The sequence below is a fragment of the Neovison vison genome, chromosome 1 (genome assembly GCF_020171115.1).
Source record: "Neovison vison isolate M4711 chromosome 1, ASM_NN_V1, whole genome shotgun sequence".
Lineage (NCBI taxonomy): Eukaryota > Metazoa > Chordata > Mammalia > Carnivora > Mustelidae > Neogale > Neogale vison.
In genome coordinates, this window is record NC_058091.1 from 81,352,116 (window position 1) to 81,608,525 (window position 256,410).

Below are 256,410 nucleotides of genomic sequence, written 5' to 3' on the forward strand. Positions count from 1 at the left end.
ACGAATTGCCTCATTTTCCTCTCTTAACATCTTAGGATGAATATTAAATCCATTTCAGAGATATTTAAACTGAGTCTTGGAGAAGCTAAGTAGCCTGTTGGTCCTACATTAGGATTGACCCAGGTCTGTTGATTTTAAAGCCCATGCTTTTATGTACCATTAAAGCATGGGTTTTAATATGTGGCTAATGTTTTCAAGAGCACATCAGACCACATATAATGTTGGCTCTTGTATACAATCTCATTGGGAAGCTATGCTTTTCTCTTAGTTCTCGAAAGATGCTGGGCTTTCTTTTGGACTGATATTCAGAAGTTCACAAAAAAATGACATATTTTCCATCAATCCCTGAAACTTTAGGAGAAGATAGTTCTTCATGACTGTTGACTATTTAACATTTAAGGGATCTCACAGGAAAATAAAAGTCCTGTTTAAAATGTTTGAAAATGTATTAGATTCTTTTGAAAATTCTCAAAATTCTTTGAAAATCCATTGAGGACTTATCCTAAGTGGGGGTAAGAAACCACTTGAGGATTATTCAGAACCAAACTTGGCAAGTTGGGGGAATAATCAATCTAGTTATTAAACAAAAACAAAAAAAGCAAGGCCTGAATGATAAAATAATGATGTCAAGTTTTTTATGGGATTTTGTGACAAGTACAAGTGTGTACACCTTGTATTTCCAGCACAACCAACTGTATTTTTCCACACTGATATTCAACACGGAGTCTACACAGTGACCTAGAAACATCTCACCCAGGGGTACCGGGTGGCTCAATCGGTTGAGTGTTTGACTCTTGGTTTCAGTTCAGGTTGTGATGTCCTGGTTCGTGGGATTGAGTCCCAAGTGAGTCCCTGTGTGGGACTCTGGGTTCAGTGAGGCTCTGCTTGAAAGATTCTCTTCCTCTGTTTCTCCCCCCACTTTCATGCATTCTCTCTCAAATAAATAAATAAATCTTTAAAAAAAGAGAACTATCTCACCTATTCGATGACTCATGTCCAAGAAAGGGCCAAAATGATGACCTACAGGAAATGCATAAATTTAGCAGCTGGTGAACTTTAGAGCAAGACAGATGGTGGAGGTGATGATATTGCATGAAATGTTTCCTCCCTCAGCAAGATTGTAAAAAATGTGCTCCTCTGCTATTTCTCTATCAAAGAGGGGGTGGGAGGAAGGATTCTTTTACTGGTGTCTATAACAGATATATTTTCCTTAAAAAAGATATAGGTCAGTGACAAACATGAAATTCATATATATTTTTTGTGTATATTATAAATGGGAATAAATTTAGGCTCATGATAAAAAATAATATTCTTTTGATAAGAATTTTGAATTTATTATATTTACAGTTGTTATTTTGTTTCTAATAGACTTTGGGTCATATGTTGGCTCCAGCTAAGTGTAGACAAAAATCAGGCTTATTTTCTGTCCCTGTTCTCCTTATAAGCCTTCATCACAAGTTCCCTGTTACTGTGAATGGCTCCATTCTCCTGCCAGCCTCCTATGTTCCCAATCTTGTTGAACCTTTCCTTTCTATCATGTTGTCCAGAAAATCACCAACTTCCTGATTCCTGTTCTGCAGGCCTTCTCAAAGCCATAAGCCATATACTCTCTCCATTCCCCAGGTACAAGCCAGACTGAATCCAAACTTCATATCTAGACAATGGGAAGAACTTTTTCTTCCCTACCATTAGTCCCATCTTTATGCAAACCACCTTTCCCAGCAGCAAGCTAACTTCTGATCACTTGCCTGACAAAATTAAGTCAGGGTTATTCAGTAAGCATTCTATCAATTTTTACTCACCTCACAGTTTTGCATGCCTTTCCTGTGACCAGCATACTGTGGGACAGTATGCCCATTACTGTCCCGTCTCTCAAAGTCCCTCCACATCTAAGGTAACTGCAAAGTGCCGTTGGCCTGGCACGTTCTACCAACTGTTGCCGCTTGCGTTCCAACACTCTTCAACATTGTCCTTTGTCATGTTTTTCCAGAGTGCATGTGGCTTCCATATTTTCATTCCCACAAATCTCTTTAACATCCTTTTAGCCCTTAGGCACTGAATTGTACAATACCTCTAAAGGTAAAAATTAAAAATTTACATGCAATTGTGTTTGTATTTCTACCCTTTCCACAATTGCTCAAATTTCTGTTGTACAAGAGTCAATTTCTATTTTTGATGCCTGGGGCAGTACCTATCTCCCAACAAGACAAGTTCCCATCAGTCACATCTCAGTCCAAGATCTTCTTTAAAAAATTCCACATTCTCCTTAAAAATGTTGAAATTGAAAAGTCCTTCCCTAAAAAACAAACAAACAAACAAAAAAAAACCAAAAATCCCAAAAAGTCCTTCCCTGAGCTATGTAACTAAACTTATCTTGCTGAATTTGATGAGTACATTGAATATATTGATCTCCTTTTAAAGAGTTTTTGCTATAAAGAAACCATTGATTCTTAAAACTGAGCTTTAAAATAATTCTTTTTTCCTTAAATGTTGGATGACAACGGAGCATTTGAGATTTTTATTTCTATTTATTTATTTATTTTTTAAATTTGAAATTTTTAAACAGCATTTCTCTCTGCACAAGTTGTTGAACAATCATCCTGGTGTTAAAATGTCTGTTAAGCTACTGGGCTAGGATATGTTTCTTTTTTAGTACCAAATTTGCTAAGTTTGTTCATATATATCAGCTTATTTTGTCCTCACAATAATTCTTTGAGATATATTTTATTATCCTCATGCATTGGACAATAAACCCAAAGCTCAGCACAGTTGAGCTCTAGGTTCCAGGTTACCCAAAGCTACAAGTACATAGGATTGATGCTTTGGTTTCTTGCCTTCTAAACCTGACACCCTTTCCTATTTCCTAGCTGTACTGTGTCCTGGGCCTCTGGTTAGCACGGAGCCTCTTGATGAAAAAGACAGAGAGGACCAGGTAGGTAGCATGGCTGACAACCGTGGTGAGGCAAGCCAGCCCCTGGGGAATGTGTCATGTGGATCAGATATTACTTTGGAACTATATCTGGGCATTAATTCAGTTCCGTTGTTTTTCTGTGTATTTGCAGTTAGTACTATACTCTTCGTTATTGAAGCTCTTTATTTCAGTATCCAACAGCGCTAGTCCCTCCCTCATTCCATTCCACTTCCAGCCCCAGATTTTCTTCTTGCTTTAGAACTAGCTTATCTAGGGGCTCCTGGGTGGCTCAGTGTGTTAAAGCCTCTGCCTTCGGCTCACTCACGTCATGATCCCAGAGTCCTGGGATCCAGCCCCTGCATTGAGCCCCACCCGCATCGAGCACTCCCCCCCCCCCCCCCCCCCCCCCCCCCGCATTGAGCCCCCGCATTGGGCTCTCTGCTCAGCAGGGGGCCTGCTTCCTCCTCTGCCTCTCTGCCTACTTGTGATCTCTGTCTGTCAAATAAATAAATAAAATCTTTAAGAAAAAAAAAAAAAGAACTAGCTTATCTAGTTATCTAATTTATCTAGTTCAAAACATCATTCTGAAGCTTTTGGGTCTTCTGTCAAAATTATAGATTAGATCAGAGAGTGTTGACATCTTGATAATATTCTTTTCTCCCTAATGTGGAACACAGTAGGTTTTTGTTTTTTTTTCCCCATTTGTGCTAATGTTCTTTTGTGTCTGTTTTGTGTTTTTCAGCACTGGTATCTTTTTATGTTTTTTACTAGACCATAAAGGCAAATCTTTTTTTAACCACTTTTAAAATAATCTCCCTCTCAGGTCATTCTCTGTATTTGAATGCTGCTGTCTTTTCCTCCCTCCCTCCTTTCTTCTATTTCTCCCTCTTTCTCTCTCTCCCTCTCTCTCTTTCATACAGCTCACTTGGGAACACATAACTTCTTCATTCGGAGTCATCCCGGGCACTTAAAGGAAATTGAACAAAAAGGTCCAGGACCTTCTGTGATGCACTAACGTATTCTTTCTCCCTAGAAGAACATGACAATAAGCTTCATGGAGGAAATTTTATCTGTTATCATTGCTGTTTTCCAAGTGCTAGAACAGTACTCGAGATATATAGTAACATTAAGTAATTACTTGTTGAGTGAATGAATGGAAAACTCCATTCAGGTCTCCCTAAATCCCTTTGAAACAACAAGGTCCTTGGTTTATATTTGCCAGCAGGTCAAACTAACTCTGGGTAGTTTGCTGTAGAAAGTCTGTTAGAAGAGAAGCACAGTGTAGACTATAATTGTCTTCCTATGTGTGTTACACTGACCTATTTCTCCATTAAAGTATTAATAATAAATGCCCAAGGCTCCAAGCCATATTCCTTTTGCTTCTTATTAGCCTTGAAATTCACACTTGCACAATGATGGCTCTAAAATGCATTCTAACAGATGGGTACTTCTTGAGCTGTCATAAGGCTGATGGAGAAAATCCAATGTGCGGGTTAAGTCTGCAAAGAACAATTATCATTCTTATGAACCGTGGTATAAAGCGAGGCACCAGGCACTTCATCATTCTAGGGTTTCCTGGCAGTGTGGGAGGCAAAGTGTGTGCAGGAAACAGGGTCACACTGTGGTTTTAAAGGGGAGTTCAGGTTGCCTTTTATGAATATGCATGAGGGGCTGGCTCTTGAGTTTTCTTGAGTTCAGCTTAACCCTCACAAACCCATTTCCTGCCCGTCATTTATCTGAAGACGGTCCCTAAGGAGATGTGAAAAAGTGAGTCCTTTCTCCACTTGTGGAGCCTTTTGCTTTCTTTCCTCTTAAAGATGACAAGCTGCACCCTGATTTATTTTTATTCCCTGTGAGTCACTTACTAGTCTTATTTTATAAATAATATTTTATACATCTTACTCAGAAGCAGATGGGAAAGTTCAAGGAAACACCCTCTGGAAAGAGGAAAAGTCCTTCAGTCTGGATCTGTATGCTGGTGCCATTGCTAGAGGCCCCTGTAAACAGCACTGCCGTGAGGAAATAAACAGATGGCAAGGAGTCCTTGCAAAGCAGCATTTAGGGGGGGTTCTTTGTTTTAGGAGCGACTGTTATTCTCTTAGTGTGAACTCTATGTACTCTCGAGAAATGCAAAAAACAAGTTGGAACCGCTTGTCAGATATTCATAAAACAGGTCACTGGGTCTAAAGGGTCGTTGGCCAGTTGGGAGCTCCTGAGCACACACTTGACAATTGCTGTTGCCTGTTGTCTTTGTGAGAGGAAGTGGGGGAGGGGAGAGAAGCTCTAGTTCTTTCTAGCCAAGAGGCAGCTCCAGGAACCCACGTGGTGAACAGCATGTGCTGGGAAATGCCAGCATGTGTCGCTCCTCAACTTGGCATATAGACTTGACTCCTGTGGGACAGAATTCCCAAAGCAGACAGGGAGTAGTAGGGCTGTTTTCGCTGGACAAACAGCAGTGGGTGAGGAAATGGGCAAATGTAGGTTGCTAAGCAGTTGTTTTGCTGTTGATATGGGAGCAAAGCCAGGCAGCACTTAGATACTGGGAACATTTTCATTATTCCGTGGAGTCCCAGCCTTTCCATGAGAGAACCCCTGCTAATGACTTTTCCTTTAACGACAATAGTTGGGGAGAGAATGTACCTTGTTCCTAGTGGGCTGCTTTGTTTCTCCAGAGGCTAGGAGCCCCTTCCTGAAATCCACTATCAACGCAATCTCCATTGTCACAGATTACCAGTCTCTAATGAACTGTCTGTTTTGTTTGTTTGTTTTTAATGTTAAACATTCTTTTTTCTTCTATATCAACATTTATGCCTTTAAAATCGTTCGGCACTCTTTTGGCATTTAAAGTTCATGATGTAAGAGCTGATGATTTTGCCTCATGGTTATGTGGTGAAATAACGGGGTCAAAGTGAGGTTCACAGGATTAGAAGCCCTCTTGGACTAGAGCCTTTCCTTTTTTTGGAAAACGGTCAGGGAAAAGAATGGAAGAATGGAAGGATGGAAGGAAGGAAGGAAGGGAGGGAGGAAAAGCCTATTCAAGAGAAAGTCTTATCTGATCTAAACCTTTTTAACGTGCTTTCCCACAAATACCTTTCAGGAGTGTGTACTTTGTACCCGGCATTTGAAGAAAACAGCAATCTTGGCTACCACTTAATAATAGACTGTGGATTCTCTTCCCAAAAACCAAATTCTTTTTTCAATATGTACCTCATGTTTTGTCTCTACTGCCGTTGAAAAAATAGATTACCTGACTTTTATTAACACAGTCTTGTTTTATGGCAAGTTTATGGGTAGTGTTTTCCCACTGTCCCCTTATCTCTCCTTGATTCAGTGGTCCTGGAACACACAGGGTCTCAGAACCATGCTGTATTGTAAAAAGTCATGCAAAGTTGACTTCAACGAATTTTTTGCAGCCCTCCATCCTAGGTCTGGACTGATTTCCTAGCACCTCTTCCAAGAATTCCAATTGCTTGTACACTTATCTGTCTCCCTACCTCCAACCCCCTACTTCCCCCCACTCCTCCGCCAGAGTCTGTGAGTACCTTCAGGGAAGGGCCCATGTATTGTAGAAAGAAATGGATGTAGTCCCAAACACCTTTGTTTATATATTCTGACCTGTTTGACTTTGATTTTTATGGCATTGGATTCCAAAAGTGAGTTTTTTGGTTGAAGTCCCGATATAGTTTTACTTTTAATAGATGTTGCTAGATTATTTTCCAAAAGAAGCTGAAGCAGCTTTCTCCCATATTTTCACCAGTAATAGGTTTTATTGGTCTTTTAAATGTTTGCCACTTGAATAGTAAAATTTTTATTTTCCTGGCTATTAATCAGTTTGAGTATCTTTATATGTGTTTGTTGGTAATTTAGATTTGCTGCTCTGTGAGTGAACTTTTTATGTACTTTGCCCATTTGGCTGCATAGAAGTTTGTTTTTATATCAATATATATAAAAATAAGTATAAAGTTCTTTTTACCTAAAAATTCCAAGTGTGAGTATGTATCATACAGAAATATTCAGATATATAAGCAAAAATACATGCATAAGCATCCCATTACATCCCATCTACAGGATAAATGCATGAGCATCACATCTACAAACATTAGAACATTGTTTGTAGCTACAAAATCTAAAGTTTAATAAAAAGAAAGTAGCTTGATGAATTATGGTATTTTCTTATAATGGAAGAGGATGAAGAGTTAAAAAGAATGAGGTCAATCTACATGTACTACATAAATGATTTCAGCAGAGTGTTAAATGAAAAAAAAGCAAGTTGTAGAAGAGGAATTGCATAGTACTATCCTAAATTATATAATTATAAATGCATGTTGTGGCAGAAACTGTTTGTCCTTAATCTTAGAAATGATGAGAAGTTGTTATTTGAACACACTGCAACAAGCAGACAGCAATTGTAAAAGCTGGGTCACATTCCAAAAGATACGCTGACTTTTTATAATGTGGGAGATATATGACTAGTTCAAGGTGGCAAAGAAAGAAAAAAAAGAACTAAAACTCACTGAATCCATTCCCTGAGGGTTCAGTTAGTTCTGAAGTGACTAACAAGAGATATAATTAATTATCAATCCTATATTGCTGTATATTGGGTCTTTCTATATTATTTAAAAACTGTTTCACAAACTCTGATACTGATAGCTAAAGATAGCTTACACTTCAGATGGGCAAATTCTGGGTTTGCAGTGAAAACATTTAATAGAGTCCTTATCTGTCTTTACAGATCCTCTCTGTCATATATATAACCTAGATATAATTTGTGATAAAAGTGTATCACAAAATTTAGTTTTACTTGAGATTATCCTCTCAGTCAAATGAGTTAGCAAGTGAATTCTGTGTTTTGTTCCCTGGATCATTAGTAGTCTGTATCATTTAGCTTTCTTATCAGTTTATCAAAAGTAGCTTAACTTTAGGTCCAAGTGCTTTGCTTCATAGGCAATAAAGTTTTACTCCTACTTAAAGGAAAACACAGGGGCACCTGGGTGGCTCAGCGGGTTAAGCGTCTTGGTTTCGGCTCAGGTCATGATCTCAGGATCCTGAGATCAAGCCCCAGTAGGGCTCTGCTCTCAGTAGGGGGTCTGCTTATGCTTCTTTCCGTCTGCCTGTCCCCCAATTTGGGCATGCACCTGCTTTCTCTTTCTCTCTCTCTCTCTCAAATAAATGGATAAAACTTTCTAAAAATGAAGGAAGGCACACTTGTCTAATGTTTATCTCTTGCCTTCTCAAAAAGATGAATTACCTATGCAGTTCTCATATGGAGGTGTGTATCCATCTGCCTGCAAACATCGTTTTGCGTGTAAGCCCATAGAAATGAGCACTGTATGGACACACATCAAATTCTTTTTTTTTTTTTTTAAGATTTCGTTTATTTATTTAACACAAAGAGAGAGCATAAGCCAAAGGAGAGGCAGAGGGAGAGGATGTAGCAAACTCCCTGCTAAGCAGGGAGCCCAAAGTGGGGCTCAATCCCTGGGATCATGACCTGAGCCAAAGGCAGCCGCTTAACTGACTGAGTTACTCAGGTGCCCCCACACATCAAATTCTTAACAGGGCATTAGTGTAGAGACAGAGAGTGGGAAAGGGGGAGTGGGATGCTGGGAGAGTTCACTTTTATCCTGAATACTTCTATAATGTTTGAATTTCTTTAAATGACATTTTTTTCATTTTTTCGTATTTGAATAATGTTAAAAATGAAAAAAAGAAAGTAACTCATAGTTAGCAAAAATCAGTATTTTATATATCTCTTGGAATAATATCCAAGGAGGGGACAACTTTTTGGAATATGAGGATGCCCTTTAATTGTTGAGTAATTTTCTGGAGAGTTGTATGGTAGGAGTTGTACTTTTACTATCTCTTTAGAAAAGAAATAATTATCAAAAGACTACAAGTCCATTAGTACTTTTTAATCTATTATCTTGTCTATAGGGTTTCTCTCTAGTATCTCATCAGCCTGGCAAATGCCCAACCTCGAGTGAGTTCATCTGCATGTCTCTCTGTGAGCACCCACGCCCCACACTGGAGAGGGCTCCTGAAGAAATCACATGACCCGACCATGGGCACTGTTTCAACTCTGTGTCATCAGGCTGTGGTCCCTCACAGCTGTCCAGCGGCTCTCCTGTGTTTCCCTGGTCATCTTCTCTCCCACTCATCAGAGTAAATATTTCATACATTCTCTATTCTTCTCAGACATTAGCCTCCAAATAATTCACTTCTCTGGACTTGTTTTAATTTCAGTCTTCCAGGCTAGATCTTTAGCTCTCTGAGTGTGAGACCTTGTCTATTTTGGTCTCGAGACCCAGCACCCCACTACAGTGAGCACTCAATAAATATGTAGGCAATTGGGGTGTCTGGGTGTCTCAGTGAATTAAAGCCTCCACCTTTGGCTCAGGTCATGATCCCAGAGTCCTGGGATCCAGCCCCACATCGGGCTCTCTGCTCAGCGTGGAGCCTGCTTCCTCCTCTCTCTCGCTGCCTGCCTCTCTGCCTACTTGTGATCTCTGTCTGTCAAATAAATAAATAAAATATTTAAAAAATATGTAGGCAGTTGAGCGAATGAGTGAATGAATGATGCTTTATAATAGGTAGCTGAGGAGCGATGTGGCGAGGGTTGCTGGGCAGCTTTGGGGAACCAGAGCTCACTTGATGACGTGGAGTTGGCCTAGCACCCATGGTCAAGCCATGTTATTTCTCCAGGTACACAGAGGGAAACAGGAGGATGAAGTCACTGGGTGTTGAGGATTTGCCAGGCTAATAAGGAGCAAGGGAGATGAGATACTGGAGAGAGTATTTAAAGATGGAACATGGGATCTCTGCTGGGTAGGGAAGGAGTGAAGAAAGGAGGAGATAATAGGAACCAACAGGATGAGGATGGTGTGAAGTCCTGAAACAGTTCTGATGGCGTGTGTGGAGACCGGCTGACTGAGAGCTGGAAGTGGAGGAGACCGTGGTTGGAGAGGGAGATTCTCTCTCAAAGGTTTTGGAGGTGAAGTAGTCCCTGGTGGTGGGCTGAGGGTGTGGCGGAGGTTGTATGGGGCTGAATAAACAGAGCGGTCATTAGCTTTGAGAGGTCAGAAACAATGAGAGGCCCCCACGATGCTAGCTGTATCACAGTGTATGTGTTCCAGGTGGAGATTACAACTGTTTATGGAGGAAAGTGCCACAGTTTTCAATGACAGCAAGGACTGTGGGACTCGAAACCACACTGATGAGGTGGGATGGAAGTGGATGAAGGAATTGAATACATAGAGATGTGGGGAAAAAAATTAATTATGATAAGGGGGTGTTGACTGATATTTCAGTTTGGAGAGAAGACGTAGGGGAGGAGTAAATACTGAAAAGCAGTGAAAATTACATATAATTTTCAGTTGTTTAATGTAAGCAGTACATGAAACAAAAATTCCAGGAAATTTCAAATACATGTTTCATTAGTTGATATTACTCGAAGATAAAAACTGAAATCATATTAAACTTTTCTGAACCTCTCAGAAGACATAACATCATCTCAAAAGGGCTCACTTCTAGAAGGAAAATTGTCATAACTTGCCAATTCCAGTTCTAGTCAGGCATTCTTAGAATACCTTGGAGTAGATTTTAGTCTCACGGGGATTTCTCTTTTGGAATATCAACGGGTCCTGACAAATAAGGCTCTTAAAAATGTTTTCTACTGAAATGCTCAGTCGACAAATCTAGTTAATGACAGGGACACATAAACTTCATTTCTGGTACACTGATTGCTGATGAACTTGAGCTTTAATGCCAAGAAACTATTATTCCTTCTCCTCTTAAAAGATGAAACTAAAAACAACTGCCTTGTCAGAGCATCTGTGTTCTATCATTAAAATTTAAAGCAATTTATCAAATATACACTGCATGCAGGATCTGAGTCCTTCCCTCATGGAAAGCAGTACCTGAGGAGCAAGAACATAGCAAGAGAAGCCGCCCCAGTTCCCTCCCAGGAGTTCAGCGTTGACTACAAGCAAAGAGCTGAGAACAACGTGAGGGACAGGGTTATCAGGGAAGGCCTCCAGGCATTACATAAATGCCCAAGGAGAGAGAAAGAATTCACACCAAGGAGAGAAATTATTTAAGGTATTGCAGGGGTGAAAAGGAGTTGTTATTGTTTGTTTTTTTTTTTCCAAGGTCCTGGTATCTCTGATATTCTGTCCTAGTGTTTGGATGAATGGAGTGACCATTATGATTCAACTATTAAAATGTGGCAGAAGATTTAGAATCTCTTTAGAGCGTGTTGTAAGAAGGGCTGACACAGCTTGGGTTATGCCTTTGGTACAAGCATCATGTCAGATTGATGTCTGGAAGAGGAGTGAGATTCGGGAAACTACATAATGAGTCTTGTATTATCTTTATCCTTTATTTTGTGCAAACCCAGTCAACATGCCATTAGTAGCATCTGCAAAACTCAACAAAAGTCTGTATGAAGGACCTGCTAGCTTGCTTGCTAGATCCTAATGGAAACCTCTTAAAACCTGGATTTGATTCAGAGATCTAGGCAAAAGCCCTCAATGAGGCCATGCCATGCCCTGCAACTAAACTTGAAGCATTTTCTCCTTCTTTGTTCCTTTAGCAGAAATTACATCCCTTCTGCCCATCTATTAATTGTCCCAGCTGAAAGGGATATTTTGTGACTTTTAGTGTTCTCTCACAGCCTGGGAGAATGAACAGATAAAACGAGAAGTCACGATATCATAAGAGGGGCGGAGGCAGGATGGTGTGCGTCTCCTCGGTATGAAGAGAAGACAGAGAATCTTTCATTTCCTCTCAGAGACCATTTGACCCACAGGCTTATAAAAACAGCAGAAGAAATGAGCCAAGAGTGGAAAAGGGTGTGTGTGGGTGATGTTGTTGCTTAGCAACGGGAAGCCTCTGGCTGATGTTCTGCATTGAACAAAGGAGAGTGACTAGGACAGCATGGAATAAATGAATGGCGAGACACGAAGGGAGGGAAGCCGATGCGGTGGTGCAGGCAGGCTGGGAGGGGAATGCAAAGGAAAGGAAAAGCATGAGAATGGATGTGGTGGTTACTTAAAAATCAGAAGACAGGGGCGCCTGTGTGGCGCAGTCAGTTAAGCCTCCGACTCTACCATTCAGGTCAGGTCATGGTCTCATGGTCATGGGATCGAGCCCCACGTCAGGCTCGGTGTAATGCGGGGTTGACTGCAGATTCTCTCTCCATCTCCCTCCCAATCGCTCGCTCACTCAAATAAATAAAACCTTCATAGATAAATCAAGAAATAAAAATAAAAGCTATGCTGTAAGGAGCACCTGGCCGGCTCAGTCAGAAAAGACTGGAACTCCTGATTTCAGGGTTGTGGGTTTGAGTCTCATGGTGGGTATATAAAAATAAATGAATAAATAAAAACCAGAAGACAATGAATAAAAATCATTTGGGGAAAATAAGTAACTGAAAAGACAGGACTAGTAGAAGAATTAAGAAAGCACCTGGAAGTGGAAGCGGGTAGGCCACTAACTGGTGGGATAAAATCCCCTTCGTGGAATGAACTCACTGTGCCAGCGGCAGCTCTTTCTTGCTGCTGAGGCCAAGCAGCGCGGATGGGGCAAGGTGTCCAGAGCAGAGTCCAGACCGTGGTGTCTGACTAGGCGACTTAGAAGATGAGCTAGGGGGGCACCTGGGTGGCTCTGTGGGTTAAGCCTCTGCCTTCAGCTCAGGTCATGATCTCAGGGTCCTGGGATCGAGCCCCGCATCAGGCTCTCTGCTCAGCAGGGAGCCTGTTTCCCCCTCTCTCTCTGCCTGCCTCTCTGCCTGCTTGTGATCTCAATCTCTCTCTCTATTAAATAAATAAATAAAATCTTTAAAAAAAAAAAAAGAAGAAGATGAGCTAGGAGGTAAAGGAGCTCCAGGGTTGTCATGGCGACAATGCTAGACTAGGTTGGGCCCTTCGAAGACCTCTACAATAACTTCCAGGTTTTTAGACCACGGTTTCAGTCCTGATCCAAAAGAGCCACCGCAGGAGAAGGGCAGGAACTTGAGATCGGGCAGGAAAACTCTTAATTCCATCTTTGATTCCTCCAAAAGCTTATGACAGTGTCATAACCCAGAGCAGGCCAATAAATATCTACTAGGGGTAAGTAGGTGTCGATGTGGTCCCAGGGCCTTTGTCATGACAGTTCTGTGACATCTTGTAGGCATCGATGTTTGTCTGTAGTACAGGGCAGCTAAACTTGTCTTCTATGTTTTTTTCTTAAAAGGGAAGCTGTGCTTCCTAGTCCATCCTCCACAATTTCCATCATCTACACATGTAAGCCAACATATTATGAGCATTTCCTCCCAATAGATGTACATCTTTATTTGTAAACAATGACACATGGCTCATTAGAATTATGATATACATATTAAGGAAGATAAAATAAACATAAAACGAAATATGTTTTTTAAATTTTACTTACTTAAGAGTTTTGTTTTGCTTATTAATTCATTTCCCCACCCTTCCTACAGCCTACTTATCTACCAACCACAGGGGATAACTTAGAAGGTAACATGTAATAGAGGCTCATTAGGCATTTGCAGTAAATAGAAGTGGGATGGCATTTTTCCACTCCCTGCTCTGGGCTGTCCCATCATATTTTACAGGGATGCAGGGAATTACTTATGTTATTAACTCCCATTACTTATCTCACCAAGTTTTATTATCAATTCCAAATGTTATTTGTTATCTGCATATAAAATAGGACTAAGTTTTTAAGTTATTCCTCTTTAAAAAACACTTTTCTTATCTGTAACATCTAGTTTCTGGATTTCTGATTAAGTGTGGCTATATGGGAATACACTTTTCGGTCTGCTTCTTTCCGAAATCTCACTGAACTGACAGGTAAAGGATAGAATACGAATAAGCAATGAAAATCTTAAAGGGGGGGGGGCACCTGGGTGGCTCAGTCAGTTAAGCCTCTGCCTTCAGCTTAGGTCATGATCTCAGGGTCCTGGGATGGAGCCCTGAATAGGGCTCTCTGCTCAGGGGAGAGCCTGCTTCCTCTCTCTCTGCCTGCTGCTCTGCCTACTTGTGATCTCTCTGTCAAATAAATAAATAAAATTCCAAAAAAAAAAAAAAAGTCCGAAAAGGCTTGGTTTATCAGTTATCTTGGTTTATCAGTGGCTTAAAATAACACCATTTATTAGGACACGGTCCTCAGACCAACAGTTTGTTCAGGGCGCCGTCGGGACGACTCATCTCTGCTCCACGTGGCGTCAACTGAACTTTCTTGCCATAGTAATCATTGGGCGCTTAAGCTGAGATTCATAACCAAGGTACCTCAGTTCCCCACAGAGCTTCTCTAGCTGGCCAGCTCAGCCTTCTGCATGTCTTGTTGAGGTTCCAAAGAAGGCAAGAGTTGAAGCTGCCAAGGCTTCCCAAGGCCACATTAAAAGTCACAGGTGTCATGTCTTCACTTCTGCAGCATCCTGTTGGTTAAGGCAAGTTGCAAGGTATAGCAGGCGGAGTTGTGTTCCTCCAAAATTTTTGTTGAAGCCCTAACCCTCAATGTGACTGTATTTGGAAATAGGGCCTTTAAGAAGTAATTAAGGGTAAATACGGTGATAAGGGCGGGGCCCTCATCCAATAGGACTAGTGCCCTTATAAGAAGAGGAAGCAACAGCAGGGAGAGGCAGGCACAAAGAAAAGGCCATAGTGAGCAGGTGGCTTCCTACAAGCCATGGAGAGTGGTCTCACCTGATACCGGTCCTGCCAAAACTTTGATGTGGGACTTCCAGCTTCCAGAACTGGGAGAAAATAAATCTGTTGTTTAAGCCATTCAGTCTGTGGTGTTTTGTTATAGCAGCCTTAGCAGACTAATGCATAAGTCCAGCCCAGATCCATCTCATGACGAAAAGAGCTATAAAAAATTTTGTGACCATTTTTAATCCAGCACACTTGGAAAATGTCAGCTAGTTTTAGAAAGTGTAAATATATCAAGAGGAATACTTAGAGCAATGCCCATACTAGGCCCCTCTACCACCCCCTTGAAACAACTTTGTAACTGAAATTGCATTAGCATTTTTTATTTAGGTAAATAAGAGGTAGTGATTTGGTAGGCCTGTATATTATTAGGTATAACTAGAAAATAACATCAAAGACATGGAATTTCCACTAGAAAGTAAAAGCCCCATTATGCCAAAGCAAACCCATCCGTGGAGAGTAAATATAAGGGAAAAAATGCCTTTATTTCCAAGATTGAGCATTAGCTTTAAATAGTATAATACTTGTATTCTTCTCTGACTACTGAGTGAAAGAAAACATTTCTCATTCTCTATAGTTGTCCATATCTGTAGATGTTACACCATATGGACTTCTCTAATGGAAGCCTCAGTTTTATTCAGGTGTTCAACCTATCCTTGTCTACAGAGTTAAACTCATTAGATGGAGCCATCATGTTAATTCCTTTCCCCTTCCTAATGACTGGTTCAGGAACCCAATATTGAATGCCTCCTGTCATGCCATTTCCATGGTGACCATTATTGAGGGAGAGAATGCAAATCACTCTGGATGACGGGGGTGGGGGACGCCTCTCTTCTACTGAACATAAACAAGGGAATATTGTGGTCTGGCGGCCACTTAAATGAGGGGTGCTCACCTAAGGACAAAGAGAATACAAAAGGCTCCTGAAGCTCACCTTCCCTCTGGAATTCTTCTTTTGTGCAATAAACACTCTGACCCTTTAGGCCAGTTTCACATAGGATTTTTTTTTTTTTCTTGTAGCCAAAAGAATCCTTCCAATCTTATGATGCTGTTCCTATGTAGCCTGAAGTGTCCTCAGTGATCTCACATCAGAGAGCCTATGGAATGGTTTTACAAGGAAAGTCAGTTCTGCACTCCACTTCATTGCCCCTCAAAAACACCAGAACTATAAGCCGAGTCACATCTCTATATGCCTCGCGAGATCCATTATAAAACAAATACAGGAACAGAAAACACACCCACCAAAGGAATGGAAATACTGTCAATTTATGTTGGCAGAATGTATGGAGAGAAAGTGTGGAAATGGATTCTCAATGTACTAGACCAAGAAAGGAAGAACACAGTTACCGATCAGAAGTTACCAATAGGGATGCAGTTATTAGAGATTCTGGATTTAATGTGCTAGCTCACACAGTTGGAGGTTGTCTAAATTATTTGCCAATTTATCTCTTAAGTTATGCTCAGCAGTAGCCCATTCTAAATGAGCCTGCAATGCTGAAATTTTCTTGTTATAAGGGAAGCAATCCAAAAGTTAATGGACATATAAATACTGGGGTAGATGGTCACATGTGAACTGCTCACCTATTCCCTGCCTCCTTTTCCTAGGAAGAGGAAGAAATGGCCAGAAAATATTTCCTATACCAGGGTCTTGAGAATTGTATGGGTGTACACAAGACCCAGCACCTAAAAAGCATTTTGGTGGCTCTTCTTCATACGCTGGGGTCAGAGGAAAATACTCTGTGTTTGAAAAGCACTCCTGATTGCAAATAGGGATGCTAAGACAGAAGAGGCCAAATATTGACACTTAACTGCCAAAGCCAAGGTGGGCATGCTGATCGTAATAACAGTAGAGCTGAGATGATGTTCAAAGTGATACAACTCTCAAAAATCTCTGCAAGTTTTTCATATATAAGAGAGTTACAGGGATCAAAAGAGATGTCAGTGTGGTGTTCTCGTTCATTTGTGTGATGGAAAATACTTCAGAGTTCATGGTTGCCGGTCTGGTATTGTGTTCTTGAACTCAGTAGTTCTGGTGGTGGCCTTCTGACACCTGTCTCTCCAGTCTTTCCAGTTATTTTGTAAGCACCTAATCCCTTGTGTTGAAACTCTCTTACTTTCCCCAGAGCAGTGCACTGAACACTAACTGATGGGCTTTCCAAAGGAGCCCTGAACTCTTGCCATGATTGCTTCTTCAGTTTCTGGGTATGTTACTGGGATAGATGACCTCAGCGAATGGCAGCATTCTGACATCCACTCCTGATCTGTTGAGTAGAAGTCACCAAAATTATAATGGTAGGAATGGCTTAGTGAAATCTCAGGAGCTCAACCTTCCAGCCAAAATAGTAAGTCAAGAAGTATTCTGTTATACCGCAATTAAAAAAAAAAAATCACGTTTTTTAACTGCCTCCCTGAGAAAGCTGTTGAGAGGAAGCCACTGTGTTTCCTATCATAGCCCCATTTTTTGCCAGTGCAAAAGATGGAAGAAATTTGGGATGCCTGACTGGCTTAGTTGGTAGAGCATGCAACTCTTGATCTCAAGGTTGGGAACTTTAGCCCCATGATGGGCATAGAATTTATTTTAAAAAAAGAGGAAAGAGTTTTGAGAATCATAGGGGACTACTATTACTAAATGAAGTAGTAACTACAAATATAAATGATCTTCCATGTATAGTCACTTAACGGCCGAAATCAACACACACTGTGACACACTAACTGCAGCATTTATCTGGACAAGCCTTCTTCTCTCATCCAATGAACAGAGAATGCCAGAAGGAGTTTGATTTAATCTAAAAGGGAAGAAATATATTTTCAGCTCAACATTATCTTAATTCTCTATTCTCTGTGCCATAAATGAGTCTTTAAAAATTAGGCTGTCAGGGGGTGCTTGGGTAGCTCCGTGGGTTAAGCCTCTGCCTTGGGCTCAGGTCATGATCTCAGGGTTCTGGTATTGAACCTTGCATCGGGTTCTCTGCTCAGCAGGGAGCCTGCTTCCCGCCCCCCACCCCCGCCTGCCTCTCTGCCTACTTGTGATCTCTATCCATCAAAAAAATAAATAAAATCTTCAAAAAAAAAAATTGGGCTGTCAGGGCCCTAAGTGGTTCAATCAGTTAAGGCCCTACTCTTGCTTTCCGCTCAGGTCATGATCTCAGAATTTTGGGATCCACCCCGTGTCAGGCTCCATCCTCATGGAGCCTGCTTGTCCCTCTCTTTCTGCTCCTCTCTTTTGTTCTTTCTCCCTCTCTCTCTCAGTCATAAATAAATAAATAATATATTTTAAAAAAGTGAGCTAGGTTCTCTAACCATCCCCAGGGCTATATCAGTGATAATCGGCTGAAGAGCTCCAGAGAACAGAAAGTGGCTGTGTTTTAGACTAAAACTAGGCAGGCCAGAAGGTGGGAAATAAATCATATGTTAATAGAATGAAGTTTCTTGGGATCTGTTTTGTGTGGTGTGTGAGTTTATCCTCTTCAATGTCAAGGACAATTTGTTTCCTACATCTAGAAAAAGAAACTGTGATTGATGGTACTTTTTAGATTTCAGAAGCAACAAAAGCAACATATATCACATTTTGTGTGCCCTTCAACATTCTTTCCTGAGATGCCTGAAAGGCTGACTGCTTTGAGTAGGGTCCAAAGAAAAACTCTGCACGTGGTCCAGGATGCAGCTTTTCCATATGGCCTTGTAGGACCCGGTGACATTAGTGGCGCTCAAAAACCAATTCAAGTCTGTGATGTGGAAAGACTTAATACAAGATTCACAGCAGAAACATCCTGGTTTTAGGACAAAATTATACCTCCTTCAGTGAGTAACCATTCTTCTTTGGAGGAGTAGTACTTGGCTTTCTATTGGGTCCTCATAGAAACCAGGTAATTATGAAATATAAGCTAGCTATCATAAACTGAGTGGTATCTGATCTACTCAGCTATAAAGTCAAACATCTCCAAGTGGAAATAGTAGGTGAGTTCATCTGAGCAGGTCCTGAAAGGTCAAGTTTCATATGCTGATGTCTTCCTGCTATGCCTACTCATGCCACACTACCCCCTCTCCACCACCCAACACTTATAACATCATGAACAGCTCTCTATTATGACTTAACTGAAGAAAAAGAAAGCATAGTTTACAGATGGCTTTGCATAATGAGCTGGCGACATTTCAAATGGAATGCTGAGTCCTTCTCAGTCTGAAGGAAGTGAAGGTGGAAAACTCTCCCAGCAGGTAGAACTTTGAATGGTATAACATCTTTCCCTTTTCCTGGAAAGAGGCAGGAATTAATAGGCAGTAACAGATGGTTTAGTCCAACTGACATGGACATGATAAGAATAAGAAGACCAGAGGTCTGGTGACAAGGAGGCTTGGGAAGAAGCATGTAGGTAGGTCTCATAAAATGGGCCCATGTATGAAGACATTTGGGCTCCATATACATGCCTGTCACATCAGCTGACCACCCAATATTTATTCTTTCTTGTGAACAATACTTCAGTTTTATACAGATACCCATGAACCTTCATGCGACTTTGTACCCCAAGGCTGGTCATGTCTCCACCCCAGCAGATGAATCAGTTAATTAAGCCAATTACAGTTCTCTCTTCTCCTATGAATGGTTGGCTTTGAAGGGGCCATATGAACAATTTTGGCCAAGGAGACACTAAAGGAAGTCTGCTGTGGGGTTAGTTCTGTGTGAGTTTTTGTCTATTAAAATAAAAGGTAATTCTTTCATCTGCCTTGCTTTGAGTTGGGAGGTAGCCTTATGAATCAGGAAGGAGATGGCTGCACTTGTGCATCATGTGTTGGTTGTAGCAACCACATCTAGTTTCCAAGGACAGCATTGCCAGCTGCTTCTACAGGAGTATACGGTGTGTGATACGAAGAGTGTCAACCGCGCAGGCTGTGATACCTGACGCTCAGTAGCAACAACAGCCATGTCCTTGCAGAACTACTTTGGTGTCAGATTTTAGTTGTATCCCTGTCTGAATGGCTTCTGAGCTGGACTGCCCTCCTGGACAGTTTTTGGGCTAACCAATAACCTGTCAATAAATCCTTTCTCTGCCCAAACCAGGCAGAGTCCATCTCTATTGTTTGCAAGAGAAATGTTTGCAACTTGGCCAATACAGATCTTCTGGATCAAATGGTCTGTGAAATGTTGGTCCAAAAGAAAATTTGCAACAGTAACATTGTTTTCAGAGTTGAGTGTCTCCTTTTAAGTTATACTTTTTGATGTTTATAAAAGTTAGGAAAGGCAAATGTTCCTCCACCTACCAGTAGAATTGTCTGGATGAGTCTCCAGCTGGTACAAATGATTAAGGAGGAAAACATTTCTCTTTGAAAGCATGGGAATTTTTTAAAAAATGTATTAATAATGGACTAAGTGAAAATTAAATAGTAAGTTTGGAAACGGCAAAGAAAAGCAATACCTTACATATAGGCTGTGGTGCTAACCTTTACTTGTTCTTGTTCCAGGGGAGCAAATGGGCAGAACTTGAATTCTCACAGAGACTTTTAAAATTTATCATCGGTCTATCCTTGTTCATACACGAATGTAGCAATTTCAGCATTTTTTTTTTTCCAATTAGCCTGCTTAGAGTTCTCTGCTTTCCTTCCATGTCATCTCCACAGTTGAGGTCACGCGATTCCCACCTTCACAATCTTTGTGCGCCTATTTCTTCAGGCCAATGCTAATCAGAGGCAAGAAGAATTTAAATAGTCCCAGCCTCACATTTTGGCTTACTATATGCTGGGCATGCTTCTTGGCACGAAGGATGGCCCAGCATCCAAAAGAGACAAATTTCAAGCTTAGTAGAACTTCCTTTCTCATGATTTCTCTCCCTGCCTGCCAGCAAAAATCCCTGATGCTCTCTTCTGTCAATCCATCTATGCTTTGTTTCCTTTCCTCTGCACTGGCCTAGCTCACTGCCATCTGTGCCCCAAGGATGAAAGTATAATGGGATGTCTTCAGAGATCTGTTAGATTAAAAGAAGTTGGATGTTGTTGCTTTTTCTATTTGGGAGATTAATATTTTTATTCACTTCTGATGTATAATCTTATGTTCTTGTGTAACTGCTATAATACATTTATGCTTTCCTTAATGAAATAAGACCCAGATGTTTCAAATTGGTCAATGAGGGTGAGTCTTCATGGCAGGGGAGGTTGTCCTTTATAGTTCCAACCCTTAGCACTGAATACAGTCCTTGGGGATTACTTTAATGACTATATCACCTGCTGGTTTGGGGAACAAAGACCTGATGCCCTGCTTTCAATGCTTTGTCCCATATATGGGCACAAGGCTTTTCCTTGTACATCATTTAGCTCAGCCGAGACAGACTTAATGTCCAATTTAAGCTTTCCGAAGGCTAGAATATAACAAAATGGCAATCGCTGCTAAGAGCCACCCAGGCACCCATTTTCAGAACGTTCTATCTGAGGCAAGTGAGGATGAATTATGGCTCCCCCGTTGGTTAATGGCTGACATTTGCCCTGGGGAGTACTAACATCGCTAGCTTCAGGGCTATGTTTATACATAGGCCTATTTGCTCCCGGGCATGGGAGAGGCCCAAGACAGAAACCAGAAAAATTCTAATCATACCTGCTTGAGTTGGGACCTTATCAACAGAAGGTGAACCTGAACACTCAGCTGCTGAAAGCAGAGATGGGCCACAGGAATGGGAGTGGGGCTCTAGAGTATCTGCTGCCTAAAACAAACATGAATGAAGACCTGTACAAGGTTTGCCAGTATTTGACCTTCAGTCTGTTGGTTTAAGAAATTCACAAACTAAATTCATAGCATGATCTAACAGACTTCTCAGAAACTGTAGAGAGAAAGTGTGAAAGAGCATCCAATTTTGCTTCTTATCTATGCATTGACTCAACAAATTTAATGAACATTTACCACATGCTATGTGCTGGAGATACATCACAGAACAAGCTAAAGTACCTGCTTCACTGAGCTTAAGTTGCAGGATTTCTTTTCCTTTGGTGCCTGCTGTTCTTGGTCCCTCCACTTCCAAGAATGGAGAGGTAGGCCAGACCAAGAGTGGTGGGCAGCAAATCAAGGTTTACTGAGCATAGTTCAAAGCTCCAAAGAGGAGGGGGACCAGAGAGGGTTGCCACCAGAGTTTCTAAGTCTCGGGATCTTTATGGGCTTGTTGGCAGAGGGTGGGGGGATGGGGGGACTAGGGTGAGGAGAGGTGGTGGGGGTGGCCCTTGCCCCTGCCTCCCTTTCTTCCCACTATCCTTCATTACTTACATTCTGGTTGGGAGATAGTCAACAAGAAATGAGTAAGGTAATTTTAGTTTATTGAGTTATAGGTGCTGGTAGAAAATGAAACAGCAGAAGCTAACCGTGAGAGAAACACGGTTGCTATTTCAGCTAGGGTGATCATAAAAGACTTTTCTACATGTGTGACATTTGAGGAGAAGCCTGAATGAGAAGGGACAAGCCAAATGAAGATCAGGGAAGAACATTCTAGGCAAGGGGAATAGTTTATGAAAGAACTTGGAAGGCAGCAGAAGCTCTTATGTTTGAGGAGCAACAAGATCAACACTGGTGAAGTCAAGAGTGAGGGAAGTAATAAGAGATGAAGGGAAGCATGTCCGCAGAGGTCAGCTGAGGCAGCACTGTCCTGGCTATGGCAGGGAGGTAAGGCTTCATTCTTAGTGGGATGGAAGCCACCACAGAAGGGAGGGACGAGATCTGATTTTCTGTTTTAAAAAATCCACTTTGGTCGCTGTATGGAGAGTGTTTGTAGGCAGTGGTTTTCCCTGGATTTGTGGAACACAACAGACTTGGATATTTGTGTTTTCCATGAACAAGTGAATCTTTCAGTCACATTTTGCTTAAAACACATACAGGTTTCCACACACAGGCTTGCACACAACTGTTCTTCTCAGCATTACTCATAATAGCTAGGAAATGGAAACTCAAATGCCCATTAACTGATGAGTGGAAAAACAAAATGTGTTTATCTTCAAGCATATATCCATGCAATGGAAAACCACTTAACAATAAAAAGAAATACTGATACTTGCTACAACATGAATGGTCAAAATCATCAGACTAAATTAATAATTCAGACCCAGAAAACCACATGTTACATGATTCTATTTATATGAAATGTTCAGAAAAGGTAGATCTAAATATAGAGAAAGCAGATTACTGATTGCCTGAGGCTGGGAGTGGGAACAGAGAGAAACTGCAAAGGAGCAGGAGGGACTTTAGTGGAGTGAAGAGAAAGTTCTAAAACCTTTTGGTAGCAATGGTTGTATAACATGTTAGATCTACAGAAAATCACTGAATTGCATTCTTAAAACAGGTGAGTTTTAAGGCATGTAATTTATACCCTACTGAATTTTTTTTTAAGATTTATTTATTTACTTGAGAGAGTGTGTGCACAAGTGGGGGGAAGAGGCAGAGGAAGAGGAAGAGGGAATCTCAAGCAGACTACCTGCTGAGTGCCTGAGGCAGGGCTCAATCTCACCACCCTGAGATCATGACCTGAGTCAAAATCAAGAGTTGGACTTGCTTAACCCACCGAGCCACCCAGGCACCCCCATCAATGAAGTTATTTCTAAAAAATAGTTATTTCTAAATTTGAGAATATATATCTTCAGACCATATGAACCCCTAGTCTCCACAGACTCTGCCTTGACAGAGGCTCTTCCCCACCCTTGCTCTAGAGGCACCATGCTGCCTCTGCTTTGGGAATCAGGTGAGTTAATGCGTCTTCCTCTCCCAACTTTTCTCCCTCTCAGGAGATCATCCCCATGACAAGCCTTCCCCAGTTCTCCAAATTTCAGGACTCAAATTGATCTTTTCCTCTGTAAGAAATCTCTTTTCCATTTTCAGCCCACTCACTTCTTTCTCTCAGTTTTTGCCACCTGTTTCTAGAAACTTCTTCCTGCTTTCTTCTCTCTTCCTCTGAGTATGTCTGCTTGACTGCAAGTGCTGGGAGTCATAGGAAGTGACCATGTGACCTCTATTTTCTCCACTGTCACCCCTCATCCTTTGTCTGCATTTGTGCCATTTATGACTCCTCAGAATGACTATAAAAATCACGGTCATTATGTGGGAGAACAGTACCGGGACAGACATGTAAGTATCGAGAGAAAGGAAAGATTAAGCAGTATTTGCCAAATCAACCTTTAAACTTGGAAGTACCAAAAAGTCCTTCAAGAATATCCTCAAGATTGGCTTTTCTCTCTCACTGTTGTACGATGAGAACTGCTCTCCCTACTTATTTTATAGGAAACTTGTTAGTAAATCATATTTTTAAATTTATGCTTATTTGTATATGACTGTGTTTTAAAATTTCTTTTCATTACAAACAAGAATATTTACAAAAAATATTTTATTGATGTCAATGTGGGTACTTTTGTGGTCTAACACACTAAAATGAACACTACTTATTATATTATTTCTACAGAAAAAAAATGTCTGAGTCTAAGCAATGATTTGGAATTTAATTCTGGTTTATTAGTTGAAGACTGACATTATTTCACTGGTTTTAAGTACCACTCTGTCTTTCTAGGTGCTGTGTCATAATTGTTCCATGGACCCACTTCTTACTTTATTATAAAATTTTTCTGTTATATTCTTTTTTTTTAAAAGATTTTATTTATTTAATTATTTGACAGAGAAATCACAAGTAGATGGAGAGGCAGGCAGAGAGAGAGAGAGGGAAGCAGGCTCCCTGCTGAGCAGAGAGCCCGATGCGGGACTCGATCCCAGGACTCTGAGATCATGACCTGAGCCGAAGGCAGCGGCTTAACCCACTGAGCCACCCAGGCACCCCTTTCTGTTATATTCTTAAAAGCAAAAGAACAATCATAGATGTAGCTAAGGTAAAACAAATTTTCCCTATCATTAGAACAGATGACAGATTCTTGATTCTTGGATGGTCCTAGCACATGAAATATACAATTCCGGGAATAATTAGCATATTAATAATCTTGATTGCCAGAGTTCACTGCTCGGTTACGAATATCTAAAAGAATGAGATTCTAAATTCTTTTAAAATTCAGCATTCAGGAAACAATCATGACTGCAGATCATAATGTCCTATTATGTGAGATTATGAAATAAGGTTACTATTATGTCCAGCCCTGAGGGAGATGGACATATACAGTCATGCCAAGGCAGAGTGCATCCAGGGGTGTAAAGAAACTGTTCAGTCCTATTGGGAGAAGTGTAGGAAGAAACAATGCTGAGCTTTCATTTTCTATAAATTGCTCATAATTTATGAGATTTCTTTGCATCTTCAAATATCGTTAAACCTTCCATATACTTGTTAAGCCGTGATAATGAAAACTAAGATCATAAAAACAGCAAAAACTCCATTTGAATGTAGGGAGGAATTTTCTCATGCAGCCTAGGGGGAAAGAAAAAGTTTTGTTTTATGTTTTCGTCTTTAACTGCTAATTTCATAGGAATAGGCTCCTATACAAAAGGGTGTGATTTTGTTTTAGCTGGGTCTCCATTTCCTGTGTAAGTCCTTTGGATGGATGTTAAGTATAGATATGAAATGACTGGGAAAAACAAACAAAGAGAAAATATTATTATAAAAATTAAACATTTAACTTTCCACATAGTTATTTTGAAAGGACAGTCAGTTTGGCAAGGCAATAAAAGGACGGTGGCAAAATAGGTGGCCCTGACCCCTTTCAGCTGCCTGATGGAAAAAAAAAAAAAAAAAAAGCCCATTCCTTTGGAACAATCATCCCAAAGATGAGCAGGCCTCAATGCAACAAATGCCTTTTTACCCCACGGGTTGAAGTCTGTAAGAAACAGATGATTAAGTTTAGAACTTTTACAGGGCTGGCCCTGCTTTTGAATCGTGCCTTTTAATTAACTATGTGCTTTACAAAATTAGGTAGCTGTAGTAGACAGTTACACCCACACGCTAATCACTTATTTCAGTAAGAAAAAGCTTTGGAATTTACAAATAGAAGTCAGTCTGTCACTATCTGTTGATGAGAATGTTGTCATCTCTGTCGAACCATGCTGCAAATGTACCTTAATGTGGCCCTGATTTTCCACTATTGCTGCCAGAGGTGGGAGAGGAGACGCATGAGTGGGTGCCCTGTACTTTGGGAATGTTACTCTTCATGCCTACCCGGGCCAAGTGACTTCTTGCAATGCAGCCAATGAAAAAAATTAAAAAGTTAAGTTTTCTTATAGAGATGTATGTATCTTTCCATATAAACATTTATAAAGTGGGAGGGACTCCCACCAGCTCATCATGAAAAAGATGAGATTCTTCCCCAAATACGGGTTTGGAAATCTTCCCCAAAGAAAGCCCTGTGATCAAATTGCTGCAGTTTAGGTGGTAAAATAATGCACTATATTTGAATGTAACTATCAGATTTTTCTAGCCATAGTATACGAACCCTCAAAATCATCTTATCTAGAATTGGCAGAAAAATACATACCTTTGTAATTTCAGATGGAGCACTCCTCGCAGGCCTCCAGAAACTCTACAACTTGCTAGTAGCAACTACAGGATTCTAACTGCCTTAACCTTCATTCCTAATAAAATCTCGTACCCTTTCAAATTTGGGCCATAGCTCCCTATTGGGCATTACTCTGGTTCCTTGTCCATACTGTGATTATTATTACCACTCCAGAAATTCAAGGAAGACAGACACTTCTAGACCCAAGCTCTAGAAACATTTCCATATTGGAGCTGTGAATTCCAAAAAACAACATTTTAGTTCTGAATACGTGATATTCAAGAGCAAAATTTTACAGCAGGCTGACAATGTGTGTGTGCATGCATTTCAAGAGTAGGAGGATTTAACTTTAGGACATGATATTATTTGAAGCTTTACTCACCACTACCTGAAGCACAAACCAAGGAAATGTTAACAGCTTAGCAGTGGAGGGGACACTTAGGTTCTTTGTGCCCTCTGGGTGCCAAATCACCCCCATTTCCTTAACACATGGTACAAGTACTTCTTTAAGACTTCTTTATGGAATTAAATTGTGGACTCCTGGAGGTGAAGCCGATGTTTGACATGCAGAGTGCCTGTGTTTCTGAATCCCATCATCCAGTATCCTCTAGTAAGTAAAGTACTAAAAACATGACTGATGAATAAAAGAAATCAATGTATTAGTAAGCATGTATTTGCAAACTGCTGTTACTATGAAAGGTAAGGCCTTATTTAGTAAGATCACTTTGTGATACTTAGTTTGAGTAAATAGGTGCTTGGTTTCCAAAAGCTACCACATCTTCCATTTCCTTCATTGTTCGTGCTTTTCTGAGATCAGCAAATTTGAAATGAATATGAATGTGGATGGAAGCACTCTTAAAACTGTCTGATGAAAAAAAAAAACTGTCTGAAGATATTTAAGTGCATCACGTATTTGCAGGAGAGTTTCATGGGGTTACAAGCACTATTAAAAGGAAAATTACAAAAATTTAAAAACTCAGTGGGAGGAAATAAAACAACTTCAACCCAAAGATTTTGAAGAATTTTAAGTTTTCTTAAAAATATCAATATCAGATCTGTTTACCATTAATAATGAACATACTGGGTTTTTTTTCCCTCCAGGTCCCTGATCATTACTATTGTCTTGTTCAATATCTTGCTTCCCAAACTTTCTCCCTCTTACGATTCTATAGATGAACCCAAGGATACCCAGAGAGCATCTGCACTAAATAAAAACATAGCAGGTTCCTTATTTTAAAATGTGCTTCTGGGGGCACCTGGGTGGCTCAGTGGGTTGGTTGAGGCTCTGCCTTTGGCTCAGGTCATGATCCTAGGGTCCTGGGATTGAGTCCCCTGGGATTGAGTCCCGAGTTGGGCTCTCTGCTCAGTGGGGAGCCTGCTTCCTCCTCTCTGTCTGCCTGCCTCTCTGCCTATTTGTGATCTCTCTGTGTCAAATAAATAAATAAAATCTTTTAAAAAATGTGCTTCTGTTTGTTGTCTTTGTCATTTCTTCAATCAACTTGTAGAAATCCACATCTCTAAATGATCAGGACGGCATTCGATGTTAAGGTCAAAAATTGTACTTTTCTATGTTGAATTACTGATAAGTAAGTTTTCTATGTTGAATTTCTTGGCAACCAAGTGAAGGTTCTTTATGTCCTGGACTCAAAAGCTCTTGTTTATTGTCAATCCAGAATTCAGTTCTCAAAGTAAATGTCATATGCACAATAGTCCTGTTGTAGATCCAGCGCCAAGTTCCATTTCAACAATAGTAACTCCTCCTCATCGGGCCATGTCCTGCAGACATCTGGTTTCAGCCAGGCACTTGAGAGGCACCTAAGAATGTTTTTAAGAGCTCTGAGAGATTCTCTGATCAATTCTAAAACTCTAATAGATTCTCAGATGTTTAGAATTAAGTTATTTTCCTGCTCACCTGTTACCTATGTGATGCATGCCAGTTCCATGATTCCACCTCATATCTAAGGCATAATCTAAAATGCCAGTAGAGGTTGCTCACTGGTAGTCTCATTTTGAGGAGTTATTTTCTAACTTATTCTTCTGTATTTTCCAAACAGCTTGTGCTATTTTATAGTTAGAAAATAAACTTTTTTTAAAAGAACAAAGCAACCCCAAGGATAAAGATCCAAGATTATTTGTGTAGAAGAAAAAGGTTCTTTTTAAAAAATTATTATCATTATTTTTGGTTGCTAGTGAAAATTCCACTCTGATATTCTGGCAGACTATGAAATCACCTCGGAAAGAATTTTACTTCTTCCTAAAAATATAGATATATCCTCTTTTTCTACAAGGTTGAAAATATTGTCTACATCCCTCCCCATTCAGCTCCATGGTAGTTTAGACTATGTTTGATTTCAAAATGTGTAGAAGAGGTGAACCGGAAGCTTCTAGACCACATCAGCCCCAAATGTCTATTCTGTTTAGGGATCACACAATTTAAAAATTGAAATTGGATGCTCCTTGCATGAGCATTCTGTTATCTAGAGACCCACCACGCATTTAGATAACTTGCCTGGCACCTGGAGGCATTTGAATTTGACATCTTTAGGTGAGCATTTAATAGATAATGGACTGAGAAGTAATGAGACATGTTAGGCAAAGCAATAGTTGTGCTAATGACATTATTCTGCTTTTCATTTTGCATATGGGAAAACTAATTTCAGAAATAAGAAATTAGAGCTTATTCAATGTCCACAATCATATTCCTCTTCTATAACCTTATAATTTTCTCCCCTGTATCTTCTTCCCTGTTTAGTCCATTCTGTACACGTTTCCTAGTTAATATTCCTTGAGCTTAACTTTGCCCACATATTAATGTTTATTCATTCATTGTTTCTTTGCTGTGTGCCATGCCCCTTTAGGTGCTAAGGAAACAAAAATGGATATGAAGCTCACAGTTTCACACTTCTGAAGGGGATCAGATGTGTAAATTAAGAGTGACAGGATTGCCATAGTTCGTAGGAACCGAGTTCTGTAAAACCACAGAGAATGATGATTGTGACAGTACCTGAAAAAGTTTTCCAAAGGTGACAATTGAGCTAACTCTTGAAAGAAGTAGATATTCAGCTGATGATCAAGTTAGATGAAGGCATTCTAAGCCAAAGGAAGAGCAAACTCAAGGCCTGGGTTCAAGGCAAGGCTTGAGAGATTCAAGGAATGGCAATTATTTTGGTTTGACTGGAACAAAAGGAGTAAGGAATGGAGAGAAAGGACTTATGCATTCTTTATTCATTTAATTATTCATTTAATAAATTGTTTAATGACTCACTATGCGTTGAGGTTGCAAGAGTAAAAATAACCAAAGTATTTGTTGCACAGAGATGACAGTCTAGTGAGAAATATAGAGAAGTAAAAGACGATAGGAGAGTAGTAAGTGCTATGGTAAGTAAATACTGGAGGCCAAGGAAGGACAGAAAGATATGCAGAAGTAGACAAGAGTATACTGGATTCTCTGATGTGCTACTGGTTCCCCTTCATGAGTTAAGGACTTTTGCTTCAAGCTTCTGGAAGTACTGCTAGAAGACAACACTCAAATTATAGTATTGCTCAAGTTTATACTTTCTTCCAGGAATAGCCTGCATCCAGTGTTTGGTCAATGTGGTATATAAAGCTCTAGCCCCCGCACCCAAACTTGGAGTATTCTGAAGGGCCATTTGAGCTACAGAGCTCCCTGTGGGGTGGGTTTAGAGGACTTTTTGAGACTACAGCACAGTTCAACTTCTCCCTCCGCCTCTTTCCTCTCCCCCTTCCATGAGTAGTGACCTACAAGGAATTCTTTAGTAAGCGTCCTGAATACCGGCCTCTGTTTCACAGTTTTCTTTCTGGAACAGATTATGAAGTGTTCTTGCAGGCCATTTTAAGTTATTTGGATTTTGTGCTATTATCGGTTAGAGCCAGAGAGGGCTTTTAACAAAGAAATAAGGTGATCATATGTGTAAGAGGGTGCAAAACAGAAGGTACACTAATTAGAAGGATGTTTTAAAAATCCAGGAAATAAATGTTTAAAATCTGAATAAAAACAATGACAGTAGAGTGGAGAGAATGAGATGAATGTAAGAGGTATTTTTTGGCAACATTGGCAGAATTTGGTGATTGACTACAGGTGGCAGATAAAGTAAATCATCTACAAGATCTCCTAGGGTCTTTGCCTTAGGAGAAAGAATAATTTTGGTGCCATTAATCAAGATGGAAAACATGGTTGAAAAAACAGGATCATTAGTGAACATGATCAGCTCACTTTGGGACCAGTTAAGTTTGACGTCAACTCTGTGTAGTAAAATGCAGGTGATGTTTGGCAGGTAGCTGAAAACATGCATTGAGAGATGAGGAGAGAGACAGTGCTAGATATATAGGTCTGGGAACCATTAGCATATATGTGGTATATGTGGTAGTTAAATAAACAGATGTACGTGAGTTCAGAGTATTGCTGTTCTGCTCTAAAATGCTCAGATTTCCATATTGCTTACCAAAGCAATTCCTGACTCCTCCAACTGGCTTTCAGACAAAACAATGACAGTTCAGCACTACGGACAGTGGCAAAATTTCTTGCATATCCCTGCCCCCTCCTCACCCCACCCCCAATATTTTCGTTCTGTTAGATAAGGACTTTTGATTGACCTCCTACTACTCCCCTGGCCCATATCTTATATTTAAGGTAATCATGTTAAAGTCATCTAGTTCAAGTTTTCCTTTGTTTTTATCAGATGACAATGAGGCAAAATGATTTACTTAAAGCCACATTGTTGGTTAGTGACAGAGCTGGGACAGAGATCTCCTGGATCATTAGATCATTAATGATCTAGAACATCATTAATATGGTCTTACTACAATACAACATGGAGTAGTGATTCCATAATCTTCCAAGCAACAAGTTTTAAGCTAACAATGGTAAAATAAATAAATACATACATACATACATACATACATAAATAAATGCAATAAAATAAAATAAATAATTTTCTATCTGATTCTCTGGATCTGCTCAGGAAAAAAATATTTTTGTCTTGATAATTATTTTATTCTCTGTTTTTTAACTTCTTTATTGAATATCCTAGATTTGTTCTCAATACAGCATCTTTTCTCCCATTTTATTCATTCCTTTACCATTGTCCTCCAAATTCTGACAGAATTTGGAGTTAATCTTCAAATTCATTGATTTGAATTTTGGCATTTTCCAATTTTGCTTTTTGCTACTTCTGCTGCATTTTTAAAACACTTTTAGCAAACCTTTTCTGATTTCTAAAGCAGTCATTCCAAATCTCAAATTGCTCCCATTTAAAATATGTAATGTTATTTTTTAAGGTGACAGCTTTACTGAGATAAAACTCATATACCATAAAATCCACTCTTTTAACATGTACAATCCAGTGGCTTTTAGTATATTCATAGAATTGTACAATCATTATCACTATCTAACTTCTAAATAAATTCTTGATTCTCCCCAAGAAACCCCATTTACTTATTAACGGTCACTTCCTATTTCTCTCACCTGTCTAGCCCTTGACAATCACTAAACTACTATTTCTGTAGATTTGCCTTTACTGGACATTTCACATAAATAGAGTTAAAGTATGTGGTCTTTGTGTGTGGCTTCTTTCCCTTAGCAAGTTCATCAATGCTGTAGCATGTATCAATACTCCATTCCTTATTACTGCTGAATAATAAGCTGTGTGCATATGTGTGTTATAATGTTTATCCAATCATTAGTTTATGAATATTTGTGTTATTTCCATTTTTCTGCTGCTATGAATAATGCTGGTACGGACATTCATTTATAGAGTATTGTGAAAACATATGTTTTCATTTTGGGGTGGGTATGTTTGATTTCCCTTGGGTATATTCCACCTAGGGGTGGAATTGATGGGCCATATGGTTACTATGTTTAACTTTCTGAGGAACTGACAAACCATTTTCCAAAATGGCTGCACACTTAACATTCTCACCAGCAATGTAGGAGAATTCGAATTTCTCCACATCCTCACCAATACTTTTTATCATCTTCCTAACTTTTTTATTATAGCTATCTTACTAGGTGTGAAGCAGTATCTCATTGTGTTGTTGTTTTTCAATTTAATTTAATTTTATTTTTTTTCAGTGATATAAAATTCATTGTTTATTTGACAGAGAGAGAGAGAGATCACAAGTAGGCAGAGAGGCAGGCAGAGACAGAGGGGGAAGCAAGCTCCCTGTTGAGCAGAGAGTCCAGTGCGGGGGCGGGGGGGTGGGAGCTGGATCCCAGCCAGGATCCTGGGATCATGACCTGAGCCTAAGGCAGACGCTTTAACCCACTGAGCCACCCAGGTGCCCCCCAAAAGTCATTGTTTATGCACCATACTCAGTGCTCCATGCAATACATGCACTCCTTAATACCTACCATTGGGCTCACACAACCCCCTTTGATTTGCATTTCTCTAATGACTAATGGTGTTGAGTGTCTTTTCATATGATTATTGGCCATTTGTCTATCTTACTTGGAGAAATATCTATTCAGATCATTTTAAAATTGGATTATTTATCTCTTTATTGTTGAGTTGTAAGAGTTTGGGAAAAGGTCCTTTATCAGTTATATGATTTGCAAATATTTCTCTTGTTATGTGGATTGTCTTTTCACTTTTGGAACACAAAATTTTTAATTTTGATGAAGTCTAATTTATCATATCTAAGAAACCATGGCCTAATTCAAAGTCACAAATATATGCGCCTTTTTTAAAAGAATTTTCCACTTTTAGCTCTTACAATTATGTCTACAATCCATTTTTGTGTTAAATTTTGCATATGCTGTACATATGGCATAATGTTCTTTTGAATTTTAATAACCCATCATCTTCCTACTTTCTTGCATTTCGAGATTTTTCCAAAGTTCTTTTGTTTTGTTTGTATTATTAACTGTTTCATGGGTAGGATAATTTTAGTTTTTTCCTCTGATTAAACCTCATTTTATAGATTAAAAGTGATTTTTAATTTAGAAGATGAGTCTTCTGCTTGTTCATTTTTATGACTGTGTTCATGTCCGTGGATGGAGCTCACAGTTTTCAGAATACTTTGCGGGTCCTGTTCAAATCTTAGGTGGAGACAATGAAAGAAGGGAAAAGTTAGAATTTACTATAGCTCTTCAACGAATTGGATTCCAGTTATCTGTTGGAGTAGGGAAAGTCTTACAGCAGAGGTGGTAGAGCCAGAGACTTTACCATGTGCCACAGAATTTCTACTTGTCTTTTGTGATTTAGTATATAAAGGGTAAGCTGGGATGTCATGGGATGTTGTTCTATATGGACCATTTGATAGACTTCTTGTAGATGTTGGTAGGATTGTTATTTGTTCCTGTCTGACTGCCTTATATCTTGCTTTTGCCTCTAGACACAGAATACTGTAATAGAAAGCCCCTTAAGTTTATAGCAAGTGCCAGTCACATATCCTATTTTTATATCTTTTTGGATATTCAAAAGTAGTTAAAACGTGTAAACTCAATGTCTTTAATCAGAATCCTTCTTTTGACTTCTGATTTGGCTGTGTTCATTACTGATCACTCATGGCTTCCATCTACTGGCTTAGATTAGTTCAGCCTCCTATTGTCCTCACCCTAAATGATTATTCTGTGTTTGTGCTGGTGTTTCCCATACTTCTCCCCTACCCCATCCACCAGTCCTCCTGACCTCAGTGACTGATCTCTTTCTTGCTGTTTTAAAGAATTAGACTAGAATCAGAGACCAGGCTGTGCTTCTGTTGGAGGTACCTAGTTTTTCCACATTGCCTCACCTTTCTTCATTCTTATTCTGAGCCCCGATTACACCTACAGTAACCAAGTCTTTGTAATGTAGAAGTGCCTAACACACATACAGGAGCTTCTTAAAGATACTGAAGTACCTTACTCATCTTTATCTTGCCCACAGCATTGAGCAACATGTATGCACATAATAGGTGTTCAACAAATGTTGAAAAATTAATTAAAAGAATAAAAGAATTAAAATAAGTAAAAGAATAATATTTAATTCTTAATAAATAAACTTCCTCCTTATTTCAAATAGCTTGAAGGTAGTTGTTCATCGTCGTATTTATGGGGATAATCGATTTAAAATGATACTAGTGGATATTAGTGCTTTATACATGATACCATTTAGAGGTAATCTAGAATAGAGAAATACCATATTCTTAGTAAATTTTAACAACAAAAGAGTTGATAGACTGATGATGAAATTGTACTTTTATCTTCATTGCACGAATTGAAATGGACATTTTAAAAAACTTTATGTATTTGAAAGAGAGAGAGAGCGTGGGCTGACAAGGAGGGGCAGGACAGGGAGAAGCAGGCTCCCCATGGAGCAGAGAGCCCAATGCCAGGCTTGATCGCAGGACCCTGAGATCATGACCCGCACCAAGGACAAACTCTTAACTGACTGAGCCACCCAGGCACCCCAACATTTTTCTTTTTAACAGTAGTGTTTTATATATTCTCAGTACTATTCTAAAAAAATTTAAGGTGGCTCACAGAAACATACAATATAACAAGTTTTTATGTAATAACAATAGTAAGTTATAAGGAAAAGGAAAAAAAAAGAGAAAATGCATGTAGGAAAAAAGATGAAATCAGGAGAGATATTTGTAAAGAGAATGTACGCTGCAAGGTCACCTACATGCACTTGCCTGTGAAAGTTATTCTCTTTGGCTCTGACTTTTCCAAGTAATTTTTAAAAAACACTCACAACCAGTTACAGAGTCGATGTCTATAGATTGAAACAAACCAATTGCTAGGGATGAACACAATTTCTCCAGTTACTGAAATCAGACAGAAATTTCTTCAAAAGGTTGTCACAAAGACAACTTTACATTGGAAGTGATAACAATCACCATCCTTACAGCCAATGCAGTACGATTTCATCAGAGTTACTTCTCAATGTAAGTTAAGAACACACAGTTCTTTACAGAGAAAGTGCAGTAAACTAACTTCAAGTTGTGTAGTGTTCTTAGCACTGACAAATACCTTGCTGTTGGTCCTAATGTATATAACGTTCCCTTGGTCAACCTGAGACATCTAGATGCCTCTAAGGCAGCTCAATAGCCTTCAAGACATTTTCAGATAGGTAAACATATTGGATAAAATACACCAAAAAAGTAAAAGAGCAAGATGTCTGTGGTTTCAGTCCGATTTCTGCTGCAACATGCTGCATTACAACCAGCCACAAATTTTAGAGGCTTAAAAGAACAAATGTTTGTTTTTCTTGCTCAGGGTTTGATCAGCTCCCCATATCCCCGTTCCTGAACCAGTGGGTAATGAGATTACAGAAGAAAAAAGTAAAGCCAAAGACAAAGTTGTTTAGTTTCTGCTTGTATCACATTTGCTAACTTCAATTGGCCAAAACAAGTCACATAGGCAAGCCCAACAAAAAAGTGGGGGGAAAATACAGCCTGCCCACTTTGCTGGGAGGTTCTGCAAAGGCAGTTAACAAATGTCATGTAACTCTATATCAAGGAGGGAAGGAAGAACTGGGAATAATCCAATTACCAAAACCATCATTCTATTTGTTTTACCCCATCAACTTTTGTTTTACCACTTAGTACCTCTAAGAATCCTGTAAGTTTGGACTTGTAAGGAAACTTCAAGTTTGTCTAGTATGATCTTTTCATTTTATAGCTGAGTTATCTGGGGCTCAGATAACCCAGATAAGCTTATGAGCCTTGGTAAAATCAGTTCAAAGTTCTGCTACATTGAACTAAAGGCTGTGATGCTAACTTTCTATATTCCACCTTCAAACCCTAGCTCTATATGGAGTTGTAGGAGTTTAGTTCATGAGATGTTATGTGATTAAGGACTAAACTTTAATTTCCAGAGGTAAAAAGCCTAGACTCATTGTGAATGGAGAGGTTTGGCAGTACACGGAAGGGAGACCTTAAATTCTAGGGTCTGACTTAGAGAAACTGGTTTTTCCTTGAGTTTTTCTAATGAAAGCATTAAGATTCTGAGTTGTTATTTAAAAATAGGTAATGTTTCCAGAAAGGAATGTTTAGTTTGTTTCCCAATTGCTTTCCATTGTCTCCATGTTTCATCTGACAAAGAATCAAATGTAAGGAAGGGCAAGAGGGTGGGTAGGTGGACTGAAGATGGATGATCGCCAGAAATGGAGGAAAGATAGAAAACAGGGCCTTGGCAGGTTGACTTTGTTTTTTATGTTTCCCTAATGTCCTCCCTAAGGTAAATCACCATGGGCTATGTATTTGGCTTACTCCTCAAAAGCAAATCCAAGCTAAAATGGTAAGCAAACTGATGTCGGGTTTTTTTGAGAGAAGGGAACAGCTGTGTCTCCCGAAGTCCTCAGCAGACACGAAGCCTATCCATTACCTCGCTGTTCCTAGATGGTATTGCTTACAGCCTTGTTTGTGTTCTCTTCACTGTTCTAACTCTGTAGGTCAGTTTGACCGGATATTACTTTTTTTTAAGAGACATCTAATAGTTACGATAGTATTTGTTACTAATGTCCTGTTCAAGTTTGACAGTTTCTTTAACATTTCATGGTTTTACTTGCAGTTTGTTTACTTCTGTGTATCGGCTCTCCTGGCAAGAAACTTGACTCCTGTAGATGATATTATCTTGGAGGAATGTAGGGCTAAGCTAGAGGGTAGTTTTTCTGAGAATCAGTGATCTAACCATACATAATAAACAAAGCAAGATAAGAAGCAGCCATTCAATATGAAACACAAAGAGTAATAATTTATACAACTTGAAAATAAAAACACAGGAAGAGATACAAAATATGTTTTAAAATAATTATTTCCTATCTTAATATTGTTCTTTTCCTTCTATTTTAGCCTCAAGAAATGGTCCCCAAATTTTCAAGTATAATTCCATTTTTTTAAAAAAGATTTTATTTATTTATTTGACAGAGAGAAATCACAAGTAGGCAGAGAGGCAGGCAGAGAGAGAGAGAGGGAAGCAGGCTCCCTGCTGAGCAGAGAGCCCGATGCGGGACTCGATCCCAGGACTCTGAGATCATGACCTGAGCCGAAGGCAGCAGCTTAACCCACTGAGCCACCCAGGCGCCCCAATATAATTCCATTTTTAACATAAAAATTTCACAGAGGCTCACATAACAGTAGTTATAACTTTAGTGGAATTTTATGGAGAAAATATATAAAGACAAAACATTGTTATGAATTCAGTAATGCTTGTAATTAAAGTTATACTTTACTGAACAAAAGAGCACTTACTTCATTTAAAGAATAGGCATACTTATGAAGGCACCTTATTCAGGACACAAATAGGCATACTTCATGGCACTATGGGTCTCCACAGTAATAATTTTAAAGCTCACAGATTTCCACAGCTTGTAGGTTGGGATCTAAACTTTGTCCTCCATCTTTTCTGTCTGTTAATTTTGGAATTTGTCTTATTTAAGGATATCATCATTCTCCCGTCTACAGAGGCAAAGCAAATTGGTTCTCTCTCTTTTTTTAAGTTATCTTAGTTCTTAGTTTTTACTAATTTCAAATTAGGGAGACTTTGCTCTATGAATTAGTCACTACTGACGCCGTTGATAAACTTCTTCAGGCAATACTTAGATTTCTTTTTTCAAGAAAAAGTGTGCGTGTTTGAGTTGGGGGTGGTTGGTGTGGGTGGGAGGATGAGGCAGGGATTGGGCAGAGGGAGAGAGAGAATCTTAAACAGGGTTGGTGCTGAGGGCAGAGCCTGCCCTGGGGCTCACTCTCACTACCCTGAGATAATAACCTGAGCGGAAACCAAGAGTGGATTAGCCGACTGACCCAGGAGCCTTTTTAAAAAATTTTCTTTCTTTCTTTTCTTTTCTTTTCTTTTTTTTTTTTTAAGATTTTATTTATTTATTTGACAGAGAGAGAGAGAGACAGCAAGAGACAGAACACAAGTAGGGGGAGTGGGAGAGGGAGGAGCAGGCTTCCCGCAGTACAGGAAGCCCGATATGGGGCTCTATTCCAGGACCCTGGGATCATGACCTGAGCCAGAGGCAGACGTTTAAAGACTGAGCCACCCAGGTGACCTTTTAAAAATTTTTTCTTAAATGAAATTCTCCAATAGATAAACCAAGTAAGAAAACAACGCATAATTTTTGCATACAATTTAAAACTTGTTCTCAAGTGAGGCCCTAGGGGTATAGTTGGAAAACCACTGCTTTGGTTCTAATTGCTGCTTAGAGATATTTAAGATCCATCTCTAAGTGAAGATGTCTATTTATTAATTTAAACTGAGAGACATTCCTGTATAAAGAATTGCAAATGGTTATCTTCATGAGACATTTTACCTTGTCCTGTCCACACAGGGAATCAAACTGTAGATCAGCCTGATCTACAGTTTGATAAATCAAAGCAAGTTCTGTATTTTTTTTTTAAGATTTTATTTATTTATTTGACAGACGGAGATCACCGAGAAGCAGGCAGAGAAAGAGTGGAGGAAGCAGGCTCCCTGCTGAGCAGAGAGCCCGATGTGCAGCTCTATCCCAGGACCCTGGGATCATGACCTGAGCTGAAGGCAGAGGCTTTAACCCACTGAGACACTCAGGTGCCCCTGCAAGTTCTGTATTCTTGAGGAATAATACTATCAAGCAATGGTGATCCACTGTAATGCCTTCCTCATGCTAATAATTTTTTTCTCTAAAGAACTGGACAGGGAATTCTAGAATGTCAGCATCATACCCCTAGCTCAATCTTGGAAAAAATATTCTTCATAATCTTACCCGTTAAGTCGCTTTTTTAGCCTTCCGGTAGATCTTCCTTTTCCTTTTGCTATGACAGTCCTCTAACACTCACAATATGGATCGTGAACTCCAGATTGAGAACTTTTCAGGTCATCATGTGCTTGAACGTGTGTTACAGAATCCTGGGTGTGGTCATCTGTGTGGTCGCCCAGACTCTGCTTGTCTACTTTATGCTGGAGGGTTTGCTTCCACTGCAAACAGAGACATTTCTCTTTCCTCCAAAGACAAATTCTTAGATATTTCTTACATGTATTGATCTTAAATATGGCTCTCTGAAGTTTCCACTATCATCAAATGTGTAACATTCTGATGAATGACTTACATTATAGCACGCTGTACACTGTAAGTTCCCCACAAGATTCTGAGCTACTCCAGGTTCTGCTTGTGAAGGATTCATCTTTTTTTGGTTCTATGTCTAACAGGACCTGACTACAGAGGACATGGAAAATTTCGAATGACTGCCTGAATGAATTAAGTGAATTTGTAGCAACTCAGTAAATGAGAAAAGACTGAATTGCATTATTAATTTCAAAAGCAACAATTATAAAATTTAACTCATTTCATCACTAGAACAAATCTAGTTTATGCCTTCAGACCTCGCAATGCCCCCACGCTCTCATAGCTTCAGAAAACGGGACTTTCCAAACCACACAGAGGTCATTTTCATGGTGCAGACTGGACCATCACCCAGCATCTGCCCCCATTTCCAGCCACGAAGGGACTGAGGGGAACTAGAGCATGTGGCTGGTAGAGCTAATGATGAGAACCATACCGACTGACCCTCTGGGTTCTAATCTTGACCTTGCCATACGTATGTGACTCTGCACAAACTACTTACCATCTCTGTACCCATACAGAGAGTAGCTAATGTGAGGATTTCATGAGTTAATGCCCCCAAACTTCTTAGAATGGAGACAGGCATGTTGTACACATCCAGTTAAGTATTGACTCTCTCACATGTTCATCCTGGTTTAGTGGATGGACCATAAGCTTTGAGTTAGGTAGCCAGGCTTTTAATTCACGTTCTGGCCCTTCTTCTTGGGTAATTGTTTAATTCCACTAAATTTGTTTCATGCTGTGTAAAATGTGGATAATACATAACACTGGGGGTTGCTATTTAAAACTACAGAAGACTGCAGTTCTGATTCCTAGGACTCTTACGTGGAGCAAAACTCCCTGATGGGCCTGTTTGGAGAAGAGCAAGGAAGCCCCAGACAGAAAACTAAATTGTTTTGTACGATAAGCAAGTATTTTGAGCATCCTGGAGCTTGAGATGAAAGCACCAACCTCTGGAAGGAGAGAAATCCAGCAAAACAGCCGACTCTGGGGCTTTATTTGGGGCAGTAAGCCTTACCATCCAAAATGGAATAATTTATAACTTTGGCACCACAGTGAACCATTCCTTATCTCTTTACCAGAACATACAAAAATGTTTGTTATACAAGCAGTCATAGGTGGGGATACTTCGGAGAGTGACAAAACGGGGGCGATATGTTTATGGTACTGGGTAAGGCAAAACAGCAGAAGGGAAGGCAAACACAGGAGCGGTGTAGAGGAGAGTTGGATAATCTGGACTGCGAGGTGAGGAGGAGAAACCTGGAGAGGTGGCAGGAACAGCACTTCTCTCACCAGTGGATGAGATGCTAATGGAGCACTTTTAATTTCAAAAGAATGAAGAAATGCTAGAGTTCACGAACACTAAGAACCCTGGCATTTGAGGTATACACTCAGCAGGATTCTTAGGACAATCTGAGTTGATGGACGTAAGCTCCCAGCACAAAGGCGTCCTTCTGTGAATGATAACCATCATCATTCACCCTGTTGACTCATATATTATTTAGTGAGTATTTACCTAACCCAAGGAAGCTGGGCAAGGAGCAGCTGGTGTATGTTGGGGGCAGCAGAGCATACAGGTTCATTCATCCTACCCACGCGGAGGGGAGCCTTACCCAACATTCCTGCTCCTGCTCGCCACAGCTCCACCCGGGCCTCCCCTCTCCTTTCTGCACAAGAAAACACACTCCCTGAAGGAACAACATCGCCTTTCAGGGGTGCCAGGACTGTGTTCTTGGGGAACACAGGCAGGCTTGTATGAGTATCCTAAGTCATATTCGCGCTTAAGAGAATGCCCGTAGACCGCAAATTTTAAAATTATTTCATTAATCGACTCCGTGAAGGGAAGAGGGACAAACAGAGTTCTAAAAACATGCAGTTATTTTGCCCATGATCCATTTTCCAGTAAGTGACTACCAAGATAGCCGGAGGCCAAGAATAGGTGACAGCTTTGTTTTCCCAAGACGTGGTCATTGTGATTATTTTTAGATGAAAGCTTTGGAGCCAGAAGCACGGCTCATAATTATGTTGCTATGATTCTACAACCAGTTGTTTTGTGGAATTAATTCAACCATGACAACTTTAAAGTCACCGCAATTTCTGAAAAAAAGAAAAAGAAAAAGAAAAAGAAGAAAAATCAGATGATAAAAACAGAAAATAAAATACTCCATGACATGAAGTGCTGGCGCTTGTCATCTCCCAACTTTCTGCTTTTGAGCCTTGCTTGCCCCCTTCCCTGGGGCCGCCCCTCATCCTGGTTCTACCAATTTTTGAAGCCACTGACAGCTCCTCCTTCAGAAGTTCCCCTAAAAGTCCCGGCCTGATGGAGCTCCCTTCCTCTGAACTCCTGAGCCAACTGTGGATTGTCCACAGTCTTACCTTGGAGCTCCTCATCCTCTCCCTTGAATTCTGGTTCACTTTCGCACATCTCTCCTCATTTCTCAAGCAGGATTTGTACTAGGTCCTAAGTTCACGTTGCAAAAACAGTATGTCAGATCATTATTGTAAAAAATCTGAAAGGAGAGAAAAATTTTCCTGATCTCACCATCCTAATGCTAGCTCTGTAGTTATCATTTTAGGGTGTTTCTTCCTAAACTTTACATATTTTTTCAACGATTTAATTCTAGGGGATATGGGATTTCATATTCTGACTTTTTTTCAACTAATGTTACATCACAACCATTATGGATATTGTTATATAGCCTTCATAAACACTACTTTAAAGGCTGTGTAATATTAACTATTTTAAAAATCTTATATTGTTTAATATATTCCACTATTAAAAGTAATACTGCAATGGGGCACCTCGGTGGCTCAGTGGGTTAAAGCCTCTGCCTTCGGCTCAGGTCATGATCCCGGGGTCCTGGGATGGAGCCCCGCATCGGGCTCTCTGCTCAGCAGGGAGCCTGCTTTCCTCTCTCTCTCTCTCTCTGACTGCCTCTCTGCCTACTTGTGATCTCTGTCTGTCAGATAAATAAATAAAATATTTTAAAAAAAAGTAATACTGCAGTTGACCTCCTTATACATATAGATCTTTCAGTGGGTGTATTTATATGTTTACGTGCATGCATACTTTGGTAATTTTTTTCTTAGGATTGTGTACCAAAAGGAAAATTACTGCACTAAAAAGTGTGATTATTTATATAGTAGAAACATATTGCCAAACTGGTTTCCAAAAGAGTTGGACGAATTTATATCACCAGGACTGTATGTGAATATCAGTTCCTCCAGACTTCCACCAGAATTATTTTCTTAATTATTTCATCTTCATATAAACAAGATAGGATGATATTAGTTCCCTGTTTTAATTTTTTACCATTAATTATTTAAAGCATGAAGAAAAATATTAACCCATGGCCCTGATTTATCAAATCTTAACACATTTCCATATTTTTACTAGTTTTGTAAAAATAAAATACTGTATCTATGGCTGACTTCTTCGTGTACCCCTTACCCAGTTCTACTACTCTCCCACTTTCCCTCCCTCTGTAGAGACGAATGGAATCTATGCTTATCATCCCTTTGTATCTCCATTTTCAGATCTTTCAGTTGTCACGTCTTTGATTACTAATGAAGTTAAACGTTTCCCTGTAACATAGCGAATATGAAAGTACTGAGGCTCTAGAGTCAGGCAGAACTGGCTTTGCATTCCTGCTCTGCCACTCGTGAACCATGTTGCCTTGAACCCGCCTGTGCCTCAGTTTCCTCATCCCAAAAATGGGCATAATAATCATTTCTACTGTTCTGTATTGTGTTGTTGCGACAATTCAGTGGAATAGTGTAGGTAAAATTCTTGGTGCACTGCTCAGCTCTCTGTAGTACCGTTCATTATCACCAAGTTTCTCTCTGGAATTAACTGCCCTTTGTGTTTCTTAAACAGATTAGGTTATCTAAAATTCATGAAACACTTTCTCCAACATGACCATGCCTTCTCGCCACAACAGCTTTATGGGAGAACACTGCAACCATCTCATTTGATAAATGAGAAAATGAGTCCATGAGGCCCGTTGGGATCCCCGGTGCTGGCATCTCATGGTTCACACTTACTGGTAGCCCTCTTGTTAACCCTGGAAAGTTAACAAGCTGTTTCACTGTACAACACTGTTGGCCCAGAAAGTAGTTTTTATTTTTTTTTTTAAAGATTTTATTTATTTATTTGACAGATCACAAGTAGGCAGAGAGGCAGGCAGAGAGAGAGGCGGGGGGAAGCAGGCTCCCTGCAAGGATCCCTCCAATGCGGGGCTCCGTCCCAGGACCCTGAGATCACAACCGGAGGAGAAGGCAGAGACTTAACACACTGAGCCACCCAGGTGCCCCAGGAAGTAGTTTTAGTATTGCTCTTCATGATCATTATAGACAGATCCCAGTTTCTCATTTATAATTATTTTCTATTTTTTTCTGAATGTTCCCTATGAAATATTTATAGCTTTTATAAAACTGGATGTAGTCTTAAGCTCAACAACAACAACAAAATGCAACCAATTATCTATATTTACATTGTTAGAGATTTCAGATCTCCAGACTTGGTATTACTTTTTCTGATTTTTTAAAAAATAAGGCAAAGTCAAGGTCTTAAGCATTTTCTGCATCTGAATTTCTATCCATGAATGCGGTAACATTAAACATTTTGCCTAAAATAACCCCATAATGGTCCTGAGTATTTATGAATAGTTAGCTGGGGTAGGATTAAAATTTTGGGATTTATAAAAATTTACTTTTAAAAGAAGAGAATAATAAGCCTTATTAAAATGTTTATATACTATATTAATACAGTTTATAAACTGTCTTTTTAAAAATAAAATAATAAAGACTTTTTTAATAAAGCTTTTTTTTTTTTTTTTAAGGCACAAGAGAAAAATACTCTGGATATAAAGGACCACCTATTCTTGCATGCATTAAGAGGACACATTAATAAATATCAGTTTCATTTATACAAACCTTAAACTATAAGAAAATTTTAAGATGACAGTTTACGTTATCATGTTTTTCTCAGTTTATCAATACTCATTTTTTTCTTTGAATATTCTGATACTTCTCACATTAAATGACATCCTCCTTATCATATTTAATAAAAAAAAAAACAGATTCAGAGAACCCAAGAGGGGTGGGAGTTAACGAGGCAGCTATAGGCAACATTACAAAGCCCCTGGCCATGGTGGAAGGAAGGACCGTTCATGACAACTGGAGGGGCAGAGAACATCCCCAGACTCAGGAAAAGTGTGAGTTACAGATACATGAACATGCAAAGACTATTTACTGAAATAAATACTGAAGTATTTTGAAAAGACCAATATAGATCCTGCAACCCTAAATCCAGTGTTTGTTTTGTTTGTTTGTTTCCAATAGGAGAATAATCTGGTTCTTTTTTCTCCCAGAAACCACAGGGTTCAGTATGGGTTACTGGGAGTCTATAAAAACCATCTCTTTTTAATGACAGTCTGGCCATGGCCTGGCAATCTGCCCCACCATCCAGCTCCTCACTGTAGCAATACTCTGGCTCTGGCCCTTTGCCAGTATCTGTAAAGGGATCAGGGCATATGAGCTTCACAGTGGCTCTCGAGGTCTCCTTATTCGGGCACCTTCTCTGGGCGGCAGGCTGTCACCTCCGCAGAAAGCCACTTCACAGCCTACAAACTTTACCTTCCAACCAAGGTTATATTAACAGGAGAAAGCCCACATATTCTGAAGCATTTTAAGGAAATTCATCATAAGCCCCTGGATGAAAAGGCAACAGGAAACCTGCAGTGCCTGGTAGCGGCTTCCCACGTGGCAGGTACGTACCTGAAGGGTGATGACTGTCTCGGCCCTGGAAACACGGAGACATACGCTCTCATCGGCTAACCGTGACTCATTTCCTCTAAGAAATGTTAAGCCATCTGTTCTAGAAGATGGTATGTGGGAAGAAGAAAATTCCTTAAAAAAATTATGTGGTAAAACCCAAACTCAAAACTGGAGCAAAAATGGCATTGCTCTTCTGTGCACTGAGTTGCTAGAAACAGCTTGAGGCAGCAGAATCAGGAGCTGGACGGATTCAGGGGCCATTTTAGGGCAAGTCAGGGTGGGATTAGATGTTCCAGTCTGCACTGTTCTCCTAAGCCTGCCATGATCTGAAACTTAGCTCTTGGGTCTGGGCCAGAACCAGACTGACGTTCAAGGGTGAGCTAAGAAGCGAGCAGCATTCAGGCAGGGTTGTGCAGAATTCTCTGGATAATGTCTTTCACTCTATTCTCCCCCAACGCTGATCAAATGCCCCCAACTCCCCCTCTTCTGAGTGTCTCTATCGGTCCCTCCTGCTGAGATCATGTGTTTTTTTTAAGATGATGAACATAAATGCTAACGGCTATCTCTGTCTTTTGATCTCAGTTGAAGACAGTTATCCTTCACTGATTTTTCATGGTATAAATAACTTGCCTAACTTTTCTAAGGCTAAATTTGCTCCAGAACTTCATTAAGAAATTATCTGTTGTAATAATAACAATAATAATAATAATAAAAGAAACTAAACCTAGCAAGTAATGTAAAAATGTGTCTAATAATCCAATTAGGCAAATATCATAATTTCATGTATACCTTATATACACACATATGTATTTGTAATTTATTTTGCCATCATTCATCATGCATGTTAAAGAGTGAATTTACCTGTAGATACTTTGTTCATTGTTAATTCATCTCATATTCTCTGTGAACACTTATGATAATGAGTGTATTTGATATTCAGGCAGCTTTTCTGTGCTTTCATTTCGCAGTTTAATTGGTGATTCAAGATTCATTAAAAAACAGAAGTCTCAATTACAATAATGAAAGTATAAATTAGTTATCCCACTAGGTTTTGAAAAACTTTTAAGTCTTGTTGGGTTGTAAGAAAAGTCTGTAAGATGTTATACTTTTTAAATTCAGTTTAAGTTAATTAAAAATGTTAAATATGGGTTCCCCGAACATAACGTTGCAAAATACTACAAATCTTTAAGAAATACCTTGTTTGTGACTCAAAGTAGAGAAAAAAAGGATCAATTTTATTCTTTAATTTTAATTTAGTCCAGATATGTTCAAAATATAAGGTGCTTTACATTTTTAAAAATGGAGACGCATTTCAAATGTATTTTCAAAAATGTGTTTAAAATGCAACAACTTGATATGTTAAAATTTTGAGATGTAAGTGAAACAGTTAAGTCCACACAATATTAGCTTACTTATATATTTATTAAATATACTAATTTAGGTATGTTGCTTTTTCCCATTGCCATAGTTAACATATATTTACAACCACTACTATGTAATACTATTTCACTACATTTTAAAGTGATCTTTGGGGGCAGTTGGGTGGTTCATTTGGTTAACTGTCAGACTCTTGACATCAGCACTGGTCATGATCTCAGGGGTGTGAGCTTGAGCTCTGGGCAGGTTCTACACTGGGCTTGGAGCCTGTTTAGGATTCTCTCACTCCCTCATCCTCTGCCACTCCCCTGCCCTCAAAAAAATTAAAAAAGTGATTTTTAGTTTATTTAAATATTTTATTTGTTTACTTGTCAGAGAGATTGAGCACAAGCAGGGGGCACGTCAGGCAGAGGCAGAAGGAAAAGCAAGCTCCCTGCCATGAGAGATGCCTGATGCGGGACTTGATCCCAGAACTCGGGGACCATGACCTGAGATGAAAGCAGACATGTAACTGACTGAGACCCCACGTGTCCCAAAAGTGATCTTTTAAAAGTTCATTTATCTTTTTTTAAAAAATAGATTCCAAATTTTGCAGATTGAATTTAAGTCAGGCTAAGTGACTTCTTCAATGTATGTTGTTGATCAAAATAATTCAGAGAGTAACCCTTAAGATGAAAGACTGCAGGCACTGGAGTACAATGACTCCACCTTTCCTTAGAGATAATTTGGGTTAGAAAAACCCCAAACAACCCTTGCCAATTGATATGTATATATGCTTACACAATAGAAAATTTAAAAGCTATAGTGAAGTAAGGCAATCTTTCATACCTGTCCCTAGTTTTCCTGCCTTAATTAGGTGCTCAACAAATATTTACTGAAGAATGAATATACTATCTCCTTTCTGTCTTTAAAAATATGTAATATTTTTATAATCAGAAAAAAAACCCCAAGAAATCAGTTTCCCCATAAACCTGAAAATTGGAGCTAGACTGGTGTTTTGTTTTCTGAATGTAATACTTGTTAAAATTCTAGACCTCCACGGAAATTTTATCAAAAAGGCCCAATTCCTAAATTAACCCAGATCATTCTAGGAATTATTTCAGTGCCATTAATTGTACTTCCAGTTCCTGGAGATTACTATTTTCTTCCATTGTGTAAGTAATATGGGGAAAATTCTTTGGATGAAAACTTACCAAAATTAACAGCATTATCAAATTGAATTCTCTTCTACTACCCAGTAGTTAGAAAGCTACTAGAAAAGAAAACCATGTTAACCTTTGAAAATTATTTGAATGGAGACTTTGTAACCAATTAACTATTCTTGGTTAACAAAAATCCTGTCAATCTAAGTGAACACAGTAAATTTCACACATTTGTTATTTGCTCCTGGAAGTACTTCGGATAGTGGCAAATTTTTCTCACTGGGACAGCCGCTGCCAGGACCACTTCAGTTAGAACTACTCAGAACTTTCTCTCATGAGTTTGTGTGTCCGGGTGGTATTCTGAGACTGCTAAACCCTTTGGCTTCTCTCAATTCTGCTTTCCCCTGGTGTTCAAACTGGAAGGTGCTTATATATGTATACTATTGTGTAGTTTCAGTCCATGTTACTATGTGCTGCTTTCCTGATCACCCATCCTTGGTTTCCAGTCCTCAGAAACATTGTCATCACGTTTTATAGAACCCGACTTGACTATTTAAAACAAACAAACTCAACTTCTTTATGTCTTTATCCTTGCAGATTGTTTAGTTGGGATCTCTGGGAAGCAGACAGTAAAATGGAGTCAGGAGTGCAAGAGGTTTTTTTTGGAGGGTAGCACCTGTGAAAGATGAAAGGGGAGGGAAATAGTTTTGGAAAGGGAAAACTCTGATGCCAGAGCTGACCAAGTCTCAGTCGGCCCAACAGAGAGCTAGAAAACAAAGACCGGTGATTACACGGGTTCTGCATGGGAAAGAATGGCAGGGCCCACTGTCTCTGCTGTGTTCAGTCCGAGGCTGGAGCTATCCAGGAAAAATGGCCTGCCCTCAAAAGCTGAGGCAGATTCTTCAGGAGCTAACAGCTGGAGCCACCAGTCAACTCTATTCCTTGTGGCTGAGCATCACTGTTATTCTGGAAGGGAGATCAGAGACCTGCAACTCCAGCGCAGCCTCATAGATAATTCCTCCTCTGCCTCACCTCTGCAATCTTAAACTCCAACTTTCTTCCCACTCACCCTAATGTCCCATCTTTCCACCATTCATCTGCCTATTGTCAGTGTATCTGCTCTTCAGTTTCCTGAGAAACTTCCATCCCTTTATTCTCTCAGCCTTCCATCAATATTTCAGTCTTCTTTTGATTTTTTTTTTAAAAGATTTTATTTATTTATTTATCAGAGAGAGAGAGAGTGAGCACAGGCAGACAGAGGCAGAGGGAGAAGCAGGCTCCCCGCCGAGCAAGGAGCCCGATGCAGGACTCGATCCCAGGACGCTGGCATCATGACCTGAACCGAAGGCAGCTGCTTAACCAACTGAGCCACCCAGGCATCCTGCCTTCTCTTGATTTCACTGTTCTCTTCAGAGAGGCTAGACCCAGATGTCCATCGCTTCACCCATTCTCCAGCCAATATCCTTAAATTCTTTGCCCCTTTCCCTACGTGTCCACACCACAAAATCCCGTGATTTTATCTGCCTTCTTTATTCCTATACTCAAACTGCTGGCTGCAGCTAAAGAAAAATCATACAACACCACAGATTAATGTCACATGGTTTCCAATCTTAGCCGAACCCTAAACATTATACAGAAATCCTATAATTAGGTACTTCCTTCTTGCACAGCATCTGAAGAAAAATCTTATAATTTGTTTTGCAACATATTAAAGATCATGATGGGAAAAGCATGGGCTTTGGGATCATATGGATTAGGTTTGGACGCTAGCTCTTTACTGCCTGTATGACCTTACTTCTCTGGGTCTTTTTTCCCCAAGCTTTAAAATAGAGCTAAGATTGCCTGGTGATGACAGATTGCTTTATTTATTTTTTAATTTTAATTCTAATATAATTAACATAGAGTGTTATATTAATTTCAGGTGTACAATATAATGATTCAGCAATTCTATACATTACTCAGTCTCATCATAAGTGTACTTACTCTTAATCCCCTCCACCTACTTCACCCATCCCCCCCATTCCCCTCCCCCCTGGCAGAACAAACTCCCAGTTTGTTCTCTCTATAGTTGTGTCTGTTGTCTTTTTTTTCCTTGTTCATTTTTTTAAAAATTATTTTTATTTTTTAATTTCTTTTTTAAAAGATTTTATTTATTTGTTTGACACAGAGAGACACAGCAAGAGAGAGAACACAAGCAGGGGAGTGGGAGAGGGAGAAACAAGCTTCCTGCTCAGCATGGAGCCCATGGAGGATGCCATGCTCCATCTTAGGACGCTCTGCTAATGACCTGAGCCAAAGGCAGCCGCTTAACCACTGAGCCACCCAGGCGCCCCTATTTTTATTTTGATGACAGAATGTTTTGAGGATTACATAAAATATTTAATTGGTTTAGTGAGGAGTCTCAGTTCATTTAAAATAAATATTCTAAAGTCTCACGACTGCTATCAACTATACTTTATTAAAAAGCCGCCTTTCCACTGAGTTCATCTCAATCCAATTCCATAATATTTTGACCAAACTGTTATTAAAACAGTCCTCTTCTCCAGTAGTGCTGGTTAGGCAGCAGGCTGTGTGTGTGTGTGTGTGTGTGTGTAGTGAAGGTGTGAGCTGCTTTCTTGAACTCCACCCTTCTCTCCATACACGTATCCTTCTGGTGTCTGAATAGGAAGACAGGCAGGGGAGAACTTGTCTCTTTATACATTGTCAAGTTTGCTGTCCCCCTTCATTGTAAATTACCTTGAGTCTTTTCTATAGGTTCAGTATGACCACATGGTGACCACAATAAGTTCCATTCACAAATACATCTATCCTAAGCAGTTTCAGTAAACACTGCTGGTACCTTGGAAGACTTAACTTTGTCTTTCCTTTAAGTTCCATCCCTCCCAGCTTTGCCTCCCACTTAAAAGACTGCTCCATAATTTAGTGGCTCATGTCTTACCTACTTTCTCATTGGCCATTACAACCCAACTTTGGAGCCAAAGGTACAGATGGGATTAATTTTCTGTATCTCCCAGGAATCATGGACTTGAAATGAGATATCCTCACCCTCTTGACCTGGGCCACACCACAGATGAGGAAATTGAGGCACAGATAGGTTGAATAACCTATATGTCTTCTATTCACCTTTGTATAGTTGAATGTATCTGCTAGGAATCCAATTAAAATTTTTTAAATCCATTGTCAAAACAGTTTCTTAGTTCCCTTTTTTCATTATTATAAATAATTATTTGAAATTACAACAACCCACAATAAATTCAGTAATCTGTCATTTTTATGATCTGGAAGAGTAACGTTATATATCAAAGCCCTTGTAACACCCTTGATACGCCAGAATTATCTGTCCCTTGAAATTTTTTAGACTTCATCCACAAATCTGTCCCTCTCAATAGCAATTGTTCTTTAGGAGCTATTTCAATTATTACTGGATGTTTTAATTTTTCTACATTTTGTTGGTTTTGACATTTTTATATTTTTGTAAACATTATCCACTCTGAGTTTTCCTCATATTATGCACATGATAGTTCCTTCTCATTTTAAAATATCACTTTTATCCTCTGTTGTATCACTCTTCAATTCTCTGGTTGTCTAATACGATAAATTAATGTAAGAAAAATATATGATATATTATATATATATGAAAATATATATTTATATACATATAAATATTTAAGATAGTTTAACTTAATCAGATCAGAGATTCATATCCAAAGAATTTAATATTTATAAATGCAATGTTTATTTTTCATTAAAAAATTTTTTTGAATGCAATATTTCAAATGAAGAATTTAATATGGTTTGATATTAAATATGGTGTTTTTGGTACTTTTTTACTCTTTCATGACCTAGTTTACACTTTTAAAAGGTCTCCTTCCAAAACATTAAGAATCTAAATTTCACCTAAGCAACTGTATTTAAACACACACATATCTACACACATGCACAGAAACATACACAGTCATTTTCATTACTTGCTTTTATTATTGCTGCTTACAAGAACAATTACCAGAATATTTAAGTTCAGTAATAAATGTCTGCTTATAAGATTCTCCTCATGGTTTTTTCATACTATAATAACCAAATAAAAATATGTCAATTTACAACATCAGGCTTGGTCATGGTTAGGTAGTTCTTAGGCTCTTAAATCTGTGTTATGATAAATTTTAATCATTTTGAGAACTATGGATACTGGGTGTGAGGGAAATCAGAGTTCATTATATACTCAGAATCTATATAAATAAAAAAGTGGTTACAGTTTACTTCATATACATACTATTCTTGCTTTGTATTTGCTATTTTAATTGCATTAGATCTGTATCCTTCCAAGTTTAATTAGTAGGAACACAAAAATTTTTATCTTTGGTGCCAACTACCAAAATAGAAAGATGTTTTTACTATTTCCTTTTACCCTGTAGTTGGTATTGAAATATTTTACATAGTCTCAGCTTCACATGTCCTTTTGTGTGTGTAGCAGCATGCCCTCCACACTGGCAAAAAATACATAGAAAACCTGAGCAAATGATTAAAAACAGAAACAAAAACACTGCTTAGAATTGAGTGGAAGTTGGGAGAGTTTTGAAATAACAAATAAATATAAACTCACAAAAAATCAAGATATATCTGTAATAATTCATGCATTTCTTAGAACTGTATAAAAAATTTTGGTGTTTAATAAATACCGTACCTGTTATGAGACTATGGTAACTATAAATCATGAAAACAAGGATACTTTGATATAGCTATATAGGTTCTGATAATTCTTTCTGGAACTTTTTATTATTATTTTTTAGGCTTCTTTCTGAACCTCAACTATTCAAGTTTTCTAAACTTGAATAACTACTCAAATGAACTAATGCACATTTAAATCAGGAAAAGGAACCCATCACATCCTTTCATGTTTCTGTCACTTTCTGTCCTCAGGAAGAGCTGACCCTTGGGCCAACTGCTCATGATTTGGAGAAATAAATGGAACTCTACGGGTGGGAGACTAGATGTAAAACTGCAATCAGATAAATTACAACATAGATGTGGTAAGTAATAGACTACACAACTAATGTACTTTAACCTCTAAAATCTTTAAGCACCCCCAAAGCATTTAAATAGAAATGCAAGGCCTCTGTTAGCAAACTTCTAAAACAGGAAAAAGCATCACTGGACTCAAAGTCTTGTTGAGGGTAGAGGCTTGCTTTTTAGTTTATCTCTTATTCATGTACCAGGTGTAAAACCCTCCTTCTACAATGCTCCACCAATATTTATTAAATGAACCCTTTTGTATCTAAATGTTGGAAGGATCCTGATATTGCCAGTGAAAAGATTTAAGGAGAGGATGCTGCACTCTTTTGTCCTTCCTCAAGATACATAATCTTGTACTCTGGGTTCAGGTGAAGAGTGGGAAGTGACCAAACGTAGGAGGAACTTGATGGTGTAGGGTGTAAGGAAGTTACTCCCATTGCATGGTTTGGTGCTATTTTGACTCCTTCCTCCATAGTTGCTTATCTGAATCACTGCGCTGATAGATTAAAATTTACGGCCCCTCCCTGAACCTTCCGGTCTTTTTCTTTTCCGCTTTTTCCTGCGCACATTCTTCTACAGGAGATATTTTGCTGTCTGCTCCCCGTGCCCCGCCCGCCCCCCCGCCCCTCTCCCCCCTCGCCCAAGAACACGACTTCTTTTCTATCCCCCAAAGTGATCAATCAACGATGCTTCTGCAATGCATGTTGATTTTAATCCCAATCCCAAATAAAACTGGGAGTCCCTCAATCCCTCCCGGGCTGGCCTTTTATCTCAAGCAGTTATGCAGCAGGGCCAGGTCTTCCACGTCTCTTTCAGAGAGGTGCCCCAAGGCCATGAGGGATTACCCAAGGGAGGGCGGTTCCGAAAGATACAGCCCGGGGGCCCGTTCTTCTCATCTTCTCTGCTCAACCGACTGAGCGGTAGGATGCGGAGGGAGGGATGCAGCTGGTGCGTGGAGGCAACCCCTCCTCAGTCGCCGGCTGAGCAAAGAGTACGCCGCAGGACCGGTCCGCAGTTCCCGCCCCGCGCTGCGCACGCGTTATGTAAGCGCCCGAGGCCACGCCCCCGTCAGGCCCCGCCCCCCCCGGCCCCGACTCGAGCTCCGGCTCTGCCCGCGGAGGGGGCGGAGAGAAGACGCAGCTGCAACTTCGCCTGGAGGTTCTGAGCCTACCCCGGCCTCAGCCGGGAACCCAGCCGCCGTCACCGCCGCGCCGCTGCTTCCCCGGTCCGGGCCTCAGCCCAGCGGGCTCGGCCATGGCAGCCGCCGTCCCCGGCGCCGCGGCGAATCTGGCCCCTGCGCTCCCCGCCCGTCGCTGAGCAGCCGTTAACCACACCGCCTGCCCGCCCTCCCGCTCCTGTCGCCGCGGCCCCAGGCTCTGCACAAGTTTCCGCCGCCGAAGAAGCAGGAGGCGAAGGCGGGGGAGGACGGACGAGGGGAGTCGTGCGCCCCCGGCCCTCCCGCCCGCTATGTGGGGGCGCTTCCTGGCCCCGGAGGCCGGAGGCCGGGACAGCCCCGGCGGAGCCCGCAGTCTCCCGGCGGGTAAGTAACGGGACAGTCCCCCGCTGGCGCGGGGGTTGCGGCCGACCGAGGCGCCTCGGGACCCCGGTGCCGCTCCCCTCCCTTCTCAGGCCTGGCTTCCCTCCGGCCGCCTCCCCGACGCCGCCGCGCTCACGCCCTCCGGGTTTCCTCCCGGCTGCAGACACCCCGGCCCCGCCGGCTGACATCTGACGGGCCGCGTCCCCGGCCCCGTCCGCCCCGCATAGCGCGGCTCGCCTCCAACCAGCTCCTCCTCGGGCCGCAGCCCCCGCGCCCCAACTTAAAGCTCGCCTGGGCCTCCTCGGGTTGTGCTTTGTTGTCCGATCTCTTCCCTTTCCCTCGTGGGTTGTGTGGTCAACGCGGGTAACAGGGCTTGCGGGGGACCTGAGCGAGAAGGTCGCTGCGACCGTGCTGCGGCGGCAGCCCGTGGCGCGCCTGGGAGGGCCGGGGTCTGCGGCGCCCACGGCCACAGCTTCTACTTGGGGCGTTTTGGAGCGGGAGGAGGTTGCTGGTGATGCGGTCTCTTCCGTGAGTGATCCCGGAGGGGACTTCTGCCCCTCGGTGAAACCTGGTCACCTCCCCGTAGCCCTCTCTGGCGTAAGAGGAGGACACGTCCTGCTTGAGCTAGTCGATCTTTGAGCAGTGGGGGTGTTAATGCGTCTGCTTCTCGCTGGCCCCTTCAAGAAAATTTGGGAGATTGCCGCGTTCGGTGTGTGAAGGGAGCGGTTTGTATCGGACAGCCATTTCATGCCTGCATCTGCTTAGAAGTTGTGTAGGATCCACCACGTTAGGATAAACGCTGCCCCCGCCCCCCCGCCCCGCCATTCAGGATAAAAAAAAAGTAAGGCTTGGATTGCCCGTGACAAGTTATTTGACACTGACGGTTCCTCCAGTCACTTTAATTGGATCTTGAACCTTTTCGGGAAGCTGAAAGTTATGTAGGCCTTTTATGCAGAAAAAAATTGCCTTAAGTACAGACGCAAAATTTTCCCTACAATTTTAGGTGTTTCCAGAATTTCTAGGTAACCTTGTTCCACAAAATGTTTGAGTTCCACTTGTAAATGACATTTTTGTGTACATTCAAAGCTGTTTGCAAAGCAAAAAGGAGAAGCAGTATTTGGAAGTGTGAATTTTTTTTTCTGATACTATTTTCTGCTGTTTGAAATATATCAGGCACAGTTGCTATTAAAATTTCAAATAACACAATTTTGTGATAGTCTAGAAATTTGTGATGTGTTTTTTTTAGGCATATAATTTTACCAGTTACTGGGGGATGTAATTGACAAGTAGAAATTGTATATATATTTAAGGTTTACAACTTGTATAAATGCATCATGAAATGATCTTCACAGTCAGGCTAGTTAATATATCCATCACCTCATAGCGTTAACCATTTTTTTTGTGAGTGGTAAAAACACTTAACATCTACCCACTTAGCAAATTTCAAACATACAGTACAGTATTGTTAACTGTAGTCATCATACTATATTTTTAGATGGAGACATATATGAATTTTAATCAGGGTTAGATTTAAAATCATTCTCTTAAATCTGGTCTTGCAAACTTTAATAAATAATAGAATTTAATAGGCATGCATTTAGTAAGAAAAACGTGAGTTGGAATTATTTTCTCAAAGATGTATACTACTTGTCGGAAAAAGGGGAGACTGCAATTAAGAGGTTTCTGATGCTTACTGAGTATTTGGAAATTCTGCAATCAAAGTAACTCCAGTAAATGAGAAGACAGTTCGTTATCCCTAGGGGTTTGATGGAGTGCTTTCAATTTATATGTACATGTCAGAAGCCATCTGTAATGTCTTTGTAACCTAACCTCTTTAAATAGATTTGTAATAATATGTTTGGAGGTGTAATATCACCCAAGCATTGTATCCATTTTTCCATGAGGAAGAAAACATCCTAGTGCTTAGAGGTTAAGTAACTGAAGGAAGGACTTTGAGGTTGTATTGCAGCCTTTAGACCTTCCTGTAGCAAAGAACATAGTGGAAGGGGATACTTTATAAGCAGTACCCAAGATGAAGTAATTTGGACAGGATGTCTTTACAAAGCATATATTTTATCTAATTTTTTTTTTTTTTTTTGGTAGTGATAAACCATTGGTATGTCAGGGCATGCCTTTCCAAAAAAATTTTTTTTCAGCTTTTAAGCTGAGAGTGGATTACTTTTACAGTAATAATGATAAAATTTTTGTTATGCTTCTTTATTGAGCAAATAAGTTTTTTATTTTTTAAAGATTTTATTTATTTGAGAGAGATGAGATAGTGAGAGAGAGCATGAGGGGAAGGAGAGGGAAAAGCAGTATCTACACTGAGCAGGGAGCCCAGTGCAGCTCAATCCCAGGACCATGATCCAAGCTGAAGGCAGACTCTTAACCAACTGGGTCACCCAGGTGCCCCATGAGCAAATAAGTATTTAAAATTATTTTTTAGTTAGTTTTATGAAGTTCTACCATAGATGAAAAACCAAGTGTAGTTTCTTCTACAAATGAGCAGATGGTGAAGGTCAAGATAATGACCTCTGAGTTGATTTATGCAGGGATTTCTTTTCCTTTTTGAGATTTTGAAGAAAATTTATATTTTTGAAATAATCTCCAGTATATCTTTTGACTAAGTTGAGTGATTTTAGGACTTTCCTGAAAACAAAGGGCTGTCTTCTGATTGAATTTGTCAGCAATCGTTTTGGTCCTGAGGGCCAATGCAAAGACCAGGGGTAAGTAAATAATTGCTGGTATTGAAATGAGTTTATTTCAATATGTGGGTTAATTATGGGTATCCTAAATATGATTTGTTTATGCAGATATCTAACTAGACTAAGGAGAAAAAGAAGGGTAACATAGACTCAGCTGAAAATGCTGAAGGGAACTTTTTTTAAGTAATGCCAGTAAAAACAAATAGTAATAACAAGTGTGAGTTGGAAAATCCTGAACTTTTGGCCTTTTCTTTAGGATTTAATTTTGTTTTGGTACCTAGAGTTTTTCAGCTTTATACAGTAATTGTATATAAATGTAAATAAGATTAATGTGTTCTTATATTTCGATACAAAGAAAAAACAAAAGCCCCCTGCCCCCACCTCTTTTTCTATTGACAAGTAGGGTTAGAAAGTTAATTTTAAATAGAACAAGTGGGGGGTCCCTGGGTGGCTCAGTTGGTTAAATAGAACAAGTGGTATGTCTTTTATGTTTTTGGTTGAGTATATTTGAGAATACCCTACTATTCAAACTGTATAATAGTTTTAAAGTTGGTTGAAGGATGGGTATATCTCCCTTAGGTTTTTTGTTTTGTTTTGTTTTTTAGAGAGGGAGGGGCAGAAGGAGGAGAAGAGAGGGAATCTTAAGAAGGCTTTATGCCCAGTGCAGAGCCTAACACTGGGTCTTGATCTCACATCCCTGAGATCATGACTATGACCTGAGCTGAAATCAAGTGTTAGGATGCTTAACTGACTGGGCCACCCAAGTGTCTCTATTTCCCTCCTGTTTTAAAAATCTAGTGTAATATTTTGAGTACTTATATCTAGTTATACTGAATTTGATTAATTTTATAAATCATACTTTAAAAATATTAGTATATTCAACCCTTACAACATTTTGGAGTAGGATTTGATAGTTTTAAATTGTGCTAAAATATGACATTATAGAAAACATAAGATCTGAAGAAATGTCATTTGTTTAGTGCCTTGAGCTTGAAATCTACCTCTTCCTAGGTGATGCTTTGCCATAAGGTGTTTAGTGATGTCATAATGATAGTGGTGGTAACTGGTATGATTACATCAGATACTAAGGTTTTCTGCTGTGGTTCTGAATTAGATGGATCTAAAAGTACTGTGGTAACAATGAAACGTAACTCTTTCACCTAAACTCAGTTGGACATGTTCTGTTATAATAGGCTTCGAGAGGAGAGGGGTGAATCTCAACTTTAGTGATGACTTTTGTGAAATGAACTTGATTAGTAATTGGAATTTGATTACTTCTTGGCTTGAATGAAGCTGGTTAATTAATCTGAGGCCAGACAATAAATGGTGAGTTGACAACCACTATTGTCATGTTGTGAATATTTCTGTATGTTGAGAGCAGAAAGGTTTTACAGAGTCATGGTTTTTCTGATTGGATGAAATGTTTGTATGTGTATTTTGAAGACATGAAGAGTCCTAGATAGTATTTTATTGAATCATGGCTTAATTAGTGGGAACTAATATATAAAATGTACATTAAAAATGAATATTGTCATCATCTAGATAACTTCCAAAGCTGCAGTGAGATACTAATTATTACTAATACTTTAAGGGTCTTCATATTTTATACTGCCAAAATAATATTTTGAAAAGTAGAATTTATCATAGAAGATCTTTCATTTTAAGTGCAGGAATGGTCAACATAAAATGAACATCAAATATCTCCTCACACTAATATTTTGTTTCCACTTCCTATTTTTGTTTAATTAAAAAAATCCATTGTTATTACCTAGCATAGCAGTTGGCACATAATAAGAAATTGGTAAATGTTTGTGAGTCATTCTTTCAATAAAAATTATGTAGTAGGCATTGTACTAGTCTCTAGGGATACATCACTGAACAAGAAAGATAAGGCCCCAGCTCTAAGGGAGTTTATATTCTAGTGAGGAGGAAGCTGTCTGTAAGTAAACTAACAAGAGAATTTACCTGGTAAGTACTGTGAAGTAAAGGAAACTGGGTGAGGTGGCAGAAGTTGGATAGATCTACTTTGGAGAGGCTGGTCAGGGAAGGCCTTTCTGAGGAGGTGATTTTGAGCTGAGGCCAGAACGATGAGAAGGAACCAGGCATGAGGGCGGGAGTGTTCAGGTGGAGGGTACAGAAACATCTCTATGGTAAAAATGAGGAGTTTGAGGAATATCAAGAGCCAGTGAATCTGGAGCATAGAGAGCAGGGATGTGAGGTGAAGGAGACCTGGTGATGTAAGGCATAGTAAGAAGTTTGGATTCTATTCTGTGTGGGGGAAGCTAGGTATGAAAGGGGAGGAGAGACGACTGACTGTTCATTCATTCACCAGGGAGTGTCCACTATGAGGCTGATGCTGTTTTGTGTATCGGGGAAACAAAGTAGACATTCTCTGTTCTTGGTGTTTAAGATCACTCCTGGCTGTTTTGTGAGGGGAAGAAATTGTGGAGGGGTGTGGAAAAAAAGAGCAGTAGGGAAGCCAGTTAATAGGTTATCGTAGTAATTAGGTGACAGATGATGGCTCTGATCATAGTGGTAAAATCGGACTTGGAGAGAAAAGAATGGGTTTGGAATATATTTGAGAAAGCTGAGAAGATTTACTGATGGTTTGGAGGTAGAAAAGGAGGGAAGGAGAAATCAAAGACAATGTCTTAGTTTTGGCTTCAGTAATTATAGTGGATGGTAGTGCCATTTCCTGAGGCAGGGAAGAGTGAAGAAGGCAGGTAGAATGGAGTTCTGTTTTGGCCATGTGAAATTTGAAATGCTTTTTAGAAGTTCAGGTCTGATATTCAGTCTGGAGCTCACTGGGGAGATGGGAGAGGTGGAGGTATGAATTTTTAGAGATATGAGTGTAAATGGTGTTTGTAGGTGGTCACAGAAAGTATAGAGAAGACAGCAGAGGATCAAACTCTGGGACATTTAATGTTTTCTGTCAGGTAGAGGAAGAGGAACAATCCAAAGAAACAGAAGAGCCAGTGAGTTCAGAGTAAAACCAGAGTGTGATGTTCTAGAAGAAAGAAGGCTAAAGGAAGGAGTGATCACTAAAGTCTTATGGTTCTAAGGGGCCATGTAAAATGAGTCAGAAGAGAATGGACCAACATCACCGGCCAGTTTCAGTGAGAGACTTAAAAATTTTAAAGCTGGTGGGAATTGGAGATTCTTGAATCTACTCAACTCTTTATTGCATAGAGATTAATACATACATCCTAAATAGAAGTTTGAATTGCTTTCTCCTTACTGCATCTCAAGTTAGGGTGACCAGCTAGGTTTGCCTGGGATGCTCAGTGTTAAAACTAGGGGAAGTGTCTCCTGGAATGCCTTACACTGAACAGTGGCTGACCCTTGACTTTGCCCAGGGCATCTAAAATGGTATAAGTGTTTTTCCCATCAGAATACATTTTCTCAGTCAGGGAACCTAGACTTCGGTAATTAGTTTTATTTTATTCTTTGGACCGAGAATCTGTCTCAAAATAGTGACTCTGCCTCTGTTTTTATTTTCTGTCATTAAGTGTCATAAGTGGTTTTAAGATTTCATTACATAGTACTAAATTAATTCAAGTCATTGATTAGATTATAAATTATAAAGAATGAGTTTAAGATCAAGAGCTTTGTTTCATGCTTTTTCTGTATGATAGATGTCTAGTAAATAAATCTGATTGCTTTACTGATGCTACTTTGCAGTACTAAAATTCTGTTAGAGATGAACTATAGTTTTTAGTTATCCTCTGGAAGAGAATGGGATGAAAAATTTGGACTATATATCATGTAAAATTCAAAGTTTTCTACAAGGATGTTGTATTGCTCTTGTAGAGGCAGGTGTGTGTTTATTGACCCTAAGAAATATATATTGCCTTGCCATGACATTGCAGAAGCTTTTGAGAAGCTTTCTCAGTAGTATTGAGCATTGCATCACATTTGAGGAATAATGTACTGAAAAGCTTGACTAGAAATTAAGTTCTTTAATTTTGGGGAGATAGTTAATTTTCTCAAAACTTTATTTTGAAATGTGTTGGAACTTGAACTCATCACCCTGATATCAAGATCTGAATTGAGAACACGAGTCAGATGCTTAATCGACTGAGCCACGCAGGCACCCCCTAGAACTAATGTTTTGTTTTAGTTTTGGCATTTAAATATGTGTGGCACTTAGGCATGAGTAAACAAAAGGCTAACAGAAATAATTAGGTTAGCTTCCTTTACAGGCTAATGGTCACATAAATAAAAGTAGCATTTATTAGGCTTAACTACTTCTTTATTTAGGAAAACTTCTTTTGATTGGGATTTTTATTTTCTCATAGATGCTGTTGATCCTTCTAAGTTTTGGCATAATTTGCTACCATATGTAGAATATATTTTCTAGTGGTACTTTGAAATAGTTATATTCAAGGACAAAGGGGAACCTCTGGAATACCATTTGGTATACTTTCTCCACATTTGCAGTGGTTTTATTAAAAAGTCTCGTTTTTACTAGTTTATAAACAGAACAGAGGGTTATCAGAGATTAAATTAAATGTGGCCCTCTTTTTGGGGTACCAGGTGGTGGGTATTATAGAGGGCACAGCTTGCATGGAGCACTGGGTGTGGTGAAAAAATAATGAATACTGTTTTTCTGAAAATAAATAAATTGGGGAAAAAAAAAATGTGGCCCTCTTTCTAAATGGCTACCAATGTACTTTTTCTGAACGTAGCATTTCAAGTAACCAGAAGATAAGACTCTTCCTTTTTAAACATATATAATGAGTACTTGGCAAATATTTATTGGTTTGAATTCATACTGTTTCTGTGAAAGGCAAACCATTTATTTATCTGATCATTGTTCTTTTTTTCTTTTTTTTAAAGATTTTATTTATTTATTTGACAGACAGAGATCACAAGTAGGCAGAGAGGCAGGCAGAGAGAGAGAGGGGAGGAAGCAGGCTCCCTGCCAAGCAGAGAGCCCGATATGGGGCTCGATCCCAGGACCCTGGGATCATGACCTGAGCCGAAGGCAGAGGCTTTAACCCACTGAGCCACCCAGGTGCCCCTATCTGATCATTGTTCTTAATTGAAGTAATCTTAACCTCAACCTAAACCAATGAAGGTATTCCATGTTGTGACAGAATTGTAAATAAGGAAATTCAGAATCAAATCTGAAGAATATAGTCTTATACCTTTAGTGGTAATGTGTCTAAAATTATTTAAAGTAGTTGATGAATGAACTTCTCTATTTTTTTATGTTTAGAAAGCAAAGACTAATAGTTTTTGATTATTTAAAATTCAGTTTTTATTTACATTCCTACCAGTATTTCCTTTTCCCCGCATCCTTGCCAGTATTTGTTATTTTGTGGCTCTTTGATAATGGCCATTCCAACTGGTGTGAGGTGGTATCTCATGGTGGTTTAGATTTTGGCTATTTGTATATCTTTTTTGGAAAAATACCTATTCAGGTCCTCTGCCCATTTTAAAATCTGAGAGATATATATGTATATACATCTATATACATATCTATATATGTATATATATACACACACACACACACACACCCCTACGTGTGTATGTGTGTGTGTGTGTGTGTATTTTATATATGGCTGTTCAGTTGTTTGAGTTTCTTATATATTTTGGATATTAAATCCTTTTTACAGGGGCATCTGGGTGGCTCAGTTGGTTAGGTGTCCAACTTTTATCTCAGCTCAGGTTTCCATTTCAAGGTCTTAAGGTCAAATCCCATGTTGGGCTCTGGTGGGTGTGGAGCCTACTTTAAAAAACAAAAACGTATTAGGTACGTGATTTGGAAATACTTTTTTATATTCCATATGTTGCCTTTTCATTTTGTTGATGGTTTCCTTTGCTGTACAGAAGCTTTTTAGTTTGATGCAGTCCTGCTTGTTTATTTTTGCTTTTGTTGCCTTTGCTTTTGGTGGCAAGTCCAAAAAAATTATTGCCAAGAATGATGTCAAGGAGCTTACCCTGTATGTTTTCTTCTAGGAGTTTTATGGTTTCAGGCCTTATGTGCAAGCTTTTAACTCATTTTGAGTTGATTTTTGTGTATGGTATTAAGATAGGGGTCCGGTTTCATTCTTTTGCATGTGACTGCCCAGTTTTCCCAACACCATTTATTGAAGAGACTATCCTTTTCCCATTGTATATTCTTGACTACTTTGTAGTAAATTAATACACCATATATGCTTGGGTTTATTTCTGGGCCCTTTATTCTGTTCCATTGATTTATGTGTTTGTTTTTATACCTGGCACTTTTAAAAATTTTTACTTATTAAAGATTTATATTTGAAAGAGACAATGAGCGTGAGTGGGAGGGGCAAAGGGATAGGGAGAGAGAATCTCAAGCAGAGTCTGCACTGAGCATGGAGCCCATGATGCACAGGTCCTGAGCTGAAACCAAAAGCTAGGGATATTTAACTAGCTGTGCCACTCAGGAGCCCCTTTATGCCTGGCACTTTTAAATGTATATCTCTTCATGATTTTTCACCAAGATGGCAGAGGAGTAGAAGACCTTAGTTGTGTCTGCTCTCAGGAGTTCAGCTAGATAGCTATCAAATCATTCCGAACACCTGTGAACTCAAACAGAGTCTAAGAAAAGAATAGCTGCAACTCTTCAAATAGAAAAGTGACTGCTTTCTGTAAGGTAGGAGGGATGGAGAAGTGAATCTGAGCTGATACATGGGAAGACACACTGTGAGGGGAGGGGTCTCTGTAAGCTGGGTATTGGAAAGTGATACAGCAGCAGAATGCAAAATCAGAACTTTTATTTTTATTTATTTATTTAAGAATCCTTTTTTTTTTTAAACAGATTGAAAGAGAGCACAAGTTGGCAGAGCAGCAGGCAGAGGGAGAGGGAATAGCAGGCTCCCCACCGAGCAGGGAGCCTGATGCAGGGCTTAATCCCAGGACCCTGGGATCATGACCTGAGCCGAAGGCAGACACTTAACCAACTGAGCCACCCAGGCGCCCCGCAAAATCAGAACTTTTAGAAGTCTGCTATGGTGAGGGACATCCCTGCCTGAAAGGAGCTCAGGTGGTGAAGCAGGGCAGAATCCTAGGTGAGACTGTGTGGTCTCGGTGTCCCTGGGGTTATAGGAAGACAAGACAGAGGGGTACCTGAGTGTGTCAGAGTTTCCAGGCATTGGAGTGGGGAAGCTGGCTGCTATCCGTGAGCCCAGGAGTGGGTTCTCAGCTCAGCGTTGCCATAAACTGAACCGTGGCCTGGTGGGGCAACTGCTTTCCGAGCAGGGGCCCAACAAGTGGCAGAACTGGCAGAACTGGTGGAGACCCCTGGGAGGAGTGGTGCAGGTGAGAGTCGCAAGAGTCTGCTGGGTTTAGAAACTCAAAGTGGGGTTGCCTGTCTGAGATGGAAATGCTTGGTCACAGACTGGATGAGCACGGAGTGGCAACCAAGACCAGGGAAGACCAGAGTGATTGACTGCTCTTCCCTGAGGGTGCGCTAAGGAGTCAGGCCCAAACTCTTGGCTCCGAGGCTTGAGATAGAGAGACCACCATTTCAATCTCATCCTCTAAAGCAGTAGGGAAAGTCTTCAGGCAACAAAAGCCACATAAAGCAATCCAGTCCAGAGCAGATTATTTAACCTGGCCCCCTTGGCAAGGGCGGTGCAATTCTGCTCAGGTCAAAGACACCTGAGAATCAGGGTAACAGGCTCCTCCCCCAGAAGATCAGCAAGAACATCCAGGCAAGACCAACTTTACCAATCGTTGAGAAATGCAGAACTCCAACACTAGGGGCATATGGCATACAGAATTCAAGTTTTTTTCCCCATAATTCTTAAGTTCATAATTTTATGACTTTAAATTTATTCATAACTTTATGAATAAATTCATAATTCTTTTCTCTTTCCTTTTCAACCAATTTCTTCTCAACTTTTTAAAAAATATTTTTTTATTTTCAGTTTCAGACCAAAATACATCAGAATCTAGTGTATGGCTCTATTCTCTTCACCTGCCTGATCATATTGTCTCTCTCTCTCTCTCTCTTTTTCTTCTTTTTTTTTTTTTGGTTCTGTTAAAGTCTTTTTAAAAAATTTTTATCTTTACCGTTACATTATTTCAATGTATTTTGTGTATATATATGTATATATATCACATATACATATATACATATATATATTACAATTTTGTAATATAGTGTTTTGTAACAAACCAACCAAAATACACTCAGGATATAGTGTGTTGCTCTGTTCTGTTCACTTGTCTGTTTATATTCCCCCCCCTTTTTCCCTTTTAATTTTCACTTTTTAAAGTTATATTCTGTCCTTTCATTGTATTTGATTTTTTACTTATATAACTTCTTCTTTCTTTAAGTTTTGGGGTCCAGTTTTCTGAAAAAAAGACCAAATACACACAGGATCCAGTATATTGGTCTGTTCTAGCCCCCTGTCTGATTACATTCTTTCTTCTTTCTTTCTTTATTTAAAAAAATTTTTTTAAAGATTTTATTTATTTATTTGACAGAGAGAGATCACAAGTAGGCAGAGAGGCAGGCAGAGAGAGAGGAAGGGAGAAGCAGGCTCCCTGCTGAGCAGAGAGCCCAGTGCGGGACTTGATCCCAGGACCCTGAGATCATGACCTGAGCCGAAGGCAGCGGCTTAACCCACTGAGCCACCCAGGCACCCCCATTCTTTCTTCTTAAAAAAAATTTTTTTCCCTCAGTTTTGGGTCTTACCTGATTTTTTTTTTTAAATTTTTTTTTCAGTGTTTCTGATTTCTTTAGTGTATATTTCTCTGTGGTTGTTGTTGGGACAAAGGTCCATAACCTACAAGGGTAGAAACATTAGACCTGGCAGGCCAGAAAGGACTGGCATGATATATTCAGGTACTAAATGAGAAACATTTGCAGCCTAGAATACTTTACTAAAATAGAAGGCTGTTATTCAAAATAGAAGGAAAGATAAAAAGCTTCCAGGACAAACAGAAACTTAAAGGACTTGTGAACACCAAACTAGCCCTACAAGGAATATTAAAAAGGGTCCTTTAAGCAAAGAGGGAGCCCAAAAGTTAAATAGACCAGAAAGGAACAGAGACATTTTACAGAAATGATGACTTTATAGGTAATACAATGGAACTAAATTCATATCGTTCAGTACTTACTCTGAATGTAAATGGGCTAAGTGCCCCCAATCAAAAGACACAGTGTATCAAATTGGATTAAAAAAGCAAGCCCCCCCCCAAAAAAAAGCAAGGCCCACTGATAAGCTGTCTGCAAGAGACTTATTTTCGACCCAAAGACACTTCCAGATTTAAAATTGGTGGGGGGGACCATACATTATGCTAGTGGACATAAAAAAGCTGGGGTAGCAATCCTTCTATCATACAAATTAGATTTTATTTTTTTTAAGATTTTATTTATTTATTTGGCAGAAAGAGATCACAAGTAGGCAGAGAGGAAGAGAGAGAGGGGGAAGCAGGCTCCCTGCTGAGCAGAGAGCTCCATGCGGGGCTCCATCCCAGGACCCTGGGATCATGACTTGGGCCGAAGTCAGAGGCTTTAACCCACTGAGCCACCCAGGCATCCCACAAATTAGATTTTAAAACCAACGACTGTAATAAGAGATGAGGAAGGACATTATATCATAACTAAAGGGTTTACCCAACAAGAAGATCTAACAGTTGTAAATATTTATGCCCCTAATATGGGAGCAGCCAGTTATATAAACAAATTAATAACAAAAATAAAGAAACACATAGATAATAATACAATAATTGTAGGGGACTTTAGCACCCCCCTCCCTGCAATGGACAGATCATCCAAGCAGAGGATCAACAAGGAAACAGCTTTGAATGACACACTGGACCACATGGACTTTACAGATACATTCAGAACACTCCATCCTAAAGCAACAGAAAATGCATTCTTCTTGAGTGGACATGGAACATTCTCTAGAATAGATAATATATTGGGTCACAAATCAGGTCTCAACTGGCAACAAAAAAATTTGTATCATTCCCTGCATATTTTCAGACTGCAGTGCTTTGAAACCTGGAACTCAATCAGAAGAGGAAATTTGGAAAGAACTCAAATATATGGAGACTAAAGAGCATCATACTAAAGAATGAATGGGTCAACCAGCAAATAAAAGAAGAATTTAAAAAATTCATGGAAACAAAATGAAAACACAACTGCTCAAAACGTTTGGAATGCAGCAAAGGTGGTCCTAAGAGGAAAGTGTATAGCAATACAAGCCTTTCTAAAGAAATACAAAAGGTCTCAGATATACAACCTAACCTTACACCTAAAGGAGCTGGAGAAAGAACCACAAATACAGCCTCCTCTTCCCAGCAGGAGAAGAGAAAAAGAGCAGAAATCAATGAAACAGAAACCAAAAGAATAGTAGAAGATATCAATGAAACTAGGAGCTGGTTCTTTGAAAGAATTAATAAGATCGACAGATTGGGCCAGACTAACCAAAAGGAAAGATATAGATACCAAATAGATAAAATCATAAATGAAGGAGGAGAGAAGATTATAACCAACGCCAAAGAAATACAATTATAAGAACATATTATGAGCAACTATGTGCCAACAAATTAGGCAATCTGGAAGAAATGGATACATTCCTAGAGACATATGGAACTACCAAAACTGAACCAGGAAGAAACAGAAAACCTGAAAAGACCCATAACCAGTAAGGAGATTGAAGCAGTCATCAAAAATCTCCTTACAAAAAGTGCTCTGCGCCAGACGGCTTCCCAGGAGAATTCTACCAAACTTTTAAAGAAGAATTAATATCTGTTCTCCTGAAACTGTTCCAAAAAAAAAAAAAAAGAAATGGAAGGAAAAGTTGGCATCACAATTCCAGACTTCAAGCTCTATCACAAAGCTGTAATCATCAAGACAGTATGGTACTGGCACCAAAACAGATGCAGAGATCAATGCAGCCGAATAGAGAGCCAAGAAATGGACCCTCAACTCTATGGTCAACTAATCTTCAACAAATCAGGAAAGAATATCCAATGGAAAAAAGACAAGTCTCTTCAATAAATGGTGCTGGGTATATTGAGCAGCCACATGCAGAAAAATGAAACTGGACCATTTTCTTAAACCATATACAAAAATAGACTCAAAATGGATGAAAGACCTAAATGTGAGACAGGAATCCATCAAAATCCTAGAGGAGAACACAAGCAGCAATGTCTGTGACCTTGGCCACAGCCACTTCTTGCTAGACAGGTCTCTAAATGCAAGGGGAACAAAGGCAAAAAGAAACTATTGAGACTTCATCAAGATAGAAAGCTTTTGCACAGGAAAGGAAAGGAAACAGTCCACAAAATCAAAAGACAATCAGCAGAATGGGAGAGGATACTTAACAAAGGTCATTTCAGATAAAGGGCTAGTTTGTAGAATCTATAAAGAACTTATAAAACTCAATACCTAAGGAAAGATAATCTGATCAAGAAATGGGCAGAAGACGTAACCAGATGTTTCTGCAAAGAAGATATCCAAATGGGGGCACTGGGTGGCTCAGTGGGTTAAGCCTCTCTCTGCCTTCGGCTCAGGTCATGATCTCAGGGTCCTGGGATCAGGTCCCGAGTCAGGCTCTCTGCTCTGCAAGCAGGGAGCCTGCTTCTCCGTCTCTCTCTGCCTGCCTCTCTGCCTACCGATCTCTCTCTATAAAATAAGTAAATAAAATCTTAAAAAAAAAAAGGAAGATATCCAAATGGCCAACAGACACATGAAAAATTGCTCAACATCACTTAGCATCAGAGAAATACAAATCAAAACCACAATGAAATATTACCTCATACTAGTCAGAATGGTTAAAATTAACAAGTCAGGAAACGACAGATGTTAGTGAGGATGTGGAGAAAGGGGGACCCTCCTACACTGTTGGTGGGAATGCAAGCTGGTGCAGCCACTCTGGAAAACAGTATGGAGGTTCCTCAAAAAGTTGAAAATAGGGACGCCTGGGTGGCTCAGTTGGTTAAGCAGCTGCCTTTGGCTCAGGTCATGATCCCAGCATCCTGGAATCGAGTCCCACATCGGGCTCCTGCTTCTCCCTCTGCCTCTGCCTGCCATTCTGTCTGCCTGTGCTCTCTCTCTCTCTCTCTCTCTTTCTCTCTGATAAATAAATAAAATCTAAAAAAAAAAAAAAGTTGAAAATAGAACTATCCTATGACCCAGTGCCCTACTGAGTATTTACCCCAAAGATACAGATGTAATCATTCGAAGGGGCACCTGCACCCCAGTGTTTATAGTAGCAATGTCCACAATAGCGAGATGGAAAGAGTGCAGATATCCATTGACAGATAAATGAATAAAGAAGATGTGGTATATATAGATCATATATGTATGTACATATATATATACATACATACACACACACATATATACACCATATATATGGTATGCATATATATACATACATACACATATACATACATATATATGTACATACACACACATACACATACAGTGTAACACTATTCAGCCATCAAAAAATGAACTCTTACCATTTACAGTGATGTGGTTGGAATTAGAGGGTATTATGCTAAGTGAAATAAGTCAATCAGAGAAAGATAATTAAATGATCTCACACATGTGGAATCTAAGATGCAAAATAGAGGATCTTAGGGTATGAGAGGAAAAAAACAAAAGATAAAATCAGAGAGGGAGACAAAACATAAGAGACCCTTAATCATAGGAAACAAATTGAGCGTTGCTGGAGGGGTGGGAGGTGGGGGGGATGGATAACTGGGTGACATGTAAGCAGGGCATGTGATGTAATGAAGACTGGGTATTAAGTAAGACTGATGAATTACTGACTTCTACCTCTCTGAACCCAATAATACATTATATGTTAATTGAATTTGAATTAAATAATAAATAAATCTCTTCATATTCATTTAATTATCACAATGCTATAAGATAGGTACTCTAATTTGTTCTCTCTTTTTACGTGTGAAGAAATTGAGCTACAGTTTATTTATTTATTTAAAGATTTTATTTATTTATTTGACAGAGGGAGAGAGATCACAAGTAGGCAGAGAGGCAGGCAGAGAGAGGGTGAAGCAGGCTCCCTGCTGAGCAGAGAGCCAGATTCCAGGCTTGATCCCAGGACCCTGAGACCATGACCTGAGCCGAAGGCAGAGGCTTAACCCACTGAGTCACCCAGGTGTGCCCCCTCCCTTTTTTAAAAGATTTTATTTATGAGCTACAGTTTAGATAAGTGATTTACTCCAGGGCTCACTGCTAATAAGAGGTTGGATACAGCTTGTGTCCAGGCAGCCTGGTTTCACAGTCCATTCTTTACCACTAAGGAATATTAGAAATTCTATAATAGAAGAATAAAAAACCAAGACATTTAGATTCACTTACCCTAGAAATAATCAGTACTAAAATGGACTGGATGATGGCAATGAGGAACAAATATTGGAGTATTGTTTCTTTCATTTTAGCTAGATAATCTCCAGTGTAGGCTGAGATTTTCTCTCTTCTGTGTGTGTGTGTGGTTTCTAGTAATGTGAATGCTTTTTTATGTTTTTTATGTTCCTTTTAATTTTTTGTAACTTTTTCTGTTTTTTTTTTTGTTCCTATAGGAGATTGTTTTCTCATATTTATTAGGAATTTTGGCTACCATCCCCCCCAAACTATTTATAATAATTATTTTTTAGCTGCTTTGGAAAGTGTTTACTGATCTTTAAATAGGTACTTAATTGCAGACTGGCTCAAGGCATAGTTAAAAATCTCTTGGATTTTAAATTAAACAGAGATTTTAAATTTAAAAATCTCTTGGATTTTAAATTAAACAGACCCCCCCACCAACCCTGTTTAATCATAATTCTGAAAGGAAATGTGTGTGTGTGTGTGTGTGTGTATTTTTTTTCTTAAAGATTTCATTTGTCAGAGAGAGCGAGAGCACACAAGCAGGGAGAGCAGCACACAGAGGGAGAAGCAGATGCTCTGCTGAGCAGGGAGTCCAATGTAGGACTTGATCCCAGGACCCTGGAATCATGACCTGAGCTGAGGGCAGATGTTAATCAACTGAGCCACCCAGGCATCCCAGGAAAAATACTTTTTAGATCTAATTATAAGGTTTCCAGAATTTTAATTTTATACCATGAACATTTATTGGCTAGTAGTGGCAATAATGACTGCATTTATTGAGACCCTGCCTGACTCTGTAGCTCTGTGCTAGAAAAAAAAGGTTGTCTTTTACTGTTCTTAATGTGGTGAAGAAGAAAGTCATACACAAAGGGGTTAATATAGGTTAGAAAATGCTGTTACTGGAATTTTTAATGATATATTGGGAGAGCACAAAGAAGACATTTAGAGCAAGTTAATTCCGAACTGAGACCTTTAAAGAAGGTAGAGAAGGAAAATAATTTGGAGTCATTAAAGGACCTAATCTGTTGGGAGGCAGTGATTAGGTATGTATGTCTGGAGAGTGTTTATAGGGGAGCTGGAATGGGTGAGGCTGGAGTTGGAGGAAATAGAAGGTGGGCTGTCAATTGGTGAAGAACTTTGGCAAATTTAAGTAGTTTGAGTTTTATTTAAAGATTTTTATTTATTCATTTGACAGACAGAGATCACAAGCAGGCTGAGAGGCAGGCAGAGAGAGAGGAGGAAGCAGGCTCCCTGCTGAGCAGAGAGCCCGATGCGGGACTCGATCCCAGGACCCTGCGATCATGACCTGAGCCGAAGGCAGCGGCTTAACCCACTGAGCTACCCAGGCGCCCTTGAGTTTTATTTAAAATGCAGGAAGGAACCTATAAATTTATATGAACAGGAGAATGATGTAAATATATTTGATTGTTAACTGGTGGTAGGGGTTGAGGATGACTTGGGTTGCCTTACTTCAGAGGGAGATTCTTGCAGCAGTCCAGCCAAAGATGTGATCTGTGATGGTGGGCATGGAGACGAGAGATCTAATTGTTAGTATTTATAAAATGGACTAAATAGTTTTACGAACTGATTACCTGTAAGGGTTAAGTAAAAGAGGTGTTCTCTGGATTTATTTGTATTTAATTCAGTCATACATTGATTTCTACTGATAGTAGAATTGGGGCAGTTTAGGGCCACTGTTCTGAACTTCGTGCAGAAGTACTTTGTACTTGTTAACATTTCAGAGGTGTTGAAATGTGAGATATGTGCATCTTCTGGCATACAAGGGTAAATATGCTTTGACATTTTGTTTTGTTCTGTGTTTTTTTTTTTTTTTTCTTTTTTGGTAAAACGGTTGGTTCTCAATCCACTGATAACCTGCATTTTGAGAAATACTACAGTTTATGATTTGTGTCATATTCAGCTTTTTTATGTAAAAGTAAATCTGCTTTGTTATTTTTATTTTCTTCTGGCTTAGAGTTGTCATTTAAAAAATTCAGTAAGATTAGTTGTTATTCTTCTAAGTGCAGTTATAGATATATAACATATTGTGGAAGACTTGATATTGTATGCATCTTTGCTTCCAACTTAAAAAAAAAAAGCTTCAAAAAGAAAATGTAATAGGTTACCTCTTCACTTGATGCTGATCTTCTTGTATTTTCCAGAGAATTACTAGTTTTTAATTACTAGTTTTTAAATAGTTTTTAAATTTTTGTTTTTAAATAAGTTATCCCTAGGCATTCAGTATTTATATGTAAAAGAATTGAAATTGGTGTTAAAAAATATACTGTTTTCCAAAGAGAAGTTCTAGTGTAAGTGTCTTGGTATCTTTGCTATTCTTACAGAAGTGCTTCTGTCTTTGTTCTAGAGAAAACTGATTTTACAGTCAATCATTCAGTTGCTCTAATATGATAGGACCTAGGTAAGACTTTATTGTTATAGGCCACTGAGACTTATTTTAATATTTTAAAGTCCATAGCATGTCTCTAGAAATTGAGTAGTTCCCATTTCAGTAGCATAGTCTCATAAATACTGTGTAAGAAAATTTTTCTTATTTTTCCTGCTAAGCATAGTTCACTTATAGTTCTTAACTGCTTTGTGATCTGGATTGACTTGAGTAGAGACAAAACATGTCATTTTCAGAATGAATTAATTCAATCTAAATTAAAGATTATTTATTTTATTCATGATATTTGTTAATTATCTTTAGTGTCCTAAGCATATAGTATAAATTGGATCTTTTTAAAAAAAGAAGTGTAGTTGACCTTTAAACAGTGCAGGAATTAGGGGTGCCAGTCCACTGTGCAGTCAAATGTGTATGAATTTTTTGACTCATCGAAAACTTAACTACTAATAGCCTGCTATTGATTGGGAGTCCTTACAGATAACATAAACAGTTGATTAATGCATATCTTATATGTTATATCTATTATGTACTAGACTTTTACAATAAAGTAAGCTAGAGAAAAAACATTAGGAAAATCACAACAGAAAATACAGTACTGTGCTGTATTTGTCAATACCTAAGTTTATATCATCTGTGTACAAGATGAACTGTCTGTATCTGTATCAATATTTTCCTAAATAATACAAAACACTGTAGTTGTTATACAAGTAACCTAATGCTAGATACCAAAAATGAAAAGATAGTTTGAAAAAGAAAATTCATATATATTTACAGGTATAAGGATTCATGCATTGATAATGAAGAAGCAATAATATGATTGCTCATCAGTAGCCTAGCCTATGCATTAATGAATGAATCATTATAACATTTTAATGGCGTATAGTATTACATTCATATTCATAATACATTGTTGGAAACAGTGTTACATTTTTTAAAAAACCACTTATGTGTGATGATAAGCTGATAGTTTTCGTTACTAGAGAGAGGGGCATACTCTAAGGTAATGTAATTCTTTGAAACCAAAGTTACAAAACTGAGAAAACTAACACATTATTGATTTGATATTTAATATTACTCATTTTATGCCTGTGTGAAGATAGGCTATCCACTACCATACAGGTTTTTTACAGGATGTTCTGCATGTGAATACTTAGGCAGTTATGATAATGGCACAAAAACATCTCATGCAGTTCTTGCTGTACAATTATTAGATTTTCATGCGAAGTCACACATGTATACAGTGGGTAAGTTTATTAACTGTATGGCATGATGATTATTTACTGTTCATTAAGTGGAGGTAGATCATCAGAGAGGTCTTTATTCTTGTCTTCATGTTGAAGGCTAAGGAGGAGGAGAAGGAGGAGGGGGGTTGGTCTTGCTTTCCTACAAGTGGTAGAGGTGGAAGAGGTGGAGGAAGTGGTTGGGGAGGCAGTACAGACAAGCACACTGGGTGTAACTTCACATGAATACATCATCATTTCTATCTGACTTCTTGGCTTTCTCATTTCTCAAAAAATGTTACTAAGTAGTACCAGTCATTCTTCTGTTTTATTTTTTAGCGCTTGCGTCGTGGAATAGCCCATGTTGTAAAAAAAAAGTCAAAGCAGTCGTGAGTAATCAGAACCCTTCTGCCAGATTGTTCAATGTCAGTTTGTTTTCTGGCACTGCTGCTTCTATGTCTTCTCTCTAATTGTCTGGCATTGGTTCAGAAGCTCTCCTCTCTAAGTCATCTTCTGTTCATTTCTCAGGGATTGTATCTATTAGCTCTTGAATTTCTCCAAGATCCGTATCTTGAAAGCCTCAGTTTCCCACTTACTTTGCCATTTCCACAATCTCTTTCATTATTCCTTTGGCTGGCTCTGTTGTAAATCCTGTGAAGTCATACACAACATCTTGACACAGTTTCCTCCAGCAGGAATTTATTGTTTTTGGGTTGATGGCTTTCACAGCTTTTTCTATAATGATGGTATCTTGAGTGATGTATCCTTCCCAAACTTTCATGATGTTCTCTCTATTGAGGTTCTGTTCCATGGCATTCATAATCCTTTCCACAGGGAACCATGCAAAATGAATCTTTTTTTTTTTTTTTTAAAGATTTTATTTATTTGTTTGACAGAGAGAGATCACAAGTAGGTAGAGAGGCAGGGAGAGAGAGAGGGAAGCAGGCTCCCTGCTGAGCAGAGAGCCCGATGCGGGGCTCAATCCCAGGACCCTGAGATCATGACCTGAGCCGAAGGCAGTGGCTTAACCCACTGAGCCACCCAGGCGCCCCAATGCAAATTGAATCTTAAAGGTCCTTATGACCTCTTGATTCAGAGGTTGAGTTTGAGAGATTGTATTGGGGCACTTTGATATCTTTGGTACTGAACTCACAAGATTTTAGGTGGTCAGGGGCTTTGTCAGATATCAAAAGCACTTTAAAATACAGTCCCTTTCTGGCAAGTTGCTTCCTGACTTGAGGGACAAAGCATCAATGGAACCAGTCTAGAAAAAGGGTTCTTGTTCAGGCCTTCTTGTTTTGCAACCAAAAGACTGGCTGCTGATTGTTAGTTGCCTTTTTCCTTCAAAGCTGGGGGTTAGAAGCTTTTTAGATAAGGACAGTCCTGACCATACGCCCGACTGCATTTGCACAGAGTGACTGTTAGCCCAGCCCTTCCTGCATTAAGTTTTGGTGCTTACTCCTCTTCCTTACTAACACATCTTTTGTGGCCATTTCTTTCAGAGTAACACCCTTTCGTCTGCCTTTAAAAACCTGTACAGGCAGATATCCTTTCTCATCAATGATTTTCATAATGGCATCTGGGAATTCATCTGCTGCCTCTTGGTGGGCAGAAGCTGTTTCTCCTGTTATCTTGAACTTTTTAAAGCCAAATTTCTTTCTAAAAACTATCAAATCATTCTTTGCTGGCATTAAATTCTTCAGCTTTATATCGTTCACCTTCTTTTTGCTTTAAGTTGTCATGTACTGTAATGACTTTGCTTTTTCTCAAATCATACTAATCTTTAGGTATGCCATTCTTCCACAACCTTGCACCTACCTAAAAGCTGTATTTTCAATACAAGATAAAAAGGTATTTCACAGAAAGTTCAAGTTCTTTGCTCTTGCTTGTGTAGCTGCAGTCACAGCTTCACAAATTTCCTTTTCATTTTTAACAATGATCTTTATGCTGGATTCCATTTATTCAGAAATGGAAGGCAACTACGGGTACAGACCTCAAACTATAGTACATATCAAGCATTCAACTTTTTCTTTCTAATGTCCTGGTTTTTTTTTTTTTTTTCTTCTTCTTCTTCTTGGGAGCATTTCTAGCATCACTAGTGACACTGTGTATGGGTCCCATGGTGTTGGAGATTTATGTTATTGAACACAACATGATGTTTTCATGTGTTCTTTCATATGCAAGAACCACAAGAGATCGCTTTTTACTGTGATACACAATGCACTAGAGATGATTAGCATCACATGGATTTTTAAGTGGATAATAGCAATGAGAGGTAGCTACAAAATTATAACATGAGTACAGTATGTATGTACTATGGTTAATTTTATGCAATTATGATTTATTTCTACATCTTTGTGTTTACATTTCTCTTGACTTTAAATGGCACCATGTGTGAAATGTTTGTGTAAGTTTTGATTAATTATAACTTCTTATCATAGGTTTGTATGTATTTTATGGTAGTGATAAAATAGGACTCGTATTTATATGTGTTTTGTGCACTCATGACAAACCTTTTTCTTAATTTTTTTCGGTATCTCTAGGCTAGTTGGTTTATTTGTAAGTTTTTTCGTATTGTCACAAATCTCCAAAAAGTTTTCTGATATGTTTACTTAAAAATATTCTGTGTATAGGGGAGGCACTCAGTTCAAACCTATTGTTGTTCAAGGGTCAACTATAATGTTAGAAGTCTAAACACTTTTACTTTCTCTCACTATCAGTAAGATTGGATATTCTTTCATATCTTTGTCATTACATGTATTCCTAGCCTATTTATGCTATTTTCTGGATATCTTAAGAAATATTTGTCCATACCTGAGGATCTGATTGAGGAAAACATTTTGGTATAGATTATGGATAGATCAGAGTTAGAGCAGACCTGGTTACAGAATACTTTCACTTGTTGCTTTAATATGTGAGTGATTAATCAAATGAATTAAGATAAGTCCCATTCTGAGAAAGGCCTAGAATCTATTAGGTTTTAAGTGGTTGTTCTGGACTTCAAAGCTGGCTGTGTGTCTCTCTGGTCAGTTTTTTAAAATTTTGAGTTAGTTTAAATGTATATGTTTTATTGGGAGGTGTGTTTTGTTTGTTTGTTTGTTTGTTTTGTTCTGTTTTCTGAGATAGAGAGAGAGTGAGAAAACTTGTTGGTGGGGGTAGGAAGGAAGAGAAAGAATCGTAATCAGGTTTCATGCCCAGCATTGAGCTGGATGTGGGGCTTGATCTCACAATCCTGAGATCATGACCTGATCCAAAATCAAGAGTCAGATGCTTAACTGACTGAGCCACCTAGGCACCCCTAAATGTATATGGTTTTTAAGGCTACTTATTTACCTTATATATCTATAAAACCAAAACAAATTTAATTCATAAATGATATGAAAATAGAAATTAAACTAGTATTAACATGGCATGGTGTTTTAGTAAAACGATATCTTTAATGTTAGGATTAGTATTGGTAGAAAATAGCTTCAGGTCTGGTTTTATTAATCTTTATGAATTTTGATTTTTAATATTAAATACAGAGAGAGGCTTTTTCAAAAATAGTGGCAAAATGACTTAATCCATTTTATGGACATGTTTTTTATTTTGTGGTCCTTACGTTTAAATCTAAAAACTTTATTTTTTCTAATTGCTAGAAGGCACTCCTTATATGGCAGTTTCAATGGTGTGTCAGTTTGCAATTCTGTGAAGATATCTTGTTTCATATCAGGATGATAAATGTCCCATACATTATTTGCTCTTTACTTAGAAACAGCTGCATTTGTGAACAGAGCACAAATGCGGGCATTGAAATTATTGATAATAATAAATCTGTTTTAAGGTAGCTATTCAGATCATCTGTAGTATGCTTATTAATTTTTTAAGGATGTCATTGAATGAAAGCCCCAAATTCTTGTGTAGAACTTGTTAACTAAGCAGAGAGAGTCAATTATCATATGGTTTCACTTATTTGTGGAGCATAACAAATAGCATGAGAGGACAAGGGGCGTTAGAGAGGAGCAGGGAATTTGGGTAAATTGGAAGGGGAGGTGAACCATGAGAGACTATGGACTCTGAAAAACAATCTGAGGGGTTTGAAGTGGCGGGGGGGGTGGGAGGTTGGGGTACCAGGTGGTGGGTATTATAGAGGGCACGGCTTATATGGAGCACTGGGTGTGGTGAAAAAATAATGAATAATGTTTTTCTGAAAATAAATAAATTGAAAAAAAAAAAAGAACTTGTTAACTTCTACAAATAAGTTTCAGGCTCCAATTTGAGAATCACTGTGTTCATCATTAATAAAGATATGTGTTTCTATAGCTTTTATATAAAATTCAATAAATTTAAAATTGCTTTTTAAGATTACCATAACTTTTTAAAGATTTTATTTATTTATTTGAGAGAGAAAGCATGTGTGCACCCTCTGCATGGGGGTGGAGGGAGAGGGAGAAAGAAAAGCTGACTCCCAGCTGAGTGAGGAGCCTAACAGATCCCAGGACCCTGAGATTGTGACCTGAGCCAAGGGCAGATGCCCAAATGACTGAGCCACCCAGGCGCCCCTCAGATTACCGTAACTTTTATGAACTATATATAAGTGATTCACAGACTGGCATTCTTCTTGGATATACTTTGTGTGGCATTGTAATGGACAAAAATTTAAGAATGAAGTAAGAAGAAAAAAGTAAGATGGATATGTCAGAAAAAGGCAAATAAAAATTAAGTAAAAGTGGACAAGATAACTGAAAATAAAGACCAGGAGAACATTAAAAAGTGATGTTAGCCAAAAAAAGATTTAATATCACTCAAAAGGGAAAATTGAGAAAAAGTCATGACGTTAATGACACCATATATGGTGTTAATCTTTTATGAAAACATAACTAAAGAAATAAAAGAAATACAAAATGATTTTAAATGTTAAATGATTAGGATACAGTAGAAAAAATTTATTTTTCATTAGCATGTTCCACTTAAATTGTTGTGCAATGTTATTCAATTAGGCTTCCCCTGGGCCCCAGTTCTCAACTGATTGCTCTGTGTGGTATCACAGATGTCTGCATATCAGATATTCTAGAGCAGAGTGCTGACATTTCCAGACAGATAGATAGATTTGACATTTTAAATAAAACAGCAGTATGTGTTTCAATGTTCAAAACCTAAGAGTAGAAATCAGGTCCTTTAGTAGAGGAAGCTGTGAAATCAGCATTGAATTTTTAGGTGTACAGTATGTAAGTTTATTTGATGAATCTTAGATATCATTGATTTATTTTAATTATTTGATGCAGAAAATAACTTTTTTTATGTGTATTTTTTTCTAAGTTCAAAAAAGATCTCTTCTGTCTACTTGTAGATATTATAAGTATGCTAATTTTTGCATATTTTTCTTTGTAGGCCCAGATTATTCTTCATCAGCATGGTTACCTGGTAATGAATCATTGTGGCAGGCCACAGGTGTTACATCTAACCATCGAAATAACCATATCAGGAGACATAGTATAACTTCTGACAGTGGTGACACCGGCATTGGAACTTCCTGTTCTGACAGTGTGGAAGGTGAGCTGAAATTCTTAGTGTTTAGACATGAGCCTCCAGAGAATGCTTGTGATTGAGAATATTCAAGGGATATGTTCTGTTTTCCAAAATAAATTATAAAGTAATATTTGAATATTTAATAATAATTAATAATGTTCAGTATTATCATTATATCAAATGAAATTATTCCTCTGATCATATTAATTTTCCCACATCACTTTTTAAACTATTTGTTTTGATATAATTATAGATTCACAGGCAATTTTAAGAAACAGTACAGTGATTGTATGCACCCTGTATTCAGTACCTCCCACCTCCACCCATGGTAATACCTCACAAAACTGCAGTGCACTATCACAACCAGGATATTGATATTGATACAGTCAAAGCATAGATTGTTTCTTTTCTTTTCTTTAAAAGATTTTTATTTCTTTGAGAGAGAGAGAGAGCATAAGAAGGGGGAGGGTCAGAAGGAGACCCAGATTCCCTGCTGAGCAGAGAGCCTGATGTGGGACTTGATCCTTGGATTCCAGGATCATGACCTGAACTGAAGGCAGTTGCTCAACTAACTGAGCCACTCAGGTGCCCTACAGAACGTTTCTATCACCACAGTATGCACCTCATGTTGGTCATCCTCCCCTACTCCTCCTTAACTTTTGGAAACCACTACATCTAGTCTCCATTTTTATAATTTCGTCATTTCAAGAATGCTGTATAAATGGAATCATATAGTATGTAACCCTATAATATTGGCTTTTTTCTTTGACAATTCATCCAGATCGTTGCATATATAAATAGTTTATTTCTCTTATTGCTAAGTAGTATTCAGCAGTGGTAGTATTAGGTAAACTACATTTTGGTTAAGCATTTTTCCACTGAAAGACATGTGCGTTGTTTCAGTTTTGACTATTGGAAATAGAGCTGCTCTCACCATTCATGTCCAGGAACACAGTTGCTGGCTGTATGGCGTTTGAATGTTTAGTTTTTAAGGAAATTGTCATACTGTTTCTCAGAGTGATTATTTCATTTCCGTCAGCAATGGAAATGGGTTATTGTGAGTGATCCGGTTTTTTCTTCATTCTTGTTAGCACCGGTGGTTTTTAATTCTAGCCTTTCTGATGGGAGTGTAGTGATACTTCATTGTGGTTTCAATTTTCATTTCCTTAAAGATTAATAATATTGACTGTTTCTTCATATGTTTACTTTCCATCTGTCCTCTTCAGTGAAATGTTTCTTTGTGTCTTTTGCCTCTGTTTTAATCAGATTATTATTATTTTTTTTTTACTGTTGAGCTTTTAGAGTTCTTTCTATATTTTAGACACTAATCCTTTGTTTGCTGTATGGTTTGCAAATATATTCTTCCATTCTGTAGCTTGTCATTTCATCCTCTAACAGTGTCTTTTGCAGAACAAAAGTTTTAAAATGAATAGTTTGATGAATAGTTATAATTTTAGAAGTGTACATATGGATTGTGCTTTTGGGGTCAAGTCTATGAATCCTGCATAGTCCCAGATCTTGAAGAATTTTCTCTTTTTTTACCTTGAAGTTTTATCATTTTTTTGTTTTCTATTTAATTCTGTGATCCATTTTTTAGTTAATTTATTATAAAACAAGTGTGTTTTGGTCTTCCCAAGACCACTCTTCAGCTCAGTGATTTGCTGGAAAGAATTCCAGAACTCAGAGAAGCTGTCATGCTAATGATTATGGTTTATTACAGCTGAAGGATACAGAGTTAAATCAGCAATAGAAAAAGAAGCAAAGGGCAGGGTCTAGGAGACACTAGGCCCAACCATTTGTCCTCTCCCAGTGGAGTTGTGTAGACAGTGTTTCATTCTCCCCGCAGTGATTTGTGAGAGCACGTAAATGCTGCTAACCAGGCAAAGTTACTTAAGCCTTGGTGTCCAGGATTTTTATTGTGGGTTGGTTATGTTGGCATGATTGACTCCTTGTGTGGATGACATTAGTCACTAGCCTTTGAGAAGTCAAGCTTGTAACACATGTTTCAAAGCACCCATCATAAATCACATTATTAGCGTATACTATATGAACTAACTCAAGGTCCCCAAGTAAACAGAGACAGTCTTATTAGGCAGGGTATTCCAAGGGTTTAGAGGTTACCTCTTAGGAGCCAAAGATAAAGGCCAAACCTTTTTTGTAATATGCAGGATGTTGAAAACCCTGACATGCTGACTAGTCCTTTTTGCACAGTGTGAGACTAAGATTGGAATTCATTTTCTTTGCCTAATAAGTCTTGAAAATGGGTAGAATAATTATTCCCATTTTTCTTTTTCAAAACTGTTTTAACTATTCTCATTCCTTTTCTTTTCTTTTTTTCTTTTTTAAGATTTTATTTATTTATTTGACAGACAGAGATCACAAGCAGGCAGAGAGGCAGGCAGAGAGAGAGAGAGAGAGGAGGAAGCAGGCTCCCTGCCGAGCAGAGAGCCTGATTCGGGACTCCATCCCAGGCTCCTGGGATCATGACCGGAGCCGAAGGCAGAGGCTTTAACCCATTGAGCCACCCAGGCGCCCTTCCTTTGCTTTTCTGTATAAGTTTTAATTTATGTATAGCTACAAAAAAATCTTGCTGGGAATTATATAGGAATTATATTATCTGTTTATCAGCTGGGGAGAATTGACATGTTTACTCTCTTGAGTTTTCTAGTCCTTTAACATGATATAGGTCTCTATTTACTTAAATTTCAGTTTTACTCACCAGTATTGTATCTATTTTTTTAGAATTAAACCTGAGTATTTCATTTTTTTTCTTTTGGAGTGATTGTAAATGGCATTCTATTTCCCGTTTTGGTGTCAATATGTTGTTATTATATAGAAATAAATCAATTTTTTTTATGTTTATCTTGTGACATCGTTGAACCTCTTTAGTTGTAGGAGATTTTTTGGTAGATGTCTTGGGACTTTATAGACAGTCATGTCATTGTAAATAAGATGTTTTTCCTTCCTAATCTATGTCTTTTATTTCCTTTTCTTCACTTATCATCACAGTAACCAGACCATCCAGAATAGTGTTGAAGATGAGTAGTAGAAGTAGACATTTTTATCTTACAGATAAAGTGCTTAGTCTTCCACTGTTAAGTAGTTGTATGATCGTTGTTAGCTGTAGGTTTTTTGTAGATGTCATTTATCAATTTGAGGAAATTTCCCTCTAGTTGTACTTTGCTGGGGGTTTTTTTGGTTTTTTAAAATGATGAATGGGTATTGGATTTTGCAAATGTTTTTTCTGTATCATTTGATAAGTGATGTTCTTCATTAGCTTGTTGATATGGTGGCAGATTTCCATAGCTTGATTTTTTGAAAATTGAGTTGGCTTTCCATCCTTGGAACTCCACTTGGTCATAAGGTAGAATTATGTTTATGTATTGCTAAATTCTATTAATATTTTGTTAAGGAATTTTTCTGTGTATCCATAAGGAGTATTGTTCCATAATTTTCTTTTTAGGGGGACTGCCTTGTCCTGTTTTGATGTCTGGATGATACTAGCTTTATAAAATGAATTGGAAAGTATTCTCTCCTTTTTTCTGGAAGAGACTGTATAGCGTGACATTGATTCTTTAGATGTTTGGTAGAATTCTTTACTGAGACCCTCTGGGTCTAGAGATTTCTTTTTTTTATAGTTTTAAAGTCCTGAATTCATTCTCCTTAATAATTATAGGGTTATTCAAATTATGCCTTTTTTTTTTTAAGATTTTATTTATTTATTTGACACAGAGAGAGAGATCACAAGCAGGCAGAGAGAGAGGAGGAGGCAGGCTCCCTGCCGAGCAGAGAGCCCGAAGCGGGGCTCGATCCCAGGACCCTGAGATCATGACCTGAGCCGAAGGCAGAGGCTTAACACACTGAGCCACCCAGGCGCCCCTCAAATTATGCCTCTTAAATTGGATGAATTGTTGTAGTCCCCCCACCCAGAAGTGGCCCATTTTGTCTAAGTTGTCAAATTAATGTGTGTAGAGTTGTTCATAGCATTTCCCTATTATCTCTTGATGTCTGTAGCCTCTGTAGTGATACCACCCCCTATTCCATTTCTGGTACTGGTAATTTGTGTCATCTTTTCCTTTTTTATTTTTTAGTTTTAGTAAGTTTGTCAATTTTATTGACCTTTTCAAAGGATCAATTCTTCATTTCATTTTTTTTTTCTCTTTTAAGTTTCAGTTATTTCTGCTCTTTATTATTTACTTGTTTTTGCTTTGGATTTATTTTGCTGTTTTTCTCAGTTTTTAAGGTAGATGATTAGTGGTTTTGAAACTTTTACTCTTTTTAGGTGGATGCATTTGGTGCTATAAATTTTTCCAAGCATGGTTTTGACTGTATCCTACAAATTTTGATATTTTATGTTGTCATTTAGTTGTTTTCTTAATTTACCTTGAGACTTTGTTCTTGACCTCAGGGTTATTTAGTAGTATGTTGTTTAGTTTCAAAGTTTGGCATTTTTATGCTATCTTTCTGTTACTAATTTCAAGTATTTGAAAATTACTAATTTCAAATTAAATTATTAATTTCAATGATTCTATTGTGGTCAGAACACTATGATTTCAATTATAAATTTTTTGAGGTTCCTTTAGGTCTTAGTATGTGGTTTATTTTTTTTTAATTTTTTTAAAGATTTTATTTTATTTGACAGAGAGTGAGATCACAAGTAGGCAGAGAGGCAGGCAGAGACAGAGGGGGAAGCAGGCTCCCTGCAGAGCAGAGAGCCTGATGTGGGGCTCGATCCCAGGACCCTGAGATCATGACCTGAGCAGAAGGCAGCTGCTTAATCCACTGAGCCACCCAGGCGCCCCTTAGTATGTGGTTTATACAGTATATGTTTTGTGGGCACTTGAAAACAATATCTATTTTGCTGTTGTTGGCTTGATTAGTTCCTGTTGGTTGATGGTGTTTTTGACATTTTCTATATCTTTGATGGTTTTCTATCTAGCTGTTTAGTCAGTTGTTAAGAGCAGTCTTTTAGAATCTCAACTATAATTGTGGATTTGTGTATTTCTTTTTGGTTCTTTAAATTTTTGTTACATTTATTATAGTTCTAATGCTTGGTGCATACACATTTAGGATTGATGTATATTCTTGGTGGATTGGCCCTTTTATCATTATATAATATCTTCTCTGTCTCTGGTTATTTTCTTGTGCTGAAGTCCACTTTACCTGCTATTTGTACAGTACTCTGGCTTTTCCTTTGATTAGTGTTTAAATGGTAAATGTTTCCCATTCTTTTTACTTTTCAACCTGTCTGTATCATTATATATGAAGTAGGTTGCTTGTAACAACATACAGTTGGATTGTGATTTTTAATTCACTCTGCTATGTCTTTTGCTTAATATATTTAGACCATTTACCCTTAATGTAATTGTTGATTTACTGATACTTAAGTTCACTATTTGTCTTCTTTTTGTTTTCATTTTCCTGCTTTCCTGTGGGTTAGTAGAATGTTTTTAGAATTCTACTTGGATTTATCTATAGTATTTTTAAGTGTATCCCTTTGTATAGCTCTTCTAGTGGTTGGTCTAGGTATATATGTACATATGTAATATGAATAACCAATTTTAACAGTTTGAGTAGAGTATAAAATCCTTTACCATCCCCTACTTAAAAAATTGTTTCAAATATTGTCTCTATATGTATTTATAAATATATCAGATGGTGTTATAATTTTTACTCCAACTACCAGACTTTAATTTAGGAAACAAGATGAGACACAGCCTATCTTTGCTTTCTGTGTTCTTTCTTTCTTCATGTTTCAAAGTTCCTTTTATTATTTTATTTTGGTTTAGCCATTTTTTTAATCTGTCACATCTACTTGTGACAAATTATCTATTTCTTTTCAACTGAGAATATCTTGATTTTCCCTTGTTTATGGAAGGATAATTTTATTGGGTATTCATTTCTAATTTGACAGATTCCCCCCCCCCACCCCCCAGTAATTGAAAGTATTGTGCCACTTCTTTATGACCTCCGTGGTTTCTGATGACAAATCTGTCGTCATTTTTCTTTGGCTATTCTGAAGATTTTTTTCTTTGTGTTCAGTTTTTAGAAATTAAGTATCACGGGTCTTTGGGTAGATTTCTTTGGATTTTTCCTTTTTGGGATTCATATAGCCTCTTGAAACTGAACATTCTGCCAAATCTGAGAAGTTTCCAAACATTATTTTGTTTGAGTACTTGAGCCTTTAACTCCTCACTTCCAGGATGGCACAAGTCATAAATCTTTTGTTATTGTCCTACAGGTTTCTGAGGCTCTCTTCCTTTTTACCTCCTCCCTCTCCTTTGTCTATTGTTTGTTGTGTAGACTGGGTAATTTTTTTTTTTTTTAAGATTTTATTTATTTATTTGACAGAGAGAGATCACAAGTAGACGGAGAGAGAGGCAGTCAGAGAGAGGGAGAGAGAGAGGGAAGCAGGCTCCCTGCTGAGCAGAGAGCCCAATGCGGGACTCGATCCCAGGACCCTGAGATCATGACCTGAGCCGAAGGCAGCGGCTTAACCCACTGAGCCACCCAGGCGCCCTAGACTGGGTAATTTTTATTGTTTTTGTCTTCCAGGTCACTGATTTTTTTTTTTTTTTTTTTTTTTTTTTGGTCTGCTCCATTCTAATGTTGAGCCCTCCTACTGAGCTATTTATCTTATTGTATTTCTCAGTTCTAAAATGTTTGTTTTGGGTTTTTTATGTCTTTTATTTCCTTGCTGGTGCTCTCTTTTGTCATTTCAGGTATGCCTGTATTGTTCATCAAAGCAATTTTATGATGATTCCTTTAAAATCCTTGCTAGAGAATTCTTTTTTTTTCTCTTTAAAGATTTTTATTTATTTGAGAGAGAGAGAGAACGAGATGGGGGAGGGTCAGAGGGTGAAGCAGACTCCCCACTGAGCAGGGAGCCTGACATGGGACTCAATCCTGGGGCTCCAGGATCATGACCTGAGCTGAAGACGGTTGCTCAACTGACTGAACCACCCAGGCGCCCCTTTGCCAGAGAATTCTAACAATTCTCTCATCTTGGTGTTGGCATCTATTGCTTTTTTTTTTCCCATTCATTTTGGGAACTTACTAATTCTTTGTATGACAAGTGATTTTCAATTTAAATTTTGGAGTATTATGTACAGTTATGAGAGTCTAGATTTAAATTATTTCCTGCATAACAAATGTTGTTATGTTTATATTTTGTCATGTTTTGTAAATATAAGCTATTTACATATGAGTAAATGTAATATAAAATGATTATAAACATATAGTAAACATATTATTAACTATATGTTTAAACCTTTTCTATTTGCCATCTTGGTAAGATACTGCTCTGGCATGTGAAGCGGAGAGAGGTACTACCTCCTTATTGCTAGATGTAGTTAGAAGTCTAGGTTCCCCACTTGGCTTCTGTTGATACCTGAGGAGTTTGGAAGAGAGTGCCTTGTTACTGCTGGGTGGGGTACAAGTCCGTGTTTTTCATATCATCACCACTGACATCATTTTGTGGCTGGCCTCATTACTGCTGGGGGATGGTGAGTGTCCAGACACTCTGTTAGGCCTCTCTGATATAACCTAAGAATGTATCTGTGCATAGAGAATATCCATAGTGCCAGATAGAGATGAAAGTTGTGTTTCCCTGCTTGGCCTTCTGGTGGAGCTCTTTGAAGTATTTTGTTATAGCTTGGCAAGGTTGGACGTCTAAGCTCCCCACTTGACTTTTGTTGGTGTGGGTAGAGCTGTGGTTTTTTCTATGGTATTTGGCTGGAAAAGAGTGGTTACTTTCTCGAGAATTTCTTGTTAGCTTCCTCTTTCCTGGTCCATTAGGTAGGGAGAACTGGCTTTCCTGAGACTTTTTTGGGGTGTGCCATTTGGTTCTTTGGGGTGGCTGGTTTATTTTAGCTCCAAAGCAGAGAGGCAAAAAGAAAAACCCAAGGAATTCACCACAGTATTGTGTTCCTTGGATCCTGAGGTTCTTAGCTGGTCTGCCTTCTTTTCTCCAACTTTTAGTCATTTGCTTGTTTGATATATAATGTCTAGGGCTTTTAGTTGTATTTAGTGGGAAATATAGGGAAGACTGTCTTTTCCATCTTCTCATTAATGTTTCTTATCGACATTAACAAAAAATCTTAACTAATACTGTTTGTTATAACTTTGCTAGCAGTTGCATTGAATGTTGATTTCATTACAGTCTTGCATCTAATGTCAGTTGATTATTAAAACACACCAAAGAAAGGAAGGAAATATATACAAGGGTAGTGAAGGGGCAGATAGGAATGTGCATTGTAAAAAATAATAGTTGTAAAAGAAGTATTCTCTTGTTAAATTGAAAGATGAAAATAATTTAGGTTTATAGTGCTTTGTTTCTTTAATCTTCTTTTTTAACCTTTCTTAAAGACTTTATATCCTGTTTTCACAGCCTTATTTAGTTTGTAAATGAATACTCTTAGAATTATTGATTTTATTATAAGTTTGTTTAAGTATTACTCATATCTTTATCCCTTGAAATAAACTTGACAAGGGTGTATTGATAGTTGTATAATGGAGGTTTTTTACTTGATTGATCTGAAGTAGCATTTTAGTGTAGTGTTCTATGTGTACTATGATTGAAGTTTATTTCAGAGTCCTTCATTGGGAGGCTGGTGATATTCCTGAAGTACTAAAGAAAATGTACTATTATAGATACTTTTTTCCAAACTTTCATCATACTGATGGAATATCTTCTTAGGCTATAAATGATAAGTAGAGTTATTTTCTTTTGGTGTAATAGTCATGGTGTTAGTATTTGATGGGTCTTTAGAGAAAAATATAATTTAATTAGACCATTGTATAAATGAACAAGTTAATTCCCCAGAAATGAAATGACTGCTCTTACTAATACGATGGCTAAGAGTTCATGCTGTGTTTAAACCTATTACCACTTAATTATGTGTGCAACCTTGAATAATTTCTCATTTCCTTCAGCCTCAGTTTTTTCATCTGTAATTTGGAGATAATTCTTTTTTATATATTATGAAGATGTAACAACCTGACTTTTAAATTGCTTAGTGCAGTCTTAGCATTACCATCATTGCTTTAAAAATGATTCTTGTTCTCCTTTCTTACTTTCTCTTTTTTTGTGTCTCTTTCTTCATATGTCTCTTTCTTAGGAAGTTGACAAGCCTGGCTTATCTAAAACAGTGATGCTTCTGTTGCCACCCTCACAGTGTTGTACCCACACCCTTGCTTTATTTTGGGTTTGTTTATTTTTTCTATCATGGAATAGGAACTGGTAATTACTGGATATTCAGTTTTGTTCAATGAGACAGTGCATATATAGATTTTCAGTTAAGGTTCTTGTTTTTAGCCTGCTTTTGTACCTGATATTTCTGAGGTTAGAGTCTCTTCGATGTTCTCCCAGACAGGTGAACTCCCTGTGCTACATTTCCAGACTTGTATTTTATGCCATGTATTCTTCTGTCCTGCTTCAATAATTAATGCTTTATTTTCCAACTTCTGAAATTTTGTTGCAGTCTTTTTTATGACGGCCCTATATTGTTTGTTGCCATGACTTTCTATTATATTACTGTTCTGTCATTTCATTGGATCTTTAAAGGGAGAGAATATAACTTTGTGCACTCGGGCAATGATCTTTAACCAGAAATTCTGTGAAATAGATACAAATGAAAAAAGAGGAGAGAAAAAGAACTGAAGAAAAAAAAAGGTTATAAAACTACCTAATGTCAACAATTCTATGTATTTCCTTCTTCCCAATTTTAAAAAAGTAGTAAGTGCACATTTAAAAAAGCATAAAGATGAATGTAATTTTTTAAAGATTTTATTTATTTATTTGACAGAGAGAGAGAGAGAGATCACAAGTAGGCAGAGAGGCAGGCAGAGAGAGAGTGGGAAGCAACTCATTCCCCAATAGTCTTATTCTAGAATTTTTGGTAAAATAGAAGGCATGAATTAAGTGCTGGAGAGTAATTTGAACTGTTTAGTTGAATATAAAATAGAAGTACTGCTTTTTTTTTTTTTTTTAAAGATTTTATTTATTTTATTTGACAGAGATCAGAAGTAGGCAGAGAGGCAGGCAGAGACAGAGAGGGAAGCAGGCTCCCTGCTGAGCAGAGACCCTGATGTGGGGCTCAGTCCCAGAACCCCGAGATCATGACCTGAACTGAAATCCAGTCAGACAGTTAACTGACTGAGCACCCAGGGGCACCCCAATCCATTTATTTATTTTCTTAACCCCCAGTACACAGGTGAAACAGGTTCAGAACCATTAACCATACTTCTGTGTGTGAGTTTTTTAGTTCTTCCATAGCAAATGACCACAAACTAGGTGGCTGAAAACAACAGAAGTAGATTTTCTAATGATTTTGGAGACTACAAGTCCAAAGTCAAGGTGTTGGCAGAGCCATGATCTCTTCAAACACTCTAGGAATGAATTGTCCTTCCTTGCCTCTTTTAGCTCCTGGTGGTTACCAGCAGTTTGTCCTTCCTTGGTTTGTTAGCGTCATAGCTCTCATCTCTACCTCCTTTGCATGGCTTTCTTTGGCTCTCCTGGGTGTCTTAAGACCTCTCTGCTCTAAAGACAAAGGTCATTGGATTTTAGGATCCCCCCTCCCTCTCCCAGTTCAGCAGGACCTTATCTTGACTTGATTACATCTGTACAGATCCTGTTTCCAAATGAGGCCACATTATCAGGTTCTGGGGGTTATGATTTTATTGTATCTTTGTGTGGGGGGACAACTCATTCCCCAATAGTCTTAGTCTAGAATTTTCGGTAAAATAGAAGGCATGAATTAAGTGCTGGAGAGTAATTTGAACTGTTTAGTTGAATATAAAATAGAAGTACTGCTTTTTTTTTTTTTTAAAGATTTTATTTATTTTATTTGACAGAGAGAGATCAGAAGTAGGCAGAGAGGCAGGCAGAGACAGAGAGGGAAGCAGGCTCCCTGCTGAGCAGAGGGCCCGATGCGGGGCTCGATCCTGGGACACTGAGATCATGACCTGAGCCGAAGGCAGCGGCTTAATCCATTGAGCCACCCAGGCGCCCTAGAAGTACTGCTTTTAGGGTTTAGAAAAATGTTACTAGCTATTCTCATCAATGAACTTTAAAAATTAACTTTTTTTGAGGAGAGAATGATGTATAGGAAGGATAACAGATAAAGGATTTAAAAGTTGCAGAGTAGTAGCCCTGGGATTTTCTTAGTGTTATTGTAAAGCTGTTTGCTTTAAGCAAATCGTACTCTTTCTTAACTTTGGTTCTGTTATGACTTCTCAGAAATTTACTTGAGATCCAGAGATTTTTTGAGATTTTTTTTGAGGCTTTGGCTTGGAAACTCAGTAATTTTTTTTTTTTTTTTTTTTTTTTTTTTTTTTTTTTTAGTGGTTACTTTAACCTCCATAGAATATTATGGTATTAACCTGGATCCAGCTGGGAATTTTCCTTCCTCAGTTTGGCCAAGGAGAGCTCAGAAATAATCTTCCTCTATTCCCCCCACTGCCCCTGCCAATCCTTCCCAGACTAGGCTACTCAATATCAAGGCTGAGAATGCTAACCTTTTCATACTGACTGGCTGAAAAACTGAAAATATCTCAATGAGAATATTACTGGTAATCGTATCTTTTTCATAATATCCAGAAACTCTTTTATCTTGCTGTATATTATTATATAATTATCTTTTCTATTGCTGTTTAGAAAACAACCTTTCTCCCTTTTCTTTGAGTCAGTTTGAAACTAATTTATTTGTTAACAGTAGTAAAGATCACTGTCTTTTCTCACCGAATTATTCACCAGGTGTTAAATTCAAGTTCTTTTAATCTTTTAGGGATGAAGAGCATGATTTCCACTGTCTCCTTAAATTGGGCTGATGTGAAGATGTTATTCTTTTTGGATTTTCATTATTTTTTGCCATTACCTCCAAGTTGAACTCAGAACTCTTTACCTGTTAGTTTTTTAGTAACACATGAAGTAATGAATGATTTAATGGTATATATAACATAAATCTATACAGAATACCCTAATGTCCAAGGAATCCATTGAGTTTAAGGCATGATCACAATTGGTAGTGTTAATTTGGAGGCTACTATATATGGATGAGGCATAGAGCAAATAGGGTGAGAGTTCTAGGAAAGGATAAGGAAGGAGTGTAAAGAATGGTGGATGAAAGTAAGATGGAGGAGTAGGACTCAGGAAGACTACAGTATCAGAAATTTGGGACTTCTGTGGAAAATGAATCAGAATTATGGTTTGGGTGGTGCTGTTGTGATGAATGATCTTGATTGTGCTTATTATTGACTGCCTGGAGACATAAAGAGAACTGTTAAAAAAAAAAAAGTCAGCTATTTAAAAATCTTACCTGAATATAGGAAATAGTTTTAGGTAGTATTTTTAAAGCAGGCATATTTAGCAGGCATATTCTTTCTCTCTCTCTCTCTCTCTCTTTTTCTTTTTTAAGATTTTGTTTTTATTTATTCATTTGAGAGAGACAGCACAAGCAGCAGGAAGGGGAGAGGGAGAAGCAGACTCCTTGCTGAGCAGGGAGCCCAACATGGGGCTCGATCCTGGGCCCCTGAGATCATGACCTGAGCAGAAGCATCTGAGGCACCCAGGAGCCCTTAGCAGGCATGTTCTATTAAGTTAGAAAGCATGGTGTATTTGCTTATGTACTACTGGATTCCATTTAGTTTATGCTTTCCTTCTGAATTTGTTTTTCTGAAGTTCTTGTGATATCTACTTCATGGGAGTTGTTCTTTTGCTCTTTCCCTTCTTTGTTCCTTGGTAAGTACCCTGAGTCTTCTAACTTACAGTCTTATTTTTCACTGTTGGGTTTACTTCTTGGCATATGAAGAGATTAGGAAAATAACCATTGTAGAGGATTACTGAATATTGAAAATAGTCTTACAGTAGAACAGAGCTAATAGTTTGGGATTTATAATAAAATATCAGCTTTAAAGCATGCTGTGTGTTAATTTATTTCATGTAAGTGTCATGTGGTTGTGCTTTATTTATTTACTTTGGCCTTGTATTATAGAAATCTTTTTATCATTCACTGACCATAGATCTATAAAGAATTTATTTTTTCTCATTTATAAAATCAGATCTGTATGAAATCCCATACATTATAGAATGACCTAAAGTATTCATCTCCTTTGTTCTACAAACCACAGCTGAGAATTACCATGTTAATTTCTAAATATTAATTTCTAGATAATGTACATGAAATTTGGATGAGTGTTACCAAGTATAATTTGAATTTTAGAGTGTATCTACAGAATATTTTATTAGCTGCCTTTAACTCTGTTACTGTTAGTACTTGTCTTGTAGGAGGATATACATTCCTTCTTGATTTTTCAGTGCTGTGGCTTGAAGTGCTGTATTATTTTGGTCTGTTGTGACAATTTTTTGGTGAAATGTGTAAATGCGTTTGAGTTCTTAAAAGACTGACTATTGTAAAAACCTCAATATACAAATGAAATGCCTACATGATTTACATACTACATGGTGTTATTAACAAAAACTTTTTTTTTAATTAACAAAAACTCTTGATTTAACTCTACAATTTGCTATACTTGGTATCAGTATACATAGTTACAACTTTTGTAAATTACTGTCAATATTTTTTTTGAGGTATTTGAAGTATTTATGGAAAATAATAGTATTTACTAGTGTAGTCCAGTATGGTAGCCATTGGTGACATGTGGCTCATTAAGTGCTTGGACTGTGCCTAGTCCAAATCAAGATGTAAAATGCACTCTGGGTTTTGAATACTTTGTGTAAAAAAATGTAAAATAGCTTAATACTTTTTAATTCTGATTACATGATACATGATAATATTTTGGATCTGGTGAGTTACATAAAGGCATTATTAAAGTTAATTTTACCTTTTCATTATTATTTTTCAGATGCGGTTACTATAAAACTTAAAAATTACAAGGGTATCTTATATTACGTTTCTTTTGGATATATTGGACATACTGGTTTTGAGAGTGTCTAATTTGTAAAAGGTTCACTTTCAAAGATTTTGAGTGGGTGGGTTATGTTTTATATTTCCCAGCAGAAAGGATATTGGCCTCTCAAAATTATTCCTGTAAGACAACTTAATATTTAATGTAATAGAAATTTATATTGATAGCATTATGTCTATGATAAATTATATTCTACTATCAGTCTGGGAGTACCAAGAGCACACCCCTTTACCATTTTGACAGTAAGTGATAAGAGATTCACTGCAGTGGGATTGCTCTAGTTCCTTTGACAAAGAGAAAATTAGTTAAGGTGAGTATGTTGGGGGTAAAAAGGTTGGGTTATGTAAGATTTTAGATTGGAGAGTTCCTAAAATTCTGGAATTATGTTGCTGAGTTGGGAAATGGAGAAAAGGAATAATGTCACTAATTCCTGGTGGAAATCCCCTCTTCAGTTCTGAGGTGTAGAACCTCAGACTTAATTAGGAGGGAGGAAGGAACATTTCCCCTGGAGTCTCAGAGCATAGTGTGCTGTGAGGCCAGTAGGTACCCATGTGAAGGTGAGTGGGTTAAAGAGTATGATTGCACTGCTCTGTCATATATAAAGTTTGGTTGGAAATTGAGTGTTTTAGGAGGAAAGAGCCTTTCTTGCTATAGGCTTCTAAAGTTTGGCAGTTCTTTGCAAATAATAACATTATGCTTATGTTACACAGTTCAGATATTTAACTTGTGATAGTAAACTGAGTTCTTACTTACTTTAGTAATTATTTCTCTTTGTGCAAAGAGGATCCTGATTGAATAGATGTACCTCTATATGCTAAGTGTAAATTTAATTTAATGGATATAGAATAAAGTACATGGAATCATTTTTATTAAATTCTGGTACATTACTTTAAGTACAGTACATCAGTGAAATAAGTTATCAAACCTTAAACTGAGTAGTACTGTCTAGTCAGACCCCCTCTCCCCACCCTATTCTCTGCCTTCTATTATTGTTTGGTTTGAAGTCGTGCTCCAAGTGATGCTCTTTGGCCACTGCTAAATCCTCAAAGTATTCTGAGAATTATCTGAAAAATAACCTGCATTCTTTTTTATTCTAATTCTTTAAAAACTTAAAATCTGCATGTGAGTATAGAGTAACTGAATACAGAATATAAATGCTCTATGAATTACAGCTATCCAGTTATAAATGACCGTTACATAAATAGAAGTTCCTTTTTTCTTTCCAACCCATAGCTTCTAGAGGTTCATTTACTTAATAAGCATTTATTGAATAACTAACTGTCTTTCAAGAACGACAGAATCGAAAATATCAAAATAGAGGAGAAGATTACATCAGAATCTCAGCATGAATGGGACTCTAGGACAGAACGATATTCTTAAATTGCGACTGAGTGATTTGCTTTTAGCTCTAGTATTTTGGGATTTCAAATAATGCTAGATAAGAGTGTGAGTTTTTAAAAAAATATATTTAACAAGAAGTTGAGGTACTAATTTAACATTAGTGGTATGACCTTTTATACCACTAATTCATGAGGTGTCAAATTCAGGTTGGTAGGAAATAGATCTGTGACATGAGGATCTATGCATCTGCAAGACCACCAGATTGTAACATAGGCCACGCCAGCAGCTACCTGTTTCTTCCGAGGTTTTCTTTGGTGAGACCTGGAGGCGGTAAACAGCCACTGTTACCACAGAAATTAGTTTGAGAGGGAGTTGAGTTTGAAGTACATATGCAGCACTCGTGTAGCATATAAGCTAGATGTCGTGCCAGAGTTGAATGATAAAAGGAGAAGCCAGAGGAAACTGGGAGCATAGGACCCTGTGGCAGTAAAATAACTTAATTTTTGCCTAGGCGGCCTTTGTAACCTTCCATGGGACAGTCTTCCTCACCCTTAGGACACTGAGCCTGGGAAGCAGGCTTGCAAGCAGTTCTTTTATATATATATTTTTAAAGATTTTATTTATTTATTTGACAGACAGAGATCACAAGTAGGCAGAGAGGCAGAGAGAGAGAGGAGGAAGCAGGCTCCCTGCTGAGTGGAGGGCCTGATGGCAGAGCTCGATCCCAGGACCCTGGGATCGTGACCTGAGTTGATGGCAGAGGCTTTAATCCACTGAGCCACCCAGGTGCCCCTTCTTTTATCTTTTTAAATCTGAGTTCTTAAATGTAGCTTCTAATAGTCAATTTGGGGTTAGTTTTCAAGCATATTTATATACTTTACTGAAAAAAAGGTACAGATAGAGTTAAATTTATTACTTTGATAATTCCCAACTGCTAATTTGTATTAGAGATAATTTTCTTATCTAATTAACCTCATTTATTTCAAAAGGAGGGACTGATAAAAATGGACTTCAATTTAATCATATCTTCATTAGTTAGTTGTTTTTACTAGGAAATAATAGGGCTATTTAATAATATAAATTTTGAGGTCATCCTGTGAATATGTATATATATCAGAAGGGAAAAAAATCAGAAAAGTTACCAGTTGGTGCATTGTCTTTATTTTGTGAAGGAGTGAAGGCCTTGTCAGGTAAGGACTTGTTCGTCATTTATTTCTTCATAGAGTCTATATTTACTGAGTGTCTACTGTGTGTGGGATACTGTGCTAGAGTAGGGGTTAGGATTAACAGAAAATTTCCTGTTCCTTATGTATGTAAACTCTAGTGGAGAAGACAGATAGGAAATAATTAGCATAAAATAGCAGCTTGATAGTTGAAGTACCCAGGGTAGGGAGGCATACCTGAATCCACTGGATTAGATAAAAGACTCCTGGCAGAAGTAATGTTTAACCCAATGTCCAAAATGTAAGTAGGAGCTGCCAGGGCACAAGGAGGAAGGCAAGCAGGCTGAGAGAATAGCATAGTCCCAGCCAGCAAAGTATGAGATTCTGGGGATGGAACAGAGGACACCAGACTGGATACAAGGAGACAACTTCTGTTGCAGGTAGGCGCCTTGGTGACTTCTTCATAAGAAGAGAGTGGGAAAAGAGAGCATGGGGAGATTCAGGAGATATGTAGGAGGTAAAAACAGTGCATTCTTTGTATTTAAACAGCTCTCTTTAGATGGAATTCACAGGGGTGCCTGGGTGGCTTAGTGGGTTAAAAGCTTCTGCCTTCGGCTCAGGTCATGATTCCAGCATCCTGGGATCGAGCCCTGCATTGAGCTCTCTGCTCAACAGGGAGCTTTCTTCCCCATCTCTCTCTGCCTGCCTCTCTGCCTACTTGTGATCTCTCTCTCTCTGTGTGAAATTAAAAAAAAAAAAAAAAATCTTAGGTGGAATTCATATACTGTAAGATTCAGCTATTTTAAATTTCTAATTCAGGGGTGGCTGGCTTCTCAGTGGGTAGGGCATGCAGCTTTCGAGGGTTGTGAGTTTGAGACCCATGTTGGGTATGGAGCCTTCTAAAAAAGTAAAATGTATGATTCAGTGACTTTTGGTGTAGTCACAGGGTTGTATATCACCAGTATTACATTTAGGGCATTTTTCATTATCCTCAAAAGAAACCCCACACCCCTTAGCTGCATACTGAACACTAATTCCCCCAGCTCTAGGCAGCCACCAATTTTGGAGGATGTCATAAAAAGTTGTTGTCTTTGCTTATGTATTTTATTACAGTGACTAGGTTTTAGTAGTTTAATTTGCCAGATGGTTTCTTTAAAATACCTCATTTTAAGGTGTAAAATGAGTACTCTTGTTCTTAGCTTTTTTTTTTTTTACTTTTTTCTTCTTTTATGGAAAATTCCAAATATATGCCAAATTAGAAAGGTAAAATGGTAAAACCCACATGCATAATACCAAATTTATACAATTATAAGTTATAACATATGACACTCATAATAGCTATTGCTGTAGTCTAGCTATCACTTCTCCACTTACCGCATACCCTTGGTAATATTTTTAAGCAAATTGAGAGCTCCCTCTTAACCTTTTAATTATTATAATAGTATTTATTGAGCATTTACTATATAGACATAATGATAAGTTGACATGATTAGTCAGTTAATTAAAAAATTATATTTAAGTGTAATTATATACCCATTTTCTAGGTGAAGTAAGTGATATTTAGATAATTTTCTAACCTGTTGTCTTTGTTTTAGTTTATAAGATGCTCAGTTCATGGTGAATAATACTATGCTTTTGCAGGTTCATAACTTCAGAAATTTCAGACCATAATAATGGTTATTCCAGTAACTGGGCTTCCAGATACTATTTCTAGATACTATAGTAGTCAGTTAGCCTTAACATTAACAAAAATACCTCCCATAAATTTTTGCAATATGGAGTTTTGTGCTTTATATGTGATTTAAAAAGATTCTTCATTATAAAATCCTTTGGAGGTAAAATACAATTAACTGTGGTTTTTTTTAACCGATGAAAAAAGAGTTAGAGGGGGTTAATAATGTATCTGGGGTTTACAGCTTTTAAAGTGGTAGAGCTGAGATTCTTCAAATCTAACTCCAAAGCTTTGCCTTAACCCCACTGTGTAAGATATCTGTACTCGGAAGTGAGAAACTAGCGGGAAAGAAGTCCTGCGAGGTGTAATTTAGGATGGTATAGGTAACCCTAGACTGAGAAACAGACTCTCATTCTATTTTGAGATTTGTACTTGGTCAAGTAATTTAACCTTTATGGCCTTTAGTTCTTTATTCGCATATGGGAGTAGGTCAGAGATTATACACAGAACATTTTTCTTTTACTTGTGAAAGTAAATAATTTTAACAGCAGTATTTAGAATAATTATGACTTACATTCTTTTGCAAACCAAATAACTCTTTCCTTTGCTCCTCATCTCTACTTTGTTTTCTTGTTGATCTACATTATTTCTTAAAATTAATATTTGAATGCTAAATTCTTAAACATGGCATATAATGGCATCACAGCTCTAGAAGGCTTACAGGAGGTATATTCTGCATCATTATGGACATCATTTTTACTTTCACTGTTATTCATTCATCCATTCATTTATTCACTCAGTTTTTCTATTATTTTTGTTTTTCGGCCTGGTAGGATATGAATGCTTAAACCTGACTGAGCTGAGCTAAATTTAGTTCATTTTATTTCCCTGTGACGAACCTATGTGTTTCTGACCTGGACAGGCTGTTCACACAGCCATGGCTTTAGGGAGGTTAATGACTTCACATCTCCCCAAACTACGGATGGAAGATAGATGAATAATTTGTTGTTTGTTCTGTCATAGTAAGTTTTGTTTCCAAGAAAATTTGCATTTTCAAAAACTACATTCTGTAATTTAAGAGATTAAGTTCTAATTTCATTTGTGAAAATTTTTACAGGAGAGAAATTACTTAGAGTGCCTGCCACTCTGCCTGCTTGTGCGTTCACTCTCTCTTTCTGTCAAATAAATAAATACAATCTTAAAAAAAAATAAAATAAGTTTTGTTTCAAATTCTTGCCCTCTTTAAGCTGTACTTCAGATTGTCCTTTAATTAAGTTGCTAATAATCTGATTGGAGATCAGAAATGCATTCTGCCCTCTTTGTTTGAAGCCAGCTTTTCATTTTATTTTATAAACACAAATGCTTATGCACAAAATTGCATACTATCGCTATCATGTACAGTTGCTAAAGGTACTCTTGGCTGTAAGGAAACAAGTTTCTCATCATCCTTAAATAAAAACAAGCAGTTTGAGAAAGCATGATTTGTTATGATATTGATAGCTGACATAGTTTTCCTGATCTTACTGATTTTTTGAAATGTGATTCTTTTTGTGAATATTTTCAGACTTTATGTGGATATCATATTTTATCAGGATTGCTTTGGCTTTTTGGGGTCTACTGTGGTTCCATACAAATTTGAGGATTGTTTGTTCTAGCTCTGTGATAAATGCCAGTGTTATGTTGCTAGGAATTGCATAAAATGTATAGATTGCTTTGGGTAGTATAGACATTTTAACAATATTTGTTCTTCCAACCCATGAGCATGGAAAATTTTTCCCATTTCTTTGTATACTCTTCAGTTTCTTTCATAAGCGTTCTATAGTTTTCAGAAAAGAAGACTTAGTGTTTTAGGTGTATCTTTTGTAAACATTTTAACTGGATTAAAAATGATTTGGACAGTTCTTTTTTTTTTTTTTTTAAAGATTTTATTTATTTATTTGAGAGAGAGAGACAGTGAGAGAGAGCATGAGCGAGGAGAAGGTCAGAGAGCAAAGCAGACTCCCCATGGAGCTGGGAGCCTGATGTGGGACTCGATCCCGGGACTCCAGGATCACGCCCTGAGCCGGAGGCAGTCGTCCAACCAACTGCGCCACCCAGGCGTCCCTGGACAGTTCTTTTTGAGTAGATTTGAACTTACTGTGGTGATTATTGTATTTTGGCACATTTAAAAACCCTATTGTGTACTACTTCTTTCATCTCAGCTTTTTTTCCCCATCCTTTCTTGCCTTTTGTTTTTGTTTTTGTTTTTTAAAGATTTTATTTATTTATTTGACAGATATCACAAATAGGCAGAGAGGCAGGCAGAGAAGGTGGGGGGAGCAGGCTCCCCACTGAGCAGAGAACCTGATGTGGGGCTCGATCCCAGGATCCTGGGATCATGACCTGAGCTGAAAGCAGAGGCTTTAACCCACTGAGCCCCCCAGGCGCCCCCTTTCTTGCCTTTTGATTGACTTTTTCTTCATGCCATTTTCCAAATAAAGAAAATTTTCTAATAAAGATGTTATATACTACCTATTTTTTTTTTAAAAAGCGTTATTGAGTATAATCCACATACCATACAATTTACCCATTCAAAGTGTAGAATTTAATGGTTTTTAATATATTTTTATTATTGTGCAGTTATTGCCATAATCTAATTTTAGAGCATTTTTAGCCTCCCTAAAAGAAATCCACTAGCTGTCACTCTGCATCTTCCCTAAGCAACCACTAATCTTTTCTGTCTCCATAGATTTCTTTGTTCTGGTCAATTCATATAAATTGAATCATCTAACATGTAGTCCTTGTTGACTGATTTCACTGAGCATAAAGTTTTTTTTTTTTTTTTAATTTTTTAGAGGCTTTCTTTCTTTCTTTGACAGAGATCACAAGCAGGCAGAGAGGCAGGCAGAGAGAGAGGAGGAAGCAGGCTCCCCGCAGAGCAGAGAGCCCGATGCGGGGCTCGATCCCAGGACCCTGGGATCATGACCTGAGCTGAAGGCAGAGGCTTTAACCCACTGAGCCACCCAGGTGCCCCAGCATAATGTTTTTAAGATTCATTCATGCTGTAGCATATACCAGTACTTCATTTCTCTTCATTGTCATATAATATTCCATTCTGTGGATAATACAGTTTATCTTTTCATCAGTCGATGGACATTTCGGGTTGTTTTGGCTTTGGGTCATTAAGAAAAATGTCTCTATGACCATATTTTAATTTCTCTTGGGTATGTACCTAGGAGTGGAATTGCTGGGTTATATGGTAACTGTATAATCTTTTCAGGAGCTGCCGAACTGTTTCTTAAGCAATGGTGCCTTTTCTTTTCCCACCAGCATTGTATGAGGGTTCTAATTTCTCCACATGTTTGCCAGCACTTATCTGTCATTTTGTTGATAGCTCTTCTAGTGGGTATGAAGTAGTATCTCACTGTGGTTTTGGTTTGCATTTTCCTGATGACTACATGAAGTCTGCTTAGTAAGTCCATTTGTATATCTTCTGTTCAAACCTGAACCCATTTTTAAATTGGGCCATTTGTGTTTTTATTGAGTTGTAAGAGTTTTTTAATATAGTCTAGATACAAATCCCTATCAGATCAATGTTTGCAAAAATTCGCTCCTATCTTGGGGATAGTCTGGGTAGTCTTATCTTTTTTTTTTTTCATGATAGTCTAATTGGAAATAAGTTTTAAAATTTTTGATGATGTCTAATTTATCTTTACTTTGTTTTGTTGCTGGACTTTTAGTATTATATTATATAGTAAATGTGTATTATATTTATATTTTGGTATTTAGGAAACCACTGCCTGACTTAATGTCATGAATATTTAAACACCTATAGTTTCTTCTAAGAGTTTTATAGTTTTAGCCGTTACATTTAGGGCTTTGATTCATTTTGAGTTAATATTTATGGATGGTACAAGGTAGGGGGGTCCAACTTCATTCTTTACCCTGTTGGCTATACAGTTGTACTAGGTCTACCTTTTCTTTTAGCTGTTAATGTAGATGTTATGTAACCCTTAGCTTGACTGTCTAGAATGGTAATTAGAGTCTTTCTCTTCCTCTTGCAGATATAAGGACCTTAAAAATGGAATTCTGGGGGTACCTGGGTGGCTCAGTCGATTAAGCATCTGCTAATTAAGTCAATTAAGCATCTGCCTTCAGCTCAGGTCATGATCCCAGGGTCCTGGGATTTAAAAAAAAGCGGGGGGTGTGTGTGTGGAGGATTTAAGAAAAGAGGGGAAAGCTGATCCACCCTTGTTTTGAGTTATATGTTATAGTTGCAAGTCTTTTGATTTTATCTTTTTTTAGCCCACAAATTAGATATTTTTTAAAAATTTAATTTACTTTAACTTTTCTGTGTGTGTTCCAAAATTCATTGTTTAATGCAGCACACCCAATGCTCCATGTAATAATGTGCCCTCCTTAATACCCACCACCCACCAGGCTTATCCAACCCCCTACCCCTCCAAAACCCTCAGTTTATTTCTCAGAGTCCACAGTCTCTCATGGTTTGTCTCCCCCTCCAATTTCCCCCAACTCACTTCTCCTCTCCATCTCCCAACGTCCTCTTTGTTTTTCCTTACGCTCCACAAGTAAGTGAAACCATATGATAATTGACCCTCTCTGCTTGACTTATTTTACTCAGCATAATCTCCTCCAGTCCCATTCATGTTGATATAAAAGTTGGGTATTCATCCTTTCTGATGGAGGCAAAATACTCCATAGTACATATGGACCGTATCTTCTTTATCCATTCATCCATTGAACGGCATCTTGGTTCTTTCCACAGTTTGGCGACTGTGGCCATTGCTGCTATGAACATTGGGGTACAGATGGCCCTTTTCCCCACTACATCTGTACCTTTGCAGTAAATAACCAGTAGTACAATTGTAGGGTCATAGGGTAGCTCTATTTTTAATTTTTGAGGAATCTCTACACTGTTTTCCAAAGTGGCTGCACCAACTTGCCTTCTCACCAACAGTGTAAGAGGGTTCTCCTTCCTCCACATCCTCTCCAACACTTGTTGTTTTCTGTCTTGTTGATTTTGGCCATTCTAACTGGTGTAAGGTGGTATCTCAGTGTGGTTTTGATTTGAATCTCCCTGATGGCTAATGATGATGAACATTTTTTCATGTGTCTTTTAGCCATTTGTACGTCGTCTTTGGTGAAGTGTCTTTTCATGTCTTTTGCCCATTTTTTGATGTGATTATCTGTTTTATGTGTGTTGAGTTTGAGGAATTCTTTATATATCTTGAATATCAGCCCTTTGTCATTTGCGAATATCTTCTCCCATTCCATGAGTTGCCTCTTTGTTTTGTTGACTGTTTCCTTTGCTGTGCAGAAGCTTTTGATCTTGATGAAGTCCCAAAAGCTCATTTTAGCTTTTGTTTCCTTTGCCTTTGGGGCCATCTTGAAAGAAGTTTCTGTGGCCTATGTCAAAGAGGTTACTGCCTATGTTCTCCTCTAGGATTTTGATAGATTCCTGCCTCATGTTGAGATCTTTTATCCATTTCGAGTTTATCTTTGTGTATGGTGTAAGAGAATGGTCAAGTTTCCTTCTTCTATACATAGTTGTCCAATTTTCCCAGCACAATTTATTAAAGAGATTGTCTTTTTTCCACTGGATATTTTTTCCTGCTTTGTCGAAGATTATTTGACCATAGAGTTGCGGGTCCATATCTGGGCTCTCTACTCTGTTCCACTGGTCTATGTGTCTGTTTTTGTGCCAGTACCATACTGTCTTGATGATCACAGCTTTGTAATAAAGCTTGAAATCAGGAAACGTGATGCCCCCATTTTTGTTTTTCTTTTTCAGCATTTCCTTAGCAATTCGGGGTCTCTTCTGGTTCCATTCAAATTTTAGGATTGTTTGTTCCAGCTCTTTGAAAAATACTGGTGGAATTTTGATTCGGGATGACATTGAAAGTATAGATTGCTCTGGGCAGTATAGGCATTTTAACAATGTTTAATCTTCTGATCCATGAGCATGAAATTCTCTTCCATCTTTTTGTGTCTTCAATTTCTTGAGGAACTACAGAACACTAATGAAAGAAATAGATATTGTTTTTATTGTTTTATGCAGTTATCATCCTTTGTTTTTTTTTTTTTCCCCAATTTATTTATTTTCAGAAAAACAGTATTCATTATTTTTTCACCACACCCAGTGCTCCATGCAAGCTGTGCCCTCTATAATACCCACCACCTGGTACCCCAACCTCCCACCCCCCCGCCACTTCAAACCCCTCAGACTGTTTTTCAGAGTCCATAGTCTCTCATGGTTCACCTCCCCTTCCAATTTACCCAAATTCCCTACTCCTCTCTAACGCCCCTTGTCCTCCATGCTATTGGTTATGCTCCACAAATGAGTGAAACCATATGATAATTGACTCTCTCTGCTTGACTGATTTCACTCAGCATAATCTCTTCCAGTCCCGTCCATGTTGCTACAAAAGTTGGATATTCGTCCTTTCTGATGGAGGCATAATACTCCATAGTGTATATGGACCACATCTTCCTTATCCACTCATCCGTTGAAGGGCATCTTGGTTCTTTCCATAGTTTGGCGACTGTGGCCATTGCTGCTATAAACATTGGGGTACAGATGGCCCTTCTTTTCACGACATCTGTATCTTTGGGGTAAATACCCAGGAGTGCAATTGCAGGGTCGTAGGGAAGCTCTATTTTTAATTTCTTGAGGAATCTCCACACTGTTCTCCAAAGAGGCTGCACCAACTTGCATTCCCACCAACAGTGTAAGAGGGTTCCCCTTTCTCCACATCCTCTCCAACACATGTTGTTTCCTGTTTTGTTAATTTTGGCCATTCTAACTGGTGTAAGGTGATATCTCAATGTGGTTTTAATTTGAATCTCCCTGAGGGCTAATGATGATGAGCATTTTTTCATGTGTCTGATAGCCATTTGTATTTCTTGATTGGAGAAGTGTCTGTTCATATCTTCTGCCCATTTTTTGATGTGTTTGTCTGTTTCGTGTGGGTTGAGTTTGAGGAGTTCATTATAGATCCTGGATATCAACCTTTTGTCTGTACTGTCATTTGCAAATATCTTCTCCCATTCCGTGGGTTGCCTCTTTGTTTTTTTGACTGTTTCCTTTGCTGTGCAGAAGCTTTTGATTTTGATGAAGTCCCAGAAGTTTATTTTCGCTTTTGTTTCCTTTGCCTTTGGAGACGTATCTTGAAAGAAGTTGCTGTGGCTGATATCAAAGAGATTACTGCCTATGTTCTCCTCTAAGATTCTGATAGATTCCTGTCTCACGTTGAGGTCTTTTATCCATTTTGAGTTGATCTTTGTGTACGGTGTAAGAGAATGGTCGAGTTTCATTCTTCTACATATAGCTGTCCAGTTTTCCCAGCACCATTTATTGAAGAGACTGTCTTTTTTCCACTGTATATTTTTTCCTGTTTTGTCGAAGATTAATTGACCATAGAGTTGAGGGTCCATATCAGGGCTCTCTACTCTGTTCCACTGGTCTATGTGTCTGTTTTTATGCCAGTACCATGCTGTCTTGGTGATCACAGCTTTGTAATAAAGCTTGAAATCAGGTAAGGTGATGCCGCCAGCTTTATTTTTGTTTTTCAACATTTCCTTAGCGATTCGGGGTCTCTTCTGATTCCATACAAATTTTAGGATTATTTGCTCCAGCTCTTTGAAGAATGCCGGTGGAATTTTGATCGGAATGGCATTAAAAGTATAGATTGCTCTAGGCAGTATAGACATTTTAACAATGTTTATTCTTCCGATCCAAGAGCATGGAATGGTCTTCCATCTTTTTGTGTCTTCTTCAATTTCTTTCATGAGTGTTCTATAGTTCCTCAAGTATAGATCCTTTACCTCTTTAGTTAGGTTTATTCCCAGGTATCTTATGGTTCTTGGTGCTATAGTAAATGGAATCGATTCTCTAATTTCCCTTTCTGTATTTTCATTGTTAGTGTATAAGAAAGCCACTGATTTCTGCACATTGACTTTGTATCCTGCCACGCTGCTGAATTGCTGTATGAGTTCTAGTAGTTTGGGGGTGGAGTCTTTTGGGTTTTCCATATAAAGAATCATGTCATCTGCGAAGAGAGAGAGTTTGACTTCTTCATTACCAATTTGGATACCTTTTATTTCTCTCTGTTGTCGGATTGCTGTTGCTAGGACTTCTAATACTATGTTGAACAAGAGTGGTGAAAGTGGGCATCCTTGTCTTGTTCCTGATCTCAACGGGAAGGCTGCAAGCTTTTTCCCATTGAGGATGATATTTGCTGTGGGTCTTTCATAGATAGATTTGATGAGGTTCAGGAATGTTCCCTCTATCCCTATACTTTGAAGCGTTTTAATCAGGAACGGATGTTGGATTTTGTCAAATGCTTTTTCTGCATCAATTGAGAGGACCATGTGGTTCTTCTCTCTTCTCATATTAATTTGTTGTATCACATTGATTGATTTGCGAATGTTGAACCATCCTTGTAGCCCAGGGATGAATCCCACCTGATCATGGTGGATAATCTTTTTAATGTGTTGTTGGATCCTGTTGGCTAGGATCTTGTTGAGAATCTTAGCATCCATATTCATCAGTGATATTGGTCTGAAACTCTCCTTTTTGGTAGGGTCCTTGCCTGGTTTGGGGATCAGGGTAATGCTGGCTTCATAGAAAGAGTCTGGAAGTTTTCCTTCTGCTTCAATTTTTTGAAACAGCTTCAGGAGAATAGGTGTTATTTCTTCTTGGAAGGTTTGGTAGAATTCCCCAGGGAATCCGTCAGGTCCTGGGCTCTTGTTTTTTGGGAGATTTTTGATCACTGCTTCAATCTCGTTATTAGATATCGGTCTATTCAGGTTGTTGATTTCTTCCTGGTTCAATTTTGGTAGTTTATATTTTTCCAGGAATGCATCCATTTCATCTAGGTTGCTAAGCTTATTGGCATATAACTGTTCGTAATAACTTCTGATGATTGTTTCTACTTCCTTGGTGTTAGTTGTGATCTCTCCCTTTTCATTCATAATTTTATGAATTTGGGATTTCTCTCTTTTCTTTCGGATTAGTGTAGCCAGTGGCTTATCGATCTTATTGATTCTTTCAAAAAACCAGCTTCTAGTTTCATTGATACGTTCTACTGTATCTCTGGTTTCTCCCTCATTGATCTCAGCTCTAATCTTGATGATTTCCCTTCTTATGTGTGGAGTTGGTTTGATTTGTTGTTGATCCTCCAGTTCTTTAAGGTGTAGAGACAGCTGGTGTGTTCTGGATTTTTCAATTTTTTTGAGCAAGGCTTGGATGGCTATATATTTTCCCCTTAGGACCGCCTTTGCTGTATCCCATAGGTTTTGGACCGAAGTGTCTTCATTCTCCTTGGTTTCCATGAATTGTTTCAGTTCTTCTTTGATCTCCTGGTTGATCCAAGCATTCTTAAGCAAGGTGGTCTTTAGCTTCCAGGTGTTTGAGTTCCTTCGGAACTTTTCCTTGTGATTGAGCTCCAGTTTCAAAGCATTGTGATCTGAGAATATGCAGGGAATAATCTCAGTCTTTTGGTATCGGCTGAGTCCTGATTTGTGACCCAGTATGTGGTCTATTCTGGAGAAGGTTCCGTGTGCACTTGAGAAGAATGAGTATTCTGCTGTTTTAGGGTGGAATGTTCTGTATATATCTATGAGGTCCATCTGGTCCAATGTGTCATTCAATGCTCTTGTTTCTTTGTTGAGTTTCTGCTTCGATGATCTGTCTAATTCTGAAAGAGGCGTGTTAAGATCACCTACGATTAGTGTATTCATATCAATATGACTCTTTATCTTGATTAACAGTTTTCTTAAGTAATTGGCTGCTCCCATATTGGGAGCATAGATATTTACAATTGTTAGATCATCTTGGTGGATAGTCCCTTTAAGGATTATGTAGTGTCCTTCTGTATCTCTGACTACAGTCTTTAGTTTGAAGTCTAATTTATCTGATATGAGAATCGCTACCCCAGCCTTCTTTTGAGTCCCATTGGCATGAAAGATGCTTCTCCACCCCTTCACTTTCAGTCTGCGTGTATCTTTAGGTTCAAAATGGGTCTCTTGTAGACAGCATATGGATGGGTCCTGTCGTTTTATCCAATCTGCAACCCTGTGCCGTTTTATGGGTGCATTTAGGCCATTCACGTTGAGAGTGATTATTGATAGATACGTTTTTATTGACATCGAGTTACCTTTGAAGTCTTTCTTTCTGTAGACTGTCTCTATATTTCTGTTCAATGCTATTCTTGGGATTTTTCCTCTTTTATAGAACCCCCCTTAATATTTCCTGCAGTATCGGCTTAGTGGTTGCATAGTCTTTTAAGCCTTGCCGGTCTTGGAAACTCTTTATCTCTCCATCCATTTTGAATGTCAGTCTTGCTGGATAAAGTATTCTTGGCTGCATGTTCTTCTCATTTAGTGCCCTGAATATATCTTGCCAGCCTCTTCTGGCTTGCCAGGTCTCTGTGGACAGGTCTGACGTTATTCTGATGGGCTTCCCTCTGTAAGTAAGGAGCCTCTTTGCCCTGGCAGCTTTCAAGAGATTATACCTACAATTATAATTTCTCAATTTGACTATCAGGTGTCGTGATGTTTTTTTGGAGTGTATAATCTTGGGTGGAGACCGTTCAGCCTCTAGTACATGAACGCTGGTTTCATTCGCGAGATTCGGAAAGTTTTCATGAAGGACTTGTTCCACGACATCTTCTAGACTTCTTTCTTTCTCCTCCCCTTCAGGAATTCCAATAATTCTGATGTTGGAACGCTTCATGGCATCATTTATTTCCCTAATTCTGCTTTCGTGGGATCTAAGCTGTTTGTTCCAGGCTTCCTCCTGATCCTTTCTCTCTATCTGTTTGTCTTCCAGATCACTAATTCTATCTTCTGTCTCAGTTACCCTAGCTTTGAGAGAGTTTAGATTGGATTGGAACTCATTGAGAGCATTGTGGACCTCCTCCCTGGTGGCTTTAAGCTCCGCCCTAACATTGTGAACATCCTGTCTGGTCGCTTTCAGTTCGGCCCTAATCAATTCTGTTTGGTCATCCATGGCTTTCTCCAACCTAGCTATTGCCTGGATAATTGTTAGCCTGAATTCTCTTTCCGACATATTGTCTATGTTGATAGCCGTTAGCTCTATTGCAGAAGGTTCATCCTCTGTATTTTTCTTCTGTTGGGCATTCCTCCTCCTAGTCATTTTGGTGGGAGAAGACTGAACAGATGTAGCTGGATGTATCAACTCTGGTGCAGTCAAGGTGCACCCTGGAACACTTCCTGATCTCCGTCTCAGAGAGAAGCCTCAGTCTGGGTGCAGAAGCTGAATAAATTCCCCCTTGGCCGCTGGCAGTGCAGGTTCCAAGTTGCAGACCCTGGGGGCGCAGGATCTTTTGCTCGTCCCCAAAGCCAAGGCAGTGGCGGCTGTCTGGGAGCTCCTGACCGCCAGAGAGGTTCCAAACAGTGATCGCACACTGAGATTTTGCCGCCGGCCCGGGCTGGGAGTGCCCGGCTTGCGCGCACCTCTTTTCAGAGGCGGCTGTGGGTCCGGCGCGCGTCTGGGGCACTGAGAACAGGGCGCTGGTCCGTAAGCCGCAGGCTGGGCTTTTGCGCGCCTCTGTCCGGGGAAGAGTTTCGCGCGCTCTCGGCTTAGACTTTGAAACAATGGTGCGGGTCAAGAAGCGCCCCCGGGCCTTAGAAACCCAGGAGAGCTGGAGCCCGTGCGCGCGCATCTCAAGCTTTGTGGTAGGGCTAGTGCGCGTTCTGCAGACCGGCGCGGCTCCCATCCCCTCACAGGAGCCGGAACCCCGCGCTCTGGGGCGCGCTGGCGGCTTAGGGACCAGGAGCCGGTTTCTCCGCCGCACTCTCTCTGCCTCCGCGCCGGGGAGGCCGTCTGGGACCGGGGACTTAAGCCCCTGTCCCTAGCCTCCCCGATTCCCACAATTTGCCCCCGCGATCCTTTGCTCTTTTGGAGTACTTTCAACCAGTCTCCAAGTTAATGCTGGTCCCCAGACGCAGGGCGCTCTCGCTCGTATCGGGGTATTACTTTCGCACCGGTCGCCTCTGGTGGCTCCCTCCCCCTTTTGTTTATCTTCCGATATCAGTCCGCCGTTCCCATTCCGCTTTACCTGCTCACTGGCGTCTTCTGCCCCTGTAGAGATCCAGACGTGTATAATTCTGATCTCAGGCTGATTTCATGGGTGATCAGATTTCTTTGGTAGGTAATCAGCTCACTTTGGGGTACCAGCTGAAAAGACGCCTCTTCCTAGTACCCCGCCATCTTGTCCTAAATCCATCCTTTGTTTTTTTAGATTTAATTGCATTTAGTTAATTTAGTTAATTGCATTTAGTTAATTGCATTTGTCTCTGGATTAGAGTTAAAATTTTTGTTTAAAAATGTAATGTTTGGGGCGCCTGGGTGGCTCAGTGGGTTAAAGCCTCTGCCTTCGGCTCAGGTCATGATCTCAGGGTCCTGGGATCGAGCCCCACGTCGGGCTCTCTGCTTAGCGGGGAGCCTGCTTCCTCCTCTCTCTCTGCCTGCCTCTCTGCCTACTTGTGATCTCTGTCTGTCAAATAAATAATAAATAAAATCTTAAAAAAAAAAAGGAGGACTCACCAATATATTAAAAAAATGTAGTGTTTATTATAATTTATATTGACAACTATATTAAGTGATTACATTTGATTTGATTTGATTTGAGAGAGCTTGGGAACAGGCGTGTGACTTGGGGGCCACAAAGAAAGAGAGAGAGAATCTTAAGCAGGCTTCACGCCTAGCATGGAGCCCAGTGTTGGGTCTGATCTCATGACCCTGAGATAGTGACCTGAGCTGAATTCAAGAATTGGATGCTTAACCACTGAGCCATCCAGGCACCCCTAAGTAGGTACTTTTTTTTTTTTTTAAAGATTTCACTTATTTATTTGACAGACAGAGATCACAAGTAGGCAGAGAGGCAGGCAGAGAGAGAGAGAAGAGGAAGCAGTCTCCCCCACTGAGCAAAGAGTCCAATGCGGGGCTCGATCCCAGGACCCTGAGATCATGACCCAAGGTGAAGGCAGAGGCAGAGGCTTTAACCCACTAAGCCACCCAGGCACCCCAGTAGGTACATTTTAAATCAAAATATTTTGATGTGGGGTTATATAGCTTCCTGATTAATTTTTTAGTGTAAAACTTGTGATTTATTATTGTAATATAGGTCTGAAGGGTGTGGTCTTTTTAAAATTTATTTGCTTTTATTTAGGAAGGGTAGAACAGAGAGAGAGACTGTAATACAAGAAAAGATAGAATCAGTGTATTCATCTGTTGCCAGATAACAATAACATGACAGTGAAACAAAAGGTTGAGATTTTGTCAGAATTCAAAACATAATATCTTAAATATTCAGTTGTATTATCAGGTTACAGCAAAGTCCTCCTCTTATATTTTTCCTTTGCAATCCAAAATCTTTGAAACCATTAGCTGTACGGTGTTCTCTGTGAGTGCTATAGACCCTATCCTCTGGTTTTTAAAAGCACTACCCTTTGCTGGTTTCAGATTTCACTGTGGTAACTTAGATGTGGGCCAGATGCCATTGTAATAACTTGCATTTGGGATTTGTGGCTACAATTAGATAGGATAATGAAGCACATTAGGAGTTGCATTACATCTATCTCTAATTGCCTTTGTTTCATTAAGGCAAAAATAACATTCTTAAGGTGTTAATATTTTCTGGACTCATCTCTGAGATATAATGGTCCTTTTTCTAGATACCCATGCTATCAAATATTTAATTTTTCTTCCTTATTTCATGTTGTATGTGTATGTGTATGTATGTGCTTATTGTGTGAATAGACTAGGCTTTATTCCTTAGATTGCTCTATACTGAATTCTGAAAGTCACAGTAAACCAGTTTGTACATTAGAACTCAGATACTGGTGTTGGTTGAACTTGGGATATTTAAGCTTGAAAGCTTCAGAACTGGAATCAGACCTAGACAGAATGATGTTACAGTGAATAGAACAGAGAATCACTTACTCAGCAGTGATATTTCCTGGTCCCCTCTCTACTTTAACTGAATCAGGATCTCTCAGAGTAGGGCTCCAGATCCCAAGTAATTGTTTTTGTATGTTAACGTTTGAGAAATTCAGAAAAGTGACTTTTAGGCAATTCTGTTCTCAAAATATTATGTTCTTTGAATAGCATATGTCAATTCTTTTCATATTTGCAGGAGGAAATGCTAGTATCCTGTGGAATTGGTTTTTATCACCAATTATTGATTTTCCATGCAGTTGGGAAATAGATAGCAAAGGTAGACAGAAAAGTAGCACATTTATCATATATAAGTAGCAGCTAAAACTGGTGATCTGTGGTCTCAGAGGTTTCAGCTATAACATGGAAAGTGAGACAGTCACCTGATACATTATTCATACTTAAGTAACAGTGTTATTTGAGATATTTTAAACTCTTTGAGGTCACAAAACAAAACATCTTTGCAATAGTTTGACCAAATGGTAAGATTATGCTCCTTGAAAGGAAATTAGGACACTGTATAAAGGTTAAATATGAAAATACCTTTCTCCTTTTCTCCTCTTTTCCATGATGAGGAAACATGTACCTTTGTTTATTATGTTCCAGGTGTATTCTTCCAGATCGTTTCTCTGCTCATGAATGTAAATGTATTTACATATATTTGCTTATGTGCTTACATATTTTAAATATTGATATATACAAACAAATTGCCTTTCTTCTCTCAAAGGCTATAACAATTTAATTTCTCATCATTGTGGGATATTGTAGCCTTTAATAACTTATGAATAGGATAGGAAACACACTTTAACTATTAATGAATTTGAACATCTTTTTTTTTTTTTTTTTTTTTAAGATTTTATTTATTTATTTGTGAGAGAGTGAGCATGAGCATGAGCAGGAAGGAAGGGCAGAGGGAGATGGAGACCAGGTTTCCCACTGAGCAGGGAGCTTGACTCTGGGCTCTAGACCCCAGGATCATGACCTGAGCTGAAGGCAGACACTTCACTGACTGAGCCACCCACATGCTCTGAACATTTTTTTTTTTAATTTCTTTTTTTAAAATTAAAAAAAATTTTTTTTTTTGCATTTCTCTTGATTTGTTTTCTGATTTCCTTTGCTCATTTTTAAATTTGGTAGTTAGGTTTTGTTTCGTTTTTTAATTTATTGGAGTTCTTTGTATCCTATGGATACAAAATCTTTTGTCTGTTACATGACAGAGTAACATTTATTTATTAGCTTTTTTAATGGTGTAATGATAACTAAAATTTTTCTCTGTACTAGAAATTCTTATGAGTCCTTTATGTGTGTTTCTTCATTTAATCTTCACTCTTGTGCTGTCTGCTTTATGGACGAGGGGACTGTGAGGCAAGAAGGTTAAATAAATTGTTTGAACACATGGCACTAAGTGGTAGAACCAGGATTTGAATCTAAAAAGACTAATTTTAAAACTGTTATATTTAACCTTTACACTTTATCTTTACTCATCAAGTTTTTTAAATATAAAAAACTAAAAATTTCAAATTTTTATTTTTTTTAAGATTTTATTTATTTATTTGACAGAGAGAGAGAGATCACAAGTAGGCAGAGAGAGAGGGGAAAGCAGGCTCCCCGCTGAGCAGAGAGCCCGATGTGGGGCTCGATGACAGGACCCTGAGAGCTGATGGCAGAAGCTTAACCACTGAGCCACCCAGCTGCACCAATTTTTTTTTTAAGTTAAAGATCTTTAATGATTTTAATACAAATACTCCTTTAGCAATAGTAACACAGACATGTACAGATAAATATACACACACACACTTAACGTAGTTGGTAAATAGATATAGAACTATAATATATTAATACAGATATTTCATACACTTTTAGGGACATGTGTCCTGTTTCTATTTAGAACTGACCTTCAGTAGCATATTCCCTAATTTTTTTCTATTGATTTTCATAATAATCTGTTAATCTTCCTGTTGCCAATCATTTTGCTTTAATCTATCCTCAACACTGTTATTAGAATAATCATTTTAAGTATGGTTTTGATCATGTTACTCACTCCTTTGGAGACTTTCGGTATCACAGTTCTTGATGAATGAAGGCCAGGCTCTTTCCTTAATGGGACATTTGAAGACTTAATTAATTCTGTTTCGTCTTTACCTTTTATTAAGAATTACCTTGAGGAAATTTTTTCTGTTTAGAAAATTTAGTCTGTTCACTGTGATACAGTATCTAGTATACTAGGCTTTGAATCCTGTGGTTCAGGTTCAGATTTTCATGGCATCTTGTTCACATGCATATGTGAATGACATAATGCAAAGCACTGTCATTTCTTGAATTTCTATATGGTCTGACCTCAGCTGTGGTAGACTGGTTGGAAAGGAGGCGAGAGAATCAAGCATATGTTTTTGAAGCAAAGTTTTCATAGTCAACACGAGATTTTTCTCTCTTTAGATTGTGTATTGGGGCTGATGGAGATTGGGTGTGTAGAGCAGGACTAAAGTCCTGCCCCAGCCACCCTAGGGCACAGCCAGTTGTGCTAAGTATGGGCTTTTGCAATATCTGACTTTACTTGTTATATGATCTTGAGCAATATACTTAACTTTTATAAATGTTAACTTCCTCCTTTGAGCAACTTTTCTTGATACTATGTACAGCAGATAAATGGAATAATTTGTTTTTTTCTTTGGGAGTTGCATTCTTCTGGCTTCATCCTTGGTTCAGTTTGTGTTCTTAATCTGCAGAAGCTTAATGAGGAATTTATTTAAAGGTGTTTAGTACCTCATAGAATGAGGGGTGGGGTGGAAGGTTGGAGAACCAGGCTTAAAAACTTACAGGTAGTTTCCCCCAGTTCACCATTGAGAACCATCACTTCTCCAGCCCCACCAAGTACCAGTGCTGCCCAGTTGCTGCCACTCTGGGCCAGACCTTGATTGACTGCTGCTGGTACTGTCATTGTGGAAGGCTAATGCCTCTGCTGTTGTTTGTACCAGCCAGAAATAGTAGCTCCCTACAGAGCCATTTTCTTATGTGACTCACTTCCAAACTGAGATCTTGTGCAGGTATTTTCTGAATGTCTACACCGTACATAGTTGCAGAGTATGTTGGGAATCTGAGGTCTAAAATTAATTTTGGGAGATTAGATTTATAATGTGGGAATTACCCTGAGTATAAAAAGATTCTGCACAAGCTGATGAGAAGCTTGAGCATGATAAGTAAGTGTTGGCTATAGTACTTTTCTTGTGTTCTTCCATCTGTAATATTTTTTTCCTTCATTTCCAGGTGAATAAATTCTGTGCTGGAGTTTCATTGTTAGTCTATCTGGCTCTTTCTCATCCGAGTTTTCTTATGGCCTTTTCATCATTTCTTTTCACATTATTTTATTTCTTTAGGACAACATCAAAGCTCACAAGTAGTATTAAACGTACTCTAGTATGAACCAAACAGTATGGAAAAATATAGAATAACTTTGAAAATTGCCTTTCACCACTCACCTCTTCTCCCCTCACAATTTCAATTATTATCCCCCTTTAAAGTGTCCTCTGATAAAAATTTATAATCTTTAATTTTAATTTAACACATTTGATGATAATTTGTCACTTAATGGTGAGTTCATAGAAGAGAGAGGTCTTTTCTGTGGTTTGGGTTTCCATGGAGCCTACTAAAACTGTTACTGTGTGTAGAAGAATAATATGTAAAGACTTGACCTAAGGCAATAGCTGTGTTGTCATTTTGGAAGTGAAGGCTTACAACTTAGGGGTTTGGTGAATATGCAGAGAAAGGTAGCAATCTTAGTAGACTCCAGGAGTTATAGCTTGGGAAACATACCATTGAAGGTGCCATTTAAGGCATACTGGGAATGGAGAAACTACTCTGTGTCTGCAAGTATATTACTAGAGTGCTTTCTGATTATATTCCATTATTGCAGGATCTTCTTTACCCATATTTCTGATTTGAATTATAGAGTTTGGGGAGATGCTATAATGTTTGAATATGGCATAGGTTTCCACAGTTTAGGAAAGACTGTGAAAAATAACCATTTTCTAGAAGAGTTATTTCTGAGGCTTCAGTGCTAGATGATGAATAAGACTTCCCAGTGGGGAGATGGATTTTTTTTCTTTTGAAAAAGTAGCAATAATTATGTTAAATAGGGCGACTATAAACCTGTTTTTTAGTCGTTTGTCATCTGTAAGTAGATGGTAAGTGGACATATATTTCATTATATATTCATTTTTAGAAAATAACATTTGAAAATGTTTGGTTTGTTTCAGATAAACATAATAATAACTGCATTTTGATAAAGTGTCTCTGAAAAACTTGTGCTGGGAAACCATATTTAGATATTTGTTTTGGCATTTCACATTTAGCAAATTTTTTTCCCATAAATTATAACTAATTTGACATTCTTTTTTCTTTCCAGATCATTCAACTTCAAGTGGCACATTATCTTTTAAGCCTAGTCGATCATTGGTTACTCTTCCTACTGCCCATGTCATGCCGTCTAACTCTAGTGCTTCAGTTTCCAAACATAGGGAATCATTGACGAAAGATGGCTCAAAATGGAGTCCAAGCCTCATGCAAACATTGGGAAACCATAGTAGGGGAGAGCAGGACTCTTCACTAGACATGAAGGACTTCCGGCCTCTACGGAAATGGTCATCTTTATCCAAACTCACTGCCCCGGATAACTGCGGCCAGGGTAGCATTGTACATGCTGATGAGTCAAGGAGTGGTTTGGAAAAGACAGGGAGAGCCAAGGTTTTATCGTCTCAACTAAGAACAATTGGGCCTAGCTGCTTACATGATAGTATGGAGATGCTTAAGCTAGAGGACAAGGAAATAAATAAAAAACGATCATCAACTCTGGACTGCAAATATAAATTCGAGAGCTGTAGCAAAGAGGACTTTAGAGCTTCTTCCTCCACTCTTAGGAGACCAACCTTAGACATGACATACAGTGCCTTACCTGAAAGCAAGCCCATTATGACAAGTGCAGAGGCCTTTGAACCTCCGAAATATTTAATGCTAGGTCAACAGGCAGTAGGTGGAGTTCCCATTCAGCCTTCTGTGAGGACACAGATGTGGCTTACGGAGCAGTTGCGGACAAACCCTTTGGAAAGTAGAACTACAGAGGACTCTTACAGTTTAGCTCCTTGGCAACAGCAGCAAATTGAAGAATTTCGACAAGAAAATGAAACACCAGTGCAGGTAAGGCTCAAAATCTAGTGTGTGCTTCCCTCCAGTGGTTGTTATGAGTATAGTAAGTAGCACACTTGCAGTAAGCATAGAATACTGTCTGTCCATTGGTGCAGATTGTTTTGCTTTTCCTTTTTCAACTTACTAAGCATAAATGGTATAAACTCCCAAAGTACTGTTTTGATAAACAAAAGTTTAAAAATATTTGAGGCTGATTAAAATGAAAAACTTAAAATCTTGTACCTAACTTGGTCTTTACTTTCCTTCTCATTTGTTAAGTGAGCATAAAAATGAACAAAGCAACACATTTTCAATTTAAATGTGAAAGAGACAAAGGAACTGGCTTGGTATAGTAGAACATAAACTTGGGAGTATGAAGTCTTGGATTTTGTCTCTATCAGATTCAGAACCTGGATGATTTTTCCATCTGAGCCTCAGTTTCTTTTTCTGTTCTTCTATTTTTTTTTTAATCTGAATAATTGACATGTAACGTTGCATTAGTTTCAGATCTACAACATAATGACTTGATATATGTATGTTTTGTGAAGTGATCACCACAATGAGTCTTAAGTCTGGTCTGGTTAATGTCCATCAGCATATATGGTTTCAATTTTTTTTTCCTCGTGATAACTTGTAAAATTATCTCTTAGCAACTTTCAAATATATGGTAGTGTATTATTAACTAGAATTATCATGGTGTACAGTAAGTACGTCCTTATGACTTGAAGTTTTTTATCTTTTGACTTCCTTCACCCATTTTGTCCACCCCACCCTGGTTCTGGTGAACACCCATTAGTTCTCTGTGATTTTTTTTCTTTCTTTCTTTCTTTTTTTTTAAGATTCTACATATAAATGTGATGATACAGTATTTTTCTTTGATTTCTTTCACTTATCAAAATGCCCTCAAGGTATATTCATGTTGTCACAAATGGCAAAATTTCATTTTGTTACAACTGAATAATAATCCATTGTATATATACCACATTTTCTTTGTTCATTCATTCATCAGTGGGCACTTAGCTTGCTTTCATGTCCTATCGTAAATAGTGCTCCGAAGAACATAGGAGTGCATATATCCTTTTGGGTTAGTGTTTTCGTTTCTTTCGGTTAAGTACCCAGAAGGGGAATTGCTAGATCATATGGTAGCACTATTTTTAATTTTTTGAGGAACCCTTCATACTGTTTTCCATAGTGGCTGCACCAATTTACATTCCCACAAAGAGTGCACAGGTTTGTCTTTTCTCCACATCCTTGCTAATACTTGTAATCTCTTGTCTTTTTGATCATGACTATTCTAACAGGTGTGAGGTGATAGCTTATTGTGGTTTTGATCTGTATTTCCCTGATAGTGATGTTGGGAACCTTTTCATGGGTCTATTGGCTAGCTGCATGTCTTCTCATTTCTTCATCTGTGAAATGAGAAGGTGGAACTAAAGCCATTTTTAAAGTTTTGGTGGTGCTTGATACATATTTAGGTTTATAAGCAAAAAAAAAAAAAAAGATTAAGTTGGGTATCAGGATTTATTAATCAGGGGGCACCTGGGTGGCTTAGTCAGTTGAGCATCTGCCTTTGCCTCAGGTCATGATCTCTCGGGGTCTTGGGATCAAGCCCCACATTGGGATCCCTGCTCAGTGGGGAGCCTGCTTCTCCCTCTCCCTCTCCCTCTGCCTGCCACTACCCTTGTTTGTGTGTACTCTTCCTTTCTCAAATAAATAAAATCTTTTAAAAAAAATTCATTAATCAGTTTGAGGAAAGCATTTTATAAAATATTACATATAAATAAAAATGGCATGTATCCCCTAAAGTAACATGTAAATATGTACATTTCTTGATGTGGAGATTTTTTTTTCCAGAGTAATTTCCACAGCTCATTTTACCTGGGAAAGCAATTACCTGTAGAACTTTTCTTATAAATCTTATCATCCGTTTTTATTACAAGAATTTTCTGAAACTAATTAATTCTATCAGAAATTATAAAATTTCCCTTAGAGAAAACATTTAAAATTACTGTTCATTACTGCTACTAATAAAAAATAGTAAAGATTAAAGGAATATAGCCTATGAAAGGGTAAGGAGATCACTTATCTAGAAACCTTGCAAATCTGAGTTCCAAAACATTTACAGGTGAATCCTGAACACATCCCATGTACCTTCTGTATTCTTGTTTTGGGCACAGTACTGAACAATCTTGATTATATATAAAAACCACATAACCAAAAGGAAGCATTATTATGATGTTTGAAATACAAATCAGAGAAGAGTAATTTAACCAGATTTGTGATTTATCAGTTCAAGTGATTGAAAGATAGGAAACCTAATTTTTATAATTTAAAAAAAATCTTTTTTTAAAAAAAGATTTTATTTATTTATTTGAGAGAGAGCATAGAGGGAGAATGGAAGGGAGAAGCAGACTCCCTGCTGAGTAGGCATCCCAATGTAGGACTCGATCCCAGGACTCTGGTATCATGCCCTGAGCCAAAGGCAGATGCCTAAACGACTGAGCCACCTGGGCTCTCCAGAAACCCAATTTTTAAAATGCTATAGTATTTTAGTTCTCAAATGCTCTGTGATTATATGAGAACAGGGATCAGGCAGTTATTTCTCCAGCTGGTATTTTTGCACAGAATTGTAGTTGTCCATGGGGTGCTGAGTAATAATATTCCAACCTGAAGGTGTGATAGAAAGATAACTGAGCAGATTGGATGAATTTAGGGGAGTGAGTACTAATTTACTTCTTTTACTCTACTTGGAAAACCCTCTGCTTTGGAGTTTTTCCCAACCTTGAAGCTATGCAAAGAGGATAAGAAGCTTGGAGGTGCACTGTAGAGCCAAACTTACATTTAAATCTTCTGCCTAATACATGGTAGAGGAAGAAGGCTACTAGAGGACAACATTTGCACACAGCCTGGCATGTCCTGCTTTTTGATGAACTGTATTTGGATTTGGAAGGGTCTCTTCGTTGTGCTCCTAAGTGTTGTAGTATAGAGATGAAAGCAGGTAAAGAAAACTGAAGACAGTTCAGTTGCCATGTTTAAATGATCACTTCTCGGGACGCCTGGGTGGCTCAGTTGGTTAAGCAGCTGCCTTCGGCTCAGGTCATGATCCCAGCGTCCTGGGATCGAGTCCCACATCGGGCTCCTTACTCGTCAGGGAGCCTGCTTCTCCCTCTGCCTCTGCCTGCCTCTCTGTCTGCCTGTGCTCGCTCTCTCTCTCCCTCTCTCTCTGAAAAATAAATAAATAAAATCTTAAAAAAAAAAAATGATCACTTCTCTTCTCATTCCCTTCTTGGACTATTACAGAAAACAGTTCTTAAATACCTTCTCCTTGGATCCTCCAAGTGCTGTCTTTATTATAAAAGTTCTTATGTTAGTTGTTTCTTAAAAGACCTTTTAAAGAATTGACTTCCTTTTTGTCTAATTTTTACATAAAGGAAAGAGCCATAGTAAGGATCAGACCATCTGATAAATTGTGAGAACGTGTATGATTTTCAGGCACAACTCCTAAACTCTCACCATGAAAGAAACCTCTCTCTTTACAACCAAGGAAAGGAATTTGGCAGAGTCATAATCTAACACCACCATAGATTTATACAGAACCTAGTAGCTCTCAAGAGTGTTTATCTCATTTGATTTGCACAGTTTCTTTTCTCCCTCCAAAGGTTAATATTGTAATGTGGAAGCTTGTCTCTTAGGAATAATCATTGAGTCAGCTTCACAGTCACATGCTTATGCCGATTCCCATGATTTCCTACTAACTCAGCTAGAATGCAGTAGAGTAGTACTCTGAAACATTTTCCTTTGTAAATGAAGAGAGGCATCTATGCCTTTAGGTGGTTAGAATATAGACCTCCATGTGCAAACTTCTTTGGGTCTTTTCTTTGTTCTGTGTCACCCCTCTCCCACCTTCCCCAAAACCTCTCTGACCCTACAGCAGAAGAGAAAGACCACCAAAGTCTTCCCTTCTCTTTGGAAAGAATGTATCCCTTACCATTTCCTTCTTTTATTTCTTTTCTGGAGGATGGGAGAATGGGGGAAGGGCATGGAAGGTGTATACCTCTACACACAGCAGTATCCATTGGATTCTTTTAAGCTCACGGTGCATCTTTTCAGGCAGAAGTGAAGAAATGGTCTGTTTTTTGAGGAAGTTGGTTATCTTCTTTTCTCTTACATTCCCTAGGATGTTTCTAAGTTCTGCAATCATTTTTTAAAGAGAGGAAGATAAAATTTTGTACCCCACTTAAATCATGATGAGACTTGGTCAGCCAAAATACTGACACCTAGTGATTTCAGCATATTTTGCTGAAAACTTTACATAAATCCAGAATGTAAATAAAAATTTGATAAAATGACTTAAATGACTTGGTTTTTGTTTAACATTAAAAAATGAAAAAGTTTTATTTTTAACATGAGAGTGTTTTATGTATTCTGTTGCATACTCTGAAAAGAAATAGTTTTCCTGTTTTTTCTTATTTTTGTCCTTTTTTTTTTTTACTGTTTAAGATCTAACTGTGCACTGAAAGCTGTGAACCCTATGACACTCTAGATAGGATGTGACAGTATGACACTTTAACTTTGTAGTTAAAAAGCATTTTGTATATATGCTTTAATAAATTAGTAATATGTTTGACTTTTTTAATCTTTCAACTTTTCTAATAGTATTGGCTTGTAATTTTATACATCAGAAGAGCAAATTAAAAAAAAAAAACTTACTGGTTTCTCACTTTGCCAGAAGATTAAAAAATAATTATTGAGGAGAAATAAAATCTAAAGAGTAGAAAATTCATTATTTTATGTAGGTCTGCCCTCTTGTGTCTATATGAGGAAATCTTGATTTTACTTTGAGAAAAGTCACTCACTGAAAAAAATCTACAAAACCAAAACTGCTTATATTGATTGTTTTATGGCCATATCAATCATGAGTTGTATTAAAAAGCAATTTCACTGAGTTCAAGAAGGTTCTTTTTGATATACGTGATTTGCATTAAATAAATATTTTGAAACAACTACTATATAAAGGGCAACGTTAAACATTTAGAAATTAGTTCATTTGTAGTATCCTGTAAGTTAAGGTTAAACTTTATTCTATAATAGAAAGAACATTTGGTATTTAAAAATTTTAAATACATTGTTTTATTATATCTTACTCTTTACATATAATGATAAACAGAATAAATAATTTCCATTTAAAGAATAGGTCTTTTTTGTTCTACTTTATAATCTGAGTTACAATATACTTTAATCCTCAAGAAAAAGGTTTTTAATTTCTCTTAAAGTCAGAAAGAAAAACAAAAAACTTATTTCTATTTTACTTAGGGAAATACTCCATAACTTCACATTTTCTAGTTTGATGTTGATATTGTAATAATGAACAATACAATGAAAGGAACAGAATTTAGCATTTCAGGTTTTCACATATTAACATTAGTGCAGCTAATTATAGAACTTGGTTATTTTTTTACAAGTAATTATACCAGTGATGTGAATGTATTGCTTATTATTTATAAGCCGCCTAGTTGATAGTAGGGATCTCCAGCCCATAGAAGAGGCTTTGCTGATATCTCCCCGTCAGTATGAGATCCTTTTTCGTCTGTTCCTCAAAAATCAGTGAATCAAAACTGCCCCCCCATCTCTAGTACTTGTTAGGTTCCAAGAAAAAATTTATAACAGTGTCTTCTTGACTAACCTGTTAGTTGCACTTGTATTATAAATCAAGGTCAGTACTGACTTCTCAAATTCGTTTAGTAACCACATTTTAGCAAATCATACAGTAAATTATGTGTTCTCTACTCTTTTAGTATTGCTATATTTGTAATATGTCTTGAAGTTAAAATTACTAGATTATGCAGTATAGGTATAAACTACTTTAGGCCTAATTCTAAACTGAATCAAGTTAAATTAACAAATTAATGAATGTATTTTCCAGTACCAAGTTTTACTTCTGTTATGAGTTGGAGGGTATTTTTAAGTGATCAGAGAGGAAATTGAACGTGTATCCAGCAAAAAAAAAAAAAAAAATTGTAGATTAATATTGCTGGGTTTATAATTTAGCATGGTAGAATGGCCTACCAAGTAGGTATTGACCATTTGGTTGACAGGTTAAGGAAAATAGTTCTATTCAGTTATGAACTATAGGACAAAAAGGTCATGTCAAAACATGATCAAAGAATTAATTTTGGGGAACCCAAAATTTTATTTCTTTTAATGCTTGAAATAATGTATTTTCCTTTTATTCTTTTTTAAAATTCTTCTTCTTGCCTATATTGAGGCTGAGCTTAAGAATAGAAGACAATCTATAAAATCATCCTATAGTCTTAAGATTTCATAATTTCAGAGACATAGTGTGATTAAGTTACATACTTAGATGATCAACTACAGTGCCTGAAGTTAGGTTAGACTCTCTTTTATTAGTGTATTAGTAATTATGGCTAATCATACTGTCATCTGTTAAGGTAACCAATAGTTCTTGTCTGCTGATAATAATGTACTACAGAGAACGGATTTATGGTTTGTCTTCATATACTAGAATTCTGTAATTCTTTGAAAAAGTTGGTTAAGAGAAATTTTATTTATGTTAGAGTATGGCTCTACTTTTCCTACTTGGTTCTTATAAACTTTAAAAAATGTTAGTGTAGTACAGAGAAAGAATAATACAATTTCTATTTTATAATGTAGGTTATGCAAGTTACTACAAAGAGTTCTGAAGATAATAAGATAACAGATGTGAGAAATCAGTAGACTATTTCAAATGATGACTCTTCATTTGAATGACTATTTTGGTACTTGGTGAAGACCTGAAAAATATTTAATAAACATCACGGAGGCTTTTACAGTACAATATAAATTATATTTACCCCCAAGAGTGACGCTAATGCTTTATAAGTGAAATGAACTGGTTAGTAGTGCAATTTCAAAACTAAACCTACTTCATCCTCAGAGAAGATGTGGGATAGAAACTTACAAGCTCTTTAAGTTTCTGAATTCAACAGTTACATTATGCACACTTACAGTCATTTTGAATTTTTGAAAATAAAAGCTCTTTTCATGTTTACACGATCCCACGGGTGAATACATTTGCTAAAAATTTGTTTTGTCCTGAATCTTGACCTTTTCAAAAGAAATTCTTCTACTTAGGAAGTGGTCTGTTATGTAGTACTTTTTCCCCTTCTTCATGGGATGACAGATTTTAAGCTGATGGTAACAAGTTGCATCATTGGAGATTGCAGCAGAACTTCAGAGAAGCATCACAATGATGCAGATCAACAAGAGACATATTAAAATGAGACAGAAATTTATAAATAGGTTCTGAAGATTTTGGCGTGCTTGTTGAGGCATTTCAATGGTTGAAGCTCTTCTTATAGCAGAGCGAGTGAGGTATTGGACTTTCTCCATGACCCCAGGAAAGCAGGAAGTCTCGGGTTTTAAATGGTGAAGAGAAAGGTAAAAGGCTGGCAGCCAAATAGGAGCTCCGTCACTCTTCTTCTTTTGGGTAGCCTGGAATGTAAAAATAGCGAATGGATTAGGATCATGTGTGTAACTTATTCTCTGAACAGGTAAAGACACAATTTCATATTAATTCATCTTCCTCAATATTTGTGTTTATGACATCAAATATATAGTCTTTTTTGGTGAGGGTCACCATGATGTCTTTTTTGTCTTATATTTGGAGTAAAGACTTTGGACTTAAGTAAGAACTTAAGTCTTTGCTTCCTTCTCTCAAAATGACTAGAAGTATAGTTTGGTTTAGGGTGCAACTCATTTCAGACAATTTCCTTGAGTGAAAGTTTTCACATATAGTTTCATAAAGACTATTTCTCTGTGAGCATAACTGTTGTGAATATTAGTGTATTAATAACATCAGAGAAAATCTCTTAAAAACAAATGCATGTAAGGAATTACTTTGCAGATGTTGATTTTAGTCCAAAATAAAAGTTAAATGGGAAGTATTATAGCAGAACTATAGATTCACATGTTTGTCATCCCTTTTTATGAATTTGTAGCTTTGTAGAATATGCTATTTTGAGTAACATTTTAACAAGATTGGATATTAAGTACTGAAGACTCTCAGGCTCAGAAAGCCTAGTAATAAAATTATCATCTCGGGGCACCTCAGTGGCATAGGTGGTTCAGCATCCGGCTCTTGGTTTTGGCTCAGGTCGTGATCCTCAGGGTCATGAGATCCAGCACTCCCATCACACTCCACGCTCAGCATGGAGTCTGCTTAAGTTTCTCTTTTCCTCTGTTCCTCCCCTCTGCATGCATGCACACATGCTCTTTTTCTCCCTCTTCCTAAAATAAATAAATCTTTAAAAAAATTATCATTATCTTACTGTGTACCACAGACAGTCCTTGTTTAGAAATGACCTGTACTCAAGAATGGTGGTTTTCACTTGCTTTCTTTCAGAGTTTCCATAAGGTATTCTGTCTAATTAATTAGTTGTGGTAAGTAATAAGTGAAACAAAAATAAAACAGTTCTTTATTATAGAAAAATTAGAGGTTATAAATTATCTGTAAATTAAGCATCTACAGATAATCGTTACTAAGATGGGGATATTTTGTTGTCAGTTATGATATTTCTTTATAAATTTTGAAATAGAAATTAGAGTGGAATTTTTTTAAAAAAGCCTGTAATTTAACTGCTGTTAACATTTGTTGATATATCATTGTTGATCAAGATATTACCACCTATCCCAGTATCCAGATTTCATTCTTTCCCTAATCTCTCCACATTCCACGAAAGCCTAGATAAAGCGGTCAGCTCTATTGAGAGAGGCTGGTGCTGGAGAGAGCAGAGAGGAGAACTGAAAGAATGGGAGAGGGAAGATGTATTTCAGGCATGATCAGTGAGAACTAGGAATTTAGGTTTACAAAGAAAGCATATGGTAAATTGTTGTTAGATTCTGTAGTTTCAGTACCTCAGTTTGGCTCTATTAGCTTTGAATTATATACTAGATTGCGCTTTCATTTGGCTGGAGACTCTGACCTCCTTCTATTATTGGTCTATAGTGAGGAGATCCAAACAGCTAACTTAACATCAAACTTCATTCTCTTAAAGAGTTGGTAAAACCTGTGTTTCCCTAACATATATATATCTGTAACATATATTCTTCATTGTCCAACACAAGGGCTGTTAACACCCCTACTACTTGGTAGATGGTATCTTAAGTGTGTTTTTAAATTTAATTTAATTACTTTTGTTTGAATTCCTCAGATAAAATACTGTAGAATAAAGCCTTTTTTATTTTCTCATTTAAGAAAATGCATGCTTTAAGTTTTTTTCTGCTATTGGTTAAATGTGGGGAAGATCCCCATTATTCATTCTTCTATGTATTTGACTAGTTCATGTGAGAATGTATAACAGAATAGTTAAGAAAGCAATAAGAACTAGCATTGGTCATTCCTATTAGAACTTACAATTTTATGAAGTTTCATGTCTTAAATGGTCTCTAAGCTCTGATTTTAAAAATTACTTCGAGAAAAAACTTGGAAAAGGAGGAAGCTGGCTAGTTGTTCATCATGAAGCATATATGCAAGAGTCATTCCCTACCCCAACACTTTGATGAGTGGGACTTCAGTCACATGAAACATGTCACCTTTCCATAAATACTTCATTGCCTTTTTTGATTCTGTCTTTTGCACATGTTGTTCTGGCTGAGCCTGGAATGTCTACCCTCTACTCCCCCACCCCCCCGCCCCCACTCTACCTTTGATTCTTTGCCAGGCAAACTTCAGTTGATCCTTAAGGCCCAGTTTAGATATCACTTCCTAATGAAACTTTCCATTACTCATTAAGGTAGAATTGGTTATCTCCTCTGGTTTTCATTAGGGCTTTAGTGTTACCTATATCAGGAGAGCTATCTGGCTGTGCTCTAATTTTGATTCACATGTCCCCAGGTAGACTTGTAGATCATGAGTATAAGAAACTCTGCATGTTTATTTTGTATTCTGGTATGCAGTGCATAGTTGGTACTATTTGAGTAACAAATAGTACAACTATTTGAGTGAAGCTGAATGAGGGATTCTTATGATTTAATTTAATAGTTTTAGGAAATTGTTAATGATCAAAAGTAGTGCTGGGACTAACAGATTAACCAGTTAGAATAACAGAATTTGGTAGTTAAACACAGATTATAATCTCCAGTATTCTTCTCAAGTCTCTGTCACAGAAGAGAGAAATGAAGTTTAGAGGATTACAGCTTAGATAAATTGTTAGTATTAACATTAACCTGAAGGAAGCTTTGTACAGGTGGGTATTTGGTGAAATATGAGGAGGTATGCCCTAGGGAGATGAACTCTCTACTGATGAAGGTATGATGAATACATTTAAAGATGAGTTCCTCCATTCTTTAGAGGCAAGCTGTAAATAGGGTAATATTTGATGAAAATCCTCAAAAGTAATTTCACTTGATACTCATTTTATCTGATGATAATAGAGCATTCTTATAGGATAATCGTAAATGGATTATATTGGGAGAACTTGTACCTGGCACCAGCAATAATGGAGATGGAAATTAGTCCTACCTCCCCTTTTATTTATTTATTTTTTTTAAAAGATTTTATTTATTTATTTGACAGAGAGAGAGATCACAAGTTGGCAGAGAGTCAGGCAGAGAGAGGGGGGAAGCAGCTCCCCGCCGAACAGAGAGCCCAATGCGGGCTCAATCCTAGGACCCTGAGATCATGACATGAGCTGAAGGCAGCTGCTTAATCCACTGAGCCACCCAGGCGCCCCCTACCTCTCCCTTTAAAGGAAATTATATAGATTAGTTGTATGGGACAGGAGCAGTAAGGACACTTGAAAATTTAATTCATCACCCAGGCTATAGAATCAGAATATTGAAAAATATAAAAGATCCTTTGATAGGGATCTGGTTGTAGAAATGCCATATTCCTGTCTCTTGAGTTACATGTAAGAGGCAGAAAAGTACCCACACAGTATTTTGTATACTGTGGGATCTATGATTATTTTCATTTTTGGAGGAATGGGAAGAATACTATTCTTTGTAGGATTTATAAAGTCTTTTGTTATCCACTTTTCCTCATTTGCTCAAAAAAAGTGAAATTGGGAAGTATTAAGATGCTATTCTGTTTTTTGAAATGGAGGAACAAAACAAACAAACCACAGGGAACTCTTAATCTTCCAACTAAGTACCATCGTAGGCAACATTTTGGGTGAAAGGTACTATATCAGCTTCTGCAAGGACCCTCACTTTGTAGTGAGTCCTATTTCTTAATGTAATATTGGATGCAGTCTTGTGCAAAACAAACCTCAGTCTCAGTGGACTTTGGAAAACTTGTGGTGGTCTGCCTTATGACTTGCTAGGAAACAGACAATTTAACAGTGCAGTATATGGTGAGCAGCAATCCTCACCTATAATTTACGTACTTTCAGTCCTTTGCATAATTTTCTGAACTTCCAATTTTGGCGAGTACTTTCTCTCTGAAACCTTAAATTCCTGAGATTCTTTATGGAATTCAGAATTTTGCTTTTTTTATTTTTGGCTGTTTACTTCTTTTAGTAAATGGAGGCATATTTTCCTAGTAAACTCAAGTATTACACATCTAACACTGCGGTCCTACAGATACTTTTTAGAGTTCTTTTTCCACTTAATTGGTTCAGAAGATTAGAATTCTCTATAGGTTTGAGTGTACAGGACCTCTCTATATTAAGATTATTTTGGGGTTTTGTTTTTTCTTACTATTCACTGTCATTTTCACAGATATCTGGAGATACCTGGAAATGATTATATATGCATGTTTTGTGACTTGTTGAATCAAGTCAGGGCAGTTCATCATAGATTTATTATCCATCTGTTGGATGCAGAAGTTCAATTTGGTAGAATAGTTTTCCTTTTGAGATTATCTAATATAAAACTTGGATGTTCTATTTGAGGTTACTTTGTGGCATCAACATTCCAGAACTTTGTTGGTCTGCACTGGCTATTTGAAAGAAGCTTCAGGCTGCTTCTGCCCGGTTATGAAAAGAATTGTGTAAACATAAAAGTCACTATGTTCTCAACCCCTAAATTGACTTCATAATGAAATGTTTTCCTTGCTGTAAAGCTCTGCCTTGCGGAAAATTCATTAAACAATAGCATGGAGAGATTTTCTCTTTGAAATTGTCACATTGCTGTTGCTGTTTTGTCTGTAGACTTGTCTTCACTATCTGTTTATTATTTTAAAATTAATTTATTCACAATTAAAGTATTCTTTTTAACCCTTTAGTAGTTGAGACTTCAGATTCTTCTTTTGGGGGAAAAGGTGTGGGAAGGGAGTGCAGAAGGAAAGTTTTAAGGAAAAATGAATGCTAGTTCTTTAAACCCCCACTAATATAAGTGAAACGGTTTTTTTTTTTTTGGAAAGACCTGAAGGTGGAGTACATTTTAAAATTCACTAGAGGTCCTCAGTTGACTGTGATTATACTGGGGTGGAGCTGTAGGCCCAGGCTTCATTTTACTGTGTTTATTTGGTAATATATGCTTTAGAATTAATGTAGGGTAAGAACATCGAAGTACAATTTCTAGAAATGTTCAAAAGACTGCGTATTATCTGTTTTAGGTAATTGTAATTTAGAAAGGTTATTTCCTTGATTTTTAACCTTTAGGTTTCTTCTATTGCTATGCTGATCAGCACCGTTAATTCTGTTTAGATGAAAATCATTTTCATAGCATAAATAACAAAGCAAGATATCTCTGTTGGAGCACTGTAAAATAAATGGGGTAGAATATTTTAAATGGTAGAATGTGAGCAGGTCAGAAATGAAATTGAGGTAAGGATTTAATATTGGAACTGGAATAAAATGCAAAAGTGTGTCGTTTTGTGAAAAGTTTTGAAAAATTAACCTAGATTTTAGGCATCAGGGCTAAATAGATCAAAGGCATCAATATTTAAGGAATGAAACAAATTAAAGGAAACATTGATTGTGGTATGTTCTATCGTTTTTTTTTTTTTTAAAGCCTGTGAGTTATTTTGAGTTTTGCCTTCCATTGTTTATTGTTTAATAACAAGGATATCTGTAACTTTCTTATATCCCTGTCTTTAAAAGTGATCAGGAGAATATTATATAGGTTATTAAGGACATAATGCCCCATGTGTAAATTAGCTTTCAAAGAAATGCAGTGGTTTTGAATTTAAATGAAATTTGTGTCCTCTGACTTTGCATTTAGGGTACCCTTAACAGTATTTGAGGACTTTAGTTTATTTTGCTTTGCCAGCGTCATGATATATTTTTAAGCCATGCTGATCACTGGATGTGATGTGCCTGTGGTTTAGAGTTCTAAAATTTTGGCTCCAACCAAGGCACCACCATTTCTTAGCTATGTGATCTTGCAGTTCATATTTTTGCATCTGTTTCCTAATGTAAAATAGAGATGCAATATCACACATATATCAGTACATTTAGAAGATTGTTCAGAAATAAAGAAGGAAGTTTTGATTGACTATTTCTAGGATTGGTAATAAACATAGTCTAACTTAGAGACTTAATCTAATATTTACATTTAATTTTTACTTAAAAGTTAATATATTTCATAGTCTAATACATTACATAATCTTTTACACAGCACATTTACTACATTAAAATTTATTTTAAAGATTTATTTATTTATTTGACAGAGAGAGAGAGAGACACAGTGAGAGAGGGAACACAAGCAGAGGGAATGGGAGAGAGAGAAGCAGATTTCCCACCGAGCAGGGAGCCTAATGAGGGGCTTGATCTCAGGACTCTAGGATCATGACCTGAGCTGAAGGCAGATGCTTAATAACTGAGCCACCCAGGTGCCCCTAAATTTTTTTTCTTTTATACAAATTTTGTTTATACAACTATTCTGTCTCCAATTAATTAGATTAAGAAATAATACATAAAAATATGAACCAAATCATTTTTTTCTGGAATATTATTTTCCTTAATGTCCACTAAAATGCTTTTAAAATAGTTCTAATATTTGAGTTTCAGGAAATGATAATGACTGACTTCCCATAGTAAAGCAAGTACTTTAGCTCTTTCACATGTTTTTAAATAACCAGTTTTTCATAACATTCTTCATATTTCTTCCTTTTATTTCATTCGATACTTTTTTTTACACTTAATTTTTAAGCCCCCTGTCTTTGTAAACAAAGACAACACTTAAATGTCACCTTATGATAGAGATAAACTAGTTGGGACATAATGTCTGGCAGTAGGGCATTTATGTTTGGAAATTTGAACAGCTGTCACTGTAACTGTAATTTTTATTAGCTTGTATACGTGATTTATCTCAGGATAACTTTAACAACAGAATTTGTGCTCTTTCTGGAAATTCTCAATTTTTTGGAGCAATATGTGATGTAGTAAAATTCTGGTACCATAAAAGAATTCACGAATATCCCATTTGAAGCGTGAGAATGTAATTTGTTAGATATTTGTGTAAAAATTTGTAAATAAGTAAACAAACACCTGCACCAAGAGACCTTTATATGATACCAAAGGAAAAACATTTTATGAATGTAAAGATATTGAGAGGCAGTTACAGTGCCTCAGTGGTAGGCAAAAATTAGAAATGTTTTTGCATGTCTTTAGGAAAGCTGCTTGTGGAATTATAAAGTTCTTTTTGAAAAAAAGCAATAGAGTTAATATTTGTCATAGGAACTTAGAATTCCAGAGATAAATTTTATTTTGACATACATATGAAAGTTTCCTTTATGTCCTGACTGATAGAGATTTAAGAATGAAGACACATTTCATATATTAAACTGAGGATTGTAACATCAAGAGTAAGTGGAATTCAAACAGAAGTCATAAAATTTATTGTATCATCATTTCTGGGCATTTAAAAAAATTTCCTTCTTTCTCATCACCCCTGTCTAAATGCAGGAAAGGATAATGAAAAACCAGGGAGGGTGGTGACTTGATAACAGTATATTCATTAATAGGCAGAATAAACATTTTTACCAAATTCACTCAAATGAGATATTTAGGAATGTTGTACCAAAATAAGATCTCTTTAAAATTGCCAAATTGGTATTCTCTAACTTTACAAAGAATTTTACGTGTTTTTGATGGGTGTTTTAAAAATTTCCAAGCTTGTTATTTATGATATGGTATTGGATTTCATATAAGTAACAGAATTTATTAAATCTTGGAATTCTTTTTAGAAGTGTTTTTTTAAAAGTTGAGTGGAGTTTATAGAGGGAAAAAGTCCCCAAAAGGATTTTGAGAGTAGTTTGTCTTATATTTTAAAAAATTCTATTAAGTATTTACTGTAAAGAATCATAATTAGATATTGGAATAGTAATGCCAGCACTGTGCATGTTGTACAATCACACGACTGCTGATAATTTCATAGATGTAACTGGAAGCCCAGTCCTACTCTGTTTCTCAGCACAGTTACAGATAATGAGATGAAGCCACTGTTTTTGCTTGAAGAAATGAAATCTCCATTACCACCAAATATGGTAACATAATTGAAAGATATTTTAATTGGCAGAAATTCACTTTTGAAAAGCAAAATAAAAAAGTTAAATTCAAATGACAAACCAATAACCAAGGTTAAAGATGATGCAACCCTTATTATTTCAAAGTTAAGTCTTATTCTTATAGTCCCCGTAGAGATATGCATTTATTTAGAAATTAAAGTTTTTGTCATATCAAACATTTTATTGTTTAACCTGGAATTGAAATTTACAAAACATGATTTAACTCTTGAAAAAGTTCAGTAATTCTAAATTATAGAAAACAAGAATTGCCAAAATCAGTGAACTCTTTTTCTTACCTTGGCTGTTGTGATGATTACAGTATGGAGTATTGTGAAGTTGTATGAAGTCTTATCGGTGTTTAGTTGGAAAGTTTTCTGACTCTGTTACCGGACTTATGGGAACAATTGAAGTAGGTGTAGGAGAAAAAGTGCTCTAGGGTGGACTTATGATGTCACACAAGAATTCTGAAGTTATGATTGGCTAGTCATAGTCTTATCACAACCAAACTTTTTTAGAATGTCATTTATCTTACTTTAAGTATGGAAAGGTCATTAACACTTTGTGCCACATTTTTTGCTTGTAATTTTCAAAAGTATATGGAAGATAAATGAGAAAAAAAAAGTGTGAGTGGCAGAAAGCTCCCTTTAAAGATTCATTAATCTTCAGGCTTAGAAATAATTGTGTACTGATGGTGATAATGTTGAAGAACTAAAATAGGTATATAGGAATTTTAATGAGCAAGAATATTACTGGCGTAAGTCAAACAACTTTTTTGGTGCCATTGCTGCTGTTGCTTTAATACTACAGTTTCATAAGGTTAGCTCCTAACAGTACAGTAACTAAACATTTTCACAGAATCATGTTTAATACCTTTGACTGTCTCATTTTCTCTTTTCTTCATACCACTGTGTATATGGAGAAGGAGTGTGTGTGGGAAAACCAGGCTACTAACTGATTTCAGTTTAAAAAAATTAGCTTTATCATATAAAGTAAGAACCAATACATGTATTTAATTAGTTTGTGGTTTCTTCGGGTAGAACTTTTAACAATATTTTTATGAACAATAATCTTCATGTTTAAACTGATACATATTACCCCAAGAAAAGTTGCAATTCACGAATTTCAGTATTTAAGATTTTTTAACAGCTGCAATAAACTATCATAAAAATCTTAACTAAAATTTTAGTAAGTGGAGGCAGTATCAAGAGTAACTTTATAGTAAAAATGAAATAATCACAGATTCTTAATCAGTGGCATTCTAAATGTTAATGATGCTTTCTTGAAAAAAGGTGTGCCTTTTGTTAGACATTTAAGGTGTGTAATATTTCTAAAAGGATTGTCTCATTTAATGCAGCAATTGTTTTCCTTAAAATTACTATACAGATGAAATTTGAGTAAGTGGAAAGGTATTTGAACTTCCTAGAACAATCTGTCTTTGAGATTAGAACTGGAGAAAGAATTCTTTGGAAAAGGTGTAGGCATTATTTTCCTATTTTCTCTGATTTTTTGTTTATACTATATATTTACCTCAGTCACCACCCCTACAAATTCTAATATTTAACTCTCTTCTGTAATTTTGGAGGAGGTATTTGCTATTTTATTTTATTTTTTTATGTTTATACTAGAGTGAGCTCCGCCTGCTTCCCTTTCTTATGGGTAACTAAAATGTGGTGCAGCAGCTGCTTATGTGTCCTTAAATGGAGATGGTTTTGGCTTCTTCCAAAGAAAGATAAAATCCTTCTCTAGAGCAAATCTCTTGTTATTTAAAGAATCAGCTAAAACTAACAAAAAAACATTTCAAAAGACCCTCTGTGAACATTTCTAAGTGAAAATTTACAACTTAAAAATAAAACCTCAAATTAAAGAAACTACGTGAGTAATGTTTGACACTTGGCTCAAAGTGCTACAAGCATTTTTTCTTTCAATCCTTAAGTAATAAATACCTCTTATTATTATTATCAATTGCCAATGATGATTGAAATAGAAGCCTTGGCTGGAAATACAAGCCTCTAAAGTGGTTTATGGTGGGTTGTGAAAGATGGCACAGCTGCTGAGCAACACACTGAGGATTCAACTCTGGACCTCCTGCCTTATCTGTGGGATGGGCTTGTTGTGAGAGCTTAATGAGATAAAGTATGGGTCCGGACCATTAGAGATCCTGCATTGGAGTGTCCATTTAGTGTTGGTATAGTCGACCCTTGAGCATGGCAGGTAGGGGTGCCAATACCCCTTCCCACGTGGTTGAAAATCCACGGATAGCTTTTGACTCCTCAAAAACTACTAATAGCCTGCTGTTAACCAGAAGCCTTATCCATCATATAAACAGAACACATATTTTGTATATGTATTATAAATTGTATTCTTAACAATAAGGTAAACTAGAGAAGAAAAAATGTTAAGAAAACCGTAAGGAAAATACATTTATAGTACTATGCATATATTTATTTATAAAAATCCACATACAGGTGGATTTATGGATTTGGGTTTATATCCAAACCCATGTTGTTCAAGGGTCATCTGTGCTTATTTTCTCTTTTCTTTAGAAGAGGCCCTTTTTTCTTTTCTTTCTTTCTGTTTTTTAAAAAGATTTTATTAAAAGAAAGGAAAAAAAGGATTTTATTTGTTTTTTTTTTTTGTTTTTGTTTTTTTTTTTTTTTGAGAGAGAGCGAGCATGAACAGGGGGAGAGGGAAAAGCAGACTCTCAGCTAAGCAGGGAATCTGACGTGGGGTTCGATCCCAGAACCCTAGAATCATGACCTAAACCGAAGGCAGATGCTTAACTGACTGAACTACCCAGGCAACCCCCAGAAGATGATTATTAACCTGCAGTCTATGGGTAGAGTTGAGTAGTCTTGAACTTGGATAGGAAAAAACAAATTACATCTTTCTATTTACTAAACTCTAAATAAAGATTTAGCATATCTTCAGTTTTGACTGTAGACTATAAACTGTGGAAGTGTTAGCAATACATTTGACTGTCAGTATAGCAGTCTCAGGTAATTTCATATTTGTTTGCAGCTAGCTTAAAATACTGTTTATATCCATCATGGAAATTACCATAATTAGGCCTGCCTGAAAATACTCTTATTTAATGCATTAATAAAGAAGCACAGATATTACACTGCAAATTTGCTTTTTAAAAGTAATTTTTCAGTGTAAGTCATTTCCTTTCTAATCTCATGCATCTTATTTATATTTTAAAGAATGTTTTAGTACAGTCCTAGATGTACAGAATTATCGCAAATATAGTATAGAGAGTTCCTGTATACCCCACACCTGTTTTCCTTGTCGGTAGCATTGTACATTAGTTAGGGTATGTTTGTCAAAATAGTTGCATCATTGTTGCTACATTATTAACTAAAGCCCATATACTTGTTGTTGAGTTTTCCTCAGTTTTCTCTAGTGTCCTTTTTCTTTTCTGGGATCCTATTCAGGATATACTAGATTACGTTTACCAGACATGTCTCCTCTGGTCCCCTTTATTTTGACAATTTCTGAGACTTTAATTTTTTTTGAGAGACCTTGACCATTTTAAAGAGTATTGGTCAGATATTTTGTGGAATGTTCCCCAGTTGTGATTTGCCAGATGTTTCAGTCATGGTCAGACTGTCAGAGAGGTAAAGTACCTTCATTACATATCAAGAGTACGTATGGTCAACATGACTTATCACTGCTGCTAACCTCAATCACCTGGCTGAAGGGTAGGGGCGTCATCATTTTCCACTGTGAACTTACTTTCCCCCTTCCTTACCATGTTCCAGAAGAAAGCAGTTGTGCACAGCCCACACTTATGCTATACTATCTTAAGAGTGGAGTGTCTATACAAATTGTTTGGAATCCTGTGTATTTTATACATATACAAACATTCTGAGAATGGATCAGTAGGCTTCACCAGTCTGCCATATGGCACAAAAAAGGTAAGAATTCCTGTGTTAGAGGATGTTTCTATAGTTGTATGGACAGCCCTTTCTGAAAGAGGGGGACCAAGTTTTCAAACAAGCTAAAATCCAGACCTCTAGCTTTGTCTCTTATCACATTCCTTTGTATCCTGTACTCTGGCCCTCTTCAGCTGCCTGTGACCCTCTGAACAGGCTATCTCATTCTATTTTAAGCCTCCCTCCCCCTTACAAACAGCAAAGTGCTGTTTCAGTTTACGTCTGTGCAGCCCTCCCTGCCTTGTACCATTTTTGCATGTTTCTCTATTATTTGTCTGTTTTTATTGTGTTTATTAGTAGTATCTGCTTAGACTAGACTACAGGCTCCTTAGAGCTGATCAAGTAACTCATATTTATACCACTATTTACTTTCTTTGGTACTATTTCCTAGTATAGAACCTGACTCATTATAACTCTTAAGTATTGATTGAATGAATGATTGGACAAGTGAATAAAAAGGGAACCCGGGAAGATTGCAAGATGGTAGTGAATGAGTGATCCTGAAGAAGAAAATGTTAATGATAATTAAAAAATTCTTCTCAATTTCAAAGTTCATGGAGGGCAAGGGAGGAGGAGAAGGATGTGAATGATTGAGACACTTGGGATAAGAGTAGAATAACAGAAAATAATTTTTCTTCTTATTTAAATTTGTTGAAAATGGGGTGCCTGGGTGGCTCAGTTGGTTAAGTGTCTACCTTTTGCTCAGGTCATGATCCCTGGCGTCCTGGGATCCAGCCCTGCGTTGGGCTCCCTGCTCAGCTGGGAGACTGCTTCTCCCTTTCTGTCTTCTTTGCCTCCCTTTCCCTCTTCTCTGCCACTCCCCCTCTTTGTGATATCTCACTTTCACTCTCAAATACGTAAATAAAATCTTAAAAAAAAAAATTGTTAAAAATACATTTGGAGGTAAGAGCTGAGGAAAGTCACACCATAAGCTCATGCTTTCCGAATTGAGCCTTTTAAAAATTAAACTTTTTTCTCTACTATTTGGATTCATAACAATCTCTGGTACTTCATATCCACTGAATATTGTATGGCCTGTTTTATATATGTAGTTACTTAACTTTTACTCTAATAATAGTTATTTTTTTGATTCTAGTTATAAGCACCTTTAGGATTACCCCCTAAAACAAAACACAGGGTGTTGATAATTATTTATATCTTACCACATGATCCTGCCATGTTTCCCATCTTTTCCCCACCCAAGCAAATAATTATTCTAAATCTTGGGTTCATTTTCTTGCATTTGTTTTTATATAATTTTGTGACATTTTTAATGTGCCCATTAAAAGTTTTCTTTATTTTAGTTAACTTTTTGTAAAGGAAATCATGATATATGTCATCTTTTGCACAGAGTATTTAAATTGAAACTTGTAGAATGCTGTGTTAGAGGCAAATAAAGGTTTTAATTTTTAATTTTAATAAAAATTTAGTTTAAGTGGTGATGAAATTAAAGCAAAATATAATACAGTACAAAAATAATACCATAATATGCACACTTTGAATAAGTTTTTGTGATACATACCACATTTCAAAGATAGGGAGCCTTTTTAGGTTTTTAGACCTGCTAGACAGACAGGAGAAAGATTTTGCCCAATTCTTGAGGATACTTTTCTATTAAAAGTTTGAGAATTTTAAAACTACCTGTAGAAGGATTAATTGAGAACACATCTAAGAAGGAATAAAAAGGATGGGAATAGTAGGGCTAGACTGAAGGGGTGAGGAAGTACCTAAGGCAGTAGAAAAGGGAATAGGCATTATCTAGTAGGAAAAAAAGACCAATTCTGAAGGAAACTGCAAACCTTATGGTTATTTGGGGGAGGTAGATTCACTTTTCAAATTGACTTGCCAGATACTTGGAGGCTCAGACATTTTATTTTTTCCTAAATGTCTGAACTCTTGATGGACTCTCTTGAGTCCTTATTAAATTTCCCAGTTTGTGATGGGGAGGAGTTTGGTATCAGTAGGGGCCAGTTAGTTAAGCTAAGGGTTCACATAGGTTTGCACAATTTTTGAAAAGTTGATGAAACACACTCTGAGTGGTAGAAAAGAAATGTTATAGCATGGAGGCTTCAAAGGACTTGTCTATCAGTACATAAGTAATATGTAAATGAAACATTGAACATTTGGAAGTTAACCACTATTGCAAGATAACATCAGGAGGACAAGGAAATTAAGGATTAAGAATGAAATTAATACATATAATAAAGAATGATATGACTTAAGAGAGCTGCATGTTGTTACAAAGGGAGCTGACCGAACCAGAGCTAAAATAAGAAATGGATACACACACATACACTTACACCAGAATACAAATTTAATAACAAAAATAACCTTTAATCCTCTAGATACTTCTGTCAGAGCTCCATAAACCATGATGCTATTCCATTTTTGTTAAGATTCTAATTCAACTCCATGATTTCTAGTCTCCCTGTCCCCCACTAAACTCATTATCTTTGTGCTTGGCATCTCAGCACGTGAGCCCCTTGCATTCCCAGTCTTGATGATGGCATCATCATTTATTTCGTCATCCAAAATGGAAATTTGAGACCCATTCTTGTTTCTGTATTCTACCAGATGTCCCATTCATTAAGAAATCAAATGTAGACCATCAAATAAAAGTCTCTTATCCATAGCTTCATCAGCTCTCCTCTAAACTTTTTTTTTTTGTTTGGTTGTTTATTATTTGTTTTGCTTTTCAGAATCCATACAGGAATGAAATCCTATGGTATTTGTCTTTCTCAATCTTTTTTTTTTTTTTTTTCAGCGTAACAGTATTCATTGTTTTTTACACCACACCCAGTGCTCCATGCAATCGGTGCCCTCTCTAATACCCACCACCTGGTTCCCCCAACCTCCCACCCCCCACCCCTTCAAAACCCTCCGATTGTTTTCAGAGTCCATAGTCTCTCATGGTTCACTTTCCCTTCCAATTTTCCTCATCTCTCTTCTCCTCTCCATCTCCCCTTGTCCTCCATGCTATTTGTTATGCTCCACAAATAAGTGAAACCATATAATTGACTCTCTCTGCTTGACTTATTTCACTCATCCTCTAAACTTTTATAGAAGCCTGGTAACTAGTCTTTCTGCTATCTGTCTTGACCCTGTCCTATTCAGCCCTTACCCTGTTACCCAAGTTGCTGTCTCAAGTGCAAAATTGACTGTCACTTACATGTTGAGAACTGTTCTTTGTATCCTCATCTCCCTCAAGGTTAAAAGCCCAGACTTTACAGCATTTCACTGTCATTGTCATCTATTCCTACTGTAATGGATTTGGTAGCTCTGCCATTGTATATGTTATTTCTTCTTTCTGGGAACTGTTCTTCCTTTCTCGTTCCTCTGAATAGACTTCATTGTTCAAAATGAGTGGGAGGGAACCTGTTTTGTTAGTTTCTAATTTTAAATTGCATAAGTAATAAATCTCTTATAATTCAGGTAAGTCAGATAAACCCCAAGTTGGAAGGCAACTTCATATTTTTTATAGGTATATTTGTTTTCTTTGCCATGAACTTCATGAATAAAGACTTTTTGGAGAATATTTTTTCTATAATCCTTACACTGCTTATCCCTTAGAAGTTAAATTTAATGGATGTTTAGAATATTATTTGACCACTATTGTAAGTGAGCTCTTAAAAGGATAAGTTGAAGGAAGGAAGAAGTGAGAATAAAGACCCTTCAGGGTTTCACATGAACTGATTTATCTCAAATGTTTGCTTCTGAAAATTTGAGACTTTACTTGCACTTGATTTTTTAAAAAGATTTTGTTTATTTGAAAGAGTGAGTGAGCAGGGGGAAGGGAAAGGGAGAAGCAGACTCCCTGACCACGGAGCCTGATGGCTGGCTGATCCAGGATCCTGGGATCATGACTGAAGGCAGACTCTTAACCAACTGAGCCACCCAGGCAGCCCATACATAAGCTTTTTTTTTTTTTTTTTTAAACTTATTCACATTTTGACGTATGTGTGTAACTGATTTGTGGAGTAGCTATGTGTTGGTCATGGCTTATTGAGGAGCTATGGAACTTGAACTCTAGTTTTCTCATAAATAAAATGAAGGCAGGTTGACTTAATTTCTAATGTATCTTTGAGACTTAAATGTTCTATGACTATACCAATGTGGCTTCAAAAATGGAGTTATTTTTAAAAGCCATTTATCTTGCTAGCTCTGTTAAAATAATTAAACATGTAAATTTCACCTTTTGGTTCCTAATTCATTCCTTTAGTCAAGCTATAGGTTTACTGGTTCTAAACACTAGGTAAACAGTATGGTTAAAAAAAAAAAGTCCTTGCCTTTATGTATCTTTTATTTTAAAAAAAACTCTTAAAATAAGAAACCAATACCTGTTGATTGAGGAATAATTTTTACTTACTAATGTGTTTGGGTATTTTGATGTGATAACATATTAAAATATATGTTATAAACTGTAACGAACCTGTCATTTTTGGGATATAAATGTGCCATAGTTTATTGAATTAGCATGTTGTTATTATTAAGTGATTTATAATTTTGCCTTTATAAACCACAGAAACATTATGATGAATGTTTTTTATAAATAAATCTGATACATTTCTTTGTCTTTTTCAGTCTCTTGGCTCTGTAAACTTGTTATAACTATTAGTTCATTCAAGGATGATGAAACTCTTAAATGAATTTGATTTGTGTGAAATCCAGTATAATAATTTTTAAAAAGTTAGGTAGTTAGTTGATAGCATTTCCTTTGAATTGAAGAACTTCTTTGAGAAAGTGACCTAAGAACAGGAATTTTGTGGTGAGGGTTAGATTCGGGAACTGGTAAACATTCAGAGTGATATGAATGGCCACTCTAGCAACTGAAGGAGTAACACTTTTAGTTTAGATCAGGTGGCCTCTTAAACTGTGTGTTTCTGCGCTAGGATGGGGGAGATATCCTTACCTTAATTTAGGTCTGAGCTTTCGTAGAAAGGCATTGGTAATATTAACATTTAAGACAAGTCTTTCATTACCTCAGGTGAGAACCCCTAAAATATAATAGCTTCTCTTCTTCAGTTACACACTTAGCTGTCTTGAAATTGTTAGAATGCAAATGCAACTGATCCTTAATTTTTCAGCATAGATGCATTCTTGGAAAGGTTATGTAAAATGGATTTTGATATGTGGAATTCATATTTACTTATAAAGCAGGAGATGTAAAGTGTCCCAGTGGATAAGATTAATAAGCCTAACTTCGTAATATGTAGGCATGGTAACTTTTTTTTTCCCCCAAGATTTTGTTTATTTGTGAGAGAGAGAGGGAGAGAATAAACGAGGATAAGCAGGGGGAACTGCTGAGCAGTGATCCTGATGTGGGACTCTGTCCTAAGGACCCTGGAATCATGACCTGAGCCAAAGGCAGATGCTTAGCCAGCTGATCCACCCAGGTTTCCCGGCATTATAACTTTTTGTCTGCAGTTTAAGGTACTGTGAGTTGTACATTGGTTTTGATACATCTCAGTAAATCTGTACTTCTTCCTTAACCCATCTCCAAATTAAAAGCTTAGGTAACACAACAAAAGGATGTGAACATCTCATTTGCTGTTTTCATTTGCCTTTAGGTTAATTGATCAAGTGTGGTGAGTGGTTTTCAGGACAGCGCGGTATTGGTATCAAAAGGATAATTTCGGCACAGTTGTTCATTAGCGTCTCTTGCTAATACAGTCATTTTTATAGGTTTATTGCTTAGTTGGGATCATAGACATTTGAAGAACTGTTGACATTTGAAGAATTAATATATTGGTGTTTTTAAATCTAGCTTGAAAAAATAAGTATCAGAAATTTAATATTCATACAGTTATAAATCTGTATAATAAATGTTAGAGAACCACAAAGTGCTTGTAAGACTTCACATCTCCAACATAGAATACAGTAGGGCCACTGAAGACTGTCTTTCAAATTTATCTCTAAAATGAAAACTAAAGTTAAATTAGTTATGTGGATTACTCAGAGATTTGCTGGGTCTGAAAGAAATGAGGCTAGACTTCAAGGGCAGAAAAGTAAGATTTTTATTCAAATTTAAGTTTGTGAATTGACCTTTGAACTATAATCTTTAAAGTGTTTATATTTCTTTCTATTAGGTATATTATTGCTATGAAAATGATAAAATTTTAAGTAAGTATAATTTGGGAGATGGTAGCTTATTGTTACTGTAAATTTTTAGATTGCTCAAGATTTAGCAAAAACTGTCAGTCAGGTTTTGTGCTGAGTACCAGGGATTATAAAAAAATAAGGCCTGGTTTATGATACAGACTAAACTGGGAAAGGAATCACTGTCATAATTACTATCATGATGCTCTAATTACAATATCTGCTTCTGCCACTGGAAATATTTAGAATTTTTTGTGAAGACTGAGAAATATACTTGAGGGAGTGTATTTTATTCATATTCTTTTCACTGATTGTATGCTGTAGGCCAGATGTTGAACTAGACTTCAAGGATAAAAAAGAATTTCTAACATTTCTAATTCTAATATTTTTTAGAGAACTATGTGAGGGGATGTTTGAATTAAATAGCAATCAACTTAACTCATATTTTATGCTCTATCTCTTCTCGACAGTTTTGCCCTGAGAAGATTTTCCATTGTTGACTCTTGAAATATTTATTTTTTGAAATATATATTTTTTTTAAAGATTTATTTATTTATTTATTTGACAGAGAGAGATCACAAGTAGGCAGAGAGGCAGGCAGAGAGAGAGAGAGGAGGAAGCAGGCTCCCTGCTGAGCAGAGAGCCCGATGTGGGACTCGATCCCAGGACCCTGAGATCATGACCTGAGCTGAAGGCAGCGGCTTAACCCACTGAGCCACCCAGGCGCCCCCTGAAATATATTTTTTAAAAATAGTATTTTTAACATTTTGAAAAAGGAAACATTTAATGGCCCATAGCTGTACTGTTAGAAAAGAAAAAGTAGTATATGGATGGTAAGCAGAGTCAATAATCTACCTGATATAAAGTAAAAGTCTTCTTCCTCTCTTCCCACCAGCTAACCATCATTAATAGTTCCTTTTGTCCTTTTAGAAAAATGCTTTCATACATTTTAAAAATAATATAATGTAGACAGTGCTTTTGTCCTAGAGCACATTTATTATTATGTGTTTTTTCTTTTCTCTCTTAATAGTAAAATATGATAACTTGAAAAAAACATATTTTGGTGATCTGCTTTTTAAAATAAATGAAATATGTTAGTGCTTATGCTATGGCTCTGCATAGGGTCTGGTTCTATAGTGTGGTACGTTTGGTATCTGTAACCTTGGGCAAGATCCCAGAAAAATCCACATTATGTTAAATATTTCATTTTGATAGAATTCTCTCCATTTCTGTTTCATATAATATTCCTTTCATGAATTGTCAGTTATACCCTTTATTATTTTTTTTCCCTCCAGTTTGGCTACCAGTAGAAGCTATTATGTTCGTTAATTACAGTTAACAAATTAAGTTTATTAAAGTCTTCCATCAATATATTTCATCTTAAATTTTAAAATAGTAAATTATTAAACAAAATGGTTTGGATAAAACTATACTGGTTTATAAGTAAAAATTAATGATTAAATTTGAAGACTTAAGCTTCATTTTTTTTTTTTAAATCTTCTGATTGATTTGCTTAAGGAAGAGATTTGCTCCTCAGTCTTGGATATACCATTTCCCCCTTCACGTTTGCATTTTGATTTTGATGAGATTGTGTTTCATGCATGGATCATTCCTTTGTTGGCATTTTTTAAAAAACATGGTAATACTAACAAAGATTGCACTTTGTGCATCCATAGCAGTTTGATTTTTGAGGAGAAAAGGTCCCTTCTTCCAAAAGAAAAGAGTTAGTTTAATAGTAATTCAGTTGTTTAGCAAGGTGGAAATAAGTAATATTTTTAAGATTCTCTTTATTTTCGGGGCGCCCAGGTGGCTCAGTTGGTTAAGCAAATGCCTTCAGTTCGGGTCATGATTCCAGGGTCATGGGATCGAGCCCCGCATCAGGCTCCCTGCTCAGCAAAGAGCCCGCTTCGAGAGCTTGCTTCTCCCTCTTCCCCTCTCCCTGCCGCTCTGCTAACTTGTGCTCTCTCTCTAGCTCTCTGTCAAATAAACAAATAAAATATTTTTTAAAAAAAAGATTCTCTTTATTTTCATGCACTTTTTTTTTTTTTTAAGATTTTATTTATTTGTCAGAGAGAGAGAGGGAGAGAGAATGAGCACAGGCAGACAGAATGGCAGGCAGAGGCAGAGGGAGAAGCAGGCTCCCTGCCGAGCAAGGAGCCCAATGTGGGACTCGATTCCAGGATGCTGGGATCATGACCTGAGCCGGAGGCAGCTGCTTAACCAGCTGAGCTGCCCAGGCATCCCCATGCACATGTATTTTTAAGATATAAAATATAGGTATGCCTCTTAAAGGTTTTTAAATTTTTTTTCCGAGTTTTTACCCTTTAAGTAACAATGTATTTGTATTATTGTTTCAGTAAGTCTGATTAGGATGACAAAGGTAGCTAGCATTATAGAATTAATAATAAAGACAAATTGAAGAAATAATGAGATAGTTAAAACACAGTTCCTGCTAAGTGAAGTAAGCCAAGCAGAGAGAGTCAATTATCATATGGTTTCACTTACTTGTGGAGCCTAAGGAATAACATGGAGGACATGGGGAGATGGAGAGGAGAAGTGAGTTAGTTGGGGCATATCGGAGGGGAGAAAAACCCATGAGAGACTGTGGACTCTGAGAAACAAACAGGTTTTGGAGGGGAGGGGTGTGGGGGTTTGTGTGAGCCTGGCGGTGGATGTTATGGAGGGCACGTACTGCATGGAGCACTGGGTGTGGTACATAAACAGTGAATTCTGGAACACTGAAAAGAAATTTAAAAAAAAAAAGGAAAGAAAAATAAAACACAGTTCCTTCTACAATTTAAATTTCAGAAGTCAAGATGTAGACTTTAGTTTATAATTGTTCATTAGGAAGAGGTTATGGATAGAATATTTTTAAATATGCTCTTCTGGTATAAATTTAGTTAGAGAAAATGTGTAGTAATCACTATAAATAATTATATGGGCTTAAGATACATATTTTTAAAATAAATGCACATTTAGTAATAATATAATATGTAAAATACTAATTTTACTTGAAAGCACAGTTCTTTTAGTAATTGTATAATCCATGTTTTTCCTATTTTTGGTGAATAAAATGTTCTTTGAATTCTATATAATTTGTATGGTGTTTTGTTTTGTTTTGTTTTTGTTTTTGTTTTTGCTTTCCATTACTGAGCTTTGTGAATTTACTTTTGGGTGAAGTATCATGATTCTTTTACTAAAAAGCACTTGTAGAGTATTGCTTCAGATAGACTATTCCAGGAGATAGAGGAGATTTGCTGTGTTATGTGACATGTTGTGAGTGATGAATGAGCTAAGGAACAAAGGCAAATGAAGGAGAGATAATGAGCTTGTAAGAACTGCAGAGGCTGTATTGCAGTTAAGTGTGGTAGCACTAGATTATCTAAATTTAACAGTATTTGTCCAGGCTGAGGCCAAAGAATTTTGAGCTATTTTCAGCTGCAATGTAGTAAGCTTATTTTAGAAGCATGTTTGAACATTAAGTGACTTATTTTGGCAACTTTTCACAGCATATGGGTCTCATCTAAGTAGCATGTATATGGGATTGTGGATGCCTGCTATCTCTATTCAATTATAAGAGTAGAATTGGCAGTTTACAGTAAGAGATGCCTATGTGTGTTTTAGGGTCTATAAATCTGGATGGTCGGAGTTTAGATGCAGAAGAGTAATGATCCTTCTTTGGCGGTAAACTACTGTATTCTTCTATAAACCACCATTGCAACAGTGTATCTTCTACATTTGTAGGAAAACATGTAAACAGGGATTCTTTCTCTCCTTGAATTTGGTAATATGAATATAAAATACTCTCTAATCCCAAATGTGTCTGGAAAATGTTTACTTATAAAAAGTGTCCTTGTTTCACCTGCACAGATTTTGAAATGTTTGTTACTTTGATGACATCCTTTCTGTTCCATACTTCAGATTAGCTCACATGGCTTTATAATTATCCTTTAGATTTCATGTTCATGTCTAGTTAAAGTTTTATTATTATTCATAAGTTATAAGTACAAATTATATATTAAGTTGCCTGTGTCTCCTTGATTACTTATATTGGGTATAGTCACGTAGAAACATGACTGACTACTTGAAATCCTAAGTAGAACAGCATCACAACAGTAATTTTCTATTTTATTGATATGTGAATTTTGATACATTTTTTTTCTAGAAAGATTCAAAGACCTCTTCAGTGCATCTTATTTATATTCTTTCAAAAGAGTACCTATGTTTTTTAGAATATGATATAAATGTGTATTTTACTATTGATACATAACTGCCACAAACTGGCATGCCTCTCATGACCAGTTATGATTTATAGAATAGAAATTCTTTATTGTTTTCTGACTACTTGGGGTAAAGATATGTTAAAAAATGTATTGCTAATGGGCTAAATGTGTTTATAATGGACTACATAAAATCTTTTCCTCTTCTCATATTAGGGAATGGGGTTGTCGTCTGTCTTAAGAGAAGGCTTCTGTGTTCTAGAGTATTAACAACTCTTAAGAATTAGTTCGTAGGTGGATGTGGGGGAGGAAAAAAATTTTCCTTTGACTCTGAGTTCTTGGCTGAGACTGTTGTAATAAAAGACAGGTGAACAAGAGAGAAACAAGTTTATTAGCATGTACCCCATGTACTCATGGAAGATAAGCAGGGGAAAATGAGGAACTCCTTAAGAGGCAGATTACAATCCAGGATCAAAAATCATATTAATGGGGAAAGTTGGGGGGTAGGATGTAGGTCTCTAAGGGGAGAGGAAATGAATTTTAGGAAAGATAGATGGGTCCTTAGAAGAATAGATGGGAGATGTGATAGTCTGTGAGAAAGTTTGAGTGCAGCATCGATTACAAGTCTCCTCTTCTGTGATGAGTGTCAGTCCTCCCTTGTTGATAAAATTTCCAGGGAGGGAATTTCTGACAGTTGAGGTCCTTTAGGCAGATAAATGGAGTTTGGAGAAAGCCTCTCCCAGGGGGCTGGGGTGGCTCAGTCGTTAAACATCTGCCTTCGGCTCAAGTCATAATCCCGGGGTCCTGGATTGAGCCCCGCATCGGGCTCCCTGCTTGGCAGGAAACCTGCTTCTCCCTCTCCCACTCTCCCTGCTTGTATTCCCTCTCTCACTGTGTCTCTCTCTGTCAAATAAATAAATAAAAATCTTTAAAAAAAAAAATCCTCTCCTTACATTTGCTGTTTTTCAAGTGCCTGTGGCTCAAAACAATGTTTCAAAGGGGCATATTTTGGGGTGCATGTCCAGAATCCCTGCAGCCATATTTGGGGTGGCATATTCTGCTACCCTTCGTTTTGTTATTGCATTCGTGGTGTACACCATTTACTTCATCTAGACTTTTATCTCTGGATTATTTGCAGATATAAGATAGTGCCAAAGTGATGAAGAGATATGAAATGACACCATTTTTAGTTTGCATACAAAAAAAAGATGGTGAACTGGATTTGCTCTACCTAGTTTTTCTATTTCAGAAAGACATACTAAAGTATTTACTGTGATGCAGATTCTTTTGTTCATTTTTTTAAGGTTTTATTTATTTAAGTAATCTCTGCACCCAGCATGGAGCTCAAACTCATGACCCTGAGATCAAGAGTCACACATTCCTGCAACTGAGCCAGCTAGGCACCCATTTATTTTTTTTATTTTTTTTTAAAAGATTTTTATTTATTTATTTGACAGAGATAAATCACAAGCAGGCAGAGAGGCAGGCAGAGAGAGAGGAAGGGAAGCAGACCCCCTGCTGAGCAGAGAGCCCAATGTGGGACTCGATCCCAGGACCCTGAGATCATGACCTGAGCCGAAGGCAGCGGCTTAACCCACTGAGCCACCCAGGCACCCGGCACCCATTTATTTTTTAATAGTTTTTCTTCATAGGAGGTTTATTGTGTCTGTTTTATCTTCTTGGTGATTGTTGTTTTTTCCCAGTATAAAACTTTCTCATTTTAAAATTTTTATTTAATTTATCTAAAGGATTTTTAAAAATTTAATCCTTTTTTGGCTAGAATTTTATGACATGCAAGAATGATATTGCCATTCCTGCTTCTCTTTTGTTCACGTTAGCCAGTACTGTGCAAGAGATAGTCTGCAAACCACATTAACTCCCAATCCACAGTAAAACAAAGAAAATATTAATTTTTATCTTGGGCTTAATTTTTCAGTAACTTTCACTATGAAGGTTTTAAGGCAATTTCACTTGGCTCCCTTTCTTTTTGCGCATATGTTAATGTTCTAAAACTAAGATAATGCTATACAGAACTATTTAAGTGTGCATTTGTATATTCTCACGGTTCCTATTGTGTTACTGTCGGGGGGGGGGGAATCCCTCATCCCAGGGGCTTTTGGGTCCATTGCTTGGAAACTAATGATAATTGATACTAATAGGATTTCTTAAGTTATCTTCAGTTTATCAAATATATAATTAGGAGAGGATAGTTCCTGTTTTATAAATAAAGGGGAGGAAGCTGTTAACATTTGCTAACACATTACATTGGCAGTTTTTGAAGAATAACCCTCTGAAATGGGACACCTGGGTGTCTCAGGCAGTTAAGTGTCCGGCTTTGGTGCAGGTCATGATCCCGGGGTCCTAGGATCCTAGAATTGAGCCCTGCCAGCCCCGTCTCATCATGTAGGGCTTCCTGCTAAGCAAGGAATCTGCTTCCGCCACCTCCTCCCCACCCCACTACTGCTCCTGCTCTCATTCTCTCAAATAAATAAAATCTTAAAAAGAGAAACCACACTCTGAGGGGTTTGAAGTGGCGGGGGGGTGGGAGGTTGGGGTACCAGGTGGTGGGTATTATAGAGGGCACGGCTTGCATGGAGCACTGGGTGTGGTGAAAAAAATAATGAATAATGTTCTTCTGAAAATAAATAAATTGGGAAAAAAAAAAAAGAGAAACCAAAAGTTTGAACTGCTGTTAAGTTATAATAAAAATAAGTTTTCACAATTGTTCCCTTTCTGTATTTCTTTAGTAGTATAACATTGTTTATATTGTATGCAAGGTCAAAAAGGTATGGTCACTGCTTTGCTAGTTGAGAATTTAAAATATAATTTTTTTAAAAAAATTGGGAAAAAAAAAGAGAAACCAAAAGTCTGAACTGCTGTTAAGTTATAATAAAAATAAGTTTTCACAATTGTTCCCTTTCTGTATTTCTTTAGTAGTATAACATTGTTTATATTGTATGCAAGGTCAAAAAGGTATGGTCACTGCTTTGCTAGTTGAGAATTTAAAATATAATTTTTTTAAAAAAATTGGGGAAAAAAAAAAGAGAAACCAAAAGTCTGAACTGCTGTTAAGTTATAATAAAAATAAGTTTTCACAATTGTTCCCTTTCTGTATTTCTTTAGTAGTATAACATTGTTTATATTGTATGCAAGGTCAAAAAGGTATGGTCACTGCTTTGCTAGTTGAGAATTTAAAATATAATTTTTAAAAAAAAATCTCTTAAAAAAATCTCTTAAATACCTATTTCAAGTTGCATTTTATAATTTTGTCTATATAGCTTTATTTCATAATAATATGGCCTTATTTTAAAAGCCTTAGATGAAAAAAATGACTCTATAATTGTCATTTTTAGTGGTGGGCAGTTATAAAAAATTTAAAAATTACTTTTACACCTGCATTATTTGGTTGTGTGTCAGATTTTGTGTTCTCCTTTTTAAACTGTTTTTATGAATCAGGATTGAAATTTAATAAGGACTGTCATGCTACTTATTTTATGTTACATTTTTAAAAAATTAAGGTGTAATTAACATTTAATATTATACTAGTTTTAGGTGTGTAACACAATGATTTGGTATTTGTATATGCTGTGAAATGATCACCACTATGTCTAGTTACCATCTATCACCATACAAAACTACAAAAAAAAATTTTCTTATGATGGGAACTTTTGATATTTACTAACTTTCAGTAACTTTTTTTTTTTTAATATTAGAGCATCTTATTTACAGGGGAAGGCTTTCTTTTAATTTTTTTAAATTAAATTTATTTATTTTCAGAAAAACTATTCATTATTTTTTTCACCACACCCAGTGCTCCATGCAATCCGTGCCCTCTATAATACCCACCACCTGGTACCCCAACCTCCCACCCCCCAGCCACTTCAAGCCCCTCAGATTGTTTTTCAGAGTCCATAGTCTCTCATGATTCACCTCCCCTTCCAATTTCCCCCAACTCCCTTCTCCTCTCTAACTCCCCTTGTCCTCTATGATATTTGTTATGCTCCACAAATAAGTGAAACCATATGATAGTTGACTCTTTCTGCTTGACTTATTTCCCTCAGCATAATCTCTTCCAGTCCCATCCATGTTGCTACAAAAGTTGGGTATTCATCCTTTCTGATGGAGGCAAAATACTCCATAGTGTATATAGACCACATCTTCCTTATCCATTCGTCCGTTGAAGGGCATCTGGTTCTTTCCATAGTTTGGCGACCGTGGCCATTGCTGCTATCTATGAAAGACCCACAGCAAATATCATCCTCAATGGGAAAAAGCTTACAGCCTTCCCGTTGAAGATCAGGAGCAAGACAAGGATGCCCACTTTCACCACTCTTGTTCAACATAGTATTAGAAGTCCTAGCAACAGCAATCAGACAACAAAGAGAAATAAAAGGTATCCAAATTGGCAATGAAGAAGTCAAACTCTCTCTATTCGCAGATGACATGATTCTTTATATGGAAAACCCAAAAGACTCCACCCCCAAACTACTAGAACTCATACAGCAATTCAGCGATGTGGCAGGATACAAAGTCAATGTACAGAAATCAGTGGCTTTCTTATACACTAACAATGAAAATACAGAAAGGCAAATTAGAGAATCGATTCCATTTATTATAGCACCAAGAACCATAAGATACCTAGGAATAAACCTAACAAAAGAGGTAAAGGATCTGTACTTGAGGAACTACAGAACACTCATGAAAGAAATTGAAGACACAAAATAGAAGACCATTCCATGCTCTTGGATAGGAAGAATAAACATTGTTAAAATGTCTATACTGCCTAGAGCAATATATACTTTTAATGCCATTCTGATCAAAATTCCACCAGTATTCTTCAAAGAGCTGGAGCAAATAATCCAAAAATTTGTATGGAATCAGAAGAGACCCCAAATCGCTAAGGAAATGTTGAAAAAGAAAAATAAAACTGGGGGCATCACGTTACCTGATTTCAAGGGGAAGGCTTTCTTTTCCTCATTTTCTTTATTCCTCTTTGCTCAGTTTCATAGCGCAATTTTGATTTGTTTTCCAAAGGGTGTAGGTCAAGGGAGCTACAAATCAGATGAGTAAATTTTCATATTTTGTTTTATGTATATTCATAGAAGTATCTGGCAAGTACTTTAGCAGTGCATTCTGCAAGTGGTTCCAGTGCTATACATCCAAGTGGTATCGTTATTTGCTTTTCTCTTGAAAGACCTCCTTTTCTTCCCCTTTACAGTCTTTCTTGATGCCAACAAGTGTTTCAAAACAAGAAAAGGCTTCTCCTTAAGAGGTTGTCTGCTGTGGGGAAATTCTTCAGCAGATGACTTATGAAGAGTAGAAAAGTTAATGTTTTCTTCACAAGATCATCATGTGTTGCTTGGGCACTTTTTGTTGATGTTGTTTTTGTTGACTTTTTTGAGTTGTGGACACTTGTCTTACTGAAATAGGCGAAAGATACAGGAGGTAAAACATAGCTTCAGATATTATGGTATCAGTCATTCCTGATGTGTGATACTTAGAAATAGAGGAACCCTTTTTAGATCTTTGGAAGAGGAGACAATAGATAGCTCAGTGTGTATATGTATATATATTATATGTGTGTGTGTGTGTGTGTGTATTCACTTTTAGGCACCAAATAAATGGAAATATTTGGTATTATAAATTCTAGCACAAATGGTTTACCAAATCATTCTGATAATTTCCAGATCTTACATTGAGTTTTGAAATTGTTGATATGCTCTTTTGTTTTGCTTAGCTTTTACTAGTTTTAATGAATTCCTGCTTGAGTTATAACTTGACAAAATAAATTTCATTAAGTGACTTACCCACTAAATTGATAGTCATTAAATAACTTGGGAGTTTCAGTTAAGTAGAGACTATCTCATTGAATCAGCAATATTTATGGTGCTGAATCTTCTCTCAGCTCCTAAGAGCAGTTATTTTCAAAAATATTTTCAGGGGTGCCTGGGTGGCTCAGTCAGTTAAGCATCTACCTTTGGCTCAAGTTCATGATCTTGCGGACCTGGGGGTCGAGCCCCGTATCAGGCTTTCTGCTTAGGGGGGATTCTGTTTCTCCCTCTCTTTCTCTGCCCCTCCCCCTCCACTCATGCTCTCTCATTTTCTCTCTCTCAAATAAGTAAAATCTTTAAAAAAATGTTTTCACCCCTTGTGATGATATGAAATTTTGTGAATACCTTATTTACGCCATAGTGGACACAGTGGGGTACTTAAGATAACATGCTCTTTTGTTGGAGTGCCCAGGATTCAAACCTGTTTAGTTCTGCCAACTAATTATAAGCTGGTAGGTAGTGTTGAGATGGAAACATTTTGGAGGGTTGACTAGTGCAGTGTAGGGAACCAAGTAATCAGAAAGGATGCCATTTATGGATGGAGCATCTTGAAAACCCCTTTTAATGCCAAAAACTCTTGATTTGTTGGATACTGGAGAACCTTCCAGGGGTTTGGGCAACAGCTAATTAGCAACCACATTAAAAACACTTTAGTATTGTAGCAACTAACATATCTCTGCTAGGGCATATGGCTGAGTATTAGTCTGGGTTGTATGTTAGGCAAAGGAAAGAATGAAATTCAGACTAACCTGCCCCTTGTAACCCTATGTCACTTAAACTCCAAATATCTGCCCATATGACAAAGCTATGTATCCTGTTATCTCCTAGTTTCTGTCCTTTCTAGTCTGTTCATCTTGTTTTGTCTGTCTTCTGCCTGAAATATCTTGTCTTGGTATTACTTGAAAATAATAATTTAAAGGGTTAATCTAGGACTAGTTGGTGTCACAAAATTAGTGGTTTATTTGGAAGTAGGTCTTGCCGGTAGCGCCCTTGGAAAACAAAGAATAAAAATATCACTGCACATTTGAATTTTCCTAAAGTTGCTTTGGAGTGTTTCTGTGGGATTATTTAGCTTGTCAAGGAATTTATTCCTTGTTTTGGATATTCCTTGGTATTGGATTTACTAGTTGTATTAGTTTCCTGCAGCTGCCATAACAAAGGATACAAACACAACAGAATTTTATTGTCTCACAGTTCTGGAAGTCCAGAATCAAGGTGCTGGCTCAGTTGGTTTCTTCTGAAGCCTGTGAAGAAGAATATTATATTCCATGCTGTGTTACTAGTGGTTTCCTGACAATCTTCTGTGTTGCTTGGTGTGTAGATGCATCACTGCTATCTCTGCTTTCATCTTCAGATGGTGTTCTCTCTGTATCTCTTTACAGTCTTCTGTGTGTACTTGTGTTCAAATTTCACCTTTACATAGGACACCAGTCATTTTGGATTAGGGCCCACCCCAGTGACTTCATCTTAACTTGACTATGTCTGTAAAGACCCTGTTCCCAAAGAAGGTTACTTCCTGAGGTACTTAGGTGTTAGTACTTCAGCATACCTTTTGAGGAGATAAAATTCAGTCTATGGCTACTAGTATATTAAGGTTTTCTTTTTTGTTTCAATCATAGGAATTTGAGGATAACTGCCATATTGGTTTTTATCAGTGTTGATTTCTCTTAAATATTTGAAATTTCTCTTAAATTCTAAGCACACTTTTTCTAAATGATGTAATTTATACTGGAGGCCAGTAATCACCCAACCAGATTATACCTGTTTAAGTCCTATTTTCTATAAATATGTTTACTATTTTGTGAAAGTATTTTTGCTTTTGAAAGTTTAATGTAAATAAATCTGATGTGATAGATGACAATTTTTTTGAGTCATTTACATGTTCTTTTTTTTTCAATTTATTTATTTTCAGAAAAACAGTATTCATTATTTTTTCACCACACCCAGTGCTCCATGCAAGCTGTGCCCTCTATAATACCCACCACCTGATACCCCAACCGCCCACCCCCCCGCCACTGCAAACCCCTCAGATTGTTTTTCAGAGTCCATAGTCTCTCATGGTTCATCTCCCCTTCCAATTTACCCAAAAGCACATACCCTCCCCAATGTCCATAACCCTACCCCCCTTCTCCCAACCCCCCCCTCCCCCAGCAACCCACAGTTTGTTTCGTGAGATTAAGAGTCACTTATGGTTTGTCTCCCTCCCTATCCCATCTTGTTTCATGGATTCTTCTCCTACCCACTTAAGCCCCCATGTTGCATCACCACTTCCTCATATCAGGGAGATCATATGATATTTGTCTTTCTCCGCTTGACTTATTTCGCTAAGCATGATACGCTCTAGTTCCATCCATGTTGTCGCAAATGGCAAGATTTCGTTTCTTTTGATGGCTGCATAGTATTCCATTGTGTATATATACCACATCTTCTTGATCCATTCATCTGATGATGGACATCTAGGTTCTTTCCATAGTTTGGCTATTGTGGACATTGCTGCTATATACATTCGGGTGCACGTGCCCCTTTGGATGACTACGTTTGTATCTTTAGGGTAAATTCCCAGTAGTGCAATTGCTGGGTCATACGGCAGTTCTATTTTCAACATTTTGAGGAACCTCCATGCTGTTTTCCAGAGTGGTTGCACCAGCTTGCATTCCCACCAACAGTGTAGGAGGGTTCCCCTTTCTCCGCATCCTCGCCAGCATCTGTCATTTCCTGACTTGATGATTTTAGCCATTCTGACTGGTGTGAGGTGATATCTCATTGTGGTTTTGATTTGTATTTCCCTGATGCCGAGTGATATGGAGCACTTTTTCATGTGTCTGTTGGCCATCTGGATGTCTTCTTTGCAGAAACGTCTGTTCATGTCCTCTGCCCATTTCTTGATTGGATTATTTGTTCTTTGGGTGTTGAGTTTGCTAAGTTCTTTATAGATTTTGGACACTAGTCCTTTATCTGATATGTCGTTTGCAAATATCTTCTCCCATTCTGTCAGTTGTCTTTTGATTTTGTTAACTGTTTCCTTTGCTGTGCAAAAGCTTTTGATCTTGATGAAATCCCAAAAGTTCATTTTTGCCTTTGCTTCCCTTGCCTTTGGCGATGTTCCTAGGAAGATGTTGCTGCGGCTGAGGTCGAAGAGGTTGCTGCCTGTGTTCTTCTCAAGGATTTTGATGGATTCCTTTCTCACATCGAGGTCCTTAATCCATTTTGAATCTATTTTTGTGTGTGGTGTAAGGAAATGGTCCAATTTCATTTTTCTGCACGTGGCTGTCCAATTTTCCCAACACCATTTATTGAAGAGGCTGTCTTTTTTCCATTGGACATTCTTTCCTGCTTTGTCGAAGATTAGTTGACCATAGAGTTGAGGGTCTATTTCTGGGCTCTCTATTCTGTTCCATTGGTCTATGTGTCTGTTTTTGTGCCAGTACCATGCTGTCTTGATGATGACAGCCTTGTAATAAAGTTTGAAGTCCAGAATTGTGATGCCACCAACTTTGGCTTTGTTTTTCAATATCCCTTTGGCTATTCGAGGTCTTTTCTGGTTCCATATAAATTTTAAAATTATTTGTTCCATTTCTTTGAAAAAGATGGATGGTACTTTAATAGGAATTGCATTAAATGTGTAGATCGCTTTAGGTAGCATAGACATTTTCACAATATTTATTCTTCCAATCCAGGAGCATGGAACATATTTCCATTTCTTTGTGTCTTCCTCAATTTCTTTCATGAGTACTTTATAGTTTTCTGAGTATAGATTCTTAGCCTCTTTGGTTAGGTTTATTCCTAGGTATCTTATGGTTTGGGGTGCAATTGTAAATGGGATTGACTCCTTAATTTCTCTTTCTTCTGTCTTGTTGTTGGTGTAGAGAAATGCAACTGATTTCTGTGCATTGATCTTATATCCTGACACTTTACTGAATTCCTGTATAAGTTCTAGCAGTTTTGGAGTGGAGTCTTTTGGGTTTTCCACATAGAGTATCATATCATCTGCGAAGAGTGATAGTTTGACTTCTTCTTTGCCGATTTGGATGCCTTTAATTTCCTTTTGTTGTCTGATTGCTGAGGCTAGGACTTCTAGTACTATGTTGAATAGCAGTGGTGATAATGGACATCCCTGCCGTGTTCCTGACCTTAGTGGAAAGGCTTTCAGTTTTTCTCCATTGAGAATGATATTTGCAGTGGGTTTTTCATAGATGGCTTTGATGATATTGAGGTATGAGCCCTCTATCCCTACACTTTGAAGGGTTTTGATCAGGAAGGGATGCTGTACTTTGTCAAATGCTTTTTCAGCATCTATTGAGAGTATCATATGGTTCTTGTTCTTTCTTTTATTGATGTGTTGTATCACATTGACTGATTTGCGGATGTTGAACCAACCTTGCAGCCCTGGGATAAATCCCACTTGGTCGTGGTGAATAATCCTTTTAATGTACTGTTGAATCCTATTGGCTAGTATTTTGGTGAGAATTTTTGCATCTGTGTTCATCAAGGATATTGGTCTATAGCTCTCTTTTTTGATGGGATCCTTGTCTGGTTTTGGGATCAAGGTGATGCTGGCCTCATAAAATGAGTTTGGGAGTTTTCCTTCCATTTCTGTTTTTTGGAACAGTTTTAGGAGAATAGGAATTAGTTCTTCTTTAAATGTTTGGTAGAATTCCCCCGGGAAGCCATCTGGCCCTGGGCTTTTGTTTGTTTGGAGATTTTTAATGACTGTTTCAATCTCCTTACTGGTTATGGGTCTGTTCAGGCTTTCTATTTCTTCCTGGTTCAATTTTGGTAGTTTATATGTTTCTAGGAATGCATCCATTTCTTCCAGATTGTCAAATTTGTTGGCGTAGAGTTGCTCATAGTATGTTCTTATAATAGTTTGTATTTCTTTGGTGTTAGTTGTGATCTCTCCTCTTTCATTCATGATTTTATTTGGGTCCTTTCTCTTTTCTTTTTGATAAGTCTGGCCAAGGGTTTATCAATTTTATTAATTCTTTCAAAGAACCAGCTCCTAGTTTGGTTGATTTGTTCTATTGTTTTTTTGGTTTCTATTTCATTGATTTCTGCTCTGATCTTTATGATTTCTCTTCTCCTGCTGGGCTTAGGGTTTCTTTCTTGTTCTTTCTCCAGCTCCTTTAGGTGTAGGGTCAGGTTGTGTACCTGAGACCTTTCTTGTTTCTTGAGAAAAGCTTGTACCGCTATATATTTTCCTCTCAGGACTGCCTTTGTTGTGTCCCACAGATTTTGAACCGTTGTATTTTCATTATCATTTGTTTCCATGATTTTTTTCAATTCTTTAATTTCCCGGTTGACCCATTCATTCTTTAGAAGGATGCTGTTTAGTCTCCATGTATTTGTGTTCTTTCCAAACTTCCTCTTGTGGTTGAGTTCTAGCTTCAGAGCATTGTGGTCTGAAAATATGCAGGGAATGATCCCAATCTTTTGATACTGGTTGAGTCCTGATTTAGGACCGAGGATGTGATCTATTCTGGAGAATGTTCCATGTGCACTAGAGAAGAATGTGTATTCTGTTGCTTTGGGATGAAATGTTCTGAATATATCTGTGATGTCCATCTCTTCCAGTGTATCATTTAAGGCCTTTATTTCCCTGTTGATCTTTTGCTTGGATGATCTGTCCATTTCAGTGAGGGGAGTATTAAAGTCCCCTACTATTATTGTATTATTGTTGATGTGTTTCTTTGATTTTGTTATTAATTGGTTTATATAGTTGGCTGCTCCCACGTTGGGGGCATAGATATTTAAAATTGTTAGATCTTCTTGTTGGACAGACCCTGAGTATGATATAGTGTCCTTCCTCATCTCTTATTATAGTCTTTGGCTTAAAATCTAATTGATCTGATATAAGGATTGCCACTCCTGCTTTTTTCTGATGTCCATTAGCATGGTAAATTCTTTTCCACCCCCTCACTTTAAGTCTGGAGGTGTCTTCGGGTTTAAAATGAGTTTCTTGGAGGCAACATATAGATGGGTTTTGTTTTTTTAATCCATTCTGATACCCTGTGTCTTTTGATTGGGGCATTTAGCCCATTAACATTCAGGGTAACTATTGAGAGATATGATTTTAGTGCCATTGTATTGCCTGTAAGGTGACTGTAAATGTATATTGTCGCTGTTCCTTTCTGATCTACCACTTGTAGGCTCTCTCTTTGCTTAGAGGACCCCTTTCAATATTTCCTGTAGAGCTGGTTTGGTGTTTGCAAATTCTTTCAGTTTTTGTTTGTCCTGGAAGCTTTTAATCTCTCCTTCTATTTTCAATGATAGCCTAGCTGGATATAGTATTCTTGGCTGCATGTTTTTCTCGTTTAGTGCTCTGAAAATATCATGCCAGCTCTTTCTGGCCTGCCAGGTCTCTGTGGATAAGTCAGCTGCCAATCTAATACTTTTACCATTGTATGTTACAGACTTCTTTTCCCGGGCTGCTTTCAGGATTTTCTCTTTGTCACTAAGGCTTGTAAATTTTACTATTAGGTGACGGGGTGTGGGCCTATTCTTATTGATTTTGAGGGGCGTTCTCTGAACCTCCTGAATTTTGATGCTCGTTCCCTTTGCCATATTGGGGAAATTCTCCCCAATAATTCTCTCCAGTATAACTTCTGCTCCCCTCTCTCTTTCTTCTTCTTCTGGAATCCCAATTATTCTAATGTTGTTTCGTCTTATGGTGTCACTTATCTCTCGAATTCTCCCCTCATGGTCCAGTAGCTGTTTGTCCCTCTTTTGCTCAGCTTCTTTATTCTCGGTCATTTGGTCTTCTATATCGCTAATTCTTTCTTCTGCCTCATTTATCCTAGCAGTGAGAGCCTCCATTTTTGATTGAACTTCATTAATAGCTTTTTTGATTTCAACTTGGTTAGATTTTAGTTCTTTTATTTCTCCAGAAAGGGCTTTTATATCTCTGGAGAGGGTTTCTCTAATATCTTCCATGCCTTTTTCAAGCCCGGCTATAACCTTGAGAATTGTCATTTTGAACTCTAGATCTGACATATTACCAATGTCTGTATTGATTAGGTCCCTAGCCTTCGGTACTGCCTCTTGTTCTTTTTTTTGTTGTGAATTTTTCCGCCTTGTCATTTTGTCCAGCTAAGAGTATATGAAGGAGCAAGTAAAATACTAAAAGGGTGGCAACAATCCCAGGAAAATATGCTTTAACCAAATCAGAAGAGATCCCAAATCATGAGGGGGGAGAAATCTCCTCTGATTGGGATCTCCTTTGATTGGGATCTCCCAATCTCTTCTGATTGGGATCTCTTCTGATTTGGGGATAAAAAGAGGTTCAAAAAGAAAGAAAGAAAAAAAAAGAAAAAAAAGAATTAAAAAAAAAGAAAATGAATAAAGAAAAGTATAAAAAGAAAAATATATATATATTAGATAATCTAGTTAAAAAACGTTAAAAAAGAAAAGGGTAAAAGTTATAAAAAATTTTAGCAGAAGAAGAGAAAAAAAAATGAAAAAGAAAAAAATTAAATTAACTGCAGGACTAAAAAGTCACAGGCAGAAAGCCATGAGTTCCGTGGTTTGTTTTCTCCTCCTCTGGGATTCTGCTGCTCTCTCCTTGGTATTGAAACTGCACTCCTTGGTTGGTGAACTTGGTCTTGCCTGGATTTCTTGTTGATCTTCTGGGGGAGGGGCCTGGTGTAGTGATTCTCAAGTGTCTTTGCCCCAGGCGGAATTACACCGCCCTTACCAGGGGCCGGGCTGAGTGATCTGCTCGGCTTTGCTTTCAGGAGCTTTTGTTCCCTGAGCACTTTCCGTAGAGTTCCGGAGGACGGGAATACAAATGGCAGCCTCCTGGTCTCCGGCCCGGAGGAGCCGAGAGCCCGGGGCCCCGCTCCCCAGTGCGCCCTCAGCGAACAGCTCCTAGTAACTCGCGTCTGCCTAACCTCCGGCCGCGCTCCGAGCTCACCGAGCCTGCGGCCGGTTCAAGGCAGCTCCGAGCTGCGAGCTTACTGTCGGCTCTGTCTCTGCAGCCGGCTTTCCCGTTCCAATATCCGCAAGCTCTGCGACACTCAGACACCCCCGATCCTTCTGTGACCCCGCGGGACCTGAGGTCACGCCGACCCTGCGTGGGCTTCGCCCCGGTTTAGCCTCCGGAGTGATGTCCCTCAGCGGAACCGACTTTTAAAAGTCCTGATTTTGTGCTCCGTTGCTCCGCCGCTTGCCGGGAGCCGGCCTCTCCCCCCGGGGTCTATCTTCCCGTCGCTTTGGATTCACTTCTCCGCCAGTCCTACCTTTCAGAAAGTGGTTGTTTTTCTGTTTCTAGAATTGCTGTTCTTCTTCTCTTCGATCTGCCGATGGATTTGCAGGTGTTTGCAATCTTTAGATAAGCTATCTAGCTGATCTCCTGCTAGCTGAGGTAGTCTCAGCCTGCTACTTCTCCGCCATCTTGACTCCCGATAGATGACAATTTGAAGTCTGTATGCTACAGGTACTAATTTTTATTTCCTTGTGGAAACCTTTCATATAATGTTTGTCTAGTCTAACCATGGCACATTTTCTTATTGTACTTCTTCCTTAAGCAGTGAGTGATTAATCTCTCATTTCCTGAAAGTTTCCACAAGATAATGAGAATAAGATCTTATTTATAGTGTTAAAATAAACAAGATTAAATATTCTATTGTCACCAGTTATTAGACTTGTACTTTTACTTCACTTCCTTGAAATTCTTCCAAGTTATGTTGTATTCACAAGTATGATTTCAGATAGTCTTAAAAAAAAATCAAAGAGAGAGTTCTCTGTTTTTAATGAAAATCGTTGGGAAAGTATTAAATACCATTGAAATATTCTTTTTAAACACTTTAAGTATACTAATATTATAAATATATTTGTGCAGGTTTTGACTGGATTGTCTCGTCAAAGTTATTCACCTTCTGGCTATCAGGATTTCAGTAAGTGGGAATCAGTGCTGAAAATAAAAGAAGGACTGCTAAGGCAAAAAGAAATTGTAATTGATCGGTGAGTCTGTTTTTTTTATTACTAAATATTTTAGGCATACAGAAATGTAGATCATGAAAAAATACCTTTGTACCCACTACTTAGAGTTTAAGAAATATCATCTTACAAATACAATGATATCTCATGTCTGTCCCTCCCTCATCTCACCCCCTCTACAAACCTCTGTGAACCTCTGTGAGAACAGGGTTGGTCTGTTGGTCCATCTTTCTCTTTTCTACCACCCTCCTGTTTACATTAGAGTAACTCATTTGGAAACTCCTTTATGTCTTTATACATGTAGAAAGTTAGTTGCAATGCTGATGAATTATCAAAGATACAAGGTATATCTTTGTGTTTTACACTTGGAAACTATCAAATTGGAAAACTACTTTAGAGTGCTAATACTTTAACTAATGTATGTTAGATCTGAAGATGCAAAAACTATGAACATCATGAATGTTTAAAATTAAATCACTTACAGGTAAACATTTCTAAAATGTTATGTTATGTCCCCCATTAGCCTGGGGGACAGGCTAATTCAAACATTTAAATGTATTTAAGAGTCAAAATTTCGAAAGATTTTGTTTAAATATTTACCACTTTTAAGCAGGACCTACTGGAGTAGCATTTGGGTGGCTCAGTCAGTTAAGCGTCTGCCTTGCTCAGGTTGTGATCCCAGGGTCATGGGATAGAGCCCAGCATTGAGCTCCCTGCTAAGTGGGGAGCCTGCTTCTTCCTCTCCCACTCCCCCTGCTTGTGTTCACTCTCTTGCTTTCTCTCTCTCTGCCAAATAAATAAATAAGATCTTAAAAAACAAACAAAACCCTTCATGAGAGGCGGGGCGGGGGCGGGGGTTCTTCATGCTCACCTGGGAGGAGAGACCACTACTCTGTGAAGTAGAAGCCTTCTTATTTCTGTACTAATAAATCTTTGCCCTTTCCCTAAATGGCTTGCCCTTGAATTCTTTCTCACACAAAATCAAGAAGCCTCCTGGCCTGAAGCCCTCCCTCTTGAGGCTCTGCCTCTCTGGCATCACTTGCATACTTGATAAATGAAGATTCTAGAAGATATGTGATTGAGTTTATGAAAAGCTAAGCTGTTTCACAGTGAAGAGATGGGATGATGGAAGCAGGTCACAGAAGCGACGTTGCTGGAGGAGGGGGGGTCGTGAGCCACGGAATGTGGGTAGCCTCTGACAGTTGGAAGAGGCAAGGAAATGGATTCACCCCTACAGCCTCCAGAAAATAATGTAACCCTGCCAATACCTTGATGTTATCCCATGAGACCCGCATTGCATTTCTAATTTACGAACTTCTGACTAAGGACATGACTGGAAAGAAAGATGTGTACCGAGGCCCAGCCATCAGGGCTCTCTGCAGAATCACTAATGGAATAATGTTGCAGGCCATCGAGAGTTACATGAAGCAGGCCATTATGGATAAAGTCTCCAGCGTATTCAGCTCCACACTGGTGGAGATACACATGAAGATAAGCCATTTACCCAAATTCCCTACTCCTAACGCCCCTTGTCCTCCATGCTATTTGTTATGCTCCACAAATAAGTGTAAATTGGAAGGGGAGGTGAACCATGAGAGACTATGGACTCTGAAAAACAGTCTGAGGGGTTTGAAGTGGCGGGGGGGTGGGAGGTTGGGGTACCAGGTGGTGGGTATTATGGAGGGCACGGCTTGCATGGAGCACTGGGTGTGGTGAAAAAATAATGAATACTGTTTTTCTGAAAATAAATAAATTGGGAAAAAAAAAAAAAAGCCAGTGTTAAAAAAAAAGAAAAAAGATAAGCCATGATGTGGTTAAGCGCTGGGTCAACAAAGCCCAAGAAGCCGCTTCCAGCAACAACATTATGGTCCACTAACATGCATTGGGAGTCCTGTATCACCTCGAAAAGAACGAACGCCTTGCTGTTTCTAAGATGTTGAATAAATTTACTAAATACGGTCTCAAATCTCAGTTTGCTTACTGCATGCTGATCCGAATTGCCAGTCACTTACTAAAAGAAAATGAAGAGGGCCATGAAAGTCCACTCTTTGATTTCATTGAGAACTGCTTGTGAAATAAACATGAAATGGTTTATTGTCATCTGTGTCAGCTGTCATCCATCTTCCTAACTGTACTGCAAGGGAGTTGGCACCTGCCATTTCAGTTCTTTAACTTTTCTGTAGCTCTCCTAAGCCAGCTTTGAGATACACAGCTGTGAGGACCTTGAACAAGGTGGCAATGAAACACCCCTCTGCTGTTATTGCCTGCAGTCTGGACTCAGAAAACTTGATCACAAACTCAAACAGAAGCATTGCTAGTCTGGCCATTACTACATTCCTCAAAACAGGGAGTGAGAGCAGTGTGGACAGGCTCATGAAGCAGGTATCTCCTATTATGTCTGAAATCTCAGATGAGTCAGGGTGACGGCTGTGCAGGTAATTAACACTCACTGTCAGAAATACCCTCAAAAGCACAGTGTCATGATGACTTTCCTCTCCAACATGCCCTGAGATGATGGAGGCTTTGAATATAAGTGGACCATTGTGGACTGCATAATCAGCATTGTGGAAGAGAACCCTGAGGGTAAAGAAGCAGGTCTAGCCCACCTTTGTGAATTCATTGAGGACTGTGAACACACTCTTGGCTACTAAGATTCTACTAAGATTTTGCTGGGCAAAGAGGGCCTCAGAATGCCTGTCCCCTCCAAGTATATCTGCTTTATTTTTAATAAGGTCGTACTGCAGAATGGGGCTGTCAGAGCTGCTGCTGTGAGCGCTTTGGCTAAATCTGGGCTCAAAATGAGAATCTTCTCCCAAACGTCCTAGTACTCCTACAAAGGTGTATGATGGACGATGAGGTTTGGGACAGGGCTACTTTCTACTTGAATGTGCTGCAGGAGAGGCAGGTGGCACTGAATGCTATGTACATCTTCAACAACCTCACCATCTCCGTGCCAGGGATGGAGAAAGCCCTCCACCAGTACACACTGGAGCCTGCAGAGAAGCCCTTTGACATGAAGTCTTTTCCTCTTGCTATGGCCCGTGTCTTTGAGCAGAAAGCAGAAATTACACTTGGGGCCACTTAGCCAAAGAAGTTGGCTCCTTCCAGGCAAGACATTTTCCAAGAACAATTGGCTGCCATTCCTGAGTTTATGGATCTGGGACCCTTGTTCATGTCTTCTGAGCCTGTTCAACTTATGGAAGCAGAGACGGAATTTTTTGTTCCTTGTATCAAGCACATGTTTACCAATCACATCGTGTTCCAGTTTGACTGCACCAATACTCTTAACGACCAGCTGCTGGAGAAAGGGACCGTGCAGGTGGAGCCATTGGATTCTTTGAGGTGCTGTGTTGTATCCCAGCCCCGAGTCTTGCTTACAAGCAGCCAGGAATATGTTACAGTTTGGTTCACCTGCCTGATGATGATTCGACTGCAGTTGCAGCCACCTTTAGCTGCACCATGAAGTTCACGTTCCGGGACTGCGACCCTGACATTGGGGTTCTGGCTGAGAAGGGCTATGATGATGGGTACATGCTGGAAGATCTTGAAGTGACTGTGTCTGACCACATTCAGAAAGTACTGAAGCTTAATTTTGCTGCTGCTTGGGAAGAGGTGGGAGACATATTTGAGAAAGAGGAGAACTTTGCCCTCAGTTCTATGAAAACTCTCAAAGAAGCTATCAACAACATCACATTTCTGGGCCTGCAGCCTGTGAGAGGTTGGACAATGTTCCTAAAAACAAGAATTCCCATTCCCTCTATCTGGCAAGTGTATACAGAGATGGCTATGACTTACTGGTTAAGGTCCAGAGTGGCCTTAGTAGATGGAGTGACCATGCAGGCGACTGGCAGAAGCAAAGAGGGAATACCTATAGATGTTATCGTAGCTTCTGTTGTATAAATTTTTACTGGGCAAAATGAAGTCAATGCACACTTCACTGTCAGTGGGTTTTTAGGCTAGTGGCATGAATTTCCCAGAGTCATACTTTTAAAGATTAATGTCTTTAGAGAAGCAAATTAAATAATTGGCCCTGAGCCAGCAGATCAAGCCAATATCTGTCCTCATGCATGTAAATTTTTTTTTCCTTTTTTTTAAATTTACTTGGTCAACTTTGGTATGACAGTACAGCTTTGGGTGATCTTGTAAATCGAATACTGTCCTGTACCCCAGCTACTTAAACCTCATTATATTCTTTAATTTAATGTGCATCTGAAAGCTCCTGACAATGTTGGAAAGCCTTTATCACAGAGGGGTGGTAGGAGAGGGGAAGACAGAGTCCATTTTTGTCAAAATTCATTTTTATTAATAAAAAATAAATGCTTATTCCAGTTTCAGTTGTTATACGTGAAATTGCTAATAAATAATTTAAGGGGTCCCTGGGTGGCTCAGTGGGTTAAAGCCTCTGCCTTATGCTCAGGTGGTGCTCCCAGGGTCCTGGGATTGAGCCCCACTTAGGGCTCTCTGCTCAGCAGGGAGCCTGCTTCCCCCCACCCCCCCCCTGCCTCTCTGCCTGCTTGTGATCTCTGTCTGTCAAATAAATAAATAAAATCTTAAAAATTTTTTAAAATAATTTAAAATAAAAAAAAATTAGCTATTTCTAGTACAAGTGAATTTTATATGTGGATTTAGGACCCAATGGATATATATTTTACACCTACAATTTAATTCACTTGAATTATACTTGAAATTAATACTTTCCTTAAACGGACTAATATTCAAAGTTTTATTAATATGGATGCATTCTCCCTCAGAATTAATTGGCTTTTATTATTTCTTTGAACACCATTATAATTACCATTCCATTTGGTATAAGTTAATAGGTGTCTTAGTTCATTTGGGCTGCTATAATGAAATACCATAGGCAGGGTGACTTATAAACAACAGAATTTTATTTCTCCCAGTTATTGAGACTGAGAAATCCAAGATCAAGGCACCAGCAGATTTTTTTGTCTGGTGAGGGCCTTCTTCCTGTTTCATAGATGGCTGTTTTCTTGCTGTAACCTCACAAAAAGGGGCAAGGGATTCCTTGGGGCCTCTTTTATAAAGACACTAATCCTATTCATGAGGACTTTACCCTCCTGACCTAATCACCTCCCATAGGCCTCCAGCCGCCTTTTATCATCACACTAGGCATTAGAATATAATATATAAATTTGTTGAGGGGCACAAATAATGAGTCTATGATAGTTAGAAATGTATGTAAGTATCAACGTAATCTATTAAAAATATATATTTCCTAGACTCCACCCCCAAACTACTAGAACTCATTCAGCAATTAAGCAACGTGGCAGCATACAAAGTCAGTGTACAGAAATCAGTAGCTTTCTTATACACTAACAATGAAAACACAGAAAGGCAGATTAGAGAATCGATTCCATTTACTATAGCACCAAGAACCATAAGATACCTGGGAATAAACCTAACAAAAGAGGTAAAGGATCTGTACTTGAGGAACTACAGAACACTCATGAAAGAAATTGAAGAAGACACAAAAAGATGGAAGACCATTCCATGCTCTTGGATCGGAAGAATAAACATTGTTAAAATGTCTATACTGCCTAGAGCAATATATACTTTTAATGCCATTCTGATCAAAATTCCACCAGTATTCTTCAAAGAGCTGGAGCAAATAATCCAAAAATTTGTATGGAATCGGAAGAGACACCGAATCGTTAAGGAAGTGTTGAAAAAGAAAAATAAAACTGGGGGCATCACGTTACCTGATTTCAAGTTTTATTACAAAGCTGTGATCACAAAGACAGCATGATACTGGCATAAAAACAAACCCATAGACCAGTGGAACTGAGTAGAGAGCCCAGATATGGACCCTCATTCTATGGTCAATTAATCTTCGACAAAACAGGAAAAAATATACAGTGGAAAAAAGACAGTCTCTTCAATAAATGGTGCTGGGAAAACTGGACAGCTCTGTGTAGAAGAATGAAACTCGACCATTCTCTTACACCATACACAAAGATAAACTCAAAATGGATAAAAGACCTCAACAAGAGACAGGAATCCATCAGAATCCTAGAGGAGAACATAGGAAGTAATCTCTTCGATATCAGCCACAGCAACTTCTTTCAAGATATGTCTCCAAAGGCAAAGGAAACAAAAGCGAAAATAAACTTTTGGGACTTCATCAAAATCAAAAGCTTCTGCACAGCAAAGGAAACAGTCAAAAAAACAAAGAGGCAACCCACGAAATGGGAGAAGATATTTGCAAATGACAGTACAGACAAAAGGTTGATATCCAGGATCTATAATGAACTCCTCAAACTCAGCACACACAAAAGAGACAATCATATAAAAAAATGGGCAGAATATATGAACAGACACTTCTCCAATGAAGACATACAAATGGCTCTCAGACACATGAAAAAATGTTCATCATCACTAGCCATCAGGGAGATTCAAATTAAAATCACATTGAGATATCACCTTACACCAGTTAGAATGGCAAGACAGGAATCAACATGTGTTGGAGAGGATGCGGAGAAAGGGGAACCCTCTTTCACTGTTGGTGGGAATGCAAGTTGGTGCAGCCTCTTTGGAGAACAGTGTGGAGATTCCTCAAGAAACTAAAAATAGAACTTCCCTATGACCCTGCCATTGCACTCCTGGGTATTTACCCCAGAGATACAGACGCAGTGAAAAGAAGGGCCATCTGTACCCCAATGTTTATAGCAGCAATGGCCACAGTCGCCAAACTATGGAAAGAACCAAGATGCCCTTCAACAGATGAATGGATAAGGAAGATGTGGTCCATATACACTATGGAGTATTATGCCTCCATCAGAAAGGATGAATACCCAACTTTTGTAGCAACATGGACGGGACTGGAAGAGATTATGCTGAGTGAAATGAGTCAAGCAGAGAGAGTCAATTATCATATGGTTTCACTTATTTGTGGAACATAACAAATAGCATGGAGGACAAGGGGTGGTAGAGAGGAGAAGGGAGTTGGGGGAAATTGGAAGGGGAGGTGAATCATGAGAGACTATGGACTCTGAAAAACAATCTGAGGGGTTTGAAGTGGCGGGGGGGTGGGAGGTTGGGGTACCAGGTGGTGGGTATTACAGAGGGCACGGATTGCATGGAGCACTGGGTGTGGTGAAAAAATAATGAATACTGTTTTTCTGAAAATAAATAAATTAATTAAAAAAAAATATATATATATATATTTCCTAACTTCTTATACTGCAGAAGAATACTAAGGAAATAATCCAAAATAATTCAAGTTTCTCAGTTTTGCAGTTCTTAATCCGGTCTCATTCATCTATGCAGTGCCCTTCTTATGCCTAGTTTTAGAGCATGAGAATTAATTGGATGAAGGTATGTAAAAGCCCAAATATGGCCTGATGCATAGACACCATTAGCAAGCAGTGGCCACATATACACCATTTGTAAATAATAGTTATGTTTCGGTGCTTGCCTCTCCTCAGTGGACTCTGAGCCCCCTCACAGAAAAGACTGTTTTTTAAACATTTCATTACTCATAACAGGTATTCAACCAGCATTCACTCAAGAGAAAAAGCTTCATTTTAATGGAAAAAAGGTTAAGGTTGCTGGTTAGCCTATGCTGTTACTGGTAGTAGTAGTTCTTTTGATGGTTTGCACTTTGTGATTGCTTAGCTTTTGCTACTGGATTGATCAGCTAAAATTTAGGGGTATCAGTGCACTTGAGACTGATGCAGAGAGGAAACCGTTATACCTTCAGCAATGACACAGTAAATTATTGCCATTAGTAAATGACACTGGCAGTCTAGCGAGGAATTCTCATTTTGTTATTACTTGTAATTTGCAGTATATATGTTTCTTCTTCAATTGTATATGAAAGTAAAATCTATTGTAATTGTACTAGTAAGCTTTTAAAATCAATAATGCATTCTTTGGTATAATATGGATACTTTTGTATTGAATTCATAATGTCATTCTAATTCATCTGTTTTATAAGCTAAGATTTTTGATCAGATTTCTCAAAGCAAAGCTGAGATGTACATACCATGGTTACTAAAAATTATTGAAATCCCAGCCTTATGGATTTTGATCAATTAACATGAGATTTTGTTCATTGCAACTTATGGTACATGCCTTTTACTTTGAGAAGAACTTCATGATGCAAGAGTATTTTCCATCACAGGTGTTGAAGTGAGATTTGATTATCTTTATCAGCTGATTTGAGCATTTAAATACAGTTTCAATAGTTCATTTTTAGGTGAGTTATTTTGGTTGTTTATACCTAGGCATATAGTATTTAGAATTAATTTCTAAATCCACAGTTGATCATTGAGCAACATCGGGGTTAGGGATCCTGACCCCCTGCGCAGTTGAAAATCCATGTATAACTGTTGACTTCTCAAAACTTAAGTACTAATAGCCTACTGTTGACCTGAAGCCTTACTGATGACATAGTCAATGAATGCTTGGATGTGTGTTGTATGTATTATATATTGTACTCTTACAGCAAATCAGAGAAAAGAAAATGTTAAGAAAACCATAAGGAAGCAAAAATACATTTCATAGTATTATACTGTATTTATTGGAAAAATTTGCATGTAAGTGGATCTTTGCAGTTCAAACCTATGTTGTTCTAAGAATCATGTGTATTTTGTTTCAGTCCCATCTACTGTACTGCAATTCAGTTTTAACACTAAATACCCTAAGTTAGCATCAGACTCCACATCTTTCAGGGCACATAGTCCCCAACAAAACTGTGTAACTTCTGATGCCAGTTTGAAGGTGGCATTTCCAGGTCAACCACACTTCTAAGCAACTAACTACAAATCTGGCTAGTTCCCAGAATTTTTATTGGAGTTTCATTGTGTAGGCATGATTGATCAGATCATTGGCCACATGATTGAACTCAGTCGCCAGCCTCCTTCTTTCCCTGGTGGTTGGATTGGCTCAAAGTCACAAGGCTCTAGTTATGTGGTTGGCTTTCTGGTGAACAGTGCCCATCCTAAAGTTTGTATCTAGGGCCCATGAGTCATCTCTTAGCATAAACGCATGTGTCTTTCAGGGGGTCATGAATAACAAACACTCCCAAGGATTTAGACTCTTCTTCCCAGGAACCAAGAACAAAGGCTGTTTCTTTATTATTCTTTATTATTGATTCTTCATTATTTGCAGAATCTTAAGATTTGTAGGTAAATGCATAAGAATCCTTTTAATACACCTTGGGAGTATTTTGAGGCTAATGCACTTAACTTTGTTTGGCAGGCCCACCTTTGAAAAAATTGAAAATTCTGACTAGTCCAAGAAAAATTAATACGATCGTCCACTTTCCATCAAATTAAAAAATGCAAAGTATATTTAGAAGTACATTTCAAAAGTAAAGCCCAGGGCCATATTTTGTATTGTCCCAAAATGGGTGAAAGCTGATTCTAGAAGCTAAGGGTGAGGAGGTAGGTTCTTCAGAAGTGTTTTTTATCCCTTGTTTATAGACTAGAAGTAGTTAAAAAATGTGAATTAATGGAATAGGGGAAAAATTTCCACATGGTTTTAAGTTTTTCCTTTTATATGCCCTCTTTTGAAATAGTTTAGGAAAAAAGAAATACATGGAAAATTAAAAAGAATAAAATCTTATTGGTCATTCTTTTCCCACCCTAGACCTTTAGCCACCTGTGACTTTATTTCAGACCCCTCTCTCTTTTTATTTGGTAATGCATGAGGGATGTCTCTTTGATAACAGTTTCTGATAAATTAATTAAGATGGTTATTGAGCATAATTCATTTGGTGGTAGTATCCAGAAAGGCTTTAAAAGCTATTAATGATATTAAAACTGACAATGGCAACTTTTTTCATAAACCAAATTTAATTAGAAAAGGAAAGGAACCTTCTCAAATGGAACGTCCTCTAAACCTATCTCAAAAGATACATGCTATTGCTTTTTTGTATTTTCTCAGCTAGAGACTGAATTTGTACATGTTCTTAATTGTTCACTGGGATCAGGGACAGGATCACTGCAGTTCTAGCTAGGTCCAGTATTTCCTTTAGTAATACAAGTTTTGTAGCAGCTCCTTGATTTTTCAGTTTCGATTTAATTTTTTAAACCTATTTTCTGATTTATAAATATGATGTGTGTAGGGTATTCTACTTGATTCCTTTCTTGTTATGTTGTAGTGACAGTCCCCATTCTGGTCAGGACCTCACCATCTGTTATAGTCAATTCCAGGCAAAAGGAATGGCTGGGACTTGGTGGGTACCCAGAAGCTTCTCCAGCTCTCATCTTTCTTTTATTTTCCCTTCCCTTCCCAATGACCTATATATACGACATATATATGTCATATGTATATATATGACATTTTTCTTTATCCATTTATCGGTACATGGACATTTAGGTTGTTTTCATCTTTTTTCCTACTGTGAATGTCACCTTTGTTTGTAAAAGATATTTTTGGCTGATATGTACTTCCGGACTGGCAATTATTTTCTTTCAGCACTCTGAAGATATTATTCCATCGTCTCTGGTTTCTCTTAAAAAGTCATCCACAAGTCTTATTGCTGCCAGATTAAATGCACTCATATTATTTTTTGGATTTAGTCATTTTTTCCGTTTGTTCTCAGCAGTTTTTCTATAATGGACCTATGTATGGTTTTCATCTTATTTGGTATTCTTGAGGATTGAAGTACTTCTTGATTCCAGTTTGATGTTTTTCATCACTTTTGGAAAATTCTTGGTCTTTATCTCTTCTAATATTGTATTTCTGTTTGTATTAGGACTGCAACTATGTTTGACTATATCACCATTTCTCATGTCTTTTTCTTCTTAAGTAGGGAAGAGGAAGGAAGGAAAGGAGGAAAGACAGTGATTTAAATGTTTAACTTAAGAAGGCCAGTAAAGGAATAGTTAATGTAAAAGAGAACAAAGGAAATAATAAAACTAAGGGCAGAAATTAATCAAATGGTTAAATCTCTGGTTCTGCTAATTAAAGAAAAAGAGAAAGACTCAAAATATTAGGAAGAAAAAGTGATGTAATTATAGAATTATAGAAAGCAGTTTTAAATCATTGGTATAAACGTATATCAGTAAATCTGAACACATAAAAGAAAATGAATAATTTTAAAGGAATAACAAAATTGACTTAAAAAGAAATGGAAAACTTGCATAAATGTTCAAGAAATATAATAAGATGACATTAACTAGACTTATTGAGGAGATCATTTCACAATATATACATATCAGTATGTTATATACAATCATTGTTATACACCTGAACCTAATACAATGTTATATGTCAATTATACTTCACTTAAGAAAAAATAATCAGCAATTATAAGTCTTTTAGATCTAAATTGATTTTAGGAGTAAGCTTTGAAGAACTGTATCATTATATTTATTTATTTATTTATTTATATTCTAAGAATTTATTTATTTATTTGACAGACAGTCACAAGTAGGCAGAGCAAGAGGGGGGAAGCAGGCTCCCTGCTGAGCAGAGGGCCTGATCTGGGGCTCGATCCCAGGACCTCATCTGAGATCATGACTCGAACTGAAGGCAGAGGCTTTTTAACCCACTGAGCCACCCAGGCGCCCCTGTATCATTATATTTAAAGTTTTGTTTTTTGTTTTTGTAGCTAGCATGTAGTTGAATCTTTATTTTTATCCATTCTGACAGTGTCTGCTTTTTAATTGGGCTAATTTAGACCATTTACATTTTGTGATTATTGATACATTTGATTTTAAATCTCCTGTCCTGCTGTTTGTTTTCTAATTGTCCCATCTGTATTGTTCCCCTTTTTTCCTCTTGAATTGGTTGAGTATTTTTTAAATTCCCTTTATGTCCTTTGTTGGCTTTATTAGTTATAACTCTTTATTAAGTTATAATAGTGGTTGCTGTAGAGTTTATAATATACATCTTTTTTTAAAAAGATTTTATTTATTTATTTATTTATTTATTTATTTATTTGTTAGAGAGAGAGAGAGAGAGCGCATGAGTGAACACAAGCAGGGGGAGTGGCAGGCAGAGGAGAAGCAGGCTCCCCACAGAGCAAGTGGCCCGATGTGGGATTCGATATCAGGATCCTGGGGTCATGACCAGAGCAGACACTTAACCAACTGTATGATATACATCTTTAAAGCGCAGTAGTCTACCCTTAAGCAGTACTATATTACTATACTGCTACATGTACAATGTAAGAATCTTATGAAAATATATTTCTAGTTTTCCTCTCCCAGTGTGAGCTATTTTGTCATACATTTTACTTCTACACTCTATAAACCCCACAGTACTTTGTGGCTTTGTTGGTTTGTTTGCTTTACACAGTCCATTATCTTTTAAAGAGATTTAAATAATAAGAATGGTAATGTATTTGCTCATGTAGTTATCATTTTGGGTGCTCTTCTTCCTTTTGTGTAGGTCCACTTTTTCATTTGGTATTTTCCTTTTACCTGGAGGTATTTCTTTATCATTTCTTGTAGTTGAAGTCTGCTGTGATAGATTCTTTCAGCTTTTAAGTTTTCAAAAAAACCTGTTTTTACCTCTGTCTTTGATACTTTCATTAGATGAATGATTCTAGGTTGATAGTTGTTATTTTGCTCCAAGTTTATCTTGGGTAAAAAAATTCTCTAGATTTATAGCTTTTAAATTTTAATACTTTAATGTAATACTTTAAAATACTTTACTGTCTTCTTCTTTGCATTGTTTCAGATGAGACATCTGCTATTTTGTTTAGCTTTGTCTCTCTGAATGAATTTATCCTTTGTTCTCTGACTACTTTTAGGATTTTCTCTTTATCACTGATGTTAAACTATTTGATTAAGATGATCCTTGGTTTAGTTTTCTTCATGTTACTTGTGCTTGGGGTTTTCTCATCTTCTTAGATCTATGGGTATATAGTTCTCATTAAGTTTGGAAACATTGGCCAGTTTTCTACAAAATATTTTTCTTGTCCCTCCCCCCCATTTTAGGGATTCTAATTACAGTATGTTCAGTCTCTTAAATCCCACAGCTCACTGATGCACTTGAGTTTTTTTCTATTTATCTTTTTTTTCTCTATTTCCTTTTGGATAGTTTTTATTGCTGTCTTAGAATTCACTAACCTCCTGCAAATTGTAATCTGCTTTTAATTCCATTCAAGATAATACTTTTGTTTTCTTTTTTTTTTTTCAAAGATTTTATTTATTTGACAGAGAGAGAGAGATCACAAATAGAGAGAGAGGCAGGCAGAGAAAGAGGGGGAAGCAGGATCCCTGCTGAGCAGAGAGCCCAATGCGGGCTCAATCCCAGGACCCTGGGATCATGACCCGAGCCAAAGGCAGAGACTTTAACCCACTCAGGCACTCCATTTATGTTTTCTATGTTTTTATTTAACATAATTGATCTAGTTTTTTGAACATATAAAAACAGTTCTAATAACCAATTTAGACTCTTTGTCTATTAATTCTATCATCTATGTCAGTTCTGGTTCACTTTCAGTTGACTAGTTTTTCTTTTTAAGTTATATTTTCCTGCTTCTTTGCATGCCTGGTAATTTTTGATGAAGTACCAGACATTATGAATTTTAGCTTTTTTTTGGATGTCACATATTTTTGTATTCCTGAACTTTGTTCTGCAGTCACAATTGACCTTCGTTGAAAATTGCTGCTAAATGATGCCCTGTGAATTAGGAAGTTTTCCACGTGGCATTTGAAAACAGGTGCAGTTCTAGGCCCCAAGTAAGCAAGCCTCAGGTGCTGTTCCTTCTAATCTTTCTGGTTGACCACCATTCCCACACATGTGCACTTTAAGTAGTTTTCCTCATGTGTTTATTCATTATCACTCCACTGAATAGTCAGGATGACTGCACTGTGAACTCTAGTTGTCTTCATTTTTCCAGTATCCGAGCTTTGTCCTTTCAGCTCAGAGAGGGCTCTTTACCTGTGTTAAGTGGGACCTGAAGCAGGAGGCTCTGGCAGTCATAGAGCTCACCTCATTTGTTGCCCATCTCCCAGAAGTCTCTGTTCCTAAATAAGCAATGTCCAGTGTTTTGAGAGTCGTTGCTTCCTGTATTTTGTTCTGTTTTGTAGTTGTGTCAGGCAGAAGGGCACAACTGGTTTCTGTTACTCTGTATTGGCCAGAAGAGGACATTTAGTTTTCTTTTGTAAAGCTTTAAATTCTTTGAAAAGTGTCATGATTAATCTCTCATAATTTATCTATTAACTATTTGAGGTTTTCTATGTGAATTTTCTTAAAGGATAGTGTACATAAAACATTAAGTGGTTCTGAGTAGAATAAGCTTTGTGATACAGTCTGAAACATACAACCTAACTTGCTCCAAAAGTTACTTTGTAAGTAATTTTAGCAAATCCCAAGCTATTTGTTTACCCATGTACCTTTTCTTAAAAGCTCTTTCTTCCTCATAATCTTATTATGAGACTAGTTATTAAAGATGAGCTCTTAACCTGGTGCCTGGTACCTAACAGTTTTCAAATAATAGTTGACCCTGAGCAACCCAGGTTTGAACTGCATGGGTCCACTTACAAATGGACTTTTTCCAAAAATGCAGTACTGTAAGTGTATTTTCTGTTCCTTATGATTTTCTTAATAACATTTTCTCTAGCTTTATTGTAAGAATACAGTATTTAATACATAAAGTATACAAAAGTTGTGTTAGTCAACTGTTCACATTACTGGTAAGTCTTCCAGTCAACAGGTTATTAGTAGTTAAATTTGGAGAGTCAAATATTATATGCAGATTTTCAACTGTGTGGCAGTGCAGGGAGTCAGGGGTCAGTGCCTGTAAACCCCAGACTGTTGAAATGTCAGCTGTATAAAGGATGTATAAACACAGAAGTTAAGTAACTTGATTAAAGTAAGCAATAAGCTGTTGAAGAAAGATTTGAACTGTATGGTGTCTGTTTCTAACACAAAGTTATGTTAAAGTGAAATGTCTAACTATCATATGATCTCCCTGATACGAGGAAGTGGAGATGCAACATGGGGGGCTTGGGGGTTAGGAAAAGAATAAATGAAACAAGATGGGAGACAAACCATCAGAGACTCTTAATCTCAACAAAACAAACTGAGGGTTGCTGGGGGTGGGTAGGGGGAGGGAGAGGGTGATGGGGTTATGGACATTGGGGAGGGTATGTGCTATGGTGAGTGCTGTGAGGTGTGTAAACCTGGCAATTCACAGACCTGTACCCCTGGGGCTAAAAATACATTATATGTTTATTTAAAAAATTTAAAAAAAATGAAATGTCTAAGCTGTCCAAATCTAAATCTGTCACCAAGTGAATTCTCTGTCATTGGTGATGCCTATGTGTAGCCTGTGTAACCTAGGATGTTGTTGAGAAGATACAGGCACAGAATAGCAGTTGGGCAAGATGATGTTCATGAAAATATCTTTCATTTCTGACAGTGAGATTCTGAGTAATGTCAGTGTTAAACAGAATTTATATGAATGAAAATAATGGATTTTAAGGTAAAGGAATTCCAAACTGAGGACATAACATTTATTATATTAGGTAACAAGAAGAAAGCAAGCAAAATGTGACTTTGTTGTTATGTAAGATTATTCTACTAAGATTATATTTTATATAATGCCGGAAGTATTCTACATTATAAATAAACTTCTTCTATGCTCCACATAATTCATGGTACTGTGGTTTTGAAAAATTCCCTATTATGAATTTTAAGGTTGATAATACTTTTAATTCTTACATCAGACTATTAGAAAACTTAAAATTCTGCTTTTAATGCTCTCTTTAAAAAGCATATTTTTTATAATGTCACCTCAATTTATGTTTTGCAGGCAGAAACAACAAATTACGCACCTACATGAGAGGATAAGGGATAATGAATTATGGGCACAACATGCCATGTTGGGACATTATGTAAACTGCGAAGATTCTTATGTGGCTGGTTTGCAGGTATGATAGAGAATTTTGTAGTTGTTGTTTTATTAGTAAAACATGTGTTGATTATATAATTAGCTTTTACAAGGATCCTTTTTAATTAATCCATTCACATGGTTCAAATTTATATACATAATAAAAGATGTCCAAGAACTGTTTTCCAAATGTCCAATTTATATTCCCTCCCCACACATGTAAGGAATTACTATTACCAGTTTCTAATGTATCTTTTTAGAATTAATGTATGTTATTAGCAGATATAAATGTATTTTTTCCCTATCTTCACAAAAAGAATCAAGATATATACATTATTCAGTGCCTTGCTTTTTCCCTTTACATTACATAAAATTATTTAAAATACAGTGATTAAAAAAGCAAAAACAGACTCATAAGTACAGAGAACAAACTGATGGTTCCCAGGGGAATGGGCAGAATGGGTGAAGGGGAGTGGAAGTACACTTCCTGTTATGGAGTGAATAAGTCATGGGAGATAAAAGGTACAGGATAGGGAATCTAGTCAGTGGTATTGTAATAGTGTTGTATGATGACCGATGGCAGCTACACATGTGAGCACAGTATAACATGCAGACTTGTTGAGTCACGGTTTTGTACACCTGAAACTAATGTAGTGTGAGTCAACTATAATTCAGTTAAACAAATACAGTGATTATTTTTATATCTTTATAAAGATAACATCCCTTTCTTTTCTTTTATAGCTGATTGATTTCCTGTTGTGTGGAGATAGCATAATTTATTCATCTTATCCCTACTAGTCAGAATTTAGGTTGTTTCTAATTTGGGGCTACTGTAAATAATGTGAAGAATAACCTTTTGTAAATACTGTTTTGCTTATATGCAAGTATTTTTGTAAGTTAAATTCTCAAGTGAAATTTATAGGTGTTGTATGAGTTGGTCATTTTTATTGTTATTATCAAATTGCTACTGTGTTACCAAACTGAGATGTTTACCCTTCTCTTATTTAAGGTAGGGTAGGGAGTTCTCACCATAGTTTTTAAAAAATTTAAAATTGTGTAAGATACATATAAAATCTACCATCTTAACCATTTTTCCCCATCTGGGTGGCTCAGTGGATTGGGCCGCTGCCTTCGGCTCAGGTCATGATCTCAGTGTCCTGGGATTGAGCCCCGCATCGGGCCCTCTGCTCAGCAGAAAGCCTGCTTCCCCCTCTGTCTCTGCCTGCCTCTCTGCCTACTTGTGATCTCTGTCGAATAAAATAAAATCTTTAAAAAAAAGAAACAAAAACAAACCATTTTTAAATCTATAGTTCAGGGGTGTCAGATACATTTACAATGTTGTGCAACCATCAGCACCATCCATTTCCATACCTCTTTATGTCTTATAAAACTAAAACTTTGTACCCATTAAACACTAACTCCCCACTCACCTCCCCACCCCCTGGCAATACTGTTCTACTTTCATTCTCCATGATTTTGATTACTCTAAAATCTCATGTTAAATAAATCATACAGTATTTGTCTTTTTGTGACTGGCTTTTTTCACTTAATGTAGTTTCTTCAAGGTTCATCCGTGCCATAGTGTGTGAGAGTTTTCTTCCTTTTTAAGGCTGAATAAATATTCCATTATAGCCATGTTTTGTTTTATTCATTCCTCTCTTGATAGGCACTTTGTTCGCATCCACATTTTTTAAATATTTTTTTATTTATTTGAGAGAGACCATGAGCATAAGCAGGGGGAAGGGCAGAGGGAAAGGGAAGAGCAGACTCCTTTCTGACTGGGGAGCCCAGTGCAGGGACCGATCCCAGGACCCCGAGATCATGACCTGAACCAAGGCAGATGCCTGATTGACTCAGCCACCCAGGTGCCCATTTGCTTCTATGTATTAGCTGTAGTGAATAACGCTGTTGTGGACAATTTTAATATTTATTTGAATATGGGTATATAAATATCTCTTGCCGACCCTGCTTTCAATTTTTTGGAGTATATATCAAAAAGTGAAATTGCTAGATCATATAGTAATTCTATTTTTAATTTTTTGAGGAAGCACCTTACTGTTTTCCACAGTGGCTGTACCATTTTGGATTTCCACCAGTAGTGTACAAGGGTTCTCGTTTCTCCACATTGTCACCAATACTTGGTTACTTTTTGATTTTTGATAGTTAGCCATCCCAGTGGATATGAGGTGGCATTTCATTGTAGTTTTGGTTTGCATTTTCTTAATGATTAATGCTATGAGCATCTTTTTATGGCTTATTGGCTATTTGTATAACTTCTTAGAGAAAATATCTTTTCAAGTTCTTTGCCCATTTTTGAATTGGTTGCTTGTTTTTTGTTGTTGAGTTTTAAAAATTCTCTATATTCTAGATAGTAACCCTTTATTAAATATATGATTTGTAAGTGTTTTTTCCCATTCTATTGATTGTTTTCTCTGTTGGTAGTGTCTTTTCATGCACAAAATTTTTAATGTTTCAAGTCCAGTTTGTTTACTTTTTCTTTTATTGCCTGCGCCTTTGGTGTCACATCCAAGAACTCATTGACAAATTCAATGTCTTGAAGCTTTTGCCACATGTTTCCTTCGAGGAGTTTTATAGTTTTAGGTCTTACGTTTAGGTCTTTGATCTGCTTTCAGTGAATTTTTCTATTTGTTACTAGGTAAGGGTTCAGCTTTGTTCTTCTGCATGTGGATAATCCTGTTTTCCCAGCAGCATTTGTGGAAAAGACTTCCACATTGAATAGTCTTGGAACCTTGTTAAAAATCATTTTACCAGGTATGCCAGGATTTATTTCTGGACTCTGGATTCTATTCCATTGATCTATATGTGTCTTTTGTTACTCATTACCACACTGTTTTGAAATCCAGAAGTATGAGTTCCCCAGTTTTGTTCTCTTTCTTAATATTGTTTAAGCTGTTGTGGTCCATTGAGATTCTGTATAAATTTTATGGTGTTTTTCTCTTTCTTAAAAAAAAAAAGTGTGATGTTGATAGGGATTGCAGTAGATAATTTTGACCTAACAATAACATCTTAACAATATTAAGAACATGGGATGTTTCTCCATTTATTTATGTTTTCATTTTCTTTCAGCAGTATTTTGTTATTTTTATTATACACATCTTTTATCTCCTTGGTTAATTCCTAAGTATTTTATTCTTTTTGATGCTTTTGTAAATAGGATTGTTTTCATAATTGCTTTTCCAGAGTGTTCATTGTTAGTACATAGAAATGCAACAAATTTTTGTCTGTTGATTTGGTATCCTAATACTTCATTGAATTTATTCAATAGCTCTATCAGGCTTTTTGTGGAATTTTTGGGATTTTCTACATATAGGATTGTATCACCTGAACAGAGTTGATTTCATGTCTTCCTTCCCAATTTAGATGTCTTGTATTTCTTTTCTTTGCCTAATTGCTCTGGCTATAACTTCCAGTATTTTGTTAAATAATAGTGGTGAAAATGGGTATCCTTGCCTAGTTCCTGATCTTTAGAGGAAAAGTTTCAGTCTTTCACCATTGAGTGTAATCTTTGCTGTGGGTTTTTTTCTGTATAGCATTATTATTGTGAGGTAGTTTCCTTCTGTTCCTACTTTTTTGTGTTTTAATCACCAAAGGATGTTGAATTTTGTCATATACTTTTCAACGTCACTTGAGATGATTGTGGGTTTTTTTTTTCCCTTTATTCTATTAATGTGGTCTATTACATTGATCAGTTTTGATATGTTGAACCATGCTTGCATTCCAGGAATAAATCCTAGTTGGTCATAGATTATAATCCTTTTAATATACTGCTGAATTCAGTTTGTTAATATCATGTTGAGAATTTTTGCGTCAGAGATATTGGTGTGTAGTTTTCTTTTTAGTGTCTTTGGCTTTGGTATCAAAATAATGCTGTCTTCACAGAATGACTTAGGACATGTAGTTTCTCCTCTTTCAGTGTTTGGAAAAGTTTGAAAGGGATTGGTATTCTTTTTTTACATGTTTGGTAGAATTCACCAGTGAAGCCATCAGGTCCAGGGCTAGGGCTTTGTGTTTGGGGTGGGACGGAGGGGTTAGGGGTGGGAGGCAGTGGAGTGGTGGAGCGGTGGGAGGAGATTTTGATTACTGATTCAATCTCCTAATAGATAGGCCTGCTCAGATTTTCTGTTTCTTCATGATTTAGTCTTGGTAGGTTTTATGTTTTTAGGAAATTGTCCATTGTATCTGGTTTATCTAGTTTGTTGGTGTATAATTAATTGTTCACAGTACTCCTAATCCTTTTTATGTCTATAGAGTTGATAGTGTCATTGTTTTCATTTCTGATTTTAGTAATTAGAGTCTTTTCCCTTAGTCCATCTAGGGTAGAGGTTTATCAATTTTGCTGAGATTTTTTTCAGAGAACCACATTTTAGTTTCATTAATTTTCTGTATTTTTATATTCTCTATTTCATTTATCACTGTTTGAATCTTTATTATTTCATTCCTTCTGATAGTTTTGGGTTTAATTTATTCTCTTTCCAGACTTAGGCTATAAAGTTAGGTCACTAATTTGAGATCTTTCTTCTTTTCTTCATATGGTTTTAATATGTTTTCCTCCTGAGTGATATTGAATTTCTTTTTATATATTTAAGTCCCATTCATATTTCTTTTCTGTGAAATGTCATTTCTTATCCACACTTTGGTTTTTTCTGTTAGGTATTGGTTTTTTGCTTATTAATTTTATAAGCCCTGTACATGTAAAAGAATTAGCTTTTTGTCTATAGTTGGACTTGAAAATACATTTTCTGAATTTATCATAATATTTTCTTCTATTTGTGTCATTCTATTTCTTTTTCCTTTATCTGTTATTTTCTACTATGAAGTTTCTTTAATTCTAATGAGTATTTATTTTATAAATGAGTCCTGTCTTCACTAATGAACCCATCTGAGAGAATAGTTACTAAATATCCACTGTCTTAAGTTGTGAGGTCACCAAGGTGAAGAATGGTTCCTACCTTCATTGACCTCAAACAAAGAGGGAGAGGCCATATAGGTAAACATGTTTACCCATTTCTTCAAAATTTATGTTCACTCTGGGTGAGGCAATGTCTAGGTGCAAGGAATAGAAGTGTGAATGAGGTTGGTTTTGCCACTGAGAGTACAGTCTAATGGGAATGCATGGTATATAAGGCCTTATAACAAAATTTATACAACTGAAAAGGTGGCTTTCTCATACTCTTTTTAAGAATTTTTCTTAAAACTTGTTTATGTGGTTTTCTATATAGACTTTCTGTTTGGCTTGTTTACTTCCAAAACATTAAAAACTATTGGCATTTTTATTGGGATCAAAATTGAGGATTAATAACTTTATGGCAGTATATATTTCTATTTATGGAAATTGTTTTGTCTTTATTTCTGGAATTTAAAAAAGTCACTTTAAGTGGAATTTTTTTCCTCTGTTAAATTTTCAAACTTTTTTTTTTTAAAATTAAAGGAATTGGTATGTTAAAGTCAGGAAATATTGAAGACCAACTAATCTTCAGACTTACTTAAGGCAGAAGCATTTAACAGAGATTCCAGCTTGCTTATCATACTTCAGTTACTAATACATCAGAATACCTCATTGCAATGTGGTCTCATCTTTTAGTTCTGTCCCATGATAGTAAGGCTCTATGGTACTGGGATTAATAGTGTAGTCATTTAACAGTGGTATTTCTGTACTATGTAAGTAGTGTAATTTGCTTTCATAACAGTTTTATAGAATCATGCAGATTCTCCTTGTAACTTTATTTTTCTGAATAAAGGGTTAGCTTGAATTATACAATTATTATATTATCAAAAATGTGTGTATCTTAACTATCCATTTGAAAGCTGAAGAAAATGGTTTTTGACATAGCATCAGGCCAGTAGAGGGCTCTCCAAGTCAGGCTACAAGGACATATAGAAATAGCTGGCGGGATGTGGGAAAGGGGGCTGCTGAAAATAGTAGAAGGATTTTAAATTATCTAGTTACAATAGTTAGAATATTGTTGAGAAATTAGACTTCAAAAGATAGGGGCAATTAATAAAAGGGAATACAAGGAAAACTGCAAGTACTAGATGGGTGTTACAAATATATGAGATGAACTTTTTTTCAATAGATAACTAAAAACATCAGGGTTTTAAAAGAACAACAAATATGATAACAAAATACTTAGCAAATGAAAAATTTTTGGTGTGTGAATAGTGCTTTTCTTTTTTTCATTGTATAAATCTGACCTGTAATATGTAAATTTAAGGTGTATGCAGACTGGTACTTTTAACACATTATATAATGTTTACTAATGTAGTAATATGTATAGCATTAAAAAGTTATAGTTTGTATTATTGTTTATATTCATTATACTGTGCATGAAATTTCTGTGGCATATTTACTACTCCCTACAAGTTTATGCTCTTGTATCCTATCACCTGACCTCCATCTCTGCACCTCTCATCTTTTGGTAACCACCATTTTACTCCCTGGTTTTTACAGGTTTAATTTTTTTAGATTCTACACAGAAGTGATATCCTACAGTACTTCTCTTTCTCTGTCTGACTTATATTGCTTAATGTAATGAGCTTAAGGTCAATTCATGCCATTATAAATAGTAGAATATCTTCCTTTTTGTGGCCAGATAATATTCTACCGTATATATGTAACATCATATCTTTTTTTATCCACTGATGGGCATATGGGTTTTTCCATATTCTAGTTATTATGAATAATGTTGTGATAGACATGGGAGGGTATGTATCTTGTCAAAATCCTGTTTGTGGGGTGCCTCGGTGCCTCACTTCTTTAAGCATCTGCCTTCTGCTCAGGTCATGATCCTAGAGTAATGTCCTAGGAGCCAGTCCTGCATCAGGCTCCCTGTTCAACGGGTAGTCTGTTTTTCCCTCTGACCTTCCCTCATCTTATTCTCTCTCTCTGTCTCTCTGTCTCATTTTCTCTTTCTCTAATAAGTAAATGAAATCTTCACAAAAAGAAATCCTGTTTGCATTTCTTGTGGGAATATACCCAGAAATGATATTGCTGGATTGTATGGTAGATCTATTTTATTGGTCCATAGTGGCTGGACCAATTTACATTCCCACCAGTGCTGTGTAAAAGGTTCCTTTTTCACCGCATCTTTGCCAGCATCTGATGATAGTCATTCTAACAGGTGTGACAGGGTAACTCACTGTAGTTTTTTGATTTGCATTTTCCTGATGATTAATGATATGGAGCATCTTCCTATGTGTCTGTTAGCCATTTTGATGTCCTCTTTGGAAAAATATCTGTTTAGTTCTTTTGCCCATATTTTTTTCTTTTGCCCATTTTTTATTAAAGTAGATTGTTTATTTTTAATTTATTAAATCAAGTTCTTTATTTATTTTGGATGTTAATCCTTTTCTGATACATGTTTTTCTAAAATATTTTCTTATTCTGTAGGTTGTTTATTCATTTTGTTAATTATTAGATCTTCTGTGCAGAGGCATTTGAGTTTGATGTACTTCTGTTTGTTGATTTTTGCTTTTGTTGTTTGTGCTTTTGATGTCATAATCAAAAAGCAAGTCATTGCTGAGACCAATATGATGAGTTTTTCCCTGTGTTTCATTCTAGGAGTTTTATGATGTCAGATCTTTTAAGTCTTCCATCCATTTCAAGATAATTTTTGTGAGTGGTGTCCCATAGGGACTCAATTTCATGGTTCTGTATGTGTTTCTACAGTTTACCCAGGACATTTGTTATTCCTCTATGGGTATTCTCTTGTCAAATATACCTTGATTGTATATGCCAGGATTTAATTCTGGGTTCTCTACTCTGTTCCATTGGTTGATGGGTCCTTTTTGTGCCAGTACCATACTGTTTTTATTATTATGGCTTTTTAGTATAGTTTGAAACCCAGAAGCATGATACCTCTGGCTTTAATTTTTTTTTTTTTCTTTGTTTCTCAGGATTGCTTTGGCTGTTGGGGTCTTTGTGATTCCACACAAATCTTAGAGTTATTTCTTCAATTTCTGTGAAGAATAATAGCAAAGGAATTTTTACCTTGGATGTATGAATAATGTTATTATTTATGCACAGCATTTTATATACACATTTTGGGACCCATAGCTTATTCATCCTACTTCCATAGCAAATTAAACAAAAAAAATTAAAATTTTCATATTCTGTATATTTGAGGTTAAATACAGTAAATTTTTGAGATAAAATAACATTTTTATAAACATATTCTTGAGAAATAACTATTTACCTATTAAAAACTTTGAATAGCCTTATAGTCAAGATGACCTGAAAAACATCATTAAATCTCATAGGTAGAAAATGAGAACTAGATACCATCTTAAAATTCACACTTTCTAGATTGTTTTAATAGTAGAATTGCTTGAACTGAAGAGAGATTTGTGTTTATAATGCCTTATACCAAAATTTCAACCTGTAGTTAACAGGCCTTCTTGGAAAACAAACAAACAAACAAATAGAATATAAGGGATTTTTTTTTACCTTTTGTTAAAAACTAAAGGAACTGTGGGGTGCCTGGGTGGCTCGTGGGTTAAGCCTCTGCCTTCAGCTTGGGTCATGATCTCAGGGTCCTGGGCCCCACTTCGGGCTCTCTGCTCAGCAGGCGGTCTGCTTCCCTCTCTCCCTCTGCCTGCCTCTGCCTGTTTGTGATCTCTCTCTCTCTCTGTCAAATAAATAAATAAACCTTTAAAAAAAAAAAACAAACATAAAAACCAAAGGAGCTCCTCGATGGCTTAGTCGGTTAAGTGTCTGCCTTCAGCTCAGGTCATAATCCCAGGGTCCTGGGATTGAGTCCAGTAGTATCAGGCTGCGTGCTCTGGGGAAAGTCTACTTCTCCCTCTCCCTCTGCCTGCCTACACTCCCCTACTTGTTCTCTCTCTCCCTCTCTCTCTCTGCCAAATAAATAAATAAAATCTTAAAAAAAAAATGAAGAAGAAAGCGATGCCTTCCTTTAATTCAGATGTGACACTTGGAAAGACCAACCAAATAATATTTATTTTAATTAAGCTTCATTGATGCATCATTTCTTATTTTCTTTCCATTTTATACATTTTCTTTCCATTTATATAATTTTTTTCTATTTGTTTTTCCTTCAGCTGTTTTTTTCTACTACCAAGTCGTTTGGTTTTATTAAGCATTTTATAAATGAGTTCCACCTTTACAAATGGGCTTGTTCAACAAAACATAAACATCTAATGTGGCAAATGCTGGACCCACAAGAGTGAAGAATAGTTTCTATTTTCATGGATCTTGAAGTCTACAGAGAGAGACTGTCAAAAAGCTGTGTAACCATTTCTTCAAAAATTATTTATGTTTACTGTGGATAAGGCACAGTATAGGTACTAGTAATATAAATGTGAGTGAAGTTGTTTTCTTCAAATAGTGTACAGTCTAATGAGGAAGACAGGTAAAGTTTGACGTACTCAAATGGGATCTAGATAAAGTGCCATGGGAATCCCTACTAAGAACATAGAAACTAGTCTTTCAGAGGTTGCCTCAGACTTCCTGCAGGAAGGATATCTGATCTGAGAACCTGATGAAGTAAAAGAATTTAGCAGGTAAAGGACATGGAGTAAAAGTGCCTGAGGTGTAATATACTGTGTGTGAAGAGGTCCAAAGGCAAGAGAAGAAATAATGCATTTGGAAAACTACAAATTATTGTGTGTGGATGAAGTGCAAAATGAGAAAGAATAGTGGTGAGAATGTGCTTACAGACATGAGCAGGCTCGTAAAGTAAAGAGCCCATCTGTCCCACATTTAGGTACAGTTCCAGTTAGTTAATGCCTGTTGTACTAGCACAGTGATTAACAGCGCCCTCTTGTACTCTCCGAAGTATCCTAGTTTGGTTACCCCAGTGGCATAACGGATTTATGGTAGATATTCCGGCAGAAACTATTCAGGAGGCTATCTCAGTAGTCTTAGACTTAGATGAACACACCTGAATTTCAAAACACCATTGGTCATGACAAGAGAAGGAATATTTATTAAACCTCTCTGTGACTAAGCATGGGCTTGATTTAAGGAGTTTAGTGAGTTAGAGAATGGGCAAAATTGCTTGGTTCATATTGTCAAAGACCAGGATAGAGATGACAACATCAGGAATAAGCTTAGAGGAGGAAAATAAGGAGGTAAGCTTATATATTGTAAATTTAGGACTCAGGTGAAGAATGAAGCTGATACTCATTGTAGGTCCAAGGGAGAGATGAGAGATTTAGGACTTGTCAGTCCACCTGGGTGGTTGTTAAAGGTTGGGCATGATCATTTATTCAAGGAGTGAAGAAAATGGGACTCAGAAGTGAAGACGGAGACTAACCATATTTTAGAAGGCAGTAAAAGAGCACAGCCTGCGAAGGGGCATGGCAGGAGTGGGTGGTATGTGGTATTGTCACAGAAATGAAGGGAAGACACTCAGAGCCTGAAAAAGAATATAAAGGCTTAAAGCATTTCTGGCTTCAGATTTTCCTCTTTCTGTCTGCTTCATTTCATGTACAAGTTCTACAGCCTGTCCTGCTATGAAACACTTTTCTGTAGTGCAGATTTGCCTATGCACAAATGGTAGATAGAATGTTGTCGGTGTAGTTTTCAAGTTGCGTTGGTTCTGATGCGGTTTTTGTTTTGTTCTTCCAGTCAAGGGGAGTTAGACTAGTGGGAGTTAAATTAGAATCTTTGGCAGGCTGCAGAAAAGGCCTAGGCTCACCTACTGCATTGGCAGCAGAAGCCTCTTCAAGCTGCGTTTTCAGAGAACTGTAAGAGTGCTGTGCTGCCTTTAGAAACGGACTTCCTCTTTTAGTGGTTTGGGGCCATGGCAGGTCATGTTGGCTCCTCCCCACCTGAATAGTAGTCCCTGTATTGCAGAGTTCTAACTATATCATCTCAACACCCACCAGACCTGCTCTAATTAAAATGACATCAGCATTTTGATAATTTCTGTGCATATGGTTGTTCAGTATTAACTATGACTGCCTGTCCAAAATGTGGAGCTCTTCTCCCCAGTTAGTTTTGATTAGTAATCTGGCTTAAGTTGTATAGGCTTTGAATGGACTATTTTTGTTTTTACTTTTCCTTTAAAACCTACTACTTTTAGTGCTTGGTTTTTGAATGGTTTTCCAGAAATGTGTATATTTCATTGTCCTAGAAACACCTTATTATTGGTAAAATTAATAAATCTTATATTTTAGAGCAGTTATAGGTTCAAAACAGAGGTGAGCAGAATGTACAGAGTTCTCATGTATCCTGTGCCACCGCATACCTATAACTTTCTTCACTGTTGCCATCTCGTATCACAGGGTATCTCTGTTACTATTGAACCTATATTGACACATCATTATCACTCAAAGACCGTAGTTCACGTTAAGGTTCACACTTGGTCTTGACAATTCTGTGAGTTTGGACAAATATATAATGACCTATATCCATCATTGTAGTATTGTACAGAATAGTTTCAGTGCCCTAAAAATCTGTGCTCTGCCTGTTCATTCCTTCTTCTCTCTTAGCCCCTGCCAACAACCAGTCTTTTTATTGTCTCTCTAGTTTTGCCTTTTCCAGAATGTGATACAGTTGGAATCATACTGCATATAACTTTTCATGATGGCTTCTTTCACTTCATAATATATACTCTTAAATTTCTTAAGTCTTTTTTAAAAATATTTTATTTATTTGAGAGAGAAAGTGAGAGACAGAGCAGAAACAGAGTCGGGGTGGGGAGCAGAGGGAGAGGGAGAAGTAGACCCTGCTGCTGAGGAGGGAGCCAGATGTTGGCCTTGATCCCAGGATCCTGGCATCATGATCTGAGCCAGAGGTCATGAGCTTAACCAACAGAGCCACCCAGGCACCCCTCCTCTATGTCTTTTCACATATTGATAGCTTATGTCTTTTTTAGTATTGGATAATATTCCATTATCTGGATGTACCACAGTTTATCTGTTCACCCACTGAAGGAAATTTTAGTTATTTTCAAGTTTTGGCAAATATGAATAAAGCTGCTAAAAACTTCCATGTGAAGCTTTTTGTATAGAATGCTTTCTATTCATTTGGGTAAATACTAGTGAACACAATTGCTCGATCGTGTATGTGGTCAAGAGTATTTTCAGTTTTCAACTCACTGCCAAACTGTCATTCCAAGTGGCTTTAATACTTTACATTCCCACCATTTTGAATGGAAGTTTCTGTTGTTCCATACCCTCACCAATATTTGGTGTTGCCAGTGTGTTAAATTTTGGCTATTCTGATAGGTGTGTGGAGTTAGGTTGCTCTGTGTTTTAATTTGTAATTCCCTAAAGACGTTTGATTTTGAACATCTTTTCATATGTTTGTTTGCCATCTGTATATTTTCTTCAGTGAGGTGTCTGTCCAGGTCTTAACCCCATTTTTAATCATGTTATTTTTAAATTTTGAGTTTTAGGAGTTTTTATAGTTTGGAAACAAACCCTTTATCATGTGGATCATCTGCAAATAGTTTCTGCCAATTTGTGGCCTGTTTTCTCATTTTCTTGGTAGTCTTCTGCAGAGCAGAAATTTTTAATGAAATCCAGCTTATTATTTGTTTCTTTTTTGGATCATACCTTTGGTAATGTATCTAAAAGTCATTGCCATAATCATAGTCTTCCAGGTTTTTTCCTATGTTCTAGGGGTTTTATAGTTTTGTATTTTATGTTAAGGTCTGTGGTCCATTTTTAGTTGTTTTTTTGAAGAGGGTAAAACCTGTGTCTATAGATTCATTTTATTGCACGTGGATGTCCCATTGTTCACCATGATTTGTTGAAAAGACTTCTTTCTGCTCCATTGTATAGCTTTGTTCCTTTGTCAAAGATCAGTTAACTTCTATTTGTGTCAGTCTATTTCTGGGCTTTCTATTCTGTTCCATTGACCTATTTGGTCTTTCCACAGTGTCACACATTCTAGATTACTGTAGGTTTATTTTATGTCTTAAAGTCAGATAGTGTCAGTCCTCTGTCTTTGTTCTTCTTCAGTATTATGTTGGCTATCCTGGATCCTTTGGTTTTCTATAGAAACTTTAGAATCAGTTTGTTCCTATCCACAAATAACTTGCTGGGATTTTGCTTGAGATTGCATTGAATCTATAGACTAAGCTAGGAAGAACCTAACATCTTGACAGCCCTGAGTCTATCTATGAACATGGAGTATCTCTTTATTTTGTTCTTCTTTGATGTCTTTGATCAGAGTTTTGTAACTTGACTTATATATATCTTGTATGTATTTTGTTATATTTTTACTTATTTCATTTTTTGGAGCGCTAATGTAAATGGCAGTGTGTTTTTATTTTTATTATTTATTTATTTAAAGATTTTATTTATTTGAGAGAGAGTGTGTGTGTGTGAGAGAGCGCACAAGCTGGAAGGGGAAGGTGCAGGAGAGGAAGAGGGAGGAGCAGACTCCCTGCCCAGCCGGGAATGTGATGAGGGGCCAGATCCCAGGACGCTGGGGTCATGACCTGAGCTGAAGGCAGACACTTAACCGACTGAGCCATCCAGGTACCTGGCAGTGTGTTTTTAATTTTAAACTCCACTTGTTCATTGATGGTATATAGGAAAAGAATGACTTTCACATATTAACCTTGTCTCTTGCAACCTTGCTATAACTGCTTATTAGTATCAGGAGGGTTTGCTTTTGTTGTTGTTGTTGTTGTCTTTTTACTGTGATTTCCTATATAGGTGATCATGTCATCTATGAACAAAAACTGTTCTGTTTTTTTTTTTTCTTTTTTTCCAACTGCCATACATTTTATTTCCTTCTCTTGTCTTACTGCATTCTCTAGGACTTCCAGTACAGTGTAGAAAATCAGTGGTGGGAGGAACATCCTTGCCTTGTTACTGATATTAGCAAGAACACTTCCAGTTTTGTTTACCATTAATTCTGCTGTTAGCTGTAGATTTTCTGTAGATGTTCTTTATCAAGTTTAGTAAGTTTGCCTCTATTCTAAGTTGGCTCAAGGTTCTTATCATGAATAACTGTTGAATTTTGTCACATTTAATTTTACATTTACTGATGTGATCATATGATTTTTCCTCAGTAGCCTGTTGATGTGATGGATTATATTAATTGATTTTTTAATGTCAAACAAGCCTGAATTGCTGGGATAAATTTCTATTGGTCATGGTAAATAGTTCTTTTTATACATTCTTAGACTTAATTTGCTTTTTTTTTTTTTAGGATCTGCTTTTATAGAATATTTAGCCTGTGGTTTCCTTTCTATTTATTTATTTATTTACTTTAAAAAAAAAAAAAAAGTTTCTTTTGGTTATCTCTACACCCAGTGTGGGGCTTGAACTCAAAACCCTGAAGGATTCATATGCTCTTCCAAACAGAGCCAGCCAGGTACCCCTGTAATTTTCTTTTCCGATAATGTCTCTGTTTTCATTTGGTATTAGGGTAATTGTAGCCTTATAGAATGAGTTAGGAAGTATTTCCTCTGCTTCTGTGTCTGGAAAAGATTGTAGAAAGTCAGTATAATATTCTCCTTAAATGTTTGATAGAATTCACCAGTAAACCCATCGAAGCCTGGTGTTTTCCATTTTGGAAGGCTATTAATTATTGATTCAATTTCTTTAATAAATTTAGGCCTATTCAGATTATCTATTTCTTCTTACATGAGTTTTGGCAGATTGCGTTTTTCAAGAAATTAGTCCATTTCATCTAGGTCATCAAATATGTGGACATAAAGTTGTCCATAATATTTCTTTATTATATTTTTAATGTCTACAAGATGTGTAGTGATACTTCCCTTTAACTTTTGGTATTAGTAAGTTTGTGTCTTCTCTCTTTTATCTTAGATAGCCTGTCTAGAAGGTTTTTGATTTTATAGGTCTTTTCCAGAGTGAACTTTCAGTTTTTTGATTTTCTGTGTCGATTTTCTATTTTGTTTCAATGGTTTCTGCCTTTATTCTTTTCTTCTACCTACTTTGTTTTTCTTTATCTAGTTTCCTAAGCTTGAATCTTAGATAATTGATTTTAAATCGGTCTCTTTCAATATATGCTTTTGATGGCATAAATGTCCCTCTAAACACTGCTTTGACTGCATCCTACAAATTTTAGATAATCTGCATTTTCATTTCCATTTACTACAAAATATTTTAATTTCTTTCAAGATTTCTTCTTTGACCCATGTTTAGAAATGGGTTAATTTCTAAGCATTTCGGGATTTTATAGCTACCTTTCTGTTGATTTCTGGTTTAATTCCATTATGGTTGGAGAGAGCATACATTGTACAATATCTCCTTTAAATTTGTTAAGGCATGTTTTATCACCCAAGACATGGTCTGTTTTGGTGAATGTTCTATGTGAGCTTGAGAAGAATGTGTAATCTGAAGCAGTCTATACATGTCAGTTACATCCAGTTAATTGAGGATGATGTTTAGCTCAATTTTGTGCTTATTAATTTTCTGCTTGATGGATGTTTTCAGTTCTGATATAGAGTTGTTAAAATCTCCAACTATTAAAGAGGATTCATCTGTTTTTCCTTGTAGTTCTCTCAGTTTTTACCTCACATATTTTGCTGCTATCTTGTTAGGCACATGCACATTAAGGATTGTTAAGTCCTCTTCCAGAGTTTTGACCCCGATAACTTTCCTTGCTGTAAAGTCTGCTTTTTTTTAAATTAATTTAGCTATTCCACTTACTTTTTCTTCAAAATTTAAATTTAAATACTAGTTAAACAAAATAGTGTAATATTGATTTCAAGAGTAGAATGTAGTGATTCATCACTTATGTGTAACAACCAGTGTTCATCATAACAACTGCCCTCCTTAATACACATCACCTGTTTAGCTCATCTGCCACCCGCCTCCCTCCATCAACCCTGAGTTTCTTTTCTGCTGTTAAGTGTCTCTTATGGTTTGTATCCTCTCCTCTCTCTCTCTCTTTTCCTTCCCACATGTTCATCTGTTTTGTTTCCTAAGTTCCAAATATGAGTGAAATCATATCTGGGTCTGAGGTTTGGTATCTGACAGTTTGGAGACATTCTCAGTCATTACTGTTTCAAATACTGCTTTCATTTCCTCCTCCTTCTTGTAGTGTTATACCCTTTATAGTTATCGCACAGTTCTTGGATATTCTTTTTTATTTTTAAGTCTTTTTTTTTTCTTTGTTCTTCAGTTTTAGAAGAACTGTGTTTAGAGACATTCTTTTTTTTTTTTTCTTTTTAAATGTTTATTTGAGAGAGTGAGAATGTGTTTGGGGTAGCAGGGGTTGGGGGGACAGAAGGAGAGCATCCTCAAGCAGATTCTGCTAAGTGCAGAGTCCAATGTGGGGCTCAGTCTCATGACCCATGAGATTATGACCTGAGCCAAAACCAAGAGTCAGATGATCAGCCAACTGAGCCATCCAAGTGCCCGTCAGAAACATTCCTTTTTCTGTTAACAGTATTTCTGATGTCTAATTTTTTTTCTTCTTTCTAAGAATAGCCACCTCTGTGCTTCCATTATCCATCTATTCTTGTCTGTTGTTTATCTTAGCATTAATGCCCTATATTAATCATAGTTAAAAAAAAAATCTCTGGTCTGATAATTCCAGCATTCCTATTATATCTGACTCTGGTTCTCATGCCTGTTCAATCTCTGCAGACTGTGATTTTGCCTTTTAATATATTTTGTAGTTTTTTGTTGAAAGTTAGACCTGATGTACTAAGTCAAATGAAATGTGATAAATATGCCTTTAGTAATAAAATGGTAAGGTATAGTGGGAGAAGTCCTCTGTAGTCCTGTGATCAAGTCTTATTCTTTTAGTGAGCCAGTGCTCCTGGAATGTGAACTTCCCACCCAATCATGGGACAAGATGGTTCAAGGCAACTGGAATTTAGTGTTTTCTTCTAGGTAGGTTAGCTTTCTTCTAGGTAGGTTAGTCTCTAGTTAAATAGTTTATCCTGAAGACAGGTCTTGTTAAGAAGAACGTAGTATTCTGGTATATTTCAGAGTGGTTCCTTTTCTCCTCTTCCTGCTGGAAACATGAAGAGATTTTCCCCTGGTGTTCACTGTGAGGACATGATAGAGCTCATGGAGATAAAACTCAGACAAGTCAGGTATCCGCTGTGACTGGGTCTCCCTGGAGTTTTTGACTTTCAGACTTGTATACTCTGAGCCTCCAGTAGTTCCATCAATTTCAGTTCTTTTTTTCCTACTTTAGCATTGGTTGCAAGGAAGATTCTGTTCTGGTAAGTGTGACTTACTCTATTCACTTGTTTCTCCAATTCTGGGGGTAGCAGTTTACTCTGTGACCTTATTTCTGTCAGATCTAGGAGAGTTACTGATTTTTCAGTTTGTTCATCTTTTTTACTTGTAAGTAAAACAGATGAAGGGGAAATTTCTGAGCTCATTACATACCAAATTAGAAACTATAAGTCCATATTATTTTTTTTAGTTTCTTAGCCTAGCCTACCCATCTTACTGAGTTCTAGGCCCACCTCTCTGTCTACTGTTCATCTCTATTTGTATGTTCAGCTGTCATCTTAATATCAATTGGTTCTAATTGTAATTAAGTATATCTACATAGACCTGTTCTATATGACCTCCTTACTTCAGCTCAGAATATGATCTTCCCTGTTACTTGACTCAAAATCTCAAACCATGGTCATCTAACATTTCCTGTCTATTCACTTCTTAAAAAAAAGTTTTTGCTAAATCCTCTCAATTCTACATCTAGACTTTCTTCATTCTGTTTTCTGTGCTCTTGTTCAGCTCCTCTTTTTGTTCAACTAGGTTAGAATAATTTTTTTAAAGATTTATTTTAGAGAGAGCACACATATGTGCCACTGTGGGGGAGGGGTAGAGGGAGAGAATCTTCAAGCAGATTCTTTGCTGAGCATAGAGCCTGACATGGGGCTTGATCTTAAAACCCATGAGCTGAGCTAAAAGCAAAAGCCAGGTGCTTAACTGATATGAGCCACCCAGAAGACCCTAGAATAATTTCATAAAGTGAATTCATATCCATTCTCAATATCTTCTAATTCCTGCTGTCCACTGCATCCAGTTGTTGTAGCACTTGCTTGTCCTTTTTACCCTTCTCTTTCCCTTCAATCAAGCGTTACTGAGAATCTACACATAATGCTAAATGCCAGGGAATACAGAAATTTACAAAACACAGTTTACAGTCTTCTTAAATCATGCTTCTTTGTTGTTATAAAACCATCACAAGTTTTCCCATTTCCTTAATTTAAATCTTAAATTAAGATTTAATTCTGAACCTTGTGATTCTATAGTATGGCCCCGCTTGGATTTTTAAACTTTTCCTTCTATCCATTCCCCCCCCCTCTTTTATCCATACTTTAAAGATATGGGCACTCTGAATATATTCCATTTCTACCTTTTTAAAATGTTCTTTCTGGAATACTTTTCTGTCTTTCTCCATTCCTACCAGAATCCTCCTCATTTTCAAAGTCTATCTCAAAAGTTACCTCCCCCATAAAGCTTTTTTCCTTATTCTAGTGCTGTCTTCATTTATCTTCCAACCTCCCTATACTCTGTACTTAAGATGACTTTTCATAGGTGCTGGGGTGGCTCAGTCAGTTAAACATCTTCCTTTGGCTCAGGTCATGAACCCAGGTTTCTGGGATTGAGTTCTGCATCGGGCTTGGTGGGGAGTCTGCTTCTCTCTCTCCCTCTGCCCCTTCCCCCACTCAGTGTCTGTCTGTCTGTCTGTCTCTCTCTCTCTCTCTCTCTCATAAATACAATCTTAAAAAAAAAAGATGACTTTTCTTTGGCTACTGTATTATATGGTGTCCTGTATATAATTATCTGAGGATTTCTCATATGCTTCTGATAGAATTTGAGTTTTTAAAGGATAGTGCTAGAGTCTGTCATCTCTGAAATACCCAGCACATGATAAAATGCTATTTATGTAATCAGTTTAATTTTTGAATTGTAGCTTCACCTTTTGGTGAAGTATGAGTTCCTCAAGGTCTAGTTCAAATTCATTTGTATAAAACTTCCCTTAGCTACCATATAGTACCACTATCTTAGCACTTACACAGTTTTCATTGTCTTTTTTGGTGATACTTCACTAAACTGGTGGGGACTTGACTTTATCAACTGTTGAATCCCAGTACACAATTCCTAACATGTGCTTAGTAAATACTTGTTGAATAAGTAGAAAAATAATGTCCACTTATTGTGGACATTATTATTCAACTTATGTTGAATAAGTAGAAAAATAATGTTTCTTCACTTTGGCATAACTTTATTGATATCTCTTTTGGCACTTACCACATTCTAATTTACTTGAGGAAATATTTACATTTTCTGACTGCCTTCTCCTGGTTGTAATGCTGCAAGGGAAATGGGAAAGATCTCATCTGAAGTCCTTACAAAGCCTCACTCATGGAAACAAGAATACATTTGTTCAATCAGCAATTATTTTTTTGAGCTCTTATTTTATGCCAGTGATTATTCTAGGAAATAGGGATCTAAGAACAACTAAGGTGGGCAAAAATTTCTGCTTTCATGGACCTTACTTTCTAGTTAGGAGAAACACTTTATTAATACTTACCAAGTTTATGGGGTGCATTTATGGGGTGCCTGGGTGGCTCAGTGGATTAAAGCCTCTGCCTTCAGCTCGGGTCGTGATCCCAGGGTCCTGGGATCAAGCCCTGCTTTGGGCTCTCTGCTTAGCAGGGAGCCTGCTTTCCTTCCTCTCTCTCTCTCTCTCTCTGCTGGCCTCTCTACCTACCTGTGATCTCTGTCTGTCAAATAAATAAATAAAATCTTAAAAAAAAAAAAGTACTTACCAAGTTTAATATTAGCTGGAAATGATCACCTGTGAAGAATTTTTTCTTTAGTTTCTATTTCCCTGGAACTTTCACTTCTCTTTAATGTACTACTGTGTCTCTAATTATACTTTATAACCCAAAAAGTTGCCTTTTATTAAGCTTCTGTTTATGTGATAGGAACTTTATATATTTTACCTCTGTTTTTCAAAAAACAAAAACAAAAAACACTGCAAGGTAAGCTTTATTATTTCTGTTTTATAGATAGGAAGACTGAGGCTTGGCACTGGTAAGCAGATCAACTTGATTTAATCATGGCATGTAACTACAGAATAGGGGAGCTGGGATTAATGCCAAGGTCTCTCTGTTGCTAAAGCCTAGATATACTCTCTGTACTCTACCTGATTTCCAATTTCTTCCCAATTTTTCAAGACAAGTAAACGTTTATCCTTTTTTTTTCCCTCTTTCCTGATAGCCACAATATGAGAACAGTTCACTCCAGACTCCATTTTCTGATCAGTCAGTGTCCCATTCCCAGCAAGAGGAACTTGAGCAAAAGCTTGCGTCTACTGAGAAGGAGGTTTTGCAGCTCAATCAGTTTCTCAAACAAAGAATAAGCCAATTTAGTGAAGAGAAGAAGAAACTGGAAGAAAAGGTAGGTATTTTTAATAAAGTTGAATTAGGTCAATAACAGCCCTTCAACATATAATTATTCGTCATCTGCTGTATTTCAGGTGTGTGTTATAGTAGGTTGTACATTTATATTGAAATGATTAGTTTTGCGGTAACTTTTTGAGAAAACCTGTGCTGTTCACAAAAATCTAGGGATTTTCTTGAGGGATTAAAAATACCACAGTACAATGGAATACTATGCAGCCATCAAAAGAAATGAAATCCTGCCATTTGCAATGACGTGGATGGAACTAGAGGGCATTAGGCTTAGCGAAATAAGTCAGTCGGAGAAAGACAACTATCATATGATCTCCCTGCTATGAGGAAGTGGAGATGCAACGTGGCAGGGTTAAGGGGGTAGGAGAAGAATGAATGAAACAAGATGGGATCGGGAGGGAGACAAACCATAAGTGACTCTTAATCTCACAAAACAAACTGAGGGTTGCTGGGGGGAGGGGGGTTGGGAGAAGGGGGAATGGGGTTATGGACATTGGGGAGGGTATGTGCTATGGTGAGTGCTGTGAAGTGTGTAAACCTGGCGATTCACAGACCTGTACCCCTGGGGATAAAAATATATTATATGTTTACAAAAAAATAAAAAAGTAAAAAAAAACCCCACAGTATATCTTGCTAATGAATAGTGAAACCTTTCTTGAGTTAGTTGCCTAAACTGAGATGTGACACAAATATCTATTTTTCTTTTCTTTTGGGTTCAGTTTCTTTGTCATGTTGGGTATAAAGGATTGGTATAAATAAAGATGGTACTTTTTTTTTTTTATAAGCACATGACTTCATGTTATTTAAGCTGCAGCCCCTGATTCTGAACAAGTGGTGAAAAGCCAAATATCTATATGTACGTAATATATCTGTATATTTATTTGACCTCTCTGCCTTTATTAAAGTATTTATATACTTCATCTCATTCCATTATAGTATCATTAAAGATCAAGTAGATTATCTACTAGCCCTAATTTACTAAAGAAGTATAGATCCTTAAGCTGCTAACTTAGTTGCAGAACTGGTTTTAGATTTCTCTCTTGATATACCCAGCTTATTATTCTATTAACCGAACCTTTCATTCAAGTGATCTTGAAAAAGTTACCGTGATTTCTGCAGGCACGTTTGGAACTATTAATAGAGAACTCAATTCACATTTGTGTGTGTGTGTGTGTGTGTGTATGTGTACACACATATATATATATAAATATATGTGTGTGTGTGAATTAAAATTTTGATCTTCCAAAAATATTTTACATGATTTCTCTTTCTCAGCTATATGGTCTATTTTATCTTGGCTAACTTAAAAGTAACTTAAGTACCTGTTTCTTGTTTCTTTTCTATATTTGTGGGGCTTCCTACAATACCATAATCTGGAGGGAGCTAAGGAAATATTGGTTATATAGATGTAGGAGGGATTAAAATATTTTCTGACCTGATATTGGTTAATTAAAAGATTGTGTGAAAATTAATGATGTTTCAGGGGTGCTGGGCTGGCTCAGTCAGTAGAGTATGCAACTCTTGATCTCAGGGTCATAAGTTCAAGCTGTATGTTGATGTGGAGCCTTCTTTTAAGAAAAAAATAGAAAATTGTGACAATTCAGTGGATACAATTTTTAAAATATATTTTTATGTTTTATCCAAAGTCTTGTCATCTTTTATTACTTTTGGTGTCCAGTGCTTAATAAAATCAATTTATATACTCACCACATATTTGACAGTTTCTACTTGGATTTTTTTTTTTTTTAAGACTTTATTTACTTATTTGACAGACAAAGATCACAAGTAGGCAGAGAGGCAGGCAGAGAGAGAGGGGGAAGCAGGCTCCCTTCTGAGCAGAGAGCCTGATGTAGGGCTCTATCTCAGGACCCTGAGATCACGACCTGAGCCGAAGGCAGAGGCCCAACACAGTGAGCCATCCAGGCGCCCCTCTTCTTGGATATCTTAATATTTCAAACTGTTCATCCAAAGCATAATTCTTAATTTGCCTTCTGAGTGCCCTCCTCTTAAAACAAGATTTCTTCATTGTTCATTACTCTAAATTCAGTTATTCATGCTGAAAATTTTACTAACACTGATTAAGCCTGCCTCCTAAATATGTAATAGAATCCAGACTGGTCTAAGTTATCATATCTTGGCAAAGCTTTTGTCGTCTCTGAAATCAATCTTGCCCTGCCTGTCTGCTTTCCCTCTATCTCCATCACCTTTTTTTTTTCTTTTTGGTTATTGTTGCAATTTCATGTATTTTTTAAATTACATTTTGAATAATCAAAGCCTAATTTATATATAGTCAAATGTATAGATCTTAGGTGTTCAGTTTTGTTTTACTAATAGTATATAGCAATATAACTGCTATCTAAAATAGGACACAAAGCATCTCAATCATCTGGGGTGCCTGGCTGGCTCATTCAGTAGAACAGGTTACTCTTAATCTCAAGGTCATGAGTTTGAGCCCCATGTTGGGCATAGAGTTTACTTAAAAAAACAAACACTTCAGTCACCCAAGAAGTTGCCTTGTACTTTCTAGTCCAGTCTCCTTCCTCTTTCTAAACACTGTTATCACCATAGATTAGTTTTGAGTCTTCTTGGACTTCCTATAAATGAAGTCATACTGTATATATATTTTTTTGTTGGTCTTCTTTCACTTAATATCTTTGAGATTTATTCACATTGTTGAATGTATTCCTATCTACTACTGAGTTGCATTCCCATTATATAGATCACAATGTATCTGCTCTGCTATTAAAGGATATTTGGATTGTTTGCATTTTGGGGAAATTGAATAAGGTTGCTGTGAACATTCTTAAACCAGACAGTTTTTCATTTCTGCTGAATAAATTCCTAAATGTGGAATTTCTTAGTCCTACATTTCATATGTAAATAAGTAAATATAAGTAGATATTTAACTTACAAGAAACTACAAGAATTCTGCACACTTAGTGACCTTTCTGAGTTGGCTATGTGGGTTGGGGCATCCTGAGCCAGTTGTCCTGTGCTGAGATGCTTCCAAGCCTTATTAAAAACACTTAGATCCCCATGAAGCCCAACTATACCCAAGTGAACCAAAAGGTCTGGGTAGGAGTGAGGTTGATGGGCTTCATCGTTAATAAAATCAGGAGTGTTGATAAAAGTAGTAAAACTTTGAAATCTTCAACTCCTGCACCTGCTTATGGTCAATAACCAGCTCTACCAGGAGTACACATCAGATGGAACGTCACCCTGGCTGTAAATTTCAGTCGGCTCTGTTAGATGGGATCGTGGCATATCACAGTACACTTGTGGAAGTGCTGTTTCCTTTGTGGTATGAATAAATGTACCTGTGGGATGCAAGAAAGAAAGGGAAGAAAGAAAAAGAAAGAAACCTGAGTTCTCCCTAGTGTTTGTATCTTGTAACACTTCCAAGATCAGTGTATGAGAGTTCCAGTTATTCCACAGCCTCCTGGCCATTCTTCGTAGTGTGGAAAACTGAACTTTTCTTTCTTTTTTTTTTTTTCCAGCATAACAGTATTCATTATTTTTTCACCACACCCAGTGCTCCATGCAATCCGCGCCCTCTATAATATCCACCACCTGGTACCCCAACCTCCCACCCCCCTGCCACTTCAAACCCCTCAGATGTTTTTCAGAGTCCATAGTCTCTCATGGTTCACCTCCCCTTCCAATTTCCCCCAACTCCCTTCTCCTCTCTAACTCCCCATGTCCTCCATGCTATTTACTCCACCCCCAAACTACTAGAACTCATACAGCAATTCAGCAACGTGGCAGCATACAAAGTCAATGTGCAGAAATCAGTGGCTTTCTTATACACTAACAATGAAAACACAGAAAGGGAAATTAGAGAATCGATTCCATTTACTATAGCACCAAGAACCATAAGATACCTGGGAATAAACCTAACCAAAGAGGTAAAGGATCTGTATTCGAGGAACTACAGAACACTTATGAAAGAAATTGAAGAAGACACAAAAAAATGGAAGACCATTCCATGCTCTTGGATCGGAAGAATAAACATTGTTAAAATGTCTATACTGCCTAGAGCAATCTATACTTTTAATGCCATTCCGATCAAAATTCTACCGGTATTCCTCAAAGAGCTGGAGCAAATAATCCAAAAATTTGTATGGAATCAGAAGAGACCCCGAATCGCTAAGGAAATGTTGAAAAACAAAAATAAAACTGGGGGCATCACGTTACCTGATTTCAAGCTTTATTACAAAGCTATGATCACCAAGACAGCATGGTACTGGCATAAAAACAGACCCATAGACCAGTGGAACAGAGTAGAGAGCCCAGATACGGATCCTCAACTCTATGGTCAATTAATCTTCGACAAAACAGGAAAAAATATACAGTGGAAAAAAGACAGTCTCTTCAATAAATGGTACTGGGAAAACTGGACAGCTCTGTGTAGAAGAATGAAACTCGACCATTCTCTTACACCGTACCAAAGATAAACTCAAAATGGATAAAAGACCTCAGCATGAGACAGGAATCCATCAGAATCCTAGAGGAGAACATAGGAAGTAATCTCTTCGATATCAGCCACAGCAACTTCTTTCAAGATATGTCTCTAAAGGCAAAGGAAACAAAAGGGAAAATAAACTTTTGGGACTTCATCAAAATCAAAAGCTTCTGCACAGCAAAGGAAACAGTCAAAAAAACAAAGAGGCAACCTACGGAATGGGAGAAGATATTTGCAAATGACAGTACAGACAAAAGGTTGATATCCAGGATCTATAATGAACTCCTCAAACTCAGCACACACAAAAGAGATAATCATATCAAAAAATGGGCAGAATATATGAACAGACACTTCTCCAATGAAGACATACAAATGGCTCTCAGACACATGAAAAAATGTTCATCATCATTAGCCATCAGGGAGATTCAAATTAAAATCACATTGAGATATCACCTTACACCAGTTAGAATGGCCAAAATTAGCAATACAGGAAACAACATGTGTTGGAGAGGATGTGGAGAAAGGGGAACTCTCTTCCACTGTTGGTGGGAATGCAAGTTGGTACAGCCTCTTTGGAGAACAGTGTGGAGATTCCTCAAGAAATTAAAAATAGAACTTCCCTATGACCCTGCCATTGCACTCCTGGGTATTTACTCCAGAGATACAGATGCAGTGAAAAGAAGGGCCATCTGTACCCCAATGTTTATAGCAGCAATGGCCACGGTCGCCAAACTGTGGAAAGAACCAAGATGCCCTTCAACGGATGAATGGATAAGGAAAATGTGGTCCATATACACTATGGAGTATTATGCCTCCATCAGAGAGGATGAATACCCAACTTCTGTAGCAACATGGATGGGACTGGAAGAGATTATGCTGAGTGAAATAAGTCAAGCAGAGAGAGACAATTATCATACGGTTTCACTTTGTGGAGCATAACAAATAGGACTGAACTTTTTAAAAGAAAGACCCAGTCATTTCACTTACATTACCCAGCATGCCATCTAAGTGTTATCTTTAAAAATGAGAATCAAATTCTTCCCATAGCCAAAAAGACCCTGCCTAATTATATAGCCCTAGGCTCTGTCTGTCTCCCCTTAGTGTACCGAGTCACGGTGTGGTGCTTGTAGCTGCTCAGACAGGTCATGGTTTGTTTCTGGTCCCAAGAGTCTTGACACAGAGTTTCCTCTTTGCCTGGTAAATACTTGTCTTCTCCCACTACTCAGTCACCTATTTATTTTGTCAAGTCTCATCTTAAATATCTTTCGCCTCCAACTCCTCCTTTCCTATGTTTAGAGCATTTCTTGCTTGTTTTTTCAGTGCTTATCACTATTTTGAATAATCATTATGTTTTAGTTTTTCTCTGTAAGCTCCAGTATGGCAGAGGTGTATTGGCTTGTCACTGTAGCATATGTAGCACCGTCCACAGTGCCTGGCATAGGGAATGAATGGATGGATGGATGGATGGATGGATGGATGCTTTCAAGTGATTTTTGCCAAGAGGGAAGAAAAGAGTAAGGTAAGCCCAGCAAAGGACTATGAAAGAATAAGTAGAAATAATCAAAGATGTCAGAGGAGTGCATGATAGAGCAAATTCCTGAGATAAATAGGGAAGGGTTGATTACAGACACCAAGATGAGGAATTAGTTTTGGAAAAGGGGAATAGTCTCTCTGTGGAGTGAGGCAGTTGAGAATGGAAATGTTTAGAACAGAAAAATTAAGAAGGAGGGTTGGTGTAGTTGGTTTAGTTGGTTGAATTTGTGTCAGAGGCCATGGAGATGATTTGAATTCTTGAAGGGAGAATAGATGCTAGTAAAAAACTCATGGGTAATGCATCAGCTGACCAGCATGTTAGACCCACAAGAGATTGGATTGCACTGTTTCCTTCTGCATTTCCTTTCTGTTACCCTGATCAAGACTGATACTACAACAGGAAAACATTTAATGTGATAACAGCAACAACAGAAGTTACTCTTTGATAAATTCTTTCTTGTATATACTAGACAGCATGTTAAGGTATATTCAATACATTTTCTCATTTAATACTAACTAATCTTCACAAAAACCGTAAGGCATAAATCTGTACCCCCACTTTTAAAAATGAGCTAATTGAAGCTTGAAGAAGAGTTGAGTAATTTGTTCAGTTGCATGTAAGTAGAAACTGTTGAAAAGCTAGGAGTAAAATTCAAGACAGTTTTTCTTTTTAAGACAGTTTAACTCTACAGCCAATGCTTTTTGCTTCTAATAATAATAATTTACTAAAAACAAAACAAAACCTGGAGGAAAAGATTTCCTCAGTAGTCTGTTTTGTTCTAATTATTGTATTTAAGATGAAGAAAAATATATTCATTTGTAAACCTTTTCTGAAAACAGAGCCATCCTATTACCTTCTAGGAATAATCTCAGTACTAAATGGTATCTCTTCGAAAGGATAAAAACCTAACCTTTTATAAATAGAATAGGGAAGATTTATTAGTGATTCCTCATTTGCCTAGAGGTAATTACTGAAGTTGATTTTAGTAATCAACATATAAAACTTGAAAGTTCACACACACACACACACACACACAGAGCTTTTCATCTGCAAAGGGCTTAAAAAAAAAAAAAGACCAGTGATCATGTGTAATCAACTTATAGTCAACAAGTAGCATAAATAGTATCCAGTAGGAGGCTGTTGGCAGAGATTAGTGATCAAAGGCAGCAAGCCTGACCTAACAACAGAAAAGACAGTTGACCAGCCACAGATAAAGAAGAAAACAAGGACATCTTTGAGTAATAGAAGACATCATGACCAACCTATTCTATTGGATGCTTTTTGAGGACATCATTGTATCACATTTAAGACACTTAAAGAAATAAAAATCAATTAGGGAGCCTTTAGTAAAAATAGGCTGGTTAGTTATTTCTGTAACTTATAGGGTCATTTGCCAAGGCAGGAGCAGGCTTTATCAATGGGGAATCCAGGCACAGGTGGCTGCTAGATTATAGAAATCAGGTTATGTACAGTGTGGAAGAATTGAAAGAATGTTGACCTTTCAGTCAGATGATTTATATCTAAATCTTACTTACCTCTGTCTCAGTGACTTGTGGTTAAGTTACTAATGATCTCTGAACCTCATATTCAAAAAAGGAATCACATATCTTTTTCGGAAAAAGTCTTTTCACATCCTCTGCTTAGTTTGTAATCATATTATTTGTTTTTTGATGTTGAGTTGTATAAGTTCTTTGTGTATTTGGATATTAACTCCTTATTAGATGTAGCATTTACAACAGACATATGAAAAAATGCTAAATATCACTAATCATCAGGGAAATTGAAATCAAAACCACAATGAGATATTACCCTACACCTGTCAGAATAGTTAAAATCAAAAATGTAAGAAACAACAAGTGATGGTGAGGAACACTTGTGCACTATTGGTAAGAAGGCAAATTGGTGCAGCCACTGTGGAAAACAGTATGAAGGCTCCTTAAAATACTAAAAATAGAATTATCAGACGATCCAGAATTCCACTACTGGGTATTTACCCAAAGAAAATGAAAACACTAATTCAAAAAGGCATATGCACTCCTGTGTTTATTGTAGCATTATTTACAATAGCCAAGATACAGAAGCAGCCCAAGTGTTTATTGATAAATGAATGGATAAAGAAGATGTGGTATATATAAGTGCCACCAAATATTACTCAAATGTAAAAAAGAATGAGATCTTGCTGTTTACAGTATCAAAGATGAACATGGAAATTATAATGCTAAGTGAAACAAGTCAGAGAAAAACAAATCCCATATGATTTCACTTATATGTGGAATTTAAGAAACAAAACAAAAAGAAGAAAAAAGAAAGAAACAAAAAAAAACCAGACTCTGAGATACATAGACCAAACTAGTGGTTACCACAGAGGCTGGGGGGTGAGGGGCAGTGGTAAAATAGATAAAGGGGATCAAGAGTACACTTACTTTGATGAGCACAGAGTATTGTACACAATGTTGAATTACTATACTGTACACCTGAAACTAAGATAACACTGTATGTTAATTATACTTCAGTGAAAAAAGAAAAAGGGAATTGTATTATGTGGTCTTTCAGGTCATTATAATGGTCAGGAGTCTGTGAGTTCCAATAGAGCACAAATTGTCACACCAGCACACTGGCCTTTAATCCTGAGAAATCCCCAGTAAATAATGGGATTTGTCAGTTTTACCAGGGTTGCTCCTTACCCAAGGTAGTAACTGGATCCTAATGTTATTGATGGAATGAATAGATAAAAGGAGATGTGGTTTATTTTTCTAATTGAAGTTGTTTTAATAAAAGTTGTTATATTGGATTTGAAAGAAATTAGGTAAGGCGTGAAAGAAACTAGATTGTGCAAAGTGTTAGCGTTAATAAAATTTGGGAGAGCAAACCATTATATTGCCAATTACTGGCACTTACTTCCCTGGTGTATGTGGGAAAAGGCTGTAAAAATATTTTAGAACCCTGTAAGTTTCTAGATTTTAGAAAACTGGTAAGTTAAGGTGAATAAGACTGAAGTTTACTTTTTAGGTAGCTATTTGTGTACACATATTATTTATATTTGAGCTGAAATATTAAAGAACTTTGAATATGATATGAAATTTAAAGATAGTAGTTTTTAAGTAGAAAGGTGAAAAAAAAATAGTACATAGGTCTGAGGTTCAGCCTAGAGAAATTGGCATTTATTAGAATCATATAGTGTGTGTATTCAATTAGGTGTTCAATTAACATATTCCATCAATCCTAAAATGACATCGTTGGTACAGCACACCTTTATTATATGTAATATTGAGTAAGAAAATATGTTGCATGTTCAATTATGACATAATACCTTAACAGTAGTCTTAGCTTGAAGGATGCGTGTGTCTCACTAGTGCCCTTATTTCTTCCCAAGTATCCGGTAATTTTGGTAAGTTCTCCTGGCTTTGATTGTGTTTCTTGAGTACATGATAAGCAATTTCTTAGCAAATCAGTAACAAAACAGCTTTAGTAGCTTGTAGATATCTTCCTTTCTTAAGTCACATAAAATATTTGGATACAGCTTTGTAAGAAATAAGTAATTAGAATCCTCTCTCCAGAGATGAATATTTACTTCACTGATTTTAAAATTATATCGTGTGGCTCTGTTTCATTTTTCTGGATACTCAGTAACTGTTTTCAACACCAAATTATAATGTAACATTTTTAAGGTAATTTAAACATCATTTAAACTCAGCACATAGTTGCCACATGTACATACTGTTGAAATGACAGAGGTGGGAATAGCTTTGACCACGTTTGCACATGTGCTGGCAGTAAAAACTCTATCATCATTTCTAGCCAGCCCATGGCAGTTTTGTAAATGCCATCAGTTGTAAAAGCAGACAAACACAGAACTCTTGATTTCAGTGATATGAAAATTTGTAAAAATGTGAATCTTAGAATTGATGAATTAAAGTGAATCTTACTTGAGTTGGTGGTAGCCTTAACTAGAACTGTTGGTTTAGTTATTATTTTTTTAATGCCACAAAGCCCCTGAAGATTCAATATCTTTTTCTTTAGCTTAAAACCAGAGATAGATATATCAGTAGCCTGAAAAAGAAATGCCAGAAGGAATCCGAACAAAACAAAGAGAAGCAGAGAAGAATTGAGACCTTGGAAAAGTATCTGGCTGATCTTCCAACTCTAGATGATGTACAGAGTCAGAGTCTACAGGTAACATGAACTAAAATGCTCATTTTTAAATAACATGAAAGCCTACTACTTTCTTAAATTGACCATTTGGAAATTTCATAATTTTTTTTATAATTTAAAATTGTTGATCTATATTTGGCTAATTATGTTAAATCTAAGTGTTTAATTGCTATTTTGAGGATTAAACTTTAATTAGAAACTTTAAGCATGAGTTTATCTTTATTAATTAACATATGATTACCTTCCTAAGAAACCTGTGTGTTAACTTTTTACTTAATACTGTACTCTAAAAGGCAGTTTCTAACCCAGTCTGACAGCCCCATTCCAAACACACAGGGGTTCACCACAGTTCTGACTTTACCCAATATTCTCTGTGATTCTCCAACAAGGCTCAACAAGACTTTTTTTTACTATCTTTCCAGATATTTGATTTGTTTTCTTCATTCTTCTTACCCTTTCCTTAAATTCTTTTTTTTAATTATTTATTTTTTATTTATTTTCAGCATAACAGTATTCATTATTTTTGCACCACACCCAGTGCTCCATGCAATCCATGCCCTCTCTAATACCCATCACCCGGTTCCCCCAACCTCCCCCACCCACCCCCACTTCAAACCCCTCAGATTGTTTTTCAGAGTCCATAGTCTCTCATGGTTCACCTCCTCTTCCAATTTCCCCCAACTCCCTTCTCCTCTCTAACTCCCCATGTCCTCCATGCTATTTGCTGTGCTCCACAAATAAGTGAAACCATATGATAATTGACTCTCTCTGCTTGACTTATGTCACTCAGCATAATCTCTTCCAGTCCCGTCCATGTTGCTACAAAAATTGGGTATTCATCCTTTCTGATGGAAGCATAATACTCCATAGTGTATATGGACCACATCTTCCTTATCCATTCGTCCTTTGAAGGGCATCTTGGTTCTTTCCACAGTTTGGCGACCGTGGCCATTGCTGCTATGAACATTGGGGTACAGATGGCCCTTCTTTTCACTACATCTGTATGTTTGGGGTAAATAACCATGAATTCTTAAACTTTAGTCTGTGGTCTCCACTCCTCTGACCTATTCCGGCCATTTTTCTTTCTTAACAATACCTCACTTGAGTCTTTCTACAACTCTGGTCAAGCCAGTCTTCTTGAAATCTTATTTACAAATCTATTAAACCTGTTGTTTAGTCCTTTTTTCAGTTTTTCTCATCATGAAATTCTCAACCTAAGTATAATTGACATTTAAGGGTGGATAATTTTTTGTTCTTGGATTCTGTCCTGTGCATTAAAGGCTGCTTAACAGCATTTCTGGCCTCTGCCTACTAGATGCCAATAGCGCTGCTCCTACCCTCTTTCCTCCCCAAAACCAAAAATGTCTATAAACATTTCCAAGTATCTCCTGGGGTCGGGGGGGGATCACCATCAGTTGAGAATCATTGGTTTAATCCATGGAGTGTCATTATTGTACCGACTCTAGAACTAGAGTAGATTCTTTGTTTATATTAATTTATGCATTGTAAGAATAAGAGAGGATAATGTCAGAAAAGAACTAAAGAAGTATCACAGGAGTTTGTATGAGCAGCAGCAGAGAGGAATACCGATTTAAAAACATGTGTTCATATCACTTTATACCCATTAGGTTGATTAATAACAAAAAACCAAAAACCACTGATGACAATGTGGAGAAATTAGAATCCTCCTATACTGTTAGTGGGAATGTAAAGTGGTATAGCCACTATGGAAAACTATATTTCCTAAAAAAATTATCATCAACTTGCCTTCTGGGTATGTACCCAAAAGAATTGAAAGTGAAGTCTCAAACAGATGTTTGTACATGACATATGTTCATAATAATGTTATTCATAGTAGCCAAAAGGTGGAGGCAACCTAAGTTTCAACTGATGGGTTAATGGATAAAATGTCACATATGCATATAATTCAGATATAAAAAAGAATAAAATTCTGAAACATGGATAAGCCTAAATACATTGTGCTAAGTGAAATAAGCCAAACACAAAAAGATAAATACTGAACGAAGTTCCTAGGGTAGTCAGATTCATAGAGACAGAGAGTCAAAGTGTGGTTGCTGAAGGCCCCAGGCAGAGCTGGAAGGGGAGTTGCTAATGAGCATACAGTTTGTTTTGCAAGAAGAAAAGAATACTGGTGATTAGTTGAACAACAATGTGAATGTACTTATACAGTATGGAACTGCACATTTAAACATGGTTAAGATGGTAAATTTATGTTATGCATATTTTACCATAATTAAAAATGAAAATTAAAAAATATCCCCAATTGAGATTATTTACCTTTTTCTCTCTTTCTAGAAAATTTTTTTTCAAGATTTTATTTATTTATTTTAGAGAGTGAGAGAGGGAGCATGGTGGGTGAGGGACAGAGGGAAAAGAGAATATTAAGCAGATTCCACACTGAATGCAGAGCCTGAGGCAGGGCTCTATCCCAGGATCCTGAGATCATGACCTGACCTGAAACCAAGAGTTGGTTGCTTAACTGACTGGAACACCCAGGCATACCCTGGTCTTCTAGAAATTTTTGACCCCATTCTTCTCTGTAATCTCATTCTCTTAGCTCTCATTACACACAAAGGAGGAAATAAAGTACCCTAGATAAAGTATAGTGTGATTTTTAACCACAAGCCTGTTAATAAGAATTGAGAACACTAACACCTTTAATATTCTATATGTTGTGAATTTTCTCCTTAGCTTCAGGTTTTAGAAGAAAAAAATAAGAATTTGCAAGAGACTCTCCTAGATATGGAAAAAAAGCTTGAAGAGATTAGAAAGCAGTGTCAAGAAAAAGAGGCACAGCTAATATGCCAGAAGAAGAAAGAAAAGGAGTTGGTAACTACAGTTCAGAGGTAAGAAAACCTTCAGTAATTTTTTCTGCTTACTTTTGTTACTCCTATTTCTCATAAAGCATTTCATTTAAAATGCATTAATATATAATTATTGCTATATTGTTATCTTAAAGATGTACTCTTTAGAACCGTATTATTTCATTGAAACATTGTATCAGCTGTGATTTCATATGTTAATGCAATATCTTGACATGTTGCCAAAGGTTTTAGATGAGAATAGTTAAAATCTACCCCCACTAAAAAAAAAAAAACCCCAAAAAACCCCCAAAACAACCCACCAATTGAAAACTGCAAGTATTATCACAGTCCGATAGCTTTACTTTGCCCAAAATAATGACAAGTTCTAGATAACAAAAAGGGGCAAATACTCAAACTGAACTCTTTAATATGATAGGGTAAAGGGACATAACTGGCTTCCATTTTACCTGACTACAGAGCAACAGGTATGGCCATTTTGTCAAGTACCTTCCATGTTTACTCATATAACTTGCCTCATGGTCCTCTTCCCTTTTAAATTAATGCAGTTAGAATGACCGGGAATATCACTTGTTAGTATATTTAGCTAATGTATTTAAACTGGAAAATTAATACTGGATTTTTGAAAAACCTAGAGAACTATGTTGTATATGCATCTTTCATGTACGTTGTGTTTTATAAAACTTAAGCCTTAATAGATGATCAACTACTAATAGGTAAAACTATCGAGAAGAATAAGACAGTAAAGCAACAAAACTAAGAAATACACTCACCATGCTTTTACCAGTTGTGTGTAACTACAATCAAAATCCATTTGATAATTCCATGTTAATATTGCTTTACTACTTTGAAAGTCTTAGATATGCCTGACCTACTTTTTCCCATAGATTTCAGTACAGAAAACCTCTGATTCTGGGACAGTTTAGTCTTCAGTGTTTCTAATCTCAACTGCAAAAAATTCATATACTTTTAATTTTACTTTTATTTTCACATTATTTTCTGCTTTCTTGTTCTTTAGTTTTCCTCTCCATAACTCTGCATCTTCTATTGTCTAGTCTCAAAACAGCTTCCTCACTTCATTTACTCAACCATATATTCTTTTTCTTTGATCTTAGATGAAATGAGAAGAGGTAATGTATCTGTTCTGTTTTATGGGGCATTTTGATCACCAACTCAGGCTGTGCCATTTTACAAATAGAATTGGAAACACCTGAAAATAATTTGAATGTTTGTTTTGCTCCATTGTGTGCTTTTATGTTTAATATGATATTATACCTTCTCTTACATTTAGATTTTCTCTTTTATTGAGTTTTTAGAGAACATTGAGTCTAGTGCTGTTGATTAGATATAATTAGTACAGTGCATTTCAGAATCCGTGTTCCATTTCTTTATCTCAACACTCTCTAAAATGATAGCATCCTGGAAAATTTCTCTTGATTTCAAATAGACATAAAGGACCAAAGAAGGTCTTCTGTAATTCTCAGTACTTGTAAGGCTCTGGTGTCACCAGACCCTGGAGACCGAGGTGTTCATTTTCCTCAGCTATATGAGAAAGAATTTCTTGGGTCCAGAATAACTTCAGATCTATATGTGACTGTAAATTACATCATTACGTTTATCTGTGCCTATGTAATATTTCTAAGTTAATTACTTTATGAATATAGAAGAACTTCTGGTATTTAAAAATCAGATTAAAGTTTTCCATTAGACTTGAAAATGCAGGGCGCCCGGGTGTCTCAGTGGGTTAAAGCCTCTGCCTTTGGCTCAGGTCATGCTTTCAGGGTCCTGGGATCGAGCCCCACAATGGGCTCTCTGCTTAGCGGGAAGCATGCTTCCCCACTCCCGCCTGCCTCTCTGCCTACTTGTGATCTTTCTCTGTCAAATAAATCAATAAAAGTCTTTATTAAAAAAAATGAAAATGGAGGTAAAATATGTGGATGGGGTCCCTAGTAATGCAATAGTGGGTACTTTCACTATTCAAGAGATTAATTTTCTAAGTGAGTATACTTCAAAACAGAAATGAAAATGTTATGTGAAAGATTTGTTTGGTATTCCTTTCATGACAGTACATTGTTCCCTTCTCATAGTGGGTTCATTTTTTTTTAAGACCTTAATAGTTTTAATGTAATTTATTTCTCTTAGAATGTTATAAATATATAGAAGTAGTGTGTAGTGTCTTGACACTGAATTGAGAGAAAAAAATGTATTCTCAAATAGAAATAATGTATTTTTCACTTTCAGACTGAAAAAGCAAAAACTTTTATGACAAGGAAAAACAAATTACAAAGCAGTACACTGCATTCATAATACATAAAAAACCTTCTCCAGTGCTGTTACTTATTAACGTATTGGAAGCCCTTATTGTAACCATCTAAGACTGTCAGTTCTTATCCGGAATCTAGATAAGCATTTCTTTAACTTCTGTTTTGTTTTGTTTTGTTTTGTTTTGGAAGAGAGAGAGAGCGAGCACAGGAAAGCCATAATACTTGAAAGAAGAAAAATAATGAAAATAACAAAACTCCAACTATAAAAGTCTTTTTTAGTATTCAGCTTCTGAATATGATTACAAGCTTCCTAGGTATCTTTCTGCTTTGATTTTGGTCATTATTGTTAATGGTATAGTTCCTTTTAACCAAAACGTGACCATCCTTTCTTTCTCAAGACTAACACCTTTTAGGGCACCTGGGTGGCTCAGTCGTTAAGCGTCTGCCTTCAGCTCAGGGCGTGATCTTAGGGTCCTGGGATGGAGCCCCGCATCAGGCTCCCTGCTCCGTGGGAAGCCTGCTTCTCCCTCTCCCAGTCCCCCTACTTCTGTTCCCTCTCTAGTGTGACTCTGTCAAATAAATAAATAAAATCTTTTAAAAAAGACTAACACCTTTTAATCTTTTATTCTTAGTATACCAGAAGGGCTTCCTTTTGTTGTTTCCTCTTTTGCATTGCAGTTCTGTGCCATGAATAGCATGAGAATCTATTAGGTCAAGTAGTAAATAAATTGTTGCTCTTACTAATGAAGGAGAAATGTAATTCTACTGGTTTTAGCAACAGCTTCCTTATAAACAAACTTCTGCTGCACTCAGAATGAAGCTAAAAGATGTGTGTTCTTATTCTTAGGTTCCCTAACACAATCCTCTTAATCAAGGAGCGCTGCTTCAGGGGGAGAAGGAAATAACAGGATTTAGATTGCCGAGCTCACATTAGGTTCATGGGAACTTCATTAGGGCCTAAGAATGTCACACACTGAGTAACTTTTGATTCTGACTTCAAATCTGCCATTTTAGAAAAGATGATCAACTTTCATTATATTTCTTACTTGTATGAAATACAGGTACTCAAGTGTATACATGTATAGGCTGTAGGTCTCAATTATTGCTTGGTTAAAAAGTACTACCGACCCTAAGAAAGGTACTTCATTTATGTTGAAGTCATCTACCAAAATCAGCAACAGAGTGGATTTTCTTTATCTAATTGTCTTTCTAAAATACATAGCTTGCAGCAAAAAGTAGAAAGATGCCTCGAAGATGGAATTCGCCTTCCCATGTTAGATGCAAAACAGCTTCAGAATGAAAATGATAACCTGAGAGAACAAAATGAGAATGCTAGTAAGGTCAGTTCATGTCTTTGATAATAAATGTGAAGTCTGTATTATGTTGGATATGTGTGTATAGATATATGTTATAGCTATTTTATTTTATATTTTTGTTAATAATAGCTTAGTTTGAACTTTTTATATGGAAAGAAAGTGACAGTTTAAGTAAATTTAAATATATTCTCGTAAAAGCCATGCTAAGGAAATTACATTACTTCTTAACAAAAGAATATCTTTTCCTTTCTAAATTATTCAGTGTCTGTTTCAAAGTTATTTTTATAAATTGCATAGAGTTTTATCAAGAACCAAAGGAAGACTTTTGCAGTTTTATGTGTGATCCAAATCATATGTCTATTTAAAGAATACTTGGTATGAATACTTTTATTAAAAAAAAATACCACCCAATTTTTAAAAGATAAAGTCATTATTTCTGTGCTTTTGTTTTTTTGAAATATTGGTACTTTTAAAAAGCAATGGCAAAAATTTTGATTCACCCTGATGTATTTCCTGTGTTTTAGATAATAGACAGCCAACAAGATGAGATTGAAAGAATGATTTTAGAAATTCAGGTAAGGGATGTTTTGTGCATATTTTAATTTAGCTGTATGTTGATTTACTCTTAATGGCTGTATAACCCAAAAAATACTAAAGCATATATATATTTATATGAAAAGATTAATAGCACTTGAAGTGAAGTTGCAAATTCTTTAGTATTAATCTTGTACTTTTTAGAATTAAACTGCTATTTGGTATATCAATTATTCAAAAAATCTTGGAAGATTGTTCTTTTCATTTCTGTACCTTGCTTGTTTAACTTGGTGTAGTCTACTGCTGGGGACACATTTGGTTAAGGTCAGCATTGATCTAGTTATTAAAGACAATGGACTATTTTTAGTCCATTGTGACTTGTCAACACAGCTCTTCCTCCTAGTGATTCTCTGCTTTATTTTTTGTATATTCTCCAAGTATAACACGTTGTTTTGTATTTGGTTTTGAACTCCTGCTTAGGTTCTTAGGAGGAGAGTCTGTGGTAGTTCATATGTGTATCAAGAGCTTAAGAGTGTCTGATTCATAATCCACGACCAAAACCTGTGGATTAAATGTATTTTAATTTTTTATTAATTTCTCATTTATTAATGAGTACCTGCATGTGTGCCAGGCACTGTTTTTGGCACTGGGGATTCATCAGTAAGCAAAGCAAGTCTTTAGCCATTCTGTGGGATGAGATGGACAAAATTAAAATACCATGTCAAGGAATGATATGTACAATTAAAAGGTACAGTACAATGACAGACAGTGCTTCATTAAATACGTGGTCATGACGTTTTTCCTGAGGAAGTAATATTTGAACAGAGATCTGAATGATGAATAAAACCCAAGGAAAGTGCATTCCAGGCAAAGAGAGCCACCATTGCCCTGAAGGTGCGTGGTGTACTCCAAGTCCAGCAAGAAGGCTGCTAGCCTGAAGTGCATGATGGTGAGGTAGAGTGGTGAAAGGTGATGGAAAGTAGCCTGGGGCTAGATCACAAAGGGGTAGATGTCTTTGTCTTTTATTCTGTGTATGATGGAAAACCACTGGGCATTTTTGCTGAATAATTTTCTTATTTTTATACCTCCTAAAATTCCATTTTTAGGAAGTAAAACATAAAAACGATAAATGGTTTAAATGTCAGAATAATAGACCATCTGTTTTGATTGTCATCTGGCCATATTAAATGATGTATCATTTTAATCAAATACTAGGCCAGTTCTACAAGTGGTGTGTAGCCTTACTGTATAGGTTCATGGAGGTGATACTCTTTAATCTTTATTCCTATGGACATAATTTCAGTTGTTTTACTAGCCATTTGAATCACAAAATGATTAAGTTCCCTCACCCATTATTAACTGACTTACTATAGACCATAAGAAAAAGAATTTATATTTTACTTGGTAACATTTTCCAAGAAATCATTCAAATAAAGTTATCTCAATCCAAATTAAGGACAGTCAGCATTGTCCTTTGGCACTGAAATTGTGGTGGACAAGACTTGTAATTAGTTTTATTAGTTTATCATATACTGTCTCTCACCTTATAGATTATCAGGATATATTTGTATCAATTGAAATGTGCCTTTTTCTTATTTATGGTGACATCTTAATACAATTTATTCTTACACAAAAGCCATGTCTTTTAGTCACACTTGAATATGTCATGACCATATATAAATATGTAGAAGAATATGTAATTTAAATGCCATTCTATTCTTTGATTTGAAAATGTTTGTGTGAACATTTCAAATTAAAAATTTCAAATTAAACTCCTTAATTCTGTTATCTTATGTTTTGAAGCAATGGGTATTTAAGCCATTGTGGCCATCTCTCTAAGCCATACATCTAATATATGGTTTGCTAACAGAGCAGATAGCAAATGCTGATAACTGGCCAAATTAGCTATATTTATCAAGATACTACTGAATAGAAATTATAGATGGAGACAAATATGCTTAAAATGGTAAGAAAATTTTTGCCTGATGTTTCTTATTAAAACTTTTTAATTTTGGCCCTTCATAGTTAAAAAAGCTAGGTTTTTTATTTGGTTGTATGTGTGGTGCATAAACAATGAATGCTGGAACACTGAAAAGAAATAAAGTGAAATAAAATAAAATGGGGGAAATAAGGTGTGTAATCTGTAAACATCTGAAAATATTGCCTATTTTAAAAAAATGGATACTAAGTATTTCCCTAGCATTGGAAACCACAGGGAGAATCCTAAAGAGAACACTTTGGGTTGAAAAAGTATTCTTGTTTTGTACTACAGTTAATGGGCTTATTAGCAAGTTGATACAGATAAGAGAGCAGTTGCCTTCAATTACTAATTATTTAAAGCTGCCTAGTTCTCCCCCCCATCTGCTTACATAAGGGATGGCCAGCCTTACTTCTCTGTAGATTATGATGTCCTTCCTATGTGCTATAGCTCTATTTTTATTTTCTTCAGAATCCTTTCTATAGCCAAAACACAAAATATCTTATGATGAGTGATAACACAGAGCTTCCCAGCCATTTTCTAACATGAGGTACACATGTTAGCAGCAGTATAAAATCAGTATAAAACTTACTGTAAAATTTCACTGCTGTTACAGTTTACATATTCTTTGTTCCTCCACAGTGCCAGGAAGTTGTTCCATTTTAGAAGGTTTAGTAGCCAAAACAGTCATAATATTACTAGGATTTTCACTGCTTCTTGATGTCCTTTCAGCCTACTGAGAAGACCACATTTGTTCAAAGTTCATTTGGTTGACTTTTGGAGTATTGCATTGCCTTGGCTATAAGCAGGTTATTGTTACAGTTTAAATTTTGTGGCCTAAGGAAAAAATAAAATCCCTTGCCGTGTTCATTTTATGTCCAGTTTATAGGAGATAAAAATAAGGCATTGTTCCGGCGTGAAAGTGCTATATTTAAAATATAATTGTGATTTACCACCCTTGTACCAGAAGTCAAATAAATATAGACCTGATTTAGGTCAGGGGCAGATTTATTGATTTACAACTCTGGAAATTGGAGGAGAGTCTTCTACTAGTTATGTTGTATTTGTTGTTGAATATAGAAAAATAGTACTTCATGTAAAAGCATACACTGATATTGAAATTGAGTTCAGTGCTATAAAAATACAGATTTAGCTACTGTTTTGTTCAGCTGACAAGAGGATATTGTTAACTGGCATGAATAACTTTTTTATTCATTGATCCTTTAGAAATAATGCCTTTGTTTGCATTTATGAAACTAGTATAGCTAAACTGGCTTCTTCTCCTACAAGTTTTTCTTCTGTCAGTATATAGTATAAAAAGACATTTTGCAGTAGAACATTTCCCATCATTTCCATAAATGTGGCTTCAGTCAGAATGTGCATGAGTTCTTCATTGGGCATTGCCTTCCTTCCTATTTATTCCTTAAAAGCATGTTTTAGTTACATAATCCTGTTTCCAGTGAGCTGTTATCAATGTATGTAATCATTATAAGCTTTTGGCAGAGATACAAAGTAAAAAAGTTTATTAGGTGCACTCTGTTTTCCCTAGCATATTAACATTGTTTCCTCATTGAAAGAACTTTTGCATTTAAATGGCCTTTCTAAGTTGACAGCAATCAATGAATGATCATTATGTCATAAAATACACAATGATGCTTTAAAGGTCATTAGGACTGTTCACTTTTAAAGATTTTTTTTTATTTTTTTTTTTTATTTGTCAGAGAGAGGGAGAGAGAGCGAGCACAGGCAGACAGAGAGGCAGGCAGAGGCAGAGGGAGAAGCAGGCTCCCCGCCGAGCAAGGAGTCCGATGTGGGACTCGATCCCAGGACGCTGGGATCATGACCTGAGCCGAAGGCAGCTGCTTAACCAACTGAGCCACCCAGGCGTCCCAGGACTGTTCACTTTTAAAGGCATGATTAGAAGCCTCCAATCTCGGGGCACCTGGGTGGCTCAGTGGGTTAAGCCGCTGCCTTTGGCTCAGGTCATGATCTCAGGGTCCTGGGATCGAGTCCCGCATCGGGCTCTCTGCTCAGCAGGGAGCCTGCTTCCTCTTCTCTCTCTGCCTGCCTCTCTGCCTACTTGTAATCTCTCTCTGTCAAATAAATAAATAAAATCTTTAAAAAAAAAAAAAAGAAGCCTCCAATCTCAAAACTGTAACAGTCTGTTCTATTTATAACACTTCAAGGGAACGTGTTTTCATAGCCTCCAAAGATTTTATTTCGATTTTCAGCAAGTCTCTCTTAAAGCCTTCATCCAGCAGGTTTTCTTAGTAGAAATAGTGGGAAAATGAATCATAAGTCAGTAAAATGTCTTATAAGTAGAATTTAACTTTGCTTTACCCTAAATAAAATGATTTAATGTTTTCATATTATTATTGTGTGATGTTTATTTTCTGTTTTTGCTATCTTAGTTTTGTGATGTGTCCTGACATGAAGTTCTTTCTGCTTAGTTTTTTAATTTTTAAAAGTTTTACCTTTGTGAAATTGTTTTTACAATGCATGATAAACTAAAAATATTCTTATCAGAAATTTATACTATTTTTTGAAAAAACCTATAGCCAAAAAAAAGTCTTCTATAACTTTTTTAAAAATAAGCTTTCTCTCCAGTGTTTGTATTTATAAGAAGTCTTTAATGTACATGTAGTCCTGTTATATGCACAGTACAGTTGTTTCTTAATTAAAATATTGGGAAATGTATATAAAAGATAGATTTAACTTCTGAAAAGTTAGTTCTTTGTGTCTGAGGTGGGGAATTCAGAGGTAGGAGAGGGAGTCCGCTCAGGTGCATCACGGAAGAATGTTCTGGAGCATGTCATCTGCCATGAATGATCACCAATCATGTATGAACATTCAAAGTATTTGTGATGCTTTTTAAAATACAAGTTTCTGGGCCCAATTATGAACCTGACAACTCAGTATCTCTGGCATGAAGCTTGAAATACACATTATTAACATGTTCTCCAGGGCATTCTTAGCCTGGCAGTATCCCCATTCTGGAGCCATTAGGAAGTACCATCATGGTCCTTAGGGGGCTCATTCACTGAAAATGGGAATTGACTGGGAAGACAAATTTAAGAGAAAAAGAGGAGGAGGTAGTTCTGAGAAATCTGGTTGTGTTCTTGACACATTTAATCTGTTTTACATTGTGTTGATTTTTAAATAACTTCTCTATTGAGATATAATTCCCATACCCTGCGATTCACCCATTTGAAGTGTATAATTCAGTAATTTTTAATAAACTAAGACCATAGTCAATTCTGGAACCTTTTTATCACCTCATAAACCCGTTACCTTTTAGCTATAGCATTCCCTTGAACCCTGTTCTCTCCCTATCCATAAGCAATCACTAATCTACTTCCTGTCTCTATAGATTTGCCTATTCTAGATATCTCATATAAATTTAATATGTGATCTTCTGTAACTCTTTCTCTGACCACACCAGCAGTTAAGCTCCATTAATTGTCAGCTGATTATTCTGTTGTTTTCAGTGACGCCCTGTGGTATAAATTGCTTCAGCTTCACAGACCAATGTGTCCTGGTTCCTCTGAAGAAAAAACTCCTTAGGTTAATGTTTGAGATTTTTTTCTGTTCCCAAGAGTGCTTTTCCCAGGTGTCTCCCTTTTTCTCTTAGTAGCCAGCCAGTAGTCTGGCCTATACCTTCAATGAATCTAACAATTTCTTCCCACCTGCTTTTTGCCACAACTTCTACTATTTCATTCTTTGTTTTTTATAAAGTATAAATTTACTTAATTGTTTATTTAAATTCAATTTAATTAACATATACTATGTTATTAGTTTCAGAGGTACAATTTAATGGTTCAACAGTTGAATTCAACACCCAGTGCTCATTACTTCAAGTGCCCTCCTTAATGCCCATCACCCAGTTACCCCATCCCCCCACCCACCTCCCCTCCAGCAACCCTCAGTTTGTTTCCTAGAGTTAAGAGTCTCTTATGTTTTGTTTCCCTATTTTATTTTTTCTTGCCTTCCCCTGTGTTCATCTGTTTTGTTTCTTAAATCCGACAGATGAGTGAAATCATTGGTATTTGTTTTTCTCTAACTGACTTATTTTGCTGAGCGTAATACTCTCTAGTTCCATCCACGTCATTGCAAATGGCAAGATTTTGTCCTTTTTGATGGCTGAGTAGTATTCCATGGTAAATATACACCACATCTTCTTTATTCAATAATCTGTCGATGGACATCTGGGCTCTCTCCATAGTTGGGCTATTGTGGACATTGCTGCTACAAACAGTGGGGTGCAGGTGCCCCTTCAAATCACTATGTTTGTATCCTTTGGGTAAATACCTAGGAGTGTGATTACTGGTTTGAGGGAAATTCTATTTTTAACTTTCTGAGGAACCACCATACTGTTTTCCAGAGTGGCCACACCAGTTTGCATTCCTACCAACAGTGTTAAGAGGGTTCCCCTTTCTCCACATCCTCACCAAGATCTTTTTCTTCCTGACTCATTAATTTTAGCCATTCTGACCAGTGTCAGGTGTTATCTCATTTAGGTTTTGATCTGTATTTCCCTGATGCCAGGTGATGCTGAGCATTTTTTTCGTGTGTCGGTTGGCCATTTGTATGTCTTCTTTAGAGAAATGACTTTTCTTTTTCAGCATTCCTCTGGCTGGTTCCATACAAATTTTAGTATTGTTTGTTCCAGCTCTGTGGAAAATGTTGTTGGTATTTTGATAGACCTCTACAGCTTTTGCTATTGCCCCTAAGGCTTGAACTTCACAGTCTGTTGCAAATGAATTCAGGTCCTTTAGAGAGACATTTAGAGCTCTCTGTTCTGTGACTTGGTTCTCCCTGAGCAAAATCTTTGAGCCAGGCCAGTGCTTATAGGAACAATACCCTGCAGCCCCTCAGACTTCTGAGTGACTCACCATAAGATAAAATTCAGTGGCAGTAGCTCTAGATCTTAGCTTGCTTCTTCCAGTGTGGAACCTCTGCCACAGAAGCCAAGGCAAGGGCAGTCAGGTTTACAGTATTCTTTGTGGTGCTGTACCTGAAGTAAGGTCTCCATCCCAGTAGGGAGCTTAGGCAGAAGGGGGGGGGTCCCCATCTTTTGGCTGTACTTGTCTGGAACTTAGCCTGAGGTGCAGGGAGCTGAGGGCAGGATAGGAAATGCTGACATCCTGTCCTTCCTGGGAAGGTAGCTTTATAACTCAGAGCTAGGGGGACAGGGAGCCCTGTGTTACTGTTATTGGCTGTCCCAGTCTGGAGTGGAATTTCCATCTTGCTGAGCTATGAGAGCATAAAGATGGCTTGGATTCTGTTTCAAATACTATAGATTTTGCTGTTCTTACTTTCAATAGATTTTCTTGAATATAAGTTTATTAATTTTCTGTTTACTCATAGGACCATTTATAGAAACTTTAAATGTGCTTTTCTGAAATTTTCACTGAGGGGCCACCTGGGTGGCTTAGTCAATTAAGTGTCTGCCTTCGGTTCAGGTCATGATCCCAACATCTTGGGATTGAGTCCCACATTGGACTCCTTGCTCAGCAGGGAGTCTTCTTCTCCTTCTCCCTTTTCCCTTTCCTTCTGCCCATTTCTCTCTCTCACGCTCGCTCTCAAATAAATAAATAAATAAAATCTTTATAAAATAATAAATAAGGGACTCCTGAGTGGGTCAGTTGGTTGAGCATCTGCCTTTGGCTCAAGTCATGGCCTTGGGGTTCTGGGATTGAGTCTCATTCAGGCTCCTTGCTCAGCAGGACATCTGCTTCTCCCTCTCCCTCTGCCCCTACCCCCTGCTTGTGCACGCTCTCTCTCTCTCACTCTCTCTCTCTCTGACGAACAAAAACTTCTTAAAAAATAATAAAATTTCCACAGAGGAATGGGTCTGAAAGGCTCCTCATGCTGTCTTGCTGGAAACAGAATTCTCAGGCAGATTGTTCTTAAAGTTGTATCAGGTAGTGAGGTGATAGTTAATGTAGAGGAATTTGAGCTGTACAGTTGGATTATTATAAACAGAAACCTAAAAAATAGCAACTTTTATGGTGTTTGCGTGTTCCTTATTTTGTAATCTTAGTTTTTACAAACATTTTGAAAATTCTTCTTTTTATTAATATGCAGAAAGGAATAAAGGGATTTAATATTTCTCCGCACTTAGGCTAAAGTGAGAAATGGAGCCCCTGTTAAGTGTAGAGGTATCAGTGATGATGCTGGTGATAATGATATTACACATTACAGGAGCTGTGCTTTCTGATTATACTTACTATTTCTAAACCTCAATAGTAAGCTTACAAGGTAAGAAAGAGTGTCTTTCTATATATGAAGCAGCCAGGATTGAAAAAGATGTGCCTAAGGTCTCAGCGCAGATTCTAATTTATGTCTGACCTCAGAGTTTGTGCTGTTGGCATTGCTCCTCACTGCTTCAAAGTGAAAAATCCCAAGAGAAAGGCAAAAATGCACCAGAGAAGTGTTAGTCTGATCGCTTCCTTGTGTAAGCCTTAGGGGAAAGTTTGTTTTCAGTGTCTTCTCCTGGAATGAAAGATCCTTAAACTGGAGCATGTCAGAAAGCTAGTCTTGTGGAAAGCACTTGGCATTCAGTTGCCTAGAAGTAAAATTTGGAAATTTTGTCTCCAAAGTGAATTTTTTTAGTACATTACACTCTACAATATGGTAGAATTATTAGCTCCTTGAGATTAAATAAAATGCCTGGTTTCGTTTCCTGATAGATTTACGTAAGAGTTTTGTAATAGGTGCACTAGGCTCCTTGAACAATTCTTATCCAGTTCAACACTTAGCACAGTGCTTTATATATAAAAGATGCTCAATAATTGTTTTTGAATGAATGAACATAGCCTTTTACTTAAAAACTAAATTAGGTATTAATTACTTTTTCACGCTTTTTCAATCATTAACTGTTAACTGAGTTTCTACCATGGGCCAGGCACTCTTTCTGGGGATGTCTAGTGAACAAAACAGACCAAAAACCTTTGCCCACAGTTCTGAATTTGGAATGGGCTTTCATTATTTTTTCTAGTTATATTTAAATATAGTTGACAAAATTGTAAGATCTTTGAAGTGTACATCAGGATGATTTAAGAAATGGATTCTTTTTAATATTTAGTATAAGATGAAAAGAATTAGTGTTGCAAAAATATTTTGTACCAGGTGAAAGTCATTTAGGCTTTTGGTTATAAGCAACGGAACCAATTCAATTTAGCTTAAGCAAAAATAGTAGGATCTACTGTGTTATGAGGTTGCAGAGATACTGGGGAACCAATGTAGGAATAAAACCTGGCTTCAAGAAAGAAGAGACTTTGTTGCTTCTCTCATGCAGTGTGTTTCATTCTTTTCTCTGCAGACTCACTTCCTTTGTTCTTTAGCTCACATGACAGAATAGAGCTGCCCTACAGCCCCTAAGTTCTATAGTTTATTTCCAGTCACACTCAGAGAGATTCATAGACTCTGGGTACCAGTTCCTCAGGTTTGGTTAAGTGTTCACTCAGCCCAGTCCAATGAGCAGTGACCCAAGAGGTGCAGAATTCTTATGATATGATGCTTGTGACTCATGGGGTTTGTGAACAGGCAGATACCACAGATGTCTGCATACACACTGCATAATTTTCACAATGCCTTACAAGGTTGTAAATTCTTTCTGATGAATTTGGAACCCTCAAAGGTTGAATAACATACCCATAGTTGAACAACATGTAGGTTGTGGGCCCAGAGCCTAGTTTTATCTGACTACAAATCTTGTGCTGTTACCATTAACTGTATACATTTTTTCTTTCACCTGTGAACTTATTTCTTATTGATATACAATTGATTATAACATTATATTAGTTTCTGGTATACAGTCTAATGATTTGATATTTTATATATTGTGAAGTGATCACAATAAGTCTAGTTTATACCCATTACCATATAGTTACAGGGTGTGTGTGTGTGTGTGTGTGTGACGAGAACTTTCAAGATCTATTCTTTCAGCAACTTTCAGATATATGATACAGTATTAACCGTAGACACCATGCTTGATAGTACATCCCCAAGGCTTATTTTATGACTGGAAGTTCATATACCTTTTGACCTCCTTCACCAATCCATCCTTCCCCCAACCCACCCACCTCTGGAAACCATTAATCTATTCTCTGTTATTTCTGGTGTTTTTTTATTTGTTTGTTTGTTTGTTTGTTTTGATTTCACAGGTAAGTGAGATCACATGGTATTTGCCTTTCTCTGTCTCACTTAGCATAATGCTTTCAGGGTCCGTCCGTACTGTTGCATGTTGTAAGATTTCCTTCTTTTCTATTGCTGAGTAATATGCCATTGGGTCTCACTGGGTTCCTTGTATTTGGAAGTCTGGATCTTGAGGTCTACTTCCTTCCCCAGGTTAGGGAATTTTTCAGTCAATGTTTTTTCAGAGAAGTTTTCTGCCCCTTTCTCACTCTCCTCTTTCTGGGACCCTTGTAATGGTCCAAGATTTGTTTAGTCATGTCCTTTTGGTCCCTTCAGCCATCTTCATTCTTTTACTTTTTGCTGCTCTGATTGAGTGAAATCTGCCCTGCCTTTGAGTTCACTGATACATTCTTCTGCTTCATCCAGTCTGCTGTAGAACCCATCTGTTAGATTTTTCAGTCAATTACTTTACTCTTCAGCTCCACAAATTCTACTTGCTACTTTCTTATAGTTTCTATTTGTTGAAACTCTCACTTTATTCATGCATTGTTTTGCTGACCTTGGTTAACATCATTATGACTGCTATTTGAACACACTTATCTCTGTTTCACTGAGGTCTTTTTTTTTTTTGAGATTTTATCTTTTTCATTTAGAACTTATTCCTGTGTGTTTTAATTTTTTTTTTTTTTTTTTTTTTTTTACTCTTCTGTGTTTCTGTGCATTAGGTGAATAATCTTGAAGGACTTGCCTGTTTTGGGAGATGAACTTCCTTAACTACATTTTTAAAAGGTGTTGAGAGACGGTATCACTAAATTTCATTTAAAGAATCCATCTCCCTCCCTGAAAAAAAGAATGTGTTCCCCTTGTTAATGCTTTCTAAATATTTATTTTTTTAAAGATTTTATTTATTTATTTGACAGAGAGAGAGAGATCACAAGTAGGCAGAGAGGCAGGCAGAGAAGGGGTGGGGAGGAAGCTGAGCAGAGAGCCTGATGTGGGACTCAATCTGAGGACCCTGAGATCACTACCTGAGCTGAAGGCAGGTTTGACCCACTGAGCCACCCAGGTGCCCCTGTTAATGCTTTCTAAATGCCATTATTACCTTACCTATTAACTGTGCATGTTCTTTATTGTTATTTCTAATGCCAGTAGCACTTTTATCTTTTTTAGAGTTATGTTATTTTAAGAATAGTGTATTTGTATTAATAGAATCATAACAGTATGAAACCTTTTATCTGTTCTCAGTAATAAATTCAAAGTGATTGACTTATACCTTGTTTCTAGATCATTGCAATATATACAATAAAATTTTAACCAAAAAATTTCAGAAGAACTTGTATTAAAAAGGTTTTTTGTTGTTCTTGTTTGATTTATTTAACTAGACACAATAAATTTAACACCTTTGGCACAAATCCTATTATAATAAAGATTCAGGCAGGTTAGTAGACAAACTTTTGTTAGTATACAAAAAATGGAGAAAATACCTTTTTAGAAATTTTTCTGTCTTATAATTTAGGGATAAGTTTAATTTCATTTGTGATATTTAAGTAAAGTTAATTTTGAAGACATGTAAAATGTTTTCAAAAAATTATATTATACTTCAAAAACGGGATTTGTTTCTTCCCTAGAATTGTCTACTGAAACATGTCTTAGTGATCTTACCAAGTCTCGTGGTTTTACATATAATGTGTGTGCTCACTTCTCCCTTTTTCCAGCTATAATTCTCCCCTGACCTTACAACTCGTATGTCCAACTGCCTACTCAACAGCACCACTTAACACATCAGACATAATATGTCCAAATTGAATTTCTTACCCTCCTCAGACAGAAGATAGTAAAACCTGCTCTACCTTCCATGTTTTCTTTCTTTATTAATGGCAAATCTGTCCTTCCTTTTTCTCAGTCCAGAAACATTAGACTTATCCTTGACTTCTCTTCTGCCTCACATTTGTGAACAAATCTTACTATCTTCAAAATATATCTAGCATCTGACACATTCTTCTGACCTCTGTTGTGTTTCTACCCTGGTCCACCACATCTTTATTCTTTGTATGAATGATTTCTGTCTGCTTCCATCTTTGCATGCCTCTGGTCTATTCTCATTAGCCTAAGTGACCTATCAAACAAAAACCAGATCATGTCTCTTCTCAGAACCTTTTAGTGGTTCCTCATTTTTTCCAAAGTAAAAATCAGAGTTTTTACCCTGGCTCCTGAGGCCGTACACAATCTGTTCTCTCTACCACCCGCCTTCTCTGACTTCATCTTTTTCTATTTTCTGCCACCCTGGCTCTCATGCTTTTTCTCAAACACAGAAGACACCATCTGCCTCAGAACCTTTGCACTGACTGAAACACTCTTGGGAGATGTAATCTTTCACCTCCTTCAAGCCATTGCTCAAATGTCACTTTTTCCATGACCCTCTACTCTACCCCATTTGAGATCTCAGCCTCCTCTCCCTTTCCATGCTCCTGTTCTCCAAAAAACTAGTCACATTCTAATATATAATACTATGTAATACTATGTAATTTACATATCTGTTATATTTTCCTTGATCTTTTTTCTCCTAGTAAAAGTTCTGAAAGGGTCAGCAGTTTTGACTTTTTTTTTTCACTGATTCATCACGCAATGCACAGACTGTACTTGGCTATAATTTTTGTTGGATGAATAATTGCATGAAGGAATGTTTTTATGAAATTCTTGTAGTGTGTGTGTATGCATGCATGCATGCGTGTAATGTATAGGGGGTTGTGTGTGTTTATATAGTAAAATAACATAAGTTAACATAAGTTTTCATAGTAATAATAACATAAGTTAACATAAGTTTTCATCAGAATATTTTCTCTTAAATTGGGTTTGTGGAGTATATAGTTGTTGGCTAAAGCACATCTGTCTTTCCTTCGTTTGAGCTATTTTGTATATGGGACAAAAGACAGCAGTTTCTAAATATTTAGATCAAAGCAAGAAATGTTTTTGAAACCATTTTCAACTTCATGAATGATTGTGATAAGTATCTGTAGGTCAGTAACTTGGAATTTTTTAAAGACATGATTATTCACTGGAAATTTTTTAAAGAGATAATGTAGACATCTGAAAATTAAAGTTTTTAATTTTAGTAATCCCATTCTAAGCTTCATAGAAATTTTTCTTTCTCTTTTTTTCTTAAACTTAAACATAGGCTTTTTCATACCATTTAGAATAAAGAAATAATCTTTTAGGTGGAATGTTGTATCAGATAACTATGGCACTCATACCCTCGTATTACTCTAGAAATTATACAACATATGGTAGTTTTAGGATAAGCTTATCTCTGAACCCTTTCCCCTATTAAAGGACTATTTCATAAGCACCTTTCTACCCAACCAACATAACATCTTAAGCCTGATATATTTCCCAAATCCAAATCCAATTTTTTTCTTATGACAAATAGCACTACTGCCAAACATTTATGATTTATTCTGATGGAGAAAAATGCCCGTTTCTTCACTGATTTAAATTTAGTCTTACATGTGAACATTTGCTAGCTAATTATTACTCACATTCATTATGACTCTGAATTGGTAAAAGTAAAAAACACTAGAATTTTCTAAAGAATAATATTACAGCATGATGAAAATACCTCTTGGAGTCAGTTTTCATTGTTAAAATGTTATCTTCAGAGTAGTTAATCTGTGGTGCCTTTCTTCCACAGTTCCGATAAAATAGTCACAGATGTTAAGAAAATTTTGGATGAATTCTGAATTGTAAACAATCATGTTATGCCATTATGCATAGATGTTCAACTAAATGAATAAATCCCTGTATATCCTTTTAGTCCAATAGGTTTTTGATTCAGTCACATGCAGTTACAAAGGAATTTCAGATCCAGAAATGTACATACTCAGAAAGCCCATGTGACTTTGTGCTGAGAGATTAAAGTTTGTGGAATATAAAGTTTACCCTGGAAGGAAATATATACTTGTTATAGAGCTTATTAATTCATTCGTATCCAACTTGTGAGTTATTAAATATGAAGTTTTTTTGTTTTGTTTTGTTTTGTTTTTTTTTAAGATTTTATTTATTTGACAGACAGAAATGACAAGTAGGCAGAGAGGCAGGCAGAGAGAGAGGAGGAAGCAGGATCCCTGCTGAGCAGAGAGCCCGATGTGGGGCTCGATCCCAGGACCATGACCTGAGCAGAAGGCAGAGGCTTTAATCCACTGAGCCACCCAGGCTCCCCTAAATGTATAAAAGTTTTTTATAGAGTTTAGCAAATAAATGCAAGAGCTACTTGGTGGAGTATGTTTTTCTGAGAAAATTGCTTTGTATTTGCAGTCTTATCTCAACCCCTAGTAACAGCTATCTTCTCTTATTCTAGTGAGAGATAATATGAGGGGGGAGAACACTTTCCTCGTGAATTGTGTTTTAGGTAGTCAGCATTCTGAAGTAGTTTCAGAATTGAGACTAAATACATACAGTCCTGAGGAGGAAATAAAAGAAATCTCTCGTTATATGTTTATTGATCTTGTGATTTCACGAAAGGAAAAGTGTTGATTGAAAACCTAGAAATCACTGATATCTACGGAGTTTATGATGAGTTTGACCCAAGTACTCTTAGGATATCCTACATACTGCTTTAGTGCACTCAGGATATTCTTAAAATAGTATCCTTGTTCTGGATAATTCATAATTTTATAAAGAGTTAAGAGATTCATTTATTAAACCTTTGGCTTGAATTCAACATCATAACTATTGCTTGGAATACCGTACACTGAGAGAAGTGTGTTTAGCTATGTTTCAAATGATGGAAAATGAGGATGGTCTTACATTACTTTGTTTTATCTTATTAACCATAAGAAAAAAGCACGGGTATGGATTTGCTAATACACTCTGAATGCATAAACAAACAAACAACAAAAATAAGAACTGTTTGTAAGATAGCATTAAATAGCAGCTGTTTAGGCTTAACATGTTTTACCCAGATTAAAAACTTTCTTGTTAAAGGTGGTTCTTGTTTTTCCTTTTGCTGACATCCACTCTAGAACAATATGTGTTGATTTAAAAGTGAAGGCCTCCATCTTCCAGGGGATAGGGAGGACAGATCCAAAGTATTCAGAGCCCATATTCCTAGTTACCCCTCTGACTGCGTTTTGCTTTTAGCATTAACAACATGCTTTGATTTCTGATTCTCTTTATTTTAGTCTATGCAAGGGAAACTTTCTAAAGAAAAATCAACTACTCAAAAGATGATGGAAGAGCTGGAAAAGAAAGAAAGAAACCTACAGAGATTAACAAAAACTTTGCTTGATGTGAGTAGAAAAAATTCAAATTACTTTAAAAGAATGATTCAGTACTTATTTAAGTTAAAGCAGATACTTATTTTGTACATATTCATAGAATATTTTTTACTTGAAGACTTGATTTCGGTATGCCAATTAATTAACTCCATTAGGTTTCTTACAAAAGTATAATTAAAAGGCAAACTTCTATTTTTCTTACGTATCTGAATATAATTTTACAGACTTAACTGCAATATAGTTAAATATTATATAGAGATTCAGTCCCAAAGTAATTCAATAAAGCATAAATTGAATATAAATAAAATTACCTTTGAAAATCCTTAAGGAAGGTACAATGTTGACACTTCTTCATTGGACTAGATCACATTTTCTTCATTTAATTACAAGATGACACACTTGGCCTGCATTTAAGGATACGTTGTACAAAAAAATAGTTATATTAGTTTTTTAACTCTCATCATGACATTTTGGCTCTAAATACCCAGAACACATCTCCAAAAATCGGGCACATTTCCCATATAACTGCACCACAATTGTCAAACCCAACAAGAATAATATTCCTCAATATTCAATAATACCAAAATAAATAAATAAATAAATAAAATATTCAGTAATACCATGAGTTGCATTTCATTTTGTCTTACGAAGTTTCTCACTTTTTCCTTGTTAGTGACTTGTTGATAAATCTGGGCCTGTTGTCTTAAAGACTTATATATTGTCAGGCCTTCTAGATTTGTCTGATTGCTTTCTTATGGTATCATTTATCTTGTTCTCTACCCCCTCTATCTCTTATAACCTAGAAGTAAGAGCTAAAGATATCATTAAGTCAAGACAAACATTTTTTGGCATGAAGACTTTGTAGGTGTTGTTCACGTCCTCAAATTATTTATGTTTGATTATCCCACTGTAAGTGACAGAAATACTGATCTCACTGGTTAAAATGGTAACAGACTGGGGCACCTGGGTGGCTCAGCTGGTTAAGCCACTGACTTTGGCTCGGGTCATGGTCCCAGAGTTCTGGGATCGAGTCCCACATGGGGCTTCCTCTGCTCTGCGGGGAGCCTGCTTCTCCTTCTCCCTCAGCCTTTCCCCCTCCTTGTGCGCTCTCTCTCTCTCTCTCTCTCTCTCTGTCAAATAAATAAATAAATAATCTTTAAAATGGTAACAGACTAATTCTTATGGCCTCTGCAAATAGCAGGTAATCTGTGGAATGATACTTAGGTAACACTGAATATGTAGTTTATCAGTACCCTTTCCCTTGATGGTTTTAGTATTTACTGGTGATCATTGTCTAAATCATTACATGATTAAAAGAATCATATTCTTTTCTAATTATATTTATATTTTTTAGCTGGCATTCATCTATTAAAAAATATTTTCCTCATCAGTGCAGGCTTTTTGGTTATTTTAAAATACAGGTCTAACTAGAAAGCTAATTAAATTGCCTGTAGCAATTTTCAGAATGAGAAGTAGATGGTGACAGTTTTGGGGATGAAGTGAAGGTAGCTTTTTCTGAGTGTAATAAATTATGAGTTCATATTGATAATCCCAATTTAAATTTTACAATTCCAAATTGTTAGGGTTTTTTTCTTTTGGTTTTATACTTGTATTTCTTTTTCTCTTAATGCTGAAAATTTTGGTTCCTATCAACACTAACATAACATATATACTTTTTTTCTCAATATGCAGCAGATAGTTTCAAAGTAAATAAATCATTACTGTTACTAACAGTAAAACTATAGGGTAGGGTTTAAAATTTCTTCATAGTTCTTTTTGTTCTTTGGATAAGTTTTATTATAGAGGATTACATATACAACCAAGATGCTTATTATGTGACATTATATAGCATGAGATACTCCTCGAAAGTAAGTCTGGGTTTGTTGCCTCTTTCAGATTTACCCTAGGGCACGAGATGGCACAGAGGAATCCTGGAGTCATTTCCACTATTTTAAATGCCTTTCCTTTTTCTTTTTTCCTACTGTATGTATGCAGTTTAATTTGGTTAATGTGTATGTAATATGACTCTAACGTTTCATTAATAAATGGGGGGAAATGTTCAGACAACTGCATGGCTTTGAATACCTTTTCACTGTTCTAACATCCTGGTTTGTGTTTTCTTTATCTCTTGCAGAACCAAAGGCAAACAGAAGAGACATGCTCCTTATTGGATCAGGGCCAGGAAGCAGACCAATCCAGGCAGCAGACAGTACTTACCAAATGGCCACTATCTGATTTGAATGTGATTGATCAGCTGTTCAAGGAAATGTCCTATTGTTTGTTTGACTTGAAGGCATTGTGTAGTATTCTCAATCAGCGAGCTCAGGGCAAGGAGCCTAATCTTTCGTTATTACTGGGAATCAGATGTAAGTTGTTGATGCCTTGTTCTTACTGTACTGCTTAGCAATTAGAAACCTGTCTTCATGGATCAGGAACCTCTTAATGCCTTTTCCCTATTTGTTTTTATCTCCTTTCCTACTTAGATTTATAAATCTCTGAATAAATCTGTAGGTCTGTGAATACCTGTTATTACTTGATTGCTAGGACTTACCTCATACTAGAGAAGTGAGCAGTGTCATATTGGTATGGACTGCCACTTGAAAGACTGCTTACAGAGCTTCCTGTGTGGATGAGCTGTGCTGGATCTGCTAATACGTGATTGGAGTGGTAGTTCGAAGTGATAGTCCTGATTACTCTTCTAAAAGTAATGATTCTATTGGCTTTCATGTGGTAATTGTCTAAGGAAATGATCCAGCCATCTGTCTGCTGGTAAAATATTTAAGAGAAGATATTCCTTTGCTTTTCCTATGCAGTGTATGTCTGCGACAGTTGCTTAATGTAAGTACCAGTGCTGGGGCACCTGGGTGGCTCAGATGGTTCATCGTCTGCCTTCAGCTCAGGTCATGATCCCTTCCTGGGATCGAGCCCCACGTGGGCTCCCAGCTCAGCAGGGAGTCTGCTTCTCCCTCTCTCTCTGCCTTTCCCTCTGCTTGTCTGTTTTCTCTCTCAAATGAACAAATAAAATCTTTATATATATATATATATATGAACATGGAATTGAGGAACAATGGGGGGCGGGGTGTCATATTGAAAGGGATAAAGCCAGAGTGTGAATGCATGACAAGGGCAATAGATCCACAGGCCATGAAAATTAGCTCTTGTGACAGCACAGACATAGATATAGAATATATATTTTCTTTTTTATTTTATATATATTTAAGTGTGTGTATATATATATATATATATATATATATGTATATATATAACATATGTAATATATTACCTGTGGATCTATTGCCCTTGTCATGCATTCACACTCTGGCTTTATCCCTTTCAATATGACACCCCGCCCCCCATTGTTCCTCAGTTCCATGTTCTTCCACACGTAGTTGTAAGAGCTGCCACAGGAATATCCTAGTTTCTCTTCTGTGCTGCTTTTGCAGAAACACACATCTCTGCATGTGGTCCTAAATTACTATAATATTGACCTATTGCTCTCCTTTTAATACAGAAGAAATGGGCATAAGTAAGGAGATACGATTGGAATAAGATCATAATATGGTTTATGCACTTTCTATGTTGTATTGAGAAATTGCCTAATAATATAGTTAATGTGTGACTAGAGTGGAGTCTAGTTTTACTTACAGTTCCATCAAAAAGATTCTACCAATTGGCGTCATGATAGTTATTTTGGCAAACCAAGTAATACTTTCCACCAAAGTATATCCCTTGTTAAATGAAACATGTAACTGTGCTCAGAGAGATCAGCAGAATTTTCCCTTCCACTTCATAGATGTTTATATACATATGTTTGGGTATGTAAAAAACACTTTAAAGTGTAAATATGTTGACTTGTAAGTGATGCTTTATATAGTCCAGACACTAGGTGCAGATAATGCAGTTGTACACAGCCCTTGGCCACCACACAAACTCGATTACTAGAGCATTGTGATAAGTACTATAATTGAGATGTGGATGGAGGAAAATGGGGGCCCAAGGGGAAAACTAACTAAATGGGAAGGGCTATGAAGGCTCTGATGTTTGGCTTAAATCTCTGGAGGAGAGGTTTGCCAGGTCATGGGGTGATTTAGTCAGCAGTGATCTCTTGAAGAAGTAAAAGCTCACACTCAAAAGACTCAATTCTCTTTACCATTTTAGAAGTAGACACCCCTTCAGTTATTTTGTAACTTTCTACATTTATATTCTCCTGTATAGTATTTGTCACCTTTTCCAGTAATTAGAGAGCTATCCAAACGTGAATATAAAGGGATATTTAAGAACTTTGTCACATCACCTCCCAATATATCCCTCTTTCAATCTTTCAGGTTTAACCCCATATCCCTTACCTTGTATCTTGGTACTGTGAAAATTTGACCAGCTAGGTAATTTGTCAAAAACCCGTATATTTTGAATTCTTGTCTCCTCATTCCACCCATTGTTCATTGACACTCCTTACCCCATCTTTCTTTTTTTTAAAATGCTCTGCTACCATGGTTTCCATGGCTTTGTATTCTAGGTTCTGCTTCTGCCTTTATGACTATTCAGTCTTAGTGTTCTTTGGAATTCTCTGCCATTTAAATTATTACTGTTCCCCAGAAACCTTTTGTTGCTCATTTTTTTTCTTTTTTAAAATTGGATTATTTGTGGGGTTTTTGGTTCTGTGTTGTATAAGTTCTTTATATATTTTGAAAATTAACCCTTTATCCAATGTATCGTTTGCATATACCTTCTCCCATCCTGTAGATTGTCTTTATTTTGTTGATGGTTTTTGTTTTGCTGTGCAAAAGCTTTTCATTTTGGTATAATCCCAGTAGTTTGATTTTGCTTTTGTTTCATTTGCCTGAAAAGACCAATCTAGAAAAATGTTTCTATGGCCTATGTCAAAAGAAATTACCACCTGTGTTTTTTTCCAGGAGTTTTTTTATTGGTTTCAGGTTTCATATTTAGGTCTTTAATATATTTTGAGTTTATTTTTGTGTATAGTCTAAGAAAGCAGTCCAATTTCATTCTTCTGAATGTAGCTGTCCAATTTCCCCAACACCATTTGTTGAAGAGATTGTCTTCTCCACGTTGTGTATTTTCGCTTCCATTGTCAAAGATTAATTGACCGTTTAAGCATAAATTTATTTCTGGTCTCTCTATTCTGTTCTGTCGATCTATGTGTCTCTTTTTGTACCAGTACTATATTCTTTTGATTACTATAGCTTTGTAATACATCTTCAAATCTGGGATTGTGATACCTCTACCTTTGTTCTTTCGCAAGACTGCTTTGGCTGTGTGGAGTCTTTTGTGGTTCCCGTACAAAATTTTAGGATTGTTTCACATTTGTGAAAAGTGTTGGTATTTTGACTGGGATTACATTAAATCTGTAGATTACTTTGGGTTGTATGGATATTTTAACAATATTAGTCCTTCCAATCCATGAGCTTGCTGTATCTTTCCAATTTGTTGGTGTTCACTTTCTTTCATCCATGTTTTAAAGTTTAGGGCTTACAGGTCTTTCATCTCCTTAGTTAAGTATATTCCTTGGTATTATATTCTTTTTGGTGCAGTTGTAGATGGGATTGTTTTCTTAATTTCTCATTCTGCTTCTTCACTATTAGTATATAGAAATGCAACGATTTCTTTATACTTCTATAATTTCGTGTCCTGTGACTTTACTGAATTCATTTATCAGTTCTTTCATAAGTCTTCAGGGTTTTCTGCAAAGAATGTCATTTACAAACAGTGTAAGTTTTACTGATTCCTCAATAATTTAGGTGTTTTTGTCTCTCTTTTTGTATATTTTCTCTTAGTAATCTTACCCATGTCCTTTTGCTTTCTTTTAGTGCTGTCCCTCTGACCCATACAGACATTTATCTCTTTCCTGCCTAGAATGCCCCCCCGCCGGGCTCTTGTTTATACTTTCCTTATATTAGAACCAGTTATTCTGTAGACATCATAGTAGTCAACTGTGTCCAAAAGAGAACCTACTTTCCTTCCCTCCCTAAATTTTCCCTCCCTAATCCTGTACCTCACTAATGGTGCTAGTGAGTAGTACCACTATCCACCTGTCCGCCCTAATCCAGACTTTTCTCCACCCTGCTCTTTCCTTCATCTGGGAATGTCCTTTGCCTAGGCCCTAACCCCTATATAACTTAGGATGGTTGAGCTCTATCATTTCTACCAGTTCCTTCTTAGCATTCATTCCTTCCATTACATCTCCATTGCACTGTTGCCTTAAATGAAGCTTTCAAAGTCCTTCACCTGGACTGGTCTCTCTGTCCACTGTCTTGCCTACTTTTCCCCACCAATCCATTTTCTTCACAATGCTGCCAGAGTGATCTAACCTAATGGTAATTCTGATTTCCAAATATTTACAGTCCCCTAAAATAGAGATAGGTAGGTCTCACATGCCTCTTTAGCCTTATTTCTTGACCCTTGCCGTCATAGTTTGTGCTCTGCCATTTTAGAGCTGGTTACTTACTTTCTTGAAGCTTTTCAGATTCTTTGGTTTTCTGCCTTTGTGCCTTTTTTCATTCTGCATCTTGGCCCATCTAAGGAACCTGCACCCTCTCCAGTTAGGCTGGTAGTTCTCTTCCTTGTGCCACTGCAGTCTGTGTATGGCGGTAGGACACCTACAATACTTAACTGTGCTTACTTGTTTATGAAGTAAATCATTAAGAATAAACCACTGCATCCATTATTTTGCTGGCCTTTCCATCTAGCATAGTGCCTGGATCATGGTAGGTGTTAAGTTAGTGTTTGTTGAATTAACAAATAAGTTAATCTGACTCTTACACCTCCAGTAAGCTACCAATGCCAGTAAAAGCATAAGGAAAGATTTATTTATTATTTATTTATTTATTTATTTTTAAATATTTTATTTATTTATTTGACAGAGAGAGAGATGACAAGTAGGCAGAGAGGCAGGCAGAGAAAGGGGTGGGGAAGGCAGGCTCCCCACTGAGCAGAGAGCCTGATGCCAGGCTCGATCCCAGGACCCGAGATCATGACCTGAGCTGAAGGCAGAGGCTTAACCCACTGAGCCACCCAGGTGCCCCAAGGAAAAATTTATTTTACAATTATTGACTCCATTTGCTTTAATATTGAGATGTGCTGACAAAGAGAGGAACTGAGGTAAATAACAGTCAGCTGACTCAGGGCCTCACCCTCCCCACCCTAGGTCATTCAGCGATTGGGCAGCTAGCCGTCAGCCCAATTGAATTGCGTGGGGTTGTAGCCTTCCATATATATATATATTTCACACACCACACATAAACATACATATACATACATAGACACACACACTTACCATATATTTTGGAAATTCATGCTTTCATGCTAATAAACCCATTTTGCAGTCTATAAAAATTAAAGCTATCACTCCTTAATACAGAAGTGATTTTCAGTTTTTTGTCAAGTCAGAATGAGTGCTATAGTTGAGCTTGAGAGCTGTTAGAGCATGCTTTTTCTTACTTTTGGAATGTTGTCATGCATTGAACATGTTGAACATGTGTATTACAATATGGATTTAATGCAATTTAATTGGTGAAAATTGTAGAGGAGCAGGTAAACAAGATCTATTTAATACTGAATGATACATTTAAACCTGAACCTGATTGGTATTCAGGATACAGCATTATATTTCTAATGATAATTAAGTTAAAATTCCTAAAATGCCTTTGGTCAGAAAAGTGTGAGACATTCTCCATATTTTATTTCCACAGCAATGAACTGTTCAGCTGAAGAGACTGAGAATGACTATAGCCCAGAAACTCTCAGTAAAAAATTGTCAGATGTATGCCAATTACGGAGGGACATCGATGAATTAAGGACTACAATATCCGACCGCTATGCTCAGGACATGGGAGACAACTGCATTACCCAGTGATCAGCTCTTGGTCCCACAGCAATAACGACCCATTGTTAAATGCTGCTGTGTTACAGTTCTTCATATTTCTGTTTAGGAGCCATAATGGAAAGTCACAAGTGATATATAGGACTTTTTTTTTTCTGTTGATTTGTTTTCCTGGGGGAGAAAGGGGATTTGATGAGGCTTCAAAGGGGGCTTATCTAATCAGGCCAAAAAACCAAATTACTATTTGAAAAATGTGATGAAGTATACAAGAAAAACAAAAAATCTGTCTTCTCATACTACTGATTGTAGGACCAAGCTGTGAATAGTGCCCTTCAGATAAAGGGATAGGATTTCTTTTTATCTGTAGCTGTGTGTGTGCGTCTGTGCGCACATGCATGCACATGTGTGTTTATTCACAAAATTATAAGGATTTCTAGGGTCAAAGCAAAGCTTCCAAGAAAGGCACACACTGTTTATTCCTATATTTCTTTTCTTTCATTAGAAGCTTGTGTTGTTCTTTGGGGTTTTCAAGGGCTGGCTGGCTGAACAAGAGTTCCAACAGCAGGCAAGTGTTTTAGGAGGAGTACAGCTGGCAAAACCATTTGTCTTTTGAACAACCACTGTGCTGTGATGATGAGGTTGTAGGTTTGGGTTGATTTAGTACTGTGGGTAGGTCAGCTATTTTTCCAGAGTGATTATGGGTTGCCTTAGAGGTATGAAATTTTTATGTGATAATCTTTTCATTAGCATTGCAATTTATATATTACAAGGCAACTTAACATAATTTGAACTAATTTTAACATGTCCCTTACTATTAACAATTTTTCACTTACATGTATCAATGTAAACAAAGCCATAAAGAATTAATGCTAACCATCTAAAGCCATTGTTGTAAAAGAAGGATTAACAAAGTCACTCTGGAGCAATAGTTTATTTATCCAATTCTCACGTTTACATTTTAATAGTTTTGTATGTTTTAAAGTTAAAACTACTTTAAGAAAAAGCCAACCTGTATTCTTGATATCTGAACTATCACAAACATAATACAATATCAAAACCAGGTGATATTTCAATTATATTTATTAGGTAAAGTACATTAAAAACTGGGTTTTTCATATAATACAAGGTTATTTCTTCTTCTGGAGTACAGAATATCATTATGAAATGAAACTGATTTTTAAGTAGACCTACAATTATTTAAACTTCCAAACAAGTATTTTCCTGTTTTATTTGGAATTTTGGGAGGATTATGTGTTTTATTACTTTAGAACGTTTATTACATTCTTTTGACTACACTTAGTTATGGCAATCATTGTTCTTTGCAAACTGGTTTGTTTTCTTGATGCAACCAGGTCTCAAGTAGGACAAGACCAAATAAGAGGTAGAAGAAATAAGGGACGTGAATTCAACAGGATAATACTGTTTTGGGCAAGAACAGATCACATGTCTGTTTCTGTTGCCAGGCTTATATACTGGTATAAAGATTGCTCCTAGAAAAGATTTTTCTTAAAGATTTTCAGTAGTGAAAACATGTGGGATAAAAACTTGAAGGAAACTGTTCAGAATGTTCAGAATTTGGCTAATATGCTGCACTCAGTAAGTTATTATAACAGTCAGTTATAATACATTGTAAGTACATCCAACTGTACTTTTGTTTAGTGCCTGAGTCCTCCCTACTCTTACTTCTTAAGATCTGGGCACTAAGAAATCAGTGCATGATAGTGATTTTGCATTCCAAGTACCTATGCTCATATGGAAAAGTCACTTGTAAGAACATGGCATTCTAATGTGTTCATTTGTTTTTTAACGTTGGTGGTTTGAAGACAATCAGGGAGTAGTAAATTTATACCAAAAATCTGAATCAAAGAACTCTGCCTTGTAAAAATATCTGTAAAAATGGGCCTTTATATTAAGTAGATACTAGCATCTGAAAGAGATAAACCACAGTGCAACACACAACACTCTTAACATTCTCTCTGAATAGAAACTCCAACCCCTCCCTCTCAACTTCCACAGTTTGGGAAATAAAGGTACCCTAAGATGATAGTACTGATGTGTATAAATGATCACTGATTTGCGTCACTAGGTTCTTACTGTCTTCTAGGTTTTTAGTATATGTTTTTGGGTTTTACGGTTATTAGTGTTGTTTTGTACAAACTTTTGGTCATTTGCTTTAATTTACTGTAGACATATTTTTGTTTTCTGACTTAAGGTAAAATATTTAATTTTTAAAATAAGTTTTCTTTTAAAACTTACAGAATTTGACTTAATTCACATGTCTTGAGGTAAAAATGTGTTAATTTAGAAAATTTACTATTACTGGTGTATTTCCATTTTCAAAATGTCTACCTCCTCATAAATAAAAAAGGAAAATAAGATGTGATAGTTTAAGTATAACCCTGAGTTACAAAATTAATCTCTTGGAGTTTGGAGTTTGTGAAGAGACGTAGATAATAAGTAGACAGTCTTAGAGGGAATATTTTTGGGGAAATGAAATAGTAGTATTCTATTTGTCAGCATTTAATTTTAATTTTATTTTTCAGGAAATTACCCTTTCCCAAGATAACTTCTTCTGTTAGATTGCAATAATACTGATATCTCATTGAAAACAAAGATTTGACTGTTAGGTCAAGTAAGATGGGCAAATAGAAATACTAAGTGTCTTATTCTAGTTTGAACTAGGATGTTCTCAGATGTTATTATACTGATATATGTCTGAGATGAAAATTAACCTAAATTTTGAAGTTAAATCTATTTGGGTGATTTCCTTAGATGTGAAAACTTTTTAATTATGCTTTTGTGAATTAAATGCTTGTCTAGGAAGTATCTCATGCAGTGTTAACATTTATTATTGGTGTTCTAGATTTTGAAGTTGAGATTATTTTGCCTCAGTCACACTAAACCAGGGATAAAGTAACAGTATCTCAGTAAAAGACCCACTTAACCTGTGCGGACAAAAATAACGGAATCAAAGGCACAATAGTTAGTTGTCTTTTCTTTTGATGTCTGAAGGATACTTTAGTTAAGCTGTTAGTAAATTTTCAGTGGCCTCTAATTTTAAAAGCTTAAGTAGTGACTAGATCAGTCATGCCTGGATTTCTTTTTTAAATAAATATTGTCCCTTTTTATATTTGAAATGGGATTCAGTATTTAATATTAACAACATTATTTTTGTGTGTAACTTATTTTGGTCATGACAGTTTAGTCAACTGAATTAGGCTTCTTTCAGTAGCTTGTTAAAGACAATCTCAAGGGCTGCAAAGTGTTGCTAAAGTGGATATTGTACATTTATAACTCCGTAATGAGCTTATAAATTAATTTTGTCATAGTTCAAGACGTTACTAGAAATCCCTTAGAGGATATTTTTAAAGGAACTACTTTATTGGGAAAATGTTCTTTCGATATCAGTAATCGTTCATTGGATAACTTAGTAACCGAAAGTTTGGGACTGTATTTTTACATAGCATAGTTCAGCTCAGGCACACTTTTAGTTTGAATTATTGGCATTCTCTTATGTAGATTTCTATCATTATAGATATGTAATAATAAGCAATTCTCATAACCATGCTCAGACTATATCATTTGAAACTGCCAGTAGCTGTAGCTCTCTGAGCCAAAGTTAATTCATTTTGTTTCCGTTTTTGACAATTTTCAGTGTTCACAAAACAAGAAAAATAATTTCCTATTTGGTGAAAGAGTATAATTTCCAACTTTACCCCAAGATGCCATGGTGATATATTGCTGTATGATAATATTATACATTTAATCATGAAAGGGGAAAGCTTTTGGATTTTTTTTTCTTACTTAAAAGAAGTACTGAGTATATTAATGTAGTTTCAAGTCGGTAAGTCATTAACAACACAATTGCAACAGCATACAGAGAGAACCTTTTGTGCCTTTTGCCTGCAGTAAGCGTTCATTTCTGTTTTACATGAGTTTTAAGAATGTTGATGATTATTGCACCTTGTTCTGTAAATAGACCTGATTAAGGATTTTTTCTTAAGCAAGGAGCAGGTTTTCATTATTAGGTTAGATACCTTAGGTTAGGAAACATGAGAGGATATATGTTTTGGAGCCCAACCTTTCCCCAGTGTAGTAAGCAGGAAGCTCCTCCCAGAATGTAGTTATTTGTGTGTATATGTGTGTACATATATGTATAAATATTTAAATACAGAAACATAAAGTTTGGCATCACAGTGGTGTGATGACAAGACGTAGTAAGGTGCTAGCTAGGTGGTTACATTAAAAGCACAGCAGAGTGTATAATCAGTCACTATGACTGGTGGTTTTTGTAAACTAGGTTCAGTTTTTGAACCACCCAGAATACCTCATGTGTAAATACAGAGTGGTCGTGACTTAATTGAAATACAGTTATTGTAAAAGGAATGTGAAGCCACTGGTTGGCTTATGCCTTCTGATCTATCATTCTTGCCTCTTTTTTTGTAAAGGGGTTATTTTTTTTGTTTTTGTTTTTTAATAGGGTTTACAGCTAGAATTTTGAATGCCAAAGTTCTATTTATTAAATTTTAAAAAGTTTTCAATGTTAATGGCTAAGTATTTTTCCACTGGACTATTGTTTGTGATGTTGGAATTTGTATTTACAGAGAAATAAATTTTTTATAAAAAGATCTATGTCTTTGGAAGTGCCTAATCTTAATATAAGAATGTATTCGAAATTTCAGACTCCTCTGAATTCCCGAGGATAAGAATATGCTGACTTGACTTTTAGGTAAAAGCTTTCTATGAATACACGAGAAGAATCTTTGACTAGAATACTTCTGCTTTTAGTCTGTCTTAACAATTTCTTTTCAGTTACTGAAAAGCTTTTTCTCAGGGTCTTCCCAAGAAGGGCATTGAGATTTTCTGATGACAGGTGCCATAAATACCAAGGCATGCCTGTATTTATTTTAGCAAATAGTGCTGTGTCACCTTTTCAGTTTTTTAAAATCCCTATTTAAATCAAGAGTTTTCTTTCTAGTTTTCCAACAGACAACATTGGCTTCAGTACTACCAGAAGGTTGAGCTGGCAAGTTAAATTTTTTCTGTTTTTCCCCCTTTTAATCAGAGGTTGAAACCTTTTTGAAACATACACAAATACAGAATTGTTTAAAGGTTACTCTGCAGGGGTCTTGACATCTCAGCTTTAATGGTTTGCTAGCCCGGGCCCAGAGATGCCCTGTGGATGGCACCCTTGGTCCTTGCCTTAACACATATGGATGGTGATAGCCTCAGTGTCTCTAGGAAGTTGTTTAATTTTTGGATTAGCAGTATCTGTTTGCAGTCCAACTAATTTGGCATTGCTGTCAGTCTTTTGTGAGACATCTAATTCAGTTAACAGGAGAAGGACCACTTTGGAAATCATGCATCACAAACCATTTTGGTTGCAAGCAAATGTCTTACAAATAAAAACGGAGTGGATAAAATCCTAGACTATTTTTTCTTTAATTTTATTTACTTATTTGACAGAGAGATCACAAGCAGGCAGAGGCAGACAGAGAGAGGGGAGGGAGGAAAGCGGACTCCCTGCTGAGCAGAGAGCCCAATGTGGGGCTCGATCCCAGACCCTGAGATCATGACCTGAGCCGAAGGCAGAGGCCCAACCCACTGAGCCACCCAGGTGCCCCAATCCTAGACTATTTTTAAGGTGATTAGTAAAGAGGTCTCTCCTTCACAATGAAAGATACGATTACTTTTGATTTGGTTTTAAGAAAGTATTTTAATGGGGGGAGTCAACAAAGAACTTTTGATAGTGTGCATCCCAGTGATTTTCCCAATGGTTTGGGCTTCTCTTTATGCCAACTTCCCCTAACCAAACAAAACCATTCTATGTGGAAACACAGAAGTCCGTTTAAAAAAGGCGTGAGATACCTTGTTAGTATTGGCACAAAATGGTTGGTGTGGATCCAGCAGAGCAAACATCCTTTAAGAAGGAACAAAATCTTAACTTAGAAAACGAATGCTATTGCATCTAACGTTAAGTTTGAGTGCATACATACACAATTTTGAAGAATAGTAATTTAAGCAGAAATAGTGTATACAGTCACATCCCTTCTAAACAAGCAAACAAGGTAATTTAATTTACATCTTGTATTCCTACACTGATCATTTAGTCATAAAACAAGTGGTTAAACTTGTTTAATCGCCTGTGCTTTAAAAATAATGCACAGCCTTCTATGCCTTCTGTATCATCAGCATCAGCATCAGCATCCTCATTAATCAACATTTGAGCACATGCCAGACAAGTATAAGGACCTTGCATAAATCATCTCATTTATTTCTCTTTATAATACTCTATGGAATAAGTAGGTGCTATTTTTATTCCCACTTAGACCAAAAAATTGAGCCAAAGAAAGGTTTAGTTCCTTGAACAAGTTTGAACAGCTTGTAAGAGACAGAGCCATAATTTGAACCAGGCCTCTTTAACTCCAAAACCTGACTCTAGACCACTCACTAGACTTCTGTTGCAGGTTAGTGCTCAAAATTAAACTACTCCTTCCAAAAGCTGCTTCCTAGTTGAGCTGCTACATTTCCAAAAGTTACACCTATATTCCAAGAATCATTTGTGGTGATTTCTTCCTTTTATACCCATTCATATTAGTTTCCTATTCCTTCTGTAACAGATTTCCACAAACTTACTAATTTATTGAAATGCAATTTATTAACTTACAGTTCTGGGGGTCAGAGCTCCAAAATGTTTCTCTCCGGACTAAAAATCCAGGTGTTGACAGGGCTGTGTTCCTGTCTGTAGACTCTGGGGGAATGTTTCTTTGCCTTTTTTTTTTTTTTTTTTTTTTTTTTTTTGGTCTTCTAAGTCTTATTACATTCCTGGTTTATGGCCCCATTCTTCTCTCTTCAAAGCCCACAATGTCAGGCCAAGCCCATCGGACACTGCTTCTCCTCTGCTGCCCTCTTCCCCTTTTAAGAGACCCTGAAATTAGGTTTGGTCCACCCAGATAATCCAGAATAATCTCCCTATTTTAGGGTCATAGTTGATTAGCAATCTTAATTCTACTTGGATGTAGAATGCAAGTAGACATTCTACTTCTCTTTGACATGTAATCTGACATGTAATTTCATAGGTTCCAGGGAATATGATGTAGATGTCTTTATGAGGGCTACTGCTATTATACCTTCTACACCATGTCCTAAACAAATCAATTGTCAAATCTTTAAAATCCTATTTTTTCCATTCTTTCACATTTGTTTTGGGTACTTCATTTCTATTAATCTTGTTTGGTTTAGTTGAGACTCAAACTACTATAAAATAGATTTCAAATACTTGAGCTTTAAAAAAAATTAAATTGGAACCTCCAAAGTCTCCTTTTAAGGTATATCGTTAATGATTCAGGTATTTGCTTAATCAAGAAAACACATGTAAGACCCCTGGTTTAGCTTCTAAAAAAACAAAAGCAAGTATTGTATTTTTGGAGAATTTCTGAATTTTTAGAGCATCAATATTTGTCAATATCTTATGTGCCGCAGTCTGGATTTTTCTGATTCTTTCTCATGATTAGATAGAGTTCAAACATTTTTGGCAAAAATGCTACTTGGATGATGTATATTTTTTTATCATATTTGGAAACTCATGATATATCATTATTGGTGATGCTAAATAATCATCTTCAATTTTAACAGTCAAATAGAGGACAGGTGGCAAGGCTTTTGACCATATAAGATAGTTAGCTGGGTGTCTGGGTTGATCATTTGGTTAAGTGTCTGACTCTTGATTTCAGTTCTGGTCATGATCTCAAGGTTGTAGGATTGAACACCATGTCAGGCTTAACTATTTGTAATAATGTAATTATCATAAACAGAAAATACTTTATGATAAAATTTATGTAAAGTGTTAGACCATGAAGATCTCATCTATGAGATAGTGACTAGAAGAGGCACAAGGGAAGTTCTGGGTTTCTGGCATTGCTCTATTTCTTGATCTGGGTGATATTTACACAGATGTGTTCACTTTTTGAAAATTAAGTGTACTTTTATAATTCCTGTGCTTTTCTATATGTGTGTATAATTAAATAAAAAGCTTATACTAAAAAAGAAGCAAGGAAATTTGGAAAAAATCAAATAGAATTTTTAGAAAGGAAAAATATAATTAAAAATTAAATGGGGGTGCCTGGGTGGCTCAGTGGGTTAAAAGCCTCTGCCTTCGGCTCGGGTCATGATCCCGGGGTTCTGGGATCGAGCCCTGCTTCGGGCTCTCTGCTCAGCGGGGAGCCTGCTTCCTCCTCTCTCTCTCTCTGCCTGCCTCTCTCCCTACTTGTGATTTCTGTCAGTCAAATAAATAAAATCTTAAAAAAAATTAAATGGAAAAATTAAATAGCATATTAGATATCGACAAAAGGAGAATTTGTAAATTGGAATATAGTCAAGAAGAAATCATCCAGAAAAGGAGGTTGAAAAACATGGAGGGTGTAATGACATAGCCTAATAAAAAAATTAATTAGAATTTCAAAAGGAGAAGATTGAGAAAATGGAGACTATGAAATAATTTTTTAATATTTTATTTATTTATTTTAGAGAGGGCATGAGAGGGGGTTAGTGGGTGGGGAAGAGGCAGAGGGAAAGAGAGTCTCAAGCAAGACTCTGCTGCACACAGAGCCCGATGTGGGGTTTGATCCCACAAACATGAGATCATGGCCTGAGCCAAAATCAAGAGTCAGACTTTTAACTGACTGAGCTACCCAGGTGCCCTGAGAATATGTAATATTTAAAGAGGTCATTCTTATTTACCTGGATAGTAAGTTTTTCAGGATGGTACATTATATTAATTTTTGTATATTGAACCATCCTTGCCTTTAAGGAAGAAATGCTACTTGGTCATTGGGGTATAATCCACACCTCCCACCTCAGTAGTAGTAATTTTGTAGTATAATGCTCCTAGGAGTGGTTTTGCTTGTATTGTTCCTGTTTAGGATTTTCTTTTTAAGATTTTATTTATTTGAGAGAGAACAAGAGCAAAAGAGATCACAGAAGGAGAAGCAGACTCACCACTGAGCAGGGAGCCTGAGGGCTCCATCCCGGGATGCCCATGAGATCGTGACCTGAGCTGGAGGCAGATTCTTAACCAACTGAGTCACCCAGGTGCCCTGTCCCTGTTTTGGTTTGATAGGTTCTTTGAATCTGTGAGTTGATGTATTTCATTTTGGAAAATTCTCAGCTTATTATACCTTTACATATTATTTCTGCCACATTTTCTCTCTTCTATTTGTGACTCTTAATTATGTGTATCTTCTCTTTTATCCTTTATGTTTCTTATCTTCTTTACTAATCTTTCATTTTTCTTCTTTCTGAAAGTTCTGGTGTATCTTTCATTTCAATATTTATGCTCTTAACTATTTTACCTGTGAAATCTATTCATTGAGTTCTCCAATATATGTTATTATATTTTTCAGTTATAGAATTTCCATTTGGTCCTTCCTTAGAATTTTCAGTTTTCTGCTAAAACTCTCAATTTTTTCACTTATTTCTTGGGTATATTAAGTATATTAAATATAACTATTCTAAAGTCCATTATTGTATCTTACCATCTTTTTAAAAGTCTTTTAAGACTTTTATAAAGTATTATTTCTTCACATGTCTGATCATTTTTTGCCTAAGAGCTGAATATTTTATATAAAAAATATAGAAATAATTTGAAGCTCTTGATAATGTTATATTTCTTCAGACAAGATTTAAATTAGCTTCTGGTGGGCCAGGAGAACTAATCACCTTAACTCAGAGATTCAGATGATTTAGAGCAAGAGTCTGAGCCCCTGGGAGAGCCACTCTACATCTGGCTTACCTAGCAGAATCAAAACCCAAAGACGTGGTGCCTGGGTGGTTCAGTGGGTTAAAGCCTCTGCCTTTGGCTCAGGTCATGATCCCAGGGTCCTGGGATCGAGCACTGCATTGGGCTCTCCGCTCAGTGGGGAGTCTGCTTCCTCCTCTCTCTCTGCCTGCCTCTCTGTCTGTCAGATAAATAAATAAAATCTGGAAGAGATTATGCTGAGTGAAATAAGTCAAGCAGAGAGAGTCAATTATTATATGGCTTTACTTATTTGTGGAGCATAACAAATATCATGGAGGACAAGGGGTGTTAGAGAGGAGAAGGGAGTTGGGGGAAATTGGAAGGGGAGGTGAACCATGAGAGACTATGGATTCTGAAAAACAATCTGAGGGGTTTGAAGTGGCGGGGGGGTGGGAGGTTGGGGTACCAGGTGGTGGGTATTATAGAGGGCGCAGATTGCATGGAGCACTGGGTGTGGTGAAAAAATAATGAATACTGTTTTTCTGAAAATAAATCAATTTAATAAAAAAAAAAACAAATAAATAAATAAATAAAATCTTAAAAAAAAAAAAAAACAAAGCAAAGGCACTTTACCAGGGCTTGCCTTCCTGCAAGGGCTATAGTTTCCAATTTTTACTCTACCCAGGAATTAGTGAGTTACGACCCACAGGCCAAATCTAGCCTACCACCTGGTTTTGTAAGTAAAATTTTATTAGATCACACTTATGCCCATTTATTTATATATTGTGTAAGGCTACATCTATGCAATAATGACAAAGTTGAGTAGTTTTTAGAGACAAATGGCCCCCAAAGTCAAAATTATTTTTTATATGACTCTCTATAGGAAATTTTGCTAACTCCTGTCTACCTAGGTCCATAAGTGTGATGAAAGTTCTGTCTAGTTTCTTAGCAATCTCTTCCAGAAATGGCAGGTAGCCCTAAAGGAAAAAGAGCCCCTAAGTCTATGGTAACCTCTCTTAACTCCTTTCTTCTACAGGCTCATGGGCCTATGATTTTCTTTTTTTAAAATTGCATCATTAACTTTCTGATGTCTTTGAGTTGATTTTTTTTTTCAGCATTTCCTAGTTGTTCACTGTGGGTGGGTTGATCTGAATTTCATGGATTGTGAGGAAGCAGACAGAAATCTTTGTTTCTTGTAAGACAATTGTACAACAGTTTTAAAACAAATTCAGCCTGACAGTGGGTATTCCAGCATCTCCTTTTCTTGGTTAAATTATTGTTTTCTAGGGATATTTTCCTTTGTTATCTTTGATCTCTTCTAGTTGTTTGCTACAGTGATTATGGTGCAGTTATTCTAGAGTTGGTTCTTATAAGAACTGCTATCACCACATAAAATGAATCCCTTTCTAGACTAATTTTTTTAAAGACTTTATTTGACAGAGAGAGACACAGCAAGATGGGGCACACAAGCAAAGGGAGTGGGAGAGGGAGAGACAGGCTTCCCACTGAGCAGGGAGCTCAACTCAGGGCTTGATCCCAGGACCCTGGGATCATGATCTGAGTCAAAGGTAGACACTTAAGGACTGAGCCACCCAGGCACCCCAGACTATTTCATAATGTATTTACTATACATGATGTTGGGGTCGATTCCACGTTAAAACATGTTAAGCCCCTAGGGCCTGCCTGGGCCTACTTAGCCATAGTGACTCCATGTTGCCTAGGTAGACATTTTGTTGTCTAGAAAAGTTACTGCTCTCAGTTCCAGGTAACTGTTACTAAAACACAACATCTAAAACAAGGTAACTGTTACTAAAACACATACCTAAAACAAGGCCATTGGTAACCGTTACTAAAACACACACACAGGTAGGAGACATCCAATCAGCCAAAGCCACATATGCAGATGTCTGCGATTGTGCCCTATAAAAACTAGCCTGTAAGACCAAGGGGCGTTGCTCTCTTCGGAGGCGACCCTGGCCGGTCAGTCTGACTTTTTTTTTTTTTTCCAATTTATTTATTTTCAGAAAAACAGTATTCATTATTTTTTCACCACACCCAGTGCTCCATGCAAGCCATGCCCTCTATAATACCCACCACCTGGTACCCCAACCTCCCACCCCCCGCCACTTCAAACCCCTCAGACTGTTTTTCAGAGTCCATAGTCTCTCATGGTTCACCTCCCCTTCCAATTTACCCAATTTCCCTACTCCTCTCTAACGCCCCTTGTCCTCCATGCTATTTGTTATGCTCCACAAATAAGTGAAACCATATGATAATTGACTCTCTCTGCTTGACTTATTTCACTCAGCATAATCTCTTCCAGTCCCGTCCATGTTGCTACAAAAGTTGGGTATTCATCCTTTCTGATGGAGGCATAATACTCCATAGTGTATATGGACCACATCTTCCTTATCCATTCATCCGTTGAAGGGCATCTTGGTTCTTTCCATAGTTTGGCGACTGTGGCCATTGCTGCTATAAACATTGGGGTACAGATGGCCCTTCTTTTCACGACATCTGTATCTTTGGGGTAAATACCCAGGAGTGCAATTGCAGGGTCGTAGGGAAGCTCTATTTTTAATTTCTTGAGGAATCTCCACACTGTTCTCCAAAGAGGCTGCACCAACTTGCATTCCCACCAACAGTGTAAGAGGGTTCCCCTTTCTCCACATCCTCTCCAACACATGTTGTTTCCTGTTTTGTTAATTTTGGCCATTCTAACTGGTGTAAGGTGATATCTCAATGTGGTTTTAAATTGAATCTCCCTGAGGGCTAATGATGATGAGCATTTTTTCATGTGTCTGATAGCCATTTGTATGTCTTGATTGGAGAAGTGTCTGTTCATATCTTCTGCCCATATTTTGATGTGTTTGTCTGTTTCGTGTGGGTTGAGTTTGAGGAGTTCATTATAGATCCTGGATATCAACCGATACCAAAAGACTGAGATTATTCCCTGCATATTCTCAGATCACAATGCTTTGAAACTGGAGCTCAATCACAAGGAAAAGTTCCGAAGGAACTCAAACACCTGGAAGCTAAAGACCACCTTGCTTAAGAATGCTTGGATCAACCAGGAGATCAAAGAAGAACTGAAACAATTCATGGAAACCAAGGAGAATGAAGACACTTCGGTCCAAAACCTATGGGATACAGCAAAGGCGGTCCTAAGGGGAAAATATATAGCCATCCAAGCCTTGCTCAAAAAAATTGAAAAATCCAGAACACACCAGCTGTCTCTACACCTTAAAGAACTGGAGGATCAACAACAAATCAAACCAACTCCACACATAAGAAGGGAAATCATCAAGATTAGAGCTGAGATCAATGAGGGAGAAACCAGAGATACAGTAGAAAGTATCAATGAAACTAGAAGCTGGTTTTTTGAAAGAATCAATAAGATCGATAAGCCACTGGCTACACTAATCCGAAAGAAAAGAGAGAAATCCCAAATTCATAAAATTATGAATGAAAAGGGAGAGATCACAACTAACGCCAAGGAAGTAGAAACAATCATCAGAAGTTATTACGAACAGTTATATGCCAATAAGCTTAGCAACCTAGATGAAATGGATGCATTCCTGGAAAAATATAAACTACCAAAATTGAACCAGGAAGAAATCGACAACCTGAATAGACCGATATCTAATAACGAGATTGAATCAGTGATCAAAAACCTCCCAAAAAACAAGAGCCCAGGACCTGACGGATTCCCTGGGGAATTCTACCAAACCTTCAAAGAAGAAATAACACCTATTCTCCTGAAGCTGTTTCAAAAAATTGAAGCAGAAGGAAAACTTCTAGACTCTTTCTATGAAGCCAGCATTACCCTGATCCCCAAACCAGGCAAGGACCCTACCAAAAAGGAGAATTTCAGACCAATATCACTGATGAATATGGATGCTAAGATTCTCAACAAGATCCTAGCCAACAGGATCCAACAGCACATTAAAAAGATTATCCACCATGATCAGGTGGGATTCATCCCTGGGCTACAAGGATGGTTCAACATTCGCAAATCAATCAATGTGATACAACAAATTAATATGAGAAGAGAGAAGAACCACATGGTCCTCTCAATTGATGCAGAAAAAGCATTTGACAAAATCCAACATCCGTTCCTGATTAAAACGCTTCAAAGTATAGGGATAGAGGGAACATTCCTGAACCTCATCAAATCTATCTATGAAAGACCCACAGCAAATATCATCCTCAATGGGAAAAAGCTTGCAGCCTTCCCATTGAGATCAGGAACAAGACAAGGATGCCCACTTTCACCACTCTTGTTCAACATAGTATTAGAAGTCCTAGCAAGAGCAATCCGACAACAGAGAGAAATAAAAGGTATCCAAATTGGTAATGAAGAAGTCAAACTCTCTCTCTTCGCAGATGACATGATTCTTTATATGGAAAACCCAAAAGACTCCACCCCCAAACTACTAGAACTCATACAGCAATTCAGCAACGTGGCAGGATACAAAGTCAATGTGCAGATATCAGTGGCTTTCTTATACACTAACAATGAAAACACAGAAAGGGAAATTAGAGAATCGATTCCATTTACTATAGCACCAAGAACCATAAGATACCTGGGAATAAACCTAACTAAAGAGGTAAAGGATCTGTACTTGAGGAACTACAGAACACTCATGAAAGAAATTGAAGAAGACACAAAAAGATGGAAGACCATTCCATGCTCTTGGATCGGAAGAATAAACATTGTTAAAATGTCTATACTGCCTAGAGCAATCTATACTTTTAATGCCATTCCGATCAAAATTCCACCGGCATTCTTCAAAGAGCTGGAGCAAATAATCCTAAAATTTGTATGGAATCAGAAGAGACCCCGAATCGCTAAGGAAATGTTGAAAAACAAAAATAAAGCTGGCGGCATCACCTTATCTGATTTCAAGCTTTATTACAAAGCTGTGATCACCAAGACAGCATGGTACTGGCATAAAAACAGACATATAGACCAGTGGAACAGAGTAGAGAGCCCTGATATGGACCCTCAACTCTATGGTCAATTAATCTTTGACAAAACAGGAAAAAATATACAGTGGAAAAAAGACAGTCTCTTCAATAAATGGTGCTGGGAAAACTGGACAGCTATATGTAGAAGAATGAAACTCGACCATTCTCTTACACCGTACACAAAGATCAACTCAAAATGGATAAAAGACCTCAACGTGAGACAGGAATCCATCAGAATCTTAGAGGAGAACATAGGCAGTAATCTCTTTGATATCAGCCACAGCAACTTCTTTCAAGATACGTCTCCAAAGGCAAAGGAAACAAAAGCGAAAATAAACTTCTGGGACTTCATCAAAATCAAAAGCTTCTGCACAGCAAAGGAAACAGTCAACAAAACAAAGAGGCAACCCACGGAATGGGAGAAGATATTTGCAAATGACAGTCAGTCTGACTTCTAATGCTTGGTATAGAATAAAGCTTTACATAACTTTCACTTTGTCTCAGCCTCATTTCCCTGGCCGGTCAGTCTAACTTCTAATGCTTGGCATAGAATAAGGCTTTGCAAAACTTTGTCTCAGTCTCGTTCCTTTGATAACAGACCCAACAATATATATTAATATACTATACAAAATATATTCACTATAACATTTACATAATAATTTTCCCCACTTCCAGTCAATCCTACCTATCTGCTTCTGAATTACCTTGAAAATGTCTCACAAACCTTCAGTTATTCCCCATTGTCTACTAAAGAAATTCTTAACTTGACATTCAGTGTTCTTTTTGTTCTCTTTTCCCTGGTCCTATGGTTCAAGCTTTTCCCTCCTGCTGATCTGGTATACCTACTTTGGTCAAAACAGACACTCAGCTCTGCTTAATAAATACCAAATTATTCCCAGCCAACTTAATGCTTCTTTCTCTTTTACATTGAACGTCTTCCCATTTCTACTTTTCAAAATTCAATTCAGATGGAATTATGTCTAACCACATCTTTCTTATCCTTGTATCTCTCACAGTGGCATGCACCTAGTGCACAATCAATAAGTATATTTTATTTTTATTGTTTATAAATTGGAAATAAGAGTTGGGTTCTACAATATTTGCTTTGAATAACTTCTCTTTCTAAACACTTCAGCTGGAGAAGCAAAGCTAAACTTTTTAATAGGAGAGTACTGTCAGTCGTTTTTTTTTTTTCTACAGATATTTAAATTATTAAAATAATTGTTAAAGTTGATGAATTATTTGTATCATTAAATTGGCTAGATGATAATTATTAAATAAAGGCTGTTATCGGATATCTCACTGAAAATTTTCTTTTTTTTTTTTCTTAAAGATTTTTTTTTTATTTATTTGAGAGAGAGAGAGTGTGTGTGTACACAAGAGACAGCATGAACAGGGGGTAGAGGGAGAAGCAGGCTTTCCACTGAGCAGGGAGCCCAACATGGGGCTCAATCCCAGGACCCTGGGACCATGACCTGAGCCAAAGGCAGACACTTAACCGACCGAGCCACCCAGGCACCCCTTTTTTTTTCTTTTTTAACTTAAATTCAATTAATTAACATATAGTATATTATTAGTTTCAGAAGTAGAGTTTAGTGATTCATCAGTTGCATGTTGTACGCAATGCTCATTACATCACGTGCCCTCCCTCATGTCCATCACCTAGTTACCCCAGCCCCCTGCCCCCCTCCCCTCCAGCAACCCTCAGTTTATTTCCTATAGTTAAGAACCTTTTACAGGGGCGCCTGGGTGGCTCAGTGGGTTAAAGTCTCTGCCTTTGGCTCAGGTCACGATCCCAGAGTCCTGGGATCAAGCCCCGCATGGGCTCTCTGCTCAGCAAGGAGCCTGCTTCCTCCTCTCTCTCTGTCTGCCTCTCTGCCTACTTGTGATCTCTGTCTGTCAAACAAATAAAGTCTTTAAAAAAAAAAAAGAGTCTTTTACAGTTTATCTCTTTCTCTGATTTCATCTTGTTTTTTTTTCCCCCTCCCTTCACCTATGAACTTCTGTTTTGTTTTGTGAATTCCACATATGAGTTAAATCCTATGATAATTGTCTTTCTCTGATTGACTTTTTTTTCTTAGGTTGGATTGACAAATCTCTTAAAACTTTTAAACTGTTGGTAACAATTGAATAATGTGAATGCACTAGTCCTTTTTTTTTTTTTTTTTACTAATTCCTATTTTAATTCAAGTAACAAGGTAAACCATGTTACCAGTATCTAAAAATCTTAATATTTTAAACATTTAGACCCCTTATTAATTCTGCTAATCTCAAATCTCTGGGTAATTTTATGAACAAATCATCAAGAATAGACATAGGTTAGTTAATTAAGAATCTAGAGGATAAAATATGGTAAGTCTACTTGAAAGGATCTGGGTTTTAAAAATTTCAGAGCTAGACTGAAATGTTCAATTCCATAATGTGTGTAAAATGGGATAATTATCAATCCTTTCCATAAATATAACCTTTGTGCAATATTTAAAACTGTGATGAAATTTGTGATTAACTAAATTCAGGTTCCTGGGTGGCTCAGTCAGTTAAGTGACTGCCTTCAGCTCCAGTCATGATCCTGGAATCCCAGGAGCGAGGTCTGCATCAGGCTCCCTGCTCAGTGCAGAGTCCGTTTCTCCCTCTGACCCTTCCCTCTCTCATGCTGTCTCTCTCATCCTGTCTTTTAAATAAATAAATAAAATCTTAAAAAAGAAAAGTAACTATATTCTATTTGTATCTTGAACAGTTGCCCTCAACAGTTAAGTCATGTTGGCAAGTAGCAGGCAGTATAGAAAACAATAACTAAAAAAATCAGGTCCTCCTGGGCCAGAGCTAGAAAAAGTGCCTACAATAAATATCATGAAGAATGCAGAGTGGTATGTAAAACTGGACCCTGAGGAGGACATCACAGATTGGTGAATGTTTTATTGGTGAATGTTCCTATTGGGATAGAAAGTGTTTTTGAGTCCAGAATAAAGGTAACTTTTATGGGCAAATGGCAAAGAAAGTGAAATGTGTAAGGATTTAAGACTCGGTGCTAATATTTGTCCATCAGCGAGTCTAAGCAGTAGTAGAAGGAATGGTGCTAGAGAAAAAAGAATGAACCAAAATTCTTCCAGAGTATTCAGGAGGCCAAATTCTGACAGGAAGAGTGCTTTTATTTAATGCGATAGAAGAGATGTTGGGAGAATAGCTCATGACAAAACACCTGCCAATATTTCACAACTCGTGATTCACACTTCTGTGCTAGACATTTTATTCACCCATTCTTTTTTTCATAGGTTTGTTTTTAGGGAACTTACAGGTTTACAGGAAAATTAACATTGAAAGCATACCTATTCTCCCTCTACCTGCATGCAGTTTCCTCTGTTATTAACATCCTCGTGGTCATATGGTACATTTCTTATAATGGGTTAACTAGTATGGATGCATTATTATTAATTGAAGTCCATGGTTAACATTAGGGCTCATCTTCAAACAGCTTTGTGGGTTTTGACAAATATATGGCATCATGTATCTACTATTGCAGTATTTTATAAAACAATGAAAATCCTCTGTGCTCTACCTATTCTTCCCTCCCCACAAACTCCTGGAAACCATTGGTTTTTTTTTTTTAACTGTCTTTATAGTATTGTCTTTCCCCAAATGCCATATAATTGGACTCATACTGCATGGAGCCTTTTCAGATTTGCTTCTGTCACTTAGCAATATGCATGTATGATTCCTCCATATCCTTTCACGGCTTGACAGCTTATTTCTTCCAATCACTGATTATTCCATAGTATGGATGTACCGATTTTATCCATTCACTTATTGAAGGACAGTTGATGGTTTCCAGGTCCTCACAGTTATGAATAAAGTTGTTATAAACATTCAAGTACAGGTTTTTTGGGTGGACAAAAGTTTTCAACTCCTTGGGATATGTATACCTAGGACTACAATGGCAGGATCATATGATAAAACCACGTTTGGCTCTACAAAACACTGCCAAACTGTTTCTCAAAGTGACATTTTCCATTCCTACCTACTGCTCTATGTCCTTGTCAACATTGGTATTAACGGTGTTTTGGATTTTAAGCAGTCTAATAGGTATGGAGTGTCATCTCATTATCATTTTAATTTGCACTTTCCTGATGATATATGATGTCGAGCATCTTTTCATATGTTTATTTACCATCTATATATCTTCTTTGGTGGGGTATCTGTTCAGATCCTTTGCCTGTTTTTTAACTGGGTTTTTTGATTACTTATTCCTGAGTTTTAAGAGTTCTTTGTATATTTTGGATACAAGTCTTTTATCAGATATATATTTGGCAAACATTATCTCCCAGACTGTAGCTTATCTTTTCATTCGCCTAAC

General features: G+C 37.1%; 2 protein-coding genes and 1 pseudogene across 3 annotated transcripts; 2 read left to right on the plus strand and 1 right to left on the minus strand.

Annotated features, from left to right (window-relative positions):
- The first annotated feature begins 52,358 nt into the window (after window positions 1-52,358).
- On the plus strand, window positions 52,359-241,980 carry CEP85L (centrosomal protein 85 like). Of its 2 annotated transcripts, none has more exons than XM_044249937.1 (13): window positions 52,359-52,440; window positions 78,990-79,151; window positions 115,595-116,382; window positions 160,740-160,861; window positions 176,577-176,694; window positions 196,824-197,003; window positions 207,034-207,186; window positions 209,878-210,032; window positions 213,495-213,612; window positions 214,113-214,163; window positions 229,417-229,524; window positions 231,647-231,878; window positions 237,222-241,980. In XM_044249937.1, the coding sequence occupies exons 1-13, from the start codon at window positions 52,359-52,361 to the stop codon at window positions 237,383-237,385; spliced, it is 2,433 nt and encodes an 810-aa protein (XP_044105872.1). In that variant the 3' UTR covers window positions 237,386-241,980. The 2 variants fall into 2 exon arrangements, with proteins under 2 accessions (XP_044105872.1, XP_044105861.1); XM_044249926.1 differs by lacking the exon at window positions 52,359-52,440 and adding an exon at window positions 53,634-53,963.
- PLN (phospholamban) lies at window positions 121,421-132,200 on the minus strand. The gene is made up of 2 exons (XM_044249950.1): window positions 132,118-132,200; window positions 121,421-123,861 (listed from the first exon to the last, which is right to left on the minus strand). Exon 2 carries the CDS (start codon window positions 123,757-123,759, stop codon window positions 123,601-123,603), a length of 159 nt encoding a protein of 52 aa, XP_044105885.1. The 5' UTR covers window positions 123,760-123,861; window positions 132,118-132,200; the 3' UTR covers window positions 121,421-123,600.
- On the plus strand, window positions 197,266-200,197 carry LOC122917060 (annotated as a pseudogene).
- Window positions 241,981-256,410: the final 14,430 nt, after the last annotated feature.

What these genes read in the sequence shown, in the direction of transcription:
- PLN (XM_044249950.1), bottom strand. Translation starts at nt 123,759, where the DNA reads ATGGAGAAAGTCCAATACCTCACTCGCTCTGCTATAAGAAGAGCTTCA.
- CEP85L (XM_044249937.1), top strand. Translation starts at nt 52,359, where the DNA reads ATGATTTGGAGAAATAAATGGAACTCTACGGGTGGGAGACTAGATGTA. An exon ending in AAAATGAAACACCAGTGCAG is followed by an intron (nt 116,383 to 160,739) that starts GTAAGGCTCAAA and finishes ATATTTGTGCAG; the next exon opens with GTTTTGACTGGATTGTCTCG. An exon ending in TTGGTAACTACAGTTCAGAG is followed by an intron (nt 210,033 to 213,494) that starts GTAAGAAAACCT and finishes TAAAATACATAG; the next exon opens with CTTGCAGCAAAAAGTAGAAA.